Source organism: Diospyros lotus, chromosome 1, assembly GCF_014633365.1.
Source record: "Diospyros lotus cultivar Yz01 chromosome 1, ASM1463336v1, whole genome shotgun sequence".
Classification (NCBI taxonomy): domain Eukaryota; kingdom Viridiplantae; phylum Streptophyta; class Magnoliopsida; order Ericales; family Ebenaceae; genus Diospyros; species Diospyros lotus.
The window spans coordinates 37,502,489-37,744,759 of NC_068338.1; the positions used below are offsets into that span (position 1 = coordinate 37,502,489).

The 242,271-nt window shown below is 36.0% G+C and overlaps 22 protein-coding genes across 34 annotated transcripts; 12 read left to right on the top strand and 10 right to left on the bottom strand.

The window, feature by feature from the left end:
- The first annotated feature begins 5,233 nt into the window (after window positions 1-5,233).
- Window positions 5,234-30,417, top strand: LOC127788526 (40S ribosomal protein S11-like). Of its 4 annotated transcripts, none has more exons than XM_052316943.1 (6): window positions 5,234-5,375; window positions 5,467-5,507; window positions 26,230-26,330; window positions 29,727-29,871; window positions 29,957-30,046; window positions 30,129-30,417. In XM_052316943.1, the coding sequence occupies exons 1-6, from the start codon at window positions 5,364-5,366 to the stop codon at window positions 30,217-30,219; spliced, it is 480 nt and encodes a 159-aa protein (XP_052172903.1). In that variant the 5' UTR covers window positions 5,234-5,363; the 3' UTR covers window positions 30,220-30,417. The 4 variants fall into 4 exon arrangements, with proteins under 4 accessions (XP_052172903.1, XP_052172896.1, XP_052172885.1 ...); XM_052316936.1 differs by lacking the exon at window positions 26,230-26,330 and adding an exon at window positions 5,618-5,718 and having other exon boundaries at window positions 5,249-5,375; window positions 30,129-30,394; XM_052316925.1 differs by lacking the exons at window positions 26,230-26,330; window positions 29,727-29,871; window positions 29,957-30,046 and adding exons at window positions 5,618-5,718; window positions 8,712-8,856; window positions 8,943-9,032 and having other exon boundaries at window positions 5,249-5,375; window positions 30,129-30,349.
- LOC127788513 (flotillin-like protein 4) lies at window positions 13,001-15,154 on the top strand. The gene is made up of 3 exons (XM_052316890.1): window positions 13,001-13,404; window positions 13,630-14,211; window positions 14,554-15,154. The coding sequence occupies exons 1-3, from the start codon at window positions 13,060-13,062 to the stop codon at window positions 15,070-15,072; spliced, it is 1,446 nt and encodes a 481-aa protein (XP_052172850.1). The 5' UTR covers window positions 13,001-13,059; the 3' UTR covers window positions 15,073-15,154.
- Window positions 30,418-34,164: 3,747 nt separating the features above from the next.
- LOC127788520 (flotillin-like protein 4) lies at window positions 34,165-36,380 on the top strand. The gene is made up of 3 exons (XM_052316903.1): window positions 34,165-34,509; window positions 34,739-35,320; window positions 35,667-36,380. Exons 1-3 carry the CDS (start codon window positions 34,165-34,167, stop codon window positions 36,183-36,185), a joined length of 1,446 nt encoding a protein of 481 aa, XP_052172863.1. The 3' UTR covers window positions 36,186-36,380.
- A 2,737-nt stretch (window positions 36,381-39,117) lies between these two features.
- On the top strand, window positions 39,118-59,231 carry LOC127799890 (uncharacterized). 2 transcript variants are annotated; one of them, XM_052334139.1, is made up of 19 exons: window positions 39,118-39,668; window positions 41,946-42,594; window positions 42,689-42,777; window positions 42,910-43,008; window positions 43,963-44,665; window positions 44,855-45,946; window positions 47,022-47,139; window positions 50,776-52,580; window positions 53,860-53,998; window positions 54,133-54,256; window positions 54,347-54,430; window positions 55,369-55,803; window positions 56,099-56,194; window positions 56,802-56,963; window positions 57,041-57,220; window positions 57,476-57,589; window positions 57,688-57,870; window positions 58,193-58,237; window positions 58,890-59,231. In XM_052334139.1, exons 1-19 carry the CDS (start codon window positions 39,570-39,572, stop codon window positions 59,022-59,024), a joined length of 6,351 nt encoding a protein of 2,116 aa, XP_052190099.1. In that variant the 5' UTR covers window positions 39,118-39,569; the 3' UTR covers window positions 59,025-59,231. The 2 variants fall into 2 exon arrangements, with proteins under 2 accessions (XP_052190099.1, XP_052190109.1); XM_052334149.1 differs by lacking the exons at window positions 39,118-39,668; window positions 41,946-42,594; window positions 42,689-42,777 and having other exon boundaries at window positions 42,911-43,008; window positions 43,922-44,665; window positions 58,890-59,230.
- Window positions 59,232-60,354: 1,123 nt separating this feature from the next.
- On the top strand, window positions 60,355-61,257 carry LOC127793104 (B3 domain-containing protein At2g31420-like). The gene has a single exon (XM_052323917.1). It carries the CDS (start codon window positions 60,355-60,357, stop codon window positions 61,255-61,257), a length of 903 nt encoding a protein of 300 aa, XP_052179877.1.
- A 17,300-nt stretch (window positions 61,258-78,557) lies between these two features.
- Window positions 78,558-83,658, top strand: LOC127796972 (probable L-type lectin-domain containing receptor kinase S.5). 2 transcript variants are annotated; one of them, XM_052329377.1, is made up of 6 exons: window positions 78,558-79,183; window positions 79,306-79,383; window positions 79,497-79,959; window positions 81,158-81,456; window positions 81,619-82,329; window positions 82,519-83,658. In XM_052329377.1, the coding sequence occupies exons 4-6, from the start codon at window positions 81,186-81,188 to the stop codon at window positions 83,391-83,393; spliced, it is 1,857 nt and encodes a 618-aa protein (XP_052185337.1). In that variant the 5' UTR covers window positions 78,558-79,183; window positions 79,306-79,383; window positions 79,497-79,959; window positions 81,158-81,185; the 3' UTR covers window positions 83,394-83,658. The 2 variants fall into 2 exon arrangements, with proteins under 2 accessions (XP_052185337.1, XP_052185329.1); XM_052329369.1 differs by having other exon boundaries at window positions 79,497-81,456.
- A 1,382-nt stretch (window positions 83,659-85,040) lies between these two features.
- Window positions 85,041-85,367, top strand: LOC127793186 (uncharacterized). Its single transcript, XM_052324018.1, has one exon. It carries the CDS (start codon window positions 85,041-85,043, stop codon window positions 85,365-85,367), a length of 327 nt encoding a protein of 108 aa, XP_052179978.1.
- Window positions 85,368-86,377: 1,010 nt separating this feature from the next.
- On the top strand, window positions 86,378-91,662 carry LOC127808792 (uncharacterized). Its single transcript, XM_052347419.1, has 2 exons — window positions 86,378-86,525; window positions 90,956-91,662. The coding sequence occupies exon 2, from the start codon at window positions 91,081-91,083 to the stop codon at window positions 91,381-91,383; it is 303 nt and encodes a 100-aa protein (XP_052203379.1). The 5' UTR covers window positions 86,378-86,525; window positions 90,956-91,080; the 3' UTR covers window positions 91,384-91,662.
- A 536-nt stretch (window positions 91,663-92,198) lies between these two features.
- On the bottom strand, window positions 92,199-103,218 carry LOC127808781 (homeobox protein knotted-1-like 3). Of its 2 annotated transcripts, none has more exons than XM_052347408.1 (6): window positions 102,083-103,218; window positions 99,085-99,205; window positions 94,709-94,902; window positions 94,472-94,603; window positions 92,832-92,968; window positions 92,199-92,741 (listed from the first exon to the last, which is right to left on the bottom strand). In XM_052347408.1, exons 1-6 carry the CDS (start codon window positions 102,812-102,814, stop codon window positions 92,738-92,740), a joined length of 1,320 nt encoding a protein of 439 aa, XP_052203368.1. In that variant the 5' UTR covers window positions 102,815-103,218; the 3' UTR covers window positions 92,199-92,737. The 2 variants fall into 2 exon arrangements, with proteins under 2 accessions (XP_052203368.1, XP_052203360.1); XM_052347400.1 differs by having other exon boundaries at window positions 92,199-92,749.
- A 9,627-nt stretch (window positions 103,219-112,845) lies between these two features.
- On the top strand, window positions 112,846-113,457 carry LOC127793262 (pentatricopeptide repeat-containing protein At1g08070, chloroplastic-like). Its single transcript, XM_052324140.1, has one exon. It carries the CDS (start codon window positions 112,846-112,848, stop codon window positions 113,455-113,457), a length of 612 nt encoding a protein of 203 aa, XP_052180100.1.
- A 702-nt stretch (window positions 113,458-114,159) lies between these two features.
- On the bottom strand, window positions 114,160-130,655 carry LOC127788701 (trafficking protein particle complex II-specific subunit 120 homolog). Its single transcript, XM_052317290.1, has 10 exons — window positions 130,107-130,655; window positions 129,050-129,256; window positions 128,735-128,917; window positions 127,525-127,637; window positions 125,428-125,487; window positions 123,778-124,066; window positions 121,618-121,910; window positions 118,777-119,651; window positions 115,022-115,972; window positions 114,160-114,708 (listed from the first exon to the last, which is right to left on the bottom strand). The coding sequence occupies exons 1-10, from the start codon at window positions 130,515-130,517 to the stop codon at window positions 114,482-114,484; spliced, it is 3,609 nt and encodes a 1,202-aa protein (XP_052173250.1). The 5' UTR covers window positions 130,518-130,655; the 3' UTR covers window positions 114,160-114,481.
- A 667-nt stretch (window positions 130,656-131,322) lies between these two features.
- Window positions 131,323-137,179, bottom strand: LOC127788723 (uncharacterized). Of its 2 annotated transcripts, none has more exons than XM_052317321.1 (5): window positions 136,263-137,179; window positions 133,746-133,811; window positions 133,548-133,610; window positions 133,380-133,448; window positions 131,323-132,072 (listed from the first exon to the last, which is right to left on the bottom strand). In XM_052317321.1, exons 1-5 carry the CDS (start codon window positions 136,908-136,910, stop codon window positions 131,797-131,799), a joined length of 1,122 nt encoding a protein of 373 aa, XP_052173281.1. In that variant the 5' UTR covers window positions 136,911-137,179; the 3' UTR covers window positions 131,323-131,796. The 2 variants fall into 2 exon arrangements, with proteins under 2 accessions (XP_052173281.1, XP_052173287.1); XM_052317327.1 differs by lacking the exon at window positions 136,263-137,179 and adding an exon at window positions 134,741-136,013.
- Window positions 137,180-138,255: 1,076 nt separating this feature from the next.
- On the bottom strand, window positions 138,256-147,546 carry LOC127788709 (aspartate aminotransferase, chloroplastic). Of its 2 annotated transcripts, XM_052317310.1 has the most exons (12): window positions 147,298-147,546; window positions 146,766-146,843; window positions 144,538-144,732; window positions 144,299-144,337; window positions 144,120-144,209; window positions 143,892-144,000; window positions 143,705-143,814; window positions 141,637-141,780; window positions 140,521-140,687; window positions 139,054-139,318; window positions 138,632-138,779; window positions 138,256-138,549 (listed from the first exon to the last, which is right to left on the bottom strand). In XM_052317310.1, exons 1-11 carry the CDS (start codon window positions 147,361-147,363, stop codon window positions 138,648-138,650), a joined length of 1,395 nt encoding a protein of 464 aa, XP_052173270.1. In that variant the 5' UTR covers window positions 147,364-147,546; the 3' UTR covers window positions 138,256-138,549; window positions 138,632-138,647. The 2 variants fall into 2 exon arrangements, with proteins under 2 accessions (XP_052173270.1, XP_052173262.1); XM_052317302.1 differs by having other exon boundaries at window positions 138,256-138,779.
- A 6,372-nt stretch (window positions 147,547-153,918) lies between these two features.
- On the bottom strand, window positions 153,919-154,566 carry LOC127798176 (60S ribosomal protein L39-3). Its single transcript, XM_052331550.1, has 3 exons — window positions 154,503-154,566; window positions 154,308-154,411; window positions 153,919-154,146 (listed from the first exon to the last, which is right to left on the bottom strand). Exons 1-3 carry the CDS (start codon window positions 154,503-154,505, stop codon window positions 154,098-154,100), a joined length of 156 nt encoding a protein of 51 aa, XP_052187510.1. The 5' UTR covers window positions 154,506-154,566; the 3' UTR covers window positions 153,919-154,097.
- Window positions 154,567-160,842: 6,276 nt separating this feature from the next.
- Window positions 160,843-162,413, top strand: LOC127790202 (uncharacterized). Its single transcript, XM_052319505.1, has one exon. It carries the CDS (start codon window positions 160,888-160,890, stop codon window positions 161,953-161,955), a length of 1,068 nt encoding a protein of 355 aa, XP_052175465.1. The 5' UTR covers window positions 160,843-160,887; the 3' UTR covers window positions 161,956-162,413.
- Window positions 162,414-162,563: 150 nt separating this feature from the next.
- On the bottom strand, window positions 162,564-166,480 carry LOC127790210 (deSI-like protein At4g17486). 4 transcript variants are annotated; one of them, XM_052319538.1, is made up of 4 exons: window positions 166,106-166,480; window positions 164,969-165,256; window positions 163,918-164,025; window positions 162,564-162,931 (listed from the first exon to the last, which is right to left on the bottom strand). In XM_052319538.1, the coding sequence occupies exons 1-4, from the start codon at window positions 166,236-166,238 to the stop codon at window positions 162,885-162,887; spliced, it is 576 nt and encodes a 191-aa protein (XP_052175498.1). In that variant the 5' UTR covers window positions 166,239-166,480; the 3' UTR covers window positions 162,564-162,884. The 4 variants fall into 4 exon arrangements, with proteins under 4 accessions (XP_052175498.1, XP_052175506.1, XP_052175488.1 ...); XM_052319546.1 differs by lacking the exon at window positions 162,564-162,931 and adding an exon at window positions 163,161-163,529; XM_052319528.1 differs by lacking the exon at window positions 162,564-162,931 and adding an exon at window positions 163,161-163,533.
- Window positions 166,481-167,879: 1,399 nt separating this feature from the next.
- Window positions 167,880-175,677, bottom strand: LOC127795694 (Golgi SNAP receptor complex member 1-1-like). Of its 2 annotated transcripts, none has more exons than XM_052327547.1 (5): window positions 175,462-175,677; window positions 170,207-170,437; window positions 169,612-169,776; window positions 168,435-168,548; window positions 167,880-168,321 (listed from the first exon to the last, which is right to left on the bottom strand). In XM_052327547.1, the coding sequence occupies exons 2-5, from the start codon at window positions 170,402-170,404 to the stop codon at window positions 168,208-168,210; spliced, it is 591 nt and encodes a 196-aa protein (XP_052183507.1). In that variant the 5' UTR covers window positions 170,405-170,437; window positions 175,462-175,677; the 3' UTR covers window positions 167,880-168,207. The 2 variants fall into 2 exon arrangements, with proteins under 2 accessions (XP_052183507.1, XP_052183498.1); XM_052327538.1 differs by lacking the exon at window positions 175,462-175,677 and adding an exon at window positions 171,036-171,421 and having other exon boundaries at window positions 167,883-168,321.
- On the top strand, window positions 172,836-174,846 carry LOC127795689 (class V chitinase CHIT5-like). Its single transcript, XM_052327523.1, has 2 exons — window positions 172,836-174,309; window positions 174,453-174,846. The coding sequence occupies exons 1-2, from the start codon at window positions 173,142-173,144 to the stop codon at window positions 174,473-174,475; spliced, it is 1,191 nt and encodes a 396-aa protein (XP_052183483.1). The 5' UTR covers window positions 172,836-173,141; the 3' UTR covers window positions 174,476-174,846.
- Window positions 175,678-183,436: 7,759 nt separating the features above from the next.
- On the bottom strand, window positions 183,437-186,786 carry LOC127803443 (cytochrome b561, DM13 and DOMON domain-containing protein At5g54830). Its single transcript, XM_052339670.1, has one exon. The coding sequence runs from the start codon at window positions 186,444-186,446 to the stop codon at window positions 183,750-183,752; it is 2,697 nt and encodes an 898-aa protein (XP_052195630.1). The 5' UTR covers window positions 186,447-186,786; the 3' UTR covers window positions 183,437-183,749.
- A 6,800-nt stretch (window positions 186,787-193,586) lies between these two features.
- LOC127803449 (probable CCR4-associated factor 1 homolog 7) lies at window positions 193,587-194,958 on the bottom strand. The gene is made up of 2 exons (XM_052339677.1): window positions 194,783-194,958; window positions 193,587-194,669 (listed from the first exon to the last, which is right to left on the bottom strand). Exon 2 carries the CDS (start codon window positions 194,637-194,639, stop codon window positions 193,815-193,817), a length of 825 nt encoding a protein of 274 aa, XP_052195637.1. The 5' UTR covers window positions 194,640-194,669; window positions 194,783-194,958; the 3' UTR covers window positions 193,587-193,814.
- An 8,158-nt stretch (window positions 194,959-203,116) lies between these two features.
- LOC127793378 (protein NRT1/ PTR FAMILY 7.1-like) lies at window positions 203,117-205,799 on the bottom strand. The gene is made up of 5 exons (XM_052324161.1): window positions 205,689-205,799; window positions 205,287-205,434; window positions 204,945-205,162; window positions 204,285-204,844; window positions 203,117-204,142 (listed from the first exon to the last, which is right to left on the bottom strand). The coding sequence occupies exons 1-5, from the start codon at window positions 205,797-205,799 to the stop codon at window positions 203,278-203,280; spliced, it is 1,902 nt and encodes a 633-aa protein (XP_052180121.1). The 3' UTR covers window positions 203,117-203,277.
- Window positions 205,800-214,626: 8,827 nt separating this feature from the next.
- Window positions 214,627-238,053, top strand: LOC127805747 (chaperone protein ClpB4, mitochondrial-like). Its single transcript, XM_052342510.1, has 10 exons — window positions 214,627-214,782; window positions 214,880-214,945; window positions 231,130-231,326; window positions 232,609-232,663; window positions 233,429-233,579; window positions 234,286-234,594; window positions 235,115-235,380; window positions 235,460-235,550; window positions 235,754-236,658; window positions 237,573-238,053. Exons 2-10 carry the CDS (start codon window positions 214,898-214,900, stop codon window positions 237,867-237,869), a joined length of 2,319 nt encoding a protein of 772 aa, XP_052198470.1. The 5' UTR covers window positions 214,627-214,782; window positions 214,880-214,897; the 3' UTR covers window positions 237,870-238,053.
- Window positions 238,054-242,271: the final 4,218 nt, after the last annotated feature.

Below are 242,271 nucleotides of genomic sequence, written 5' to 3' on the forward strand. Positions count from 1 at the left end.
GCGAGTCGCTAGCGGGGAGCGCCTGGCATGCACACAGCAATGCAAGGCAGTAAGTCTTAAAATACAGCACATCTATATTTCTGTTGATTTATATGTCATACCCTTGGCTGGAGTAGACATAGTGCTGGGTGTACAGTGGTTGGCCCAACTGGGCAAAGTTATCTTTGATTACAAGCAGTTGGCCATGGAGTTCACTCTAGGGGGCCGACAGGTTCGCCTATCCATGCAGCAGGGCACTCCTAGGGCAGCAGAAGTGAACGTGGTGCAGAAACTGATTAGGGCTGGCAGTGAGTGCTATGCCATACAGATAGCATCACAGCCACGCGCATCCGACAGTTTCCAATCCACCAATGTACCGCAGCTACCCACAGATGTTCAGGTGGTCTTGGCTAAATTCCCCACAGTGGTGCAGGAGCCCACAAACCTGCCACCAAGCCGGCCTTTCGACCATCGCATCCCACTCTTGGATGAGCAACCCATCAACGTTGCTCCCTACCGTTATGCCCACCATCAGAAAGAAGAAATTGAGAAGCAAGTCAAGGAGATGCTTCAGAAAAATCTGATACGACCTAGTACCAGTCCTTTCTCATCACCAGTTTTGCTAGTCAAGAAGAAGGATGGGACATGGCGCTTCTGTACAGATTACCGAGCCCTCAACAAAGCCACAGTTAAGGACAGATTTTCGATTCCAGCCATTGATGACATGCTAGATGAGCTAGCAGGATCCACCATTTTCACCAAGTTAGACTTGCGGGCAGGCTATCATCAAATCAGGATGCACCCGGGAGACATACACAAGACAGCATTTCGCACGCATCATGGGCACTACGAGTACATGGTCATGCCCTTTGGCCTGTGCAACGCACCATCCACATTTCAGGCGGCCATGAATCACATTTTCCAGCACATGCTACGTAAGTTTGTGCTAGTATTCTTCGATGATATCCTGGTTTATTCGAAGACTAGGGACCAGCATTTGCAGCACTTGGAGCAAGTCTTGAGCATACTGGCCTGAGAAAGTTTCTGCATCAAGCTGTCCAAGTGTGCTTTTGGGCAGACCGAGTTGGAGTACTTGGGGCACAGGATCTGCCCTGAAGGCGTCAAGGTAGAGCCACACAAGATTACAGCCATTCAGTCTTGGCCGAAGCCGAAGAATGTTTCCCAACTGCGAGGATTTTTGGGACTTACAGGCTACTACAGGAAGTTTGTGCAGCACTATGGGGCCATTGCTAGGCCATTGACGCAGCTATTGAAGAAGGATAAGTTCCAGTGGACAGACGATGCTGACCACGCCTTTGCCGCATTGAAGCAAGCCATGACATGCACTCCTGTCTTGGCTATGCCAGATTTTGCACAACAGTTCGAGGTTCACACTGATGCCAGCAACATTGGCATTGGCGCAGTATTGGTGCAGCAAGGTCGACCAGTGGCCTTCCTCAGCAAAGCACTTGGCCCAGCCAAAGCCGCATGGTCTGCATACGCCAAGGAGATGTTGGCAATTATTGAGGCAGTGAGGGTATGGAGACCCTACTTGATGGGGCAACAATTCAAAATTGTGACTGACCAGCAGCCTTTGAGGCATTTATTGGAGCAGCGCATAGTGACCCCAGACCAACAGAAGTGGGTGGCAAAGCTGATGGGGTACGACTATGAAATTGTTTACCGACCAGGGGCGCAGAACAAGGTTGCTGATGCCTTGTCTCGACGAGATGACAGCCCTCAGCTACTGCCTATCACGGGGCCAAATTGGGCAATTTGGCAGCAGATCAGAGATGCCTTAGCCACCGACCAGCACAGTCAGGACTTGATTGAAGCCAGCAAGGACACTGAGACTGCCAGCGACTATGAGTACCGCAACGGGCTACTGTTATACCGGGGCAAAGCTTATGTGCCAGATGCTGATGACCTGCGCACTACCCTTGTGCGGCACTTCCATAACTCAAGGGAAGGAGGACATTCCGGAGTTTACCGCACATGGCAGCGACTCAACCGACTATTCCATTGGGAAGGCATGAAGCAACAGGTTGCTAGGCACGTGGTGGAGTGTGACACTTGCCAGCGCGCCAAGAGTGACTCAACCCAGCCTAGCGGTCTATTGCAACCATTGCCCGTGCCGGAGCAGATTTGGGAAGACTTGAGCATGGACTTTGTGGAAGGCCTGCCAAAGTCACAGGGGTACTCTTCTATACTTGTTGTAGTTGACAGACTTAGCAAGTATGCTCACTTTATACCCCTCGTGCACCCCTTCACTGCACAGTCTATTGCAAAAGTATTCATGCAAACAGTGGTCCGCTTGCACGGCCTACCGCGGACCATCGTGACAGACAGGGACAGAATTTTCACCAGCCATTTCTGGAAGGAGCTTTTCAAGACTATGGGGACCGAACTATCAGCCAGCTGTTCCTATCACCCACAAACCGACGGTCAAACTGAGGTAACCAACAGAACTTTGGAGCAATATTTGCGGTGCTTTTCACAAAGCAACCCGCACACATGGGCCGATCGTATCGCATGGGCAGAATATTGGTATAACACATCTTACCATCAGTCTTTGGGGCGCAGCCCGTTTGAGGCAGTGTATGGGCGAGCACCGCCAACATTGGTGTCTTACACGCCGCAGTCTGCCAAGATGGACACTGTGGACCGAGAGCTTGTTGATCGAGACGAGCTGCTGGAGGAGCTCAAGACCCACTTGTCCAAGGCACAGACTCGAATGAAGAATTACTATGATCAGGGGCGACAAGACCGACAGTTCCAAGAAGGAGACCTGGTCTATGTGAGGCTGCGACCACGAAGGCAGAAGAGCGTCACACTTGCAGCCAAGATGAAGCTTGGCTATCGTTATTATGGGCCTTATAGGATTTTGCAAAAGATTGGGCAGGTTGCATACAAGTTGGACTTGCCAGCTGATACTCGAGTCCATCCGGTGTTCCACATTTCCCAACTGAAGCGCAAAGTAGGCAACTTGACCGATGTGGTGCATGACTTGCCAGAGCTCAACGAAGACACTACACTGCTAGTCCAGCCCTTGCGAGTCCTAGACTACCGTGTGGTCAAGAAGAACCGGAAGAAGACACCCGAGGCATTGGTTCAGTGGGAGAACATGTCGCCAGAGGAAGCAACTTGGGAGTCAACCGAGTACTTGGCCTACCAGTTTTCGCATCTGCACCTTGAGGACAAGATGCTTCCGAAGGGGCGGGGAATGTTAGGATCTCAAGTCTCAACCCTTGAGGCTCAGGCCGCACTCGGCTCGGACAGCAGCACGGGAGTTGGCGCAACTGGCGAGAGTTCTCAGCAACCCGATAACAGTGACAAGCAAGCTGCGCCAAGCGAGGCCCCAACCTACCAAGCAGTGCACCAGCAGGCGCCATCTGGGGCCCCAGCCCCAGCACCAGCATGCACAGTCAACCCACAGTGCAACCACAAGGGGCCAGCCTAGCTCAGCATGATGAAGCCCACCAGACCTGGCCCATCACAAGCCCAGTCCAGCAGGCCCATCAGCCCATTTCGTCCAGCCATCAGATGAAGACCAAGAGCCAAGTCAGTTCACTTGATCTGGCTCCTTTAATAGATACATAATTGCATACATTATGTACTTCCTTTAATTGCTCTTTTATTTTCAGCATTCATGTATCTCTTTATTTCCAGCATTATTGCTTGCATTCATGTAGTTGCTTAAGTTACATTCTCTGCATTCATGTACTTAGGCATCCAAGGGGTCATTGCCAGCCACTATATAAGGTTTTGATCTCCTTTCATTTGAGGCTAATGAGAAATCAAAAAACGTAACTAGTGAAGTGTTCTTCACAATCCCGATTTCTACCTTCTATCCTGCGATAGTTAGGCAAAAATCACCCTTCCGAGAACCAGGGCATCCATCACAATGTCCATCAAGCTCCAAACGTCAAAGGGTAATACGCTGCTGCTGCTGCTGCTTCTTTTTCTATACAGTATGAAATTCTTTTTCTATACATAAGCTATTTTTTCCTGTTAATTACTGCAGAGGGGGTGAGATTTTCCCAAACACAAGACTTTGGAGCTTGGGCTTGACATGTGAAGCTTGTAACTGACTGGTTAAGAACAACAATCTGTTGTACTTTTGTAGGCTTCAAGATTGTACCATTTGGGTATAGGAATTTTTGTTCATTCCAGTGAATTTGTCCGTAACTTTTCAATATTGGAACTATTTCCCTTTTTGATCCTTTGAATATTCGAGTGAATTTGTCCACAATTTTTGTTATTGGGATAAGTTTCATCTACACTCAATGTAGTTTTTGTTTAGTTTTATGGAGGTTTATAGTTTAAACTTAGTATTTTTTATGCTTATTAAAAATTATATCGTTTCAATAAATTTGTCAAAGGCATTAAACACCAAACCAATAAAATAAATTGTTTAAAAAAAAAACAAAAAACAAAAAACAAAAGAGGAAATCATAAGAATTTTAGGGCATTTTTAGTTTTAAAAAATATTTTTAAAATTTTTCAGCTTGAATTTTATAATTCAACAAGTCTTAATATTTTATGTCTCAAAAGATAATGTAATTTATATTTTTTAAAGTAAAAATATCTATTTTTGATAATTTTCAATTCATAATATAAAATAAAAAAAAACTCTACAGTTAAATAGGACCAAAGGTTTTTTTTTTTGTTAAGAAAACATGATTAAAAAATATAGGAAGCAAACCAAGTGAGCGCAGTAGTTTGGATTGATTTGTAAAGTTAAGAGCACCCCAATGCCATGGGTTTATGTCATCTCGTTAGTAAAATGTGCTTAATTCTCAGTTGTTAAAAATAATTATAGTATTCTTTAGGTCTATGAGTATAGGTGTTAAAATCTCTGATTTTAAAGTTAATTTTTGAGAAAAATAGGTTAAATATATATTTTAATTTTTATATTTAAATATTTAATTTTTTATTATTTTAAATATATTATTAAATTATATAATTTTGAGTCAATTATATTCATAAATTTTTATTATTTTAATTATATCTTTAAATTATATAATTTTAAGTTGATTGTATATTTCAACAAATTTATTAAAAATAATAAATTTAAAAATATAATTAAAATAATAAAAATTTATGAATATAATTAACTCAAAATTACATAATTTAATAATATATTTTGACGGAAAAAATAAGACGACAAGACGACGGCATTTATTCTTCGCGAGGGCCCATTATTATGTTAAACCATGCGTAACGATGGATAAGTAAAGGCTATTTTTGTCATTTCGACATTTTAGGGTTCTAACTATATAAAGCTTCTGCTTGCTCTGGCTCAGGAGCTCCTCTGCTGCATTTAGGGTTTGTGGCTGCCGAGCTAGAGTTTTCTCCATTTCTCGCTCTCACAGACCTCAATCATGGCGGAGCAGGTCATCCGATCTCTCCCTCCCTCTCTCTCTCTCTCTCACACACACACACACTGGATGTTAGTGATCTAACTTTGATGAGTTTGTTCTGCAGACGGAGAAGGCGTTCTTGAAGCAGCCAAAGGTGTTTCTTTGGTGAGATTCGTGCGATTCGCTCTGCCTATCTTCGAGTTTTTTTATTCACCGGTCTGTGTTTCATGAGGCGATTCAGACGAATCATGGTTTTAACAATGTGTTTGTCGCAGCTCGAAGAAATCAGGAAAAGGGAAACGACCTGGAAAGGGAGGGAATCGCTACTGGAAGAGTATTGGATTAGGCTTCAAGACTCCTAGAGAGGCAACTGAAGGTACAGTATAATCGTGAGTTGGCCTTTTTTAATTAATTTATAATCAAATGGATTTTTAAAGAATTAGTGCGTTCTTCATTGTTGGATTAATTAATAATGCATGGGATTAATGACAGTGGGAACTCGATTTTTCTATAATATTAAGGGAAACTGCATATAACTGGAATTTTGAAGCGTTGGATTAGATTTATTCTTCGAACTCTTTTAAAGGAGAATAATGTGTACCATTCCCAGCAAGAAGTTTCTAGACATCTAGCTGGCTGATGCATAACAAGTGGCATAAAGTGAAAGATCCTTAAAAATTCAAGGTTACTAGCTCTTTATTGTTTGGTAAATCATTAACCTGGTCTTTCTATGCTTACTATGTACTGAAAATTATTGTACTCATAATTATTTAGATTAGAAACTTGTGTCCTAGGGGGACTGTTAATCAGTATTTCTGACAGTTGGTCTAAATGGATTTTCCTGTAGGACATGTATCTAATATAAGTTCTGAGGAAGTGAGGAGTAAGCCCATCGTATGTTGCTTTTAATGAATCAAAGGCAACATGCTCTCACATTGTAATTCCCATGGTTTAGAGATGTCAGGACGTCCAATCATGCCTTACCATTTATATTAGCTGTCTTGCGAGGGTAGAAGTTATCCTTTATCTATAATGAGATGTTTGGCTATTGGGAGGTAGAATACCTTCATATTTAGAGGCCAAAATTTAAATGGTTATGCCATATGTAATTTTTTTGTTTATCTTTGTACCTTCTCTTTTGGCACTTTAGCAAATATATAGCTTCTATTATTGACTTATCAAGCATGGAACTAAATTGATTTTGATTCATCTTGGTTTCTCTTCTTAATCTTTGCTCAATCTCTCTTTCTTAGAGTTTCATAGTGTGTAGGGCTACAAAAGAGCAGAGTGTTGCTAGGCTTAGACTTGTTTATTAAGAATTTTGTCAGACACAGGCTTGGGCTTGAGGTTTTAAGAATTTTACTATTCTGGGGCTCAGCTAATTTATACTAAATGAGCTTCAAATTCAAAATGAGCCTTTTTATGAGCTCTAAATTTAAAGTTTGTTTAAATTTCGCATATTCCCTCATTATTTCTTTCTCCAAATCCATAACCCTCATAGTCATATACATATCTAGATATTTCTTGTACTTCTAAATCTTTCCAAAATTGGCTTTATATTCTGTCCTAATCCAATCTGCATATGTACAATATTAGTCTCTTCTCCAAAAACAACTTTAGCTACAATAATCTTATCTCCTGTTGTCTTCATATCCACTATGCCATCCTTTAAAGTTTCATTCATATTAATCTTGTCACCACCTATGTTGCACGGAAACGGAAATGGGAAACGTTTCTGATAGGAAACGGAAACGGACATTTTTCTAAAAATATAGGCATAAATAGGGTCCGAAACGGGAATAGGAAACGTTTTCGAAACGGGGAAACGGCTCCTATGAAGTGTTTCCGTGCAACATAGGTCACCACTCCATTCTTCGTCTGATCATTTCATGAGTACCAAATCCAATTATCTCAAATCTCTTGGAAGCGCATAATATTAATTTCTCCTAATTATAACATGCCGCCTTCATAGAGTTTCTTGTTAAAGTTTTGATCAGTGTTATTAAAGGCTCAAGGCACACTAAAGCACAAAAAGGTGTTGGAGCCTAAGGTGCAAGGCACACGTCTGATGGAACTAGGCTAATGCTAACTAAAAAAAATAAAAGAAAAAATATATATCCTAGTTGAAGAATAAGGTGTAAAATAGATCCTAACTTCTAATAACATATTCACGAGCATGTTATTAAGGAAATTAAAAAATTCAATATATTCTAATGAAAAGAATAATAAAAAATGCCATCTAAAAGTCCTTAAGTCAACTTAAATTAAATCTTAAAATAATTTATAGGTCTTAAATCTTAATCAAGATTAACTAATTATGCATTTTAAATAATTTAAAAATCATTCTCATTATCAAGATCAAACATTTCCATAGAAGCATCATTTCTAATATCTTCTTTCACATCATCTCCTCTCCATCTTCATCCAATTCAAATTCAATTGGAACATTTAAAGTAGTAGTCATTTTACTCATTATCAAATTTGTAGTTAAAGCAATAAATTTAAACCCTAAACTGTAAAGTTAAATAAAGTAATGAACACCAAAATTTAAAAAAAAAAAATAGTTAAAAAAAGCCAAAGGCACCTTGGGCCGAGGCACGCCTTGATGGTCTGCGCCTGCCTGAAGACATTTCAGGCACGCAAGGTGCACCCAAGCGTGTCTTTAATAACACTGATTTTGATATTTCATGATCCAATCTTAATCTACGATCTTGGACAGTTTGTTAATTTACTCAAATCCACCCATAAAGAGATGTGAGAGTCCTTGTAGATCTAACTCTACATTTGGACATTGATGAATTAGCTATAGCTCATTTTTCACTACAAATTAGCATTGCAATGCGGCGTTATGAATAGTTATGCCCCAGCAATTTTTTATTTGTCTAGAATTCATATTGTTTGATTTGACAAGTTTTATGCTAGCTGTCAGCTATTTAAGGGGCTTGGGTCTGGTGATAATAGAAATCCATAGATGGAGTTAACAAGTCCAGGTTTTATGTCCGGGAATTAGCTGAACATTTATTTATATGTAATGCATGCAAAACCAATAAATAGTAATCAGTCTCAGTAGGTTTTTTTTTTGGGAGGCAAGCATCTACCGTGAACATTGCACAGGTTTTATATTGAGTGGTTGTGCATGTATAAACATGTTCTCTTACAAATGAATAATTTTAGCCTTTTTATTGTTTTTTCTTTTTAGTTAGATATTTGTATTGCTTGTATGTTGTTCAAATTCTGGTTATCTATTTCTAATATTGTAAAATGAGGGAGGTTTTAAATTGCAAGTGAGCTTGACTTTGCATAAAATGACTGGAGCTTTCTGGATTAAGATCAATTTCGGTAATTAGAATTTTGCTTCTCTGTTTACAGGAACCTATATTGACAAGAAATGTCCATTTACTGGTGATGTTTCTATAAGAGGCCGTATACTGGCTGGAACCTGCCATAGTGCCAAGATGATGAGAACAATCATTGTTCGACGCAATTACCTTCATTATGTCAAGAAATACCAGAGGCAAGAATAATATTTCATCTAATTGTGTTTCTTTTGGAAAAAAAATTATTTTAGGGTCAAACTTTTTACCTTTGTCACAATTTCAGATACGAGAAGAGGCATTCAAATATTCCAGCTCATATATCCCCTTGCTTCCGAGTAAAAGAGGGAGACCATGTTATTATTGGCCAGTGCAGGTTTGTCTTAAAAGCTCTACAGTTCTTGATGCATTTTGGAGTATACTCGGTTTTATATGACTGTCTATATTCCATTGTGCAGACCATTGTCAAAGACTGTAAGGTTTAATGTACTAAAAGTGGTTCCAGCTGGTTCTTCCGGTGGTGGAAAGAAGGCATTTACTGCAATGTGATTGAGTTCAGAGGCAGGATTTTTCTTAGGATTAATATTGTGCAACAAAGGACCATGAAGTTAGATTGAGCTCAGCTAGACATTTGATATTTGCTATTAAAATTTGAAAATTTCTCGACGTGCACATTTATTCTTTCCATCAAATAATTTTAATGTTGCCAGCTTTCACGTGATGCGAAATCGTCCCGTTGCCATAGTTGTGTTGATCAGCTGAAATCTATACTTGATGTTCGTGTTATAGCCTGTCCTGAGTCAAACCAACAAAATTGGAGTATTTGTGGAATGGGTTAATTAGGCTATATTTTCTTTACTTTTTAATTTTTAGTTTTGAATTTTATTTTATTTTATTTTTTTTTGATAATTTATTTTTAAAAATTTGAGAATACATTCTCTTTTTTATTTTAAAAAATTATTTTTTAAAACAAAAAATTAGAAAATATTTTTTTTTAAATTTTAATAATAATTTTTTAATGATATTTTATTCAATAAATTTAATTATTCAGTAAATTAGAAATATTTTATCTGGATCTATTATTAAAAATATATATTTTTTGAAATTAATGAATTTTGTAATATTTTTTTATTATAATATTAAAATATGAATAAATAAATAAATATGTTTTGAGTTTAGAGTTTGTTTTGAATGAAAATACTTAAAATAATTTTTTGTTGTTTTGAGTTTAAAGTTTGTTTTAAAAATTAAAAATAATTTAAAAATAACAAAAAAAAAATGTAATTTTAATGTTTGTGTTGTTAAGTCTTATTTGTCCAAAATAGATGTAACAAACCTTCACCCCATAACTGCTAAACAATATCATCTAATGATGTCTATCTTGATCTAGCCAAAAGTAAAACTAACAAATTTAAGTAAAAATGCAATTCTATTTTATTTATTTAATTATTTTTTTGATAACCTAGGTTTCAAGCTGCCCGACTAATCTTGAGAGAGTTTTTTTTTTCTTAGTTCGTTTTTTAAGTATATTTAGATATGATTATAATTTTTATATATTTGGAATAAATACTCTGAGAAGCAATTGTCCTTGTGAACTTTTTTTTGTTATGCAAATGAAACTTTTGTAGGAAACTTTTGAAGGAATGACAAAGACACATAAAAATTTTACCTCCACAAGACTTCAAACTTTTGTTACTTATTTTTAGTATTTTAAAATTCTATTTATCTTGGCAATATGCATGGTAGGGTTAGCCCACATTGATCGTTCTTATCGATGATATGTTAGGGAGGTGGCTAATCGATATTTGATGTGACGTATTGATTATAGTATCATAATTGTCAATTATATTGAGCTGTTCAAAAAGGTTGAGGTAAGCTTGAAGCTAAGCACGATTAAGGGCAGAACTCGACATGCTGACAGGTTGAATTTGTTCAAGTTGGTTAAACCAACATTCTGCTACTGTTTCAAACTTTTTTTTTTTTGTGTGTGGTTGGAAAGAGTATTAGACAGGATTTCTAATGAACACCATGTTTTAATAGATTTTGATTTGATTTAAGTATAAGTGATCACTCTATTTGGTTCACATGGTTTGACAAACAAAAATGTTGTCATGCCCGCATTGGGTGGAAATAAAAGGGGGAGAGATGAATAACATAATAATTTTAGATTTAATAATATGTATTTATGATCATAAAATTTGAAGTTATTTTTTTTTAATTATTCTAAATTAAATTTATTTATGTTTATACTTGTCTAAATTTTTAACGAGAGGAGGGGGAGGGGAGGGGCTTTGTGATAAAAAAAAACTTGAAATTAACTTTTTTACATTATTTTAAATTAAATTTATTTATATTTTTTTTTGTTTAAATTTGTAAGAGAAAATAAAGGACTCACATTTGAAGTTAATGTTATGCGATGTGGATAATATAATAATTTTGAATTTGACAGTACCTATTTGTGATCACGTCATTTGAAGTTAATTTTTTTAGATGATTTTAAATTAAATTTATTTATATTTTTACTTGTTTAAATTTGTAAGGGGGCAGGCATGCCCGGGGGGGGGGGGGGGGGGGGGGGGGCGCTACGACATAACAATTTTGGGTTTGGCAGTACCCAAAATTGACTTTTTTACATCATTCCAAATTAAACTTACTTATTGTTTAAATTTGTAAGTACAAATAAAATAAAACGTCTGATTTACAAATATAGTTGACCCATTATTATTATGAACTGTGAGTTGGTTATTTGGTTATAATAACAATGCCGATGGCATGCAAGGAGCCACGAATACGTTGATATAATTATACATATAGTCCAAAAACAATAAGGGGAAGAGCGAAAAGTCTTAAACCCAATGGTGAATCCTAGGCGGAAATTAATGGTTGAAATATGCCCGGATTTATCACTGGCTCCGCTCCGGCGTAGATTACAACCACTCATAGCCATAGGACCAACTGGAAGAGGGTCTGATTTATATTCAGGGTTGACCAAATGAAAGGAGCTTCTTTTTTGTTTCCGAAAGCCAAGTCACACTCAGACAGGCTTGCGGAGATGGAGGGAGATGCCCAAGTACAGCCAACCTACTGACTTTTCACCCAACTGTTTGTATGTTAATGTTCCAAGACAACATGTTTGTCCTTCGATTATCCTTTTTGTTCTAATCTCTTATTATTGATGTCCTTAATTTTAATAAAAAAAATAAATTATAAATAAACACTTTATCTCGTTACACAAAATAAATAATCGAATTCATGAATTATTGGTACAAATCTCAATTTATCATACCCCAACTATTTAATCGACTGGTGATAACATGTTTATTCTTTTACTTTAAAAAAGATGTCCATATTCTTTCTCTTATTTTATCTAAATCGTGCAAACATAATATTATTATTTTAAATAAATTAATATTTTTTACCTTTATTATTATCAAAATTATTATATTATTTTCATCAGAAAATATAACATTTAGGCCACCTAGACAACATCAGAGAATATTTTAATTCTCTCTGTACGAATTTGTCAGCCTTAGGAAAGCCTCTTGCAATTCATCGACAATGACATCCATACTATCACATAAATAAATATTAAGTTTTTGCATTACAAAATTTTTGTTAGTAAAGTGTTTCTTAAAATAATTTTTATATATCTAACTTTTAAACTGTTGTTACCCACTATACTAAAACTCATTTTATTTAAATATTTGCTTAAAAATATTAAAATTTAAATAATTACCATCAAATATCACTTAATAAATTTTTACATATTATTTTTTTATACAAACCACTATTCTAATGCTATTTAAGAGTACTCTCAATCTTATTTTCCTTCTAAGTGTATTTATTGTATTTTATTTTTAATATTTAAACAAATTTATTGATTAGTAATAAATTGATGAATCATATTCTGAATTATTTATAATGAATATACTTAATTTAAAAATAATTAAGAAACATTTATTATTGTTTAACCATTAGTTTAAGAACAATGATTAGAACTAATTCCCTAATAGTATTAATAATAAGGTGACAGTGATATTTTTGTAATTATATTGACAAACTTTATCTATCAAACAAACCAAAATAAATTATAAAGAGAATAAGACACAATCATTTCTTACATATGGCATTACTTAAAATATTAATTTGTACACATGCAGAATTCGCATTGGTTAATATATATATATAGAAAGTAACATTAATTGCAAAAATAATTTTTTTATGGTATCTTGACATAAAGAGACTCTTTAGGAGGATTAATTATTTTTGTCCTCAATTATAACTATAGGTTATATCTGTAGAGTCCTGCACACACATATATATATATATATATATAAACCATTGTTCTTCTTTACAAGCTGGTCTCAGTCTGATCATCTCATCGAGCCAATCAAGAAGCCGCCATGTATAGAGTTGCGAGTGCATCGGAGTACTTAGTGATCACCGGCGTCGGCATCGCCGACATCAAGATCGCGAAGAAAGCATGGGTGCTTCCTGGCCAGTCCTGCAACGTCTTCGACGTCTCCCCGGTGAACTACACCTTCGAAGTCCAGGCCATGAGCGCCGAGAAGCTCCCTTTCGTCCTCCCCGCCGTCTTCACCATCGGGCCTCGCCTCGACGACCAAGACAGCCTCCTCAAGTACGCGAAGCTCATCTCTCCGCACGACAAGCTGTCCCGCCATGTCAAAGAACTCGTCCAGGGAGTCATCGAAGGCGAAACTCGCGTTCTCGCCGCCTCCATGACCATGGTTCGTACGTATATCAGTCTCTCTGTTCGATAAATTTGAACGTGATGAATCAGTCCTTATTACGATCTTATATGCCGTCACAGAAATTGTGCTGTCAAAATTAATTATCCAAGATCATTGATATCTAGATCCGGCGATTTTTTTTAAGATTTTTCCTTTAGATGTTCATAAATTTTTATCCTGATTCTGGCTCGGCATGATATTTTTGTGAATTTAATTTATCAGGAAGAGATTTTCAGAGGAACAAAGGAGTTCAAAGAGGAAGTGTTTGAGAAAGTGCAGCTCGAGCTGAACCAGTTCGGGCTTCTGATCTACAATGCGAACGTCAAGCAACTCGTCGATGTCCCCGGACATGAGTACTTTTCTTACTTAGGACAGAAGACTCAAATGGAGGCGGCGAACCAGGCGAAGGTGGACGTTGCGGAGGCGAAGATGAAGGGAGAGATCGGATCGAAGCTCCGGGAGGGAAGGACTCAACAGAACGCGGCGAGGATCGATGCGGAGACGAAGATCATATCGACGGAACGGCAGGGGGAGGGGAAGAAGGAGGAGATTAGGGTTAGGACGGAGGTGAAGGTGTTCGAGAACCAAAGAGAGGCGGAGGTGGCGGAGGCGAACTCGGACCTGGCGAAGAAGAAGGCTGGGTGGGTGAAAGAAGCTCAGGTGGCGGAGGTGGAGGCCGCCAAGGCAGTGGCTCTCCGGGAGGCGGAGCTACAAGGTGAAGTGGAGAGGATGAACGCGTTGACTCAGACGGAGAAGCTCAAGGCCGAGTTCCTCAGTAAAGCCAGCGTTGAGTATGAAACCAAGGTAACGCTAACGAATGCATCTATCACTATTTTTTTATTTTTATTTTATTTTTAATAAGAAGTAAATAATTAAACTGAACACAATGATAACCCACAAATTATATGTAGAAATAAATTTTGAAAAAAAAAAACCCTATACCTAGAACATAAATAAGCAAAAAAATTAAGATGTCAATAATGGTCTTAGCTAGCTCTATCGGAAGATATCTTTTAATTAATACGATGTGATAATAGTATAAATTTTAAATTATAAATCAATTTAATATCTTTTCAATATATTAAAATCTATGTAAATTACTTATTGGAATTCAAACTAACTATATATTATGATTAAAAAACAAAGGTACAAGAGGCAAACTGGGACCTCTACAGGAAGCAGAAAGCTGCAGAAGCAATCCTCTACGAAAAAGAACGAGAAGCCGCGGCCCAAAAGGCCATCGCCGAGGCCGGTTTCTACGCTCGCCAGCAAGCCGCCGACGGAGAATTATACGCCAAGAAAAAGGAAGCCGAGGGGCTCGTGGCACTGGCACAAGCCCAAGGCCTTTACATCCAAACTCTTCTAGACGCCCTTGGAGGAAACTACAATGCCTTGAGAGACTACCTGATGATCAACAACGGCATGTTCCAAGAGATAGCCAAGATCAACTCCCAAGCCGTCCAAGGCCTGCAACCGAAGATCAGCATCTGGACAGCCGGCGGCGAGGAGGCGGCCAGAGGCGGGAGTGGTGCCATGAATGAGGTTGCTGGATTGTACAGGATGTTGCCGCCGTTGTTCAAAACGGTTCATGAGCAAACCGGGATGCTGCCACCGGCTTGGATGGGCGCCTTGACCGATTCCGCTGATAACAACAATGCCAACTGATCATCAGGCTTTATATATATAGTTAATCTGTTTGTTTCGTTTGATTAGAAATGATTGGAATTGTAGTACTCCCATGGTTTATATATATATATATTTTTTTTTTTTGGTGCGCGCGCGAGAGTGCGTGGGTTTATTTAAAAAATAATAATAATAAATATGAAGCATGGCAACTTTATTTATTTGAGGGTGGTTTTAATTTATTTGTTTATTTTCAATGTCCATTAAATGTTTATGTTTAATTTTCATTTTCTGCTACAAAATGTAATTAAAACAAAACACCTCGCTTGATTTTCGTATACTTGTTCTAAAAATTAGTATTTTAATAATACGTTATGCTACTGATATAATTAACTATACTGTAGTACAATATATTAATAAATATTAATACTTATATTATTTTAGTTTAATATAATTATTCATAACTACTTCATGTTAATCAGATAATAGTATAATTATTCTATACTAGTAACAATTCCTATAGTATGTTAATTAACTTTTTAATATAATAATAAAATACATTAATAATAATGTATGATTTTATGCTTTATTTATATATATATATATATTATGGTAAAATTAGTATACTAGTAATTATACTAACCAGCTAATTATCTAATAATACAATATATATCTAGTAATGACTAATAATTATATTATTAAAAATGAAATAAATTATGTATTATTTTATAATATAATTATATTAAGATAACATATATATATCCTATAATTAATTATATTTTGTGATCGAATATTTTACAATTCATAAATGAAAGAATTTTAACATAGTTATATTATATAATATACTGATAAACATTAATAACTTTATATTATTTTATCAAAATATATTACAAATAGAATTTAAAAAAATGTTTGAATTTGTTTTTGAGTGAATATGTTTGAGAAATTTAAATGAAATAATTTTTCAGGAAAATAAACCAAAAAAGAAAAAAGAAAAAGAAAGAGATAAAACTTGATGCAGCTAATTATTTATTGAGTGTATTCAAGTTCAGTCTGTTCTATTATTTAATTTGATGCATCCTGTAGACTAGAATTAGAAAAATCTTTGTATCTATATTCAAACATCTTATCCATGTTTACTTTAATATAGATGCACGGCATAAAGAAAGGGGTTAATAAGTAAATTCTAGAGATGAAATGAAATTATCAATAAAAGAACATCACCCGTTCCTGACTTTTCCACAGTAAGCTGTAAGCACACTCGATGGCTTACAAACCCTTCCTGATCCAGACATCAGCAGTTCCCTTATCCGACGGCTCGTATTTACTCAATCCACTAGACGCGTCCAACTCTTCGTCTACGTCTCCTCACCTCGGTACACTACAGCATATTTCCCTCTCATCATCATTCACTTCGCTCTCTCTCAAACACTGTCTCTCGGGTCTCGACTCTTGACAATCCGCCATTTCTGCCTCCTGCCTTAAAACCCTCTGCTCTCTCTATCTTCTATTTATATATCTATACATTCTCTCGCAGTATCTCTATTTCTTGTCTTCCATTTGTCTCGTTGTTATATGCCGAATTTGTCTCGTTGTTAATTATCCATTATGAAAATGCTTTAGTACTTTGTATGCAGGGTGGTGATGTCAAATATACCGTTTGGTAGATATATTCCGATGCATTTTCTATCTGTTGACTTCATACTAGGAGATTCGGTTGAATTATTTGGTGATGCTTACAAACTGAAAATTAAAGCAAAGAAGAATACCAATACGTTTCTGTCTAACTGTTGTAATTCTCATATTTTGTCTCACTTTCCTCCCTTGATGAGCTTTTAGGTAAATGCTATTTTTAGTTAAATGTTAGGATTACATATTCCTTACACATTGAAATTATATAGATCAAATTATTCCAAGTATGTAAAATCTAATTTTGACAGACAGTATTATCATTCTGTAACAATGTCCAGCTTCAAGTCTTCTCCAGCAAGGCAATAGTGCAGGTGCTAGAGTAGTTATTGGAGCCTTTAATCTATCTGAACAAGGTGGCAGAATTCCTTCAGGTCTCCGTCGGGTATGTAGATATGACGTTATGCAATCTCACATTTTGTCCTGAATTGGTGCTAAATAACATATAATGAATTGGTCCTGAATTGGTGCTAACTAACATTTTGTCCTCTCTCTTTTTCTGTCACACAAAAATATCCAATAGTTTATCTCAGCCATTCTTGATTTCAATGGAATCACAAATATTGGCAGTGGCAATGAAGGGGCTGATGCTGTCAGGGTAAGTTTCAATTACTTTCCTTGAAAGGCCTCAAATGCAGACATGGTGGTTGTGTTAAATTTAGTACATTTTGAGTAATTAATTTGTTCTTGTACTCAATCCACAACTAGGTTTAGTTTAATGTGAAGGGTCCTTTTTCTTCTAATAAGATGCATGAGACTGAGAGATGATTAAAATGGTTTGGTTATGTGAGAAGGAAATTAATAAAGGCTCTTGTGATGAGAGTGAACAAAATGCATGAGACTGAGACATGCTTAAAATGGTTTGGTTATGTGAGAAGAAAACCAATAAAGGCTCTTGTGAGGAGAGTGAACGGAATGGAACAAGTATCTAATAAGAAAGACTAAGAAAAAATTGGTGGGAGACACATAAGTATGATATATTTTATAAGAGCTTTACAACAGATAAGGTCGTAGATAGAAATGACTAAGTAGTGAACTAGAATTTATGTGGTTGCTCCGACATAATAGGATAAAGTCTTGATAAATTATTCTTGTTGACTATGTTAATAGAGTTGATAAAATGCGACAGTTCAGGTAAATATTTTTTTCCATGGTTATGTATCTGATCTATATCAATGAACTCTGTTTGATTGGAGGTCCATTGATTAGCCACATCCAAGGTAAATGAAATGATTATAAGATGGCTTCTTATGTATTCAATTGCAAATTGTGGATTGTTAGAGAAATTTATTTTTTTATGTTGAATTGTTAATCATCATCTAATTTAAAATATCAAACTTGGAGAGAGAGAGAGAGAGATAGGGGTAACTTTATTTTTATATTATATATTTAATCTCAACACGCTCTTGCTCGTGTGCTAGACTTTGCTGAATAATTTGTCTAAATAGGTGTATCTATTTAAATATTGAGTTGGTAATGAGGTTTGAACTTAAGATTTTTGACTACTTGGATACGATGTTAAATTATTAATTACTATCTCATCTAAAAGGTCAAGCTTGTAGAGAGGGGCAGTTTTATTTTTTTATATTGTTATTTTTAATCTCAATATGCCACCAACCCTGACTTGATCAGGATAAAGTGCAGTTGATTAATATTTTTTATCTCAACACATTACTTGAGAAGAATTGAACGCAACATCTGAAATATCAGAGCAATTTTTATTCAATCATTCTTTCTATTTATAGGATGCTTCTGCAGAAAGCTTTTCCAGGATTCATGCCGGTGGCTTAAGAAATTCTGGCACATAAGGCAATTCAACAAGAGGGGTCAATCTATTCCCTTTGGCAATGTTTTGCCATCCCTGACTTCTGTTCCTTTTAAACCTCAAGTTATTAATAGCAATTCAAACTTTTTATTTAGAAATAATTTCATTAAATCTTTCGAGAATACATTCTGATATTTCTCTCACTATCTCCACTCTTTCACGGATTTTCGCTAACCGTAAGTAACTGTACCACATACCCATAGGCTCTTTATTTTCATAACTTGCTAACATCACTTTAACAATTGTCCAATTGTTCATCTCCAAAGACCTCAAATCAGATCACGATACTTGGTTCCAACCATTTTTTAATCCATCATTCGTCATGACGTTTTTAAGTTCTCCTTGTTGGGTTGACCACCGACAACTTTACCTGATTCCGAAGGTCCATTTGGCACACCGAACCTGTAGTCACAAACTCTATTGACTAGGTCTCTTATCATTCATTTTACGTTGCTATGACCTGTCAAGCAACTTTTGCCTTTTTGGTACCTGAACCCTACTTTGAACTGAGATTGCCTCCTCAGAATTTATCGTCAAGGTTTTAGACTAACCATGCTCTACTACCAGAAATCTCATTTACCGAGAATCCATTGCTTCTCGCATTTCGTTCTTCAGGTCCAACTGACTGTTGGCACACGACCATGAAATTAGTTTCTCCTAGTCACTACCCTTACCGTCAGCCAGCACGCGAGCTGACACCATCAACCCGATCACATAATAGGCTTACCCATACACCAAGGGTTGACCCTCACACGGGTACGCTTCGGATGAAACGGCCTTATCATAGTCCTCTGAGAACTATCATTCACTATCGGTGCCCTAAGTCAAACTCCTTCTACAATAACATTTGTTCTAGGTTCTCATCATAGCTGGTGATCACGTCACCACATAGGCAGCGTCTATCTACCATGTCCATTTCACATATCGGGTAGCTTTTCCTTTGTGCCTCATTTCTCATGAGTGGGATCCACCACGGTCACTTGTTTCCATTTCATCAACAAGCAACCCAACTTCATACTAAAGGCATAAACAATCCACCTCATGATCTGTTAGTATTGCCATACTAGATACCGAGGTTAATCTCGCAATGCTCATCTTGTCATCAACTCTTAAGATGACCACAAACCCATATGCAATTCTTTAAATAGGACACATAGTTCATATTCAATCCATCTCATTTTGGGTTGATTCCCTAGGCTTCCAGCCTCTTTCAACCACAGCTAGTGGCACACCTCGCAACCTAGATCATTGGAACTTGAATCCCATACAAGGTACATACCTTATTGTGTTGCCCTCAATCTTCAGCATGTGATCATCTCCCAGGCAGTCGGCTATGATGCTTTGGTTGAAGGATCTCTCGTACCCTACTGCAAGCCATCCATCATCCCTTTGCACGTGGGTCCCTAGATCCAGATCTGTCACTACGAACACCGAACCAGTAGTGCCGTTACACTGCTAGGGTTCCTTATCCTGTCTCTGTTGCCTCATCAACTGGCATAACTCACATGCCATCCCTTTAACCACATTCGGTCTCTCGCTTGACCCAATCCCTTGGATCCTTGATCTACTCATCTTATTTTCGAGACATTAAATAATCCTCGAAAATACTTATCATTCGATCCTAACTCAACAGTTAGGCTATGTCACATCAGACTAACCGTTCATGATTCGATCATCCTCGATAACTACCAGTTATCCTATCATTCATCGTAAGGATTTCAACTAATAACCTTAAATCAACAGTCTCTAAATCTCTCGGGTTCATAATCATGGTTATTTAGTAAACCTTACATTCAAATCATATCATCGGATCCTAACTTCAATAGCTAAGTCAATCCAACTAGTTGTTTTATCGCTTAACAAGGTTAGATCTTCAAATCATTAACTTCTAAGATTTCAACCGTCAATCCCTGAATCTCCAAATAGGGATTTCTTTCTTTACGAATCATTAGTCTCTTTTTCTCTTAAGTCTTCAAGTTGTTATTCCTTAACTCTCCAAATAAGGTTTAGCTACGAAAATCCTCAACTGAAATAACAGTTAATCTCCAAGTCAGACTTTACTAAGTCTCCAAATAAAAATTCGCTCTGATACCACATTGTGACGCCCAGTCCCCACTACCAGGTGTCATTGTAACCCCAGATTACATCAAGAGATCCCGCTCCGGAGGCCGGCTATGCCTTAACAACAAGAGAATAAAAAAAATATGGGCGCCTTGGGTGGGATCCAGGCTTCATCACTTTCGGCCATCAAGAACTCGAGATTTAAGACTCATAAGCAACGGAAGGACACTCAAGTCTCAAATCTGACATGTGCCTCATAAGTAAATTAATAAGTTGCAATTAGGGTATATCATAACTTACTCACACAAAGTGCTAATTAAAAGAAATAAGTCCAACTGATAAATACAGACAGTGTTCGACGTAACCACAAAATAATTACAAGTCATTAGACCCGCATCCCAATCATGGATTCCCTCTCTCATCATTCAGTTGGTCATCGACATACACCGTCTTTCCCTTACCGAACCCTGAGCTATTTGTGTGATTAGTGGGAATGAATTGATGAGTCTTGGGACTCAGTAAATGTAATATGCAATGTAGTAAATTATTAAGCATGACATCATAAATAAATATGAAGTGCAACATTCATGCAAACCCATCCACCGCACCTATCTTAGGCTTTAGATGGCCCCTAGTGGTTTCTTCCGAGACCCTATTTCGAGACTTCCACGGTTAAAAATCCACTGCCCTATGCCTAGGCACTCCCTCAACATCTTATGCAAGTCATGACAAAAGTAATTTACACACAAAGCATATTAAACCCTTACCTTGTCAATCGCTAATTGTCAATAACTCGATAAACGTATCGTTGACGCACTCAAAATTTCCTATAAAATTACATATAACCTAAATTAATTAAATAGATCTATGGCAGCAATTCTACTAAAATCTTTCAATGAGTTTCCACTAAATTATTTTACTAAGTCATTAATTTAGCTAATAAACTACCTTAACTAATTCCAAACGTTATTTACCAAATCAATTCACTAATTGACTAGCTTCCCAAATTAACTAATGATAAATTAACTTTAAAATTAACCATACCTTACTACCGCAAATTTCTTCTCAAGCTTACGACCACTTCTTCTACTTTTTTTCACTTCATGCTTTCAATTTCACACCCATGCTCCCCTATTTATACTCAACTTCAGAGCAAACCCTTCTTAATTTATACATTTCAGAGGCCATCATTTGATAACCCATTTGCTACTACAACATCATTTTATTCTCTTCAATTTTCAGGCCAATTGCATCAAAAATTGAGAAAGGAATGGACAATGTGATGGATGCCTTAGTTCTCGAAAGGCTGATTTTCACCTAACTATCACAAGATAGGAGGGAGAAACCAAAAGTGTGAAGACACTTCAACAAGATACGTTTTTTATTTATTCAAAAGTCTTCAAATAAAGACAAATCAAAGCCTTATATAGTAAGTTGTCTTTGACCCTTTGGATGCAAAGTATATGAATGCAAAAATGTAACTGAAGCATCTACATGAATACTGGAAATAAAGAGAATACATCAATGCTGAATTAAAAGAACAATTAAAGGAAAATAATTAAAGTATCTATTAAAGAATCCAGATCAAGTGAACTGACTTGGCTGTTGGTCTCTATTTGATGGGCTCCATGAATTGGGCTGATGGGCGTACTGGATTGGGCCTATAATGAGTCTGGTCTGGTAGGCTTCATCTTGTTGGGATGGGATGGCCTTTTGTGGTTGCACTATGGGCTATTCTTGCAAGCTGGTTGTGGGTTGAGGTATCAAATGGCTCATGTTGGCTTAGCTGGTCCACTGACATGTCAGGTGGGGCCTCAATTGGCGCAACATCGTTTTATCGCTATCGAGTTGCCTTGAATTATCACCAATGATGCTAACGCTAGGGCTATTGTCCGAGCCCGTTGTGTCCCGAACTTCAAGGGTTGAGATTCGAGATCGTAACACAATGGCAGACAAGGACAGAGGGCAGCCCATCGACTACCATGTGGCATAGCCAGGAAGGTCCTGCGCACGGCGTGGGCGAGCATATGGCATGCGTGCAGCAAGGTCGCTTGCGCCCGTGCTCATGGGCGCTTAGCTTGCTAGGAATAAAAATTCCTAGCTATTCCTTTGCGCCTGCCAAGGCTCGATCCCCCCCCCCCCACCTACACACGCTTACACTCAGCCGCTTTCTAGCCGCCTCCTTACTTTATTTTGCACCTATTTTATATTTAACGTGACTTTTGCTCCAATTTCCATTATTTCACTTATGCTCCAAAATTTTTCAAAAGCTTCTCCAATTCCTTTTTCTCATAAGTCACAATAAACTTAATTTTCCTTAAATTCCTCAAATACCTAATAAATTATCTAAATCTTAAAATTAATTATTTCTCAAGTCCACCAATTATTAATAACCCATAAATTCACAAGAAAAATTTAAATTCTGGGATTTACAAAATATGAGACATCAGATAATGTCTCTAAGTGCTTCATACAAAATCTGATTTATGTTGCTTGAAGTATGCCTCTCTTCAGACATCAATTCTGTAAATACTTCATCAACCCACATAAAATAATTACACTGACGATCCTAGTGGATCGTTCGGGCCCAATCTTAGCCCTTTTCTTGGGCCCAATCTCGACCCTCTTCTTAGGCCCAATCTCGGCCCAGCCTTGGTCCTTCCTCTGGACCTAACATTGGCCCAACGCCAGCCTGCCACGGCATCATTGTAACACCCACTGGGTACATGCGCGGCCGCCTCATATTCCATCCTCATTAATAGCGGATCTCATCCACATTAATGAGGGTCTCGTCGCCACCATGCTACCACCTAGGAACCTCTACCGATGCCGGATAATCAGTCCAATCATCTACAAACGCATGACGCATGCATACAAGAGGACGTCTCCTCCTCCTATATCAACCAGCTCTCTTCAGAGCCAATGTATGTTATGATCTCTGACCTACTGATACACTGTCTCTCCTTACTCTCTTACTCACTCGAGCGTCGAAGTGCTTGCAGATGCCAGCTGCCCCCCGAACGGACCCATCGCCGGAGCCCGCGCCCCGCCTTCGATCGTCCTCTTTTTGTCAGGAAGGAACATCTGGTGCCCACCGTGGACCGTCCAGGCCCAATCTTGACCCTCCTTCTAACGCCCTGCCTCGGTCCCTCATTTGTAGTGCTCCGGACTTAGGTCGACGCGATCCATCATAGGACCTTGAGCCCGACTCAGTCCTTCTTTTGCAGTGCTCCGAACCTAGGTCGACGCGGTCCATCACAGGACCTTTAGCCCGCCTCGATCAAACTTTCGCTATCAAGTCATGCCTTGTATCAGACAGGCACACGGATCTCGAGTCTACCTAGGCTCAACTCCAAAGTCGTGCCTCAAAGACATCCAGCTCTCCAAAACTGGCATATGCATAAAAAAATGTCCAAACTTCCCTTTCTCTAGCTTGAATTCTCACTTTTTGAGCATCCGACTTGGGGGCTTGTGGACCGTCCGGGCCCAATCTCGACCCTCTTCTTAGGCCCAGCCTTGGTCCTCCTTCTGGACTTAGCCTTGGCCTAGCACCAGTTTGCCACAAGATCATTGCGACTCCCATTAGATATCCGCAGCTGCATCATATCCCATCCTTATTAATGATAGATCTCATCCACATTAATAAGGGTCCCGTCGCCACCATACTACTATCTGGAAACCTCCACCGGCACTGGATAGTCAGCCCAATCACCTGTAAACGCACGACGCATGCATGCAAAAGGACATCTCCTCCTCCTATGTCAACCAGCTTTCTTCACAGCCAATGTATGTTCTGATCTCTGATCTACTGATACACTGTCTCTCCTTACTCTCTTACTCACTCGAGCGTCGGAGTGCTTGCAAATGCCAGTCGCCCCCCGGATGGGCCTGTTACCGAAGCCCACGTCCCGTCTTCAATCGTCTTTTTTTGGTCAGGAATGAACACCTAGTAACATAAAAAAAAATGTATTATATTTTTGAACTTTTTTTTCACACCAAAACAGTTAAATTGGAAATCACTCATCTGAATTTTGGCACACCCAAAGAACTTTCGATTTGGGTTTTTCTCAGTTTGTGATATCTTCACAACTACCTTCATTTTGCAGTCATATTTCCTATCAAAATCTCACCTTACATACTGTGAAGATGAAGATGATTCATCATGTCTCCTCATTCTTCACGAAGTTTACAAGATTGGTTGAAGATGGAGGAAGAAGACAAATTGCGTAGACAATGACGACGATGGCTATTCCAATGATGGCTTCAGCAACGGGCGGTGGCTATTGCGACGATGGTCTGAGTGACGATGATAAGAGTGACGATGGTGGTTGATTGCAGAGACGTTGATGACGGTGGTTGTTTCAATGGTCATCGATGGGTGGGTTCCTCTAGTGAGATCGATGTTAGGCAAGGGTGTGTCACAAGTTTGGGGGTGGGTGGGTCAGGAGTGTGTTTGATAAGGGTTCATCTGGTTTGTTTGTTTTTTTTATAAAAATTGGGACAACAGACATGGAATTATAAGTGATGTGATGGTGACGTATCGGTAACGTGGCAACATGATGAGGCAAAGTTAACGTCTCAGTTAACGTCGGTTAAGTCAGGGACTAAAAATGTATAAAAGTATTTTGTCCTAGATGAATAGTGAACACAATTTAATTGATATCCTTAAAGCTATTTTTTTGATTAGTCTAGGGACTAAAAAATACATTAAACCAATAAAAGGCTCATTTGGCTAGGCGATTTAACCGTTGGTATATAACTTTTAAACTATCTAACTTATTTGATTAAAATGTTTGATTTGTCATAAGAGTCTTTAAACTACCTAACTTAAACGCTCTTAGATCAAAGTTTTACAAAAGTTGGTAGGGGATAGCTTTTGCAAAAGACTATTGCAAAATAAGTTGTGTTGACTAATGATTTTACCATATTACCCTCATACATAATGTTAATTTTCAGCCATGTCCTTCTTCTTCAACATCTGCCTCTAGGAGCTAGTCAGCCATCACTGTCTCCCCCATTGTCTGATCATCTCCTTCCCATCGTCGTTCCCACCCCAATTAGTCATCGCCTCCAGATCCATCGTCACCGTTGGCTAGCCTCCAGCCTCAATTGCCTGTGTCCGCTGCTTCCTTTTTTGTCGATCGTCACCTGACTTCTTTAGCCTCCATCACCCGTCAGCCGCCGCACATGTCCGTCGCTTCCATCGCCCGCAACCATCTCTTTGAGTGTATATATGTATATGAATATATATATATGTAACATATATAATTTAAGAATATATATGTAATATATATTTAGCATATATATATACTGGATTAGCATTTTTTTAAGAATTATATATGATTTTGATAAAATTTCATCATTACACGTTACTTTATAATTTAATTTTATTAAAAATTATTTTTTTATATTTTTGTTTATATTATTATTAAATAACATATCTATTTTCGTCTTTGATGAATTTGTTATGCAGACGGAGAAGGCGTTCTCGAAGCAGCCAAAGGTGTTTCTTTGGTGAGATTTGTGCGATTCGCTCTGCCCATCTTCGAGTTCGTTTATTCGCCGGTCTGTGTTTCATGAGGTGATTCAGACGAATTATGGTTTTAACAATGTGTTTGTCGGAGCTCGAAGAAATCAGGAAAAGGGAAACGACCTGGAAAGGGAGGGAATCGCTACTGGAAGAGTATTGGATTAGGCTTCAAGACTCCAAGAGAGGCAACTGAAGGTACAGTATAATCGTGAGTTTGCCATTTTTAATTAATTTATAATCAAATGGATTTTGAAAGAATTAGTGCGTTCTTCATTGTTGGATTAATTAATAATGCGTGGGATAAATGACAGTGGGAACTCGATTTTTCTATGATGTTAAGGGAAACTGCATATAATTGGAATTTTGAAGCGTTGGATTAGATTTATTCTTCGAACTCTTTTAAAGGAGAACAATGAGTACCATTCCCAGCAAGAAGTTTCTAGACATCTAGCTGGCTGATGCATAACGAGTGGCACAAAGTGAAAGATCCTTGAAAATTGAAGGTTACTAGCTCTTTATTGTTTGGTAAATCATTAACCTGGTCTTTCTATGCTTACTATGTACTGAAAACTATTGTACTCATAATTATTTAGATTAAAAAGTTGTGTCCTAGGGCGACTGTTAATCAGTATTTCTGACAGTTGGCCTAAATGGATTTTCCCGTAGGACATGTATCTAATATAAGTTCTGAGGAAGTGAGGAGTGAGCCCATCATACGTTGCTTTTAATGAATCAAAGGCAACATGCTCTCACATTGTAATACCCACGGTTTAGAGATGTCAGCACGTCCAATCATGCCTTACCATTTACATTAGCTGTCTTGTTAGGGTAGAAGTTATCCTTTATCTATAATGAGATGTTTGGCTATTGGGAGGTAGATTACAATATTTAAAGGGCAAAATTTCTATGGTTATGCCATATGTAATCTTTTTTTTGTTTATATTTGCACCTTCTCTTTTGGCACTTTAGCAAATATATAGCTTTTATTATTGACTTATCAAGCGTGGAACAAAATTGATTTTGATTCATCTTGGTTTCTTTTCTTAATCTTTGCTCAATCTCTCTTTCTTAGAGTTTCATAGTGTGTAGGGCTACAAAAGAGCAGAGTGTTGCTAGGCTTAGACTTGTTTATTAAGAATTTTGTAAGACTCAGGCTTGGGCTCGACGTGTTAAGCTAATTTATACTAAATGAGCTTCAAATTCAAAATGAGCATTTTCACGAGTTCTAAATTTAAAGTTTGTTTAAATTAGTATATTTTAATATATTTTTAAATTTTGAATAATATAAATGGTATGACAAAAAAATGTTATAAAACACATTATTTTAGAATAAGCCTATAAACACTCCACGAATGAGCTTGTTTGTGAGCCCAAACTAGCAGAGCTTGAGTACTTGGTTCATTAACTAAACAAGCTTGAATGAGCCCTAATCGAGCTAAGCTTCAAGCCATTTCGGTGTTGTTTATTTGCAGCTCTAATAGCGTGACTCATTAACTTGATCTATATTTCCCACAATGTTGAACATCTCTCTCATTTTTATAATTAGGTACTGAAGCATTCTTCGATTATAAATTTATAATTCTTTCAACATAAGCAGTTCTCTTGTCTCATATGAACTATTCATTTCATTTTTTAAAATCTATTGTTGGCTATGATCAACTCAAATATCATGGCAGAATCCATAATAGGTTTTCCCTTGTTATAACCTTCATATATTCCCTCATTATTTCATAACCTTCACATATTCCCTCATTATTTCTTACTCCAAATCCATAACCCTCGTGGTCATGTACATATCTAGGTATTTCTTGTACCTCTAAATCTTTCCGAAATTGGCTTTATGTCCTGTCCTAATCCAATCTGCATATGTACAATATTAGTCTCTTCTCTGTAAACAACTTTAGCTACAATAATCTAGATATTTCTTGTATCTCTAAATCTTTCAAAAATTGGCTTTATCCTGTCCTAATCCAATCTGCATATGTACAATATTAGTCTCTTCTCCAAAAATAACTTTACCTACAATAATCTTATCTCCTGTTGTCTTCATATCCACTACGCCATCCTTTAAAGTTTCATACATATTAATCTTATCACCACTCTATTCTTTGTCTGATCATTTCATGAGTACCAAATCCAACGATCTCAAATATCTTGAAAGCGCATAATATTAATTTCTTGTAATTATAACATGTCACTTTCATAGAGTTTCTTGTTAAAGTTTTGATTAGTGTTATTAAAGGCTCAAAGCGCAAAAGGGTGTTGGAGCCTAAGGTGCAAGGCACAAGGCAAGGCGTGCGCCTGATGGAACTAGGTGAATGCTAATTAAAAAAAAAGAAGAAAAATATATATCCTAGTTGAAGAATAAGGTATAAAATAGGTTCTAACTCCTAATAACATATTCACTGGCATGTTATCAAGGAAATTAAAAAATTCAATATATTTTGACAAAAAGAATAATAAAAAATGTCAAAAGATGCAATATAAAAATCCTTAAGTCAATTTAAATTAAATCTTAAAACAATTTATAGGTTTTAAATTTTAATTAAAGTTAACTAATTATGCATTTTAAATAATCTAAAAATCATCCTCATCATCAAGATCAAACATTTCCATAGAAGTATCATCTCTAATATCTTCTTCCACATCATCTCCGTCTCCATCTTCATCTAGTTCAAATTTAATTGGAGCATTTAATGTAGTAGTTATTTTACTTATTGTCAAATTTGTAGTTGAAATAATAAATTTAAACCCTAAATAGTAAAGTTAAATAACGTGATGAACAGTAAAATTAAAAAAGCCAAAGGCGTCTTGGGCTGAGGCGCGCCTTGATGGTTTGCGCCTGCCTTGATGCATTTCAGGCACCGAAGGTGCGCCTAGGCGTGCCTTTAATAACACTGATTTTGATATTTCATGATTCAATCTTAATCTACGATCTTGGACAGTTTGTTACTTTACTCAAATCCGCCCATAAAGAGATGTGAGAGTCCTTGTAGATTTAACTCTACATTTGGACATTGATGAATTAGCTATAGCTCATTTTTCACTACAAATTAGCATTGCAATGCAATGTTATGAATAGTTATGCCCCAACAATTTTTTATTTGTCTAGAATCTATATTGTTTGATTTGATAAGTTTTATGCTAGCTGTCAACTATCTAAGGGGCTTGGGTCTGGTGATAATAGAAATCTATAGATGGAACTAACAAGTCTAGGTTTTATGTTCGGGAATTAGCTGAATATTTTTTTATATGTAATGCATGCGAAACCAATAAATAGTAATCAGTTTAAGTAGGCTATTTAATTTTTTTTTTGGTAGGCAAGCGTTGCACAGGTTTTATATTGAGTGGTTATGCATGTATAAACATGTTCTCTTACAAATGAATAATTTCTGCCTTTTTATTTCTTTTTCTTTTTTAGTTAGATATTTGTATTGCTTGTATGTTGTTGAAATTATGGTTATCTATTTCTAATATTGTAAAATGAGGGAGGTTTTGAATTGCAAGTGAGCTTGACTTTGCTTAAAATGACTGGAGCCTTCTGGATTAAGATCAATTTCGGTAATTAGAATTTTACTTCTCTGTTTACAGGAACCTATATTGACAAGAAACGTCCATTTACTGGTGATGTTTCTATAAGAGGCCGTATACTGGCTGGAACCTGCCATAGTGCCAAGATGATGAGAACAATCATTGTTCGACGCAATTACCTTCATTATGTCAAGAAATACCAGAGGTAAGAATAATATTTCATCTAATTGTGTTTCTTTTGAAAAAAAATATATTTTAAGGTCAACTTTTTACATTTGTTATAATTTTAGATACGAGAAGAGTCATTCAAATATGCGAGCTCATATATCCCCTTGCTTCCGAGTAAAAGAGGGAGACCATGTTATTATTGGCCAGTGCAGGTTTGTCTTAAAAGCTCTACAGTTCTTGATGCATTTTGGAGTATACTCGGTTTTATATGACTGTCTATATTCCATTGTGCAGACCATTGTCAAAGACTGTAAGGTTTAATGTACTAAAAGTGGTTCCAGCTGGTTCTTCCGGTGGTGGAAAGAAGGCATTTACTGCAATGTGATTGAGTTCAGAGGCAGGATTTTTCTTAGGATTAATATTGTGCAACAAAGGACCATGAAGTTAGATTGAGCTCAGCTAGACATTTGATATTTGCTATTAAAATTTGAAAATTTATCGACGTGGCAATTTATACTTTCCATCAAATAATTTTAATGTTGCCAGCTTTCATGTGATGCGAACCCGTCCCGTTGCCATAGTGGTGTTGATCGGCTTTACAATCTGTACTTGATGTTCGTGTTATAGCCTGTTCTGGGTCACACCAACAAAATTGGAGTATTTGTGGAATGGGTTAATTAATGTTTGTGCTGCCCCTGGTTGAGTCTTATTTGTCCAGAATAGATGAAACAAATTACCTTCACCCCCATAACTGCTAAATATTGTCATCTAATGATATCTATCTTGATCTAGCCAAAAGCAAAACCAAAAAATTAAAGTAAAAATGCAATTCTGTTTATCTCTTTTTTTTTGTATGACTCAAGTTTTTAATTTCACCCGACTAGTCGATCGTGCGAGGAAGCAATGGTAAATTCAGATACATTTAAAGTAGGCATTGGAGAAGTGATTGTCGCAAACCTCTCTTTACGTTATGAGGATGAAAGCTTTAGAGAGATGATAGGGTGTACCAAAATTACTGCGCCATCCCTTGGAGGCGCAATTTTGTTTTATCTTGTCAATATGCATGATAGGGCTAGCCCACATTGACTGTTCTTATCGATGATCTGTCAGGAGGTAGCTAATCGATGTTTGATGTGATGTATTAATTATAGTACCATAGCTGTGAAAACTATATTTAGCCATTCAAAAAGGTTGAGATAAACTTGAAGCTGAGCACCATTGTGGGCAGAACTCGACATGCTGGCAGGTTGAACTTGTTCAAGTTGGTTAAACCAAAATTCTGCTATTGTTTCAAACTTTTTTTTTTTTTGTGTGTGGTTGGAAAGAGTATTAGACAGGATTTATAAGGAACACCATACTTTGATAGATTTTGATTTGATTTAAGCATGATGTAAGCGACCACTTTATTCAGGATTCATATGGTTTGACACCAAAAATGTTTTCATGCCCGCATTGGACGGCCATGCAGGGAGAAGGGGGAAAAAAGAGAAACGGGTAACATAATAATTTTACATTTGACAGTATCCATTTATGATCACAAAATTTGAAGTTGGCTTTTTTATATTATTCTAAATTAAACTTATTTGTATTTTTATTTTGGGACCAAAAGGTGAAACCGCTCGTCCTATGACCGGATTTGTATTTTTACTTGTCATTTAAATTTGTAATGGGAGAGGGGGCTTTGTGATCACAGAATTTGAAATTGATTTTTTAAAATTATTCTAAATTAAATTTATTTGTATTTCTACTTATCATTTAAATTTGTAAAGGGGATGGGAGGGAATGGAGGCTCACGCCCCTCTTATATTGTTCGACATAAATAACGTAACGGTTCTTAGATTTAACAATACATTGACTTTTTTAGATCATTATAAATTAAATAGACTTGTATTTTTACTTGTTTAAATTTGTAAGGGGTAGGCATATAGGGGGGACAGTACCCATTTGTGATCACTTAACTTAAAATTGATTTTTTTAGATCATTCCAAATTAAACTTATTTATATTTTTACTTATTGTTTAAATTTGTAAGTACAAATAAAATAAAACGTCTGATTTACAAATATAGTTGACCCATTATTATTATGAACTGTGAGTTGGTTGGTAAGTATTATTATTTGGTTATAATAACAATGCTGATGGCATGCATGGAGCCACGAATACGTGGATATATAATTATACATAGCAAAAAGTCTTAAACCCAATAGTGAATCCTAGGCGGAAATTAATGGTTGAAATATGTCCGGATTTTTCATTGGCTCCGGCGTGGATTACAACCGCCCATAGGACCAACTGGAAGAGCGTCTGATTATTCAAGGTTGACCAACTGAAAGCAGCTTCTTTTTTGTTTCCGACAGGCCTGCAGAGATGGAGGGAGAGATGCCCAAGTACAGCCAATGTTCCAATGGGTTTCTCACGACGCAGAGGCAGAGATGCAAGGAAGTATTTGGAGGAGGGGGTCATGCCCCCTCTTTCATGTTCTTATAATTTAACTATTATATTATAAGGCTCCCCCCAAAAAAAAAAATAAAAAACCAATTTGACTACGTCATTCTGAGCAATCTATCCCCCCGTGTTTGTACCTATAGAGAATATTTTATTCTCCGTGTATGAATTTTTCTGCCTTAGGGAGGCGTCTTGCAATTCATTGACAATGACATTCATATATATGTCACATAAATAAATATTAAATTATTTTCAAGGCATAAGTTAAATAGTTGAATCACGATAAGTTAGCATTCGTATTAATAGATCGTGGGTTCAATTTCTTATCCTGCGTAGTGAAACAAAATCTATACTTATAATTTACTCACTTTGTCAAAATTAAGAACATGAGTGACAGGAGCCGCACGACAATTATTTTAAATAAATATTAAATTTTTGTGTTTTTAAAATAATTTTTATATACCTAACTTTTATACTGTTGTTACCCACTATACTAAAACTCATTTTATTTAAAATTTTACTTAAAAATATTAAAATTTAAATAATTACCATCAAATATCACTTAATAAATTTTTGTACTTATTATTTTTCTATATGTGCATGCTACAAACCACTATTCTAATGCGATTTAAGAGTACTCTCAATCTTTATTTTCCTTCTAAGTGTATTAATTTATTGTATTTTATTTTTAATATTTAAACAATTTTATTGATTAATAATAAATGAATCATATTCTAAATTATTTAATCAACTAATAGAATTTGAATGGTATAATGAATATAGTTAATTTAAAAATAATTAAAAAAACATTTATTATTGTTTAACCATTAGTTTAAGAACAATGATTAGAATTAATTCCCTAATAGTTTTAATAATAAGGTGACAGTGATATTTTTGTAATTATCTTGACAAACTTTATCTATTATAAGAAGAATAAGACACAATCATTTCTTACATATGGCATTACTTAAAATATTTGTATACATGCATAATTCGCACTGGTTAATATATATATATATATATAGAGAGAGAGAGAGAGAGAGAGAGAGAGAGAGAGAAAATAACATTAATTGCAAAAATAATTTTTTTATGGTATCTTGACATAAACAGACTCTTTAGGAGGATTAATTATTTTTATCCTCAATTATAACGATAGGTTATATCGGTAGACTTTAAAAAAAAATTAAATACAAGAGTCCTGCATATATATCTAAAAACCATGGTTCTTCTTTACATGATCATAATATGTTATATATATATTTATATTATTAATATAAATACACATAAATATTTATAAAATTATTATAATATCTCATTTCACATAAGTGTCATTTTTAATTTGAACATAGTTGTCTATAATATAAATATGATAATTATAAGTCAAAATTCTTATTTCTCTCTAATTGAGTTTCTTAATTTGATCGTGACTGTAATTTTGAATTTGACTGTGATTATGACGTTATCAAATTCGATTTTATGTGAGATTTATTTCATGTGAAAGAATACCCTCACGTATTATTTTCTGATCAAAATATAATTTTTTGTGTTCACTTATAAATGATTTTAGATTTATAAATAAGTATCCAGGTCACATGAAATCAAACACAGTGTGTGTGTCAATATTAAATATTTAGTTAGTAATATTTTATTTGTTTACTCATAATTTTTTTCAATTTAAATTTTGTACATTAGATTCTGTATTCATATGTGTAATTGATTAATTTGATTATCGTTTATGACGGGTCCAATTTCGTAACTATAAATGCTATGTTCCTGTAGCTCGAAGTTCTCTTGTCACCCGCGTATGTCATTTCGCAGATTGATCTATCCTCCATCCCTGATCTCTGTCTGATCATCTCATCCAGCCAGCCAATCAAGAAGCCGCCATGTATAGAGTTGCGAGTGCATCGGAATACTTAGTGATTACCGGCGTCGGCATCGCCGACATCAAGATCGTGAAGAAAGGATGGGTACTTCCTGGCCAGTCCTGCAACGTCTTCGACGTTTCCCCGGTGAACTACACCTTCGAAGTCCAGGCCATGAGCGCCGAGAAGCTCCCATTCGTCCTCCCCGCCGTCTTCACCATCGGCCCTCGCCTCGACGACCAAGACAGCCTCCTCAAGTACGCGAAGCTCATATCTCCCCACGACAAGCTGTCCCGCCATGTCAAAGAACTCGTCCAGGGAGTCATCGAAGGCGAAACACGCGTTCTCGCCGCCTCCATGACCATGGTACGTACGTATATCAATCTCTCTGTTCGATAAATTTGAAGGCGATGAATCAGTCTTTAATTACGATCTTATATGCCTTCACAGAAATTATGCTGTCAAAATTAATTATCAAGATCATTGATATCTAGATCCGGCGATTTTTTTTAAGATTTTTCCTTTAGATGTTCATAAATTTTTATCCTGATTCTGATTCTGGCGGCGTGATATTTTTGTGAATTTAATTTATCAGGAAGAGATTTTCAGAGGAACAAAGGAGTTCAAAGAGGAAGTGTTTGAGAAAGTGCAGCTCGAGCTGAACCAGTTCGGGCTTCTGATCTACAATGCGAACGTCAAGCAACTCGTCGATGTCCCCGGACACGAGTACTTTTCTTACTTAGGACAGAAGACTCAGATGGAGGCGGCGAACCAGGCGAAGGTGGACGTTGCGGAGGCGAAGATGAAGGGAGAGATCGGATCGAAGCTCCGGGAGGGAAGGACTCAACAGAACGCGGCGAGGATCGATGCGGAGACGAAGATCATATCGACGGAACGGCAGGGGGAGGGGAAGAAGGAGGAGATTAGGGTTAGGACGGAGGTGAAGGTGTTTGAGAACCAGAGAGAAGCGGAGGTGGCGGAGGCGAACTCGGACTTGGCAAAGAAGAAGGCTGGGTGGCTGAAAGAAGCTCAGGTGGCGGAGGTGGTGGCAGCCAAGGCGGTGGCTCTCCGAGAGGCGGAGTTGCAGGGTGAGGTGGAGAGGATGAACGCATTGACTCAGACGGAAAAGCTCAAGGCCGAGTTCCTCAGTAAAGCCAGCGTTGAGTATGAAACCAAGGTAATGCTAACGAATGGATCTACCACTATTTTCTTATTCTTATTTTATTTTTAATAAGAAATAAATAATTAAATTGAACACAATGAGAACCTACAAATTATATGTAGAAATAAATATGCCAAAAAAAAAAAAAAACCTATACCTAGAACATAAATAAGCAAAAAAATTTGAGATATCAATAAGGGTCTTAGCTAGATCTATCGGAAGATACCTTTTAATTAATACGATGTGATAATAGTATAAACTTTAAATTATAAATCAATTTAATATCTTTTCAATATATAAAAATCTATGTAAATTACTTATTGGAATTCAAACTAACTATATATTATGATTAAAAACAAAGGTACAAGAGGCAAACTGGGACCTCTACAGGAAGCAGAAAGCTGCAGAAGCAATCCTCTACGAAAAAGAACAAGAAGCCGCGGCCCAAAAGGCCATCGCCGAGGCCACTTTCTACGCTCGCCAGCAAGCCGCCGACGGAGAATTGTACGCCAAGAAAAAGGAAGCCGAGGGGCTCGTGGCACTGGCACAAGCCCAAGGCCTTTACATCCAAACTCTTCTAGACGCCCTTGGAGGAAACTACAATGCCTTGAGAGACTACCTGATGATCAACAACGGCATGTTCCAAGAGATAGCCAAGATCAACTCCCAAGCCGTCCAAGGCCTGCAACCGAAGATCAGCATCTGGACAGCCGGCGGCGAGGAGGCGGCCAGAGGCGGGAGTGGTGCCATGAATGAGGTTGCTGGATTGTACAGGATGTTGCCGCCGTTGTTCAAAACGGTTCATGAGCAAACCGGGATGCTGCCACCGGCTTGGATGGGCGCCTTGACCGATTCCGCTGATAACAACAATGCCAACTGATCATCAGGCTTTATATATATAGTTAATCTGTTTGTTTCGTTTGATTAGAAATGATTGGAATTGTAGTACTCCCATGGTTTATATTTGTTTTTTTTTTTGCTCGCGCGAGAGTGCGTGGGTTTATTTAAAAAATAGTAATGAAGCATGGCAACTTTATTTATTTGAGGGTGGTTTTAATTTATTTGTTTATTTTCAATGTCCATTAAATGTTTATGTTTAATTTTCATTTTCTGCTACAAAATGTAAAACAAAACACCTCGCTTGATTTTCGTATACTTGTTCTAAAAATTAGTATTTTAATAATACGTTATACTACTGATATAATTAACTATATTGTAGTACAATATATTAATAAATATTAATACTTATATTATTTTAGTTTAATATATTTATTCATAACTATTTCATGTTAATCAGATAATAGTCTAATTATTCTATACTAGTAAGAATTTTTATAGTATGTTAATTAACTTTTTAATATAATAATAAAATACATTAATAATAACGTATGATTTTATGCTTTATTTATATTATGGTAAAAATTAGTTTACTGGTAATTATACTAACCTGCTAATTATCTAATAATACAATATATATATCTAGTAATGGCTAATAATTATATTATTAAAAATAAAATAAAATAATATATTATTTTATAATATAATTATATTAAAATACCATATATATATCCTATAATTAATTATATTTTGTGATCGAATATTTTACAATTCATTATATTATTGATATCATTTATGAATTTTAACACAGTTATATTATATTATAATATTCTGATAAATATTAATAACTTTATATTATTTTATCAAAATATATTACAAATAGAATTTTAAAAATATTTTTGAATTTGTTTTTGAGTAAATATGTTTGAGAAATTTAAATGAAAGAATTTTTCACCAAAATAAACAAAAAAAAAAGAGAGATAATTAAAACTTGATGCAGCTAATTATTTATTGAGTGTATTCAAGTTGAGTCTGTTCTATCATTTAATTTGATGCATCCTCTCTAGACTAGAGTTAGGAAAAATCTTTGTATCCATATTCAAACATCTTATCCATATTTACTTTAATATAGATGCATGGCATAGAGAAAGGGGTTAATAAGTAAATTCCATAGATGAAATGAAATTATCAATAAAAGAACATCTTTTATCCAAGTAATTTCAATTGGTGAGACTGTAAAGATGTAAATATGTAGTAACAATTTTACCAAGTATTAAATATAATAGTTTCAATTATTTATCAGCTTAGTTTAGAAAATACAATAAAATTATTAAATTTTAATTAAAATACTTCTATTTAGTACATGGGTAATACTAATCATTGTCTTAAAAATAATGGCTAAGGTGTAATTAATGTTTCTTATTTTATATTTATTATTGTTTGATTTTAGTTATAAAATATTTTTATTAGTTGATAATAAATTTATTCTACTCTGTAACATTTCATCAATTAATAAGAGTGTTTAGTTACTACAAATAATATTTAATAAATATACATTGTTTGAAAATGAAATATAATTATTGCTTTTAAACTACTGTACTTATCTGAATAATTGAATAATAAATATAAGAATTTTAAATGACTTTATTTGAAATTACCTACAAAAATGTAATTTTATAATATTATATAATATAAAAGATTTTCCTAACAAGTGTTGTCAAGATATTCATTAAGGTACATTTAATATATTTTAATTTTATTAGTGAAATATTTTTATTAGTAAGTAATAATACCAATCGTCATATTTTAAAATATTTATTGATCAATAGATATATATTTAAATGCTGGAAATAAAATATATTAAATATATTTTAACGAATACTCTTAAGATATTTCAACAGTAAAACACAATATAAAACATGGAGATAATTATTATCAAGTGTACTAATTAATACATTCGGGTCTAATTAATATGTTATGGTGAATTTAAAGAGCGAAACTTAGTCAATAACTGCTGCTGACGGAGGATTATTTTATTAGAAGCTTAGAACATCATTAATTAACGGAAAGAAGACTTCTTAATCCGGAAAACAGCCTAATTATGGAACTTTTTGTTTTCAAAGTACAAAGCAAATCATACGCGTGTTTGGTGCCACCGCCGACAGCCTAATCCATTGCCCAGTTGGATTGAGAGAGGCCCTATCCCAGAATAGCACCAAGAATTGAAATGCCCCTATCCCGGACAAGAGTTCCCTATTACCGACAATGGAAAACTTGGTGCCAAATATAGCCAACTGTCTCCCTGCAACCAAACAGGAAGCATCTGTGGGCCCATTACTGCACTTTTTCTCCAACTACGGCCAGTCCTCGGAGACCACGTGTCCGCCCTCAGGTGCTCTCCTCGGGATGCCGGATTGCCTCCCTGCCTCGAGGTCCGCCGTAGTGGCTGCGCTTCCACCAATCACACCGCAACATTTATAATGCTGTGAATTGAATCAAACTAAAAATTTACGTTGGAGAAACTTTAAGAGATCATGTACTAATTTTTTTTTTTACCGAATATTTCTCTCAACGAGACATAATTGACAACTCTTAACATTATTTTATATTTTATTTAAAATTAATATATATTTATTATATCTGAATCATCATAAAATAATAGTTAACATTATCTTGAGTAAGAAATGATATTATTGTTAATATATTTTATTTTTAACAATAAATAATCTTATTAATTATTAATAAATATTTAATATTTTAAAATAATATAAATAAATATAAATTATCTGGAAATAGGGAGAGTTGTGCAATGGTCATTGCTTGTGTAGTCTGCGAAACAGAAGATCTTAATCCACTGGTCCAGTGGGCCCATTATCTTTTGAAAACGTCTCGTGAAGCTACAGACACTGACCAATCTGACTTTTCCAGAGTAAGCTGTAAGCACAGTCGATGCTCGATGGCTTACAAACCCTTCCCGATCTAGACATCAGCCGTTCCCTGATCCGACGGCTCGTATTTACTCAATCCACTAGACGCGTCCAACTCTTCGACTACGTCTCCTCGCCTCGATACACTGCAGCATATTTCCCTCTCATCATCATTCACTTCGCTCTCTCTCAAACACTGCCTCTCGGGCCTCGACTCTTGACAATCCGCCATTTCTGCCTCCCGCCTTAAAACCTCTGCTCTCTCTATCTTCTATTTATATATCTATACATTCTCTCGCAGTATCTCTGTTTCTTGTCTTCCATTTGCTCGGTTAATCTAGGGTTTGTTCATTTTGAGTGGATTTTTTGGTCTGATCTCTATGTTGCTCGATGCTTTGTGAGAGAGTCGTCACAGTCGTAGGCGATCGTCGATTATCTTCGAATAACAGATGGTTCCTGTGTACCTGATGGAGGGAGGTTAAGGTTCTGGCGTTTGAGAGATGGAAAGTTCTTGGCAGGTGAAATGTACGTCGCCATGGCAGTCTCTGACGCCGGTGGCTTCTTCATCTCAGCTTCAGACTCAGGAGCTGATGAATCAGGTATGCGATGGTCGCTTGGCTTATGAAGATTATCCCATGCGTTACTTGTTCATGAGCTTGTGAATGCTTAATGTGCTGCTGGCATAGTGCTTTTTTTTGGTTTTTGTTTTTCTTTCACGCGTTATTATTTACCATACAAATGTTGTCGGGGAACGGTCAAATCTTCCTATCTGAAATGAGTTAAATGTCGAAAAATTGCAATGCAACCGCAGACAGTCAAGTGAATTTGCTTTCTCTTTTTGGTTCTTATGAATATGAAATGTTTGTATGTACAGACTGGTGCAATTCTATATAGCTACAAATTCCACACCCACGGTTCATACCCCCTGAAAGAGAAAATGCTGGCTCCCGTATCTAGCAACGTTGTTTGTGTGATTTCGCAATCTATCCTTTTTTTTTTAGTTGCATATTCATGAGAGAAATTTAGAAGCAAGGTTGATTGATTAATCTTGAGGGTACTTACTGAGTCCCCGCTATAGCTTGAATTACAACCCAACTATTTGATTGTTTGTAGCTTAAAAAATGGAAACAAAAATACAATCGACTAATCATCATTTCTTCTTAGAATCATGAATCAACAATGGCTGTCTAGCTTTCTTGAGGATTCCCATTGTTTTATTCCTCAATTTCATTTTCTGCATTAACTTTGATTCCTAATGCTTTTAATTTATCATGCGTTCTGGAGTCTTTGTATTTTTCTATTTCTTCTAGCAGTAAATTGTGCAATTTTGACAGAGAAAAAGGAACTCCCGAAAAATGGATATGTATATAAAATATAAATAGTTATACACTTCTTTACTACTGATTTTTATTGCATTTGGGGAAAAGAGTGGAACTAATTCAATCATTTTAACATAATTTCACAGTGGATGCAGTTTTTATATAAATGTTTTTGTAGGCCTTATTTGCTGTAGTCTGCATGTTGAAATAAATTTGTGCAGCCAGCGTACTAGTTTTATGCAATTCATCATATGATCAAGCACTAATTGTGTAGAGGTTTAGGAAAGGGTACTTTATTGCCTATTTATATGAATAAATGAGATTTTCAAAGTTGTGAAAGTTATAGAGAGATCAAGCTAATGTGCCATGATGAAACTTTGGGTGGGTAAAGGTTAAGGAAAGAAATTAAGGTCTTTGGAATCCAATTTAGTTCTGTCTTTGCTAGGTCAATATTGAAAGTCATCTACGTACTGAGACACTTAATTCTACTGTCCATAGATAAACAAAAAGATTTGTAGATGGTATTTATGAAAAAGGAGCATAGATTGCTTATATACAACTTTTTAAGGACACGCATCATCAAGCATAAATCTGTATTAGAGCTTGTGGATGAGATACTGAGACTTTCCCAATTTTTTGAATTTACATCAAGAATCTGTATTGAGACTTTACCTCTGTTTATGTTATGGATGAACTCACTATACATGTACAAAAAGAAGTGCCTCCTTGTATGTTCTTTGCAGATGATATTGCCTTCATAGATGAGACAAAAGAAGCATGAACAATAAACTTGAATTTTGGAGAAACATCTTTGAATTCAAGGGTTTTAATTTAAGTTGGCAGAAAACAAGTATGTGAAATGTTAGTTCAGTAAAAATATAACTGGGCTCATATTATTTTGAAACTTGTAAATCAAGCTATTCCAAAAATAGATCAAATTTTGATTCTTGAATCAGTTGTTCAAAAAGAAGGGAAGATTTTGGGGGATGTACTTGTATAATCAAAATGGGATAGTTAAATTGGTGAAGTGAAAGGGAAGTTTTATTGGATGACTATAAAACCATATTTGTTGTATCGCTTTTAATATTAGGCAGTTAAGCATCAATATGTGCAAAAATATGAGTGTAGGTGAGATGAAAATGTAATGCGGTCATAGAAGAAAATACAAAATAAAAAATAAGATCATATGTAAAAAAGTTTGGAGACTTGTGGTTGTTGTTCATCACATGATTGTGTCCCCCTCCCCCCTCTTTCTTCTGAATATTGAGTTTGCAAATGACCGTATATGGAAATGATTGGTGAGCAACAATTCATGTAGCCAATCTCACCTAGTGGTTTTAAGCCTTGATGTGCTGTAATAATTTTTAAACCGGTGCTGGATATTGTAGTTATCAAAACTTCATATCTAAATTAGTTAGTTCACTTATAATTTCATAACATAGATTGAGCACATTAAATTCCTTTGTATTCTTTCATTATACTACCTGAGCATGATATCTTTCTGCTTTTTTCAGTGCTGGAACTGATGTGTTTTAATCCTTTTTCTTGGCCATGTAGATGTGGAATCCTGGTCATTGTCTTTATCCACATATAACCCAGGAACCAAACACCACCGCCCGTGCTGTGATTCAAGAAGCCATTGATCCCAAGTTGTCCAATTTTTGTCACAGTGGCCTGCACCAGGCTGACCCAGGAAATTCATTTTTGTCACTCCTTTCTGGATCATCATCATTGCTGCAATCCAATCTGCAACAATTTTCAAGTCCAAAGCCATTTGTTACATCTGGTAAAATTACTACTAGTGGTCAGAGTTTCATGGTTGGTGCTGCTGGAAGTGTAGTTTCACATGCTCCTTCTGGGATATTTTCCCAAAATCTCAGTTTTCAAAACCCAAAAATTGGGGGGAATTGTTGTCAAGCTGTAAGTGGTTCTAGTTTGCTGGATGTTCTTCAGGCTGCAGACCTGAATCATCAGAGTTTGGCACCTGCTAAGGCTATCTTTCTCTCTGGCTCTGGCAGTGAGAAAATTAGAGATGTTTCCTCTCTAACTGCGGGATGGACTTTGAGCACACACCCTTCTAATGCTGGGAAAATGGATTGCACAAGCACTCAGACATCACAAAAAACTTCATTAGATAGTAGCTCCATTTCTTGGGAATCATGGAATCCTACAACTGTTTGCCCTCGGGTATTCTGTTTAGGTGCAAGTGCGTGCTTTAATCTTGAGCCATGTTGATAGTTAAGTGTTGCCCTTTTTGCATGATGTGAGAATTTGTTAACAAGTGATTTTGTGTTGCTTAGGTGGGACTTTACTTTTTAGCAATACAGGACTTCTTGGTGTTATTTGCTCTTGCCATGGTTTGCATATGTCTATTGCTAGATTTGCTGAGGTAACTTCTGGCACTTTCCTTGCTTTTGTGATGATTAATGGGATCTGAAATGTTCTTTTCTACTTGATTCCTCAGCAAAGATGTGAAGGCCTTTTATGTTTAAAGATTGTTCTAACTGCATATTTTATGCAGCATTCAGGTTTTCATGATGTTAATCCTGGGGATGCTGTTCACATGGACAGTGGTGAGACAATAGTTCAATGGCGAAGGCTTTACTTCCATAAGTTTGGGGTAAGATGAATGCATACTTCAAATATTTGATTTTCTGTTTCATCAGACAATTTTAGCATTTGTAGCTTTACTGTGATAGCTAGGGTTTTTTTTGTGGATAACACATATTTGTATGCACATGGACAATTACCATTTTCTGTGTTTTTTACTTTTTCTGTTTGTGCTTCATCATTTTCTATATTTTTCTTATTTATTTTTGGATCCTACACTGTTTATGGTAGGTTTTACCACAATGGGCATGCTTGTTAGACACAGTATGCTAACAGATAACTAAGATTGTTCTACTTTGAATCTAGGTGTCTGACTAATTATGATTAGGGTTGTTTATGGCGGGGCTCTATGTGGCGATGATGCACATTAGGTGGTTGATGTGTCTAGGTAATCATCCAATATCTACTCATCCGTAAAAAGGGTTTTGTCTATGCGTGAAGCTCTTGACTATTTAAGGATAGGGGAGGGCGATATTTGTACTCAACCTTCCCCTTATATTTGTGCAAAGAGGTTGCATACACAACTTGAATGTGACATACTGATATGAATATTTTTTTCTAATCATCCTTAAAATATTTGTATTCATATGTATTTGTTTTCGTATGAATATGACAGATCTTTCCTAAGCAATGAGTTGTTCTTTGACTTTGGAATTCTTGTCAGATACTAGTCATGCCTAGACATGCTGTCTGGGGGTGTTGGTGACTTTGGAATCCTTCTTGGGTACCAGTCAACCAACCTATTCTGTATTTGTCCACAATTTAACAGCTGAGGCATTCATGCATGCACATGACACAACTAAAGAAAGAGTTTGATACCTGAGATTGTGTGCGCTGTTAATTTGTGGTGGCTGATATGATTCCCTTGTTGCACTTTATTTTTGGAATTGAAAACTGTATTTCTTATTGGCATGTGTTTGAAGAACCGAGAACACTGGGTGGTGATGTTTTTATGATGCTTTAGATTAGGGTTCCAGAAGAAAACAATGGCTGGGACTGGCCTGAAGGCCGTGCAACAACTTCTGGTATGGTGAAATGCAGTGTGCTGGCAACCAATACGTCCAAGAATTCTGACCTGTCTAATCTGGCTGCTTCAACTGGAGGCTTAGCCGCATTTTGGCAGTCTTTGAACAATGGTGCATTTCCTCAGAACCAAAATACCCGTCAGAAATTGGTTGATGAACTTTCATTTGATGGAAAACAAAGGAATGCTCAGGAAAACTGCAACTTCCTTCACAGGGGCTTGATTGGTGCTTCACAAAACTATATGTCTGTTGTTTCAGATAATCTGATTCCTGCCTTCTCTGTCTCTGGGTCATCAACAGTGTCAAAATTCATTAGCACAAGGGACACAGATAATGGTTGTCAGTCCAATTCCACTTATACTGATTCAATCTCTCAGACTGGGCAGTCATTCATGTCCCACCATTTGCAGAACTCAAAAACCATTGGTAATAATTCTGATGTGAGCTTATTTTACGGTATAAAGGAGGGCGGTGTGGTGGACAGAGATGCAGTCTCTTCAAGTATTGAGCTGAGGCTTGGGCAACCATCTCCTCAAAGTCAGACTTTGGGAAACTCTGTTTTTCCAGCCTCGCGATCTCCTCTTCTTGATCCACGTGGTGACCCCCAGAGATCTTTTTTGCCACAGCAGTTGATTCATAACTGTGAGTTAAACAAATTTTATGTGGTCTTATTTTTGCATGGGATAAGCATTTTCATCATAACATTATTTCTTTCTCGTTGAATTTCATTCGTTATCCCTTGCTCCCTCCTTTCTTCTTTTTCCATTTTCTGGGGTTGAGTGCCTTCAAAGTACTGTATAAGTGATTGTTTATATTTTTCAAATGCATCAGGCAATTCCAACATGGTGGAGGAACACAGTCAATATCTTCAGCATACTGCTGGCTCATCTAATTTTAGTGCAAGAAGAGGACAAAGCACATTGAACTTTGTGAACCATGCACCTGGAGTCAATACTGCAAGAGATTCTTTTACAATAGAGCAGTTGACACCTGATGCAGACAGAAGTGTGGGAAATTCAGTGCTACTCTCTCAATTTAAAACTCCTGTGGACCAGAGGATGCACTCTAAAGCTGCTACTGGTGGTACTCGTGGCATCCATGTTATGCCTAGGAAACCACATCATGAATCTCGTATAGCCAAATATGACCTAACTAATATTCCGTATAGTAGAAATGATGCATCAGAAACTGAGCTAAGCATTATTAAGTTGGATCTTCAAAAGCACAGGGGTGAGGGAAAAGGGGTGGCATTTATTGCTGATGGTCTGTGTGTTCCAAGTGAACCAAACTTTGAATTTCGGACAAAGCATGTTGACAGTTCAACCAATTGTAATAGAGTTGGCAGAACTGGTCAAAGTAGTTGTTCTATGGCACATGGTAAGAGTTCACATCCTTGCCAGTTCTCTGGATTGCATCCTGAAGCATCTGATGGGATCAATGCCATCAACCATTCAGGGAAAATTCCTGGCATTGGGTTCCATCAACAGTTGGATCATGTTTTCCTTAGATCCACGAGTTTTCCAATGGACTCTGGACCAACGCTACCTCGGCAACCATTATCAGTTGGAAATTCTGGAATGACAAGCTTTGGGTCAATTGCGTCTTCAGCTTTTTCAAACAAAGAAGCCACTTGCACAAACCCTTTGCTGGATGATAATTTGAGAATGCTTGCATTTGGGCATATCCTATCTAATCAAGGGCATTCCAATGCTTCCCCTGTAAAAAACCAAGATCAAGGGAGACTCCACACCTCTTGCAGTGAAAAAATGCTGGATTCAATCTTTGATGCATCATCATCAAAAGAACGACAGAATGGGCTTCCAGTCAATAGAGAGGATGCTTCAGGAGTTGCAATCAAATCCTTCCAATCTGGTTTTACTCATTGGGTTGGTGGTGATGCTGAAAGTCTAGCACCTGTAGCTGGTATATATTCTGCTTTTTATTTTTTAATTTATATTTTGTGTTTTTTCAGCATTTGAAAATGCATATATTGGGGCTACATTGAACTGAAATGTTCATGAATAGCTCACATTGAGCTCTGGTAGGCTCATTTGTGTTAATTCATCTAATAAGTGAGCATTTGTTTCATACTTGTTTAGCGAATGGGCTGACTGGCCAAGATTGGAATGCCAGATCCTGAAGATTGATTTGTGAAAAGTAATACGTTACAGAGATTGTTAATTCATCTAATATAGGGTTCTTGCATGAAGAGTAAACTTGGGGACAAATAAAAGATCAGGGAAGTTTTCTCTTATGGCCTTGCTTCCAGGCATATATTTTCTTAAACACTCGTTGATAATTTATCTACCAGCAATCTGATGATTGGAGTTTTTGTGGACAATGTGCACAGCATTATATTTTAGCATCCCCTGAAGAAAATCTCAAGTGCAGTGGCTTCCTGCAAGTTATATATCTCTCGCTGATGATGAGAACACCAAAGTACCACACTATCATCTAGTCTAACATACTATAGATAAATCCAGGGATGCAATTTCCTGTCCATGCATATTGGTTCAGCTCAATTGTTGTGCACCCTTGTGATAGTCGATCGAGAAACCTTCATGCGATCCTATGGTCTTGATCTCTGTCCTTTTTTCTTCTTGTTCTTTAATTTTACTGTTTGCTTGTCCCTTTGCTCTCATTGAGAGATTCTAGAGCACATTTATATATTTTTCTTCTCTAGTCCTTGAGAACATTGTTTGGATCTTTATGTTCTCAAATAAAACAATTCCCGGTGTTTGATTTTTACGTGCTTGAATTTGAGCATCTAAAATTCCTCCCATACATAAATAAAAAAAATCCCATGTACATATAGCCTTTTTACTGTCAGACTTGGGCGTTTGTTAACAGGACCCTCTGCCTAAGTGGGCAAATCCTGAGAAAGCCATATTTGACCGCAGCTCATCAGCAGCCATAAAAATTTAGATACTTTTCTACTCCTGGAATTTGCATTTATGTTGTGCTTAGTGATCTTACTGATAATTTTGTTCTCTTCTAGGTTTAAGTAAATGTTGCAGTTTCTCAACTTTCTCACCAGGGACATCATTGCATGGTAAAAACATTGAAATGCAGTGCCAATTGACTTGTGATCTTCATCAACATGTGCAGCCCATGGGGTAAATTCAAATCATTTTTATTTTGTTTTGTTAGGGATTTGTCTGATGGTGCCATTTTCCTGACATTTAATGTTTTAGTTAAACTCAATTTGGCATTTGTGATGTAATCTGATTTTATCTTTATGTATTCTGCTTGAAATAATTTCAAGATTGATATTGTTATTGCCTCTGAAAACTTCTTTGTTTGCGATTTGTTTGTGAAAGCTGTGGTTGTATATGCTGTACCTTTCACACAAGAGGTGCATTAGGACTGCTTATGCTTTCAGGATGAGTGGTTAATTTTTGGGCACAATAGCAATATACTGGGCTGAAAAAAGAGATGTTCTTATTTAACATATTTAAGTTGCTGAGTTATCTGGTAATTTCCAATGCATCTAGAACTGTTACTACTTGCTAAACACTAATAACCTAAGATATTGTGAATTGGTATCAAATGCACAGTTGGGGTATATATTTTTCATACCAAAACAGTGAACTTAACAATCCTAGTGATCCTAGCATTTCTTTTATATATTTATTCTTTAAGTGACCCCACATAGTGGGATAAAGGCTGGATATGTTGTTGTTGTTGTTGTATTTATTCTTTAAGTGGTTTCTTAGGAATAAGGACATCTGTAATGAACAAAAAATTATGGATAGTAGGGATTTGGCCTGAAAAAAAATGAGAAAAGAAAATTGACTGTCATGTTCCAAAAATATGTTCTTGTATTGCTAAGTCAAGAAACAATATATTAGATTGTAATATATACAACTTCCACTTAGGGTGGAACTTGCCAGGTACTGAGGTAATTAATAATTAAGGAAACATAAATGGGGATCGATTTTCCCTTAGATCTCTACGGTGATGGTCATTTGGATTTGATACATCAAAATAATCCCAATATTGATTTAGGAAAATGATAGATCCAAATGAATATACATCATTTTCTAGAAACAAAAAAGTCTACTGAAATCTGAATAGAGGTCTAGGGTCAGTTAATTGGCACATGAGAACCTACTGTAATGAAGATAATGATCCTTCTTTTAGCTTAAAGATAGGCTCTTTAGTCCTGTTAAGGCCCTTGTATTTAAGTATGTTCATCATAGGCATGGTTGTTAAACTCCCGATTTTACGGGTACGATTTTACGATTTTGAAGTTGAATCGCACTCGATTTTACGATTTTACATGTCAAAGACCCTCTTATGATTTTACGATTTTAACAACCTTGATCATAGGCAATGTCAACATGTGCGAAACCAAGAGCCATGTTTTCCTTCTTTCTCCAATCTAGTGCCCCTTAGAGAGCAATGTGAAGATCATGGTCAGTTCCATGGAACATTCAAGCCATATGAAATTGGTCAGCAACAATGCTCATAGCTCTAGTAATTGAATAGAGAGTAAGTATGATTAACAGTGGTTATTATCCCTATACATAGGGAACCAGTTAAACATAAATCTGCAGTTTTCTAATCAGTTTTCTAATAGGACCACTGGATGACCAGAGACTACAGGTCATTTCCCCTTAAACCTGTAAAGCTCCATAACTGGAGTTTATTTGCTTTTTAGGGGGACTTCTTGTCAAACCATCTTCCACTTGATCAGAACCAGTGGAATTATCATCACTTGACCACTAAGACTTGAATATGCCTGGAAAATTCATCAACTCCACCTTTCAGCCACATTGTTTGAAGTTGATGCTGCAAATCATTGAAAATCATTTAGGTTTCCACCTTTTCAATCATGATATCTGAAGGGTTGGTGTTGCAAAAATACTTCTGAACTCTTGAAAAATAAGATATTCATTGACTGTTGCATTTCCCTTTTCTTGCCACTTAACATTACTAAGGAAAGTGTCCTTTAGCTTAGCATCTCCCACAAGACTGAACTGCAAACTTGTTATTGCCATTTCCTGACATCAGACAATGATCAATGTTGAGGTCATCCCACTTGATCCAGCGGAAGGTGTGAAAGAAGAGCTAATCATGTTAACTCAGTTTTGATTGAGTCGACAAGAGAAAAAAAAATACTAGGATAGATGTGCAAAGGATAATTATATACAAACAGAAATAATATATATAGTTTTGATATAGAATAATGTGGTCATTAATGAGTAATGACCATACCCAAGCAAGGAAAAACACCCAACAATGTTGCTTGTGATTGTAAAAAAGCTACTACTACATTATCCTAGTGGCATTTCCTATCAAAATATTTTGTAAGAATGTTATTTTCCGTATGCAAATTTTTATTGATCCCAAATTGTCCAACCTAGATGCCTTATGCACTAGGAAAGACAAAACATCAGATAAGACTAACAAAATGAACAAGATAAAATAAACGCAAAATAAGATAAAGGTGAATTGGTTCCCAATCCCATGGCTTAGAATTATTTTAGAAAGCAACTAAATATTATGCTTCTCTAGTAAGACACTAGATAATGATTCTTAACTCCAATTATCTCAACAACTTCATCCAGATTCATAATTCAGATATTTTAGCAACTGTACTTATCAAAACAAAAAAAAAAAAAAAAAGAAAAGAAAAGAAAAGAAAAGAAAAGAAGGAATGAAAGCAGGGCTGTCTTAGCAATGTTATCTTGTAACAGTATTAGTTCCCTTCACTTGAAATTTACAGCTCATCCACCTAGCAGCGCCCCCCACCCCCCAACAAAAAAAAAAAAAAAGAAAGGAAAATTTAAAACTCATCTTCAAGTTAAGTTCTGGATAAAAAGGTTGACTCTCAAATTGTTGGTCGTGCAAATCTGCAGTATTAAAAATCTGAAATTTCCACATCTCGAAAATATATGAAATGCACATGGCCTTTGATCTCTACAAGATTCTATGTGACATGGACTTTTCCTTTGATCTTTTTGATAACTGGAACCCATGACCACCTAGGAACTAAGGAGCAACATTACCCTTGCAACCAAGGTTCATCATTCGAAGGGCGTTTCCAGTGCATGATTCCATTGCATGAGGCTTCCTGTCTTGTGCGGATCGTATTTGTATGCAACCTTTGCTTGTGTTTCTGCAAAGAAGTTCTTACCATTACATGAAACTGTGAACGTCCAGTCACAAAGGAACAACCTTATCGTTACTGCCAAAGCCCCCTCTTTACAAGACGGTTGCAACATGAGAACTTTCCTCCCATCCTAATATTGATCTTCATCTCTGGCCTCGTCTAGTAAATTACTTGACATGGATTTGCAACTCTTGGTAGCTTTTGTTAGGCCCACACTATACGAAGATTCATGTGCACCCCATGAACTCCTATATTTCCAATCTACAACTATAGTCCAAATTTTTTTCAAATGAGCCTCCAATGGACATTTCCCAATAAAGTTTTGTTAAAGATCTCTAGGATTTGAAGTTTTTTTTACCCTTGATCTTTTCAAATTGTTAGGTTGTGGAAAAATTACCATTGATTTATTTTCATGGTGGACCACCATGAAAATTAGCCTCTAGACTCACTCTTTAGCTGTGTTAAAATATAGTTTTCATTTTCCTTTTCTTAAACTCTGTTGGATAACTGTCCATAGCTAGATGAATGCTCCTGTATTTTTTTCTATGTATATCTTTGTGATGACTGCAAAGCTTATTCCAGCTGCTTCTTTTCCCTCACCCTAAATCTCTAATACCTAACTGTATTGCTTCAGATCTTCAACGACTGAAAATGACATTGCTACTTCAAACGAACATGGAAAATGTTGTCAAAGAACACAATGTGCATATTTACCAGGACAATGTGGCTGCAATGTCCAGGCAAATTGTCTTGGAGGAAATTCTAATTCCGACTGTGAAACCTTTCCCATTGGCTCTAAAGAACAGACTGCAACTCTCTGTGGAATGGCCTCTGCATTGCTTTCTCCAAACTTCAAAGAAGACTCTTCTTTTTCAAAGGAGAAAGCTGTTTCCTTTTATAGAAGTGGACATCTAGGAAAAAATGTGAAGCCAACAACTGACTGTCATACTTTCCAGTGGCGAGATGTGCCAAGCAAGGTGACAGGTATCCACAATTTGACGTGCAAAGATCAGCCGATTGATTTATTGGATAGAAGGGAAAATCTCCAGGGGAAAGATTCTGCTGCTGCCAAATGCTTTGATAGATCTGCTCAAGGTGCTGAGTCTTTAAAAGAGCAAGAAGTGTCTAATATTTCTTCTGGGTGTTCTGCCCCAGCTGTTACCCAGGCATCAGTGGAGATAAATAATGTTGATGCTGTAGATGAATATAAACAGAATATTGTAGTGGATGAAGGATCAGGCATTGATAAATGCTGGTCATCTGATGATCCACCTGAGAGTGAAAGGAGTTCTGAAGTCTTTGATTTTGTTGGTAAAATCAACTCAACAAATGAAGGATCTTCCAAGCCATTACCTAATCAATCATCTCGTACACTTATTGAAGAACTTAGGTTCAGAGACTCGTTATTAGTGAAGCATGCCCGTAATCAAGTGAGTTCTGGTCTTCAGAAGAACAACCTTACAGAGTCATGTGAGAGGGTCTTTCAATCTACAAAGAGAAAACGACCAACAAAATGGAAGAACCTAGATGAATCATTTGCAGTCTCTGGGTTTTCCCCAGCATGTAAAGTTTTAAGAAAATGTACTTGTACTGCTCCGCACTGCAGTTCAGCAAAACAGATGTGGCTTCAACCTGATGAAAGAAGATCTTGGAATTGTGCTTGTTCTGTTAAAGCTAGTTTCAGACAGAGGTCAGTTCTGTGCTTAACAAAAGCTGTATCTCATAAAAGAGGTTTGCGTAGACTTTATTGTGACAGGGAAAGAGAAAGTAGTCAAATCCAGTTAAATGTTGATGTTGATTGTCTTCAAATCCCTGAAACCTCCAGTAGAAAAAGGTTGAAACTAGATCAGTGTGCTTCAACCATTAAGCAGTTCCGAGTGCAAGAACCAAATTGCCTAGATTCGGGAAATGTTGCAGTGTCTTATTTAGCTGATTGCATGTTTAGGTCTTCAACTGAGCAGGTGGATATATGCAACAGGAAGGTAAGGCCTGTAGTATGTGGAAAATATGGTGTTATATCTAATGGTAATTCTTTAAGACCCACTAAAATTCTTCCTCTTAGAAAAATCCTTAAAGCATCAGGGAGATGTAAATTTGTTCAGAATGGCCAATCCAAATTAAGCTCTGCACGAAAGTCAGAGAAGAGAAGTATGAGAGGAAGCAATACATCTGTTAACAAATTCTCTAATCTCAAGGAGAAAGGTAGTCTTGAGGACACAGAATGCAAGGAATTCAATCCCGAAAGTTCTATAAAGGGAACAGACTCTGTGTGCTTCCCTGGGGGTAAAGAGCATGATGATGTACCTTGTACATTGGAGAAGGGAACAGATAATAGAAATCAGAATGATCACAGAACAGTTGAACATTGTCTTAGCACTCGATTGAAGCCAAAATGTAAAGAAGTTCGCAAGCGAAGCCTTTATGAGCTGTCAACTAGAGGTACTCAAATCATTTTTCTCTTTTTATTTTCAGGTAAGGAAGTAAAAATTTCCTAAATATAAAGTTGTGGTAGAATCGTCTTCGGAAAAAGAATTTCTTGGTGAAAGGAGAGTTTCGCTTGCTATGAATTAAGCCCCTTTGTTTTGGTTGGCTGTGGCTCCTAAAAGTTTAAAAAGATGAAAAGGACAAAGCAAAGATGCTTTTGAAACTTTATAATTTAAAAGACTTGAGCATCGTTAACACATTCTATGGTTAATGATTAAACCATTTGAAACCTCTGTTGGGAGAGTGTAGTTGGTTGGAAGGAACCAATTTAACTACGACAAATTAAATTATACAGTTGGCCAACTAGGCTTGTTTTGCATTTCTTCTTTTATATTATCTCTTTCCATGACAGAGCATTCCAAAAGGTTGACAATTTCATCACTTAAACTGATTGCTTTAAGTTTTGTCTTTCATCTATTTCTTTTGTCCCTTTATTTTCCAAATAGTTTCCAACCACTACTTATAATTGATTTCATCAAATAATATGAGCATATAATTGATTTTCTTGGAACTCTGTTGATTCATGCAAGCACCACTTGTAACTCACTTGTTGCATCCCACACACGAGGAATGGTTAGATCTGAATGTGGATCTTGAACACTCTAGTATGATATTATTGTAAATTAGAATGAAAACCATAGTTTTAACCTTACATATCATCATTTACTGTTGCTCATAGAGCATAATTTAATACCTAAAGTAATGCCTCTGCAATCAAGATAGTAATGCAGAGGTAAACGGTGCACTCTTATCTCATTGCCTTGGATAATGACTAATGTCTAAGTACCAATTATCTGCAAGAAGTGTGTGATGAACCATACTTGATTGGTTAAACAGTTTTACTTGGACAAAAACCTACCACTTAACATGCTAGCCTTCTAGATATTTAGATCACTATGTGATTGCATTATTACTTCAATCCACCCAAGGCCCATTTGCTGGTGATTTCATCCCTCTTGTAGACGTAGTCAACTAAGCAGCAAATTGATTTCACCCAGCTAAATGCTACATCTGGTGATACAGGTTGTGTTTTCTCCTCCTGTTTTTCTCTCTTTCCCACTCTCTATTAGTTTTTCTTTTGTTGAGTGGGGGGAGTTAGTCCATAATGCACAGATGTGGCTAAACATAATGGTTATTTCAAAGACTTCAAAGTTCATTTTTGTAAAATCTATATTTCTCTCTTCCCTGTATTCTTCTCTGCTGTTAATGTCAATTGTGGCTTTTCCATCTTCAGGAATAGGTTCTAGCTGTTTGGATGTTTCTGCTACTAAGGGTTCAAGATGTACATCGCAAACAAATTGCAGATATCTGGAAAAGCTCCTGAAGGACACTGAAGCTGGAAAATATCATGCGGGTGAAGCATATGGTCTGAAGTAAGTAATCCAGTTAAGTCATGATATTTCATTTTTTATAACTTGTTTATTCTTAACAGAATGTTTATCCTTGCCTTCTTCTTTGAACTGCAATAATTTTGTGATGAGGCTGACTGTTGTTGGATATGGTCCAGATCCAATGAAGGGCACCAGTGCCAATCTTCTATTTCAGATTTGGATGCTTTCTGCTGTGTTTGTGGGAGTTCAAACAAAGATGAAATTAACTGCTTATTGGAATGCAGCCGATGCTTAATCAGGGTATGTTTCTAGTAGGTCAGGATTAAGGTGAGTTTCTTCTTATTTATCCTGTCATGATCTGGGAAGATTGATGAGTCTCATTGTGAGTAGGTGCACCAAGCTTGCTATGGTGTTTCAAAAGTACCCAGGGGTCATTGGTACTGTAGGCCATGCCGGGCCAGTTGCAAAGATATTGTAAGTTATCCTTTGGTTTCTGTCCCTCTTCACTGATTGCTTCTCTTATTTTTTCCCCGTTTCTTCTCTCTCTGTCTCTCTCTGGCATCATGTTCATTCTCTTGCTTTTATTTATTCTGAAAATAGACTTTGTTTAATGAAATCTCTGTTGATTACTCCACTGAGGCTTACATGGGAATAGCTGTATCTTGATATAAGGCCAGGGAAAAACAATAGATCTCTTGTTCTTTCATGGATTGACTGTTTTGATTGGTCAACCCCCTTAAAGGAGTTTTTTGGTTTTGGTCTGGTCAACCCTTAAAAAGAGTTTTTTTTTTTGTTTAGGTCTGTCTTGCCCCAGTGAGTAGGTATGATGGTCCAGATGATGTTTTACTAATTTATGAGATGCTATTATAATATTATTTTGACTGCTTATTTTTGTTCTATCATGTGCGGGGATAGGACATGAGGTTTGAACAGTCAATCTATCATATGATAGTGTTTGCTTCGCTGTCCTGATTGATCAATCCTTGAGCAATTCGGTAGTTGAGATATGCTTGTTTCAGTAAGATGTGGTCATTGCGTGCTGCACTTATCAGTACCTCCTGTGGTCCAGATGTAGTTTGGTAATTTACAACACTTGTTAATTCAAGAATTCCATTTTACATTTTCCTATGTAGGGGTAAAGGATTAGTGGGTCAATGCATTTTCCAGGTTTGGAGACAGATAGCAAAGGGATAAGCGTGTGTGGCTAGTAATATCTGATTTGTGTATGCTTTTTGTAAGATTTCAACTTTAACTTTCCATTCAACAGAATCAAGGGTATTAGCAACTGAATTAATGGCATTTCTTCAGTGAACTTAGTTGATTGCTATTATCCTGCCTACAGTTATCTTTTCACTATTCTTGTGTTTTATGCTTCTCTAATGCGCTATTATTCATGATTTATTGGTAATTAGGTGTGTGTTCTCTGTGGTTATGGAGCTGGGGCCATGACAAGGGCTCTGCGGAGTCATAACATAGTAAAAAGCCTTTTGAAAGCTTGGAATATTTCTACAGACTCTGGGCCTAAGGACACTGTTTCTGCCTCTGAAGATTTGGGGGTTAGGTTTAGAATGTTGAGTTCCTCAACATCTGGATTTGAGAATGATTTATTTCCTGTCATCAGATCTGTACCTATGCAGTCATCTGCTCCAGTGTGGAAAGTGGATCTGCTGAAAGGATTTGAGTCCGTAAAGGTCCAGAACAGCATAACAGCTGGAGTCCTTGATTCAACAGTTAAGCAGTGGGTTCATATGGTTTGTGGACTCTGGACACCAGGCACACGCTGCCCAAATGTTGACACCATGAGTGCTTTTGATGTATCTGGTGCTTCTCGTCCTAAAGGAAATGTGGTAAGAATTGGTACACTTTGTGATATGTTGAAGGCACAAATAGGACAAAAAATGGGTTATCATAATATATCCTGTAATCATTAGAAATGAAATGGGTGCATTGTTAAAATTTTAATCATCTCCATTTCCTATTTTTGAAAACGAAACGGAATCTTGTTTTAAAAATAAAATATTGTTTGGATAATGATTGCTTATTAGAAGTAGGCCGCCCTAGCTTCGCATTTTAATGGTTTTGTATGGTCTAAGACTCAAAGTTAATATAATAATATATAACTTTCTTCAAATTTCCATCCAGGTTTGCTCACTGTGTAATAGACCAGGTGGTTCTTGCATACAGTGCCGGGTTGGTGATTGTTCTGTGCGTTTTCATCCCTGGTGTGCTCACCAGAAGGTTTTTCTACTTATTTATTGCTCAACTTTCAAATTTTGGCCAGTCTTTTCGTCTTCACAGAGTACACTGGCTTGAAATCCACTTTGCACAAATGAAATGTTACCTATCTAAATGCTTACAACACCTCTAAACAACGAATATTGCTTGCTTTTATTGAAGAAATAGTAATGATTTTTTTAAGAGCCTATTATGAACTGGTACATCCCTGCATGTAACACAAAATTACTTTGAGTTTTTAAAAAATATAATATTGCCGATCTCATAAATATTGTCTTGATAGTATTAATATTATAATTTTAACATATATTAATACTATAGTAATGTTATTAATAATTTATTGCATTATATAAAATTGAAAAATATTATTTATATAACCATCTAGAAGATACTTTTAAGTTTTTAATTTTAAGAAAATAGTTTTTCATATTTAGCAGTTCAATATGTTTTGCAATTTTTTGTGGAAAAGGAAAACTGGAGTTGAAGTTGAAAAGATATAGAAAATTGAAAAATATTTTCTGTAACTAAACAACTCCTTAAAGCCTAATACCATATGGTTATTCTTTATCAGCTCTTTGTCTGCATCACTGATTGGTTATGTTGATTTCAGGGTCTGCTGCAAAGTGAGGTTGAGGGAATTGACAATGAGAGTGTTGGCTTCTATGGGAGATGTAAGCTTCATGTGACATACCCCCAGTGTGATTCAGGAGATCCTGTTGGTGCTGAAAGCAGTCATCCTGGAGAAAAAGAATATAGCTGTGCAAGAACAGAGGTGTGATGTCACTTTGCATTTGTGCATCTGAAAACCAAGATTTTCTGTGCTAATGTTGTTTTGTTATTTCCTATTAGGGTTACAAAGGTCGTAAACGAGAAGGCTATCATCAGAATCCACCCTCTCAATCTAGCAGTAGAGGTGGATGTGTTGTTCCACAAGAGCAACTAAATGCATGGCTTCACATTAATAGACAGAAATCATGTACAGATGGGCTTCCAAAGCTAAAAATTTCAGATGTGGAGTATGATTGCCGGGTATACACAAGTGACTTAGATTATAACAGTGTCTGGTGAATGAAGAAACTTTGAAGAAATTTGGTTCAGTGCTTCAGCATTTAATATTAGCTAATGCAGCTGATTAATCCTTAACTAGATGTTAACATGGATACAAACCGATGTATAAAATCGGGGGGTGGGGGGTGGGGGGCGCTTGTTTTCAACCATTTCTTGCTGAAACTTGATAGCCTTGTTATAGCTGATCTGGTATGTGGCCTTTTATATCACTTGCAGAAAGAATACATTCGGTATAAGCAGTCAAAAGGTTGGGAAAATTTGGTAGTGTACAAGTCAGGGATACACGCACTTGGTCTGTATACATCCCAGTTCATTCCCCGTGCTGCAATGGTTAGATCTTTTTCATGCCCCATATTTCATAAAATCATATTCTTTTAGCAAGAAAATTTTCTCGTGTTTCTTTTTTAATTTTTCTTCTATGCGTTCAGGTTGTTGAGTATGTTGGTGAAATTGTGGGGGTCCGTGTGGCTGATAAAAGAGAAAATGAGTACCAGTCTGGAAGAAAGCTTCAGTACAAGAGTGCTTGCTATTTCTTTAGGATAGATAAAGAGCATATCATTGATGCCACTCGAAAGGGTGGCATTGCTCGATTTGTCAACCACTCATGCCTGGTAAGTTTTCTCTCTTGCAGAGATCAAATTCTGTGTTATTGGGGTTCAGGTATAGTTTAAAGAGCATGTGTCTTTATTCCACATCTTTGTAACTCATTTAGCAGTCTGGTTATGAATTTAATTTTACTGTCAAGACTCAGGAAAGTCCATTGGTAAATTCGAGCCAAACTCTAAATGACAACAATCAATTTTAAGAGTTGGAGCAAGCTATTGTATTTGCAGCATATGTTACTGTGGCTTTCTGAACTTATTTACGTTTTTTTTTATTCAGTTTTCTTGGACTAACTTTCTTTCTCATCTGGTGGTGTAAATTTATGACCAGCCAAACTGCGTGGCCAAAGTAATTTCTGTAAGGAATGAAAAGAAGGTAATGTTGCATTCAAAGTTAATTTGTTCACTAGAAATCTTGAGTTTGGAAGGAAGGATGAGTGGCTTCTATTGCTACTATAGTTTGCTTTCTGCATTTCCTTAATTGGACATTGTTGCAATAGCAGGCAATTAGGCTAATTTGAAAGAGTAGAAAAAGACACCCTACTTCCGAGCAATCCTCTTATTTATATCATTGATATTTACACATTAGAGGTCTAGAAAAGGAAACTATATACAAGCAATTAATCTTCTAATTACAGCCTATGTACAAGATGTAACTTCTAATCAATAATTGTCGTCTTCTCTAATTCCTTCCATAGAATCAGTCTTCCGTAATCTTGTACCAAAAAGTCAATTCTTTCTAAAATCAGTATAGCTGATCATTTACAGCTGTAACAGCTCTATGTAGTAATACGGGACTTCCAACTGACATCATGATGACAATGCCCGAAATCTGCAATTACATGTTAATTTATTTACCTATTTATGTTTGAACAAAAAGTTTGATGGGTCTGTGGGAGCCTGTCGTTCATAAGATCCTGACCTAGTAAATACCATTGTGTCTTGAAGTGGCAGCCGAAGGTTTCCTTGATTTATCTGACATTTGCCAGCTCCGGGCCGGAATGCTGACTGGCTTCTGCACTTTGCAGGTTGTCTTTTTTGCGGAGAGGGACATATACCCTGGGGAGGAGATAACCTATGACTACCATTTTAACCATGAAGATGAAGGGAAAAAGATTCCATGCTTTTGTAATTCAAAGAATTGCAGGCGCTATCTGAACTAGGCAGTGTATCCACACTCTTTCTATCTGAATTCTTATTCTATTGGGCAGTGTATGTATTATATGGATGAAGAAAAACTATTATCTTGAGAAACAGCATCAATTGTATATTTGGGTTTCAATGTGTTGCCTCTTGGGTTTTACGGAATATATTAATAATTACAGGTTAGGTTAAAGCAAATATTTAGGAAAGATTTGAATTGATGGGATGACCATCTGATGAGATCTAAGATTGTTTACTTGTTGAGTGCAGCTTTATATTTTCTTTTCTGGAAATGTTAAAACACATATATTCCTCACAAATTCACAAAATTCAAAATAGGTTCATTCAAAATTCATAATTTTATTTAAAATTAATATTAGTTCTATTTACAATTATGAATTATTACTCATTGTAAGCCTGGGAGGGTTATTTGTCTATAAAGTGTTTTATTTTGTTTTAAACAATAATTAATGTTGGGGTTAATGAAAAATTTAGGAAAGATACGAAGGATGGGATGAGCATGTGATGTGATGTGATGACTTGTAAGATTTTGGAAAGGTTAAAAGTAATTTTACGATTTGTTTTGAGCATTAATTAATTAACTAATGATGTAGCTTAAGAAGTAAATATTTCGGAAAGATTGAATTGATGAAGATGGGGATGAACTTTTGGTAAAAATTAAGTTTTTAAATTATTAAATGCAGCTTTATGTAATACTCGTGGTTGTTTTAATATGAATTAATACGATATAAAGAAAAATTAAAAATATAAAACATAATATTTTAGCTTTGAAAAAATAATTAAATTTAATATATTAAGCTTTAAAAAATAAACCCATTCAAATAGAATTTCTATCAAATATATTAATTACCATTTTTCTGTACTTGTAAAAAGTAAATTTATGATGGAAAAAAAATAAAATTTAAAATGAAGTATTTAAAAAATAAAAAAAAGTTATCCATGCATTAACAAAATTTAGATTTGATTTCTTCAGACGTGGGTGTGATGCCTACATAATAATAATTGTACTACTAATAAAAAATTTATCCCAACAAAAACAAAAAAAATAAAAAATAAAATAGCTCTTTCATTTGAATTCGTTTCCTAATTCCATTAGATTTAGAATTATATCCAAATTTCTCCTCATATCTTAGGAGTTAGGAATACTTTAGTAACTTGATTCTCAAGCTATTAGCTATATATGCATGTATATATATATATATTTACTTAGGCGCAGACTTGAGGCAAAAGTGCATAGTTCTCTGTTCTTCTGATCACCCTGGTTGGTTTATTTTCTTGAAATCCAAACAAGGTAAGAGTCCCTTTCTCTCTCTGTTGATGTCAAGGATGATGACGGAAGACCCAGACGGCAATTTTGCCAAGTTTGTCGCCTTCACAGACAAGTACAAAGATGATTTAAAGAAGCTCCTGGGTAAGCTCAAGGGTAACGAGAGGCTTGAGATAATCAGACGCATTTTTAGGCTCCAGAATTATGATGATGTAGACGCATACGAGCTTGGGTTGTTGGAGCCGAAAAATTCATCGGAGATGGAGAAGAAACCGGAAAAGCGTTCTGGAAAAAGAAAGCACTGTGACGCTGGACAGGCTGACGATCACGAAGCAAAAGCCAGGCCTAAGATGACGAAGAAGAAAAAGGAGGAGGAGATAGATTTGGCTCCTTCGCCGGAGCCGCAACTGCCCGAAAAGCTCCGGCAAAGGATGGAAAGGATGAACGGGTCGAATCCGGTTTTGGTAATTCAGAAAGAATTATACAAAACCGACGTGAGTCCTCAGCATGGCCGGTTGTCAATGCCGGAAAGCCAAATTCAGAAAGAATTATTTCTGACTGAAGAAGAGCTGCAATTGCTGGATTCACGGTACGGGTCGGATCTGCAGGACATTAAGGCGATGGTAATCGGGCCGTCGAGCAGATTCGAGGGTGGCGTGAGCTTGAAGAAGTGGAGCATGGGAAAGAAATCCGGCAGCGTGACTTCGACGTACAATTTGGTGTCGGGTTGGAACAAGGTTGTGTCGAAGAACAAGCTCCGGCAAGGCATGGCGGTGCAGGTTTGGGCGTTCAGAAAGGAGTCGAAGCTCTGTTTTGCACTGGCTAAAGCTGGAGGTGAAGAAGATGAAGATGAAGATGAAGATGAAGATGAAGGTGAAGGTGAAGGAAGCTCCCATGGCGGCACGGGCAGTGGAGATGATGGTTCCGATGTAGTTGAAGTAGTCGTAGTGTGCTTGAGAATATAGGGCTTTGACTACTAAATGAATGTTTTGATGGATATGTTGTTTGCAAGTTTAATTAAGGATTTGATTAGATGATGAGCAGTAGTTTTGATTGGCTTGAGGGTGAAGTTTATGTTAATTAGTTATCCAATTTAATTAGGGTTTCAGTTCTTCTAGCAGAATTGGCTTGATAATGATCATTAGCATTGTAAATTGGCTGAGGATTTTGTGACTTAATTTGAATATTAAGTAAATATATATAGGCCACTTCACTGACTAACTGGTGGTTTTTCTTTTTGGGTTCTTAATTTGGTGCTATGCTATGCCATGCTAATGCATTAATTAGTTAGTGGGAAAAACAAATTAAGCATGCACGATTGATGATTAATTAAACATTGCAATCTACGGGGACTAGCTAGTCTAGATGAGTGATGAATCTGTTTTTTTTTTTTTAATCAACAGTCTAAGATTTGAGGAGATAATTGATATATTTAATTCCATGTGAATTAATTTTCAACCATCATAGTTATCTAATAATAAAGGTCTAAAAGAATAAAAATAAAAAAATTATCTCATGACTAGCTATTTTAAAAAATACTAGTAGAAAGACTTGAAAATTTGCTCTCATGTGAAAATAAGAGGGATAAAATATAGTTAAGTACTGGTCAACACTAATTCTTATATTTCAGCCATCAGATAAATATTTGATCAACAACTAACTAACTCGAGATTTAACTTGATTATCAAGTTATTTCTCTTGTTAAATTGAAAATATTTGATAATATTTTCTAAGTCAATCAGATTTAATTATATATATATATATATATGGCACAGTATCTTACTTGATTTTCAAACTATGCATGTATATATATAATTATTTGTCCGCACACTTTATTGATCAAGTGCATGTATATATATTATATATCTTCATTAACTAATGTTGGGGTTAAAGGAAAAATTTAGAAAATATATGAATGGATGGGATTGAGTTGTAAGATTTTTGTATGTGTTAAAATAATTTTATGATTTGTTTTGAGCATTAATTAATTGACTAATGGTGCATTTGGCTTAATAATTAAGCAAATATTTGGGATAGATTAATGAATTGATGTTATTTCTCGAAATGCATCATTTTTTATGGACTAATTATTCCAAAGACTTACGGTTCATTTAATTCAATTTTTTTATTTTATTTTTTTGGGTATTTAATTTGATGTTTAATTAAATTGAGTTGTTTCTTATATATCTAACAAGAAAGGGAGGGTTTCCAAACCGGAAATTTGGCCAGCATCGTGCATATATAGTGGTTATTAGCAAGTGTACGTGTTATAAATTATTAAAGAATATGTTTTCTCATTAATTTGCTTATGGTTTATTGATTGCCTTCTTCCGAATTCTTTCTTAATTTCTTCTCCCACTAATTATACCACCAATTCAAGTTGGTTCTGATAAGAAATTTTGGAATAATAATAATAATAATAATAATAATAATAATAATAATAATAATAATAATAATAATAATAATAATAATGCATAAAAATACCTGAGAAGATGATCACAGTTAGAGTCAAATGAATAAATCTTATATAGATAGATTCTTGAATCGAGAAAATCGGTGCAATTATTACAATTCTTATATAAATATTTTCATAGTTTATTATTTCAAGATTTTCCAAAGTACTAGTGAAAATGCCTATAAATTCGCTGATATTAAGATAAATAAAAAAAAAAAGACGACTTACAATAATTAGTAATTAATTTACATTTTATTATTATCAATAAAAAAAAAGATGATCACAGTTAGAGTCGAATTTTGCATTTTATCAATTGTCCAAGATTTGTGGAGATAATTGATGCAATTAATTCAGCCACCCCCAACCCACAACTTGAGTACGTAGCTCTTAGTTTTGATCAATTAAGAAATCCCAAGTTGAACAGAAAAATATTTGGAAGCTTTTCCTAGTTTCAATCAGGCTCGGTTTCGAAGAAAACACGTATAGAAATTTATCTATGTCTTTCAATCAGGTTTGGTTTTGAAAATACATATATAAATAATAAATCAGGCTTAGATTTATTATTATTATTATTTTTTGAGTCCAAATTAATAAATTATGGTCTCGATCTTGAAGAGGAAGAGTATGAATACGATCATGGATGACTTCGATAGCAAATTTATCGATTTCATAAAAATATATGCAGAAACTTTAAAGAAACTCAAGGATAAGAAGAAGTAATTAGAGATAATTAGAGACATTCAGGCTTCAAAATTTTGATAATGTAGATGTATATGGACTTGGGATGTTAGGCTTGAATTTTTAAAAATATATATAAATTTATCTATATGTAGGCTAGACAAGCTTTTCTCAAAATCCAAACAAATTAAGTAATCACGTTTGTTATTTCTCAGCAAAGTGTTGACATGGAGAGCATATGAAAAATTTGGGTTAGGGTTAGGGTTTGATGGCCTGGATGTTGTTTGCATGTATGATATTTGATAGATTAGTAATTTTGACTTGAGTGATTATATATGGAATATTTTGTTTATATTAGTTATTGTATCATTTAGGTTTAATTAGTATTTCATTTTTTTTCTATATATAAATAACATTTCACTTTTACAAATTGGGTTTTTGCTATCGATTAAACTCAATTTCTAATTTTTTAATCAAACTAATTATTTTAATATAATTTTTAAGACAATATCCTAATGGAAAATGAATAAGTATCCATGTACTAAAAGTAAGCAAATTTTCTTAAAGAGAAAGTGGGTGATGTCTGCGGAATAATTATATTCTTAATATAAAAATTATCTTAATAATAATCTAAATGGCCATTTAATAATTTTATGTGAATTAATTTTTAAAAAATATTATAGAGATAATCTACAAAGTCACCTATCACATAACAAAGATAAAAAATTACTTTACGCTAGTTATTTTATGATGGAAATTAAAAAGATAAAATTTAAAATTAAGTATTTAAATACAAATAAAAAATTTATCCATGCATTAGCTAGCAAAATTACAGGTTGTAGTTAAATATATAGTAATTAACTCAATAAAAAATCACAAATCTTAATTATTGTCTTAAATTATTATATATATTATTTTTTTCAATATTTAAAAATAAAAAAAGTAGAAACAAAAAGTAAAATAGCTGGGTTGGTTCAGTGGTCACTTTTGCAATAAACTGCTAAATGGGCCAATTTCTAATAGTAAATAAATAAATATTCATGTATTACATGCACCTACATTTAATTAGATTTAAATTTGATTTCTTTAGAGGTGGGGTGTGATGCCTACATAATAATAATTGTACTACTAACAAAAAAATTATCCCAACAAAAAATAAAATAGCTCTGTCATTTGAATTCATTTCCTAATTCGATTAGATTTAGAATTCGTCATATATATATATATATATATAACTTGATTCTCAAGCTATTATCCATGTATATATATATATTTCCTTACGCGCACACTTTCAAGTGTACAGTTCCCTGTTCTCCTCATGATCACTCTGGTTTAGTTTCTTGGAATCCAAACAAGATGAATTCCTTTTTCTCTCTGTTGATGATGGACGACCCAGACGGCAATTTGGCCAAGTTTGACGCCTTTATAGACAAGTACAAAGATGATTTAAAGAAGCTCGCGGGTGAGAAGAAGATGGAGATTCTCCGCCGCATTATCGCGATGCGGAATTACGATAACGTAGATGTTTACGAACTTGGCTTGCTTCGGCGCCCAGTAAGAAATTCATGCGAGAAAAATCCGTCTGATCATAGTACTACTGTTCTTGCTACTGACAATCGCTTATTTGATGCTGGTGATGAGAAGCCGAAAAGTACGCTTAAAAGATCAGTGTCTAAATCCGAACGAAAGCAAGAAAATTCAACGAAGAAAGAGGAGAAATCCGAACAGGGTTGTGGTATACGAATGAGCCGTGATGCCGGCGACGATCACGAAGCAACACCCAGGCGGAAGAAGACGAAGAAGATCATAGCGGAGGAGGACAACGAGGAGATAAATTTGGCTCCTTTGCCGGAAAAGTTCCGACGAAGGATAGAAAACATGAACGGGTCTAACCCGGTGTTGGTGATTCAGAAAGAATTATTCAAAACCGACGTGAGTCCTCAGCATGGCCGCTTGTCAATGCCGGAAAGCCAAATTCAGAAAGAATTATTTCTGACTGAAGAAGAGCTGCAATTGTTGGATTCACGGAACGGGTCGGATCTGCAGGAGATTAAGGCGATGGTAATCGGGCCGTCAAGCAGATTCGAGGGAGACGTGAGCTTGAAGAAGTGGAGCATGGGAAAGAAATCTGGCAGCGTGACTTCTACGTACAATTTGGTGTCAGGTTGGAACAAGGTTGTGTCGAAGAACAAGCTCTGGCAAGGCATGGCTGTGCAGGTTTGGGCGTTCAGAAAGGAGTCGAAGCTCTGTTTTGCACTGGTTAAAGTTGGAGGAGAAGAAGATGAAGATGAAGATGAAGATGATGGTGAAGGAAGCTCCCATGGCGGCACGGGCAGTGGAGATGATGGTTCCGATGTAGTTGAAGTGGTAGCAGCGCAGTGTGCTTGAGAATATAGGGCTTTGACTACTAAATTAAAAATAATTGCTAGTATTTGGCCTTCATTCAACATCTTGAATGCACCTATTTTTTTTGTTTTTTTTTGGTTCTTATTATTGTTCTTGTTGTGAGCTGAGGCCAATTAATGATTGTGTAATATGTTTTCACAATAGTTTTACCAATTACAGGTTAATCCATCTCGCAATGCATCATTTTTGATGGATTTATTATTCCAATGACTTACGGTTCATTTAATTTAATTTCTTTTTCTTTGGGTATTTAATTTGATGTTTAATTAAATTGAGTTGTTTCTTATATATCTAACAATAACAAGAAAGGGAGGGTTTCCAAACCAAAAACTTGGCCAGCATCGTACGTGTGCATGATGGTTAATAATTACGTACCAACTGCATGTGTTGTAAATTAAAGAATATGTTATTCATTTGCTTATATATGGTTTATCAACTGTACGTGTTGCCGCCAAGGCTAAAAAATCTAGCCCCATTCCGCCAACGGCCAAAACTCTTTGCACTAACTAACAATATGCCTCCATGTTGGAGACATTTAGGAAAATGCTTTCTTAGACTTGATATGGAAACAAACACTCTCAGCATCTGATTTCTAAAATTAAATGTTCTAATGCATTATTATATTTCAAAAATTAATAGTATTTTCATTTGAAATATAACAAGAAAGGGAGGGTTTCCAAACCAGAAATTTGGCCAGCATCGTGCATGATGTGTTGTAAATTAATTAATTTGCTTATGGTTTATTAATTGTCTTCTTCCCAATTCTTTCTTAATTTCTTCTCCCAGTTATACCACCAAATTCAAGTTGGTTCTGATAAAAAAAATTTAGAATAATAATAATAATACATAGAAAGACTCGAGAAGATGATCACAGTTAAAGAGTCAAATGAATAAATCTTATATAGATAGATTCTTGAATCGAGAAAATTGGTGCAATTATTACAATTCTGATATAAATATTTTCATAATTTATTATTTCAAGATTTTCCAAAATACTAGTGAAAATGCCTATAAATTCGCTGATATTAAGATAAATAAAAAAGACGAAATTAATTTACGTTGCATTCTAATTCTATGCGAACTAGTCTATAGATGAGTGACGAATTTTGCTTTTTATCAACTGTCCAAGATTTGTGGAGATAATTGATGCAATTTATAATTCAGCCACCCCCAACCAACAACTTGAGTTTTAAGTTTTGATCAATTAAGCAATCCCAAGTTTAACTGAAAAATATTTGGAAGCTTTTCCTAGTTCAATTAGGCTTGGTTCAGTTAGGGTTTGATGGCCTGCATGTTGTTTGCATGTATGATATTTGATAGATTAGTAGTTTTGAATTATGGAATATTTTGTTTATATTAGTTATTGTATCATTTAGGTTTAATTAGCATTTCATTTTTTTATCTGCAAATTGCATCTCACTTTTACAAATTGGGTTTTTGCTATCAATTAAACTCAATTCCTAATTTTTTAATCAAACTAATTATTTTAATATGATTTTTAAGACAATATCCTGATGGAAAATAAATAAGTATCCATGTACTAAAAGTAAGCAAATTTTCTCAAAAGAGAAAGTGGGTGATGTATGCAGAATAATTATATTTTTAATATAAAAATTATCTTAATAATAATCTAAATGGCCAATTAATAATTCCATGTGAATTAATTTTTAAAAAATATTATAGAGATAATCTACAAAATCACTTATCACGTAACAAAGATAAAATATTGCTTTAGGCTAGTTATTTTCACGTATTCAACGAAGTTCTAAAAAAAAAATATTTGTAAAAAGTTTTAAAAATTTGCTCACATGCAAATAAGAGGGATAATATATAGTCTAAGTATGTGATTAACATTAAATTTTTATATTTCAGCCACCAGATGAATGTTTGATCACTACAAGAATTTTGAGATTTAGCGATAGATTATTTCTGTCTCTAAATTCAAAAATTCGTCGCTAAATCAGCGATGGAACACGTCTGTCATTAAAGTCATCGCTAAATTTATTTTGCGATGGGTCTGTTGCCAATTTAGTGACGGAATATGAATATATTTGACTTGATTCTCAAATTATTTCTCATGTTAAATTGAAAATATTTGATAATATTTCTAATTCAATTAAGTTTAGAATTCCTGTGCAGATTTTTCCGCCATCATCATATGCATATATATTGTCATATCTTACTTAATTCTCAAATTATATATATATATATATAATTACTTATCTGTACATTTTATTCAAGTGTGTGTATATATTATATATCTTCATTAATTAATGTTGGGCATAAGAAAATATTTAGGAAAGATAAGAATGAATAGGATGAGTTTTAAGATTTTGGAATTGACTAATGGCATGGCTTAATAAGCAAATATTTCGGATAGATTGAATTGATGGGGATGGGAATGAGCTTCCGGTAAAAATTAAGTTTTAAAATTATTAAATTCAACTTTATGTTTTGTTTCTAACATTAAATAAATAATAATCCTGGTCCTTCTAATATGGATAGATGATATAGTGGCAGTCTTGCAGCTGTAGTATATTCGCCAAAAATGAATTAATACTGATGAGAGAAAAAAATTAAAGTACTATAACACGTTGTATTCTAGTTTCTCATATACACAATAATTAAAATTTATTATATTAAGCTTTAAAAAAATAAACCCAATCAAATAAAATATCTATCAAATGTATTAATTACCATTTTTCTGTACTTATAAAAAGCAAATTTATGATGGAAAAAAATAAAATTTAAAATCATAAAAAAAAAGTATCCATGCATTAACAAAATTACAGGTTGTAGTTAAATAGTAAACTCAATAAAAAATCACAAATCTTAATTATTGTCTTAAATTATTATATTATTTTTTTCATTATTTAAAAAAAGAAAAAAAAAAGTAGAAACAAAAGTAAAATAGCTGGGTTGGTTCAGTGGTCACTTTTGCAATAAAATGCTAAATGGGCCAATTTCTAATAGTAAATAAATGAATATCCATGTATTACATTTACCTACGTTTAATTAGATTTAGATTTGATTTCTTCAGATGTGGGTGCAGTGGCGGATAGATGAGCCCAGGCAGCTCACAATTAAAATTATTTTTTATATAAAAAGATTAATTTTTAATATATAAAATTAATTTTTTAATGTAATTTTTTTTAATAATAATCTAGTAAAAAAAAATTACAACCCACCTAAAATCTGTGATGTGTAATTCTATATCTCAAAAAAAAATTTCGGTCTCTGTTTATATAAATTTTTGGATCTGCGTTGTATGGGTGTAATGCCAATATAATAATTGTACTACTAATAAAAAATTTATCCCAATAAAAACAAAAAATAAAAAATAAAATAGCTCTGTCATTTGAATTCATTTCCTAATTCCATTAGATTTAGAATTGTATCCAGATTTCTCCTCATATCTTTGGAATACTTGAGTAACTTGATTCTCAAGCTATTAGCTATATATGCATGTATATATATATATATTTACTTAGGCGCAGACTTGAGGCAAAAGTGCATAGTTCTCTGTTCTCTTGATCACCCTGATTGGTTTATTTTCTTGAAATCCAAACAAGATAAAGAGTCCCTTTCTCTCTCTGTTGATGTCGAGGATGATGGTGGAGGACCCAGACGGCAATTTTGCCAAGTTTGTCGCCTTCACAGACAAGTACAAAGATGATTTAAAGAAGCTCCTGGGTAAGCTCAAGGGTAACGAGAGGCTTGAGATAATCAGACGCATTTTTAGACTCCAGAATTATGATGATGTAGACGCATACGAGCTTGGGTTGTTGGAGCCGAAAAATTCATCGGAGATGGAGAAGAAACCGGAAAAGGGTTCTGGAAAAAGAAAGCACTGCGACGCTGGACAGGCTGACGATCACGAAGCAAAAACCAGGCCTAAGAAGACGAAGAAGAAAAAGGAGGAGGAGATAGATTCGGCTCCTTTGCCGGAACCGCAACTTCCGGAAAAGCTCCGGCAAAGGATGGAAAGGATGAACGGGTCGAATCCGATTTTGGTGATTCAGAAAGAATTATACAAAACCGACGTGAGCTCTCAGCATGGCCGCTTGTCAATGCCGGAAAGCCAAATTCAGAAAGAATTATTTCTGACTGAAGAAGAGCTGCAATTGCTGGATTCTCGGAACGGGTCGGATCTGCAGGACATTAAGACGATGGTAATCGGGCCGTCGAGCAGATTCGAGGGTGGCGTGAGCTTGAAGAAGTGGAGCATGGCGAAGAAATCCGGCAGCGTGACTTCGACGTACAATTTGGTGTCGGGTTGGAACAAGGTTGTGTCGAAGAACAAGCTCCGACAAGGCATGGTGGTGCAGGTTTGGGCTTTCAGAAAGGAGTCGAAGCTCTGTTTTGCTTTGGTTAAAGTTGGAGGCGAAGAAGAAGGAGATGAAGATGAAGATGAAGATGATGGTGAAGGAAGCTCCCATGGCGGCACCGGCAGCGGAGATGATGGTTCCGATGTAGTTGAAGTAGTCGTAGCAGCGGCAGAGCAGCTAGCGCAGTGTGCTTGAGAATGCAGGGCTTTGACTACTAAATGAATGTGTTTGATGGATGTTGTTTGCAATTAAGTTTAAGGATTTGATTAGATGATGAGCAGTAGTTTTGATTGGCTTGAGGGTGAAGTTTATGTTAATTAGTTATCCACTTTAATTAGGGTTCCAGTTCTTCTAGCAGAATTGGCTTGATAATGATCATTAGCATTGCTAATTGGCTCTGAGGATTTTGTGACTTAATTTGAATATTAAGTAAACTTAGGCCACTTCACTGACTAACTGGTGGTTTTTCTTTTTGGGTTCTTAATTTGGCGCTATGCTATGCTATGCTATGCTAATGCATTAGTTAGTGGGAAAAACAAATTAAGCACCAACTTGAGCATGCATATGATTGATGATTAATTAAACGTTGCATTCTACGGGAACCAGTCTAGATGAGTGATGAATTTTTTTTGTTTGCGTTAGTTATTGTATCAATTAGGTTTAATTAGCATTTCACTTTTACAAATCAGGTTTTTGCTACCGATTAAACTCAATTCCTAATTTTTTTCAATTAAACTAATTATTTTAATATAATTTTTAAGACTATATCCTGATCAAAAATAAATAAATATTCATATATATAATAGACATAATCGAATTTTCTCATAGAGAAAGTGGGTGATTTTTCGCACAATAATTATATTTTTAATATAAAAATTATCTTAATAATGACCTCAAAGGTCATTTAATAATTCCATATGAATTAATTTTTAAAAAAATATTATAGAAATAATCTTCAAAGACACCTATCACGTTATGGTTATCTAAGAATAAATTAGGTCTAAAAGAATAAAAGTAAGAAATTATTTCATGGCTAGTTATTCGCACATATTAGTAAAAACGTTTGAAAATTCGCTCACATACAAACAAGAAGGATAAAATATAATCTACACGATCAGTATTAATTAATTCTGTATATTTCAGCCACTGGATGAATGTTTGAATAACAATTAATTCAAGATTTGACTTGATTCTCAAGTCGTTTCTCATGTTAAATTGAAAATATTTCATAATTTGTTCAGATTTAGAATCTATGTAAAGATTTTTCTGCCATTATGATATGCATATTGTCATATCTTATTTGATTATCAAATTATGCATATATATATCTTCCTTAACTAATATTTGGATTTAGGACTGTAATCTAGTTAGGCTTTGAAAAGATTAAACTTAACTCATTTATAAATGAGTATATTCATTTTATAATCAAGCCGAGTATCTTGTGACTCGCATAAAGCTCACGAGCTTAAATCGCATTAGTGAGTTTTAATTTTATTTAATAAAATAAATAATAAATTAAATTAATGATAAATTTATTCAAGAATTTTAATATTTAGTATATAATTATATAAATTCATGAAATATTATAACTTTTCTACACATATTTTTTTAATAAAATTACTTAAAATATATAATTTTGTAAGTAATCTAAATAAATATATAAAAAAATTAAAATATATATTAAATTATTTATAAATTTTTATACGAACTAACTCACGAATCTATAATCGAACAGCTCACGAGCCTTATCGAATTGAATTTTGCCTAACATAGAGTTAACTCATTTATTAAACAAGCTCTGAAAAATGAGCTCGAATGAACTTTTATCTAGTCGAGTAGTAACTCACGAGCAACTTAACTCATTTACAGTTCTATTGAGGTTAAAGAAAAATTTAAGAAAGATATGAATGGATGGGATGAGCATATGATGAGTCGTAAGATTTTGTACGTGTTAAAAAAAGCAGCTTTACGATTTGTTTTGAGCATTAATTAATTGACTAATGGTGTGGCTTAATAAGCAAATATTTCGGACAGATTGAATTGATGGGCACGGGGATGAGCTTCTGGTAAAAATTAAGTTTTAAAATTATTAAATTTAGCTTTATGTTTTGTTTCTAGCATTAAATAAATAATAATCCTGGTCCTCCTGATGTGAATTAATACAAAAAAAAAATCAAAAGTATAACAGATTGTATTTTAGCTTTGAAAAAATAATTAAATTTATTATATTAAGCTTTCAAAAAATAAACCCAATCAATAAAATTTCTATCAAATATATTAATTACATTTTTCTGGACTTATAAAAAGTAAATTTATGATGGAAAAAAATAAAAAAATAAAACTAAGTATTTAAAAAAATAAAAAAATTATCCATGCATTAACAAAATTACAGGTTGTAGTTAAATAGTAAACTCAATAAAAAATCAGAAATCTTAACTATTGTATTAAATTATTATATTATTTTCAATATTTAAAAATAAAAAAGTAATTATATATATAATTACTTAACTGTACACTTTATTCAAGTGCATGTATATATATATATATATTACATATCTTCATTGACTAATATTGGGCGTAAGAAAATATTTAGAAAAGATAAGAATTGGGTGGGATGAGCATCAATCTGATGAATTTTAAGATTTTGAAAAGATTAAAAGTAGTTTTACGATTTGTTTTGAACATTAATTAATTGATTAATAGTGTGACTTAATAAGTAAATATTTCGAACAGATTGAATTGATGGAATAGTGATGAGCTACTGGTGCTTAATATTAAGTGGGAATAAAAAAAATCTTATATTAGTATCTAAATTGAATTTTATGAATAAAAGTTTGTATTTTATAAAAATATAGGTATAGTGACAGTCTTGTAGGTGCGGTATATTCACCAAAAAAATAAATTAATACGTAAGAAAAAATCAAAAGTACTATAACAGATTGTTTTCTTGTCATATACATACACATAATAATTTAACTTTGTTATGTTAAGCTTTGAAAAAATAAACCCAATCAAATAAAATTTCTATCAAATATATTAAATATAAATAAAAAATTTGATAAACCTATATATATATATTTTAACTTTTATTTTTTATATTTATATTTTATATGTCAAATCATTAATTAATTGTACGCATCATCATCTATCTAGAATTACTTGCTCTATATATAATACAGAACAATAGATATTTTTTTCATTTATTTATTTCTTTATAATTATCTATTAACAAGTACATTAATTGTGTTTAGAACTCAATTAACTTCTTAAAAAGACAGAAGTTCCAATGTTAAATTAGAATTCCAATCTGCTGCTTCCATTCATATTCTCACTCCTCTCTGCAAATCCAAAAGCAGCAGCAGCCCTCATCCAGAGACTTTCAGAGGGCAACCATGGCGGACGGCATGATCAAGACGATCATACTCTCCTACGCTTACACTACGCTCACACTACGCTCTGGATCTTTCTCAGCTTCACCGTCATCGTCTACAACAAGTACATCCTCGACAAGAAGCTCTACAACTGGCCGCACCCCATCTCGCTCACCATGATCCACATGGCCTTCTGCTCCGCCCTCGCCTTCCTCTCCGTCCGCGTGCTGCGGCTGGCGGACCCGGTGGCCATGTCGCGGAGCCGCTACCTCTCCTCCGTCGTCCCCATCGGCGCCCTCTACTCGCTCTCGCTCTGGCTCTCTAACGCCGCCTATATATACCTCTCCGTTTCCTTCATTCAGATGCTCAAGGCTCTCATGCCCGTCGCCGTTTACTCCATTGGCGTGCTCTTCAAGAAGGAGGCCTTCAAGGGCGCCACCATGGCCAACATGCTCTGTATTTTCGCCGGCGTCGCCGTCTCCGCCTACGGGGAGGCCAAGCTCCACTCACTGGGAGTCATCATCCAGCTCGCCGCCGTCGTCTTGGAGGCCACCCGCTTGGTCATGATCCAAATCTTGCTCAACTCCAAAGGTAATTAACCCGGCCTAATCCCGTTAAGAGTTGTTATCTAATTCCGTTGTTGTCGATGGAGCGTGCCAATAATTTGCCAAAATTCCTTCCTTCCAGGCATCACGCTGAACCCGATAACTTCTCTCTACTACGTAGCGCCATGCTGCTTCGTCTTTCTCTCCATTCCGTGGTTCTTCGTGGAGTACCCGGTTCTGATGGGGCCCCCGAATCACAGACCCGATTTGCTCATCTTCGGGACCAACGCCCTGTGTGCATTCGGGCTGAACCTCGCCGTCTTCCTGCTGGTCGGAAAGACATCGGCGCTGACGATGAACGTCGGCGGCGTGGTGAAGGACTGGGTGCTGATCGCCTTCTCCTGGTCGGTGATCAAGGACAGTGTGACGGCGCTCAATTTGGTGGGGTATGGGCTTGCTTTTTTGGGCGTGGTGTACTACAACCATTCCAAGTTACAAGGGCTCAAGGCCCAGAAGGCCTTGGAGGCCCAGAAGCAGGGTGGTGAGGAATCCGAGCATTTAGTGGTGCAGGTGGATGGCCCACAACCACAAAGAGATGGTTTGGTGAAACAAAGTGGCGAAGAAAACATTGACAAGTGAAAGACTCACTGACTTACTGACAAAGGAGTTAACTTATAGTATTTATTTGGTAAATTTATTTATTTATTTAGTGTATAATTAAAAGATTATTTAGAAAAAGTAAAGATTGGAAAATTGTTTAGTTTAAGAAGTAGCTTCCTTTATTAAAACTAGTGTTCACCCCGTGTAATCACAATAAATTTAAAAATTAACTTTTAATTAATATTAAAAAAATTTATATATTAGTCTTAAAAATATAATATTTTAAATCTTAATTAGTATTGAAAAACTCATATATTGATCTTGTATTAAATTAAAGGTAGTGATTGATTAATTATTAAAATAAAATTATTTATTATATTATATATTTATTTATAAATTATAAATATAAATATAAATTAAAACTTCTAAATGTGAGGAAACATGGATTTTTCAATGTTAATTAAAAATTTATTTGAAATTTTTAATTTTTGATCTTGAAATTTAATTTTTGCAGTGATAATAAAATTTTGAAAATATGAATTTTGACTTATTTTTCTTTCATTATGTATTAATTTTCTTATATAGTCTTGCAAATGTGATCTGTTAAATCTTAATTAATATTGAAAAACTCATATATTAATATTTATTTTTTAATAATTGAGGAATTAATCAAAAATAATATTATAAATATTTTTTATTAATAATATTTATAAAAAAAATATTTATTGAGGAATTAATTGATGAGAAGATTAATGGAGTTTAAAATTAAGTTATAAATAAATATTATAAATAGTATTCAAAACTCATGCTTAATTTTTTAATTTAATTATAATTTTTAATTTATTAGAAAACACAAGCATTTAATTACTACTATTTTTAGTAATTAATGCAAGTTTTGGGGGGAAATTCTTTTGCAAACTATTATACTTTTATATATATATATATAAAGATATTATATATTATTATATTATATAAAGATAAAATTTTATTTAATGGATAATTTTCTGTAACTTAATTAATACTTTAAGTGTCTATTAATATTCCTCATAAATAATATTTATTTTTATTGATTAACGGATTAATTAAATATTTAATATTCACATAATAATGTATTAAAAAACCCATAATTAGTATTGAAAAATTCATGTATTTAAAATTCAATATTAATTTTACAATAATTAGTACTTATTATTTCAAAGTAATTGAAAAATTTTAATTATTAATGCAAATTACTAAATACAAATTATTAATACAAGTTGTGGAGGGAATTTTTTTTTTCAAACTATCATACTTTTATATATATAAAGATAAGATTTTATTTAATAGATAATTTTTTGTGATTTAATTAATACTTTAAGTGTCTATTCATACTCCTCATAAATAATATTTATTTTTGATTGATTGACGGATTAATTAAATATCTAATATTCACATAATAATGTATTAAAAAATCCATGATTAGCATTGAAAAACTCATATATTTAAAATTTATTATTAATTTTACAGTAATTAGGATTTATTATCTTAAAGTAATTGAAAATTTTAAATTATTAATGAAAATTACTAAATGTAAATTATTAATGTAATAAATATTAAATACAAATTATTAATGTATATATTATTTTAGTATATAAAGATAAAATTTTATTTAATGATAATTTACTTAATTAATACTTTAAGTGTCTATTCATATTCCTCATAAATAGTATCTATTTTTGATTGGTTGATGGATTAATTAAATATTTAATATTTACATAATAATGTATTAGAAAACTCATGATTATCATTGAAAAACTCATGTATTTAAAATTTATTATTAATTTTATCGTAATTAGTACTTATTATTTCAAAGCAATTAAAAATTTTAAATTATTAATACAAATTACTAATGCAATAAGTATTACATGCAAATTATTAATGCAAGTTTTGAAGGAAATTTTTTTTTTTTAGACTATCCTAATTTTATATAGAAAATTCTTGAGAACTAAACAGGTTTACAGAACGAGGGTTAAAAGATTAAAATGCTCTTGCCTATATTGGATTGTATTTTTTTTAATATAATGTGGACAAGAATATTTTAGTCTTTTAACCCCTATTCTATAAGTCTGTCTGTTAATCTGTATAACGTCTTGTATATATATAAAAATTCTAAAAAACAATAAAATCAATTGAAATCAATTACCCCAAGGCTGGTATGTGTATGCTGTGGTGTGTGCGACGGAAAGTTCGACGCTGTTAACTTAAGTTAATTGGCAGCCATCTCGCAATGCATCATTTTTGATGGATTTATTATTCTAATGACTTACGGTTTATTTAATTTAATTTCTTTTTCTTTGGGTATTTAATTTAATGTTTAATTAAATTGAGTTGTTTCTTATCTATCTAACAATAACAAGAAAGGGAGGGTTTCCAAAACCAAAAACTTGGCCAGCATCGTGCACGATGTAGAGGTGTCAAAAGGGTCGAGCGGCCCGCGGGCCGCCAGGCCCAGCCTGGGACAGGCTGGGCTTTGGCCCGGCCCGTTACTGGTCAAAAGGGGCCGGGTCGGGCCAAAGAAATTGGGCCCACGGCCCGGCCCGTGGCCTGTTGGGCCAGGCCCATGAAGCCCTTATGGGCCAATCATTTAGGCCGTTACTCATTTTTTTTTATTTTGTTATTCTTTAATAATTATTGATATTGGATATTAAAAAAATTTAATTTCACAATATATATAAATAATAACCATCAATTTATTATTTTTATATCAATTCACAAAAAAATTTATAAGGCATATAGAATTTTAAAATATAAAATGATGAAATAATATTTAAAACTTAAGAATTAAGATGAAAAATATTTTTAAAAGAAAAAAATAATTTTTATATATATATTATTTTGATATTTATATATGTATATATTATATATATTATTTTTAAAAAAATTATTTAAAAAATATAAAAAAAAAGGTCGGGCCCACCAAGCCCGGCTCGCTAGGCCCTGTGGGCTAAGGGCCCGGCCCTCTAGCCCACGGGCTGGCCGGGCCCGGCCTTTTTAAAAAGCCCGTGGGCTGACTCGGACCGACCCTTTTGACATCTCTAGCATGATGGTTAATAATTACATGCCAACTAAGTGTGTTGTAAATTAAAGAATATGTTATTCATTTGCTTATATATGGTTTATCAATTGTCTTTATTTTTTTTTTTTTTTCAATTCATTTTTAATTTCTTCTCTAATATAATAACTAGGTTATGAAAAGATCGAGAGAATAAAAGCAAAAAAATCTTGGCCAGTGAGTGTCATGCATGATGGTACCACATTTTAAGAAGTGTGATCGAAATTAAATTTATGTACTGATTTTAAGTACGTTGCTCATTAATTCATTATAAATGTGTGATACGTTATTAATTATTATCATTAAAATAAAGCGTAACTAATTATTATTAGTAGATGGAGATTTAATTTGAAAGCTCCTCTAATTGATCTCCTTGGCCAATTTATTTTAAGGAAATTCAGTCTTTGTGTGCTTATTACTGCCTTGCGTTACCAAGGCTAAAAAATCTAGCCCCATTCCGCCAACGGCCAAGCTAACTCTTTGCACTAAAATGTGTTTTTATATTTAAGTATACAAATTACAATGATATTTAACCAAACACTTCATATTATTATTATTATTATTATTGAGCATATCAAACAATAATAATATAAATTCAAAGGGCAAATCCTAGTCGTAAATCATCTAATCCTCTTCATAAGATGCCCTATCAATCCTATTTTAATTATTATGAACATTGAATTTAATTCCTATCCTAATCATAATTGGTCACTGAATTCAAATACATAAATGGGAACTAGAACAAAACTCGATCTTAACCTAAAGGAATAGTAATTGAGAATAATATCGGAATCATCTATGTTACCACGTACCAAAAATGAATCTCGATCTCTCCCTCTCTTGATTTCTCTTGTATGGAAGATAAAGAAGAGAATGTTTGTTATTAGAAGACGTGGTTGTGGATGCTTATGGCCACTTTGCATTCTAAGTGGGCAGAGCAAGAACGGAGATGGATGGGATCTACTAGATCAATAATCAAACACATGCAAAAGAAATTGATAATGCACTCCTCTCTGCACCGAGCTGGGCAGCGTGCGACGAAGAAGAGGGATGTGGATGGGATGAAACCCGATCGGGTTTAATCCAATTAATTGGGCAGGAAGGGAGGAAACAGAGACCGGCGAAGGCAGATCGACGGCGAGGCGAGGTCGGTTGCAACGGAGCAAGGAGAGAGGCCGATGGTCGCGATGCAAGAGGAAGCGTCGAGTGGTCGGCCGGCGATGGTGGTCGCCATGCAGGAGCGTCGAGCGGTCGACGATATATGGCGGTCCGTCGAGCAAGGACCAGAGACGTCCGGGCGGTGGTTTCCGTCCTCAAACCCGATCGGGTTTCGTCCGCCGCCCGCGCCTCCATGAAAGGGTGTAGGCTTCCCCAGAGGCCTAAGAGGAGGGCCGAGATTGTCCAGAAAACCTTGCTTGTAATTTCTCCGCACCAATTCTAATTCATACCCATGAAGCGAAAAGTTGTTTTTTGAATTGGGTTTGTCTTGATTTCTGCTGTTCTGATCTTTGAAATTCGAATCGATTTTTTTTGGGTTAGTTGGTGAGCCCAGGGACATGGTTAAATGATCTTTCCCTGGAGAGGTATGAGGTGAGGGAGAAGAAGGCTTCGAGGAAGGTAATCTTCGTTTTAGAATCCAAAAAATTCATCCCTATTTTAGATTTATTTTCTGCAGAAATTGTTGTTGTAAAGAACAATCACAGATTTGATTTGGATGTTGATGGGTGCAGAGGCCTAGAGGGTTGAAGGCTATGGGAAGCATGGACAGTGGTGATTCAGATTGTGAGAGAGAGACAGAGGCTAGATTTTCCTTTGCCACCATGGAGAGTTTGTGGAAGGGAGAAATAAATAATTTTATTGCAGGACCAAGATCATCCTCGTTGAATTAACCAATGAGTTTAATTATTTCATTTTGATGCACATCGGTTTGCTTTCTTGTGTAATAGGTTATCAGGTGAGCTGCAGATCGGTCGGTGTGTCGGAGCCTCAGTTCGTCGTCGGCTCCGTCGTCCTCACCCTTCTCGTCGTCGGCGACAGCAAGGAGGCGCCATATATATGGCTGCCTCTGTACAAATTTACCCATTTGGAGAGACCCATTCCATCACTCACTTTTCTTAAATGCGTGCGTGATTGTACGAGTGGTGCTGGCTGAAAAATGAGGTGCATGACGGGTCAAAAATCCTGATTTAAGAGGTATAATAGTTCTCTTGTTATAACTTGACGGGCACGATACAGGGAAATGGATGTGTTTTTAACCATCTATATATTGGGGAGGTGCATTTTCCTGATGGTGACGCCTCGTGGGATGATACCAGGTTCCATCATTTAAGATGAATTTACACTAAATGTTTTGGTCAGGTTCCATCATTGTCGTTGAGAAGTGATGGGGTTTAGGGTCTTGGTTTGAACCTTTTTTCTTTTTTAATTAAGAATAAAAAAATTATGCATGAAAATAATGCATTCTCTTCCAGACTCTTTTAAAGCAAGGCGAGTGACTGGTACAGGTAGACCTTTTTCGATTTTGTAGAATTGCCATCTTCTTTTTTAATTTTACTAAATGTGAACCAGCCTCTAAACTCATGCTTTTGATGCTTCCCGTCGCAACCCAGTTCTGTGTTGATAATGTATTCAAAACTAAGTTTTGGTGCATGCATGGTTTGAGGAAAGACACTCCTCCGTCCCCTCCCCCGTCCCCTCCCCCTTGAAGAAATGGAAGCTTGCTTGATGATGATAATCATGGCCACAGAAATGGTCTTTGAATCCGCGGATTACACTGTTAAAGAATAAACCATGGCAATCTGGCAACACATTTCGCACTTTAAACGAAACATATATGGGTGCACCTCAAGTTGGTATGTTTGAAATTATGATCTGATATATGGAATTTCCACCCTGAAAGAGAATAGCAATTTGCGCAATCTGAAAACAGTAGACTAACCTTGAAGCTAGGATCATTCACTTCTAAATACAACACAATTCTAACTCTCTGTATTCCTTTTTGACTCCTTTCTCCTTGCCTTCTATTCTCCTTGTTTGAATGGGAATCAGCTATGTATATATATAATCTATTAGTCGTTTTCCAACATTCAAAAAAGAGCCAAGAATTAGCATCTCTTCAACATACAAAAGGGAGGATATCCGAATTCCTTGATACTATTGAACCCACAAATTCAATGCTAGAAACAAGCACTACAAACAGAACAAACATCAACCAGTTGACGACCTTCTCCTTTTCCCAACTTATATTTATCCACATAACTGGAGTAAGGGGGGGGCTCTCAAACGCAGCCATGTTACTAGTTTTCATCCTCTGGGGCATGCTTTTCCCATCTTCTTCTTTCAGCTGTATGGAGCCCTTCAACGTTTCGTTCCCATCTTTTGATTCCGGCAGCTGCAGCAAAACCGGCAACTTGATCTGCATGGGATCAGTTTCAGTGGGCAATGGAAGTTTGAGCATCACACCACCTGATCCAAGCACACCAGTTAACCAGATTGGAAGAGTTTTATACCATGTCCCTGTCCTTGCTTGGCCGGCATATATCTGCACCACCTTCACCATTAGGATCCTGGTCGAACATAATGCATCGATATCTGGTGATGGAATGGCATTCGTTTTGGCACAGGATAGTAATCCCTCACCATCAAAGAGCTTCGGATCCTACATGGGAATCTTTGATCAGTCGACTCAAGGTAAACAATTTTCTGTTTCTTCAAAAAGTATGTTCCCTGTACAAAAATGACGATCTTTCAAATTATCCTACTTAAGATGGCTGTTCGTGCTGATTTACTTGATTTGATGATCCCCATGGCTGTTAATCTCATAGAAATTGTTTGCTTTATCTTGGAGTACAGGTGTCCTTCGTCAACTGGCTGTCGAGTTTGACACATACAAGAATGAAGACGAACCGGATGCAAACCATATTGCAATTGACACAGTCAGCATAGAGGAACCAGTTGCTTTTAAGAGCCTCAACGGTACAGGCATTCAACTCAAAAGTGGAAGGGAAATTACTGTCATGATTGAATACGATGGATGGAGCAAACGGCTGCAGATCTATGTGGCATATGCCGGGGAGCCCCTAGCGAGTTTTCTGAATCATACGATGAAGTTGCAACACACTGTTCCGAGCAATGTCTACATGGGGTTCGCAGCAGCAACTGGAACTCTTCGAGAAACTCATCAAATCCTTTCATGGAATTTCACAACTGCCCGGTTGCCTAAAGAATCTCTCGAGGAAAAGCCAAAGATGTTTGGTGTAGTTTACATCATAATTGGCGCGGTGCTGTTGCTTGCTGCAATAGTTGCTACCCCCTTCATCCTCACAGCTCGGAAGAGCAAAATGGAGAGGATAGCAAGAAAAGATGATATTGAGGCACTAATAGCAGTAGCCAATGGCCCCAAACTGTTTTCTTATCGACAACTTTCAGAGGCTACTCGCAACTTCAGGAAGGAAAATCTTCTGGGAACTGGCGGTTTTGGAAGCGTTTACAAAGGCGTCATATCCAAATCCAATCCTCCTACCACCATTGCAGTCAAGAAGATTTCTTCAACATCAAAACAAGGTCACAAACTTCACTCTTGCTTTCTTTTATCGCTATTTGCGGCACCTTTAATTGATTTCCCGGTTCTCTGCTTGGATCATATATATATATATGTATGTATGTATGTATGTATAAATCCCAAATTGATTGCAAATATGCTTGGAGCTGTCTGCTCATATGGCAAAGGCGCCCCTTTTCTGGCTGTTGCAGGTGAGAAAGAGTACTTGGCTGAAATTTGCACGATTGGGCGCCTCAGGCACAAAAACATAGTGCAGCTCCAAGGCTGGTGCCATGACCGCGACCAGCTCCTCCTAGTCTATGAATACATGCCAAATGGCAGCCTTGACCGGTTCATTGGCAAGGACGAATTCCTTGACTGGCCAACCAGACACAAGGTACTGGTAGGATTAGCGTCGGCTCTAGTCTACCTACACGAAGAGTGTGGCAACCCCGTTGTTCACAGAGACGTGAAGCCAAACAATGTGATGCTGGATGGAGACTACAATGCGCATCTAGGCGATTTCGGGCTGGCAAGATTACTACTCCAAGACGCAGCCTCGGTCACAACCATGATAGCCGGGACTCCCGGCTACTTGGCCCCGGAAGTCAGCTTCACCGGGAGGGCCACACCCGAATCGGATGTGTACAGCTTTGGAATGGTGGTGCTGGAACTGGTGTGTGGGAAAAGATCAAGAGGGATCATGGAAGAAAACAGCCTGGTGGACAGTGTGTGGGATTTGCAGGAAACAGGGGCATTGCTGAACTGTGCGGACAAACAGCTGCAGGGCCAAAATTATGACGAGGAACAAGTGAAAAGGGCTTTGTTTGTGGGTCTGGCTTGTTTGCATCCAGATTTCATGTTGAGGCCTAGGATGAGGAAGGTGGTTCACATCTTAATGAACCCTGATGAGCCTCTCATGGAGCTGCCAGAGACTCGGCCGAGCTCCGTGCGGCTGTCCTTCCGGTCTTCTTTTGCCACCACGACGACCACCACTGATCTTTGCTCCAATTGCACCAACACTGGTTCTTGTGGAGGCTACACTGAGTCATTGCCTGATGAGACTGAAGCTAGGTTTGAGCTGTGACAGACAACGGAGTGGAGGACAAGCCCTGCAGCAGATTAATTAGTCGCAATGGCACTGCAAGCTCCAATCCATCCTCTCCCTGGCTTCAGGCTTCAAACCTCAAACTTCAAACTTCAAAGCAAATTTTTCTTCTCTTCCCTTCAAGTTTTATACAAACTATACTGTAAATACTGCTCTTTCATCATGTTAGTTACAGTCATTTGTGGATTTTTAAGATATTGATGGACAAGTACAACAAAATACACGTATTTGAATGGAAGTTACCCAGACAGAGTTTAATTATTCCACATGCCTCTTGATCCCGTATTGCAAAATAAAAAGGTAAATAAAAAAAAACGATATTTATGTTTGATGCTATGCTAATGGATTAACTATCGGGAAAAACAAAGCATGAACTTGAGCATGCATGAGAGATGAGATGAGATGAGATGAGATGAGATTTCCAATTGTTATCAAAAGGGGTATTCAAAATTGATGAAGATCAGGACTCGAGATGGATATGTATGGATTTACGTTGCATATCCATCAATTCAAAAGTATTGCACGCATGGTGAGTAAAGACAGGGAAAGATAATAGATTGAAATTTTCTTTCTTGATTTCTTTGATAACGATGACGATGAGGATGTTCATTATCCTTAATTTGCTACACCTATCACTTATTCATTGTAAAACAGTAATATTATTCCCTAAAATACACCATAACTAGAGGAGATTAATTTCTTAAGCTCTCTCAATAACAATTTAATTCTTAAAATACAGAAATTCAGTGCCTTTGCATCAAAGGTCAAAATACTAACCATCAATAGAGCTATGAAATATATATATATATATATATGAATACTTATTTGCCTCGTGAATTACCATTGAGCTGCCCATTCTAACAAAAAAAAAAAGACCAAATATCTATTAACCTACCTCCCTGTCACATATTAATTAGAGCTTAAATCCTTATCATATTTCTGCCTGTCCTATCTCAGTTATAAGTTAATTAAAATTGGTCAATGAATTCAAGTTTTAGTCTAATTATGATTTGTTACTGAATTCAAGTAGAAAATGTTTATTCAAATTTGAAAAGAATTGAATAGACTTTTCATTACAAAAATAGTAGGAAAATAATTTATTTTTTTCCAAAAAATTCTCACTTTTAAAATTCAAATTGGCAATAAATTTTCTGATTTTATGGATAAATTATAACTATTCTTTTTGGGTTTTTCGTGTATACTTATTGAGTTATTTGGATAAATATAAATATGAAAGATTTTTTTCTTTTATGAGAAAATATAAAAGATATTTGAATATATAATTTTTAGATTTTTTTTTTTATATTTCTAAATTTTATAATTTAACACTATTAAATTTATAATGAATAGATTTAAAATCCTATTCTTAAATAACCTAATTCTATCTTAATTATGATTACTGAATTCAATTCCTATGCTAATCATAATTGGTCACTGAATTCAAGTACATAAATGGGAATCAGAACAAAACTCTTAACCTGAAGGAGTAATAATTGAGGACGATACATAAAACTCAAGATATCGAATTCATCTGTGTTATCGTTTACCAAAAACGATTCTCGGTTTCTCCCTCTCTAGATTTCTCTTGTCTGGCCTACTATTAGGAAAAGTTTACCATTGGAAGAGATGGAAGATGAAGAAGAGAATGTCATTAGAAGACGTGATTGTGGATGCTTACCGCCACTTTGCATTCTAAGTGGGCAGATCAAGAACAGAGGCGGATGGGATCTGCTGGATCAGCTGGAAGAAGGAGAAACCAGAAGAGAAAGCAAGGGAACCCAGAAAGCGATGATAAAGTGGAAGAACTACTTGATGTTGATGATGAGAAGGATTAGGAGCATGGATGGAAAAATGAACAAGAAGAAGAGGAGAAGTATGAAGTTTAGCTATGACCCACGAAGCTACGCTCTCAATTTTGACGACGATGCCATGCCGTCGGCCATTGACAACTAACTAACTAACTAGATGGTCCATTTTGTCTGACGGCGCTTTAATTGGCCGCAAGGCCATGCAGTTTGAGTCATGAAATTGGAGACTGGTGTCTTGTGTATTGTTTTGTTCTGTTCTGTTTGGTCAGCACACATATTAATCAATCAAGCTATCCTATGTGATCTTGTGTTAGGTCAGCACATGGGCCAAGTGTGTTGTGTCACACCAGTCAACCCACTTAGCCCACCTTTTTGAGATTTTACCATTAATAATTTTTTTTTATTATTTTATTAAGAAACCATAATTAGGCAAGGCAATTTTATTGAATAATAATACATCATTATTTTATTGTCTCAAATGAAATATATATTATAAAGTAAATAAAAAAATAATGTAATGCTAAATTTTACCTTCTTTATATATTTATTTATAATTATAATTTATTAAAAATATATTTTTATAATTATTGGGCCGCGTCCATACAAGCTATGGATTGTTTGATGTGGTAACAATAGAAATGCCATAATTGTCGGGCTGGGCTGGGCTGGGCTGGGCTGCTAGTTAATACATAATTGGTTGTGTTAAGCTTCTTGCACTGTTTGGTGATAAACAGTTATTTCTTCTATCCTTTGAAGGTCTGTTTGGTAATAAACAGTTATTCCTTCTCTCCTTTGAAGGTCTGTTTGGTAATAACTTCTCACAGTCAAATGGCGGTGTGAAGTTATTATGGATAGAAAAAAGAAAAAAGTATTTTGTTCACTCTTAGAATTATGTAGTCATGCTAAAATATTTTTAAAAAACTAATGAAAAAATGAAAATTCTAATCGTTTCCCATTAATTAATGATAATTAATCAACTGCTCACTACTCAAGGTATTTAATTAAATTGGTGACTATTTAAAAAAAAAAATTACAAATGATGGAAAAGGGCATAAAAAGAAAATTCATAAGTAGTGTGTTCCCTCCCATTTATGCTTGGGTCAAATCAAGGAAACCAAATTCCTTTGTGGGGGGGGGGGGGGGGGAGGAGTAGCTCCAATTTTCCAGGCAGTTGAAACCCACTGTGCTTGGCGTCTCCATTTCAACTTCAACCTCCACTTCCTCTTCCCATTCGGCGCCGCTCTTCCTTCCCCTTGTTCGTCGCGAAGACGAGCTACGAGGGTTCAACTTCATCTAGTTGAAGGTAAGCTTTCTGGCCATCTTACTGAAAATTTCCGATTTCCCCCTCCCCTGGAAGTAGATCTACAGCGAGCGAGGGAGTGGGTGAGCGGCGGGTGGCCGAGGGATGGGTGAGGGTGAGCGAGCAAATGGGTGAGACGCGAATTTTTTCCCTCCTGTTGCATTCCATTTTATATTCGACAATTTCTAGTATTTATGGCTGCAAAGATGACAACAGGTATGGGTTTTGTTTCCGAAAGTTCTCAAAATTGCTTCCACTGCTTTTAGGCTTATTGCTGGAGCAGAACAAAAGAACCCATGTGGCCTTCTTTATCTGTAAATACAGATTATTTATTTTATAACAAGATGTTCTATTTTTTCATTAATGAAAAACAAAGCAATTAATGAAGTTACCTATTCATACGTACTTGAAGCATTAGTTCTTTAATGATATGAAGAAGAGTTATAGGGAAACAACAGCCCTGCAAAGTGGATGGGAGAGCGTCGAGCAATGGATGCTCTTTTTATTTTTAAGCATGTTAATAAATCCAGAAGAAAGTAATTAAATAGGCATCTAAAACAATGTAATCACTTCCTGGGTATTTGTTTGTTAAAGCTCCCTGCACATGAGTGACTCTTTTGACCTTTCACTTTACTTCCCTTTGCCAAACCCTAGAGAAATCAAATAGTGAAATACAGTGCAATTTGGAATTCTATAGCAGCAGTTTCATGCTGTTCGGCAAGCAAATTCTATGGTGATTGTCATCCGATAGTCTTTGATGCCATCACATCCAATAGTGTGTGTGTGTGTGCGTGTGTTAAGCCACTAGGATGGAATACATATTGAAGAGTAATAATTGTTGTCTGCACTTTGGAACAAATTAGTGTACTTCAATTTTTATAATTACAGTTATTAAACTTTAATTTTTGTTAAAATTTAATCTTTCTTTTATTTTTACTTTTTAAATTCTGTTGACGAAAATTAAATTAACATAAGGATAAAATTACATAGGAAGCGTCATTGAAAATTAGTTAAACTATGTGTATAGAATTTACCCACAATATATAAACATCAAAATTACTTTTGCTATATTTGTTTTGATCAAATAATAGAGAATATGGGTTTGTTTAGGATCAATAATAGAAAAAATGAGTTTGTTTGGCCAGTTTAATGGCTCCATCAAAAAATGTACGTCGACGACAACAACAACAATTGAGGTTATTTTGGATGATGGTCATGCAGGCGCTTGTTATATATGACCATATTAGGCGTCGTGACCGATATCTCCCTAAAGCTCCTCGTACAAATTCGGATTCTGAAAGAGAAATGACCCTAACACAAATGGAGATCATATTTGGAAATGACTCTTCCATCGAAGATCGCGATGTTACCAATTTTGATATTGCCTCCCTGGCGTCAGGTACTATATGTACTATAAAGTAGTACATATGTAACAACCCGTTAGTGGGTCTAAGTGTTATGGGTATTTTAGTTTGCACATTAGAGTTGTTGCCTTTATTAATTAATTGTTAAAAATATTATATGAGTTGGTAATGGGGGTAAATTAATGAAAATAACATTTGGTGTGAAAAAGTCTCAAAGTTGTGGGCTAAATGGGTTTGGGCCTTATTTGAATTAGACCATTGATAAATAATTAAATCTTAAGTGTAAATGAATTGGGTTGAACCCAAATCTCAAGAAAAGTCCATTGGGCCTTAGTTGGATTGGGCTATATATATATTTTGACTTGGGCTTGGGCTATATATATATTTTGACTTGGGCTTGGGCTATGGGCATAGAGAATGGTATCTTAATTAAAAAGAAAAAAAGATTAAGAAAATGGTAAAATGACCAAAATGGGTAAGAGATATGTGAATTGTGTGTGTTAGTATGAAGGGCAAATTAGAGAAAATTAAAAGGGAGATGGATTGAAAGGAGTTGGGAGACAAGTCTCCCACATTTTTTCCCTCCTTTTCTTTCTTCTTACTTTGTTGTTCCCTTCTTCTTCTCCCTCTCCTGATTGTCTCTTCTTCCTCCATTGTTCTTCTTCATTGAAGCTTTAAGTGGAGACTATGGAATTTTCAATTTCAAGGGGTGTCTTCATCTCTTTGGATTTGCAACCATCTAAGGCAAGTTCCCTTCCTTCTTGTTTCAAATTCAAGATCTTCTTCTTCTTCTTCTCCTTATGATTGTGTAAGTTCTTCTTCTCTTGATTATTTATTAATGCAAGTTCTTCAACCTTGTTTCCATCTTAGAAGGCTTGTTTCCTTCATTTTTAAGTTGTTGCTCTTAAATTCTTATTCTCGGATTCACTGACCATGTTATGTTCTTTGATCTATAACTCCTTGTTTTTATATCCAAATTGAGATCCGTTTGTTGGGTTGTAAACCAGACATCTTAAGCTTCATTTTAGACACAAGAATCGAATTTTTTGACTAAGATTTGATCATGCTATAGCCTTGTAAATCCCTGCTAAGATCTGGAAATTTTACTGCTTTCGAGTAAACTGACCTTGTTGTACTCTTTAGGGTATAACTCTCTGTGGTTATATCCGATTCAAGATCCGTTTGTTTCTATATAAACTAGACTTGATAATCTTAATTTGGTAAATTTTTTAGAATTTTTGGCTGTGTTTTGAGCCTACAGTATCCTTGTAAATTCTTGCCCAGAATCTGGAAATTTTCTGCTCTGTTTTTGAATAATCTGTTCTTGCTTCAGTTTTTGGGGTATAATGCTCTGTGGTTATATCCAAATTGTGATCCATTTATTTTTTCTATAAAATAGACTTCATGGGCTTCGATTCGGTATAAGATTTGAAATTTTTGGTTATGATTTGTACCCATAACAACCTTGTTGAATTCTATGTAGAATTCTGTAAATTACTGTTACAAATTCTGCCTTGTTTCGGTTTTTGTGGAATATCTCCTAGTGGTTATTTCCGATTTCAAATCCAGTTGATGTTCCAGAAACTAGATTCATTAGGCTTTGATTTGGTATATCGTTTGTGGTATTTGACCAAATATTGAGCCCAGATTGGATTTTTGAAAATATGCTTGAAATCTGAAAATTTCTGAAATATGTTGTTATTCAACTCTTCCTATGTAGTCTATCATTCCTACGTTTAAAATTATGATTTTTGTATAGTTCTTCCATTGTTTTTTTGAATTATTCTTGATAACCCTCATTGTTGGATAAAAGGGTTTTATTTTCCTTATTTCGATAAATCTTGCAATATTAATTCGTTTTCTTGTTGAACATTGCAAAAATCTAAATAGGGTTTTGTGTCACCCTACATTTCTTAAGGAATGACATTTATTCATTAGGGTCTAGTGTCATGCAAGATTTAGTGTTTCTTGCATGTATAAATTTTGATTCCTTGCGATTATTATTGGGGTAAAAATATACCGTAAATATTGGTTTGGGCATTTCTATAAGTATGAGTCAATAAATGTATTAAAATTTACCATGTGATCATAAGATAGTGCACACTTTAATTTATGTAATTGTGCATGTTAAGCATGATTTGAGATTTTTCTTAATCATTGAGGATTGACATGAAATGGGGATATGCATATGTGATGCATGGTTATACTGATTTGCGCACCTATTATTTTGCGCGACGGCTAAATCCGTGGATGAGAAAGGATATCCTATGAGCGCTTGACGCGGGTGAGGTGGCCATCAACCCAGAAGGCGTGGCTCAAATTGTTATCATTTGTTGATGTATTTTCATGATGCATATATATTCATGAATGGATATATATATATATATATATAGGCCGTGAGAGCCTTGAGAATTATGCAGAAAAATTCCCTACTATTGGTGCATATGCATGAGCATGGGAACGAGTGCATAATATATGTAATAATCACGGCATGGGAAATTAATGTAAACCGAGAACTTATGAGTCGCGTTATACTAATATCTCCTCATAGAGTTGTTTATTCTATCTTGATTATCTCTGCCTTTGATTCTATATCTCCATGCTTTATAAATACACTTGTTGAGCCTTGTGGCTCACCTTGTTTACTCTCATGTCATTCCAGGTACAAGTAGAGCAGTGGTTGAGGGCGAGCCCAGTGGGGCTAAAGCCCAGGGTTAGAAGTGTACAGAAACCTTCCAAATTAGATGGTCTATGTTAGCATTTGTGATGAGGGCAAGTGTGAGGAAATTTTATGTTGTAAAATTTGTTAGTGCCCTTGTATTTCATTTTGTTTAGACTATGGTCTAAGATGTTGTAAACCTTTATGTTAGCTTCCGCTGAGTTTATCTAAGGATAGTATTATGGTGTTGTATGTTATTGTTCTATATCACACTTGTGATGACCTCCTTTCGGATATCCTATGCTAGCGGGACTATCCGGTAGTGGGCCACTACAACATATTTTCTTTTAATACAAAATGAGTGACATATTGTATTCTTGCTGATTATTTTCTTTTGTGCCTAAAAATAGTTGCTGATGAAAGTGTTAACGAGGTGGACTCCCAGATTGAGAACGCTAATCCAAGCTCTAGCAATACTCGTAAGCGTAAATCTGATGATGGTACAACTAAAGTTCGGCGTAGACGTGCGCACAATATGGATGATAGTGTACTGGCTCTTTCACGCATTGCTGACTCTTCCATGAAAATTGCCAATGCTATAGAGATGCAAGCAACGTTAGACACGATCAATCATTTCAATTGGCCAATGATTATGCAAAAATTGGAGTCTATGGACTTGGATGTTGATGATGTTGTAAAAATGATGGAGATATTTCAAGTAGAAGAAAGCTTGGCAAGAGTTTTCAATTTGATGATAGATGTACGATACATGCGTGCATTGGTGTTCAAGAAGCTTGGACATGACCTGCCCTCACATGATCATCCCCCACCAGCATAGTTTATTATGGGTTGGTACCTTAAATTTTTGTATGGAATGCATGTGGAAAACTGAGTCCACTTAAATTTTATGATGGTATGATAATTTGTAACTCCTATAGCCCGTTATTTTTTGGATATAACATGGACTCACATTTTTTGCTTGTCAAGCATTGTATAGTAGATGCTTGTAATAGTTTTATCACTATAGTCAGCGTTTTGTTTTGGTGAAGAAATGGCTCCATCTTAATGTGAAAAAACTATTTATATGGAGACATAATCTATCGTAATGATAATTTTTTTTTTTGAACGCACATCAATGCTACTTATATTCTTTTAGGTATTGCGTTGTACTTGATTTTTGAGTTGGGGAATAATTAATGAATACAAATGTATAAAAATAAAAATGAAAAATCACATACAAATTAATAAGTTTAAAAAATATATATTTTTTTAATTTTGTGGTTTCATTTCTTTAGAGAAATGATTTAATTAATTTAAAATACATTATTATTTGGAATTTTTTTTACAGTATTTAGTATTTTTCAATACATTTTCATCATTAAATTCCATAAAAAAAGTGACATTTTTCATAAAAAATAATACCTATTAAACACGCAATGCTATGAAAATAATCAAATTCTATAAAAAATATTATTAATAAAACATTAAAAGATGAAAAATAATATCATTTTATAAGTAAAAAATTATACAAATCAAATAGTTTAAACTTTCAATTTTTAGAAATTCATTTTCTTTATAATTTAATTTTTTAAAATTTATTTTCTGTCTATCCAAATTTCACCATTGCAATCAAAGGCACCGTAAGAAGAATAATGAAGGAGAAAACCACAAAAGAGGATGATAGCTTATAACTAACTCTTAACTGCTGACAGACAAGTGTCAGTCAGAAGAGGTGGAGAGAAAGAAACAATATATATATTCAGCAAGTTTAGACTAAAAAATCCTAGACTGCAAACTGGCAGAATTTATAATAACTGGGATAGCCGTAAAAGGAACCCTGAAACCGGTTATTTGAGCTGTACATCGATCCATACCCCCCCGCGACTATTATTATTCATATATATATATATATATATATGTAAAATGCAAACAAAAACCATCAAACTAACAACATATATGGTGCTACCCAACTCAGTTTTAACTTTCGTCATAATATTCTAATTCAACTTCCTGTGATACAGCATCACTACCTCTGCTAAACCATCTGCACTTCTCTGTCCTATTCTTCATACGTCTCGCCACTGGCAACACTAGCTCATTTCTGGAGTATCAATATAACAGTTCTCTCCTGTTTCCAACTCTTAAATTTTCAGGTGCAGCACAGCGCTATTCACATGTAACGATATCATCGCTCACCTGCATTACTTCGGTTCAGATTAAAGTTGGGGGGAGCCCTTCAGAGATATACCATGATGGGACCACATAAACTCAAATTGAAGTACCTACCTTTTGCGCTTGCTCTTCAACACAGTTGAAGTGGAAGGATTGCTGTGCCAATTCCTCTTTCTCTGATTAATGAACCAATTGTTTATCTGCTTTAATTGCAAGCCTGTTTCCTGGACCAATCTTGCCTTATCTTCCTCCTAACAATAATAATAATTCACCCACTTAATTCTGTGAAGTATTGTCATCTATAGAGCAATATTTTTTAGCTGACTTCTCTGAAGGAATTTAGTTAAATTAAAGTGGGACTGAGTAGCTTTTAGTTATAGACATCATGAGTGCAAGCTTGTCCTAAACTCTGGAAGCATGAACCACAAATGTAAACAAGTTGAAGCTTCATCCTCACTCATTAGTGAGGACACCTGCAAATGTAAAACTAACAGTACTAAAGCTGCTCGTTCAAAATGGAAGTTTGTGCCGAGCAAAACAAATTGAAAAGTTTGTTATGCTTCTTAACCATGAAGTACAATCATAGTTAAAGGCACCATTTCCTTTCGGGCCATGCCAACTGAGCTTTACCGCTGATCTGAATAGAAAATAAATCAAAGCTTCAATTTTTTCCAGGAAAACTTCACGCCTTGTAAGATTCTGCCATTTCAGTTATTTTGTCTGTTTCCATCATCCCAGCAAAAAGGAACTAGGAAAACATTCAAAAATTTTCTCATTTAATTTTCATGCTTGGCTAGGCAAATAGCAAGAAGTACACGCATCTACCATTACCCTTCCTGAAGCATCTCTCTCTAACCTTTATTCTTTGGTACATATGTCTATAATAGTAATAAAAAAAAAAATAACAATCTCAAATCTTAAACCCACTAGGTGGATCCGCTATACGAATTATAGATTTCTAACTTTCTATATCCATGGTCCTCTCTAACCTTTATTTTACAGGTTTGCGTGTCTATAACAATAACAATAAAAAAGAAATAACAATCTCACGTTTTAAACACACTTAGGTGAATCCGCTACATGAATTATAGATTTTTAATCATCTATATCCATGGTCTATGGACATATCCTCTATAAAACCATTATATCCTTTTAAGCTGAGTATTTGTATAAAAAAATTTAGAAGTTTTCATCATTTACCTATTATTTATAAAAATAAATCAAACTCATTTTTTCTTACTAAAATATAGTTGATGACTTCTTGTTTTGTCACAAGAGTGTCTTCAATTTAACCTAATATGTTTTTTGCAAAAACAAGGTATATTATTTACACAAAATTAAAAATTATATATAAATTTACATCCTTTAGCTGTCCTGTGAAGTATAGATTACAAATTTGCAGAGCATAACACGTATTACAGATAATAACATATTATTTTTCAAGTACAGATTACAAATTTGCAGAGCATAACACTTAATACAGATAATAACATATTATTTTTCGTATGTATGTATAAAGGCATTCTTAGTATGAGACTCATTATTTTGTGAGTCTTTTTGTATATGGAACTTTATGTTTGTTATACAAAGAGTTTGTTTTCACAACTTAAATTATTTTATAACATATTTAGTGGGAGAAATCCAGAATTCCCAAAACGTGCAGATATGGAAACAGTTTTAGTGGCACACAGTATGCTCGCCTATGGCGTAGTTACAACTATGAGAGCAATGTAGAGGGATGCGGAAAAACTTACTGTTGGGTATGGCCACTTAGAATGAGATTGCCACCAAGCCTTTAGGACAGAGGTGGTGTCACCAGGGAGCTTTCCTGCCCTTCTTTTCCGTAAGATTTCCTCCCTGATGTCCACAATTTTCTCCTTGTAACCCTATGAAAAATAGAATATGTTGGTTTAAGGCAATGTGCAGGAGCTACATAAGTAGAGGAGTATCCAAAATAAAATATATATATATATATATATATGGTTTTCCACCTCTTTCAGTTCATGCTTCAGCTCTTGCCTTACTCTCTCCATCAAAGATCTCTCACTCTCTGTCGGGATGAGAGGACCAAAGTTCATGCTATCAGGACCATCCAAATTTGCATCAAACAAGTTGGTGTCACTGTCTACTTGATCATCATCGTCATCAGACATTGTTGCCCCTGTCCCTTCTCCAGGAGAAATACCTGATCAAATAGCATGGTTAAGCCAAATTTGCTTTTCTTGTTCAAGATTAGCCAACCAACAACGTTAGCATGGTAAAAAAAACACACTTGATTATGCATAATTCTTGCAACATCACCATAAGAAACAAAGCAATAGATACTCCAACAACAATTTTTAAGCCTGTGTATACACTTAGGACAACTCATAGATACCATAACAACTGAGAAACTGTTTATTAATCTCTAGAATTGAGCAAGTCCTCTAGTCAGACAAAAAGTTGATTATTGAGTACCATTTTTGTGTAATAAAAGGTGCGTGTTGTTAGAATTTTTCTTAGGCAGTAGGATTACCAAGGGATATTATACTTGTAAACCTATTCAATTACAGGTTATTCAATTACAGGATATTATACCAGAGAAATAAACTAATTCTGCAACAATAATATATTTCTAAGACGTTGCAAATTCTCAGAAGTAACAGAGATAATAATATAAACACACATGGGAGAAATCATTCCATAAAAAAGTTAAAGTAATATCATTGGACTGTTCTTTGAATGTTTAACTGCTGAAGAAATGAAAGATCGTATGCATGAATTAAGGGCAGAAGAAAATGTTAGTGGTCAGTAAGTTTTCATCCAGTCAGCTGCTACACAAAAGTTATGCAGCATAGGATGCAAAATCATTATATCGTTCTTTCGTACAACATAGATGACCTTGCTGATTTCTTCAGCCACAAGCTGGTTTTCTCCAAATATCTACTATTGAAATTCCTGTACTCCTATACACTTTTTTCTTTCTCAGCCAGCATCGTAAATTTATAATCAACCTGCACGAATGCATTAACTAACCGCGCTAAATAATTTTAGGAGTTGGGTAGCTAGGCTATCAACTGTTGTACAAGAGCCTGTTCCAACTTAAGAAGAGTCTAAAACACCAGCAGAGTTTAAACGATTTTCTATATTGGAAATATCTATTCACTGAAGTGAAAGATGAGCTTTCACCTGCCTATAATTACACATTCCAGATACAAGGGATCCATGTGGTCAGATGTAGACTCATTTATCAATGACTTAAATATCAATTGAAAACTATGAAATCCATTTTCTGTTTGTTTTAATTGGTCAAATGGTGACAAGGAATCGTATCCTCCTTTTGCATTTTTTAGAATTAGAAAACTTAGAGGCTGTTTGGCTTAACTTTTTTTATAGCTTATAAGCCTTTCTACTTATAAGTTATGTAAAGCTTAAAACCTGATTAGCGTTTAAGTTGATAACATGTTTGAATAAATGTGTTTTAAGCTGTCAATTATATAGTTATGTGTTTGGTTTGAAAAATCTGATAAATTATCAGAATTTAACAAAAAGACTAAAATGGACATGTTATTGTTACTGAATAATACAAATAAAATTCATAAAAATACTAATTTTTAACAAAAATAAATTATAAATTAATGTCCAACTAATAAAATTTTTACCATTACATGTTGATAAATTATATATAATTATTTAAAATATATATTAATATAATACTTTATGTTTAAATTTAAGTTTAATTCATAAAAATGTTAAATATATATGTTGAGACATTAATATATATATATATATATATATAGAGAGAGAGAGAGAGAGAAGGAAGGGTAGGGGATGAAGTGACGACAACAAAGGAGGCGACGACCGATCTGGAAGCAAGAGGTGACAATGGACGCAATGAAGAAGGAGATCCAAGCGATGGCGATGGCGGCGGCCAATTTGGAAGCAGGAGGCAGTGGTGGACTCGACGAAAAAGGAGATCCAGGCAATGATGTTGGGCTGAAGACGATGAAGATGAATGTCAGCAATGAAGGAGGCTACCAAAGAAGGAGACAGGAGAGGATGAGCGAGTTGTAAATATTTGAGGGATAGAAAGTTGTAAATATTTGAGGGATAGAAAGTTGTAAATATTTGAGTTGTTTAAGGGTAAAATAGTAATTTATTTGGTCAACAAAATAAGCTACCACTAGGGGGAGCTTATTGAGGGCTGTTTGGCTAAGCATTTTTTTGGAAGCTTTTAAGTGGTTTAAAACTTTTAAGTTAGATAGCATTTAAATTGATAATGTATTTGGATAAATGTACTTTTAAACTATCGGTTAATAGTTATGTGTTTGGTTTAAAAGAGTTAATAAGTTATCAGAACTTGACAAAGAGACGAAAATAGACATATTGTTAAATAATACAAATAAAAAATATAAAAATACTAATTTTTAATAAATTAAATTATAAATTAATGTCTAATGATAAAATTTTATCAAAATTATATATAATTATTAAAAAAAATACTAATACAATATATATACATATACATTTAAACACCCACAGAGAGGCAGTTGCGTGCGATGGAAGCGGTAGACGCAGGCGACGGACGCAGGCGATGGAGGCTGGAGGCAGCAGCCAACGACGACGATGGAGTTAAGAGGCTGCAGCCGATGAGGGTGGGGATGGCGATGGGGAGGAGATGGACAGATAGTGGGGGCGACAGTGATGGCCGATAGTGACTGCCAGAAAAGTTGGGGCGACTGGCAGCGGGTGGCAGAGGTTGAAGAAGAAGGGCATGGCTAGAAATTAGCAAAAATGATGAGGATAAAATGATAAAATACTCGGTCAACACAACTTATTTGGTAGCAACATTTTGCAAAACGCTGATGTAAGAGCATTTAAGTTATATAAATGACAAGCCAAACACTTTAATCAAATAAGTTAGGTAGCTTAAAAACTACAATACCAGCTTATAAACAGTCAAACCGCCTAGCCAAACAAGTCCTGAAAACGTTGTTAAAATAGCTTATAAGCTCGGCAGCATATAAGCTTTTGAAAATATTGTTAAGCTTTTGAATTTTTAACAAACGCGTAATAAAAAAAGCTTTACAATATTTAAGCTATTATACCAACTTATAAGCGGTAAAACTGCTAAGCCAAACACCCCCTTAATATAGTAGCTTTGATACATTCACACTTTTAGGAGTTCACAATAAAACAGATAAATCATCACAAAAATTTTGCTTCAAACATATCCGAAACCAAAAATCCGAAAAGAGCATTGAAAATCTTGAGCATAGGTGAACAAGTGAAGGAACAGCATAGAGCAGGTTTCTAAAACAAGGAGCTATTGCTTGTGACGAATGATGGAATTTCATGTGAAATTTGAAAAACTCAAGACCCAGTGAGACATGACCAACAAACATATTCATGAGGGATTAGGAGTAAGTGAACATATTGGATTGGGTGAACAATACAATGGTGAAGGAGTCAAAATATAACCTCTCATTGACAAAGAAAAAGCCAATATTCTACTTGACTATACACGATTATCTAGATCAGGAAAACAAACTTAAGAAACCTTCCAAGTACTCCAGTTCTATATTTGGAGCTTTGCTTCATAGTTGAGACCGAAAGAAGACTACCAATCACAGGATGTGACATATACCATACTTCCATTCATATTAGACTAATTTAATAAATGAACATAGCTTTGCACAATTGGTTCCTTCAATATTATTGATTTCCTATTACTTGTCAAGAATATTAAATATATATACATTGTTTTCATGATTATGCCCTCTAGTTTGATATTATTGAATGATTTACAAGGGGAAAGAATTCAGAGCCAAGTCAAGACTAGTGAAATAAAAAGAGAAAAACAAAATGGTCTCCAGTAAGGTTCTCAAAAGAATTCAGAACATCTCAAATGCACCTTTTCCTGTTAGCTAATAGTTGGTGGCAATACTAGGGATCACAAGATAAATGATACATTCTTTGCCACGAATAACCTTTTTCGCTCAGATGCTGTATTAACCATATCTTCTTCCCCCCCCCCCCCCCCCCCCCCGAAAAATGTCTAGGATTATAGATGGGGTGTGGTCAATTATGAATTTGAAGATACTGTAACAAGAATATGATTTTTCATAAAAAAAATACTAAAAGAAAGGAGAGATTGCAAATTGTAACTGGAACTTTAGTATCAGTAAAGGTCCAAAAGTCTCAACTTGCGAGATTCTTGTACGACAATCAGTTTCATTACAAGCAAGAAAACAAGTAAAACTGGAAGTATTTTCTCCTGGAATATATTTTAGCTCAAAGCATTTTATAAAAGGAAAAGAAAACCGCAACGTTTTTTTTCTAGAAGTGAACAAATGAAGTAAGCATAAAATTATAAGGAAAAAAATACCTGTTAAGCTTTGCAGTGATTGCTCAATCTCCCAGCAAGCCATTACCGCTTCCATTGCATGCACACGAACATGCTGTTGCAGTTGCTCTTTGAAAGAACAGAGCAGCAGCACATAATGCGTCTATATTATAAGAGAAGAGAATTGAATAAGAAGCTATAGTTGAAAACAACTTTCGTTTTGACTCGGAATATATTTATCTTTATGTTTACGTATAAGGTAACTGTAGAAACAAAAGCAGTCATTTTATGATACTGACAGGAGCACAAGTGACGGTGCTCCAGTTCTTGTATGAACTTAGGTAGCGTGGTCTACCTGATTTCTTATTATTGAAAAATAAAAAGTCCTCATTCAAGCTAAGTGACATCACGAATTATACAAAGAATGGTAAGTCATCATATGGAGCAGCAAGAAGAACACGGCATAATTGGTATTTTCCTTCAACATGAGCAACAGGGATATGGAAGACCTGAATTATAAGCAGACACTAAGCAAATTTATTATGATAGGGATTCATCCAAAACGCCCCTCAAATTAATCTCAATAACATCCCAACATTGAACTAAAGAGCGAAAACTAAGCAGGTCTATCTTAATATTTCTTCCAAATTAATCCAGCCAATCAGAATAGAAGTTTCATTCAGGAAAATTAATTCAGCTCGATTTGTAGGTAAAAGATATAATATTATCAGGAATTGTGCTTTAAAAATTTTCTTTGACCTCTTTCCTCCAAAGTGTTGCAGGGTGTATGCCAACATGTGCAATCATTAAGGGCGATGAATGGGTACTCTTATGAGTGGCTCAACACTTCCAATGACTCTAAATTGCAGTGATCTAACCTCAGAGAAAAAGAGGAATAAGATAATCTTACAACTCTTACAATCCAAGTTGTCTACACAACAGACTGCTAGAAGCATCTTGTAGAATAAAGAATTCGAGGTCAAAAACATAACCTATAATATGAAACTGTTTCCACTCGAGCAAAAATTACAGATTTTTGTACTTCTAGTTTCTCAAAGAAACCGAATACGCAAAAGTATGAGTTAATTAGTTTCCATTCAACGCATACATGATTTGCAAGAGATAATCATCAAAATGCCTTAATTCCGCTGCCTCCAGTTTGAAACATTCTATCACAGAGAAGACAGATAGACATTACATGTTGGTTGTCTTCTCACTGACTTTAAACTAGCAGACTGTTAGATTATATACGTATTAAAATTCAATGAATGATTGGTTCAATGTGAGATGCATTCAAAAGGTTGTTCTTTTCAATCACATCATATTTTCCACGTCTTCCATTTTTGTGAAACTCAATTTAAACATGCGTGTAGAGGAACACAAAAAGATGAAACATTAAGCAGATCTCCCTATCTGAATAGGTAAATGTCTCCAATATAGTATGACTTCAAAGTAATAGTGCAACAATCTGTCACCATCTTAAGGAAACAACCCCAAATGCTTTCAAAGTGTTTTGGGATTTGTTATAGTTGTCAGTTACTGTCCCACGAAGAAAGGCTTCCATAAATTCTAATCAAACCAAGGTTCTAGCAAAACACAGGTTATGGTAAACTAGAGTGTCTTGTAGTATTTGGTTCTTAGAGTGTGTGAGACCTAACTTCTTTCTGGACATTGTTGCACATTTGCGATATACCCATTCCTGTCAGAACTTTTACCGCCAACAAAATCCAAAGTTCAGCAGATATTTGCACAAGAAATGCAGTTTAAAAAGTCTGAATCTTGATAAACACTTGATGCATAGGTGCTAGGCAACAACTATAAAGCGCGGATGCATTTTTGGAGTTGTCGTATGGTGTGGCCAACTAGTCGGATACTTTGACATGCCTCCAATGTGTATAGGACACGCCCACGTAGTGTGACCAACACTTTCTTAAAAATTTTTAAAAAAATATGGGAGGAGACACACATAAGACATGTTAATTAATAAAACCCTTACTGCTTTATTATAAATAAATTTTGATTGCATATTTGTGAATTTAGAATAAAATTTTAAATATTTTGATACTTTCTTATGCTTTAAAAATATAAAAAAATATTTAACTAATTAATGTACCTTGAACGTGCCATTTTTTACTTCTTTAAAAAAATATTATGTTCCCATGTCTCGTATCTCATATATCTCCATATCCGTGTTTATGGTGAGCAACAATATCGTCTTTTATGTCATATCAACAATCAAAGCATCCAATAGGTAAGGTATTTAATTTTAATATATACTGAATATGTTTATACAAACCTAAAACAGCATATTAAGTCATAATTACACTTATCTGAGGTGGCGTAGAAAAAAATTGGCACATTATGAAAGATGACGTAATGATTTTACCATAATGACCTGACCGTGCGTGAGGTGGCATATGGATGGTCATCACGATTAACTTCTGTGTAACTAATTGCCTATGAGCCTATATCTTAAGAGGAATCTATAGCTTTTGCACAACATTTCACATGCATAATTAACAAAGCCTTCAGTTCCAAGAAATAAGTTACCACAAAGGCACAGTGTTTACTGCAGTTTTTTTCCTGGCAGCCCTCGCTGCCCACCTCACACCCATGTGATATGAGTATGAGCAAGAAAGAGAGAGAAAAAAATAACAAATTCAACAACATTTTCCCTCATGTTTTAACTCAATTAATGTGAAGAAAACAAATAAGAAAATTCGTAAGGAATTTTTATCCCATGTTGAATTACTATGGTCTCATTTGTGACAGCCAAAGACAAAATTGGGAAACTTCTGCATAAATGCACGATGTATGGCACACAGCTAGCTTTAAAGTTGGTTATCAGGAACAAATTCCCAGAATAAATCCATATTGAGTTTCATAAAGAGCATATGACAAACAAGTCTCGAACAACACCAGAGTAAGTAAATTGATCTTCAGGCTCATAAAAATCATAAAACAAACAAAATTCAAACTAAGGACCAGAGAAAATAGCAACAATGGCAAGCGAGAACGAAAGAAAATACTCGCGGCTTACCATGAACTGATCAAGCTCTTTATCATTGCCAATGCTAGTAGGGCCGCCAAGTGCCGAGTATTTGGCCACTACGTGCTGTGACTGGGCAAGCTGGGCGTCGATTCTGGGCAACTGATCCACCGGTGTTGCGATTCTCAAGCACGCCACATGAGCCGATAACAGCTGTTCATAGAGAGGATGGGACAGAATTTCAGCTTTGTACTTCGCGTTCTGCCAATTCAATATCCCATCGCCGCCGCCGACGTCAGTCCCGGCCAATTCTCCGCCACATCCTCCTCCCCCGTTCTCCACCTTGTTGTTGTTCAAATCAGCCGATTCGTGCGATATCCGAGCGGCGATCATCGAATCGTTTGAGACCTGCACGTCTTCTCTCACGTCGTTAACGTGGATCGACCGCGAGAGCCACTGATTCGATGCCTGTGATGTCGTCGCGTCGGTGGCCGTCTGCAAATTGAGGAAGTTCTGACCGTGCTGCCGGAGAATCGCGCTGTTGAGCCACGTCGGACCGACACCGACTTGCTGTGGCTGATGGTGGTGCTCCGCTGCCTTCCCGGCTGCCGACTCCAAGATGAGCCTTTGTATCTCCTTATGCTCCTTCCCGGCACCGTCCGGAGACGATTGACCTAGCTGTTCAGGCAATATGCTGCGCAAAACCGACGTGTTCTCCCCCAAGTGCTGGCCAGTGAAATGCTGCAGCGCCATTTCTTGAGACAAGTGGTTCGGAAACGCCATAGCTGAAATGGTCTCTCACCACAATACTCTCATCCTATATAGTCAATACTTATACAGAAATTCAAACCCAAGGATGTAGGTAAAGAAACGACTACACAGTCAGAGACTATATAGAGAGAGAAGAGAATATCAACTGTTGGAACAGTGAGAGAGAGAGAGCGAGAGAGAAGGCGCGCGCTACATATTGGATTGACAACAGAACAGATATGTATATTCAAGAAGACCTATATATATATATATATAGAGAGAGAGAGAGAGAGAGAGAGATTTCAGAGTTGAAGAAGAGTGGTTTCTAGAGAGACAACGAGTGATAAACGGGGATCTTTATTTATTACGGGACAAAAGCGGTTTCCGGAAAGTGGTTTGCAGGGAGGGAAAAGGGTCGAGAAACCGGGTTGCGGAGTTGAGGGGGAGGGGGAGGAGGGGGAGGCGGGTTAATACGATCCGTCGGCGGAGCAGTTGTTGGGATGGGCAGGCGCGTGGGAACACGTGGGGGAGCCAAGTATAGTTGATTGGAAATTTGGAAGTGTACGACGTGTGACTTTAAGGATTGACGTAGGTGCGAAGGCGTGGTTTTACAACCTGATTTGACTTCGTTCTATCCAACGCGCTCTGGGTGCGCGCGGTCGTGGTGGAGGACTAATAATTGTCTTAATGCGCAGGCCATGGATGGAAGAATTCTTGCGATTTTGGGTAGATATATATATATATATATATAGCTTTTAATTAATAGAATAGAATAGAATAGAATAGAAAAATATCTGCTATGCATCTAAAAAGAATTATATTATATTATTATATATTAATTATCTCTAGAAAATTCAATGTCCCTATTTCGCTGAAGTAGCAAGGTTAGACTTAGAATCTGTCGACTTATATATTAAATTGGAGTTCCTTTTGTCCTCGTCACCTCTTCTAGATGGGGCAGGTACAGCCAATTTAATTGTGTGGTCGATTAATTAAAGAGTTGAAAGGAAAGAAAGAAAGAATGAGATGATAAATCGGACATATATATATATATATATTGATCGGTAAAACTTCTTAAGATTTTTAATTTATTTACATGAATATTAACTTTTTGTGTTATTCAAAATATCTGCCAATTATATGTGTTAAGGTGATGGTTTTTCCATGTGCTCAAAGTGAGGATTTTTTATGTATCACGTTCAAGAATAATAATTTTTTAAATTAGAAAGGTGTGCCGATTATGTATGTTGATATAAGGAATTTATATATATATACATCATCTTGATCTCCTAATGTTTGTAAATAAGGAATTTTTTACATTATGTGCAAGAATCTTGATTTTTCATCTTACAAGATTTTGCATGAAAATATAAAATATTATTATATCAGGATGCATGTGACAATAATGTTAAGAATTATAAGAATTTTGATTCTTCGTCTTATAAGATAGGGTAGTGAAATTATAAAAATTTCAATTTAGAAATTATTAGAATTTCATTTCTTGTCTTACAAAGGTTCCTAAGATGATTGTGCATGAAAATTATAAGAATTTAGGTTTTTGATCTTACAAGAATTCTCCACACAAGACATGTGAAAACAATGTATAGGTAATTACTATATAGAAATTTTAGATCTTTATCTTATGGTAATTCCCCACATTAGCATGTGACAACAATGCACAATAATTATAAAAATTTTAAGTTCTCCGTCTAAGAGCGATTCCCCATATCAACAAGTGATGATAATGTATAAGAATTACAAAAATTTTGATTTTTTATTTTAAGAGAATTTCTCATGTCAACAAATAAAGATGTGTATTAGAATTACGAGAATTTTGATTTTTCATCCATAAAGGAATTTCCCATCTTGGCACAAGACAATACACAAGGATTACATAATTCTAGTTTAAGAATTATGATAATTTTTCACGTTGACATGTGAAAACGGTGCTAGAAATTACGAAGATTTCATCATAAGGGAATTCCCCCGTTAATCAACGAAGTGACGAGATGCATGTGAATTATAGGAATTTTGGTTTAGGTATTATAAGAATTTTAATTTTTTATCTTTTAATTAAGAATTTCTCACATCAATGCGTAAAAATGATACATAAAGATTATAATAGTTATAGTTATTCATTTTATGAGAATTCACCATATTGACACTCGAAGACAATACATAATATTTTTTATTTTTAATTTTATAAAAAAAAAATGACCTTAAAATTAGATAACAGGAATTATAAAAATTCCTCACGCTAATGGATAAAAACAATGTATAAAAATTATAATATTTTCAATTCATCGTCTTATGAGAAATTTTAATGTGGGCAGATGAGAACATGCATAGAAATTATAAAAAATTTAATTTATCATTTTTCAAGAATTATTCACGTCTAAAAACGCATATAACTATTATTTGTTTTTTATGCATTTATCTATGTCCTTTTTATTCAGCTTAAAAGCAATTTATATTTGTTGCGCATTTAAAAGCATGTTTGAAATTTCAAAGAATAGAAAATTGGTCGGAAAGAGAATTACAACCAATGTCGTTTTTATTTATTTGCTTCTGATTCTGAAAAAAAAAAAGAAAAAAGAAGAAAGAAAATTAAATTCCTGCGGAGAAGGCCAGCGACCGTAACACCGTAACCCCACATACACACTCTGCGTCTCCGCCACTCGCGGAGATAGACAACGACCGCCCCGCGAGGACACGCGGCAAGCTGTGGGCGCTGGGACCACAAGGGTGGGGACCAGCTCCAATCACTCGCCAACTTCACCCAATCAACAGTCGCCACGTTTCGCATCGCCAGGAGTAACCAATGGGACCACTGTCTCTCTCTTCCCTCTCTCTCTCTCTCTCTCTCTCTCGGGCTAGGGAATGTTGAAAGGCTTTAATTTTTGTAATTCTAATTTGTTATATTTATTTTAAGTGGTGTGTATATGGATGGTCCGCCGCCGGCTAATCAACAGAGAGACTGTTTCGGGCTGGCGGTCCCCGCAGCGCGTTGGGGTCCACCGACGATGATGACAATCTGGCGACTGGCGAGCAGGGGGGACCACTGTAGAGAAGGAGGAGGGGGGGGGGGGGGGGACCAGTGTGCGTTAGGGTTACTGTAATAAGGAAAAAGTAAACAAGGGCAGGACTGTGGGGACCACCCCTCGATTTCCTTCTTCTTCTGAAGACTGAACAGCCGCAGTTGCTGCTGCTGCTGCTGTTTCGTCAGTCACACGACAGTGTCTCGCCAGCAACTAAAGCTCTTTGCTCCCACCCCACTGTCTTCATGTTCTGCTCTCTCTCTCTCTCTCTGGAAATATGATATATTTTAATAGATTAACATTATTTTTTGGTGTTAATAATGGTATGCCACCTCGGCCCCCATTCGAATATATATTTACTTATTTACTTTAATAAAATTTAATGTTTAATATTTAATAAATCAATTATGACACGTTTACAAATTTGAGAAATTAACTATATCACTGTATCACTGTCGAGAACAACAATTACTTCTAGTGGACTACCAGGAGGCTAGGCTAGGCTAGGCGAGGCTAGGAGTGAGGACAGATGGCCTACGAGTAGGGGTATTTGTGGAATTTAAAATTTACGTGATTTGTGCGTCAAATCACCACTTTTTACTAATCCCTACTGGGATTGTTATTTTAGGTGTCATCTCTCATCATTTGTGACAAAACATTTTTTAACTCTACTTTTGTATTCTTCTTCACAAGCCAATATCATCCACTCTCCTTTTCCACGTTGCATTCAAGTCTGCAACCCACACACAAATTACCCATAGCTTACTCCTCTAAACATCGCAAAAATTATACTATTAGTCTTTTAATTGTATTATTTTATAATAAATTAATCATGATATTTTATTTTATTTTGTAATTACAATGGTTAAATTTCAAGTCATTTTAAAATTTAGTTCGTTTTTATGTTTATCAAAATTTATTAACAAAAGTTAATAATATATATTTATTAATACAACTTCAAAATTATTTTATTGTATAATAATTTAAATTAATTTTAACATTAAAAAATTTTAGTGCTTCTATTAATACATGTCACCTTGTCTTTTGTTACTAAGTCCATGAGTCATGCTTATCCCTAATTATATATCTTACACGATTTAAAAATAAATAAATAAATAATTTATCAATAATTATTTACACAAAACGTATTACACGATAAAATAAAGTAATCGAGTCTGACCAGGTATAAATTTTTGTGGAGCATCCAACAATTGTAATCATAAGTGGAACACGAGTAGAAGTCTTTATTATTGTAGCGCATTTAGTCAAGTATCTATTCATCTTCTAATGTTATCACAAGAAAGAGGAGTGTACATAGGAATGCACTCCAAATCATATTCCACGCTACTAATCAAAATTAAGACATGCCTAGTCTAACTAGCAATAATATGTAATTTATTATTGTAAATAATTACGATTTGGGCTCCTCATGATTGAGCTTTGATGAGTAATCAACTGCCATACAAAAGCTTATAATATTATAGTCATAAAAAAATGCTGCCACTATGCACATGATGTAATAATAATATATAACATTAACTATTAACCTACCGACCAGATACAGTTCTGTATTGAAATGAAACGTTGAGGTATTATTGCGTTACTTTTGTGAATGTATCATATACTGAATTTTAAGTTGCAATTTTTTATACTTATATATATGTCAGCTATATAAAGTTTTTTTTTGAAACATGAAAAAAAATCAAGGAGTTTTTGATACATAAATAACTTTCGGATCAGACCATTCTATCTTCCCTAAAATTTGCATTCCACTTGTTTTGTCAGTGTAGATGAATGAACAAATTTATTATGAGTTGAATCTTAAAATTTGGACTCTCGTATAAATACAAACTATTATATAGTCTCGCATAGAAATTAAATTGCACTCAGTCTCACAATATTCTTTCTATCGGTCTAGATGAAATTAGATCTATTGTATATTCTTTTCATAGTACTATTGTTAATATTCTTTCTATCGGTCTAGATGAAATTAGATCTATTGTATATTCTTTCCGTAGTACTATTATTAATTTACCTTTGTCATATGTGAACCAAACAATTATTTTAATTTCTCAAACTATTAAAAGATTCTCACAGTACTTCATGAAGGTAGTGGACAGTATTTGGTTGAAATTATTCATCAAAAAAGAAAAATATATTAATTTTATTACATGAACATAATGTTGCATGCATTGGGTATGCGACAACAAATTATATAAAACATAACAGAACCAATCAATTTTTTTTCAAAACAAAGCAGTTTATACATATGAATAAAAGAAAAGTGACAATTGTAACGTATTTATTTAAAAAAGTATTTAAAACTTTTTATAAATAACAAGTGGCTGGCGCCATTACAAAATTATTTTAAATGAGAATTATCAATGGTAGAAGAATTAATAGTGTATTAATTTAGAAGAAGCATAATTTTTTCATAGAGTTTTGAATAATATTAGGATGGTTTAAAAAATCTATCTTCTCATGATAGGCCGTAAAGAAACTTGAGGGTTATCCTAATTTTAGACACCTAAACATAGCCGACAATGATGTGTTTTTTTTTTTTTTTTAACATGTCATTATCGCAATAAAGTTGATGTCTATAAGGGTCAATCTCATCAAATTCTAAACAGGTACAAGTGGCATCATCAATTGATAAGAAGTCACAATTTTTTTTGTTTTCCAATCCAAACAAGACCTTGGAGGATCTTCCAATATCAATGTTCACTTTGAACTGTGCCCAAGCCCATTGAGTCCAATTGCAATCACATGTACAAGGAAACTAGTCAGACTCCTTTGGCACAGGACCCAACCTAATTCCACCCTTTGGGTCCAAATCAAACCAAGGCAAAAGTTTGCTTTTTCTCTATCTATCTTCAGAAATAGTGCAACAAATAGACAAACAGTAGTAATCACAAACTTTAGCCACTGCCATAGTACTCACATTGCATTATGTCGCTCTAAGACGTGTAATTTCAAATGCATCAACATTGGAGTGTCTAATTTATACGCGTGACCACAGGCTAAGGCCTGCCCCACAAGCGATGGGATCAGTTGCCTTATCCAAAATGATGGATCTTATATTTCTAATCAAAAATTTTAGTTTTAAATTGACTCAAAAAGACTTATGCTTTTAGAATCACATTTAACCCCGAATATAATATTATTGTGCCTATAAAAGAATAATGTCTGGTATCAAGATAATTATAAGAGAATATTTAAATAAAAGTAACTTAAAAATGCATAATAGAGAGATGCATTTTCTTTGACAACTAATAAACCTTGATGAGAAAGATGCTTGAGGGGCCTTTTTGTGGTGCATTTAGAGGCTAACACGATCAAATTACAACAAAAAATGATGGTTGAGGAATCACATAATTGCATGTTGTTGGGGTTTTGATTTGGCTTGGAACCTTTGATGTGGATAAGGTTGTGACATGAATGAGTTTTGTCCTATGAATGTGCATTTATAGCCCATCCCCTCTTGTCATCCAAATGTTCTTTTGTCCTCCTTTTCCCTCAAATGAGGCCTTCGTTATGGACTGGACCACCAAAGCACTTAGCAAAAAGCTCCCTCTCTTGGACCACAAGACCACCCATCTCTACCTCTCTCAAAAGTAGATAAAAGAAGTGATTTTTTTTTTTTTTTTTAGAGGTCACCCAAACAGAGCCTTGGATTATTCAGCTCTCCCACACCTAAGCATTAAAACGAGATGCCCTCTCCTTTGATGGTCAATGCCGAAGTCCCATTTTGCACGTCGCTTCGGAAAGGAACTTAGGCCTTGTTTGTTTCCCAGGTTAAATTCAGTTGCATCATGATTATGAACACAGGAAGCAGAAGCAACAACATCGATCTAGCAGAGGACTAGGAGAGTAGGGGGTTAAGTTGACATGACAGGCATGAAAATAATTAGACGCATGCAATCGATTTTCAAACTGTTAAAGGTTGATTAAATTGACAATTTTGGGTGTTAATTTGTTGATATATATATAAAATTAATGAAGGAATCAGTCGCGCATGAAACCTCGTATGAGATCAGTGCTGATATAGTGTAACAATTGTGCTTAATTTGTGAGTGCACGCTCTCAGAGAAGAAAGTGAGAGTTGGTGCATAGAATGGGGCTTGAATTCAAAGAAGTTCGAGTAGAAGGATTCCAATTCCAACCCACCCACCACCTAATGCTGCCTGGTGACGTGATAGGTGAGCAAAAGGAGATATGTTTCGGGCCATGTTCCATGAATATATATCAATTCGCTTAATGCACACTTCAAAAAACGACGACAACAACAAATTTTTCATCCTCATCGTCTTATGTGAATTCTTTATTGCAAATAATAATAATACTAGACCACACCACACAATTAAGTTGACTAACGGTGGGTATTGCGTGTGAAAATGTTCTTCTTCCCAAGTTACCATTTTCCGGCAAATTAAGTGATATGAAGACATACATACGTGTGGCTGTGAGATGTCACGCCGTGACATGTGGTTTGCTTGGTTATGTATCTGAGAAAACAGAGAGAAGTCACAGTGGCAATTAAATATTGAAACCATTAACATAGCATAGCATATATAAATATACATGTTTGCTGTTGCATGATGCGGACGAAACATGCAGAGAGCTCGAAGCGTCGCGCGTACTCCTCCGAACACAGCCCCGACTGTTGAGAGAGAGAGAGAGAGAGAGGCAGCCAAGAAAGCAAGGCTTGTGCAATACTGCTTCCTCGATCCCTTGTTCTCTCGCTCTCGTCACGTCCAGATAAGATCGTTTTGGAAGACGAAAAATCAGAAGAAGAAGACAAAGAAGAAAAAGAAAGAAGAGAGGGATGGTGGGGGGTGGATGACTGGGACGTGTATGCTGTAAAACAAGAGATGGAATGTTCTATATATATATATGTATTTTTATGTATATAATTATTTTAAAAGTGATAATCTCATTTGGGTGAAATTATTTTAGTCACTGCTTACCTCTATCTTATATACTTGATGATTGATTTACCATATATAAATTTTCTACCAATAGGGTCATAAGTTGATAATAAAGTACATTTATTACATCTTAAGTTTGATTTTTAATTTTTTTAAACTAACCCTAAATTAAACATCTACCCCGGAGTTGTATTCTATTTCTTATAAACTTACGTTAATATTGTTACATAAACATTATGTTATTAAAAGAATTTTTAATTTCATATGTTTATTTATCAAAAAATAATTTTGATTCGACTCAAAATTCGGCTATTTACCCATAATCCTCTCTTATTTTCATCCGAAACCTTGATGATATATGCATGCTAGGGATAAGATAAAAGAAATTAAAGGGGAGAGCTGCTGCCGAGTGCTCGCTCGCAGAATAAAAACAGCAGCTCGCGAATTGGGCCTACCCAAATTAATTGGGCCAAGGGGTTCAATCATTAAAATTTTAAAACATTTTCATCTAAGTGTTTATTTGGCGGGACAATTTAAAAGTTCTTTTTTAAATAAGTAAAATTATTTTTAATATTATTTGAGCAACATAAAAAAAAAATGTATATATATATACTTAATGTTTATAATCTTGATCATTTCATTAATTAAATTAATATATAATTAATTAATGACTTAAAACTCATAGAATTCATAATCCCGTATTAATTAATATTTAATGTATTAGATAAAATATTTAAAATTTACTCACGCGGGATAAATCTTAAGCCCCATCATCAAGGGGGGCCATCATGTGGGCAACATAACAGCGCCCATAATGATGGTACATGGATTCATCAACAAATTTTGATTTTCCAGGAATTGTGATTATTAAGAATCGGCTCAGACGCCAACACCCCATGGCCTGAGCTTGGCCTTCCCACTCTTCGGATGAGAGCGCAAAGCCTCAAATCTCTGTTAACCCCAATCGAAACATGTACGTACATTCGACAACTGAAGCTAATTCACGCATGATCCGTCATTCTTGACCTCGCCTACAACCAATTCATCCTAACCAAGCTTGTTACTTCGTTTCTAACCATCGAATGTGTTGATTATGCGACTAGGCTATTTGATAGAACCGGTGAGGCCGATAGTTTCGTCTGGAATACAACGATCAAGGTCTATTCTTCGTCGGGAACTCCAATTACGGCGATTTTCACGTACAACAAAATGCGGGCAAGCGAAAGCGTTGCGGCGGACAATTACACGTACCCTTTTGTTTTCAGAGCTTGTGCTAATGTTTTCGCTGTAGAGAAAGGGAGGGAGGCTCGTGGGCTGATTGTGAGAGCTGGGTTTGAGTGGGGCCGGTTTTTGCAGAGTTCTTTGCGTAGTTTTTATTCCGTGTGTGGCGACGTTGGGAGCGCTCGCAAGGTGTTTGATGAATTTCCGGAGAAAGATGTTGTCTTTTGGAATGCTATGATAGCGGGTTATTCAAGAGAAGGGATGGTTTTGGAAGCTTTAGAGGTTTTCAGGAAGATGATGGAAGGTTAAACCCAATGAGTGGACAGTATGATTTCGGTGTGTACGGTGTCGAAGGATTTCATGGTTATGCTGTCAAAGAGATGGACTTGGGTATACAAGTAAAATTTGTTGCTGCGTTAATTGTTTTGTACTCAAAATGTGGGCGTTTTGATTATGCAAGGAAATTGTTTGAGATCATGCCAGACAAGAATATAGTTGTGTGGAATTCATTGGTCTGTCGGTATTCTCGAGCAGGGTCTCTGCACCAAGCAATTGATCTTTTTAGCGAAATGTGCAAGTCAAATGTGAAACCAGATAAGTTTACTATCTCAGCCTTGCTATCTGCTTGTGCACAAACTGGTGCATTTAACCTGGGAATCTGTGTCCGGAAATTTTCTGAGAGGAGTGGAATCTGGGATGCACATATTGGGACCTCTTTGATAGACATGTATGCAAAATGTGGTTTTGTAGGGAAGGCAAGAGAAGTATTTGATCAGATCTGCCTGAGGGTGAGAGGAATGTGGCTACATAGAATGCTATCATCTCCGGTTATGCCTCCCACGGGCAAGCTGAACCTGTGATAGAGCTCATTGATGAGATGAAAAAATTAGGAACAAGACCGGATTCTGTCACCTTCCTTGCTGTATTACATGCCTGTGCCCATGCCGGTTTGGTCGAAAGAGGTAAAGAGTATTTTGATATGATGAAGTATTATAAGATCAGCCCAAAAGTTGAGCACTATGGTTGCATGGTTGACCTCCTTGGCCGTGCGGGGCTCATAAAAGAGGCCAGGGAGCTTATTAACAGAATGGAGACCAAGCCCAATGTTATTATGTGGGGAGCACTGCTCAGCGCATGCAGTATCTATGGTGATATTCAGACTGGTGAGTGGACAGCTCAAATAAACGCGATGGATGGATCTTACGTGCTCTTAGGGGATTTATATGCAGCGGCTAGAAGATTTAACGGCGTTAATGCAATTAGAGAGATGCTGCTGCAAAATGGAATATGTAAACTGCCTGGTTGCAGCATAATTGAGATTGATGATGTTACTTACGAGTTCGTTGCTTCAGACAAGTCACACCTTAAGTCACAAGAGATCTACATGGTTTTAGATGAATTGAGCATCAAGCTCAAGATGGCTGGCTACGTTCCCATGCTTGCTCAACACGAAGAGGATTTCGGCAATAATCTATCTACCAGGATATAATATTTGCCCATGAATTGCCTTGAGGCAAAATCAAAGGGAGTAATTTGTCTTGTGAAGTATGAACCAGCTGCTGCGCTTGCATGAGAAGTTTGGATTAGCTTTTTGAAGATGGGATGATGAAAAAATGAAAATTTGTATAGAATTTGATTGTATGTGGTAAAACATCAGTGATACATTATTCGGTTGGTTTGTGTGATATAGTGATTGGAGGAAAAGCTTGACCAATTGAATGAGCCTCGAAACCTGTGCATGGTCTTCGGCCAAACATTCTTCTAACCGCACTCTCATACTTGAGTTTAGAATCAGATTCTTGAATAACTTCATTCTAAAATGTTCTCACCTTAATACCAAAGCAGGAGAACGCTTGGACCATATTTGAGTATGTGCATAAATCAAGAATACGGTCCAAGTAACAGATGTTCCCAATTCCAATATCATTATGTCAGTGCTTCAATAACCCAAGTTGCTCTAAAAATTATTACTTAAATACATCATTTTAATTTTGACATTTGATATATTATAATATGTGTTATATCAATACAAATAGATAATATATGAATGCAATCTGTCAACCTAATATCCAAGTAACATTTGCAAACCAAAACTGGTCTCGGAGAGAACAAAGCTCACTGTAAAGCGCAATAAAATACGGTTAGTTGGGTTTGGGGGTTGAAACAGCGCAATTTCTTAAGATCGGCCACATCTTCAGAACACCCAATTGAAGGAACAAAAAAACATTTATTTTACAACACAACGATGCCTTGAATATGGATTTACAACACATGTCTAGAAGAATCCTAATGTACATCTGGTAAGAGGGTAATGAAACTTTGAAAGAGGCACAATAAGATAAGCGACGTTTGGGAATGGCAATGGCCGGGTAAAATGAAGAATGTTTTCAGAACTTGGCTTGGCTTGGCTGCTTCTGAGCAGCAGCTGCCTTCCTCATGGATCCGCAGGAGGACTCGAAGCTTCCTTGGCTTTAGAATGAGCTGACGTGTTTGTTGGGTTTCCAAGAAATGACCTAAGTTTGTGCAGTCCCGTTTACTTGGACATGGAAGGGAGGACCACGACAGATTATCGGCTCATCAGAAGAATTAGCTTTTGCGCGAGCTCTGAGAATGTCGTTGGGACCATCGATCACAGCAGCCGCTAACAGAGTGTACTCGCCAGGGACCAGGAAATACAGAGAGAATGAATGTTTAATCTCCTGAAGGGGAGGAACCTCCTTGGTGACACCAGTCAAAACACCTAAGAGAGATAAGTATAAGTATTAGTTTGTTAATTGCCAGAAGCGAGAATAATGAAATCAGGCTTATAAACGAAGCATTTAATTTGTGTCTGGAAGTTCACCATAAATGTCAGCAGGCCGCCATCTAACATAAATATTTATGTGATCTCTCATGTATAAAGAAATTGTTGTACACAGGTAGTACAAAATGAAAAATACTTGCAAGCCAGAAAAACCATAGAAGAAGAGAAGAGGATAATTTAAGTGCCAAAAGGTATCACTATCCACCAAAAGATATCAGAACAAAGAGAAGAGAACATGATAGAGCTGTACCTGCCCACAAGACAGTTGCCTTGTCGCTCTCAACACAATTCTCTCCAGCTACATCTCTGCAGGTAATGTTAAGACTTGCTCTTATTGTTTCTTTAGTGTTATTGCGGACCAGAACTTCCATAGGAGTCATGTCATGAGCCAGTACAGAACTTCTAGATGAATCGGAGTGAACTTCAGTCTGTGAGTATTTAAGTGAACTTAGTTTAGCAGGCCGTGTATGGTTTTCAGCAAACCTAAAGCCAAATGTCAATGGATCTGGAAGCAGGACATCCATGACGGATGTCTGAAGAGCTGCTTGTATTGCCTCCTTAATATTTAATTCTCCTGAGCTGTTCCGCCCAGATTGCCATCTGACCTTGATTCTAGAAATTAAATTCTTGATAGAAGCATTCAACTCAGCCTTGGCACTCTTCTCTGAGAAGCTCAGACTTCTTGCGGTATCCCCATTCTGGGAATCCTTGAGAAATAAGGAACCATCCAGAACGGGCAGTTTAAAATGCTCTAGAGGTATCAAGACCCTTGCAGTATAATCCCTGTCAATTCTTGTTTTAGGATAACCAAACTCAGCCGCATCACTATCAACACAAGAACTGTCTGTATCAGTAGATTTCTCCAGCTGGACAGAAACACTAATCTCAAACACAACATCGGTTGGATTAGACAACTCAAGTTCAAGAAAGCGCAGTCCCCAACTCCCCCTGTAAGGATCAATCTTTACTAATCTATCTGTCCTATTTTCAGAAGAAGCACAAGCTGTGATTTCTGAAGAACCATTCTCCACATTAAGAAATTTGGGCAGATTTTCGCTGACATGTGCAGGAATTTCCATGGACAGCAACCGAGCCTTCACAAATGACAAGCCCTGCAGAACACAAATGTTCAAAGGAATGACCAGGCGTCTACCAGGGGCAACAACATCTGTAGGTGGTTCTCCAGAATTCACCAATGGCCCTGGCAGGAAAACTGAAGTCAGCAGCCATACAAACCAGACAGCTTTACAAATTCACTGGAAGAAGGGCTGTGTGGTTCCATTTATGCAAAAATCATTTCAATGGCATAAGGTAATCAGATACATGTGATGTGAATATGTTACAACAGAACAAGCCCAGTCAGACAAAGGGGGAGACATACTCCTTGAACAGATATAGCAAATGCTATGATAGAGATGCAGAGTGACACACAAAAGAAAAGCTAAAAAAAAAGTACCAAAAAGAAAACCCTCAGACTAAACCACTCTTCCTGTGTCCAAAAAAGGGTTAGTTACCAAAAAATTGCTAGAGTTTGGTATCAATTCTAAAACAAACGTCAAAATTTATCAATAATACATTTGAAGTTACAACTTTGTATCAATTCTACAATAATGTTAAAACTTAAATAATTAATACTCTCTTGATGTATTAATTATTGATTTTTCTTCCCATATGTTTCAAACCTCACCATCCACATAATGACACTCTAATCACGTTCATGGTCAAGTTTGAAAAATGGGAAGAAAAATCAACAATTAATACATCAAAAGAAAAGAGTATTTATTATTTAAGCTTTAATGGTGTTAGAATTGATAAAAAATTGAAAGTTTAAATGTAGTTTTACAGTTTGTTGTAGAATTGATACATTGGCCAAAGTTTTAACAGTTTTTTTTTTATTAATTAACTGCCTAAAAAAAGAATATGAAAATAATTCCATCTCTATATAGAGCAAAGTGAAGTGTATATAGCATGCATATTTCAGATATATGAACCACTGCCTAATCCCAGATACTTTATGAGAGTTGATTGCAAACCCCACCACCCACTCACCCCCCCTCCCCCCCCCCCCCCAAAGAAAAAAAAAAAAAAAACCCGGGCAGGGAAAAAAATAAAAAATAAAAAAATCAAGCTCTATATAAAGACCTGAAACTCAAGTATGAAGATTGTAAAACCCTCCTTATGGATCCCGTCCACATTATTTTCTGTCCTTTCTTCAACACCTTAAACTAAATATAATATAAATCTTTTGTCAAAAACCAATGGGACACACCAAAACAAGGAACACAGTTAATTTATTTGATGGAAAGCAGGAACCACATCTAGAGTCGTTTTTATGAGAGCTTGATATTTGTGCCCATTCTTAACAGCTTAAGCTTTTAGAGCAAATGATGGCTTTATAATTTTGACAATTTCATCTTGCAGTGCCATGTCTATGATGACCAAATTGACAGCAATACCAGGAATCACACTCCATTTAGTGACAAGAAACATTCTACACAGCTAATCCTGCCTAATGTTACCCATATCCTTAAAGATGAGCTAGGGCTGGCAAGCTCAGCAGCCAGGGCTGATGCGGGACAGTAAAAGATTTGCAGAAAGAGAAGTAATTGCGGGAATAAGAGAAGGAGAAGAAGAAACAGAAGTTTAAGAGAGAGAGAGAGAATTCAATTGTCTTGGATATCAATCAAAAGCGTTAATCCTCTGTAATAACAAGCCTATTTATAGGTTGAAATCCTAACTAAAAGATAATTACCCTAGTTATAGTGATTATAACAAAATAAATAGAAGATAAAATCTAGAGATGTAAAATCTAAAATCTAAATTCTAAAACTTAAATAAAACCTAATCCTAACATCAAACATTAGAATTTAATAATCCTAATTCCTCATTATTCTTAAGCTTCCTGAATTAGATTCTAGAGAACTTATGCTTCTGGACTAGTTTCTCAATTCTAGGGGTCAATGCTGTCAGTTGAGCTTTTATGTATCTTGTTGAGAGGCAATCATCTGGTCCATTTGGGCATTCATGTGCCAAAGACCATGCAATATTTGGTCTAGTAGTTGGGAATGTTGACAGACTCTATTGCATTGGTAGGTATACTATATTCTAACTTTTTTTTTAAGTTTTGCTTTTTCAGTAACTAGTGGGACCAAAGGTAGACAATGTTAGCCGCTAGGGAAGCTCAAATATAAAATGAGCACAATGTATGAATGGTGGGGATAATGGTGATGTGTTTGGGAGAATGAAGTGTAAATGATAATGAGTATGGATAATAGAATTGGGAATATAAAATGTAATGAGGCATGGCTAAAGAAAGCAAATAAAGCTACAAAAACTCTAAGCACATAATAAATTAACACTAATTTAGCAAACAGAGATTTAAACCAAATGAAAGGAAAGAAGCAACCTATTTGTAAGTCAAGACCTACGTGTTTATAGAATTGGTAATGGCAAGATTCAAATAAACTAGAAGGGATAAGTTACAAGGGCAATTGGGTCTCATAGAATAACACATGATGGGTAGGGCTTAAGGGCTAAAAAGTGCAAGGAAATTAAGGGTTGGGCTTGGGTTTCTAAATAGGTTTTTTTTTTTCCTGTAAATTCTAAATAGGTTGGGTACACCAAACTTGTAACGGGTAGAAAACTGATTCTTTTTTCCCCCTTCTCTCAATTGAGGGAACAACACTGGAGTTCAGTGGGAGAACACATATAAAAGTGGGTAGTTAAGAAAACAAAATCCAATGAATACTTGCACAAATCTATTATATTATATAATATAAGAATAAACAAACATACAAGCACTAAATCTAAAAGCACAATTATATGTATGCATACAACTTAATTGGTAGATTGTATGTCATGATTCTTGAATAATGGTATGTGGCTTACAAATAGGGAATGAATAGACTAGTAAACACAAGATTACAAGAGTCAAACAATATCATTTAGTACAAAACAGAGTAATGAGCTAAAAATTTTCACCAACATTTATGACTGAAAAATTACCTGCATAATGAATTAACAGCATTGGGCTGCTTCCATCCTTAGCTTGCCTCCCTGTGCTTCCAGATAAATTTTTGCTAGCAGTGTCACTATCCACCAAACCAAGCTGCCAGGCTTTTAAGGTTACTGGTATTGTCACTTCGGCACCAGGTTTCAGGGGAAGAGCACCTTTTAAAGTTTCATACGGGATGGATAAAACAGAGTCTTGGTTTTTTCCTGACAAAGAAACATGTGCCTGCTCAACTGGAACTGTCCCAGCATTGGCCAGACTGATCCACAAATCACGAATCTCACCTTCATATAAAATTATAGCTCCGTCTCCTCCTACAACATGTGACACTAGCAATGGTAATGGGGGTACCACTGAAATATTTGGAACTGAGACATTTTTCAACTTTGCAGATCCACAACAGCGGAAAGGGTCAGAGAGCACAAGACCTTGTGCTGCTCCAAGTAGCAAGTTGTCTACATCCTTGAAAAGGTGCTCAGTAATAACGCCAAAACAATGAACTATGCATCCATGAATTGTCACTGGTCCAACTTTAGTTGGAATGCCTGATAAGGTGATCACCTTTGAAGAATTAGGTGGAAGATTTACACTGATAGGAAAAGCATCAAAGTTTCCAGAATGCCCCGACAGATAGATACTATCCACCATTAAATCAAAGCCACAAGGGTTGGCCAATTCCACCAACACCTGGACTGGCTCTCCAACAACCCAGATCAGTTCCTGCTTACTGGTATGATTTGTCCCTCCTTTGCTGAATGGTGTATAAATAAATGGTCCTGAGGGAGCTGATCCCGCCCACCAATCTTCTCTTGCTGGATGGCGTTTTACAATGTCCATTTGTAAGAAGTGGAGAGGAAATGAATGCAACCTAGAAGGATTAAAACAGAGGACAAAATAATACTAAATCATTGAAAAATGCATGTGAAAGTATACTCCCAACTACGAATTTATAGTAACCATTGGATCAAATAGGAGCCTGGGCTATAGAATTGCATATTTGGGACAAAGGCAAGGACTTTCATGCATTCTTGAAATTAAAATTTATTAGCCTCAGGAAACTGCATGGCACTTCTATCTCAGAAGCAGATTTTTTTGAGGAAAAAAAAAAAGGAAAAGCATTAACCAAACATGTTTTGGTAGGATTGGAATCTTGAGTAAAGGCCCAGCATTCTGAAGTAGATACACACCTCACAAAAACCAGCACATACATCTAATTCTTAAATATTTGGGGGGTACGAGAAAAAGTGAATGCTCTGATGTTTGAAAAAAAAGAAAACGTTTCAAGGTTTCAGAAAAAGTCGTTTGTAACACGATTTAGGAATTTCTGAGATGGGACTGTTTCAGGAGCAGAGCTTTTCAGTACTATCATTTTGTTTCAATTCTCTGAATATTCATCTTTATCTGATTTTGCACATAAAATTGGGCACGGGAAGCAAAAAGAAAAAGCTTTATGGAAAGGTAGACACACACACACACACAGACAAAAAGCATAGTCTACTGGGAAGACCACATAAGAAAAGAAACATCAAGAAATAACAGTTAAGAGGGCTGCGTAGCTCATGAACAATTATATAATGAGGCTCTCCTGTTTCTAAAACCTCTAAATGTTCTCAGAGAATTTTAAAAATAACATTCTTACTTCCAATTGTGAGTGCTTGTATCACTCTAAGCTATCAAGTCCTTCAGTTTAGCTTGAGCAAGTGAGAGGCTCCATGAGTTGTCCCCCCAGGCATGGAGCCTATCTCCATGTCTCCAATTTTTTAGCTTGTTTACATAACTTGCAACAATAATGATATGCTGTGTGTTATGTAAATTTTTGCAATGGTTGGGCAGAGAAATCTTGCAATATAATGATAAGCTTGTTTCATATGAAATTTTTATAACTTGCAAAAATTATTGTTTCATATGGCTTGCTTCCTCCACCATAAATACGGGGTTCAAATGATTGCAGTGGACCCATGACCATCCCCACCAGTATATCCAGTAGCACATCTTAGCTAACTCTTATCTTGAAAATATAGAACATTTCAGACAATAAAGGATATAATTTCATGTCAAGCCTCCAGGGTGTGCTTGGGTGCACAAGATTCCCATCTTTGAAAGGGTCAGGGGAGAGATTGTATGCAGCTTTACCCTAGTTTTTTTTTTTTCAACAAAGCTATTTCCAGAATCTGTGAACTTCTAGTTACATTGGAGCAATCTTATTGTTGCTACCAAGGCTTGCAAAACGGCTATTTCATGTGAAGTCTCTGCAAAAGCATAAATCTCCCTTGTGTTCCTTCATGTTACAACAAAATTACAACAACAATAACAGGCCTTAATACCACTAGAAGGGGTTGGCTATATGAATTCTAGACCTCCATTTACATTAGTAAGTTTAAGTCCACTGGGAACTAACCAACATGCAAGTTATTCCTCACAGTTGCCTTTCGCACACAAATCATGTAGTGTCAAATTAGCAAATTCTTTATATCCTCTTATAAAATGCAGGCAATTTTTTTTAAGCACATAGGAATCCAACTCATATAGGAGTCATTTGTAGCTGTAGCCTTTAACATAGCAATAGCCATAAAACCACAAGAACTTAAAGAACATGTTGTCCTTGTGTTGGTCAATTGTTTAATTACTTTTTTCCATTGGATTCGCTTTGGACACTTTGGAGGACAAATGCAATCTTTGCTTATACACAGAAGAACCAATATGAGAAGTTAAGAAAGTACCTTGTGCCACTGGATGAACTATAAAGAATCATCTTAGTTAATTAAGAAAATAATTTGAGATCAGTCTATCCTGGTTTGCATTTAGAAAAACAATATTCAACACCAACAAAGTACCTGATAAAAGGTAAGGAAGGATCAGCACAGCGAGTTCCTGAAGGAAGCCTTTCTGCAGAATTTGCAAGTGCACTTGCAAGACCATTTTGTCCAGCTGGAGTAATTAGAGGATAGTAGGATCGAAGAAGTCGTGCAGCTGCACTCCATGCAGCAAGAGGATCTCCAGCTCGGACAGCAGATAGCAGGATCTCTCTTAGCACAACCATCTGCAATGTGCTCCACTGTGACTCAAATAGTGAGACTATGGAATGATGATGCACTTTCCCAGAATCAGCATGAATTGATCCTGTTTCCTATGGTAAATATAGAGTATGACAAGGAAAAAAACTGAAAAGTTAGAAATATGAGAATTTTTTAATTATGCAATCAACACAGTTTAAAATTTCCTTTCCAGAAACACAATTTGAAAAAATCACGAAGCCTAACATAAATGAAAGTGAACCAAGCCAGAACCGACCATCCATCCCTAATTTTTAGTCCCCAACCATATAAAGATACTATTCTTCGATTAATTACTAGATAAAATAAGCACTATGCCAGAATATTTCCTGGACTTGCATTATTCATTTCCCGTACAGATGAGTTCATAGAATATTCAAATAAAAAAATGGAGAACCTTAATATTAAAAATTAATTATTGTCAAGCTACAAGAAGAGTTACCCCACAACTCATCAGCTTAATTACTAAACAAAAGACTGCGCATAGTAGAACAGGTAGCATTTTTGTGACTAGCATTGTAATATCAATGCTTGCACTATGTGATACTATTAGACTTGCATGGATAACTCTTATCTTGTCCCTACAATATTAATTGTAGTTGGTACAGAACACTAGGTTATCAATCACACTCATGGGCACATTATCTGGTCTTAGTAGATCACATCAACCACATTGTGATAAGCTCAAATGTGTAAATAAGGATGTTATTTGGTAACAGATTTGCAAAGTTCTCCCATCATATAATCCTCTAGATGTTTTCTTTCGATGCTCCAATTATGTTCACTCTTTTTTTCCTTTTCTTAAATTCATTTCCTGGATGAGTAGTTGTAATTTGTAGTGTTTTAATTCTTTATGATTTCAACCCCTTTTCAGCAGTTCCTTCTTCATCTACATTGTTATTTATCTTAAAAGAAAAGGTTATTGCTAATTCATTTGGTGCAAAACTAGAGGTTTTCTTCTCCTTGATTTGATGTAATCATCAATTTGAAGTCAAAATGAACTTTAATTTGGCTGAAACCATAGTACTGTGTTTATTAAATCCATAGATTACTTGATAATGCGAGTGAGAGTCGGCATCCTTTCCATATCCAAATGCATGTTCGCCTGTTCTCAATCAGGAAACCATAGTCTTATCAGTTCTCTCATCCAAAACATTTCCAAGACATACTGGTATAAGTAACCTTGCAAGTGCTGGCATGTTGCTGATGATAAGATAACAAAAGCACACATAACCAAGGAAGAAGAGAAAGAGGAACTAAGGTGGAGGAGAAGGATAAGAAAATACAGGGAAGAGAAGAGAAGTAGACATGATAAGGAGAGGAGAGGAAAGGAAAAAGACAACAGAGAAGAGAAGAAAGAAAGAGAAGCAGGAGAGAAGAATCTGGGAGGAAGAGGGAATATATCCAAGAAAAGAATCCAGATTTTGTTTCAGTAATCAATAACCCAAATCTGAAAACTCCTTACACTCATGAGGTACTTATAAACTCACAAATCCCTACCAAACTAGGAATCCTAGATAAAATGGGAAGCAAAAATCAAACATTCCTAATCCTTACTAAACTCAGAAGCTAAATTAAGGAAACAGAAACATAGGATCCCTGAATAACTAAAACCCTACACTAGAATTATTAAGTGCTAAAATAATAAACACTTTTGATGGCCATCAGAGATTGAAATGGCCTACAGGTACAAAAGAAACAGGAGAGAGAGAGAGAGAGAGAGAGAGAGAGAGAGAGAGAGTAATGGTAAATTAATAATCTACATTAGCTATCAACAAGCAGCAACCATGGCAAGTGAACAGATATCATGATACAGCAGTTACTACTTACTAGTTCATCAACTAATACACAATAACAACACAATCATAGATGTTTTTGTAGTTATCATCAACTAATGCCTGAGCATAATCATAGATGCCAAACTATTCTTTGCTCACTCACATTTGGAAGAGAACTTTTAGGAATAGATGCTCTGCTTTGAACACGATATGCTTCTGTCGTCATTGCCAACACTTGCATGGCACTGGTAGCAGCCTCTCTATTTTCTTGTTGGAAGTACAGCTGTGCTACTTGCCTTGAGAAAAAAGCAGCTTTCCGGTGATATCCTAAAGTTCCAAAAAGACGGGCTACTTCAACATATAATATTAGTCGGTCACTGGCATCAATCAAAGATTTAGCTCCATCTCCAGCGGCTGTCAACAATTCCACTACCTCCTTGGCCAGTTCTCGCCTATCAATTAAAACAAACAAACAAACAAACAAAAAATTAACACAAAGTAACTGATTTTAGAATGGACAGAAAGTGAAGAATCCTTGGCTTATGTTTTGCATTTCAATCTTTTCTCTACTTCCCTGACCCAAGGGCAAAGACAAGCCTTGGAGATGCTAATCAACTTGAAATAAGTATACCAGAAAATTTGACAGTGATTTAAAATCATAAATTGATAGCATATTATGGAGATAAATTACATAAAAAGAACTTGTTTCAAAGATTCAATTAGCAACTTCATAGAATGATGAAAAAACTGGAACCAAGGTCTTAGAATCACAAGCCTGAAAGCAATTTGGAAGTCCATTTAAGTCACAAGCTTAAATAAAATTTGTAAGGTCGATACTCTATGATTGGAAGGTCATAGGTCCAAGTTGAGCAAACAGCCCCCTTGCAAAAGCAAGGGTAAGGCCACGCATACAGACAACCCTCCCCAACCCTCAAGTGTGGAGTCTTGTGCACTAGGGATGCCCTTTACTGACCCAAATATTTATACCAACATGCACAGTTGAGCTTTACAAAATTTTAGAGGATGTTGATATCATCAAACAAACCAAACTTCCATTCAAATAATGAAATAATTAGAATAATGAAATCCCATTTTACCAAATCCCAGTCTGCATTCTACCAAAATCTCAATAAATATCCAAATATCCTAGAATTTAGGTGTCTATTTGACATTCAAAATCTATGCAGATGCTAGGTATTTTTGCGATTAAAAAAATGCAATGACAAACAATATGCCTCACAAAATTGTAGAATAATGATGCAGGGAGAATGTCCAAGGCAATGGTACCCAGTTCATGATTTGTTATGGTATTCAGAATGGGTACAGCACACAATACAGCATTTCCTCTGTATGCATTACAAGTAGGTAGGCTTAGTTAGAGTGCTGTTTGGAGTAGTAGTTCAACTGGAAGCAAGTCATACACACACACACACATATATCTTAAAAGATAATTCCAATAGTAATTAGAATGAGAACAAATTGGTAGTCATTTATTTTGCCCCAGCGTCAGATTCAGATACATAGTTTCAAATTGCTTTTCATTTTAGCACCCTACAGTAATGTTAGTTTGTCTTCTAGGTTTTCTTGGATCATTTTTCCTTTGTTCCACAGGATAGTGACGGCTGTGATCCTAGTACCACTGTTCCAAGTTACAGTTATTGGAGTCTATATAGATCTCCATAGTTGAGGAATGCCCCTCTTCTATCACACACCTGTCTCAAAATATCCAGGATTTCATTCCAATCTATATAGGGGAATCCAGAGAAATAAAAGAATATGCTTCAATCATATGTGACAGGTTTAACAAGTTCACCTGCAAAGAAATCTTGCCAACTTCAATGTAGCCTCAAGTTCAAAGCTTAGAGGGGATACTCTGCATGCCAAAATGATTTAAAAGATAAACATCTAGAAGTTTTGCATATGAACAGTAAAAGGTAATAAATTATTTGCATGATGAAGTGACTAAACAGCAGAAGTTAATAAAGTTTCAATATTAAAGAAGAAACGACATCCTTTTGAGAATTTCTTTAATCTGATATTAAGCAGAGCACAAAGTGGGGAATACATGCTAAGCTGAAGGGAATTAAAGCAAACTTATAGAAAAACCTGCTAACAGATTACGAGGGGTTCAAAAATGCCCCCTTAAAGAAAGAAGTACTTAATGTCAACAGAAATCAAATACATTTAAAAATTAGATCAAATTTTTTGACAATATGAAAAGGATTAGTGGCTTAAGCATGGAGTTTATTGAAGGATATTTAAAGTAAAATTCATGATGTACACGAGCCATTACATTACCTGCTTCAATGAAATCTAGTTTCATTCTATACAAGTTATAATTTCCATTACTTTGTGTAATTTTCTTCCTGACATTGGAATGTAGGTCGCTGATGTGCTGGACCAACAATTCATGAAAGAATGAGCATCAATTTGTGGATAAAATATGAAAAATTTAAAAAGGATTCCTTCCAGCAGATTGATTGATCATCCATTAGTATAAGCAAACTCTGGTTGGCAAAACTAGATCCCAATTTCTCAGTTTATTACTGTCAACACACACCAAAACAAATCACTCAAACTACAATTCAGAACATCAGTTTTACCATCAATTTGGGGATAAATTAGACACAATATAAATGGGCAACCTTTAAACTACCATCTGAAAGAGAGATTTCAGCAGAGATCCCTCTAATAAAATTTACTGTACCAGGATTAGCAACGTATGCTTGTATGCATGCAACAAAGTTATAGACAAGAGGTTGTCCAATATGAAAAACACAGGAAACAAAACTATATTTTATCCTAAAAGGCAGCATGACTACTTCAAGGGACCTTTCTATGCCAATAGAGAAAAAGTGAGACTTAACGAAAATGCGAGAACCCTTGCAGATTTAACACTACATCCAAGGTACGGATGCAGCGACACTAACCCATTCTTCACTGTACTTGGGAAATACATCAGGTTGCTAAGAGGATTACACCCCAATGGTTTTATTTATCTAGAATCATGATGTTTGATCCAATGAGTTTCACGTCTGCTACCTGCTACCTAACACAGGCCCCCCTCCTTTATACAAACTTGGGACCAGCTATAAATAGGAACACATTTACCACTAGAAGTGCTGATGGGATTACTCAATCTAAAGAAATCAATTACTAAGCTAATCATCGCTCGCCCGCTGTGCTGTAATGAAGGGGAAAAAATGAAAATAAAAGATCATTGTCTCTGAAAATCAAAGAAGGCAAGCGAATGCCCTGAAGAATCTAATAGGAAGAGGAAAAATGAGAAATCAAGTAGAGAAAAACAAACTCAACCTTGTCTATCTGCTGCTACATTTTATGTCTTTGGTTGAAAAATATTAAAAGAATTTGTATTTAGGAATGTTTTAGGTGTTATATTGTATGAATTATTTGATTGTCTTTTTTAGATTCAATATATTTATTATTAATTTTTTATTAATTTAGCACCTGACTATGCTCAGGTGAGCACTTTTTTGGTGCCTAGCGCCTTAGGTAATATGAACATCATTGCACCTTAAAGGCGCCTTTCACCCTTTACTACCTTGCTGGAAACACATTCACATTGATTGCTATTTGATTCCCTATCTTTCTCTTCCTAAGCAGCATTTCCTGCCCCATCGCACCTTTTGGTTTTAGTTTGTGAGTGCTTTACAAAGTCTAACTTGGCTACTTCCTGTTCATATCAAAAAAAGTCTCAAATGCTTCTTTGTACTGTCTCCACAAAAAGGGTTCAGGTAGGGAGTATCCCTAGCTTGCAAGATCCGCAGAGGGGAATGGTGTTATATGCATCTAAAACACAAATATCCAGATGTCATCAGGCAGACAACAGCAGAACCATCATGATTATTCCAAATGTGATACATCAAAAGGATAGAAGGAAGAACGGTACCTCTGAGCATTGTCTTGTATAAATGACTTCCTGTAGTGCAAGATGACACTTTTGTACCGGTACTTAACCTCCTCCTCATCTAGACCGGGGTCCTTCTGGCCAATCCGGTCAACCTAAAAACTCAAGCAATATGGAGAATAATTACATGCATTATAAGAAAAAGATCAAATACAAAGATGAAAAGCTCGTGTAAGCATAGTAAGGACCAGCATAAGATCACAATGAAAGCATTGAAGTAATCAACCTATCAATGATCATGGAAATAACTCCACAATGTTTAGCAGGATCCATGATTGTATAAAAAAATTAGGTAAAAACTACTGCATAAAACTTGTTGCCATACAGTATCTTCCGGGAATAAGCAACGAACAATAGGGGAAATTGGCTGGGAAATCAGATACCAAGTTTTGCTAACCATAATTTTCATTTAAGCTGGCTGGTAATGCTCAGGTATGTGATATTTCACGTTTCAGAAGTCCAATGTATATTAGCAATGATACTGAAAACCTCACCAAGCTACGAAGCTCCTAGCTTCCTCTTCTAAATTTTTGTCCTCTCTTGGACAGTTGCACTTTATCTTCCGTGCAGTACCCTTGGTATATTTCATTTAAGTAACTATTTGCACATGATTAATCTGTCACAAATAATTGCTTTACGCACAAAATTTCAGACATGACAGAGAAGCTTAGATAAGGAATCTGACACATTCAGGTAATCTATGCACCCAATCAACAGAAGGCATCTTCAGACATGAGTATGAAATACTTAATATAGTCATGTTAAAGAAACACCGAGATTCGCCTTTCTCCCAGTTCATAAACAAGTGCCTGGAAGCCACACATCACCAAGCATCTACATATTTATCAGTATAACCCAGTTCAAAAAGGATTGTAGCAAAATACTATAGGCAAGTCATGCATGCGAATAATGTTTCAGTAAACACCCCCCCCCCCCCAAACAACACCATCATCCACTTCATACAAATTAGAGTTCATGGCATGGCACTCATAAATAAATAAATAATAAAAATAAAGCACACATATTGTACAGGAAAAAATGTAACCACCTCTAACACTAAGTCAACATCATGCATATTGTATGATGATCAGTTGATCACTTCAAAAATATGTGAGTGTTTTTCCCTTTCTTTTTTTTTCTTATCTTTATCCAAAATAAGCAAGTTTATCTTGTACTCTTACAGTATCCTTACCAGATAGGCACAAACACTGCCCTCCAGAGCCCCAGCAAACCAAAAGTAATCCCCAGTCAACCTGGCAAGTTCAAGTGCTGTAGAATAATGGGCAATAGCATCAACAGGCGAGCCTGCCAATAAGCAATAATCCCCAATAGTTTTTTGTGCACGGCCAAGTCTCCGTTTTTTTGCCTTAATTACCTGCAATTTTATCAATCACCAGAAGTAGCAAAATTCAGGGGCATAGCATCTTAAAGTTGACTGGAGCCTAAATAAAAATGATAATTGGAAGAAAATTAAGAATCAAGCCCTTGGGACACCTAAAACATTAACCTCCTCTGAGTTGAGACTGGCTTGAGAATCTAAAGGTGTCTTGAGAATGGTTCCACCAGATTCAGCTTTAAGAACCCACTTTTCAAATTCCATCAGCAATGAGGCTGCAATATCTTGCATAATTGTGAGCAAGTGGATCTCCAGGGTTTGACGATCAGCAGGCGGAAAGAGAACTAAGTTACCCTCATTTCTGCTATCATCCTCTAGCTGGCAAAATAAAAGTACACAATTATGCCATGCCAAATCAAATTGCACACACATAAGCAATTTTTTTCCCTTTTCTGATCTGGTCAAGACATATCCTCTTGTTTCCATTCAAATTTTTCAAAAAAACAAGCAGGCCTACATGTAATCTTTTCTACACAAAAGCTTCCAAAAATTAAATAAATAAAATCTCAGAGAGGATTCCTCATTCTCCACATATCCGGTCCTAAACAATCATTAAGAATCACTTCTTTGATAAGTAATCACTAAGAATCACATGACAAGTAACCATGTCAAATATGCATTATGATCAAAACCCAGATAGGAGCAAAGCCAGTCAGCCCAGCATCCAAACCGAAGTTCCTTAGCTGAAAGCCGTAGAAGCAGCAGTCCAGCTCCCAACTTTTAGAAATATTTTATTTCAATCTATCATCCAAACCAACATATTAAGTCATGGTGTTGTTCCAAAATTCTATTAAAACTCAGTAACACGGGCTCAAGAGCATGAATAATGGCGCTGGGGTGCTCTCTCCCAAGAATTTAAGTTACACTTCTTACTACTACTTAATTCCACCACCTTAAACATTACAATTAAAATTGCGGTACCTACAACAAGCACATTACATTATCAGCCAGTCCCAGTCCACTTCAGACACAACTTGGTTCACTCATATGTTCATTCAGTACTAGAAAGAAATGATCTAATTTGAATTCATGGCCCATTTCGTCTCGAATTAAGATCATTCTCATTGTTATCCTTTTTAAATGCCACATCACCTAGAATTACTGCCCTCATCGCTGCAATTCACAAGATTAACGGCGGAAGCAACTTGAGAAACAAAATGAAGCGAACCTGAGAATCACTTGGGCAGAAAGCAAAACAGCGCTGGACGAGCGAGGACGAGTAGCTCTTACATGCGACGGAGAACTGATCGATGACGGAGCCGAGATCGGGAGAAGACGGACAATGGCAGATGCCAATGACGGCAAGGATCTTACGATTGGACTGGAAGTCCTCCCAGGGGCTGGGCGGTGAGCCACCGATCATGAATTGGAAGCGTAGGCTGCCGGAGTCCCAGGGCTGGTTGGAGAAGGGGCTCTTCTGGTGCTCGGTGTAGAACGAACTGATTGTGGAGAGATCGATCTTGTGATGGCGGATGAGCATCGAAGCGTACTCGCGGAAGCGAGCGGACGGGATGGACCCGATCGGGAGGATTGCGATTCTGATTTTGCAACTGGTCTCAATGCTCACGTCTGGCTCCATCGCCACCGCTGAGCCTAGGAGTCGTCTAGAGGAAAGAGGGTTTTAGCGTGGAAGAATCATTGAGTTCTCCACACTCCGACATATAACTGCGAGTGCCCAATTTGACACTCGGAGGGGAGGGGAGGGGGGGGGAGAGAGATTGATTTGGCATGTTTGGATGCTGGGAAACACCGAGTCTTGTTCATGATAAGAGTTAAAAAATTCTATCAGATTGCACCATTGGAATTAATTCATTCCAAAATTTATGAATTCGCGAATAAGCATAATAATTCAAATGTATGGATGCGATTAATTAAGAATAGAATAGAATAGAATTTGCAGAAACCGATTTAATCATACATTTAGAAAGAAAAGAGTTTTTAACTTTTTATCACACATCTTAACAACGTATTTTGCAAATTCCGATTTCATATTGCTTAATGCTAAATATTTTAAGATTTTACTTGTATGTATTGCATCTTAAATCTTGTAAAAGATACAATTTTTAATTTCTAACAGCAACCACTCTTGAACCTAACATAAATGAAAAACAATAATGCTATTATTTTGAACTCCATAATTTTTTTTAAAAAATAAATAAATTTTCAAAGACAAGCTTATTTTTAGTTGCACTTGGATGATAGATTTAATAATATATAGTAAAAAGTAAAAACTGACAAAAGTTTTTATATTTGGATGATAAGTGTAGAGACGAGCAGATACAGAATACAGAAGATAAAAGAGAAGTGAAGAGAGGCCATTATTCTACTTCACACATCTCTTCAAATTTCTAGCTCAACTGTCCTGAGAAAAGCAATATGGAGCGGGAGCAAAATAAATCTGTGAAACAAGATTTCTATGTAGGGGTAGTGGTAGTGGTAGTGGTACGTACTTGGAACAATATCATCAAACTAACTATTATATGCATGCGAAAGAATAAAGACATGCTTGTTTTTTAAATCTGTCTTTGATGCGATGGAAGGTTCCCAGAACACAGGAAACCTACCTGCACCACCTCCAAATTTTCTACACGTCGCCACTGCTAAAAGCTAAAGATCATCTCTACACTATCATCCTGAAACCTTCTCTGCAAGGATGGCGATTGCAACTGCTAATTTCGCATGTTCGGGCAGGAGGTCTTCTATACTTACAGGTAACTCCTCTCGGCCATTTGCAAGCAAATTCAAGACCAGTGAGTGAGCGCGCTGCCTTTATTGAACCAAGACAATAAGCCCGCCCCTTTCTGGTCCACAGCCAACTTGCTTCAGATAGAAAAGAGAAACAACAGGGTTGTCTCTCATCAGCTTGCCACATATGGAGTCTCGCAGCTCGAGTCCTCTTCAGATGGCATTGCATTTAGGTCAGGAAGAATGAAGCATCTTTCTCTGGTCTCAGCTTCCTTTTTGACATTGCAGGGAGCAGCTGCTTGGTGATGAGCAGGCATGGTAATTGTCCGCAGGACTGACACATGTCCCAGAGAAGAAACGTCCACCAGATAGGATTGACCCAAATTTGTTGCCTCTGGCTCATCTGATGTTGCTGCCCTCTTCTTTGCTGATTGTATATGAAGATCGAGCTGCAAAAAGAATATTCAGCATCACCTTGTCTGTCTTAAGGCCATGATGAAGTTTGATAAATGATAACCGATGTTTGAACAGTAAGCAGTCATAAAATTAGAAAGGGATTTTTCGGAGCACTAAGTTTGAAGGAAAATTATAGCATGGACTGATTGACAAGGTGATCACCCACATTATCAAAAAAAAAAAAAAAAATTGTAACTGGCACTGTTGGAAGCCAAAATCATCATATTCATATGAAACCGCAAACTACCCTAAATCTAGTGTTTGTTAAACAATGGGACAACTTCAATCACCCCAAATAGACATACATACATCAGGGGTTGACCCTAACAAGAGTGCCTTTATTGGATTTATGCATAAGCTGGACTGTCTTCTTAAGCAATAAACACATACATCCCATTGAATAAAAGCCTCAAGACTTGTATCCTACCATTCAAAATTATTCCAACAAAAAGTATACTCGTATTATATTGGATACTCTCTAGAGAATACTAATATAGAGACACAGAAACCAATGCTTGCCACTATAGCCAACACAACTTACAAAAAGATGAATGTATAAGTAAGCATTCTTTTTATGTCCAGCTCTTTAAAGCCCAATATCTTTATTCTTTTTACAACGATTACCAAAAGAAAAAGAAAAAGTTACCCTGATGATAATCTTGGATTCTGAATACGTTGCTGACATGTTTCCCTCTAAAGTCAGATACTAATATCAACCAAAAAAGCATAAAGCACACCCACGAATGAATATATTTCGTTCCAAAGTTCCATACAGGAAATTTAAATTTCTAGTTAGCATGAATTTCCTCTCTCCCTCTCTAAAGCACATGCACACGCACATAGCACATAGGTATTGCAAGAACATAATGGGAAATTGGCAAATTGCTTTGACAGTTCTAATGATTAAAATCTTTCCACACACCCTTAGACAACAATATCTTCGTAAACCATGAACATGCCATCTTAAAAGATTCAACTTAATTACTACTTGCCCCACCAAAAAAGAAAAAAAGAAATCTCAAAACTGCATTAATTGTAAACTATAACATTTGTATTGTTTCAGATAACTAACTGTGAATTGGCCCCTCGAAAATTTAAGAAAGCTTCCGTTGGCTGCTCAGAAATATAGGATAGCTTACACTAGCAAGCCAACAAATTGGAATGCCTGTTACTGGTTCATTTGATTTGATAACATTAATTAAATTGCATTTCTGCTGTATCAGAGAAAGCTCTCTATTGAATCTATTGATGCTGCAAATGTGTATTAGGAGATTAGTGAAGAAAAGAAAAAGTGGGTTACCTTGAGTCTCTTCAAATTCTCACTTCTGTCCTTCTGTTCCTTTAGTGTTACACGCAAGGTAGCCAATTCCTGTTTTATAAATGCAAATTGTGTTAATAAGTTAGTATCAGACTTCCCATAAAAATTAAAAGTGGAAGGAAAACAAGTTAGATTGTTTCAGTTGCTCACTTTCTTCAAATGCATCCTTTCCTTTAGCAGTAAACTTTCCTCCTCTTTAAGTTCAGCTAATGTCTGCCCATAACACAAAGTGCCAAATCATCACGGTGCGATGCAGTGATATCAAAGATCACTGGAAAACAAACTGCATTCTTATATGATAAAGTAGAAAACCAAAGAGGAATTGGGTTCTCTTCAAGGTGCCTCTACCTTTTTCTTTCTTGATCGCTTGTTGGCAGATGTGCCATTAGCTGCAGTCTCATTAGAGAAAATACCCTGAAAACACCCATAATTCAGCATATGCTAGTGGCAAATGGACTGAACAGACACAAACACCGATTATTCGTCCAGAAAAAGTTATAAACAGATGCTTGTGATTTATCAATACACTCTATCCATATAATAATGAGAAAAAAAGTCATCTGATAGGAAAACTCTTAAGTGCGTGCCAGAAAAGGATAGAAAAGAACAAATATCAAATGCGCTTTGCCATATATGTTCATTGTATTAGAAGTGGCCTTTACATGTGCGGATAAGCTATAGCCAACCAAGGGAGAAATAAAATCACTATGGGCCCATAAAGAAAAAAAAGAGAGCAATCTTCACAACATTTTACAGGGAAAAAAGGAAAATTCAAGAAGATAAAACAAGAAAGGGAGGAAGAGGGCACGAAACAAGCCGGACCATTTGATGGAGAATTTATTATTTCAGAGCACTAAAAATTCAAGAAGATAATTTTCACTTATTTCAGCTAATAGCAAGAGAATAGGGCCAATGGCCATCATATCTTAACCCAAAATAAATTAAATTTCGGATGTAGTGAATAGTTCCTTCAACTAGTAGCGCCATTTGCGGGTGTACATCTGACGTGGAAGATGACAAAGCGCACTCTACATGATTGGGTCTGTCTCCACGTAGGAAAAGCAACTCCAACCTGGCAAAATTGACGTCGGCACCATCGCCAACAAAAGAAAAACAAATATTATTGTAATTTTTGTACGATCCCAATTAATGATATCACAAAATTCACAATCAGAGCATCCAGCTCCAACCCGTGTGTCAAAATATCATGTCAATTTTTATATTTTATAGATAAATGTATAACCCATTAAATTCGAGTATTTGATGGATGCTGTTGCAATTATTAGAGAAATTCAATTAAATTAAAATTTTCCATCTCAAATGTGCATGTGACATCCCATCACCAGATTGAATATTTCCTCCAACAAGGCCAGGAGGAGTCGCTTTCTGGCTGATACTGGATGCTCCATTCTTCACACCATGAGCACCGTCGATTCCCTCCTACGCTTTTTGACTAAAATCCGACGGCCACCGCTCGTCCTGGTTCCACGAGGCGGCTGCGCTACACGTGTACATTCAGGTCCGCCCGGTATAAAAGGACCCAGAGCCGAACACTTCCATTATCTAGCAGTAAAAGCTAGAAAACAAAAGCATAAAAAAGAAAAGGCGCTGAAAGGTCAAAATGAATGTAACCTGCACGCACCCCACAAACATATAAAATTAATACGTAGAGAAAATTAATACGTAGAGATAGACCGACACACCCAGACCCCCTCACCGAAATACCAAGGGCCAAGCGATGCTAGTTGGGTCCACATCTAACAGCACCCTGTGTATGTAAGGACCAAGATACCCTCCCTGGGGAGGCAGAATTACGTTGAGGTCATTTTCGTCCGATTCTTATAAGGGCAAAGGAGGCATGTACAGGGGATTTGGGAAGCTTCCTGATTTCTCACTCTTACCAATCCCCCACCTCGATAACTTTTCGTTTCACTATTTGACAAAATTGGAGGCTGGAACTTTGTATCCTTTTCTATCGGAAGGTTAACACAGTTGAGAAAACATTCTTTTTGTTAAAAAAAAATACAATAATAAAAATATTTAAAGAAATACGACCTAATCTGAGACAACGGAGGGCATTTCGGTCAAATTGAGAAATACATGACCCCTGGCTTTCCTGGAGGCGAAGCCGAGAGAGAATGACAGGCGACCGGAAAAGGAGGCTAGAAGAAAACGTGATCGCCTTATCCCCCTTCAGCTGACCCTCACGTGACTGTAATTTCCCCGCCACAATAAGGGCAATTCGGTCCAAATAAAATCTAAGCAAAACACGAAAAATTAAATACTCGTTCGTATCGGACGCGGACGGTGACTCACCGGCCGCCGATCGGAGATCCACGTCATGCGGGGGCATTTTCGTCAACTTGACAAGACAAGCGAGTGCTGAAAACGATGTTCGGGGATCGGCGAGCGGAGCCACGGCTTCACGGGCCATACAGTAAATGAGACCGGCCAGAGAGGATAGAATCGTCATTTAAACGCAAAGGCACATCAGTAACGTCTCGTCGACGGATGAACGAACAGCGACTTCGGAAAGTACTTCGATTACCAGACTCGTTCCCATGGAATTATACCGCACAAACAGGGGTAGTTCGGTCAACACGGAGACATTGATACAGACACAGATCAGGCCGCCGGAAAGTTAACACGGTCATCGGAAGATGATAAGGCAGGCAATTGCGGAGTTATAAGACGATGAATAAAGTGAAACTTCGTCGAGTTCAGAAAATAAAGAGAGCTCTGAGAGCGGAAAGGACTCGGAATCCAAAAGAGTGAGATGAAACCAGACTCGCTGGCCGACGTTATTTCAGACAAACGGAAAAAGTGCGACACTCCGCCGCCGCATGCGAAGGAGGAGATACGAACCTTGGATCTGCCGCCGGAGAAACAATCGGAAGGCCGGCTGGACTCGTCACATCCGTCGCTGGGAGAGCCGTCCCCGCCCCCGCCGCAGCTCCAGGAGAGCGGCGTCGTGGGGCTGCACCTCGTCGAGTCTCCCTCCTTCCTCAACACCGCCGGCTTCGACCTCGGCTGGCGCTGCCCCCACCGCGGCAGCGACACCGTCGGCTGTTTCGGCCGCGGCAACGCCAGGGACTCCGTCGACTGCTTCAGCCGGAACAAGAGCTCCGCCACCACCGCGTCGTCCGTCAACGCCGCTGCAACCCACTCGTCCGCCGTCATCTGTGTTCCCGGTTGGTCTTCAACCTCTAGAGAGAAAGGAGAGAAAGAGATGGGGTAGGGGTGGCGCAGAGAGAGAAATCTCTGAAGCTCAGTGGGCAATAAACAACGAGAATTGGGTGAGTGAATGCATATATATATAAGGGGGCCATACATATATATAGATATATGTATATCCATCCGGTTTACGGTTTTGTGTGTGGCGAAGGTGTAGATTCCATTCCAGTTCTCCGCTGGGCCGCTTGACTCTTTTAGTCTTTTTCGCGTGCCATGGGGGGCCCACTCGACCGCGTGGCACTGACACCTCCCCCGTTTTGCTATGCCTAGGGTTTCCATAGTATGGGACTGATTAGTTGGATCTCATCTTCGCCTTCCTTTTCACCGGAGCCGCTTGATTACTACCTGGGAATGCGTGAGAGACAGATCGTACATTTAGCGACTAGGCTGCAGGCTGCATCGGATTTCTGCTCCTCTTCCGAATACTTCCCTTTAAATGCCGGTCACGTGCGATCGTGTAAGCCCCTACCTATCCCTTACTAATTCCGTTGGAAATAAAATTCTTCAAAATAGTCTTTTTTTTTTTTTTTTTTTTGTTGCTATGTGCCTAGAATATTTGAAGTTAAAAAGTCAAATATTACCTTAGCAAAGAAAAGGTGTTAATTTCAAAAACTTACCCAATTTTTGTCGATCAATTAATTTTACAACAGATGAAAACTTATCAATTTCACATACCAGTTTCTAAGTTTGTATTAATTTCACAATATAATTAAAATTTAAATAAGTAATACTCTTTTAATATATCAATTATTCATTTTTTTAATTTAACCACGTAGTTTGTAATCAGGAGAGTTCAAGCGATGGAAGACTAATGTTTTATATTTGCACATAGTGAAGTTCTATTTTGTATCATAAAAGAAAAATAATTTCAAAATTTTATAAAAATATTAAAAAAAAATAGTAGACAGATTTTGAATTGAAAGTGACGGTAAATTAATATTAAAAAAAATAATATTAAAGAAAGATATAACTGTAATGAGAAAATATTCAGAACTGAGTAGAGTTCTTAAATTTATTTAGAGTTTAGTAATTTTTAATGTTTTTCATTAATTTTAATATCTAATATTTAAATATAAATAATTATTTAAACTAATAAAAATGATGTCACAAAATTGGATAGAAATATTGAATAACAAAACAAAAGCGAATTGTTATGTTATCAGTCCGACGCGAGCAAAAGCGAGGGGGGATGGCCACCCACCCAACCCTCTCCATGCTCACATCGGGCAACACATCATTGCACCAAAATAAAAATAAATGATCGCATGAATATGCAAATGAAAATCAAACTGATATAAAAGTTGGATACTTGAAAAAAATATCAAAACAAACACTTAAAAAATGTTATTTATAGAGACGAATCATGTAAACAAAGCAACATCGCTTGTGCCTCTTGCCCAAGGTTCCCCGTCTGTCTGTCCCATTGAATAACCCAATCCAAATCCCCGTTAGGTATTTTATAATGTTATGTTACAGTTGTTATTCCATTCTTACTCTGCAATGTAATTTGATAAGAGTGGGACCATTAAGCACAATACGAAGCTATTGGTAATGAAGTAAAAACATGATTTTAATTGAGAAACAGAAATCCACCTACGGACACTGAAACAGAATACATAAAAACTGAAAGCAAAATCAAACAAGCAACCTTTTTACCCGCGATATATGTTGTTATTCTTGTAAATATTAACCGTAAATATCGAAATAGAAAGATATGTCAGTCAATCCGTAGGTTACACAAACATTCAAGTAATCATAGACCAAGAATTTAGGCAGGAAAAGCATCTTGCAAGAGCTCAAAAATACCATTACGCCACATCGCTTGTGGGTACAGGGTACAGGAGAAGTGTTGCCCGCCTTAGATAGAACTGGAAACACAGAGGCTTTGGACAGAGCAGACAAACTTTATTACAAGGTTCTGACAAAATTGTTTCCATTAGCTGATGGTAAACTAACTAATGTAATCACCAAAATCTAATGGCATGCTGTTTACGTGTTACCTGCTATCTATCTTTTTCATTTGACATTGTGGTAAGAGTCGATAATGGCATCTGCAAGATATTCGCATTTGGCCAAAGATAGCCCTGCTAGGGAAATTCTTCCATCCTTTGTCATGTAGACGTGCCACTTGTCCGTCATGTTGTCGCTCTGATTGCGTAAAAGGAGAAGAAATAAAGGGAGAATAATTAGAATATAAATATATTCAGATGACAACTGAATATAATTTAATAGGGTTGAAACTCAAATTTCTTTATTGGTGCGTGCAGCACACATTAGAAATTTGTTGAGACAATGTCAAGGGTGAACTGAGCAGGGGAAATGAATTAAGCAATTATCTCAAGATGGTATTCAGTACTGAGACGAATTTACGCGCCTTAACATTATGGATGAATGCTGATGTAAAAATCTTAAACATCTTTACCTGCGCTTTGTTGAGGCCAGTGAAGGAGAACATGCCAATCTGCTTGAGGATGAATGACCAGTCCTTCCCACTGTTATCCTTTACTGAGAGATTGTCAAATAGTTTTTGTCTCACATTTTTTATCCTACCAGCCATCATTTCCATCTCCTCTTTCCATTCGTTGAAAAGAGCAGGATTGCCTACCACATTGGCAACAATTCTAGCTCCATGAATGGGAGGATTTGAGTACATGGGCCGAGCAAGCCTTTTCAGTTGGCTCTTCACCCTGCATACAAAGAATATGAGTATCAATAAAGGCTTGTAGCTCTTGTGAAATAACAAGCCATTCACCATGATGTAAGTTCATGAGAAGAAGATATGTTGAGGCTTCTCATTAAAGGGAGTAGTTGTTCACCTACATATATTGCTTCCATTTTTCAGAGAAAGGTCTTCTTGTATGGACTAGAATACCACTTCAATTCCAGATACCAAGTTGAGACTAAGTCGGAATTTTCTTATATATTTGTTTCTTTGCAATTGTTGACAAATTCAATAAACAATTTAAGCCTTTCCATCCAGAATAAATAGTGTTTGGCTTGCTAATAACAAACCTTCTCTCAGGTGACATTGTGGGGGATTTTTTTGGTAAAACTGGAAGTAAAATGAAATGTAGCAGAAAAAGTTCATAGTGCAATTGACACAAATCATTACAAGTTTCAGTAACATTAATGGAGAAGTCTCTTCCAAATCTTCCAGTTAAAATATGATTATCTGGCTGGAAGGAAATCTTTCACTCCTATAGAAAGATTCATGGGAGTCTTTGTCACAACCAGTTCTTGACTTTGATTTTGCATTAGGAGAGAGGGACAAAGAGAAAGTTGATGAATGTACTTCTCAGATAGATTTTATTTTTTCTTCTGACCTTGACAGTATGAAGGTGAGTGATGTGTGGAATTATAATGAGAAAGACTGGATTGTTGAACAACTTGAATTCATATTGTGTGGGGGAAATCATATTTTTGCAGAAACTATCTCAATGACGAATTTAGGGAGTAAAACAGATATATCAAGGGTGGGTACCTTTGTAATCTTAAAAAATATAAATAACCAAAATTTTTACAATGGAAGATGGAGAAGGGAATAGACACGGTGACGGTGCAAGGAGATGGGACCAGTTTGATAATAGAACTTCCCTATCAGCATTCGCAGCCAAAAAGTAATATAGGGACCAATAATAGCAATAGTGTTTGGTTTCCAAATAAAAAATCTTTAGACAAATTGTTTCAACAGAGTTAAGAGCATGAAATCTGATAAGCACGCAATCGATAATCCTACGTGGAAGAAAGATTCATGTAGAAACAAAAATACAACCTAATTGAATTTGTTAAATGACTATACTTGCATCTACACACATTTTAATCAGAGAATGCCTCGAACGGTCTAAACCACTGATAAAAACATGGTAAAAAGTGTGATGATTGACTGTACCTTGCTGCAGCATCTGCTGATGAACAAATAACATTGATTGCTCCAATCCTTTCTGCATAAAGACCCAAATTTTTACTGTATGATTGAGCAACTAGAAGCTCCATACCACGTGCAGCAAACAATCTCACAGATGATGCATCAGCATCAAGGCTTCCACTTGCAAATCCCTATGGTAAAAATACAAGTTCAGACAATAGAAGTGTAAAGCAGTCATCTGAAGCCCAGGAAGAGTAGGCATGAGTTTAGGTGAGGGTTTCTGGACTTAGGGTGGTCCTTTCATGGAAGTTGGGTTCATTAGTGGATTGTTTGGGGAAATCCAGAGTTGAGTTTAGATAATGCCATCCCTTGATAGAGTGGAATTGAGAAGATCTAAAGACCTAACGCAAATAATTGGAAAAGACCTAAAATTTCTTAACAAGAGTTTTCCATGAAATGGTGGTAACCATAGTTGTTAATACTATAATGTACTAGATGAAAACAAGTTAAAAAAGGAGTATATCCTAAACTGGTTTACATATGGGCCTGTACCAACCTATTTTGGGATTTTTCGTGTTGTACCAAGTACATCTGATATTCATTTTTTTCTCAAATTTCAATTAAAATAAGATTTACAGTTTAAAGTTTTGGTCCCTTTAAGTCATAAAAGTGTCTATATCAATATTCCAAAAATCAGATTGAAGTATTGACCTGATATAAAAGGATCAACGGTAAGCAGTTGAATTGGAGTTGACTAAAGTTTCAAGAGAATTAATTAAATAAATAAATATTTGATTAAAAATAAGAAAATTAATAAACATCAAATGATAGACCTAAAATTTCATCAACTAACATGATCCAGCAATAAAAGAAAAAAAAATCCATCCAATAATGTTAACACTTGACATTTCAGCAGTTGCTAAAACTGTCCATGGTGAGTTTTGTGGGAGATCCATCTAAGGAAAATAAAGTGTAAGTTGAAAGAAATAAAACAATTAATTATATAAATAAAAAAAAAAGATACTGCCATTTTAAACTTCTATAATATGGACATGGTGACAAGTGGAAACTTCATGTAATCCAGATTCCATTTTACTAGTAAAAAAAAAAAATAGAAAATGGAACAAAAAGCCAGACTACCTGATATGCAACATCAAAAAATGGAATATGACTCTTCTCTTGAATGACATCAGCAATTTTTTCCCACTGTTCAGGAGTTGGATCAATGCCAGTTGGGTTGTGAGCACAGCCATGAAGCAATATAAAAGATCCTTCAGGGGCAGCCTGAAAAGAGAACATTTGAGTATGTAGATCATAGAACCACAAAAGAAAGAAATCTAGTTACCTACTTTAAAAAGGCTAAAAAGCATGACTGTGGATATGAATATAGATGTGAACATGGGATGTAAAAATTTGGGAGGGAAATGAGGATACAAACTGTAACACCATGAGTCCTCACCTAAAAATGATAGCTGAAAGTGACTCATAAACCATGAGACAAAATAATTTACCCAAGGCATCCTAACTAGACTACCGATATGGGATTGGATCGTGACAAAAACACAAGGATGCATAAAATAAATATTTTTTTTTCAAGAAAGCACCAAAATATTATGCTAATACAACTAGAAGATACCATTCAACTAACAAAAGGAAATGTCATTAATGTACAAAGTGGCATGGTATTATTGACAAGATACCATTATAACACACATCTAAGAAAAAAAATTTAATTCAGTAGTTAATAAGTTATCCAGCAAGTATATAAATTTGCAAGCCAAAAAAGATTGTAACTCAAAATATAAGAATTCAAGAATGCCAATTGACATCCCATGTAGAGAAAAAAGCAAGCATCTATAACTTCAATTGAGCCAACACAAGTGGCCAGGCCACATGGCGTGTCTCACTTATTTCATGTGCCTACAATTTATCACCACAGGACAAGCAGAACATATGATGTATGTTATGTGTTGACAAATATGTATATCATATATGAACACAAAATCAATTTTAGGACATATATGCTGTATAGATGGAAAGAAAAACAAAAGGTCAGACAGAATTCTTCGAGATACATTTACAAACAGAGAGAGCTCACACTTAGGTATGAAACCAAAAACAGGACGAATGACCTGATCCCATGAGGAAAATTGTCAATAAATAAAACAGAGCATGTTAACCTTCTACTTTCATGAAAGACTTCAAAATATTATTTACATCTCCAATAATTTGAATATTGGAATATATATTCATGAAAAAGATCATACTTGGTGTTTCTTTTCTACAAAAGTAGAAAACATATCCATGAGTTTCCCATTTAATTCTTCTTAATTCCTATCACAAAAGAATTATACTCAATTCTAGTTCATCTTCCTCAATTAAAATTTTCATCCTAATCAGTATTATTGGTGGTATCAGCAATAACTATTCCAGGTATAGTGATGGCCGTCAGTCCCTGCTCCCTGCTCTTTGTTTCTCTCTTTCTTGGGTAATTTTTTATATTCATTGATCAGATTACACATACAAAATGTATGGATGAATTTGACCACAAACCAACCGTTACATAAACAAAAAACATGGATGACTTGACCACGAATAACATAAAATCATTCAATCATAGATTATAAAGAGGTGTTAGGCAGCTTAAAATGCAACTAGTATCTTAATTTATCATATACTTTTTTATTTTATTATAAAATGAGACTATTTAATACACAAATAATACAATTATGATCTATCAAATAACATTTTTGAGAACCAATTAATGGGGCTAAGTGTGTATTTCATGTCTCGCCGAATCCAAACTTCCCAATAATTTATTAGAATTCCCAAGAATATTGGTTATTACTTCTTTTGAGGTAGGGACGCATGGGGGTCCCTTGCCTTTTATTTTTGTCAGTGTTATCATAAACAAAAAAAAATTAAAGCAGAAATTCTAAAAGTATAACTACCAAATGATAAATGACATCCCTAGTGCACAATGCTCCCCACTTTGTGAGGATCAGGAGAGATCACTATTTGTATGTAGCCTTCCCCTTGCCTTTTCTGCAAGGAGGCATAGCTACCAAATGATAACATCAAAAATTTCAAACTGTTCAAGTAAGGATATTTTCTAAATGTGATAACGTTAATGATTAAAAATCATTCAAGTTTTATGGTCCTAGATGGGAGGAGGAAAAAAACTCATCAATGATGGCATCCATGTTACCTTTATGTCTGATATCATCCCATCAAAATCCAGACCAATGGTTTTTGGATCATAATAGCAATATTCAGACCAAGGAACTCTAGCATCATTGAAGATATTCTTGTGATTACCTGGAAAATTCATCTATAATGTTAGTTATCAGCCCTTCTGACAAATCATACAAATTTTAAAGAGTGAAAACACTCACCCCAAGTTGGGGATGATATAAGAACTTTTGCCCCAGGAAAATATCGTTCTATGAGTGCAGCAGCAAGTCGAAGAGAACCAGTTCCTGAAAGACCTTGAACAGTAGCAACCTGAACAAATACATATATATTGTAAACATCTAAAGCTAAAAAAGCTCCCTCACTTGGACATACAAATGTAAAAAGACACTGGCTTTTTTGGGTAAGAGAAGTTCTTAAGTCACACATACCCTTTGCTGACTAATTACTGGGTTATCTGCTCCAAATAGTAGTTCTGCAGTAACTTTATTGAATGCAGCCAAGCCTTCTATTGGAAGATACTGCAGATGGTAATCTAGATTACTAGTAGAAAATTAAAAACACAAGAGCAGCTTCCCCTCATTCAGTTCATTTGAGTGTTATATATTACCTCTTTGTTTTCCCCTCTTTCTAGCATGATATTCTCTGCCTGCAATATGAATTTACATGATTATTACTACACTAGAATTGGATTTATAAAAGATGTACATTCAGTTTTCTAGTAATATAAAAGATGACAGGCCTTGTCACAAGAGGAATAAAAATAACAAAGGCAAATATAAATAACACGGCATCTGCATCGTACATCTATGGAACATTACACTAACTAATAGACAAAAGAAAACTGACCTTCTTCACAACATTAAGCACATAAGGTTGAAGTTCTTCTGTTCGGTATGCCCCAACTCCTAGGTTCAGCTTCATTTCATTTGTGTCAGCTTTAAATGCTTCCGAAACTCCAAGGATTGGGTCAGGAGGAGCCATTGTTATACCCTCAAAACAAGAAACATTGACTGCAACAGCCATGGATATTCGACCAGAGGACTGCAGGTACACATAGCTAAAATTTCAGATTTGAAGACAAGCCAAATCAAATTTGATAATGCCCATCCATGGTTATCAGAATCCTATTCTGAAGTGAAAGGAGCACATAGTCAAGAAAGAAGGGATAAACATAAACTGGAAATGCATTTCTTTTGAAGGTTTAGTTATGAGCAAGATCTAGTGGTATCTCAAGGAATTAGAGAATCTTCTTTTCTTATTTTAATGAGGAACAAAAACCCTTATTAGTCAACTTGACACAAGGAAGAATGATAGGAAACCTAAGAGAATACACAAAAGAGCAAGGATAAGAAGAAGAAGAAGAAGAAAAAAATGGAGTAAGAGAAAACAGCAGAGAGACACCACAGACAAATGTAAAATCAGAAATTTCTTGGGCAGTCCTATTGCTTGTTCTCATATTTATAAAGAAAAAATATGATCCTACTACAAATCAAATAACTAGAAAAAATATTATCCTACTATACATCATTGAACAGCTATAAGACCAATTCTACAGTATGCCACTGAATGTCGAGCAATAAAGTAACATGTGAAAAATATGAGCATAACTAAGATGAAGATGTTACATAGATGCGTTGCCGTACAAGAAAAGAAAGAATTAGAAATGCAATTATCCACAATAAGGTCAAAATGGTTCATATTAAAGATAAGATACTTGTAACATCCCCTATCGAGTGATAGGAAAGACCGGAACAACTTACCCTGATGGGCCTACACGAACTTTCCAGGGGGGTCACCCATCCTTGGATTACCCTAGGTCAAGCATGCTTAACTTGAGAGTTCTTTGCCAACATTCAGCCCAAAAGGTATTCAGCTGGTGTTGTTTCTTTCCTTACACTATCCTCGATATATACTAATTTCTTTGGACTCTCGGGGTATTACATTCTCCCCCCTTTGAGCACATAACGTCCTCGTCATGCGACCTTACAACTGGTCCCAGACCTTATTCCCTTTGAAGGCTGCCATCCTAAAAGCCTGCCAGAAGCCGCTCTTTGTACAGGCCCTCGAGCCCCGGCGCCACTCCCCGCCCTCATCGGACCGCCTTCTCCAAGAGTCGGCTCTGATACTACCTGTAACATCCCCCATTGAGCGATAGGAAGGACCGGAACAACTTACCCTGATGGGCCTACACGAACTTCCCGGGGGGTCACCCATCCTTGGATTACCCTAGGTCAAGCACGCTTAACTTGGGAGTTCTTTGCCAACATTCAGCCCGAAAGGTATCCAACTGGTGTTGTTTCTTTCCTTACACTATCTTCGATATATACTAACTTCTTTGGGCTCTCAGGGTATTACAATACTTAAAACGGAAATAAGGATCAATAGCACTCTTATGAGAAGTGTGGAAGGAATGGAAAAAGTTTGTACCAGGAGAGGTAAGGAAAACCAAGAAAAACTTGGTAGAAAACTTTAAGCATACATAGCTTAAGATGGGCTTATAAAAGATATCATCATGAATAAAGATAATTGTCAAACTATAATCCATATAGCTGAACTCACCCACTCAGACTTAAGCTTGGTGCATTATTATCATTTTTGTTGTGTTAACTTCCACCAGGTTGAGTGAATATCAAGAAACATTGATAATTTCTATGCCTAACTAGGAATTAAGGAATTCAGTCCAAAAGTGTCGCCGCCACCAACTGGCTCAGATTGGTTAGCCCTGGAATTACTTTAATGTGATTGTCTTTGAAGAACAAATGCCCAGCGCAGCTGTGCGAGTGTATAAGAACATCTGGTAAACCTGACTTAGATACAGAGTACGAGCACTGTAGCCTATAAAACTTGATCTTTCAGATAAGGGCATTGAGTTGAGTGCAACTAGAATTAACAGTTAAATCCAATCCAATGAAAAAATAGATCATAAAAGTATGTCCGAGATATAATGAGTAAAAACAAAACACGATCAAATTCCGACAAGTTGCATAATTTGCAAACAAAATGTGTACAAGATGTAAGGAGAGGTAGAAGTTGCTGAGTTCATACCGAGATCAACTGAAAGAGTCCATGATTACCTTGACCGTAGCGAAGGGATTTCTCTTTTCATTCCCCAAGAAAGTAGCGTGATCCAAGCCTCCCAGCTTCAATTTCGTCTGTCCAAATAGAATTAAGCGTCATAAATCACTATGATCTACTTTGGTTGCTTATGAAATAAAAAAAAGAAATGTTAAACATTAGACAAGACACATCCTGCGATCAGGAGCACCAGAAGGCCTCAACTGAAGTGAAGTGAACACAGATATTTTCAACCCAGCTAAAATTCTCGTTGTTGCCAAAATTCAAAGATTTTTGTGTACATATTTTGGGGAAAATAAAAATAAGAAAGGAGATTCGGCTGCCGAGGACAGAACAGAAGGAAACAATGGGGCCAAAAAAGGAAAGTGGCGTAAACAACAGAACAGAAAGCGTGAAATTTTGGTTACTCTCCACACATTTGTTTCTATACTTGTCGGATTTCTCGGCAACCAGCCAGACGGAGGGGAACTATGAAACAAAAGAAAATGAATAGGAAATTTTTTGTGATTAAGCAGTGAATTGAGGGAACACCTTGTGATTATCTAGCAGCGATAATGCTGCAGGAGCGGAGGCGAGAGAGAGCATCGTCGAAGCCATCCGTATCAGTTAGAGAGGAGGAAACCAATTTTGGCTATTCCAGCAACTCGAAATTGGCAAAATGGTTCGATAATCGCAGAGGGCGAAGGAAATTGATCGGTAGGAACTCGGGAAGAGGGCGATCGATCTAATTGCACAGAGAGACAGCGAGAGCGATAAAATCGGAGGTGTTTAAAGAGGGTAATACTACGAGTGGCTAATATAGCTGTCGCCTGTCGCCCGCCCTTTGTTAATCGTCACGTTATATTGTATTTTAATTTTTTAAAATTAAAATAAAACATTTTGTGTTTATTTATTATATTTTATTTTTAAAACTAAAAAATATCAACCAAATTAAATATAAAATAGTAGCTTTACGTCATCACAGCTTTCAAACAATCTGTGGATGGATCTGCAGGGAAACCAAAGGCCATTTTGACTTTGCAATATATTATATACACATATAAATTATCCCGATGGAAATTGCTGATTGTTTGGTTTTTTTATTTTTAGATTTTATTTTATATATATATATATAATAAAATGGATCGAGAAGAATTTATTAATTAAATAAAACTCAAGCCGCTATTAGTATTAGATTGTTAGTTATTGCGATCAAACAAGTGAATGTGTAAATCCAGTCAGCAGCATCACGTTATTACGTCTGATGAAATAGATATCTCCGTTGACACAAGCAAAGCAAATTTGGCAGTAGGCGCAATCACGGCCCTTGCCGTCCCGTCCCGTCCCATCCCATGCTATGCTATGATTTGATATTTAGATACAAATGAGCCTCTATCCATAATAATCTATTTCTATTTCTAAATGGAGTACTGAGAAATAAAATAAATTTATTAGCATATAAGGTATAAATATACTCTCCAACTCTTATTATAGTCATCACTCCCTCATTTCAATTCAAAAGTAAACTTATCATTTTTTTAAACTCTCAATTTTACTAAATGTGTGTGTCTATCAATAGGTCATCGACGAGGGAGGAAAAAGGTGGGTTGTCCATAAGAAAAGGGAAGAAAACAAAGGTCGATGGCAAGAAATGAGAGAGAAAACTAAAGTCAAATATAAGAGAACGATAATTGATTGACGAAGTTTTTTCTCGCTTCAACGACCAATAGAAGTTCATCTTTCATGCATTGACGATCGACCTCTATTTCCTCTTTCCTTATGTCATCGATTGACTAACCTTGCATTGATCGACCCATTGCCTTTCTTGTCTCGACCAACTAACCCATCAAGCCAGGAGGAACATTTGTTGGTCAACAATGCAAGGAAGCTTAGTTGGTTAGTCATCGTCCTCCTACCTTTGACTTCTATTTCCTCTCCCTTCCCTTGTTAGTGATCCATTAAAAGTGTGTATGTATTTTATATGCACTCATTTAAGAGATAAGGTGTATAATTGTAACAGCGTCGGCCCTGAGATTATAGGGGCCCTAAGCTAAATATTTTATGGGGCCTTCTATGACTATATTTAAAAATAAAATTAATATAAATAAAAATTTATTATATAAAATTCACAATATTTCACTTTAAATTTATTTTTTTAATAGTTTTAGATGAAAAATTAATAATTAAACAATTATAATTAATTTGTTCCAACATATATTTTTCAATAGACATAATTGTCAATCCATTAGTGTAGATTCACTAATAAGAGAGAGATCGCAAATATTGAAATATAAACACAAAATTAATTGGTAATTTAAGGACTAATAAAAAAAATCAAAAGACATAACTGATAAATCATACAACGGGATGATGAGGACAAAAATGGAATCACTAAAGAGAATGCATAATTATGAAATCAATTGAATTGAGAACCTACACCTGTGCAAATTGATGGCAGATGTAATGATAATGGATGGATAAAAAATTGAGGAAGAGTGGAACTTAGAAAGATGATAGAGTCGCGACCACTGCCAAATGCATGAAAATAGTTGTGATACAATCATATAAGGGAGAGATTGAGATTAATTAAAAATGCATGAAATAATTGCAAGGGGATGGGTGCTACTACTAGACGCATAAGAATGGAAATGATTATTAATAAAGGAATGTGAGAAATTGAGATTAATTAAAAATTATATTGATACTCATGAGATTAATTATTGATAAAAGAAAGGTGAGAGATTCAGATTAATTAAAAATTTACAATGATTTAAAATAGGCATGGGCCCTAACTTTTTTTTATTTTTAAATTTATTATTTTTAATTAATTTTACATGGCCCCCTTGCTGGTTGAAAATGGGCATGGCCCTTCGGCTGCTGCCTAGGCAACCTATGCCCAGGGCCGGCCTGAATTGTAACAAAATTAAAATTTTATGGGTATGATATGTTCACTTTCAGGTCATGTGACTGCAAGAAAAAAGTTGATATTTATGCCTTATGCCCAAATTTATTAGATATGCCAGCATATTGTAATACCATGACTTCTTTTTTTCACATAAACTTGCATTCAAAAATATTACATTTTTTTATATAAAATATTTTACACAAAATTTAATTTATATTTTATTTTTTAGTATTTATTTACATTATAAAATATTTTCAAAAAATAATTATATATATATAAATATATATATGAATCACAAATATCTATGCATGGATATTATTTTGCATGTATGTTTGCAAGGTTGTTAAAATCATAATATCGTAAAAGGGTATTCGATATGTAAAATTGTAAAATTGAGTGCGATTCAACTTTAAAATCGTAAAATCATAAAGATTTTTAGTACAAAAAATTCTAAAATCATACCTAAAAAATTAAGAGTTTAACAACCATGTATGTTTGTATCGCTAAAAATACATCTATGCTCTGGACTTTCCTGTTTTAACTATTTGTGCCTTTGAGGGGAATTTATTGTACCTCTAAGTTTTAATTTGAGATTTATTATATTTTTTTTAAATTTCAAAATTTATATGATATACATGTGTTTGGATAAAATTTTATATTAATATAATATATATATTAAATAAAAAAATAACCTTTAAATATATATAGAGAGAGGGAAGGGAGAGAAATAAGCCGTTGTGCACTGTGTGTGTTTCCCGAAATCGGGTTTCATCGAAGTCGGGTTTATAAGAAGACGATGAATCTGGGCATTGGAGATTGGAGGAGCTGTGCTTGGATGAGAAATAAGCCACTGTGCACTATGTGTGTTTCCCGAAATCGGGTTTCATAAGAAGACGATGAATCTGGGCATTGGAGAATGGAGGAGCTGTGCTTGGATTTTCACTACGAGAGTTGCAGTTGCTGTATATATATATATATATATTTAACAGCCACTTTTATATTTAGATAATATTTATTACAATAAATAAGATAAAATCTTGTTAAGATAATTTATATGTAAAATTTAAGATAAGTTATTTACAGAGGGAGGGGATAAATGTTTTAACCTTGTTTGTGCACATGACCGTGCATATATATATATAGTGGGTATATGTATATTTGTGTGTGTACATATAACTATACATATACATGGGTGCTCATGTGTATATATATATTGTGTATATAAGAATTTATTTATAAATATACATATATAGAGATGTTTTGACATAAAATAATAATTAATTTATTAACTTTGATGTAATAAAAAAAATAACTTATGAATTTTGAACTAATAAGTTATTTTACATCATTTAGTATAAAATATTTTAATTTTAAAAATATTTTTTGTCAACCAAATACCAAAAAGATAAAAAATTATTTCAAAGGAAAAAAAACATCTTACTCTGAAATAAACAGAGTTTTAATCATACAAACCTGGAAAAGAGATTCGATGCAGACCTGGTATACCTTCTTTACCAGAACGAAGTTAGTTTAAATAAAAGAGCTAATATAGGTCAAGTAGAACCAGCCAAAGCAATCATCAATTGTTGTTCCACAGGACCCTAATGCTCTTTTGCAGACCACCACCAAAAACAAAAATTGCACACGATGAGGGTGTGGCCACGATTCATCCGGCACAATTGTTGGAATGTGTTTGAATCTCTCATAATATGCCCATTTCAATTTGTAGACGCAAATGAAACTTCAATCCAGTAAATACAAGAGTGCAGAAATGTTCTCGAGGCACACAGGAAAGGTGTGCATGTGCGTTTGGGTGGGGGACAGTTAGCGCCCTCAATTTCGAATAAATATTATATTATCTAAGACAAATAACATAATAATTTTATAAAAGAGATAATTTACGCCGTCACTATAATTTTGTCTATATCAAATAAATATTATGTTATATGACAAATAATATAATAACTTCATAAATATTTTACGTAAATCTACATAGAAGTATTATGTTGTCCATCGAACAACAACATACATTAGATGAGGTGAAATTATTGTCCGACGTTGACGAGATACCCAATCTTCTGTTGCCACATCAGCATTGTTGCCGGACGCAGACAAGAGAACACATTTGTAATTCTACAAGCATAATTCACTTCAAGGTCCAACTACCCCTATACAGATTTGCCTAGAGTTGCAGCATAACAAGCCAGTTCCATGAGCCGATTGGGGGAGGGGGAACGATATAACGCAGAATCAAAGTGCAATTTGATTGCAAAGTCGAAACAGCAAGTATTCACAAAAGGAAACCAGTTCACCCAACCATTCAACAGATGGGAACAACATTAACATTAAAAAAAAAAAAACAGAGTGGCAAATAACAAGGGTAATAACAAATCCACTGTTCTGAATTTACAGTAGTAACAGCCAGTGGTCTAACAACAGGAACACAATTTACTGAACGATGGAATTTCAGAAAGAAGTCACCAAATGATATCAGAAAACCGATCACTTTGGGATCCGTTTATTTCAAATAAAGTTTCCAATTTCTCAAGTGTTCCAGTGTTTGGTTGGGCCAAAAACATAAAAATATCTTACTTCGAAAGGGGAGTAAATGACTTGCAGATTCAAAATCCACAAAATCATTTTCTTATTTACAGCAAAGTTGATACATTATTTGCATTTCAACTAAAAAAAAACCTTTTTACATATATGCATACAGGTGCATATCTATATATAAACACACATACATATATATAGATATACATACAACCTGCACACAAATAAAAATACATATATTATATGCATGCACTAACATATACATATACATATACAAATATAGCTAATTTAAAAGCCAAATAATGAAAAATATTTTTATATGCAAACGAAACACTGGAAAATAACATGAATATTTTTTGTGCGGAATAACATCACAAGAAAATTATTTTCCAATCTAAAATATTTTAAATCAAATGACTCAAAACATACATAGCATTAAGTACCAAAATTCATGGCTGAAAACCAGTCAATTCAAGTGCCATAACTATGTTTATCTAATCTTGAATGAGTAATTAATTAATTATGCTCTAGATAAGTAAATTTAAGACAAGTCACATAATACATCTATAATTATAAAGAGTAAACTAACAAAACTTTCAAAAGCATGCAGTAACAAATTCAAGACAAATCGCACCCCACTGTAAATTTCTCCATAATTTAGCAAATTACACATTTTCTTAAACCTAACTTGTCATAAAAGCCAAATATTACCACATTTTAAATAAAATCCACATTGCAGGGAAATCCAATAAGCAACCAATAATTTAATAGAGAAAAACTGCTAAACTAAAAGGCATTTTTTGCGTTGGAATATGAGGACAAATGTTATCTAAACCAACAACATTTAAAAGTACGAAAATAGTTCACATTACAATTGTATACATTCAGACACATCACGGCATGTCGTTATATTGAAAATAAAAAATACAAATATCCAAGAATGAAAAGCAGCTCCAGAATAATAACAGATGTAAGGAACAAACAAAGATTTTGTACAAGGCCTTAATAACATTTAGTATGAGGCACAAATACATAGAAAAAAAAGATTGTGTGCATAGCAAGACATAAAACACATTCACATATATTTCATAGACAAGTGTTCTTAAGATGAAACAGGTGCATAATAAGACAATGTGGTAATATTACCGTAGACACAATTAAAACACCATGAAAAGATGGTTTTCATTCAACAAGATGGTGCATAACATCCAAAATAAGGACTGTCATTGTCACTTGAACAGAAATGGCAATTGCATACATGCAGCAACGAGAGAAACGTCCACAAAGAACCATAAAATTTAGGTCAAGCCATCAAGATAAGATAATGATTGTACCGGAGCTAATCATACTAGAAAACAAATAATTCATGCCTTATTGCTTTTTGGGAGAGATCATAAATCTCAGTTCCAAACACACTAGTAAGACTGATACCATTTCAGTACAATGAGTAAAACAAAATTCTGCAATGAAATACAGAAGGCAACAATCAATAAACCCAATATTATGAGTGAATGCCTAAAATTCACTCCCAACCCCAATCAATCACCAAGAAATAGTTCCAAACAAGTCAAACATCAACACTCAGGAAAACAACAAATAAAGCAATAAGCTTCAACACTGCTTCCAATACATTAAGATAAACTAGAAATTGGAACAAGAGGAAAAAAGGGAAGAAATCACCAATTCATAGGGGTAGAAGCAGATAATCCAAATCATTTAAAAATCCAGGAAAACAAACTAAAATCACTGATTAAGACTCTTAATGAGTTCCATACAAACAAGATTAACCGAAATACAATACATTAATATTGTATCGATGCGTTCTTGGAAACAACTAAATATCTCTAAATCGAATCAAAGCAAGGTTAAGCAAAAAGGCAACCGCGCTGCCATCTCAGAACCCTAGCTTGGTGCGGCGCCAGTGCCTACGCTTCGCATTGTACCTGAAACGCATACATACAAAAAGAAAGATCAGTATATACCTACATAAACTCCAGTGCAAGATCGATGATTCTGAGACGGAAAGAGTAGAAACCGGGAAAGACATATATATATACATATATATATATATAGAGAGAGAGAGAGGGAGGGAGAGAGAAGGCACCTGATTGTGTTGTCGGTCCTCATGCGGATCCAGTGGGGGATGGGGCGATTCTGCCTCATCTTCTTCGCCAGCTTCTTCTTAATCATGAACGTCTTGTGCGACGGCTGTTTCAAAAACCACAAATCAGATTCAGATGGACAAAAGAAAACCTAGCTCCTAATCAGAAACAGCAACCAAGAGGAGTGAGAGATTCACCATCTTCCCGTTCCGTGGGTTCTTCGGCTGCTCAGGATGAAGAAAACGAAGAAACCCTAGGAGGGCGGACCAAGCCTATTTATAGATGCGTAAATGAATCATGATTTCAGCTGACGAACTTGCCCGAGAGTCGGCCGAGGTAAGTCGGCGGCCCAAGCCTAAAATGAAATTTGGGCTGAAGCCCAACCCAACGGCCCACAAAAATAAATGGAAATACTTATTCAAAAATAATTCAAAATGGGAATTTGCATATAACAATATAGATAAAACTCACTAAATTCTTGTAAAATTTATAATTAAAAAAATTATATTGTTACAAATTAATTAAACAAATAACAAACTTACCGGAGTAAATTGATGTCAATTTATAATTAAATTAAGAGGTAAAAAATAAGATAATGCAACCACAAATCAGAATTAATTTTCAAAAAAGTACAAAAACAAATAAATAAAGTGAAATCCAATTCATTCTTAACTCACATAACAGATTAGTATCTAATTTACTTTTAAATCATAAAGGTAACTAATCCCTAAAGAATTGAATTTTCTTAATTTGTTACCAATAAATATGATTTTTGATTAAATTTTAAGCAAGTAATTATTTGAATTTTCTTATTTTTATTATGTAAATGCATTTTTTGATTCAATTTTTAGACATTATATTTGTGTTTCTAATTTCAAAAGTTATAACCTTTTATTTTTTCATTTTTTGACTCAGTGATTATATATTATCGCTTTTTTTTTCCTTCTCCAATTAATTATCAATCCGTGTTACATTTCTCTACTTAAGGGTGAGCTTAGTTTTTTTTTTTTTTAAAACTAATTTATAACAATAAAATTATTTATAATTGTTTAAGATTAATTGAAGCATTGTGATCATTTTCTTCTATCACGTAAATCTAATTTATTTGAATTAAAAAATAATGTCAACTGATTTTTAGTCAAAAATAAAATTAAAAAGAAATTAAGTGTCCAAAATTATGAAACTTAAAAAAAAATTAATGAATATTAGTGGTATAATATTTCACAAATCATAAATACTAAGTAAATGTGCACGAAATTATATAACGTCAAAATTTCAACCAGGGAGGTCAAAGTCGTGGCTGTCAACGGTCATTAATCTATGATCTGAACAATCAAACCTCCTTCCAACACTGTCACCAATTCTTGACTCAAACCTCACAATAAACTTCAGATTAAATTGTAGCAAATTATTTTTGATTTTTTCTTTAATTATACTAAGCACCTCTCACATTTTAAAAATAACAAAAATTATTCTTATGATTAATAATTAATACAAAATAACTATTGTATCTCCCTGTGTTAATTATTCTTGAGATTAATAATTATTCATTTTTATCATTATTTTATTTTATCTTATCATTGTGTATATTGTATACCAAATGACACATTTTTTTGAGCACTTCCTAGGTGACATCTTACTTAATAAAAAAAATTAATATCTAAAAACAATTTTAACTTTGAAGCACGATGACATCAAACTTTTAATTATGAATTTGAGATCAAAATAAATTAAAAGCATTTTTTAACTTTTTTTAAATGTGTGTAAGTATCTATTTATTATTTGTTATAAAATAAGAAATAAAGATTTTGTATAAAAAGAGATATGAACAAGGGGTGTTCATTTAGTTCAAACGATAATGCTATTTGTACAATTATTCTAACAATAGATTTGATAATTCAATATAAGGTGATATTTTAATATCAAAATATCACAATAAACTGTCCAAAAAGTAATAATTTGAATACACAAATTCTCTCTCTCTCTATCACACATACATACAATCTTCTCATTCGCCGCTTTCTTTCAATCTCTTTCCTCACCATTATTGTCAACTTCTCCTCTACTCGCCTCTCGCCTACTTTCTGTCTCTCATTCTTTCTCACCTATTTGGACCGACCCCCTTTGCTACCATTGGTGTGTCCTCAACCCATTGCTACTACCGATGTCTTTTACCCAATTTGTTGTCATCGGCGTCTCTTCTTCTCTTTATTGTCGCCAACCTCTCCTCCCTATTTACTGTCATAGTCATCTCTTCTCCTTGCCATTATCGCTGGCTTCTCCTCCCTATTTGTGACCATTGTCGTCTCATCTTTCCACAGCTATCGCCGACGTCTCATCTACCCGTCATTCGCCTACCTTTTGTCGCTCACTCTCTCTCACACTGGCCTACTACCACTGTGTCTCCTATCCCTTGCTACTATCACATTGTAAGGATTTTTGTTTGCTTTTTTTCTTGGTGTGATTTTTAATTTTAATTATTGTTTTTGTTTTTTTAATTAAAATTATAAGCACAAAAAATATATTTCTATAATGTTAATAATGAGACTATACTTATGTAGAGAATAAGATAATTTTGAATTGTATAGAAAAATCATGATATTTTATTTTGGGTTATTTAAATTTAAATACAAGACAATCTGAAAAAACTCTTTTAATTTTATTAGCAAAGTCCTTTGGAGCCTTTTTGAAATAAATTATTGATTTATTTCAAAATTGTTTATGATGATATAACACAACTAGACACATTCATCTTAAAGTTGGAAAGTTATATTCATTTTACTTACAAACACACATGTAGTACAACTACTATCACTCATAGTGCTTGCTTCATATCATGGCTCATTCAAGTTTGATACTACATAATTAGATTCTCAAATTTCCCAATGTTCCATAGGCATAAATTGTTCAAAATGTCGTCAAGTGCATTTACAATGCTCTGATGTACTAACTCAGTGTCAAACTGAAAATGCTCAAATAAAAAAATAAGTAATTATCAAAAATTTGGTGGGTTGTCGATGGGGTGTGTATATTGGCATGAAGGGTTGAGTTGTGTCAAAAGTAGACATCATATGCATTCCGTGAACTACATTTCAAGTTTGATAGTGAGCAGCCTACAAAGAAATAAATTAGATGCAAGAGATGCACACATAGCATAAGGACATAACTTAAACGAGATTGCAAAACATTTAAAAAACAAGTTATATTATTATCCTAATCTTATTTTATGGTTATGCTCAAGATATACCATATTTATTCATCATGTTCTTAAAACATTTGAACATATTGTCATCCTAGCTTTACACTTTAATTGAATAGTTGGTTGATGCTTCGTATAAATACTAGCTTGATTAGTTCTTTTGTATTTTTGGTTACATGCATATCCCACATATTTTATCACCTCATCATCACATTTATTTGAATTCATTTTTTTAATAGAAAAACCCACATGATAAACATATCTTTTGACAAATTCAAAAACTTCATTTGAGTCTTTGAACTTCATTCTAATCTTAGGGACAAGATCACTGTCTTCTTCTGGTAATTCATTATTTAACGCAAAACACTCATTATCTTCAAAAACTTTCTCATTATCAATGAAAATTTCCACATTATCTTCGAATGATTTCGTAATCATAATATGATTTCCTAAATCAAAACAAGATACAATCATATGAGAATACAATATTAGATATATAATTTACATTATCCATAGATAGGGCTATAAATGAGCCAACCCGTTCGTGAGCTATTCGGAACTCAACTCGATAAAAGCTCATTCGAGCTCGTTTAATAAAAGAGCCAAGCCTAAGCTAGGTAAAACTTAGCTTGATAAGACCTATGAACTGCTCGATTATAGATTCGCGAGTTAATTCGCATAAAAATTCATAAATAATTTAATATATATACTTTGAATTTTTCATATATTTATTAAGAATATTTACAAAATCATATATTTTAAGTAATTTTATTAAAAAATATGTATAGAAAAGTTATAATACTTCATGAATTTATATAATTATATACTAAATATTGAAATTCTTGAATAAATTTAATTTATTATTTACTTTATTAAATAAAATTAAAACTCGATAAGACTCGTGAGCTTAATGCAAACCACAAGATACTCTATTTAATTATAAATGAACAAACTCGTTTATAAATAAGTTAAAGCTGAGCTTTTCAAAACTCAGCTCGACTCGATTTGATTACAACCCTATCCACATACATTCTATTTTTCTTATTTTATATCAATAATTTTCTAATAAATTGAGCAAACCACATTTGAACGAGGTATTACCAATACAATACATTCTGTGTACTAGACAATAAAGAAATTAGCCTAACTAAATACATCACTAGGTAAAAAAATACATCGTGGGGGGTTTAAAAACTAAACAAACAAAAATATATTCAACCTACATTTATAGTTTGCTTCTATCGCAAATTACTATCACGAGAGTCTAAAACATCATAGACTTAATTTAACTCATCACATTTCAATTATATGGACATAATTTATACTTCTTTCCATAAATATGTATATGTGCACTTCCTTTCATATAAATTTGTTTATGTAAGTGAGGTCATCAAAACCAATTAATAAGCTATTTTTAACACAAATTGAAACTTTGATTTAGTTTTGTTTTATTTATTTATTTATTTTTTAATACAAACTGAAACTTAAATGTAAATGTGTGAGGAAACTATGGCACATTTGGGAAAAAAAAATTCATACAAATGCCACTCATTGTTGGGGTTTCCTTCATCTTCGAGCTTGTCGACGATGTAGGCGATTCATCTTCGACCTTGTTGCCAACGTACGCAGCGACCAGAGGAGACACTGGAGGACGGGAGGAGATGCCGGAGAAGACGCGCGCATGACAACAACAGATAGCGAAGAGCGAGAGTGGACTAAGAGATACCTGGAGGTGTAGAAGACGCGATCATGCGGAAGAAAGAGAGGAGTTTTGTCGTGTCCGGGGAAGCCATCGACCATTATTCTTGACTAGGCACATCATGCCTAGCCATCTGGCCAAGCCTTCAGTCGTCGTTCTTGGTTTGAGCTCCTGTTGCAATTAGTAGGAATCTGGCTGAGAAAGATGTTACAAGAGAGAGAGAGAAAGATGTTGCAAGGGGGAGAGAGAAAGAGAGATTGTATGGCTATAGGTACGTGATATTCAATTTGGGCATGAAAAATTAAGGGTTAGATTAATCATTTACACTAAGGATAAATCTGTCATTTTTGGCATAAATTATCAAATCTATTATCAAAATGATTGTGCAAATAACATTGTCCTTAGTTCAAGTTGCCCCTAAATGAAACTAAAATTGAAATTGACAAAATATTTGAATTGAACATCGAACTTAAGGATTGAACCAATCATGTTAAATCTTATCACAACTGTAACTGTTGTATACCAGGATAGTGTTTGTTAGTCAAAATATAGACCGAAAAAGATAAGAGTATGAAAAAAAATTATAGATTTTTGTCATTTTCAATATATTTGTTAAATTTATCTGACAACTCTTAGAAAAAAAAATTACGTGACTTCTTATCTGAGTTTTTCCAGATATGCTTTCCTCCCCTAACGATAAGTATATCTCGATCTTTATAGATAAGAAAAAATAACAGTTATGTTTTTTAATGCATTCCAAAAAATTTAATAAACAATTTGATAAAAAGTATCGAAATGCTTCTCAAGCTTATTTTGACAATTCCATATCTTGGTTCGAAAAATATTATAACTTTATCTTGACACAACTTTATCTTACTTATTTTACCAAACGCTATCTTAATAGTGTTTGTTAATCAAGATATAGCTGAAAAAATAGAATATGAAAAGTATTCTGAATACAAGTGCTTTCCATTATATTTATTAATTTTATCTGCTAACTCATTAGAAAAAAAATCATATAATTTTTTTATCTAGATTGTTCAGATAAATTTATCTATTTTTATTTTAGATAAATTTAATCTTAAATCTTACGGATAAAAAAAATAATTCATATATCTTTAATACATTTTAAAAAAATTTAGAATGTTTGGTCTTGGACAAAGTTTGCTATTTCGTTCGATCAGCCGCACACATCCATAAACCATTGCCGAGATGAAAGGAGATACATTGACTATGAGAGATTGAAGTAGAATTAATCTTTTTCTTTCCTCCCAACTAAGGAAGAAAGTTTAGGGTGATTCATTCATGAATCATCATGGCTAAAATAAAAAGAACCCACCCGAATCAACATGGTATTATTATACCATTATTATTATTATTGATTATTGATTATTGAAGACACATGCAACATGACGCACGTGATTTCCTTGTTTGAATGTCAATGTTTTGCGGCTTTGACACGATTTGGAGCTTGGACGCAAGGTTAAATGCATGTACGTTCATTTCACGTACATTACGCGTGAATTTACAATTTACTATTTGGAATTAGAATTCATTTACATTATATCCACCCGTTGACTGGATGACTCTCTCAAGAAGAGTCCATCCTTTCTTCAATCTTTATAAAGCCATCGTACACGCTCTTCTTTTCATAAAACCCAGGCCCCATTTTAATCCTAATAACATGCCCAATCCCAGCCCCAGCGCCCGCCCCTCTTCCTCCGCCATTCACCACCATTCCACCGCGGTGGCGCCGCCAGTCTCCGTCAGTCCTAATCTCACCACCTCTGTTTACCACACTGACCTCGGCACCTTTTCCCTGACTTGGTCCCGCAGCTCCCTCACCCGCTCCCTCCACCTCCTTCTCCACCGCCCCTCCACCGCCGTGGACGGCGGCGCCTCCCCCTCCTTCCACCTCCACATCAGACCCTTCGTTTTCTGGAACAAATATGGGTCCAAGAAGCTCGGCACCAACAAGAGAATCCATGTCTTCTGGGATCTTACGCGGGCCAAATTCGGGTCCCGACCCGAACCAAGCTCCGGGTTCTACATCGCCGTCGTCTCCGACGGGCAGATTACCCTCCTCGTCGGAGACTCTCCGGCGAAAGCCTACGCCAAGTCGAGGGCCTTAAAGCCTCGGAGATCCCAAGTGATGGTCCTGAGAAGAGAACATGTCTATGGAAACAGGTTGTACACCACGAAGGCCGCCATTGGAGGCCAAAGCAGAGATATATCTATAGATTGCAGAGTCGGCGACGACGCGAAGCTCTGCTTCAGCGTCGATCAGAAGAAGGTTCTAGAAGTTAAGCGCTTGAAGTGGAAATTCAGAGGCAACGAGAGGGTTGAAGTCGATGGAATCTACATACAGGTTTCTTGGGACGTGCACAACTGGTTGTTTGAACACGACAACCATGGGCACGCTTTGTTCATGTTCAGGTTTGAGAAACTAGGGTTTGAAGATGAAGATGAAGAAGACGAGTACTTCAACCGTTTGAATAGGGAAGAGAACGGATCATCAACGGCGTTGTGTTCATCGGGGCAGGCTTGTGGGTTTGCGATGGAGGAGAAGAAGAGGAGGTTGACGAGGACGGCGGCGAGGAGCTCGTCGTCGTCGGCGACGTCGTCGATGTCGTCGGCGTCATCTGGGTGTAGCTCCGTGATGGAGTGGGAAAGCGTGGAGGAGAATGAGTTGAAGGATCCATCGGGCTTTTCTCTGATTGTTTATGCTTGGAAAAAGCTGAAGATTAATTAGTTTAGTAATTCTTCACGAATATGATTAAACAGGATAAAATCAAAGATAGGAGAAGGAGATACATGCATATATATATATATATATTTATTTTTAGAATTTAATTCTAATTCATTCTTAAGTTGTGAGATTGTACAAAACATTATTTGAAGGTAGGTATCTACCCCTAGCTAGATCGATCCAGTTTGGTATATTAAGCAGTTATATGGTTCCTTTCCAATTGATGACAAGGATAACTCTTGGGTGAGTTAATTCCACTTTTGTGCAAGAAGATAAAAAGAGGAAACAGTGGAGAGTTTCTTTGTTTTGGTCAAACGCAAACGCACTTGATAGATAGGTAGATAGATAGATAGAGTTGAGCTTTGGTTGAAGATGTGGTGGTGTGGTGCTTGCTTTTCTTGAGAGCGAGCTGTAAAGCAATTTGACCTGGCTATAATTAAATACCAAACCTCTTTGTTCAAGTCTCCAAATGGCACATCAATTAACTGGTTTTCTTCAACTAACTTATTTAATCTCATGTCTTGGTAAAGTTTTGCGGTTGCAAATGAACATTTTTTTTTAAAAGAAAATGTCAAAAAAACATCAACAACAACAACAACATGATGACATCCCAGCTGGTGATAGGTTATACACTAGCTAATTGTTATTTAAAATGGTTAAATGGGTGAATAAATTTGAAATGATAATTAACAAAAAAAATCAAAAGAACTGTAATGATAAAATTCAAGATCATCTTTATCACCCTGCAAGAAAAATGAGATTAAAGTTCAGGTTGGTATGGCGGCGCTTACTGTGAAGTGGCCGGCTGGCTGGCTGGCTGGCTAGCTGGCACGAGTTGTTTGATGATGGTGATCGGATCAAATTTGTCCTCTGGGAATCCAATCCCAATTCCCAAACTTGCCATGTGAAGGTGGGCGCCTCTCCTCTTCTGCCTAGCCTGTGTCTCCCTTCACATGAATGAACCCCCACAATCTCTTGTCTTCGAGTTTTCAGAAGCAAAACCTTTCATTAATATATTTTCTAAACTAAAATTTCCACAAATTATTTTTTAAATAAAATTCCATCCGTTAAGTTAATTGACAATTCGAAGAAAATGATTAATAAAATAATAAAACAGCCCTCACCAAATATTTTTCGGCCATTTTTAGTAGAAACCATATACAATTTCAGAAGCTCTTTTTCCCCTCAGAATAATCAATTCGCAGATCTAACATGCTAACTAAAATTTTATTTATATTTATTGTTAATAAATATGGCAATTATAATGCAAAAATCACATCACAAAAAATCCTAAATTCAAATCTCACAAACACATACTTGCATTTGAAAGTCCCATTCATAACATTCTCGCGTGGCTTTCACAATCCAAAGAAAGCGCAAGGAACTTTTAAAGTGAGTAACACACATCAAGCTGTGTTGTGTGTTTGGACCCTCTTGTATCTTAGCTCTCACCCACTTTTCACTGTTCCTCGCGTTGACAAGTCCTCCCCATTTTAGTCTTTTTGCAGACAAACAAACTTCATTATATGGCTGGGGGGGCCTCAAACCAAACTATGTACGGCTCAGGGTTGAGAATCCTATCTTCGAAACAAGCACTTTACATTAGCACAAAAGCACTGCAACATTGGCAATGGGTTGTTTCTGATTTCCATTAAAAAGAAAAGAAAGGGGGGGGGGGGGGGGGGGAGGGGGGGGGAAGAGCTAACAAGATATTCTGATGAGGAAAATACTTAAAATTTGCAGTTTCCCCCATCTTTTGTTGTTTTTATATTTTTGATTGCAAAACCCAAAAAAAAAAAAGGGGGGGGGGGGGGGGGGGGGGGGGAATCAAGAAGAACAAACCAACTGCAAGAAAAGCTTCACAGAACAGATGGAAAGACTGAGGCCAATATCATCTTTGTGCCGCGGGGGCTGAGGAACAAGATGATAAAGAAGGGCGGGGATTAGAAGGAGATGCAAACCTACTTGACTGGCTTCTTAGCTTCTTCTTGTCATAGCCCTTGTCTTCTGCTCGAATATGCCGCACTTTGGTGTTGTTTAAACCGGCAGGGAGAACACAATTGCACAAGAAACCTTCAAAACCACCAATGAAGCAAAGAATATGCACGAATTCAGTCTCAACAGCCCTTGTGATCATAATCACTTCAAATTGGGTTAGATCTTTGAGTTGCAATTCATTTTGAAATTTTCTTTCATCTTCTGAAGAATCAACAGTCACGGGGATTTATCTTTGACATCACCCATGTTATAAATTGCATAAGCTTTTTGAAAAACAAAAGGGCGTGGCAATACAAGGAGAACCAGAAGTTGATTTTTGGACAATTGGGATAAAAAGGGTGCGGCAATCGGGTAGCCGCTGTAAACCAGATCCACGATTCATGTCAGATGCATCTGAAAAATATTCAATTTCCTACCAGAATAAAAGATTTTGATTAGCTGGGACCACCTAAACGCAATGGTCCCCGTGCCAACTAATTAATCTAGAGTGAAGTATGGGCATGGGAAACTAGGGCCATGATATTTTTCTCATTTGTTTGGTAAATGGGGACAGAAATAAAATAAAGTATGACCTCAAGCAAACTGTTGCTTGACTCTTAAATCTGCTCCGGAGGTCAAACTAAATCCGGGAATTTCCCGATGCAGAGTAACAATTAAGAATTCTCAGCACAAATCCAGAAGAAACACAGTATATATAAGGCACATGGTGATGGTAGTGGCTTCTACTCTGTAGTAATTAAGTTCAAGGATCTGAACCGGAAATTCAAGAACCTTCTGAAGCCGCCAATAATATGAACGTGCGGAGAATCAGTACACTGACTAGATGCAAATTAACCGATGATCAGCAATAAAAGTATTATATGTTACCAGTGTTTTCAGAATTTTCTTATACGACCACAGGTATAATTGCTAATAGTACCGACAAAACTGAGAAGCATCTATCACAGTACATAATTTGCAAGTCTGACAAAGAGGTTGCATTAATGATACGCTATTAGTAATGTGAAAGAGTTCTTACCAAGTCGAGCAAGTCGATTAACCCAGCTGGGAATGGGTTTACCGGTCAATTGGAGGCTTGCATCGTTGCAGAAGTGGTTGCAGTTCTTCGTGATAAGGTTGTAAGTATTTCCAGAGTACTCCTCTGCAAGTTTCTCCATGAGGGCACGGACCTGTTTGGGATCCATGTCTGTTCTTCCAATCAAGATTGACTTTCTGAAAGTGAAACCAGGGCATTGCTTTGGTTCCACTTCAAAAATTCCAGTGGTCGGACGTTCGTGAGCACCGAATGCATATTCAACCCCATGAACTACCAAAATCAGAAAGAGAAGCAATAAATTTACCATATGCAGAATATCTAGAGAGGATCATGAAGCTTGATTTTCAGTTTGGTTGCTGAGAAATGCAGGGCAGGAAAGTAACTAGAAAATCTGATTTTCATGTGAGTAATTACAGACTATGTCGGCATAGCTAAGGACACAAACTGCACTTATTTCAGATCCGATGAAAGGCACCAAGAATGATTTGAAACAGAATGAAGATAAAAAATCCTGCAGTGAAATCTTAAACTATGTGTAATTTATATCTAATAGACAACAAAAATTTGACTGCTGAGGAAGGGAAAAGAGGAAAAAGTTCAAGATTTGAAGCTCAAACTTTCCAGGTATTCACTAGCCATTGCAGGATGGTTGAGGTTACTTCATCTTGATAATATCAAACTCAGATTTCATTTTTTCTTTCAAACTCAAACAAACAGATAAAATGATTTTGTGGATAATTCAGATCCGTTACAAATTAGAATCAAGCTTGTTTTGAATGTCGTTCATGAAAAATGGGCAAACAAAAGCAGATAAATCTGCACCTTTGGATACGCTAAGAAAGGTAAAGGCAACAAAATTGGGGGGGAGGAACACAGTTCTTCCGTTGCTATGCAAGTGAGAGATCAAAAAGCCTAGCCTAACATGCCATAAACCAATTAACATGTAATCAGCTAGGTTTCTCTCAGCTAGGTTGCCGAGAAACCGAGGGAAATGAAATTCGTCAAGGTGTAGGGTTTCTTGCTTTTTACATTCTCCTCTCCTTTCCCAAATTTTCTCAGCAACTAACTAAGCGAAAACCAGATCCAAATAAGAAAAAAAAAAGCGGAGAATTCAGAAACCTTGGACGCCGGAATGGTAGACTCCGAGGCCGAGCCAGTAAGCGTAGCCATTGATGGGGGTGAGATCGTAAACGTTAAGGAAAACCGGCAACTTGCCGGTCTTCCTCTTCCTGGTCATCATGCTGCACAACATGTCTCTTCTCCCTCTGCTCCGACTCCGAGTATTTGTTTGTTTGCTTTTTCCCTTCACTTTTCTCGGAATCCAAACAGACAGACGTGATGATATATATCAGCACCGAGCCTTAACGTTAACGGACAATCAATCAATCAGCAGTAGTCCCCCCTCTGTTCTGAATCCTCCGTTGGGGGGAAGTTCAAGGAAATCAGAGGAATTTCAGGGGCAAATTGGGATTCGAATTCTCTGATTTTCAAATTGTTATTCCCCCTTTCCCCTTTTTTTTATATATAATATATTTTACCATCACTTGGAGCCCCGTTTCGTCGAAACTAAGAATTCATCATGAAATTTCTCAAGCAAAAGCTAAATAATCAATTTCTGTTTCTGGACACAAAACAATTGTTATTAAGGTATTAACCGTATATATACATACAGACAGATAGAAAGAAGTATACTGTTGTTCGTACGTGTTTAGGCAAAATTCCAGTTTTTCATCTCCAACTTTATCTTTAACTCATGTATTTCTATCCTATTAATTAATTAATTTGGTTTGTCTTAATATAAATTTTTTAAATATCTGGCATTCAATTTAGATTTTTTAAGATTATAATTTGATTTGACGTGGCCCAGTCCCCCAATTCTTGATTAGTTGATTTTTCTCTTTTTAATCCAAAGAAGATAACATATATTCCACACGTGCAAAATTCGATAAGAATACCACCAGTATACTATGAAGTGAATATTTTATCGTAATGGGTATTTCCGTATTTAAGAATCAATAATTAAATTTTACGGTCTTCTTAAAGTAACAAAATAAACTATTATTAGCACTTAGGTGCCACCGGCGGCCGAAAGGAATTTTGGGGGTGGGCCCCCCCCCACCTGCACTTCAGAGAAATTGCTTCAATGCCATTGTGTTTTACTGAAACGTTAATTTCTTTTTGGTTCACCCACGGAGAACGAGTTGGGATGAACTTTGAAATTTTGAGTATTTTTTTATTATTAAAAAAAAGTTGAAATTTTTAAATAAATATCATGTTTTGTTAATTTGAGATGCATTTTACCATAATAATAATTATTAGTACTAGATATATATATATATTTTTTCATTTTATTATTAGTACGATAGATATCAAAAGTATCAAACACCCACATATCTGTTTTTAGTATCTTCTTGCATAATATTAAATATAAGCATAAAATATAAAAAATTTCAATAATCCTCCATATTATTTCTTAATTGAAAAGCATGCTGTCAGCTATATGCTTTTTAGCAAAGCAGCAACATTCATGTAGTACAAATTATCTAACGTTGATAAACGAGAAGAATGAATGACAAGAACAAGGATATAATGGAATATAATTACTAGCTCATCAGTGATCTCATTTGTTGTAGGATCAGAAAATTAATAAAGTTTTTTTTTTAGTGATAAGAACAATAATATATTGGAATACTAATTGCTATTGCTAAAGGAGCAGTGGTCTCATTTGTTATATAATTTAGGAGTTTAAAGGATAGAAAAATTAATAAATATGTCTTTAATGAATCTTAGACGGGTTCTTTTGGATGTCTAAAAGCAATCTGATTGCAAATACCAATTAATATATATATATATATATATATAAACAAGGAAAAGAAAAATATCACAATTGAAGTCTTTGAAGCAAATTTCTTTCATCTGGACCTTCTTGTAGTTGTAGATACCATTGCCCCTCTAGCTGAAATAACAGTAGCATAGCCTAATGAAGTTAAACCATGTTCTGCCATTCCTACTCTTCATATAACAGAAATGTAGCCTTTCCTGATACAACTGCAACATGGATAGGGGCCCATGTAGCTCTTGATCAAATTATGAAAGAATTAATACCAAAATTTATTGCCAAAACTGCATGTATTTACAAACGACACAATGGAATGAAGGCCTTCCCCATGGCTAGCTTAGCTCCACCATTACCATATATAGGATTACGACGACAACATTACCTATTTGGTCAACCAATAAATCAAAATCAGAAATGTGCAGACCGAAGCAACGAGGGAAAGGATGATAGCATCCATCGACTTCTTCTTCTTTATTGCAGAGAGGATTTGATTCACCTGCAGATGTTAAACTGCTCAATTGGTCCATGTTTTCTCAACATCAAATCAATCATAGGCAGGCAGACAAGGATTTGTAAAGATGCGACCAAGTGACAGTTATTTTTTCATACCGTTGGAAGTCTGCTGCTAACATTGCTAAGCTTCGAATTGATCCCTCCAAACGTTGATCGTTGAAACACAAGTGTTCCAAGGGTCTCTTGTGCTTGAGAAATGACAGAGTCCATCTGCAGCAAAATCAAATTAGTATGCAGACACATGCACGGGGGAGAAGTTGAGGATCAGGGAATAGGGGAACATTTATCAGAGTAACCAGAGAGCCTATAAAGAAGCTTCCATGGTTTCTTCACATATAATCCACCATTAAAGCTATAACATGCTTGGCAATTAATAATGGCAGCTTTCTCAATATACGTTGATCTATACGTTTGTTCCCTCAGAGCCATAGCCCAGCTAAGCAACTGTGCATCAACTGTTGCATCGCCACTGGATATGGTTAGTTACCAGCAGAAGTCATTACCATCTCACCAAATTTTCAAGGATTCTGTTGATACATCATAAATTGATGATCCATTTACAGAAATGGTAGGGGATGACATCATAGAGATGTGAGGTCTAGAGTATTACTTTTGGAATTCCATTCCAATAAGCATTGCTAAACTAGCTGAGAGGTTTAAGGGAATGTCACTGCAAATAATTTGTGCTCTCCCTGAAAACTAAAGCTAAACAACATAAAGTATTACACAACTTTACCAAACATAACAGTGATCGTATTGCTATTTAACAGACCATAAAGTATTACACAACTTAGATCATAACTAAAATTGATAGGTCTAGTAGTTAGTAACATCTACTGCTCCACCAGAGGGAGCAAGGATCAATGTTCTCCGGATCCTAACGGAGACTGTAGGACCCTAATCAACACAATAGTTAAGCAAAGAAAACAATGACCATCAATTAAAACTTAAAAGAAACTAATATGAGATAGGACAGTGTGGCATATAAATGAAAATATCTGTAGGGGTAAGTCTGGTTGTGGATAGTTATTAAAGTCAAGAGAGAATATAACATTTAGTTGCCCCTTTGCAACCGGAAGGTCATGGCTTCAAGTTGCAGACATAGCCTTTTTGCAAGTGGAAGGATGTGTAGTGACATGACCCTCGTGAAGTGGGGAGCATCTTTCACTGAGGAAGCCCTTTTCTTATCAGCATATCTAGGAAAGAAATAATTGAATCTCCCCATTTATGTGGTGGGGGTAAGAAGGAAAAGAAAAAGACAATTTCTAGATACCTGCCCTGTACTTCGGCTTATGGAGGCATGCTCCTTGAGGAGAGCCTGTCCATAAGACCCACCTTCTTCCATGTCTAAACTTGTCCTACCAAACTCCCTAAAATCCTCAAGCAGTGATGCATGCTCTTTCTTCGCTTGAAGGCTAGAGCAGAGACGACTGAATTCCTGCAATCAAATCATGTTAGGCAAGGCATCAGCACCAGAATGTAGAATCTTCACGGCCAAAGGGATTGGTAGAGCTGGTGGATCAAAGGAACACCATTCATCAAATGGTTGGAACAAAAGCAGGAGGAATAAAAAATTACGTAATACAGCTCTGTGACTCAGAAGAGAATTATAAAATGAACTCAGGAAACAAATAGGGCATACACAGTATAGTTCACTGTGTATGCCATCTTATTTCAGAATGTGCATAACCATAAATAGGGCATACACAGTATACTTCACTAACTATATACATATTTGTACACATACCTATATATACTGGTCTTAAACCCCCCCATCCCCCCCCCCCCCCCCCCATGGCTGTCAAAAAGTGAGCAATCTTACAAACCAAAAAATATGGTTTTAGTGTTCCATTAAAAAGCATGAGCACCTGAGTAAGATCTTGAAGAATTTCTTGATGACGAGTCAATGTATGAGAAAATATTTCTGAGCCTCCTGATGACACCCAAGCTTGCATGTGACAATTTACTTGCTTGAGTTGTTGGAGTAGGTGATCTATACCTGATTCAAGATCTTTTTCCGCACCGTCATCAGCTCTTTTCGAAACTAATTTACGGTATAAATGCATCTGTTCATCCAATTGTGCTTCAAGCTTCCTTGCCTGCTCGCAAATGGTTCCAACAAAACTCCTTACTCTCACGTGTGGATGTCAATAACTTATAGACAGAAATGCAATTCACATGTAAGAAAAAATCGAAAACAAAGAGCAGATACATAATCATGAATCTGACATGGCTGGCAATGGCAATTTTGAAGCTAAAATAGATAGTGAGAATCTCTTCGATTTAGAAAGGAAAGAGAAGAAAGAAGTCAACATTTTCGTGGAGGAAACACCAATGCTAGGGCAAATTTTCCTCCTTCCAGATAAATTATCAAATGCAGGACACAAAATCCAGACAATTGCTGAAAAAAAGTCTGGAATGAACAAAAAGAAAGGTTCTTAGTGATTTGAATCACCAATTGACCACCAACTTACAGCTTTGATCCCAAACGACGGATCGCCACCAAAGACAACCGAAAACCAATTACGATCCACGAAAGAAGAAAACAAAATAAAAGCGAAAACAACCCCCTTCCCCATTTTCCATGGCAATTCCGACAAATGAAGCAGAGGCGCAGGAGTTTAATAAAAGATCAATGCCGCTACAGACATAATACATACACCAAAGTTGAGAAATGCAGTGGCGAAATTTTTGGACCTGTTTCCGAAGGGAGTCCCAAGACATCGGCGGATCCATCCTTCCAGAGGGAGTGGGGATCTGAATCGCGGAGACCAGAAACGAGATCTAGGGATTTTGAGGAAAACAGAAAGAGGGGGAGACTTTGGACATTGGACTTCGGTTGAAATTGTTCGTCTGTTTGGTGAGGGAGAGGAGTCGTGGAAACGAAGGAAGAAAGCTGTCGTCAAGTCAAGCGGGTTCGCCTCTCGCTGTCGGGAATTGCGGGTGGCGGTGGCGTTAGCATTGGCATTGGCATTGTGGCGTTGGCCGTGGTGGTGGGGCACCTTAACTTAACCAACCGACAAGCGACAACCCCATTGCCATGGCCATAGCAATTGCACTTGAGAGTTACTGCCATATTAAATGTTGTTGTGTAACCGTTATTATTATTTTCTATATTACAACTTAACAAAAGCACAATAATAAGAGTGGTTGAATGAATGTTACTTAGCGGGGCATTACATAAAATCATTTACCTGGTGTGGTGTGGTGCCTGTCTAAAATATTAATCCACATACGCTAGTCATCCCTCATTTATTTCATTGTCCCAATTTAACTGAACCCAACGTGCATGGCATGTGATACCATTATTTAGATTGACTGATATTATAAAATTTTCTGCTAGGCACTTGAAGAATAGGTTCTATTAATAAACATCATTTGTTAAAATAAATAAAATAAGATATTATCAAGATAAAATTAAAATATTTTTCGAATCAAAATATAATATGATCAAGACAAAATTAGAAAATATTCAAAAATTTCTATCAAATTATTTGTTAAAATTTTTGAATTCATTAAAATTTGTATTTTTTTATATGTTTATTAAATATATATGATAAATATCGAGATAAGAATTTTTTTACCAAAATATCTCTATTATCAAATTCATTCAAAATTATAGGTTAGCATCACCAAAAAATTAATAATTAAAAAATAGTGTTTTAGATTAATGTGAATTGTCAAAAAATTAAAATTAGTGTTTTATTTTCTAAATTCATGTTTAAAAATAGATTCTAAAAAGATTAAAAAGTAAAAATAATTATTGGTGAAATTATAATAGTTTCACTAAGATAATTAAAAATTATCAAAACATATTTTCATAATAAATAATAAAATATAAAATTAAATAAAATAATTTAAAAAATTAGTGAAAGAAATTTATATTAAATAATAAAATATATAGAGAGAGAGTGAGAAATTTAAATTTTAAAAATCAATAATGTCATTTAAATTTTAAAAATTGTCAAAATATATGAAAAATTAAAAATATATTAAATGATATTAATTATAAGACTTAAATAAATAATTTTTTTTAAAACTAACCTTATTGTAAAAATAAGATTTAATAAATTTAAAATTTAAAAATATATTAAATGGTGTTAATTATCTTACGAGAGGCATATGAGTAATTTAAGTTTATTTGTAAAATATTAAATAAATTTATGGTTAGATAAATTTATTTATAAAATGTCAAATAAGAAATTATGTGATAATTTTTTTAAGAAATACATATAAGTTTAATAAATATGTTAAAAATCATTAAATATTTTTCATATTTAACAATTTTTATTTTATATTTTAATTAACAAATACCACTTTAATAAATAACAAGCACACTCAAGAAAACAAACAATTAAATCGATAAAATAATCAAATCATTGTGCTTAATCAATTACAATATTACACAACTTGGTGTAAGCTGGAGCCAACTGTAGTGTGTAGTTGATGGGTTTCAGTCTATTGACTCTATCCATATACATGTCTGGTACGAAACAATTACCAGACGACGTTGGATTAAATTAAATTGTTGCATCTGCTTTTAATGGACGGAAACTATGTGAATTTAATTTGTTCCATGCACGCACCTTCATTCATGATCAAAAGACGAAATCTCTTGTCCAGTCCAGTATATATATATATATATATATATCAATCATCGATGATCGGCATAGAAAATGTCGTCTGCAATTCTCTCTCTCTCTCTCTCTCTCTCTCTATATATATATATATTTATTATAGTCCTATAAATCAAACTGATCAAACCAAGCTTAATTTACCTACGTACGTACGAGTTCGCCATCCATGGCTAGCCGAAGCTTCACATCTCTCCTCCTCCTCCTCTCCTTCTCCTTCTGCATGTTCATCTCTTCAGTCGCTCCATCACTATTGTCGGCCCCTCCACCGTTGGTTCCGATTTCGTCCCCGCCGCCATCATCTGTTCTTCCTCCACCTCCGGCTCGGGCAATCAAAGCAGCTTACTGGCCGTCCACGAGTGGATTTCCGGCGTCTTCCATCGACACATCTTACTTCACTCATATCTACTACGCCTTCGTCCTGCCTGAACCCACGACCTACAAGCTCAACATCACGCCATTCGACCAACAAAACATCCCCGGCTTTATGGCCGGGATCCAAACCCGGAACCCAACCGTCAAGGCTCTACTATCCATAGGCGGAGCCGGTAACGACAAGGCTGTGTTCTCGCCAATGGCCGCAGGCGACTCAACCCGCACCGTGTTCATCAACTCCACCATCGAGGTCGCCCGAAAATATGGCTTCGACGGCGTCGACCTGGGCTGGGAGTTCCCGGCGAATGACGAAGACATGGCCAACCTTGCTTTGCTTTTCCAGCAATGGCGGCAAGCGATTGAAATCGAAGCCAACGCCACCGGGAACTGCCGGCTGCTCTTAACGTCGGCGGTTTATTATGCTTCAAAGATTACCCTTCTCGGTGAGCCTCGGAAGTATCCCGGCGAAGCTATCGGAAAATACTTGGATTGGATCAGCCCAATGTGCTATGATTATCACGGGTCGTGGGCCAACGCCACAGGCGAGCATTCGGCCTTGAATGACCCGTTTACTAATACTAGTACTCGCTTTGGGATTAGGTCATGGATCCGGGCCGGAGTGCCGCCCGAGAACATAGTCATGGGCATGCCCTTGTATGGCCGGACTTGGAAGCTCCAAGATCCGAGTTTGCATGGTATCGGGGCACCGGCGGTAGGGGCAGGACCTGGAGGCGGCATATTAGGTTATTCTCAGATTTTGGATTTTAACACTCAAAATAACGCAACCGTGGAATTTGACAAAGTGAGTGCTTCTTTCTACTCTTATGCTGGGGACTCATGGATCGGGTATGACGATGTGGGATCCGTGAAGTTGAAGGTCCGGTTTGCTAGGAAGCGGAGCTTGGGTGGATATTTCTTTTGGGCTATTGGACTGGATAAGGAGTGGACCCTCCCGAGAGAAGGTAAATATATACGCTTCTTGAAATTGCTTTTAAGCCCTCTAAAGTAACAATAATCTCTCTAAAGCCCTCTATTGAAATTTCTGTTTCAAAAGATTTCTTCTGACTTTTATTTATTTATTTATTTTGTCCTTTTTCCTCTACAGCTTCAGATGCATGGGGATATTGAAGGCCTCTTATCTGTCTCTTACTTATGTTTTTCTAATAAATAAGGTGGCGTTTTTATTGTTTTTCTTTCTCTCCTCTCCTCTCCTCTCGTGTTTAGTTTCATTTTAAGCTTGTTCATGGATTTGATCTCAAACATTTCACATGATTATTATTCTTTCTTGGAATAATTAGCAATCTAATGTCACATTTTCTTTATATATATTAAAGTAAAATAAAAATAAAAAGCTCCAACCGACGTGGTGGGAGCTTACCGCCAGAACCCCTATTGCTGGAGTTCCAACAAACAGAGAAAGAGAGAGAAGACTGGAAGAAGAACTATATATATATATATATATATATATACCCAGTGTTGATTTTTAGGAGAGGAGGAGGAGGAGGTTTCAACCCTCCTCGGACTCTCCGTACCCGTTTTGTAATCAAAGCAAGGATGGGTGAAATATCCAATTGACTCAAATGCTGTACCAATCATACAAATATACACAACACAAGATCAAGCAGCGTCCACCGAACAATCAAGGAAAAAGAGTAGTACTCTATTAATATCAAAAAATAATCGACGGCCAAAATTTGCAGTATCGGTACTTATGATCATCAATCAGTTCAACAATGAGTATGATCACAATTCCAGACGTCTTTGATATCCAGCAATCTACTCCTAATTCTGACGCATACTGTGAAGATGCTGAGAATTTGTTAACTTTGGAAGGAAAAGGAAAACCCAGTTCCTTTTCCTTCTGCTATGACTAAAGAGTATAAAATAATAGGCAAAGAGCTAACGATGAACTTAATCCAAAAAGATCAATAAGGGATGTCTCTGGCACGCGAGACCTCCCAGCTTTTTCTTTGATGTATTTGCAAAGAAATTGTTTCTACAACTTAAATACGTGACCTTTCAATCACAAAGGGACAACCTCACTACTACTACCAAGGCTAGCCCTCTAATCCAAAATAGATGAATAAGCAATTGGAATACTTCATATTACTTACCTTTCTACATGAGGTCGCAAAGTTGACTGGATGAATCAAGAAGGGGGCATGACAGGCTGGATACCATCTCCAGAGACATTCTTGTGAACTTTATCTACTCAGTTGTATATTTCAACTGTCTGGAAGACCATTATCAGTTTTATTGTTCATCTGTACGACTTTCTCTTTTAACCAACAACCACTTTCAACCCCAGCATCAATGTTATCCACACACACCTGCCAAAAAATCTGCTTGTGGTCATTTTGTACGTAAAAGTAAAACACCATCAACATGTTGAGCATTAAAATCAGAATTTAGGGTTCAATGAACCAAAAGTAGAGATCGTTTTTACCTCAATAATTGTATCTGAATATCACTTGATTGTGGGCGCTTAGGGTTCATCGAAACCAATATCCACTCTTATTGTAAGCCCAATTCTCCAGTTTCAAATGATTCACGCTTATGGTCAGGGGCGGATCTAGAAAATGAGGTTGATTTTTATTTATTTTTTTTGGAGATGTAAAGCTACATATCACAAATTTTGAGATGTATTGTAATTTTTTTTAGTTAAATTATTATTAATTTTTTATATTAAAAAAATAATTTTAATTATTTTTTATATTACAAAATTAATTTTAATAATGTATTACCCTATACTGAAGTCCATGACAACTTACAAGTAAATTCGTCACTACTTATGATTCATAGGGTTATAATCAAACTGAGCCAAGTCGAGCCAAACTAAGCTCAAACTCAACTCACGAGCCAATTTTAGGCTCAAGCTCAAACTCAAACTTGACATAAACTCGAGCGCTTCTTGACGAGCTTAGGCTCATCATAACGTTTTATTTTACTTAAACTTAATTTACTATTTTACTTTATTATATATATAAATGAATATATATAATAATTTTAAATATATTTAATTTAATTATATTATTATAATAATTTAAAATTTAAAAACTTTATATTAAATAATATAATTATAAAATAATAAATAAATATATTAATATATTTATAAACGAACTTGCTTAGTATCTATTTGCAAACTTCTAATTGAGCATGTTTACAAACCTCTAATTGAGCTTATTAATATTCAATAACTTCTAATTAAACATGTTCACAAACTTTAACAAACCAATATTTACTGAGCTTAAACTCGACTCATTTACAAATTGAGTTTTAAAATTAGATTCAAACTCGACTTATTTATTCAACAAAAGAACTCAAACGAGCTTTTATCAAACTGAACACCAAGCCACTCACGAACGACTCAACTTATTTCCAACCCCCCTATAGTTTAAATGCTATGGCTTGGGCAAGGTCTGAGGCTGCACCTTGATCATTATTCTGAAGTATAAGAGAGATACATAAGATATGCCTATGGTTCTTCCTTTCTTCTCTCTTTATACAAGACATGTATACAAAGACATACATTCACTAGATTTTAGAGGAGAAATTTAGCCGTCTTAGATTGCAGGAACCGATTAGCTACTAACTTCAAACTAAAAAGGAACTAATAACCCCATTTGATTTCCCACTTCCATAAGTTGTGCTTTTATTCGGCCAAGAACTCTTCAGGCAAATTTGTTCCTGCATTAGAAAAAATTAGTGCACCACCACGTAGTTGTCTAAAGCAAGGCAATGAAGGTTAAAACTTGACATCTGCCTGAATAATGTTCCACTTTAACTCATCCAACCCAAAGTTAAAAAAATCTGATAAGTCAACTCCCAGATGTCTCCATGCCCTTTTTTTTCCAAAACATCAATGTTGAGATCAAATATTATCCTGAAAAAAAACAGTTCAATCAAAAAACAAGTATATATTGAAAAAGCAACCGTTCGAATCATGCAAAATATGTAAAAACATGCAGCCATGAAAAATTATTTTAGCCACTTTTACCAGTTCCCCTTGATTTGTATCTTCCCTCCACCGTTGCAGATACAAAAACTAGGGACAACTGACGCCAACAACAAAATAAAGAAAAAATATATTTAAAATTGGTAACAACAATTAACTGGGGGGAGAGAGTGAGAGAGATGATTAATAGAATAGGAAAAAAACTTTGATCTTTGTAAGCATCTAGAACTGGTCATGTATTAGTCTCTTCACTTCAAACATCTTGCAGTTACCCACTATACACTACATACCAATTTGAGTAACCTCACCAAAAACTAATAAGACAAGAACAAGTTATGGGAATGCTCACTGGCAGTTGGGAAAGCCCAGATGGCAGCCAAGAACCATATGGCCTGAACTTATAGTAGTAAGAATGATTCAATGGGGGACAGGAAATTTTCCATTGTCTTGGTAGATGCCTTGGCAACAAGCTACAAAGCCACTCAAGACCACCTATAATGGTAAATTATGAAGTTTAAACTAAGCAAACAGCCATAGTGACTGGCTCTTCTTGTTTGGTTTTATTTCAAACCAGGATAAAGCCTGAGGCCATTGCTCTTATGATCTGTGGCAGTCCCTCCATTAGCTGTAACTCTGCTTGATCTCATAGGACTCCTATTGGAAGAAACCCCATCGAAGCTGAAAATTGCTCCAGTAAGGGAGCTTCCCCAGTAGAGACGATTTATAAGCAAGGAGCACCTATAACTGTCTCCTTTGGAATAGGTTGGTAAAAAATGCAGATTTGAAAATAAAGGTTGACACAAATATTTTAAAAATCTCATAGTTATTCCTACTTATTCCTCAAGTAAATCATGGTCAATACAAAAAAGAACCTCCTCTTAGGAGTAAGAAAAGCCCTTGGAATTGTATAGAAAGGGCCACAATGAGAAACAAGAAAACAAAAACAACTCAAGGGTGTGTTTGGGAGGTGGGAAGTAATGGAAATGGATAGAATGGTTAAGGATGGAAATAGATTCTCTTTCTTTGGGAGGCTTTTTAGTAATGGAACAGAAAGGGGATTGGATGGAAACTCTTTACATCCAGTGTTCTTATGAGCACTTTTAGACTCCCCAAATTAGAGGAGATTGGATGGAAAGGGGACTAAAAATGCCCATCTTATTCATTACTTCCATCCAATTCCATTACTTTTCATCCTATCCTCTTCAAAACAAGGAGAAAGAATCTTTCATTCCATTTTCTTTCTTTCCATTACACTCATTTATAATTCAATTCATTCCATTCCATTCCATTACTAAATCTCTCCCAAACACAGCCTAAGGTACGAAAGTGAGATCTTCCAAGATAGCTGGCAAGAATCCACATATAAGTAATGGAATAATCATCCATATGCATGAATATACAAGTACATATACCTGTGCCTATACAAATAATACGTATCAAATGTGTACACATGCATGTGGATTAATGTATATAATATACACATATTCCAGTACACATCAATATGGGTAAACATAAGCCTGTGGGCATGCACATCAAATAGATGTATGACAACATAGGTATTACACAAGGCCTTCAAATTTGAATTAAAATTGGAGTTCAAAAAGGAAAGGGAAAAAAAAAGTTCAAACCTCCTGTGGTCAGTCAATTTACATTTTCCAAGTGATTTATTTACCTCGGGTAAATTTTTATGTACACAGTTAGGATATATGGTTCCAGGAGGTCTCCAGTCAGCCAAACCATGTTTTGAAACAGGAACTGAAAATGAAGGATTATGACCAGGGACAACTCTTGGACCAACACAAGCTCCTCCTACTATGTCTGCTTCATCTGGTCTAACAGATTACATCCCACCAGAAGAAGGAATAAATGAGAGACAGCTGATGAAATGGTGGGTCTGAGCTGAGAAAAAATCAGAAGAAAAGGAAGCAAGAGTTTTAATTAACTAATGAAACATACTCTGGAAGATGAATGGACCCAACTGGGTGCACCTGTGAACAGTGAGAATTCTTCTAGGCATGGTTACTTCAACAGGCCTCATATCCCATAGTCCAACAGAAACCCAAAATCAATGAAGAAATATATAGGTGAGAAATGAAAAAACAGAAAAGAGAGCAAGAAACAAGCAGTATTGGACAGAAAAGATAAAAGGCAGCTGCTCAGCAGATAACTCTCAGTAGAAGGTTTATGACACCCAACAAAACATGTATACTCTGTGAGTTACTACGCAAGGTAATTACATTTTGTACACACTCTTTGACACACCAACAGGATTACAAAAATTAACATTATTAGCCATTCAAATCCCGTACTATCCTAATCTTAATGTCTTACAGAAGGATGACAATGTATTATTAACACATAAGGTCTGAATAGAATTTTACTTTAACTAAGAGAATAACGGGAAAAAAGGATCCATTTCACATGCCACAAGTAGTTGGAGAAACAATTAATTGAGTGTACTTTGTCTTAGCCACTCATCAGCTAATTTAAATGCTAAACGTGTAAAGGAGAGAGACTTGATTTTCATTCCCATGGATGAGAAAGAAAAGTAAGAAGATAAAAAACAGTGTAGGAAACCAGTGTGACTAATGGGAGGCATCAGATCTTCCCTTTTGATTAATGGGAGGATTAGTTTAGTATACTTCAGCTTGGTTATGCATCAGGTCAATTCAAATTCTCACAGTGTGAAGGGGAGAGATTTATGGATTTCATTCCTATCAATGATAGTAATAATGTCACATGGTAACATATAGGAAAATCAGAGTGATTAATAGGAGACATCTTTATCCGCTCTACAGTGTGAAGGCTGCGAGCAAGTAGCTTGTTAGACATTTGGGCATAAAAGCAAGGAACTATTGTAGAATGGATTTGAACAATAATGGCAGGTGAACTGTTGTTCAACGAAAACCCCAACTAATTAAATTAAGGTTAAAGGTGATCCAAATTCCAGAAATTGACAGATAACATGATAATACAAGGTGATGCCACATTGAAAGAGACCATATATGTTACCAATTTAGAGTTTGTAAATGTTGTGCATTGCAATGTGGCTTGCTGTGGGTTATCCATTTGGTAAGATAAATGCTCATGTTGCTATCATAAAACAAATGTGTGATTGTTATCAATTAAAAGGCCCTAGGCACAAGAGTGCTTCCTTCATATGATTAATTTCCTTTTAAAGAAAGGTTATGATCAGTATAATGTGGGCCAGCATTCATCTTACAGATAGTGGGTTCATCTTGTTAGGTCAATGGCAGCAGACAAAGAAATATAAAGCATCCATGCATAAAGGAAGCTAATACATATCAGCTGAACAAGTAGTAGTTTCATTCTCTCCATCCATAATAATGTACCTCAACTATTCAAAAATGCTAAAAATTTTACCTTGCACAGAGTATTGCTACATATTGATGAATACATGACACTGTTTAGCAGGAGTGATATTCCTAGACTGACAAGGGAATAAAGCCAAGTTATTTTGGTACAGAAGAGAACTGATTCTAACATCGAACAGTAATAGAATAAGCCATAATCCAACCTCCATCTCTGCATAAGAGAATAATCGATAATGTTAAAGGTAATCTAAAGTTCAATTAAGTTTCCTTATCTCAGTCCAGAAGGCAGTCTAAAAAGAGTCTGCTACTGTAATAGTATTATAGCAGAATAGTCCTTGTAAATTAAGTTCTGAGAACACTATTAGAGCTGCTTCTTTCTCTGTGTTTCATACTTAACCAGGTTACCCCATCCAAAACACCTTATTGGAGGAATGTTTTTATTGAGATTTTTTTACTGAAATTCTTGATGCCACGGGGTACTCTGGAAAAGATGCCTAAAGGCAGAACCAAGAGTACTATCCACATCCAGTAAGTATAATTTCAAGGCAATTTGTCAGGGAAAAGAATATAGATACTAGGCAACAGCTTACCACCTTAGTTTGTGCTGCTTTTTAAGAAATCACCTTTAATGAATTCAAAACGAAAACTTCAGCAAGTGCCAAATCCACAGAAAGGAACATGTGCACAGTACAATCAACATCATTCATGAATCTAGGACTCTAATTTCCATTGAACAGAGAAATGACAGCAAAACAATATATATATCAATAGTATTCTTTTTCAGCCAAGACAAATCAAGAACTGACCTCAGAAAGATGTGAACAATCTTGATATTCAATTGTCTGCCCTTTGGCGTTCCCAAATCTTCTATTCCCTTCACCCTCTCCCCTGTTTGCTTCCTTGGCCATTTACAACCTCACCTAGGTATATACTTGCTTTTTGTCTGCATCCCAGTTGTGATCATGATCTTCAATAAAAAGCAAGTTATCCCCACCATTTACCTTCTCATTGTTTCCCACTTCATTATCATTTACACCAACCATCAGTCACAATAAAATTTACGCTGCCACTATCACTATCATTGTCATTCTTTAAACTAATCCTAGAGTCATCAGAGCATCAGAATACTTCACAGCAACCTCATTTTCCCCCTTCTCAGGAACATTTTCAGTATGTGTACCATTCTGAAGCTCAGGAAATATGAGGTTGAAATCCATGTCATCATTACCAGTGCCAATGTTCCGAGCCTGTCCACCATTGCCGCTTCATCAGTGCACTTTAAGTTCCCAATCACATTTATTCCCGCCTCCATCCTTTGCCAATTCAAAACCCAAGTCTCTATATGTTTTTCTTTCTCTTCAAAACCCACATCAAACCCAAACTTCTCTTCAAGGTGGACTTTGTTCAACAAGGGACAAACCCTCATCATTTTCCAAAACACCAGTCCCATTTGAATTCCCACCCAATATTTGGTCTCTCAGAACCCAGATTCCATCAAGTCCTTATCTTCTAGTTCCTCCTGTTCATCATTGTCCAACATTTTACCAGTAGCATTGTTTTGTGCGCTAGAAAGGCAAACTTCTGAAGGGCTCTGATAATCATAAACCTGGGTCTGATCATTGGCAGTTTTGCAGGAAGATTGAGATGTGGAGAGCCACGGAAGGATGTCTGCATATAGCTCTCCAACCTCATTGTCTCCCTCTTCCATGAAACAAACCAAAGACCACAAACAGAGGTTTTCAGGAAGGTTTATGATAAAATGCTATGTTTTGGGAGAGAGACACAGAGAAGTCAGGGACAGGAAATGACAGGAGAAATTTATGCTAATTTGATAAAGGATACAATGAATTTTGCATGTATGTAACAGAATAATAGCTATTGGATATCAGACATAAATGTTTATATGTAACGATTCTTTTAACGAGAGTGAAAAGAAAAGTGGTGAGATTATACCTCACACTCCCTGATATTGACATCCTTATATTATATGTATAGATATTTTACAAAAAGTATAATGATCTAAAAAATATTTTTATAATTACAAATTATCTTAATAAGTATTTTGACATAATTTTACATAATTTTTTATTATAGCATTTTTCTCTTTTCAATTATTAGCTTGATAGATCTATTTTCTATGAAAAAACTATTAATAAATATTACAAATTAAGACTCTACCTTAATTGCAATTTAAGTAAAACAATTATTGGAGTAGGTTTTTCATAACATTATAATCTTTGTTTTGTGGTTTTTCTTTCTCCATCTGTGCTTCATAACCAAGCTTTAAGAAAGACAATTATTGGCTTAGTTTGTATGCAAGAATGAACCTATCAAAACATAACTCTGTTGCATAATCATTCATGGTCCCTCCTTCCCTGAGGAAATTCCTCTGTTTTTACCTTGACCAGATTCTATTATTCCCCTGGTCTTCTCTGTTCTACATATTTCCTGAGCATTTTCTTGCTTCCACTTCTTTCTTCTGGGCGACTTCAAGGCCACCAAGTATGCTGACTAACAAAAGTTTAGTAACCTAAATGGAGTAAAATGCTTTCAACATATGACTATTCAAATTTCTGCCAAAACATGTGGTTGAAGCATTCTGTTGAAATGCAATTCACCACAAAAAAAAAAAAAAAAAGTGACTCTGCCTGACCTCAGTTTAGCAACTAGGTCACAAAAACAGAGCAATCCATACTATTTTGCAAGCTTGACCTGCATCAGGTAATCTCTAACAGAAACATGAAGATGGTATGAAATTTAACTTATAAACACTGGCATGAGAATTCAAGCACCGAAAGGTACAAAAGGGTAAAGGAAGAATATTACTATTGAATATGGAACCCAATGAATTGCAAACAACTTCTTCCATTTGTGCGCGAGGGAGAGAAAATGTAGAACTATGTAAATAAATGTATACAGAGTACCCGCAGGATATTTGCCCTCCAGGATGAATACCAAAGGCAAATATGTCAATTCCAAGTTAATCTCAATCTTACTATCTGAGAATCTTTTTAAGGAAAATAATCAAGCTTCCATCTCATGTGTATGAAAATTGAAAACTGTTGAAGAACAGTTGTAACCTATTATCAAAAAATTGACCAAACAAAGCTATCTATCTGCTCAAAGGTTCGAGCTGAACTTCCATTCTTCCGGATGAAGCAGACTCTTTTCTCACAATTTGCCGACTTGGGGACAGTAAATCAGTATCCTCATCCTCGTCACTGTTTCCCAGCACCCAATTGCTTCCTCCAAACAGTCTATCTCTCCTTCGCATTCTTTCACGATACTCCAAATACACTACTGTCAAAGCACCAATCAAGCACCAAGCTATCAAAGCCCAATTGAGTCCATGAACATTTTCATCACCATATCTATCTCCTAAATGTTTCATTCCAGTGATAAGGGCTGCAATCCCAACAACAATAGCAGACCTGCCAATGATCATATGAATATACTCCCAAAGAAGCCTTTGAGAGGAAACCTCCTCTCCATTAGCAGGCTTTTTGGGTCTCACATACGCATTCAGTGGTTGTATACAAGCCAAAGCAATAGCAATCATTCCAAACTTCACATGTAGTGATTCAAAATGGAGACCCTGAAGCTCAGCTACAGCAAAAAGAAAGCCAATCAGGACAATAGCCAATCCTGAGTACTGCAAGTAAACGTGAAGCTGGAACCATCCATCGCCCTTGACATGTTTTAGGTACCTAGCTGCCAGTATTCCACCTGGAAGCAAAATTCCCCAAGCAAGAAACATCATGAACCCATGTACAGCTAATACAGGACGTAAATCCTCCTCTGCCTCTGCTGATCCACGCATGAGGTGCACCCTAATAGGCCTACTGCTTGTCACTGAATGCATATTTCTCTCACTTAAATGGCTCTCCGTCCATCGAGCACCCATAGCCCAGACAACTTTTAGAACAGTCTTTGGATCAATAGTATTCTTACACTCTGGCCCCTCATCCCCATTGCATGATGGATTCAAGGGACGGGTAAACTCCAAAGTGATAATACCATTTTCCGATTTACATCTTCCGTATGTCAAATTCTCATGTGTCCGATGTATTCTTGAGGCGTCCTTCCCATCAATCCAGTAGGTACCAACCTGCCCTCTGCCATCATCATCAATCCAGCCCACATAAGCAAAACTATTTACCATCCCACTACCAAAACCTATTGCAAGATAACCACTTTTTTTCTCACCCCGAGCCGCAAAAGATATTAAATTTTTTGAGAGCGTCCAAAATAAAGTAACTTGCTGATCATCCAAAAGAACACTGTTATTATACATATCTGACAAACCTCCATCAACCACTTGAACTTTCCAGCCCATTTTTGGCATGAATACTGACTGATAGTAAACTTCATCGGGGGTGTTTCTATCAGGTGCCCAAACTAAGTCCGTAGGACTGGCTTGGACTCCTTCAGCTTCTGCTCCCCCTGCATAAATAGTCTCAGACGTATTTCTCAAAGTTGCATTCCCACCAAGTGGATCAGAAGTAATATATAATGCAACATCATGACCAGCTTGTATTGAGAACTTCACAGGAACCCCCCTTTCTACCCTCAAGACAGGAGCTTCTTTCTTGTTAATGTAAATAACTCTAGAAGGATTTGGCGGATCTGGATAATGCAAAGCAGGGCCCGAAGAGACAATAAGTGGTGTATTTCTATCTGCAATGACACGATCTTGGTCCTCCTTATCTTCAGCATCCAAAGGTCCCAAGCAATCATTCACGTGCTGTGAAACATTAAGCATCAAATGCCCATATTTCCCACCATGATTTTGGGGAAGATAATAATGGCTAATACTATCAGGTGGCTTTATCAAACCCATAGCCCAAATCACAGTCATGTTATCTGTATGATTGACTGGCAAATCATATTTCTTATCACCTGCTTTCAATGGCCTTTGATACCGAATAAACAACGCCCCATCTTTCCTGTGCCCATAAACCAGCCTTGTGTTGTTCACTGAATCATTAATGTTAGACCCTTCAAACATTGAGTCTGGACACACACCCTCAACTTTACCATCCTTGTCCGTTGTGCACTCACTATATTGGGTAATATGGAAATCATCAGCAAATGGCATGCCGTCATCCTTAATCCCCGTCACAGTTACATCAGAACCAATCATTGGGTTATTTCCTGAACTGGCATTTGCCCATCCAAATGCCATGTAATTCAGACTGCCTGCGACTGCCTCCAAGCCAATATCAATCACACCCTCCTCCACATTCAGTGTCCACCGAACCCTATAATTTTCTGTCAAAGACTTACAATTCTCGAACATCGTTGGCTGCATGCTAACCCAAACACTCGAGTTGCCCAAGCCAACACCGGGAGAAGGAGATGGGGCCGGACTCTCCGACCCATTTCCCAAATCTCTCAACACATGGCCAAAATCAGAAGCCGTGGGTTTATCCCAAACGGCAACCACCCGGATCTTGTCCCAAGTCACGTTACTCATCAAATTCACAACAAAGCTCTCGTTTTTGTAAGTTCTGTTGAGTTGCATATCAGATATCACAAACCCCGATGTCAAATTATCAAAATCGTCAGCGACGGCACCCCACCAGTGAACGTCGGATCCCGGGAGCATGTCAAATTGGCTAACCCTAAACGAACAATTATCGATCACCTCAAAGACCCCTCTGAGTTGGTGCTGCAGCATCACGAACTCAGGTTCGAAATTGAGCAGAGAAGTGTTGACTTTGGGGCAACTTCGACCCGGATCCGAATAACAGAACGGAATCCAATGGAAGAGGAAAAACCCTAGGCAGAGTAGAAGAGCTCTCGCCATCGGGGACAACAAGATCCGAGCGAACGGATCAGGAGGTGCACTTCGATCCGGAAATGATCGCCTTCGCCAGTGATGTGAGATTTAGAGAGAGAAAGTGTACCTGAGCGATAACCTAGAGAGAGAAAGAGAGAGAGTTCGCCGGCGGATGATGCACGGTTAATTGGAACTCGGCGCCGTTGAAAGAGGAATTTGTACCTTGTGCTTAGGGGTGGGCCAGCAGCAGCACCACCAGCATCTTCTTCTTCCCAGCAGCTTCGGAATTGGCCCAAACTTCTTGTCGCTTCCTTCTTTCTTTGGTGTTTCTTTACAGATACAACACAAGGCTTCTTTTCCCAAGTTACGTATAGGAAATTTTGTTTTATTTCTTATTCTGATTTATGGATTAGAAAATTTTAATTATCTTATAACTGTTTATTAAATAAATAAAAAAATAGAATAAGTCAAATACATCCCAATTTTAAAAATTCTCATAATTTATTCTTTTGTATAAAACTTATAAAAATATTATTTTTCCCAATTTTATTTAGATAATGTTAACCATTGCTTTAAAGGTAAATAATTAAGGTACATTTATTACCCCACTTGTCTTCTAACAATCCTATTAATTAATTATCTTATTTTAAAGCAATAGTTAGTATTACCCTTATTTTTATAATTATAAATTCACATTTTCTTGATATAAAAATTTTATTATACCAAAATTATAATTTAAAACTAAATCAAGCTTAGAGTACAATATATCCTCAAACTGAATCCTCTGATTTATATCTCTTGTTGATATCGTGGAGCCGAATAGTGAAAGACGTTCGAGATGGTGCGTTAACCAAACCCTTTGATTACTATCGGAGAAAATGGTAATAGACAGTGCCCATAATAATATTTATTAGTAATATGTAGAAATTATACCATCTATTGACAACCCAATTAACTTTCCGGCAAGGAATGCCAATGCCATAACCGTGTGATTAAATCGATGGAGTCAAACTGTGACATAGATACATACAAACAAACAAAGAGGGGTTAATAGAGCTTTGTAACATCAGGGAGCATGTCCAGAAAAGGAAAGGAAGAAGAGAGGGAAAATATAGAGCTTTTATGGGTCGCAGGAAGAAGAATATGCCAAAAACTGTCGCTTCTAAGTTCTAACCTCAAAAAGAGCATCAACACATCAGCCAAAGGCCAGCAAGATGAGAACAGAAGAAACAGCTCTCAGTTTTCAAATAGCCTTCCATCCAGGGAAAGGTTTCCTCTCCTGTTGAGTTGGCCTGAACAACAATTAATGTAAAAGGAATTTAAACATTACCAAAAAAGAGCATCCAGGACACGGGCCAGCAAACCCGTCATGTATCCTGGAGCAGCAGACGAGTCAATTGCATATATAATTTTGTCCAGAAGCCAAGAAAAAGACAATTCTCAGGAAAGGAGTAGATGAAGCAAAATCCGAATCCAAAGCAAGACAATTCTCAGGAGAGGAGTAGATCAATCAAAATCCGAATCCAAAGCAATCACAAACATCTACACGCAGCTGTGTCCTTCACCCTCACTAAGCAAAAGAGGCTCGGAAAACAACACACAAGATCTAGTACTACAACAACAGCAACGATTCAACCAACAACGCCCAAAAACTTGTGGGCAATTACTGTTCTTCACAAACAATTGTTTTCTAAAGCAAGCCTCCAGCACCACTTGACTTGCTTAGGAGAGTTTAATATTCTTAATTCCTAACCCTATTCTCTTCTAAGGAAAGGTACACCTTCAATTAAAAAGGATTCGTAAGTTGAACTCAACTTCCTCTAAATGTAGTTTGACTTGTGCAACATGTCAGAAAGATTAATATCATAGCTTCTAGTGAATTGATGATCATAGTGTCACCTGGCAAGTAATGCGTATAAACATATTTGCCACAACCCAAAATACAGTATAAAAAAATGCGCACATCTATTAAAGATTTTGTTACAAGAAGTTCTTGATAACTGTTATGAACAGATAATTAATACTAAGTTTCCTAACTGTATTTCATTAGAAGTTCCCAAGAGGGGTGCAATCTTCACACACGGAATATACACATTCAAAATGACTCTCCTCATAGATGCATCAAACGACACAATATAGATCTATTTTCTTAGAAGTTTTTTGAATAGGAAAATGATTCAAATATAATGAACTAAAACTCAATGAAGAATGACAGCTTGGGCTACACAGAATAAGAAGAAGAAAAAAAAGAAGGGAAGTTCCTTATCCTCCTAGGAAGTGTTTTAACACGATTAATTTGAAAACATAAATAGACTATTATTTAGAGGGCATGAAATTGTTAAAAGAAAGTTGCTCTGGAAGTAATTTAAATTCCAATAGCATAGTCTATACAAGTCTACCGCCATCCTACCACATCAGGAGCATATCATGAATAGTATTTCTGTTCTTAATATTCTCATTCTATAAGAATGATATGCTCTAATAATATACATATAATAACCACATGACAACCAAATATTGACCAAATTAACTCGCAAAAAAAATACTGACTGAAATTGATGGGTGGGGTGGAGAGGTTTTAAATATCAAAAAATAATTTAGCAAAGAAAAAATCATAAAAGATGAGGCTTTGAACAAAGTATGTCACTTGCAAATGTCAAAACAAGACTGACTTCCACCTTTTGAGACTTCACAGCCATTCAAAAGCAATCAGCCCTCGCATCTCATGTTGGAAAGTTATTGTCCTTGATATCTGCCTCTGTATCACTGGTGTAGCTGAAGCTACAGTCTCAGAAAGAATAATGAAAGGAATTGAAAGAGTAACTGGAGAAGAGATGTAATACTCTAGATAACCCTCCAAAAGGTGGAATAAGTTTTGAATCAGAGTTAAATTCTGCTTAAAAAGTTGCAGTACATTAGTTTGTATGATTTAAGTCTACTAGTCAACCTTCCCTCACACATGCATACTAGTATCAAAACTGACTACACAAAAACATTTCCTCATAAATGCATAGTAATTCCAAAGATAACTACACAATCTGGAGCAGAATATTGACGAGAATCATAGACTTCCAAGGACAGACTTAATTACAAAATAAAGTCCACAATGTTTGGAAGCCCCAACCAAGACTCTGAAAGCCAAAAAAGAATATCTCCAGAATATTAAAAAAATCAGTCTAGAAGCTTATTGACTGTTGCATCATTTCCCCAGATTGAGCAAAAGTCACCATCAAGTTGGAGTCATCGAGATTAAGACCCTTGAATGGAATAAGATGCTCAACATTGAAAACATCAGAGCTTTAATATGGCTGGACAGTTGTAACTGATATGCATTATTGTTGATTATTCTTTGGAACTTTACAAGGACCAACCATCAGATCATGCAGTTTATAGTTTGCTCCAGTCGGAAGTTGATCTTTTATTAAGACAACCCACACTTGATCTCCTCTCTGAAGGTAACCGTTAGGTGATGCAATCTGCTCTAGCTTTTTATACTTGGCGTTATTGAGTTCCATTTTGTTTCCGCACCTGCACATGTATGCCTTCGATCCCTCTGACCATTTCCTCAGCCCTTACACTATTCTTCTTCAAGTTAGGAATAGGGTGCCAAATAAAAAATGCTGTTAGGATTCTAACCATTAACAACCTCAAATGGACTCAGTAGTGTAGTGCAATTCTTGAAATTATTATATTCAAACTCAGCATAGGGTTGTACCCAATCACACTATTTAGGTTTATCCCCAGCCAAGTATCATAGCAAATTTCGTAAGGTTCAGTTAACCATTTTTGTTTTGACATTTGTCTCAGGGTGGCAAGCTCTACGAAAGCGTACTTCAGTCCCATTTTTTCCAAAAAGTCCTCCAGAAGTGTCCAATAAATTTGAGTCACAGTCAAGTTATAGAGCAAGAGAAAACCTGATAGCCACCAATTTCTTTGTAGTATACAGAAAACCACTTTGGAGTAAAGTTTTGTCTTTCAACCTGATAGCCACCAATTTCGCCTCCTTGTTTTCAGGATCTTCCTTCTGTTGAAATATACTCTCCATGGTGTTCAACCAATCAACAAATTCTTTAGCTTGCAGACCACCACTGAATTCCGGAATCTCAACCTTCATATTAGCCTCCCATCTTCTATTTTCCCAAATTGGTGGCTCACAACAAGGAGCACACATATGGAATGGGCTATCAAAGGTATTAGCTGGAGTATTTATTGGTGCAGCCCCTGGTTGGCATCCTCTTGCTTTAACAGTCATCACACGTGCAGAAGCACTAACCAACCTGCTTTGATACCACCTAATGTAGCTGAAGGTACAATTTGAGAAAGAATAATGAAAGGAATTGAAGCAGTGATTGGACTAGAGAAGTGATAACCCTCTTTAAAGTTTGAATAAGCTTTGACTCTTGAGTTAAATCACTGACGTATTTGGCTTCAAAAGTTACAGTACATTAGTTCTTCTAGACTCTAGGTCGGCTTGTCAACCCTCCCTCGTAAATGCATACTAGTTCAAAAGCTGACTACAAAGATACATTCTCTCATAAATGAATGTATAAAGCTCAATACACATATCTGGAGCATAACATTGACAAGCACCTTAGACTTCCAAAGACTAGACTTAATTACAAAACAAATTCCATGATTCTTAGAAACTCCAACAACCACTCCAAAAGGCAATAAAGAATATCTCAAAAAAAATTTAGAAATCAGACTACTCAAGTTTCTAGATTGCTGCATCAGTTACCATCTTGGCTCAAACAAAGTCACTAGATAAGAATTCATCATAACGCATAAAGTTCCAAAGCTGACTACACAGATACCTTCCCTCCTAAATGTATGCTAAAGCTAACTACACAGATCTAGAGCAAAACATTGACAAGCACCTTAGACTTCCAAAAAACAAAATTCAAAAAAAAAAACTCTGCAATGCTTGGAGACTCCAACCAACACTCCAAAAGGCAATAAAGAATATCTTTAGAAAATTTTGGAAATCAAACTAGAAGCTTCTTGACTGCTGCACCAATTACCATCTTTGCTCTGCCTGAATCATTAGACAAGAATCAATCATAAATGCATACTAGTTCTGAAGCTAACTACACATATCTGGGGCAGAACATCAGCCAGCACACCTTAGGTGTCCAAAGACAGACTTCATTATAAAACAAACTCCGTAATGCTTGGAAAGTCCGACCAACTTTCAACTAGAAGCTTCTAGACTGCTTCATCAATTACAATCATAGCTCTACCTCAATCATTAGATAAGAATCAAAAATAAATCCATAACAGTTCCAAAACTGACTAACATAGATATCTCTCCTCATAAATGCAAGCTAATTCCAAAGCTAACTACACAGATCTGAAGCTGAAAATTGACCAACATCTTAGATTTCCACAGACAGACTTAAATACAAAACAACTCCACAATGCTTGGAAAGTCCAACGAACACTCCAGAAGACAAATAGACAATAAAGAATATCTCCAGAAAATTTTAGAAATCAGCCTAGAAGCTTCTAGACAGCTGCATCAATTACCATCCACGCTCTACCTCAATCATTAGATATGAATCAATCAACCAAGGATAGAGGAAAAGAGATAACCAGTGAAACTAGAATCCTTTCAATCACAAAAAATATCTTGTCAACATACGTAAGCAATTTCAATTAACTACCCCAGGAAATTAAGCATTGTGAAGATGACTAAAATAAAGGAACCTCTGTGAATGCAATCCAGAAAACAAAATTTTATCCAGACTTAAATCAGCAATAACTGAAGGCATTTCAATCAAAGCATTGAGACAAGAAGAAACTTTATCTTGATCAAACAAAGCTTGAAGAATAATCTCTTTCTACTAACCATATGCGATTAAACTCTGAAGTTCCATTCCAAAAGTCAAAACTCATAATAGAAAACAGTTACACAAATGATAAGCAGTTGACTCAGTAGAATTCACACGGAAAAAAGCTTTATAGACCACAAATCCAAAGTAAGAAATTCATCAAACCAATCCATTCATGTATCCCAGCAACAAGAATGACAACATTAATACTAATCATGTTGACAGTCAAAGAAAATAATCAAAGGAATTCTAGCATACATTTGCTAAATGAGGAAATAATAAATTGTTGTATGTGTGAGAGAGAAATGATCTTTATTACAAATACTGAAAATTTAAAGCCAGGAAGACATTAAATTATCTTAAAAAATGCTTTGTTACAAGTATTATACTAAAAAGAAAAAATAAGGAGATGATAAATAACATCAAATATTGATTAATTATAGATATTGAAGACCCAAAGCCACAAAGACGACAAATAACCTTAATTAATTTATCACAAACAAAGAAAACAATAAAATTTATAAAAACAACAAATATCCTTTAAATATTGCTTTATTAAAAAGTGAAAAGAATAAAAGTCAGGAAGACGACAAATAACTTACAAAACAGAAGCACACAAATAGCCTCATCTCTTTGGCGATTGTTCTGCATAACGGGAACTAATAGTACGCTACATTGGAAACAAACATTTTGGAACAACTGCCAACTGCAAATATCATGTCATTTTCACACCCTCCCCCCCTCAATTTCCAAGTCAGGAATACGACAAATAACTTACGAAACAGAAGCACAGAATGAGCTTTCATCCTTTTGGCGATTGCTCTGCATGACGGAAACAAATAGTTCAGCATAATGGGGAAAACAAAAATTGAAACAATAGCCAACTGTAAATATCTTTCTTATACCCTAATGCTTCCAATTCAGGAATACAACAAATAACTTACAAAACAGAAGCACAAATCTAGCTTCATCTGTTTGGGAGATTATTGTGAATATTGAAAACAAATTGTTCTGCAAAAAGCAAACAAGTTGCTTTGCAACAACTGGCAACTGCAAATATCACTTCCCATGCTATCCCACCATGACATTCGCCAAGTTTTAAATAGAATCATCCTTAGGACTCACAAGAGTAAGCAAGTGACAGTGCCCAATCAGCCACAGAATCTAAGATAGTCATCCTCTAAAAGAAGGATAGATTCAGCACGATATAAGATCTTGCTACTTAGATAATTCATCTGGACATTTATGCAAAAAAATTTGAACCAATGATCATGACATTTCCTACAATTAAATACTGTAGCACATGAAGATCATAAGAAAAGAAACACAAACTAGAAGTTGGTAAAATGTTAAGATTGTTATTAAAACACTAAACTGTACTAATTTACAGCGCTTGAGCTATAAAGACCCCTTGGACCACCAAGGGTTGAGTTACACGGAAAATCATAAAACAGAAAGAGCATTCGAAGAAAATGAAGAAACAACAACATTTTCACCAACTGTATACATGTGGAAATGGGAGTTACATGCCTAATTGGTCAAACGGGCAATCGGTCATGTCAAATCATTTATTTTCAGATCCATCTGCGCCAAGACCATAAAGCACGCCTGCATATTTCTCTGTGGAGCCATTAAAGAAATTGTCTTTCAACTTCTTGAAGGCACAAGAAGTAAGTAAACTATCTGATCCAGCTTGGTGACAAATACCAACCCTCTCAACTTCCAAAAGCTCGGCTAGCTTGTTCAAGCCACCATGGAGGTTATTGCAGAACTTCATCAAGTGTTTGATATCATACATCATTGGGAAATACACCTTGATCAGATCAAAGAACTCCGTCTGCGAGTCGGGCAAAGTCCTGCAAGTCAACACCTTAAGCAAATATCCAAAATCGTACCCACTGTGAAAAGTCACCCATTGCACATCATTGTTCAAAACAACCCCCGAAGACATCAAAAGCTCCCCAAACCGATTGGCATCAATTCCCATCTCGTTGTTCTTCTTAAAATCAATGCCACTTTGCTTCAACAGCTCGATGGAATCGTTGGCGAAAATATCTTCACTGACATTAAATTCGCGAAAATTGAACTGCCAAATGCAGTACTTATCACTCCCGCAAGTGGGTAAATTTCCATTTTCATCAGAAAAAGTGAGTCCCAACTGAATTAACTTCAACATATCAACATTGTCCTTCAACGTCTGATAGTTATATTCGTTTATGTTCTTGAAGGCCCCCACCGGTCGAAGAACAACACCTGGAAACTCGGTATCCATCGCAATATAGGGAAACTGATCCACGATTTCACGGATCAAAGCGAACTCTTGTTCAAGATTGTGGTTCCATACTTCTCGAATCTCGATGGAATCGTCTTTCAGCGACACCGACATCATTCGGAATCAACTTTGAAGCACAAGCCAGATCTGCGGTCAGTGAAACAAATCAAACTCGCCTCCTAGATAATCAAACGATCTTTGCTCAACTGCTTCAAACTAAAAACAAGATCTGAAATCAGTGCAAGTGAACGAGATCTGACCTTGAATCAGTGAAATTGAGAGGTGAAATGACCAGATCTTGAACTCGTGAACTCGGCGTTGAACAGTTTTGAGACGATATCCAGGTCAACTTCGGAAGCCTGGCGGCGTAGAAGAAGATAGAGAGAGAGAGAGAGAGAGAGAGAGAGAGGAGAGAGAAAGAGAGAGAGAAGGGGAAGATATAGAACGAGGAAGTAAAGAAGATGATAGGCAAGGGCTTCATATATAAACAGAAGATGGGCCAGCGATGAAAGAGACGACTTCGTTTTCGTCCCAGCAATACCGAAACGCCGCCGTACCAGTCAACCTTGGTAGCAGCCCGGATTGACCTGGTAAGATGGATGTATCTCTCTCCTTGGAGAAATCGAAATCTAATTTTAATTTTTAACGTTAAATGTAAGAAAATCTACTTCAGGAAAAACCAAAAAAAAAAAAAAAATTAAGAAAATCCGTGACGTCTAAAATTACAGACACCTGTCAGAATTAAATATTTTGGCAATTTATTTTATTTAATCGAATTAATTTCAAATTTATATTGAAGTGTATTCCTACCGTCGGATGTCATCACCGTGTCACTAAGACTAACATGCAATATTCAATGCAACCACAGCGACAACATGGTTGGATTTAGGATAAGGAATTCAGTTATGAAATATTTATAATAATTATGAATAACTACTGCATAAAATCTGCCTTTTAGAGAAATAATAATATTTGGTACATTGAATAAATTGTCTTTTCTTTTTAATCTATCAAAACACGATTAATGAAGGGTGACGGAGGAGCTTTCAAACAACATTTATTCACCTTGAATCAATAACGTAAAAATTGTGACAATTTAATTAGGTTGTCTTGCTTTTTGCTTGCTATCCATGAAAAAATACTAGTTTTTACATTTACCTAGCAAGTGTAATGCATATTTGGAAAATTATTATATTTAGAAAAGTTGAGAAGTGTGGGATTAATTTTTTATGTTATATAACAGTCTACTCAGACAATCGATACCTTTAAAATTTTAGGATTTAAGAATTCTTATTTTGAATTGGGAACATTATAGTTTAGAATCATTAATTAGACTATTTTGTGAAACAACAATCTAAAAGTTATGATTTAGATTTTGTTAGTTTTAATATAAACTATTTAAAGCAATTTTAGTTTAACGGAGTTAATTCATAAAAATATTCAAAGAAATTTCATGCTGAAATTAATTGATATAGATTAATTTAATTTTTTCTTGAAATTATTGTTCTTGCACATTCTCCATTATTCATATATTTGATTTTAGCAGAAGAGCTAAAGACCTTGCCTCACTACACAGAGTGAGAAATTAAACTTACCATCTATTGATACGAATTTTAATTTATCATAATCTAATCACTTAATATGTCACCTAAACACTTAATTCAATCCTCATACTTACTGTTATATATATACAATCTCCCCCTTCGTGGATTGAGTAGTCCTTTCTCCTCACTCTAACATTTCAATAAAAAATTTATAAAAAAAAAAATAGAAATTCTCTAGAGGTCGCAGGCATGACAGTCGGAGAAGTTAGGGAGGTCTCTAACGTCCCTTCGGAGGCAGTTAGAGCATGTGTCGGAGGGGATGCCTCTGCACGGGCGCCCATGCTGCGCGTGCGGCCTGCGCCTCGGCCAGTCGAATTTGCCCGTGGGCGTGCCTCCGGCCTCTCCCGCCTGCTACACAGTGCCCGCACCAGCTGCCTCGCGTCCTGACTTCCCACGCATTCCACTCGGCTTCCCGCGCGCTTATGGCTTTCCTCCAGCCTCCTCCATGCTGTTGGGTGTGCTGGCCGTTGCGGTTCTGTCTTGCCTTGCAAGCCTGTGTCCCGTCCCGTAAGCAGGCCCTTCGCAGCCTTAATGATGATTGTGGAGGCCAGACGCCGCAGGAGCAGGGTTTATGATCAATACGAAGCCTACAGCGGCGGCTATGTCGAGCAGCAACAGTTGCTGGGCATATATGGAAGGGCAGGCGATCCAGTAGAACCAAAGGAACTGTCGTTACCTCTTTGTTGCGTGACCATGGAGGATCATCATCAGAAGCCAACTGCGAGTGAAAATGATAGTGACTTTCATACACTGCAGTCTCCATTCAAAATGATCGAAACAACTGCGAGTGAAAATGATAGTGACTTTCAAACACTGCAGTCTCCATTCAAAGTGATCGAAACACTAGGGTGGGTCTTTGTGTTTTAATTTTAAGTTTTGAATTTTAAATTTATTTTTAATTTTATATTTTGAGTGTTTATTTTAATATTTTTAAAAATATATTTTTTATCATTCTAAAAAATTATTTCTTAAAATAAAAAAACTAGAAAATGCATTTCTTTTAATTTAAATTTTAAAAAAACTTATTTTATGATATTTTATTTAATAAATTTAATTATTAAATAATAAAATTAACTCTTTTTAATAAAATTTTACTATTAAAATAAAATAATAAATTTGATTAATAAATTACTAATATACATCTTAACAATAATTTATATTAAATTATACACTTAATAATATACTATATGTTATCTTATATTTTTAATTATAATTATAATATAGATATACTATATTTTTTAAATTTTAAATAAATACATAATTTTATTTTTAAAATTTAATAATAAAATTTTCATCATTTTTTTCTTTCTTTTTCTTCTTTTTGGTGCCCTGCATCTTCTCCATCACCGACAACCACCGTTGGCCAAAGATTCATACGATTAGGATCTACTATTAGAAACACCAAGTTAAAGGAGTTAACATACACAAAAATATGTCAAATTTAATAATTGAATTTTCGTAAATTTAATTTTTAATTTTCAATCACAAATGAAAAATGCATTGCCAATAGCCAATTCGCCACCAACCACCGTGACCGGTGGTTTACGGCGATCAGAGGCAACCACCCGACATCTAAAGGTCCATTGACCAACATAACCAAAAATTAACAAGATTCAACAACCAAAGATTCACACGATCAGTGCCTATCATTAGAAATTCTAAGCTAAGGAGGTTAACATACACAAAAATGAGTCAAATTTAATGGTTAAATTTTCGTATGTATAATTTTTAATTTTTAGCCACAAGTAAAAAATGCACTGTCAGTCACCACTGGCTACCGTGCTAGTGGTTTCCAGCGATCAAAGTCAACCACCCAAAGGCCTATCAACTAACATAATCAAAAATCAACAACATTTAATAGCCAGAGATTCACACGATCATAGCCTACCATTAAAAATTACAAGCTAAGGGGGTTAACATACACAAAAAAGAGCCAAATTTAACAATTGAATTTTCGTAAATCTACTTTCTAATTTTCAGCCGTAAATGAAAAACACACTACCAGTCACCACCGTAGTTGGTGGTTTCCTATAATCAGAGACAACCACCTAACACCCAAAGGCCCATTGACCATCATAACCAAAAATCAATAGGATCCAACGGCCAAATCTCCTTAGATCAAAGCTTAAACGTTCGACCCACCCACTTATATACGCACTACCAATCGCCACATACTATCGTGACGAGTGGTTTTTGGCAATTAGAGGTAACCACCCGACACCCAAGGGTCAATCGATCAATATACGCAAAAATCAACAAGAAAATGAAGAGAAGAGATAAGAAAAGAAACAAAACCAGCAAGATCGAATGGTGGAGGATGGTCGACGACGGCTCACAGCGATGATGCTTGTGGCAGGTGAGGTTGACGGCGGCTTGTGGCAATGACGAAGATGGTGGGTACAGTCGACGACCGAGGCTTGAGAATGAAAATAAGAGAGGGAAAAGGAGAAACAAGAGATCTGTGAGATTGGAGAGAATGGAGGGGGCTGTGTTTTTTCCACTTTTGGGGTGTTTCAACGTGTTTTGGCTGAAAATACCCAAAACAACAATGTTGATTTAGATTTCCTATACAAATTTTTTTATTGTTTTTAAAAATAAATTTTTGAAAATAACAAAATAAATGTATTTTTAATTTTTTTAAAAATTAAAAAGTCAGAACGAGTTAAAAAAAAAAAACGCATGCTGCACCTTAATTAATTAGGTTTTGTTTGGGAAGCAATTAAAGCATATGATATGATCTTAAAACTTAAAAACCTTTTATTGAACCAGCAAAACGACAAATGGTAACAGAACACCAAGTATTCATTTTCTAATATTTTTAAAATATTAGAGAATGTAGGATTATTTTTAATAAAATGGGTTTGTTCCGTTTATTCTTTTTTTATTTGATTGTTTTTTTTTTTTTTTTTTTTGGGGGGGGAGTCCAATTTATTCAATTTTGGTTTTTAATGGGTTTAATTAGATTTGATCTGTATAGATAATTAATAGTTGATTGCTAATTTTGTGAAGTTAGATAAAATTATATTATAATTTAGTTGTTTTAAAAAATATTAAATAAAGATCCATTGAGAATAAGAAATTATTTTAGAAGTCTTTAAATTTTGCAAAACTTTTTTTTTAATTATTATCAATAGTAATCGATAAACATTTATCTTATAGTTTGAACCAACTCTCTAGTCTTTATCTTTAAGTGATTGATCTTGTCTGTCTTATCATCATTATCTTTAAGTGATAGATATTGTATTATTTGAGATTGCAAAACTGATCACCTGCTTTTTGTTAATTTTCACTTTCATATTTACTTCTATCTTTAAGGTTCGCTAGGTCAAATGATATATTATTTTCCCAACTGAGAGTTGAATGGATATTTTATCCACCTTAGTTCACTAGTTTGGATTAATTATCATTATTCCTATGAGTGAAATAAAAATTTTAATCACTTTGTTAAATTACTCTTTTAATGTTATATTACAGTAAATTTATATCATCTTAATTATATCAGGTTTTTGAATTTTGCATTAATTCCAAATCCTGAAATGATTGCAATTCTAGCTGCTCCTGTTATATATACATTCCATCATCAATTCTCATATTCATTTTCTTGTCAGTTGCTCTGTTTGTTCTTGTTTTGCAATTAATCCTGAACGTGAAGAAGACGAAGACGAAGACAAAGACAAAGAAGAAGACGGCGACGGCGACGATGCCGATGCCCTCCAAGTTGAGTGACGCTGATCTTGCGGCATTGTCGAGGTTTGATAATGTATCAGAGGAGTCTCTTACGGCTCTTTCTCGGCTTGGTGCCGGGACTCGTACGATGGTCATCCAAAGCTGCGCCACCAACCCCAAATTTGACGACGTCGATTTATATTACCTCGCCATGTCGGAGCTATCGGACCTGCAGGTAGAGGCGGAGGCGGCTACGGCCGCGGTCTTGGATGCTAGCGATGATCACCAAGACGCGGGAGAGTCTATGATCAATATGGAGCAGCCCGTGGATGCTAGCGCTGATCACCAAGACGCGGGAGAGTCTATGATCAATATGGAGCCGCCCGTGGATGCTAGCGCTGATCACCAAGACGCAGGAGAGTCTATGATCAATATGGAGCCGCCTGTGGCTGCTACAACCACCAGCGACAATAGGGTACCAAAGGGCAGGAGGGGATCCAATAATAGAAGACCTGTCGTTACCTTCACTGTTGCCATGAAAGATCATCACCAGAAAAAGCCAGTACATAGTGATAGTGATAGTGATACACTGCAACGGCCACCATTCAACATGATTGAAACCCAAGCATCCTTATCACGCCCGATCAGGCCAACGATACCAACACTATTTGACCATGTCTGCCGCAAGCGACAGAATTTGGCCATTGATACAGATCAAGAACGAGCCACGACCACGACAATGATTGCCAAGAGAACTACCAAGAAAAGGGCTACCACTAACGATGAGGGAAAGGATACAGGGCGATGGGGACCTAGCACTAGCAGCAGCACTGATAAGAGGATCGAATCTCAGAGATTCATTACTGCCTTGAAGTGGACAAGGCTTGTTGCATTAACCGAATCACCACCACCACCACCACCTGATCAAGTCTGCCACAACCAAGAAACAACTTTGGCCATCCCGGAGGAATGCGTGAAGACAGTGATCAAGAAAACTAGGATTAAACTCCGTCTTAAGAAAAGGGCAATTGATTTTGAATACCCGGAAGAAAATTCAAGTACTACTGCAAAGAAGAGGGTCATCAAGCTTGAAACTGCAACAGAAGCACCACCAACAGCACCAGCACCGCCTAAAGTCTGCTGCAACCAAGAAACTGCTTTGGCCATCAGTGATGATGAACGCTTGACAGTGAAGAAAGTTGAAAGGGCTTATGGTATGAAAAGGCCAATTGATTTTGAGTATAGCGATCAAGAAGATCTATGCAAGGCAAGCACAAGCTCAAAAAAGAGGGTGATCAAGAAGAAGAATACTTTGGAGAACAATGTAGTCCAGCTGCCACACCCGCCACCAGACTTGCCTGCAGAGCTCAGGGAGAGGATCATCGCGCTACAGGGGACTGATCCTGTTCTAGTGATTCAGAAGGCTCTCTACTCCACTGATGTTAACCCTGTCCAATGCCGCTTGTCCCTGCCTTTATCCAAAGTCAACCCTGAATTTCTGAGTCCTGAAGAGACGGCTACTCTTGCCACACGCCATGGAAGCGAGGTCCCAGAGATAAAGGTGCAGCTAATCGAGCCATCGGGACATGTACGTGAAATGAGCCTAAAGAAGTGGGACATGAAGAAAAACTCTGGCACAGTCAATTCAACATACAATCTGGTTTCTGGCTGGAAGGATGTCGTCAGAGATAACGATTTGCAAGCAGGTATGATAATGCAGCTGTGGTCGTTCCAAGTTGGCCCACGACGCTGGTTTGCCCTTGTTAAAGTCGGGAGTGATGAAGGTCATGTTGGAAGTATTAATTAATTTATTTAAGTTATTCGAATTGTTTGTTTTCTTAGTCAACAGGATTTTCTGTTTTTAGTGATTTTATGGGTCTACGTGTCCCTAACTGTAGGGAAGTCTCTTTTTGCACGTTTGTTTATGTAGTGGCTGATTTAGTGCTTTGTGTATTTTGCCTACATGAAGGCTATTGATTAAAGAATTAATGTAGCAGTTCATTGTTTTCCTCCTCTTGCTCTTAATATCAGTTTTAACTTGCTCTGTTTTTTATAATATAAGCTCTGTCTTTGTAACATGTCACTGATGAAAATTAAGCTAGTTTATCAAATGTAATTAACAAAATGATAAATATTTAAATAAAACAAAATTCCAAAATACGCCAAATTATCTAAACTTGAAATGTCAATATGCTTCAGTTATTACAATTTTCAAATTAGTCTTGTAATAATATTATTATACGATTTATCATTATTTTCATGAGAAACACATTTACAGTGAAATTTCCCCCCATTTTTTTTATTTAGATTCTAACTCGTATTTGAAAGTCACTTGAATATAATTATATGATGTTAAGATTTTCTTTAACTCTCTTTTTTGGGTGTTCTTCTCCCTGCTTGCAGAACAGCAAGCACAGAGCTGGATCTTATATTCCCCACGTTCATCATAGACAAGACAAAAAAAAAAAAATATAACATTAAAATAAACAAAGACAAACTCAGCATCACTCAGTTACACTTCAACACTCCCTCCATACAACAGAAGCCCTTCATCATCATCACTCAATTACACTTTAACACTCCCTCCTTTATTTCCTAGCAACAGAAGCCCGTCATCTTCAAACACCATGTATATGTATCCTGCAACTTCCAATTGCAGAAAAATTTTGGAAGACAAGAGAAACGCTGATTCAACAGTGCTTCTTAAAAGCCTAGAGTAGTATGTTCATAAACGCTGGGGGCATACACGAGTATCTTCACAAATAGTTTAGGTTATCTAAGATTTTGAGCCCTTGAGTCGAAATATAAAAATAGCCCCTCAAATCATAGTGCACATTCAAATTTTATTTTTTATAATAAAATATAAAAAATATTCATACCATATCAAAATAAATCAAAAATTTTCTAACTGATCAATTAAAAACTACTAAAGGTTAAACTTTCGGCTTAATCCAAATCATGTGTATATACGTATATATCATACATTTATGTTGAAAATAATTACTGATAAAACTAAAAGACTTACTTTCTTGTAGATCGAGATTACTTTCACATTAAAAATACGATCGGATTTAATATCAGACAATTAGATTTCAAAAAATCAATGATTTAGAGAATTGTTGTCCTTGAGAGAGTGAAAGAAAGGAGAGAGAGAGAGTTTGCGAGAGAGATTGCTGAGTTCTGCAGATTTTTTGGTGGGGGGAAGATTTATATGGAGGCAAAATGATCATTTTCAACATAGGGACAAAATAATAAATTTTTTTTCAAATTTATGGACCCCCTAAATTGGCATAATCATGGACCCTGAGACAATGGGCTCTTGATTTTGTATATAGGTCCCGGCTGAGTTTAGGTACAATTTTTTTAATAGTAGTAGTTTTAAAAAATTCCTACAATAGCACTTACACCAACAGCTGTGTAGAATTTAAACTAAAAAGGAGGAAGATAAAGTAAAAGTTTCAAACAGACATGCATGTTTGTTATACCTAATTTGCAAGCTCATCTTCCTCTGCTTCACCCTCAGCATGGACTTTTGATCTTTCTTCTCCCTCCTTGGCGTTGATGCACTTGTATCGTTTAGCACAAAATACATAGACCACAAAATTAACAGCCACTAAGCCCGCAATAAGGAAGTAAAATCTGTCGATGTGCCCGGTGTTTAGGTCATCCGGGATCCAACCAGGGCTGCTTCCTCTAGCAGTGAATTTCTTCACCATCATAACAATAAAGCTGCTGGCATAATTGCCAAGAGACATGGAAGCCATGCATAATGAGCTTCCGAAGCTTTTCATTCCATCCGGTGCTTGTGCATTGAAGAACTCCAGCTGGCCAACATACATGAAAACCTCTGAGGCGCCGACAAGAACATATTGTGGGACTTGCCAAAATATGCTTAGGGACCTTGTAGGTTGGTTGGGGATCACTCTTTTGAGCCGTTCAATCTCTGTGATGCCAGCTGCAACAATGGCTAGCATTCCAATTATGAGCCCGGTGCCCATCCTTTGAAGCTCTGTTAGACCCTTGGGATTTCTGCTAATCCGTCCAGCCAATGGCACAAGAACGTGGCAATAAATGTAAGTGAAAGCAAGGACACTGCAGATGTCAAACACAGACATGCTAGCTGCTGGTATTTCGAAGTTTCCAATGTTTGGATTCATCATAGCTCCTTGCTCCACAAAGAGGGAGGACATTTGTGTGAAGACAACAGAGTAAATAATGGTGCATAGCCAAATGGGTAGCATTTTTAGAATGCACTTGGCTTCCTCGACTTGAGTCACAGTACAAAGCCTCCAGGGATCCCTCGGGCCATGTAAATCTTCCTCACTCATTGTTGCTGCCTTATCCAGTAACCTGATCATCAATTCCAAAATGCAATGAAGGACAAATGTTCAATCAGATATTGACATTAACCCACTATTTTAATGAATAGTCAAAAAATGACGACGATAATATTAATCAATGGATTTCAAAAGCAAATGAAATACTTGTCTACCTAAAGTTGTCACTGTGGAGAATCTTCCGACTCCCTTTAATCACGGATTCTAGTCCTTCTCCTTCATATAAGTCATCCTCATCCGCTTCAATGACATCCCATTTCCTGGCTGCAGCAATGAATACCTGAGCTATGCGCATCCATGGATTACCACATGGTTTGACATACTGATACGTAGGTGTGCCCATCAAAAATAACACTAGGGCAAGCACCGCAGAGCAAGAGGATACCACAAACCCAATAGTCCATTTACCAGAATCCTCTTGGTATGCCAGAATGGTGTCAGAAAAAAGAGATCCCACGTTCAGTGCAAAGTAAAAATAGCTGAAGAAAACCCCTCTTGAATTATTCTGCTTCTCGTCAGTGTCATCAAACTGGTCAGCTCCTAAGGTGGCTAATGTAGGTTGGTGTCCACCGTATCCAAAGGCCACAGAGTAAATGGATATGTAAAATAAAGCAATCCCAACTGAAGAAGTGGGCACGCATAGCTGTTCCTTATCACCACAACCCTTTGGATGGATCAGATAATGCCAAGATGAGAATGATAACAACAGCAAGCCCTGCATTATAGACATAGAGATATTATTTGGAAAGTTAAAGAATATAAGCAACTCCAGAGTAACAATATCGGAAGCACAAGAAGTAAGATTATTATGTTACCATTAAAAAAATTAGCTGAAAGACCCCACAGGTTAAGTAGCGGCCCCAATATGAATCACTGAGAAATGCTCCAACCAATGAACACATGTAAACTGTTCCTGTCCAGTTGCTGACGCTATTAGCTTCAGTGGCATTGTCTTGACCAAGGACTCTTGTTAAGAACAAGACTAAGTTCACACCGACACCAAAGAAAGCCAATGTTGCAAGCCCTTGATTAGCTGCATCATAGAGCATGGTGAAGGCCACGTGAATAAGTGAAAGAATTTAAGATAGAGAATAGTTTCCTATCATGGATAAGTAATGCAAAATGTAGATTTTCTTGAAAAGGTATTTGTCAAGTACCAAGCAGGAGACTTGCTGCTCTCCATCCACCTGAGCTCTTTCTAGAGATGCAATCTTCACCAAAGAGCCAACTCATATTTTCTCCGTTCTCATTTATGTTTCTCTTCATGGCTCCTGAATCTCCAGAGCCATCATATTCTTCTGTAACCTGTTTGAAAGGGCACCAGGTAACAAATTTATCAAATAATCCTCATGTGGCTTTAGCAAATTGTATCTTTTTCAATTAAAGGAACAAAAACAAATCAAGTTTTGAGTCACTTATCTAGTCGACCATATTCATACATTAATATAGGTGTAACGTATGTACAGATAGATGATTGGGGGATGGAAAAGCCTATAAATAATTAAGGAAAAAATGATTAACCAAATCCAAGTTGTATGTATTGGATTATCAACCTTTACCGTAATCTCCCTGCTGAGATTGCAGGCGTCCTCCATAGCAATCCTTGTAGCCATTGAAGGTATCCTCCACAGAACCTTACCATAACAAACAAGGTTCTTCATATTAGCCATCTAATCAGTTTCAACAAGAATAAGGGCAGACAAAAACCGAAAACAAGTCCTTGTTAACAATTCTAATTTGTATCTATCATCACCTAATGCTAGTGATTCATTCCATATTATACAGTTAATGTTTCAATAGATTGTTCTAAATGAAACTTTTACATAAGAACCATACATTGTCCAGTTCAAGTGCAGAATGTCAAGTAGTCACTTGAACCCTGAACCTATTGTGATAAGATCTCTACTCAAATAATGCCATCACTTATTGATAAGATCTCTACTCAAAAACTTTGAACCTAAATTGTTCGGAAACGAGCCTAAAATGTATGCCAACGTGCATCAAGCAGAAGAACCGAATGTTCTCAGCTTCGAATGCGGCATTCTCCAATCAAGATAACAGAGACTCCATGGCCAATCAATTACCAAGGTTTCTATAAACAAGTGAATATTGTACATCGTTGTACCAAATTTAGCAACCTTTTCTGATAATTTCCGGTGAAGGCGAGGATCTACTATCGGTAACGCCAAGCGGCAAAACTAAAACCCCCTCTCGTGTCGCCGGAAAAAGAGAAATTCCGGCGGGAGACCCCTGTGTCATTTATGGCGAGGGAGAAGAGCTTAGTCTGAGTTGGCCTAACAAGTCGACCCTCCCACGGATATATATAGCGTCCTGCCATGGAACGGTTACGCACTTCTTGCTTGGAGGAGGAGATGCACATTCGCATTGAGTCTTCATTTTGCAGTAAGCCCTTGTATTGTCAGCGCACGGAAAGCGGAAGTTGCTAACAGGAAACTATTGAGAAAGAGAGAGGGAGGGAGTACATAAGCACAGGTTTCGCGTGTTGATTTGCGAGTTACGTGGGGAAATTGGGGGTTTGATGGCACAAAACGGGAAATCCATGGACATTGTTTGTGGATACATCAAACGGGAAATCCATGAAATCCATGAGGCTTTCTTGGCATGCCGAGCAGTGTCCGTCCGAAGTCACAACCACCAAATTCATGGAGAGCGTGCTGCGTGCACATGGGGGCCTACCTTCAAATTCAATGTTTTAATAATATTTTTATTTTTTAATTAAAGTTTGATTTTATTATTAGTGCACAAGTTTGTATAATTTATACATTTCGAAACTATGAGCACTTGTAATAATTTTGTAATTAAATGTAATTAATTTCTTATAAATGTACCGCTAATCTTTTTTACTCTATAAATCAGTGTGTGAGCTCGTAAATTGAAACTAGAGATATGGCTTAACATGTTCACATTTGGTAATTATAATTTAATTTTTATTTTAAGAAATATTAAATGAATATAAACTTTGATTTAATGATAATATTGTTTTTATTTTTCTATGATCTAATCTTAGGGCTATTCTCTTGATCGTTTTCAATCTTCAATTTTTCAAAATATTAAAAATTTTCTTTATTTTCATATTTTTAAAAACATATTTTTTTTAAAAAAAAAAACCAAAAACAACAAAATGTCATTTTGAATTTTTTTCGTAAAAATTAAAAATATGAAAAATGATCTTTAGAGCACCTCTCCAACTGGAGCAGGAATCTCACAACCTCTCCATGGCAGCAACCTTTCATTATGTAATATTGCAAATTTTATAAATAATTCAAGAGTAATTTTAACTTGGGTTATAGGTGAAATTATCAAAAGATTAAGGGTTTAAGTATAATTTCTTACAGTTATCAATACCGAATCGACTACAAGGAATGTCCCAGAGCATAAATGTCTAAAAAAAATGATATAGCATTGACAAGCAACCCGATATAAGATTTATGATATCAAAATATATTAGAACTGAGACGGTTTTCGGTATAACTAAAATACAACTATGATTTAGGTTGAAAAACTGAATGATTGTAAGAGACTTTCGAAAAGTCAACGGAACCCTGAGGGCTTCAATTTTTCATAACGATCAACTCTGAGCTGGTTTCGGGATGAATCAATAGCCCGATGAGAATGCTGGGGCGAAATCGTTCTTATCGAACAAGCTTGAAGTTATTAATTTTACATTTTAAGTATCGTAATGCAAATTAATTTAATGTTTGATAATGTAAGTGCAATTGGTAAATTCTTAAGTGAAATTAAGGAAATGTATGAAAGGCAAATGTGTAATCGGTGTGTGTGACTTGGGGGGCCAAGTCACTGAGTAACATTTAAAAATTTGATTTTTGTTCTCCCAATTGTAGAGCATCTAGTGAGAGAAGAAGCAAAAAGAAATGGTAAGATCGAGAGAAAAGGCTAAAAGCCCATCATGGCTGGCTGGAAAAAGCGGCCTGAAGCACGTCGAAAAATGGTTGGTGGTGGTGCAAGGCCGATCGACTATGGCAAATGTAAAGACGAGCAACAGCGGCTGACGGTGGCGCCAGCAAGCGCTCAGTGGCTCGCGTGAGGCGATCGACCAATGGATGGCCGACAATGGCCTGAAGCGGTGGCCAAAGTAGAGATGTTAAAAGGATCAAGCCGCCCAACCTAGCCCGGGATGGGTCGGGCTATGGCCCGACCCGTCACTGTTCAAACAGGCTAGGCCTAGGCCCTATAGAGGGTCGGGCCGAGCCGAGCCGAGCCAAAGAATTTGGGCCCATGACCCGGCCCGGCCCATTGGGACCTTATGTTATTCCCAATGTTCCTTATTTATTTGTTTAACTATGCTATTTTTTTATTAATTATTGATATTAAATGTTAAAAAAATTACATTTCGCAATATATATAAATAATAACCATCAATATACTTAAAATTTTTAAGCTAAATTTTTTATATATTTAAATTATAAATAAACATTCTCCTTTTTATATTTGCATTATTTTTCATATCAATTCACAAGAAAATTTACAAGGCATGTAGAATTTTGAAACATAAAATGATTAAACAATATTTAAAACATAAGATAGAAAATTGTTTAAAAAGAAAAAAAATAATTTTTATATATGCATTATTTTGATATTTATATATCAATTATTTTTTTAAAAAAATTATTTAAAAAAAAAAAGATCGGGCTCGATGGGTCTGGCTTACCAGGGCTTGTGGGCCAGGCCTACCGAGCCCGACCCGCTAGGCCCTGTGGGCTAAGGCCAACGAGCCCGCTAGGCCCATGGGCTGGCCCGGCTTGACCGGCCTATAAGGGGGTCGTGGGCCGGGCCGGGTCCTACCCACAACAAAAAGGGTCGGTCCAGGCCTAACCCTTTTAGTAAATGGGCTGGCCCGACCGGTTTAAAAAGCCTATGGACCAACACAGGTCAGGCCGACCCATTTGACATCTCTAGGCCAGAGGATGGGCGAAGGTGCTGAAGGCGTGAATAGGGGCGGCCATGGCGGTGCGTCGATAAGCAACTGTGGCAAGATACGGTTGGTGGAGTCGAAGCGAGCGAGGGGGCTAAGTCGTTTGGGGCTGGCGACTGCGGCATGAGGTGGTTGGAAGAAAAGGCTAGCGGTGATCGGCGGCGCTAGAGCAGCAACGTGGAGGGGCTTGGGCGAGGAAGAAGTTGAATACGGAGAAGGAAGAAAAAGGAAAAAAAAAAAAAAAGACAAATAGGAAAAAATGGAAAAAAAATCTAAAAAATTATATGAATTAATTTGGAGCTAGAGGAGCATGTTCGGAGCCAATAAATTGTCCGGGGATGCATTTTGAGGTTAGGACACGCATACCGAGGAAACCTAAGGGGTTAAGTCAATGTGAGTAAAATTTCCTAATTTTTTTTAAAAAATCAGGAAAGTTATTTTATAAATTGTTATAGAGAAATATTTGAGAAATATTTTGTTTGGATTTATTGAGGAAAAATATGAAGAAATAGAGGAAAGTTATGAGAAAATTAGGAAAAATATAATATTGATATTTTTGAATAAATATGATGGTCAGGATATGTTGAGGTTCCGAATTAAGTACGTTAGAAGTCTGGCACGAGAATCAAAATGTTATGAGATGCGTTTGAGGTGAGTGGTCTTACCCAAAAGCCTGTATTTAGTTTCAATGATTGTGACCCGTAAGTGGTTTAACCGAAAACCAGTTTTATGCAAATAATTATATCATATTGACATGATTTGTTATGTTATGCATCATGTAGAGTGCATTTACATGTATTGATGATGAGTTATGCATATGTACATAATGATATTATTAATCATGCATTGCATATGAGTACGGGCTGGCATTGTTGCACCCATTTACCTCGGTGTGGATATGAAGCCGTAGAAATGACGGATAGCATTAAGGTGCAGTTGGCTCAAACGAGAAAGCAGACTGGCACCGTCGCACCCATTTACCTCGGCATGGATAGGAAGCCATAGAAATGAGCGGCAACATTAAGGTGCGGTCAATTAAAACAAGAATGCAGACCGACACTGCTACACCCATTTACCTCGGCACGAATAGGAAGTCGTAGAAATGAGGGGTAGTATTAAGGTGCAGTCAGTTCACGAAAGGAAATGAGAACATTTTGCATATTGCATCCATGTACGAAAATATGTTTTGTACCCTTACTTAAATGATTTATCATCTGGGCTTTACCCCTGGAATATTCAAATTTTTCAGATGAAGATTGTAGTAGAAACGATGGTGAATGAGGCATGATGAATTGATTGTACATTATGTAGCCCGTATATTTAAGTTCTGTTACTTGAAACTCTGAACGTTTTAAAAGTTAATGATGTAAGAACTGATTTATGATTAATGTTAAAATGTTATATTCGATTTTAGCTTTCGCATTTGATATTTATGATAATTCTCTTTTGAGATAAATGTATACAAATTTTGGGATGGATATAAGAAATTATATGGTTTAATATTAGTTTGAAAGAAAAAATTTATTATTCCAAAATTGTCCTAAGTTATAACATGCCTGAAAAGTAGGGTGTTACACATTCCCTCTCAATAACACATTTGTAAATCACTGATTTTGTAAAATTTAACTGCTTAATCTTGGATCCGATCATATTTTCATTGTAAAAGTGGTTCCGATCTACATGGGGGTAAGTCTTTTAGTCTTATCATTAATTATTTTCAGCACGAATCCATAATATATATGTATATACACACAATTTGTGTCTACCCAAAGGTTTAAGTTTAGATCTATAGAGATTCAGTTGTTGGTTTTTGAGTATGTTGGTAAATGGAGATAAGGGTGTCGGTTGGTTATCTTTGATCACTGGAAACCACCTACCATGATGGGCGGTGGTGACAACCAATGTGTTTTTCAATTCTAGCTAAAAATTAAAAATCAGATATAAGAAGATCCATACATTAAATCTAGCTTATTTTTGTGTACTAACACTTTCTTGGCTTGGAGTTTTTAATTGTAGGCTCTAATCATGAGAATCTTCATGTGGTAGCAACGATAATGGCTAGGGGTGCAAATAAGCTGAGTTGTTCGAGCTTAACTTGGTGTTCGACTCGATAAAAATTCATTCATTAAGGTAAACGAGACAATATTGATCCTAACTTTGAAATTCGATTTGTAAACAAACTGAGCTTGAACTCAATAAAGTTTAGCTCATGAGTTGGTTCAAATAGAGATTAATGAGCTAGTTCGATTATAGGCTCGTGAGTTGTCTCGAATAAATGTTCGCAAGCTAACTCGTTTATTGGCTCGTAAACACCTTGTTAGTTGATATTAGTAAAAATTATTAATTTTTATATTTTTATATATAGGATAACATCATTGAGATTTTTCTACCACATGAAACAAAACAAGATATTTGATTTTTTGAAGCTTTTGATGTGTTGGTATTTTGTAAGTTGATATATAATTATGATTACTGATTAATATTATAATTTCAAATTGCAGGTTGATATTCGGAGTAGTTAATTTGAAGTTGAATTGAAAATATATTTGTTATGATGTAATTTTGATTATGTTTGTATTTTGAAAATAACTAAACAAGTAATTTGATTATCTTTTTCTATGATAAAGATATTATGCTTATTATAATTTGTAAAATTATTATTACTTAATTATCATGTCAATGCTATATTTGTTGATTATTAGGTTAGATTCTTTTAAATGTATTTGTTGATTATCATATTAATATTTATTTTTATTGCACATCAATTTATTATTATTTTTAAAAAAAACTTTAGTAAATTCTATCTCGAGCCTAAACTCAAGTTGGGGCTTACTCGAGCTTGGGCTTATGCTAATTGAGCTCGAGCTCGAGCCAAGCTTCTAGGCTCGACTCAAAATCAAACTCGAACTCAAGCTTGAGCTTGTGATAAAATTTGTTAAGCTAGATAAAGCTCGGCTCGGCTCATTTGCATCTCTAATTGTGGCTGGTTAAATGTTACCAATTATCCACTTAGTAGGCAAAGACAAATCCCTACTACATATTACAAAATACATAATTTTATTCTCCAGAAACAAGTTATGGATAGGTTGCTTGTTGAGTATTCATCAGAGAATATGGTATTAAAAGATATGTCGAAATCAAATCAAAATAAAAAAAGTCATACATTTTGGTTCTAATTAAACAGCTTAAATGGAACAAGTTAGGAAACAAATCGCTACATAAATGTGAAATGACTGTTTAATAAGTTGTACATGATTTTATGGATTTATTTTATTGTTTAATATTTGAACTGTTCTTATTTTTGTCATGACTATTTAAATTTATAATCGTAATCTATTTCTTATTGAACTGTTTGATCAAATTTTATTTATCATGAACAATCACATTTTCTCATTTTTATTGAGTTTATCTTTAATTTTTTTTATATTTTTTTTTTTGCCAAAGGTAATTTAGTTTTTTATTTGTATTTTATTTTTGTAAAGGAAAAAAAATATTACAAAATTCACTAACTTCAATATATATATATACTATTTAATAATATATTAGTACTAGTATTAAACTATTCCAATTTATTGAATAATCAAATTTATTGAATAAAATATTATAAAATAAATTTTCTCAAAATTTAAAAGTAAATGCGTTTTTTAGTTTTCTATTTTGAGAAAAAAAAATTTAGAATGACAAAAAAAAATATTTTTAATAATCTCAAAATATACCCTCAAAATATAAAATTAAAAATAAATTTAAAATTTAAAACTAAAATACAAAAAGAACAACCCTTATATTCAACTCTTAGTGCGTACACTTAACAAATGTTTGGTTAAATAATAGAATTATTTAATTTATATATATATTATAACAAAACAGCCGTTAAAAATTTTTCCCGCCCATTTTCACTTTCTATTTTGATATTTTATTTATTTTTTTGCTTACCCAAAATGAAATTTTTATAGGTCATTAATTAATTATGGATTAGTTGGGAAACTAATTAAATTCAATGCAAAAGTTAATTCGCAAAAAATTAATTAATCATTTGAAAGATCGTGATTGGATCAATTAATCTGTGAAGGCGTTTTAAAATTTATTAAGAATTATAAGAATTTTAATTTTTTATAATTTTATATCATAATTTTATTTAATATATATTTATTTATGTCATATAAATATATTTTAATTTAATACTATAAAACTGTTAAAGTATAAAATCTCATATATTTTCTATTTGCTATCCCAATTCAATTTTTTAAACATTACTAAATTACATGGTGATAAGATTCAATTGTTTTGTGCACATTTATCATGCATGTGGAATGTATAACTGTCCTTACACTTTTATTATGAATGAATTATATTTGACACTCTTAAAATTTGAAAAAAAAATCATAATATACATTATTAAAAATAATAAAAAAATACTGTCCTACATTAAAAAAAAATTAAAAGAACATTTTAATTTTGTTTATTTTTTTTTCTCATTTATTATTATTTTTTATCTAATATCTATATTATATTTCTTATCAATTAGTTATAGCCTCTGATCTAATTTTTTTCATTATGAATTATCTATCTTCATGATTAATTAGTTATAAAGACACAAATATAAAAAAAATAAAAAATAATAAGGTGTTGTAGCGTGATACTAGTAACCCTAAATAATTTTATAACTGTTGATAGTTTATTTTATTAACCATATTAAAAGACAAATTTATCTTCAAATATTTAAAACTCCATCGGTCTCTCTCATCTCCTTCTCTAGTAACCTTCTCCATTGTCGAAATTCATAAAGAGCTAGTGTGTAGATAGGAGCCTACAAATTTAACGTTTTAATAATATTTTTATTTTTTACTTAAAAATTGACTAGATTATCAGTGCACAAATTTCTATAATTTATACATTTTCAAACCATGAACATTTGTAATAATTTTGTAATTAAACATAATTAATTTCTTACAAATATACCATTAATTTTTTTCGCCCTATAAATCATTGCACAAGCTCGTCAATTGAAACTAGAGATATAGCTTGACATTTGGTAATTATAATTTATTTTTATTTTTAATAAATCTTAAATGAATATAAATTTTGAGTTAGTGATAATATTATTTCTATTCTTTTATGATTTAAAAATCTTAAGTTTAGCTCGTAGTGATACACTAAATTAGATGTTTACTTAAATAATAAAATAATTTAATTAATAATTAAGCTTGCTTAATTAATAATAAAGACGAATTAGTTAGAAAATTAATTAAATTTAATGTAAAAGTTGATTCGTAAAAAAATAATTAATCTTTTAAAAAATTATGATTGGATCAATTAATCATTGAAGGTGTTTATTTTTTTTATTTTTATATGTTAAAAATTATAATAAAAAATATTTAAAAACTTTAGATATTTAAGAAGGGTTGATCTCCATCACTATTTGAATTACCATTTATTATTTTGTTAATATATAAATAAATTTCAAATATCTTTGATTTATAATTTAAATATATATTCGCCTGTCCGCCACCGCCTCCTTACATCATCGCCCTGCCCTTCTTTTTAGTTCTTGCCCCTTTCCCACGCTTCCCATCCCAAGCCAAGCCTGCTTCAAGTTCTACAGAATCGAAAAGTCACGCAACAGCCTCCTCCACTTCACGGCTCACAAGGTTGGGTCTCGCCGCCCGCTCTCTCGAGCCACCAGAAACTGCAGCATTACGGTGGGCTTTTCGTAACCAAAATAAAAAACTTCTAACTGCAACAACTAATAACAGTTAAGTAGTGAAGTAAATCTGTTTGTTCTTTTTGTTTTTGCAGGTTGGGAAGGGCTTGTATATGGATGAAAAGGCTCAGAAACTAGCTCTTCAACATTGCCTTGAACCGGTAAGTCCGTCTACTTCTCATGGAATTAACTTGACGAAAATACCCCTCGCCCTTGGCCGCCTCGTCTCTGCTCTCTCTCCCCTTCCCATGGCCGCCGGCGAGAGGAAGGCGGCGAGCGGCGGCCATGGGAAGGGGAGAGAGAGCAGAGACGAGGCGGCCAAGGGAAGGGGTGAGGGGTTTCGTCAGTGCATTCAAAATCTTGGACCTGTAAGTTTCGTCCCCAGTTATATCAATCCATGACCATATCTTCTTTAAGAATGCATTTATTTATTCTTTTAATTTTAATAATCTTTTATGACAAACTTTATTTTTTTAAATTACAATTGGATTTGCAAGATTCTTTCAACCTGTAAGAAATTAATATTTCTTGAACTTATGGGAAATTTCAAGAGGTCTCTTGATGGAGGGAATGTCTACTAGGAATTTGTGAAAAGGATTCTTAAAAAAGAAAGACCTGTATGAAATCCTAGGAAGGTCCTTAACTTTTACTATATATTTGCTGTGATGTCCGTTATTAAGGTGCACTTAGTTGTGGGTAGGTTAGAAGACATCTCTTCCGCATTGGTTAGTGAGAGAGCAAGAGCTAAACGTATGTGCTAGAGTTCTAAGGCAGGCAAGCAACCAAGACACTCAAGCATGAAGTAAAGAACAACATAACTGGAAGTAAATATTCACAACCTATACTTCTTCTGTAACGATCTGTTAGTGGGTCTAGGTGTTATGGGTATTTTAGTTTGCACATTAGAGTTGTTGCCTTTATTAATTAATTGTTAAAAATATTATATGAGTTGGTAATGTGGGTAAATTAATGAAAATAATATTTGGTGTGAAAAAGTCTCAAAGTTGTGGGCTAAATGGGTTTGGGCCTTATTTGAATTAGACCATTGATAAATAATTAAATCTTAAGTGTAAATGAATTGGGTTGAACCCAATTCTCAAGAAAAGTCCATTGGGCCTTAGTTGGATTGGGCTATATATATATTTTGACTTGGGCTTGGGCTATGGGCATAGAGAATGGTATCTTAATTAAAAAGAAAAAAGATTAAGAAAATGGTAAAATGACCAAAATGGGTAAGAGATATGTGAATTGTGTGTGTTAGTATGAAGGGCAAATTAGAGAAAATTAAAAGGGAGATGGATTGAAAGGAGTTGGGAGACAAGTCTCCCACATTTTTTCCCTCCTTTTCTTCTTCTTACTTTCTTGTTCCCTTCTTCTTCTCCCTCTCCCGATTGTCTCCTCTTCCTCCATTGTTCTTCTTCATTAGAGCTTCAAGTGGAGAATTTCCAATTTGAAGGGTGTCTTCATCTCTTTGGATTTTGCAACCATCTAAGGCAACTTCCCTTCCTTCTTGTTTCATACGCAAGATCTTCTTCTTCTTCTTCTCCTTATGATTGTGTAAGTTCTTCTTCTCTTGATTATCTTTTAATGCAAGTTCTTCAACCTTGTTTCCATCTTAGAAGGCTTGTTTCCTTCATTTTTAAGTTGTTGCTCTTAAATTCTTATTCTCGGATTCACTGACCATGTTATGTTCTTTGGTCTATAACTCCTTGTGTTTATATCCAAATTGAGATCCGTTTGTTGGGTTGTAAACTAGACATCTTAAGCTTCATTTTAGACACAAGAATCAAATTTTTTGACTAAGATTTGATCGTGTTATAGCCTTGTAAATCCCTGTTAAGATCTGAAAATTTTACTGCTTTCGAGTAAACTGACCTTGTTGTACTCTTTAGGGTATAACTCTCTGTGGTTATATCCGATTCAAGATCCGTTTGTTTCTGTATAAACTAGACTTGATAATCTTCATTTGGTAAATTTTTTAGAATTTTTGGCTGTGTTTTGAGCCTACAGTATCCTTGTAAATTCTTGCCCAGAATCTGGAAATTTCTGAAATATGTTGTTATTCAACTCTTCCTATGTAGTCTATCCTTCCTACGTTTAAAATTATGATTTTTGTATAGTTCTTCCATTATTTTTTTGAATTATTCTTGATAACCCTCATTGTTGGATAAAAGGGTTTTATTTTCCTTATTTCGATAAATCTTGCAATATTAATTCGTTTTCTTGTTGAACATTGCAAAAATCTAAATAGGGTTTTGTGTCACCCTACATTTCTTAAGGAATGACATTTATTCATTAGGGTTTAGTGTAATGCAAGATTTAGTGTTTCTTGCATGTATAAATTTTGATTCCTTGCGATTATTATTGGGATAAAAATATACCGTAAATATTGGTTTGGGCATTTCTATAAGTATGAGTAAATAAATGTATTAAAATTTACCCTGTGATCATAAGATAGTGCACACTTTAATTTATGTAATTGTGCATGTTAAGCATGATTTGAGATTTTTCTTAATCATTGAGGATTGACATGAAATGGGGATATGCATATGTGATGCATGATTATACTGATTTGCGCACCTATTATTTTGCGCGACGGCTAAGTCTGTGGATGAGAAAGGATATCCTATGAGCGCTTGACGCGGGTGAGGTGGCCATCAACCCAGAAGGCGTGGCTCAAATTGTTATCATTTGTTGATGTATTTTCATGATGCATATATATTCATGAATGGATATATATATATATATAGGCCGTGAGAGCCTTGAGAATTATGCGGAAAAATTCCCTACTATTGGTGCATATGCATGAGCATGGGAACGAGTGCATAATATATGTAATAATCACGGCATGGGAAATTAATGTAAACGGAGAACTTATGAGTCGCGTTATACTAATATCTTTTCATAGAGTTGTTTATTCTATCTTGATTATCCTTGCCTTTGATTCTATATCTCCATGTTTTATAAATACACTTGCTGAGCCTTGTGGCTCACCTTGTTTACTCTCATGTCATTCCAGGTACAAGTAGAGCAGTGGTTGAGGGCGAGCCCAGTGGGGCTAAAGCCCAGGGTTAGAAGTGTACAGAGACCTTCCAAATTAGATGGTCTATGTTAGCATTTGTGATGAGGGCAAGTGTGAGGAAATTTTATGTTGTAAAATTTGTTAGTGCCCTTGTATTTCATTTTGTTTAGACTATGGTCTAAGATGTTGTAAACCTTTATGTTAGCTTCCGCTGAGTTTATCTAAGGATAGTATTATGGTGTTGTATGTTATTGTTCTATATCACACTTGTGATGACCTCCTTTCGGATATCCTATGCTAGCGGGACTATCCGGTAGTGGGCCACTACAGTTTTGGTATTAGAGAAATCCGGGCCGTGTGTTGGGACCGTGTACTAGCCTAAGGCTGGGGGTACTGGACCAGTGATCGTGTATTAGCCACAGGCTAGGGGTACTGGACCGAGGACACTGGACGGGGGATTATTGGTAGGTTATAAGAGCAAAAGTTGGGATGAGAGGAGTCTTTGTACACATAGGAATGACAAGTAGAGTTAAGGGTGTGTTTAGTGGTTTGAATGAAGTTAAGCTAAGATAACGTTCAAAAGGTAATTTGATTGTGTTTGAAAATGAGGGGTTAAGTCCTTTATAGCAGTGAAGAGGTGATGAAATGGTTCGCCGAATATTGAGACCATGTATTGTCTCAAGATGTCCATAGAGAGTGAAACCCACGGAATGAGGAATGGCTCTAGCATGAAATAATACTACAGGTGATGCCTATCAGTGACGGGTTTAATGCTAGGGACCACTGAATGCAGGTGGGAGGTGGCCACTAGGTTAGCTCATGTTGAGGGACCGTGACCCTCTATATGAGGTAACCAGTCTGTTGTAGAGACGATTAAACGCCGAAGATCTAGAGTGAACTGTAGGTTATGTCTGGACTAAGCCTAATTTCCGTGGGGATTGTAGTGTCATGGTAGTGCCACTAGCATGGCGCGGCGGTTCAGAAGTTTGTGTAGCCTGACTTAAGATGTAAATTTCCAATCTTCGAATGAGACGACAATTAAGATTCGATATCATTTACCTCGATGTGATTAATTATTAAAAATTGCAAGAGGTTGATATAATTTGTTTGTAATTGATATGCTATCGAGGGAAGGACAAGGAAATGAAATGTTAAAGTACTCAAAACATAACATTCATTCCATATGTTCAAATATAATACAAGAGATCAAGCCGTACAGTCAAAAAAAAAAAAAAAAAGAGGGGGCAAACCATAAAAACTGATAATGTGCCAATGCTCAAGGACGTCGGCGGTGACCAAAGATGACTGGACCTAGCTCATCAAGGTCATCCGAGAGTGGCATCTGGCTGCTGCTCGTTTCGCCAGGGTGAGGTAGAGTAGTCTCTGGGATGGTGGGAGGACTAGAGCTCTAGTTGAAATTTGGATCAAATGGAGGAACAAGTTGGGGATGCGAAGAATAATATGCGAATAGTGAATCTTGCAAATAAGCTCGATAGGCTTGCAGCTCACTAACCTGTTGCTGAAGAGCAAGAATGTGAGATACACACCCATAAACAGGATCCTGAAGCCGGGCTTGAGCTTCAAAGAGAAGTGTATCGGAAGCCCAAAATCGGTCATTTACCGAAAACGGAGTCAAGAGGTTGACGACATTTCTGACAGTAAAAACTTCACGAACGGTAGCAAAATGAGCAGTACCACCCTCACAACGAAAGTAAGGAGCAAAAATGCACTGTGGATGACATCCTCTATTTAAGACTACACAGGCACCACATCGAGACCGGGGGTTTATTGTGTTGTGCCTTGGCATGATAGATATGGATTTGGCTAGATCTAAGCAAATCAGATATGTGTTAGAACTAATTGAATGGATCAAATCAGATATGGGTTAGATCTAATCTGATAAGTCAAATTAGATAAGGGTCAGATCTAATGGGTCAAACCTGAAGCGAGTTGGATCTGGTCGGGTTGGGCCGAGTTGGATCGGGTCGGGTCAGGCCGAGTCGGATCTGGTTGGGTCGGGCCGAGTTAGATCGGGTCGGGTCGTGCCGAGTCGGGTCGGGTCAGACCGATTGGGTCGAATCGACCCCGATATGGCAGCAGTTGCAGAGGCGACGAGGGTCGCTGTGGCGGCTGAGGGAAGCCGAGCGAGGGAGTAAGCAGCGGTGACTGCGTGACCGGATCTGGCCAAGGTGTCGGCCGATTGTGTCGGCAGTGATGGCTGGGAGGAGCTGGTGATCAGTGACTAGGCGTGAGGAAGCCAAGCGATGGCTTGCGGCCGATGGCGATGCAACGCTGGGGTGGTTGCCGAGCCGGCGATGGCGGCCGTCGGAGGTGGTGGCGAGGCTCGCGGTCGGTTGTTGTTGGCCGATTTGTGAGTTGCAGAGAGAAGGAAGAGGAAGAAGAAGATGGTGATCGGCGGCTAGGGCATGAGGAAGTCACGCGGTGGCTTGCGGCTGCTGGTTACGCAGGTGCTGCGATGGCTATGGTGGAGACGGCCGATGGAGGCTGTGCACGGTGGCTGTTGCCCTAATTGTGCGTTGCAGAAGAGGAAAGAAGAAGGAAGAAGGAAGAAGAAGGGAATTCGGGAGAAGAATGAGAAGGAAGGAGAAATGGAAAATATATATATATATATACAATAATAATATATATGTAAAATATATATATATATAAATATATATAATATATATATACCAGAAAATCCTTAAAAATATATATATATGGGAAAAATTCCTAGAAAATAGGAAATGGAGATTTACTAATATTTCGGAGATTTTGGAAAAAAAAAGGGTTCGGGCACGTGTTTTGAGACAGTGCACAAAAATCGAGATAGTGCACCAGAATTGAGGTGATGCACGAGAATCGAGAATTTGCATGCGTTTCAAGGTCAAGGCACACATACCAAGGAAGTGCTTTGAGGCTCAGTCAAAGGTGCTTCGGGGCTTAAGATGAAGTGACTTGTGCAAATTTTAAAGTTAGCACGCAAATCAAGATGATGCGCTTATTTCAAGGTGAGGCACGAATATCGAGGTAGCCCAATAAGTTTGAGAATATGGAGATTGTAGCTTAAACAAAGATGATTGAGGCTAGGTTGGTAATCTTGGTTAAAAAGTCGTTACGAGGATGTTGGTGTAACCATGATAGCTTGAGGTGGTGGATGTGGGACCAAAGGCTAGAAGTCATGTTGTGGGTGTGAGGTAAGCAGTGACGGACCCGAGCTATGCTGTTGAGAACTCGTGTTGGGACCGAGTGTGTCCTTGTGGGAGCAGCCCAATTGTGAGACTAGGTGTTGATCCACCGGGTGCATAAGGACAACAAAGTGACTGTGCAAATGGGCAGGGAACGAAGACCTGTGGTAAGTATGGTAGGCGTGGTGAGGATTGTGGTTAAAGGTTCCACAACCAGATGGTGAAATGGTAGGACCACTCACTCATTATAGGGTTTGACAACCAAGAGAAAGCCAAGCAAGGTAGAATTGAGGATCGGGTGCAACCTATTCCAGAGGGGTTGCCTAATGAAAATTCTTAGGTAAGGGAAGTGACCCTAGTTGGCAAGTGACATCGGGTAGTAAGAAAAGTCTCATTATCTTTGTTGAACATGAAATAATTCCTAGTTATGAGAGTGGTGTGGTGAATACTTCGTTAAGCTCGAGGTATGGACTAGGGTAATGCCATGATAGGTGTGTGCTGATTTGGAGTCTTGGGGAAACTCAATCCTCACTATATCGGGCGGTTTGAGATTTTGGAGAGAGTGGATCCTTGGTTTACAAGTTAACGTTACTTCCTCAGTTGTTGGGGGTGCACAATGTTTTTTTCATGTATCTATATTGAGGAAATATGTGTCAAACCCCCAACACGTGATAGATTATCGAGCTTTAGAGGTTAGAGAGGATGCTTCATATGAAGAAATGCCTGTTAGCATTTTGGAGCGAAAAGAAAAAGTGTTGCGAAATCGGTCAATTCCGTTTGTTAAAGTCTAGTGGCAACGTCATTCTCCAGATGAGGCTACTTAGGAGCTCGAGAATGAGATGATACGTCTCTTTCCCCGGCTATTTGACTGACTAGGTATGAATTTGGGGGACCAAATTCCCTTAAGGGGGGGAGAAACTGTAACGACCCGTTAGTGGGTCTAGGTGTTATGGGTATTTTAGTTTGCACATTAGAGTTGTTGCCTTTATTAATTAATTGTTAAAAATATTATATGAGTTGGTAATGTGGGTAAATTAATAAAAATAATATTTGGTGTGAAAAAGTCTCAAAGTTGTGGGCTAAATGGGTTTGGGCCTTATTTGAATTAGACCATTGATAAATAATTAAATCTTAAGTGTAAATGAATTGGGTTGAACCCAATTCTCAAGAAAAGTCCATTGGGCCTTAGTTGGATTGGGCTATATATATATTTTGACTTGGGCTTGGGCTATGGGCATAGAGAATGGTATCTTAATTAAAAAGAAAAAAGATTAAGAAAATGGTAAAATGACCAAAATGGGTAAGAGATATGTGAATTGTGTGTGTTAGTATGAAGGGCAAATTAGAGAAAATTAAAAGGGAGATGGATTGAAAGGAGTTGGGAGACAAGTCTCCCACATTTTTTCCCTCCTTTTCTTCTTCTTACTTTCTTGTTCCCTTCTTCTTCTCCCTCTCCCGATTGTCTCCTCTTCCTCCATTGTTCTTCTTCATTAGAGCTTCAAGTGGAGAATTTCCAATTTGAAGGGTGTCTTCATCTCTTTGGATTTTGCAACCATCTAAGGCAACTTCCCTTCCTTCTTGTTTCATACGCAAGATCTTCTTCTTCTTCTTCTCCTTATGATTGTGTAAGTTCTTCTTCTCTTGATTATCTTTTAATGCAAGTTCTTCAACCTTGTTTCCATCTTAGAAGGCTTGTTTCCTTCATTTTTAAGTTGTTGCTCTTAAATTCTTATTCTCGGATTCACTGACCATGTTATGTTCTTTGGTCTATAACTCCTTGTGTTTATATCCAAATTGAGATCCGTTTGTTGGGTTGTAAACTAGACATCTTAAGCTTCATTTTAGACACAAGAATCAAATTTTTTGACTAAGATTTGATCGTGTTATAGCCTTGTAAATCCCTGTTAAGATCTGAAAATTTTACTGCTTTCGAGTAAACTGACCTTGTTGTACTCTTTAGGGTATAACTCTCTGTGGTTATATCCGATTCAAGATCCGTTTGTTTCTGTATAAACTAGACTTGATAATCTTCATTTGGTAAATTTTTTAGAATTTTTGGCTGTGTTTTGAGCCTACAGTATCCTTGTAAATTCTTGCCCAGAATCTGGAAATTTCTGAAATATGTTGTTATTCAACTCTTCCTATGTAGTCTATCCTTCCTACGTTTAAAATTATGATTTTTGTATAGTTCTTCCATTATTTTTTTGAATTATTCTTGATAACCCTCATTGTTGGATAAAAGGGTTTTATTTTCCTTATTTCGATAAATCTTGCAATATTAATTCGTTTTCTTGTTGAACATTGCAAAAATCTAAATAGGGTTTTGTGTCACCCTACATTTCTTAAGGAATGACATTTATTCATTAGGGTTTAGTGTAATGCAAGATTTAGTGTTTCTTGCATGTATAAATTTTGATTCCTTGCGATTATTATTGGGATAAAAATATACCGTAAATATTGGTTTGGGCATTTCTATAAGTATGAGTAAATAAATGTATTAAAATTTACCCTGTGATCATAAGATAGTGCACACTTTAATTTATGTAATTGTGCATGTTAAGCATGATTTGAGATTTTTCTTAATCATTGAGGATTGACATGAAATGGGGATATGCATATGTGATGCATGATTATACTGATTTGCGCACCTATTATTTTGCGCGACGGCTAAGTCTGTGGATGAGAAAGGATATCCTATGAGCGCTTGACGCGGGTGAGGTGGCCATCAACCCAGAAGGCGTGGCTCAAATTGTTATCATTTGTTGATGTATTTTCATGATGCATATATATTCATGAATGGATATATATATATATATAGGCCGTGAGAGCCTTGAGAATTATGCGGAAAAATTCCCTACTATTGGTGCATATGCATGAGCATGGGAACGAGTGCATAATATATGTAATAATCACGGCATGGGAAATTAATGTAAACGGAGAACTTATGAGTCGCGTTATACTAATATCTTTTCATAGAGTTGTTTATTCTATCTTGATTATCCTTGCCTTTGATTCTATATCTCCATGTTTTATAAATACACTTGCTGAGCCTTGTGGCTCACCTTGTTTACTCTCATGTCATTCCAGGTACAAGTAGAGCAGTGGTTGAGGGCGAGCCCAGTGGGGCTAAAGCCCAGGGTTAGAAGTGTACAGAGACCTTCCAAATTAGATGGTCTATGTTAGCATTTGTGATGAGGGCAAGTGTGAGGAAATTTTATGTTGTAAAATTTGTTAGTGCCCTTGTATTTCATTTTGTTTAGACTATGGTCTAAGATGTTGTAAACCTTTATGTTAGCTTCCGCTGAGTTTATCTAAGGATAGTATTATGGTGTTGTATGTTATTGTTCTATATCACACTTGTGATGACCTCCTTTCGGATATCCTATGCTAGCGGGACTATCCGGTAGTGGGCCACTACAGTTTTGGTATTAGAGAAATCCGGGCCGTGTGTTGGGACCGTGTACTAGCCTAAGGCTGGGGGTACTGGACCAGTGATCGTGTATTAGCCACAGGCTAGGGGTACTGGACCGAGGACACTGGACGGGGGATTATTGGTAGGTTATAAGAGCAAAAGTTGGGATGAGAGGAGTCTTTGTACACATAGGAATGACAAGTAGAGTTAAGGGTGTGTTTAGTGGTTTGAATGAAGTTAAGCTAAGATAACGTTCAAAAGGTAATTTGATTGTGTTTGAAAATGAGGGGTTAAGTCCTTTATAGCAGTGAAGAGGTGATGAAATGGTTCGCCGAATATTGAGACCATGTATTGTCTCAAGATGTCCATAGAGAGTGAAACCCACGGAATGAGGAATGGCTCTAGCATGAAATAATACTACAGGTGATGCCTATCAGTGACGGGTTTAATGCTAGGGACCACTGAATGCAGGTGGGAGGTGGCCACTAGGTTAGCTCATGTTGAGGGACCGTGACCCTCTATATGAGGTAACCAGTCTGTTGTAGAGACGATTAAACGCCGAAGATCTAGAGTGAACTGTAGGTTATGTCTGGACTAAGCCTAATTTCCGTGGGGATTGTAGTGTCATGGTAGTGCCACTAGCATGGCGCGGCGGTTCAGAAGTTTGTGTAGCCTGACTTAAGATGTAAATTTCCAATCTTCGAATGAGACGACAATTAAGATTCGATATCATTTACCTCGATGTGATTAATTATTAAAAATTGCAAGAGGTTGATATAATTTGTTTGTAATTGATATGCTATCGAGGGAAGGACAAGGAAATGAAATGTTAAAGTACTCAAAACATAACATTCATTCCATATGTTCAAATATAATACAAGAGATCAAGCCGTACAGTCAAAAAAAAAAAAAAAAAGAGGGGGCAAACCATAAAAACTGATAATGTGCCAATGCTCAAGGACGTCGGCGGTGACCAAAGATGACTGGACCTAGCTCATCAAGGTCATCCGAGAGTGGCATCTGGCTGCTGCTCGTTTCGCCAGGGTGAGGTAGAGTAGTCTCTGGGATGGTGGGAGGACTAGAGCTCTAGTTGAAATTTGGATCAAATGGAGGAACAAGTTGGGGATGCGAAGAATAATATGCGAATAGTGAATCTTGCAAATAAGCTCGATAGGCTTGCAGCTCACTAACCTGTTGCTGAAGAGCAAGAATGTGAGATACACACCCATAAACAGGATCCTGAAGCCGGGCTTGAGCTTCAAAGAGAAGTGTATCGGAAGCCCAAAATCGGTCATTTACCGAAAACGGAGTCAAGAGGTTGACGACATTTCTGACAGTAAAAACTTCACGAACGGTAGCAAAATGAGCAGTACCACCCTCACAACGAAAGTAAGGAGCAAAAATGCACTGTGGATGACATCCTCTATTTAAGACTACACAGGCACCACATCGAGACCGGGGGTTTATTGTGTTGTGCCTTGGCATGATAGATATGGATTTGGCTAGATCTAAGCAAATCAGATATGTGTTAGAACTAATTGAATGGATCAAATCAGATATGGGTTAGATCTAATCTGATAAGTCAAATTAGATAAGGGTCAGATCTAATGGGTCAAACCTGAAGCGAGTTGGATCTGGTCGGGTTGGGCCGAGTTGGATCGGGTCGGGTCAGGCCGAGTCGGATCTGGTTGGGTCGGGCCGAGTTAGATCGGGTCGGGTCGTGCCGAGTCGGGTCGGGTCAGACCGATTGGGTCGAATCGACCCCGATATGGCAGCAGTTGCAGAGGCGACGAGGGTCGCTGTGGCGGCTGAGGGAAGCCGAGCGAGGGAGTAAGCAGCGGTGACTGCGTGACCGGATCTGGCCAAGGTGTCGGCCGATTGTGTCGGCAGTGATGGCTGGGAGGAGCTGGTGATCAGTGACTAGGCGTGAGGAAGCCAAGCGATGGCTTGCGGCCGATGGCGATGCAACGCTGGGGTGGTTGCCGAGCCGGCGATGGCGGCCGTCGGAGGTGGTGGCGAGGCTCGCGGTCGGTTGTTGTTGGCCGATTTGTGAGTTGCAGAGAGAAGGAAGAGGAAGAAGAAGATGGTGATCGGCGGCTAGGGCATGAGGAAGTCACGCGGTGGCTTGCGGCTGCTGGTTACGCAGGTGCTGCGATGGCTATGGTGGAGACGGCCGATGGAGGCTGTGCACGGTGGCTGTTGCCCTAATTGTGCGTTGCAGAAGAGGAAAGAAGAAGGAAGAAGGAAGAAGAAGGGAATTCGGGAGAAGAATGAGAAGGAAGGAGAAATGGAAAATATATATATATATATACAATAATAATATATATGTAAAATATATATATATATAAATATATATAATATATATATACCAGAAAATCCTTAAAAATATATATATATGGGAAAAATTCCTAGAAAATAGGAAATGGAGATTTACTAATATTTCGGAGATTTTGGAAAAAAAAAGGGTTCGGGCACGTGTTTTGAGACAGTGCACAAAAATCGAGATAGTGCACCAGAATTGAGGTGATGCACGAGAATCGAGAATTTGCATGCGTTTCAAGGTCAAGGCACACATACCAAGGAAGTGCTTTGAGGCTCAGTCAAAGGTGCTTCGGGGCTTAAGATGAAGTGACTTGTGCAAATTTTAAAGTTAGCACGCAAATCAAGATGATGCGCTTATTTCAAGGTGAGGCACGAATATCGAGGTAGCCCAATAAGTTTGAGAATATGGAGATTGTAGCTTAAACAAAGATGATTGAGGCTAGGTTGGTAATCTTGGTTAAAAAGTCGTTACGAGGATGTTGGTGTAACCATGATAGCTTGAGGTGGTGGATGTGGGACCAAAGGCTAGAAGTCATGTTGTGGGTGTGAGGTAAGCAGTGACGGACCCGAGCTATGCTGTTGAGAACTCGTGTTGGGACCGAGTGTGTCCTTGTGGGAGCAGCCCAATTGTGAGACTAGGTGTTGATCCACCGGGTGCATAAGGACAACAAAGTGACTGTGCAAATGGGCAGGGAACGAAGACCTGTGGTAAGTATGGTAGGCGTGGTGAGGATTGTGGTTAAAGGTTCCACAACCAGATGGTGAAATGGTAGGACCACTCACTCATTATAGGGTTTGACAACCAAGAGAAAGCCAAGCAAGGTAGAATTGAGGATCGGGTGCAACCTATTTCAGAGGGGTTGCCTAATGAAAATTCTTAGGTAAGGGAAGTGACCCTAGTTGGCAAGTGACATCGGGTAGTAAGAAAAGTCTCATTATCTTTGTTGAACATGAAATAATTCCTAGTTATGAGAGTGGTGTGGTGAATACTTCGTTAAGCTCGAGGTATGGACTAGGGTAATGCCATGATAGGTGTGTGCTGATTTGGAGTCTTGGGGAAACTCAATCCTCACTATATCGGGCGGTTTGAGATTTTGGAGAGAGTGGATCCTTGGTTTACAAGTTAACGTTACTTCCTCAGTTGTTGGGGGTGCACAATGTTTTTTTCATGTATCTATATTGAGGAAATATGTGTCAAACCCCCAACACGTGATAGATTATCGAGCTTTAGAGGTTAGAGAGGATGCTTCATATGAAGAAATGCCTGTTAGCATTTTGGAGCGAAAAGAAAAAGTGTTGCGAAATCGGTCAATTCCGTTTGTTAAAGTCTAGTGGCAACGTCATTCTCCAGATGAGGCTACTTAGGAGCTCGAGAATGAGATGATACGTCTCTTTCCCCGGCTATTTGACTGACTAGGTATGAATTTGGGGGACCAAATTCCCTTAAGGGGGGGAGAAACTGTAACGACCCGTTAGTGGGTCTAGGTGTTATGGGTATTTTAGTTTGCACATTAGAGTTGTTGCCTTTATTAATTAATTGTTAAAAATATTATATGAGTTGGTAATGTGGGTAAATTAATAAAAATAATATTTGGTGTGAAAAAGTCTCAAAGTTGTGGGCTAAATGGGTTTGGGCCTTATTTGAATTAGACCATTGATAAATAATTAAATCTTAAGTGTAAATGAATTGGGTTGAACCCAATTCTCAAGAAAAGTCCATTGGGCCTTAGTTGGATTGGGCTATATATATATTTTGACTTGGGCTTGGGCTATGGGCATAGAGAATGGTATCTTAATTAAAAAGAAAAAAGATTAAGAAAATGGTAAAATGACCAAAATGGGTAAGAGATATGTGAATTGTGTGTGTTAGTATGAAGGGCAAATTAGAGAAAATTAAAAGGGAGATGGATTGAAAGGAGTTGGGAGACAAGTCTCCCACATTTTTTCCCTCCTTTTCTTCTTCTTACTTTCTTGTTCCCTTCTTCTTCTCCCTCTCCCGATTGTCTATTCTTCCTCCATTGTTCTTCTTCATTAGAGCTTCAAGTGGAGAATTTCCAATTTGAAGGGTGTCTTCATCTCTTTGGATTTTGCAACCATCTAAGGCAACTTCCCTTCCTTCTTGTTTCATACGCAAGATCTTCTTCTTCTTCTTCTCCTTATGATTGTGTAAGTTCTTCTTCTCTTGATTATCTTTTAATGCAAGTTCTTCAACCTTGTTTCCATCTTAGAAGGCTTGTTTCCTTCATTTTTAAGTTGTTGCTCTTAAATTCTTATTCTCGGATTCACTGACCATGTTATGTTCTTTGGTCTATAACTCCTTGTGTTTATATCCAAATTGAGATCCGTTTGTTGGGTTGTAAACTAGACATCTTAAGCTTCATTTTAGACACAAGAATCAAATTTTTTTACTAAGATTTGATCATGTTATAGCCTTGTAAATCCCTGCTAAGATCTGAAAATTTTACTGCTTTCGAGTAAACTGACCTTGTTGTACTCTTTAGGGTATAACTCTCTGTGGTTATATCCGATTCAAGATCCGTTTGTTTCTGTATAAACTAGACTTGATAATCTTCATTTGGTAAATTTTTTAGAATTTTTGGCTGTGTTTTGAGCCTACAGTATCCTTGTAAATTCTTGCCCAGAATCTGGAAATTTCTGAAATATGTTGTTATTCAACTCTTCCTATGTAGTCTATCCTTCCTACGTTTAAAATTATGATTTTTGTATAGTTCTTCCATTATTTTTTTGAATTATTCTTGATAACCCTCATTGTTGGATAAAAGGGTTTTATTTTCCTTATTTCGATAAATCTTGCAATATTAATTCGTTTTCTTGTTGAACATTGCAAAAATCTAAATAGGGTTTTGTGTCACCCTACATTTCTTAAGGAATGACATTTATTCATTAGGGTTTAGTGTAATGCAAGATTTAGTGTTTCTTGCATGTATAAATTTTGATTCCTTGCGATTATTATTGGGATAAAAATATACCGTAAATATTGGTTTGGGCATTTCTATAAGTATGAGTAAATAAATGTATTAAAATTTACCCTGTGATCATAAGATAGTGCACACTTTAATTTATGTAATTGTGCATGTTAAGCATGATTTGAGATTTTTCTTAATCATTGAGGATTGACATGAAATGGGGATATGCATATGTGATGCATGATTATACTGATTTGCGCACCTATTATTTTGCGCGACGGCTAAGTCTGTGGATGAGAAAGGATATCCTATGAGCGCTTGACGCGGGTGAGGTGGCCATCAACCCAGAAGGCGTGGCTCAAATTGTTATCATTTGTTGATGTATTTTCATGATGCATATATATTCATGAATGGATATATATATATATATAGGCCGTGAGAGCCTTGAGAATTATGCGGAAAAATTCCCTACTATTGGTGCATATGCATGAGCATGGGAACGAGTGCATAATATATGTAATAATCACGGCATGGGAAATTAATGTAAACGGAGAACTTATGAGTCGCGTTATACTAATATCTTCTCATAGAGTTGTTTATTCTATCTTGATTATCCCTGCCTTTGATTCTATATCTCCATGCTTTATAAATACACTTGCTGAGCCTTGTGGCTCACCTTGTTTACTCTCATGTCATTCCAGGTACAAGTAGAGCAGTGGTTGAGGGCGAGCCCAGTGGGGCTAAAGCCCAGGGTTAGAAGTGTACAGAGACCTTCCAAATTAGATGGTCTATGTTAGCATTTGTGATGAGGGCAAGTGTGAGGAAATTTTATGTTGTAAAATTTGTTAGTGCCCTTGTATTTCATTTTGTTTAGACTATGGTCTAAGATGTTGTAAACCTTTATGTTAGCTTCCGCTGAGTTTATCTAAGGATAGTATTATGGTGTTGTATGTTATTGTTCTATATCACACTTGTGATGACCTCCTTTCGGATATCCTATGCTAGCGGGACTATCCGGTAGTGGGCCACTACATCTTTTGTCTCATCTTTGTATGGTTATTGATCAGAGTACAACCCGACCTATTAAAGCTTAATGGTTATGTGCATTTCCATTCCACAAGAAGTTTAGGATGGATGTGACATGGCATTTAAGAGAGAATTGCACAAAGACGTGAAACCTGCAATAATTGAATGATATCTTTGAACACTAGAGATTTTTTTTTTTAATAACCAAAGTACCGTATTTGTTCAAATGATTTTGGCATTTTTCCTCATTTGCATTCATGTCCATTCTATAAAAAAAAAAATGTCATTATAAGTATTAAGTGTCTAAACTAATTTGTATATATTTTTTCTTTTCTCTCTGATTATGCTTGAATCATTGTCACTGTGCTTGTTTGGTTTCTGCTTCTTTGAATGTTCATCAGTCTGGAGAATGGATTTTTTCTGCTTATGTGATCTATTTTATTTGATGTAGATCCTGAAGGCAAGTATGAAGCACTTGAGAAATTATGGAAATGACTTGACAGAGCTAGCTAGGCGAGGGAAACTAGATCCATTTATTGGCCGGGATGATGAAATACAGCGGTGTATCCAAATATTATCTAAGAGAACAAAGAATAATCCTGTCATTATTGGTGAACCTGGTGTGGGGAAAACTGCCGTTGCTGAAGGGTATGCACGCTCTTTAATATTTTCTGCACCTGACATCTTTTTTGGGAATGCAACTCCTGTTTTAATGATTTATAAATTATTCTCTGGGGAAAGGTACATGAGATTAATTCCTTTTGTACGATATTAACAAATTCCATCTTCTGGTTGAACAACCAAAATCTTTTTAAAATGACTTCATTGGGAGAACATGTTATGTTAATTCCAGCATTTATCCATTTTACAGTCATTTCAATAACGGTTGTCTAACAAGGTTCTAAATTTGATAACAGTATACCTTAGAAAAATGAAAGGCTAGCTCACTTCTGGACGAGAGTACTCAAGAATTACTTTCTGAACATCTGATGAGGTTACTTCGCATAGTTGAATGGAACTTTTGTACATGCGATGAGGTTACTTTCTATTGAGAAGAATAGTTCAGGAATTACTTTGAGATTGATATTTTCTTGTAATTAAGTTAATGGTAAACTTAATCTCACTCTCACACTGAGCATTGGATTTCAAGCAGCAACACCACCGCCACCAAGTCATAATACACCTCAGTGGAGTTGGCTACATGGATTCTACTGTTTAGGGGGCTCACTAAATCATTTTATCAACTTTTGTAAGGCTATATTATAACCTAGTATTTTGAATTTAAGTTGAAAAGATCTGACAAATCTTCGTTGGTTATTTGCGAAGTTCATTAGATTTCTAGATAAGCAGTAATTTTTTAGAATTGTTATTTTGGTTCCCACATTATTACTGATTTTTTTTGGGGGGTGCATTTCATAAGAAACCTTTAGTTCCATTGATAATCAGTGGCTTATATTATTCTACCATTCCATATGCTGACCACTTTTACTGATGAAAATGTGGCTGCTAATACGTATTCTTGATGGAGATCAGACAGTGGAGATTAAAAGATTTATAGTTGTTTATAAAATTTTCGTATGATAAGCATTAAATTAATCCTGCATATCTATCACATCTGTGCCGTCTCATACATATTTATTATAACCACTTTTCCAGTTTTAAGGAAGCTTATAGGAAAGGGGAACAAGGGTATGCAACATGGTGATAGGAATGAGAATATCTATTAGGGATAATATGTTGATATGAGTGAAAACTTTTTTAAGTTGCTTAAATATTTATTCTTGTTGTCACCACTAGACTATCAACTGGGGCATGTGGGAAAAAATTTTGACATGCAAATCATGATGTTCAGACTATATTACTTGGAAGTTCCATAGATCTTATGTGCTGGTACAGATTTGGTTACATCTATAACTCACATGTCTTGCAGATTAGCTCAAAGAATTGTCCGCGGAGATGTTCCTGAACCTTTACTGAATCGGAAGGTTGAAAATTCTCTTCGGTTCTTCCTTTCCTTTTTCCTCACTTATTTCCTTTCTTTTGTCCTTTAAATTAGAGTACTTTAACTTATTAGAGGGCGGAAAGTATTGAAGAAGAAATTTATTTGCAGTGGTTTAGATCTCCCATGCATTATTATTTGGTAGGTATTTACAGCGGTTTTAGGCTCTACCTTTCTTCAAGAATTTACCTTATGACCTTTTCTTGGAGGGGCTAAACTTCTGCCCTTGGTTTATATCATGATGACGTTTGTGAAAAAAAGTCAATCAAAAATCAACTAAATGACTCAGAATGTATTGATACATGGATGTTTTGTTGAGCTGCTTAAGGCTTGAACACAGTCAAAGTCAAACTTGTTTAAAATTCAACATTTCCTTTGAGAGTTTAAGAAAATGATATTTATTTTATAAATATATCTGATCAGGTTGTTGAGTTCAGGCCTTCGGTCGCACAATTGGTTTGTGTTTCATATTTATTTTATAAGTTCTGTATACCATTTCATATCACACGTAATGAAATGCTGAGATGGATCTAAGCTCAAAAACTTTATTAGATCACTTTAATGGGCTTTATTGGTCTTGTCAACTTGTTTTTCACAATCCAAAATTCCAATTAGTGGTAGCCCATTTATAGAAAAATATAGAAAAATTTCAACATTTTCTACCTCGCACTTGGAGCTCAAATTACAGCGGTTAATTTTACTTTTCTGTTTTCCTTTTCCTGTCAATAATTAGGTTCTTTTTTTTGTACAGTTAATTTCTTTGGATATGGGTTCACTGCTTGCTGGTGCCAAGTTCCGAGGAGACTTTGAGGAACGATTAAAAGCAGTCTTGAAGGAGGTTACAGCTTCAAACGGACAAATTATTTTGTTCATCGATGAGATCCATACTGTAGTGGGAGCTGGTGAGTATCTGTTTGGAGGGTTCCTTCCCGATATTATTTCTTTATTGATGGGATCCATACAGTAGAGGATGCTGGTGGCTATTCTGTTGGTCTGATGTTCAAGGCTTTCCTCCCAATATCATCTGTGTTTCTTTTATTTATTTATTTTTTGGATAGGTCAAAATTATCTGTGTTTCTGTCCATAAAAATAATAGCAGTAGAGTGACAACCTGCAGTTTTCAAATTCAATACAGTAATAGGTCCCCAGACATACGAATGTCAGAGGTTTTAAGAGTTTTCAAGGTATATAGGCATAATATAGACATATAAAATGAAATGAAAGAAATAGTGTAAGAGGATGGGATTCATACTGTGATCATAATGAGGGCCCTATCTTGTAGTGTAAACATGCTTGTTAAGCCACATTAAGAGCAATTAGTTGGCAGTATCTGTCAAAATTTCCGAAAGATTTTGACAAGATCATCAATGTCTGAAAACTTATGGCTCAGCTACTTTACAGATACCATGATTTATGATTGAGTTAATTGTAATGTAGAACTATTGTACCTTTAGACATAAGGGCTGATCTCCCCCCAACCGAATGTGGCAATTTCAGCTAGAATTTGAAGTATTTGTTTGGCGATCAGTCCTTGGAAATAATAAATCTCTTCTGAATTCTTGTTTGGTATGTTCTGAATTCTTGGTCTTAATTGTGTCTATTGCATAGCAGCTACTAGTGGAGCAATGGATGCTGGAAATATGTTGAAACCAATGCTTGGCCGAGGTGAGCTCCGTTGTATTGGAGCAACCACTTTGAATGAATATAGAAAGTGCATTGAGAAAGATCCAGGTTTGGAACGCAGATTTCAACAGGTGTTCTGTGGCCAGCCATCTGTGGAAGACACAATATCAATTCTCCGTGGATTGTGTGAACAGTATGAGCTGCATCATGGGGTTAAAATATCAGACAGTGCCCTTGTTTCAGCAGCAGTTCTTGCAGATAGATACATAACTGAGAGCTTTTTACCTGATAAAGGTAATAGTATCTTTGTGTTATCCTTATCCAGGAGCATGAAGTCTGGTGTTTTTCATGTTCCTATTTATCAATGCTTGTACACGAATCAAATTATCAAATGTTTGCATCTGGTCCATAGTCAACCGAATGTCAGTGCTTCTCTTTGATCTTCCCAAGTTAAAATTGTCCAAGCCGAATTTACAATGTTTAGTTGCTTAGATGGATGCTAATTGGAGGAAATGGCCTCTTGCAAACTGCATGAGTTCTCATGAACCTTCCTGCTGAGATGGATATCTTTTTGTGCCCTGTCTAATCCAGAAAGTAGGAAAGGAAAAATGAAACAAGAAATGAGACAGATTGCCATAAGTTTCTTCTAAAATTGTGTGCTCTCCTTTGGTCCAGATGCACTTTCCCATTAAACCATTTGCTCCTCTAGTGGACTAAGGATACATTTCTTCTGTTTAGAAGCTCTTATTTATTATAGAGGAACTTGCTATCCTTTCCAGACATTGATTCTCATATATTTCTTTCTTGATTTCAGCCATTGATCTTGTTAGTGAAGCTGCTGCAAAGCTAAAAATTGGAATTACTTCTAAGCCTACTGGGTTGGATGAGATAGATAGAGCTGTGCTAAAGCTGGAGATGGAGAAACTGTCTCTGAAGAATGATACTGATAAAGCATCCAAAGAAATGTTAACTAAGCTGGAGAGTGATCTCGAGGTGCTTAAACAAAAACAAAAAGAGTTAACTGAGCAGTGGGAACGCGAGAAAGTGCTCAGGACTGGGATACAGTCAATTAAAGAGGAGGTACTTTATTGTACTCGTGGCAATTATACATTTAATGTCCTAACATTTTCTAATGTCTTGCATTATTTTTTGGCAATAGATTGACAGAGTGAACTTAGAGATGGAAGCTGCTGAATGTGAATATGACCTAAATCGTTGTTGGAAGCTTTTACAGAAAAGGAGAATCAGAGGTAATGGGCTGCAAAAACTGATGATTCATTCATTAACTTATGAATGTATTTATAGAGGAAAATGTAACAAACTCAATAAGAAGTCCCTAAAATAAACATGCAACAGAAATTCAAAATCTCAGCAGCTTTTTAGCTTCTGTTATTCTACCAAATTCTCAACAGTTTCAACTGGTTTGACTTCTTCAACTTCTGATATTTTGCAGCAAATATAGCCCCTTTCAACAATCGTGCTGCTGAGCTGAAATATGGAACGCTGATGTCTCTCCGACGCCAACTAGAAGAAGCTGAAAGGAACCTTGCTGACTATCGAAAATCTGGAAGTTCTTTGCTAAGGGAAGAGGTTACTGATCTTGATATTGCTGAAATTGTAAGCAAGTGGACTGGCATACCTTTTTCTAACCTCCAGCAGTCGGAGAGAGAGAAGCTTGTCGTGCTTGAACAAGTTCTCCACAAGAGGGTGGTTGGCCAGGATATGGCAGTGAAGTCAGTTGCTGACGCAATTCGACGCTCTAGAGCTGGATTGTCTGATCCAAACCGTCCTATAGCGATCTTTATGTTCATGGGACCTACTGGTGTCGGTAAAACTGAGCTTGCAAAAGCCCTGGCTGGGTACCTTTTCAACACAGAAAATGCTCTTGTGAGAATTGATATGAGTGAGTGTGAGTACATGGAAAAACATGCAGTTTCTCGTTTGGTTGGTGCCCCACCTGGATACGTTGGCTATGAAGAAGGGGGTCAACTCACTGAAGTAGTCCGTCGAAGGCCTTATTCCGTTGTACTCTTTGATGCAATCGAGAAGGCACATAGTGATGTTTTCAAAATTCTGTTGCAGTTGTTGGATGATGGGAGGATTACTGACTCACAGGGGAGGACTGTTAGCTTCACAAATTGTGTTGTAATAATGACATCAAACATTGGGTCCCATTATATACTTGAAACTCTTAGAAGTGCACATGAAGGCAAGGAAGCTGTTTATGATGTGATGAAAAAACAGGTTATTGAATTGGCTAGGCAAACTTTCAGACCGGAGTTCATGAATCAGATTGATGAATACATTGTTTTCCAACCTTTCGACTCCAAAGAAATCAGCAAAATTGCTGAGATTCAGGTAATAAAGCTTCTCTGCAAATTCATCAGTCTTATCATTTTTTCATCTTCAAGCCTTAAAACTCTTTTTAGGAAAATGCTATAACGCACAAACAAGTTTGACAAACAATTCTCACAAACTGAGATGACATGCACAAATTTATAATAGTTTTATTCAAAATTAACAGTTGGTCATAGTAGTGAGTAGCTTTATTGGTAATTTTAGGTAGGATTATTATGAATTTGTGTGCCACATCAGTTTGTGATAGTTATTTATCAAATTTGTTTATGGGTGTAGCATTTACCTTCATTTCACTGCTACTTTTCATCCATGTATTCTTTATGTGTCATATTTTCCGCTTGAAGTCTATTCATCGTTCAATGTCTTCATTCTTTTCTTATTTATATGCAAACTTCAGCTAATGAACTTTAGGTAGAAAATTTTAGTTAATGTGATGGAGCAGGGTTCCACTACAATTTTGAGTGCATTAACCATTATGGGCCCCCCGCACGGATCCAGAAAATGCTTGAATTATTTGTGATTGTATGTACCTTTGTATGCACAACCATAGGTGAATTACCCAGATGGAGTTTAATATTTAGGTTAGAAAACCCAGGTTTACTCTGATTGGTAATAGGTAACTACCGTGTTTTTTTGTAGCTTAAATTGTATATATGCTCATATCACTAGGAGTTTTAGCTAAGCGCTCCTTACCTGTTGGATGTGTTACATGTGTTCATGTTTGCTTTACCTAGTCTGATGCACACGCCTATCATTGTTTTGAGCATCGGACATCTCATCTGCCTTTTTCTTTATAGATTGAATCAAGTGTTGTAGTTTGCACATTCTAGTCAACAATATTTACCGTCTGCCATTGTTGTCTTAGATTTAAGAAGGAAATCAGTTTGTGAAAGTGCTATTATTTTGATTTGCAGTTGAATCGGGTGAAAGAGAGGCTCAAACAGAAGAACATTGATCTTTTGTACACAAAGGAAGCTGTCGAACTTATTGGGATACTGGGTTTTGATCCAAACTTTGGAGCAGTACCTGTCAAGAGAGTGATACAACAAATGGTTGAGAATGAAATTGCCATGGGAGTCCTAAGAGGAGACTTCAAAGAAGAGGACTCTATCATAGTTGATGCGGATGTATCCCCATCGGCTAAAGATAGATTATTTCTCAAGAAGCTGGAGAAGAGCTCTGGAATCGAGGCTATGGTTGCCAATGACTGATACTGCATGCGTGAGTTATACATATATGCGAAATAGAACTAGTTACTATGTTGTTTTTGTTTCCCATTCAGCTTGAGAGGATATTGATATCACAATTCATTCTTGTTTGGTTGGTTGGGCGATTTGCCCTACTAGAAGTTGTAGTTATGGATTATATTTTTGGTTGAAGTTTTGAGTTTTGTGATATGACCTCATACACACACTCAGATTTACGGTACTGAATATGGGTTTAGTGAGGTAAGCACAAGATAGTGAAATACTAGAAGAGACACAATGGAAACGGCTACAAAATAGAAAACAAAACCAAACAGAAGTCAGAGCTGGAAATTAGTGACTGAAAGCTTGAAATAATAAACAATTGATAAAACCCTTCTGCGAGCTTTGCCCCTAGCCTGCAATGCCAATGTCATCACAGCTACGCGCTTTTATAATTATATATTTTATGAATATTTATATTTTTTTAAAATTAATGCACTTTTAGATTTAATTTTAAATATACATCTAAGTATTTTATGAATATATAAATATTAGATTACATTAAAAAAAATACTGAACTTTGTCATTTATAATTTTGAAATGAAATTTTAATTTATTATACTCATAAAATATTTTTAGAAACTATTAATTTTTTATTATTAACAGATGAGTTTACCATGAGTTAAAAAGAAGAAAGATGATAAGGATGGTTATATAATTTTTAAATAATGATTTAGAAAAAAATTAAAAAAAAAACATTGTAGAACGTCATTAAACAATAATCATAATAGTTAAAAATTACAATTTTTTTTTTCAATTAATCAAGTCATAATTATAACGTTAAATTTCTTATCCAACTCATTATTCTTGTTGAAACACCGTAATCACCATTAAAGTTGAGTTCAGAGGGTGATAATTTGAAAATTATTTATCTTTTTATCTAGATTTATATTTTTATAAAATTATTATTTCTTAGAAAAGTATATATTTTGAAGAATAATAGAAAGATAAATACTAAACATATATTGGATAAAAAAACATTTGCATTTTTTGTCGTTTTGCTTTCTCTTCGCATTCATAAATAAATGAATATATAGACATGACACAAGGGAAGCTCAAATGAAGTTTGGAATGTCTGTTTTTACTCTATAGATAAGAGAAAACTATAGAGTGCAATGTAGGAGATTTCATTAGAAGACGTTCGATTCGAGGATGCAGAAAGGATGCCCCCACGACGTTTGTTCCTTGGTGTACGATCACACAGTCGACCCTGGTAACTCCAGTTCGTGGACGTTGTTTCGTGATGCCTCGCTTTGTCGGATGACTTTCGATGCCATGCGTTGCGGTGGCTCAGCCTTTCGACACGATGGAGGAGCGGACGCCAAGGCAAAGGAGAATGATCAAAAGCAGAGATTGGGATCGGTAAAAAAAAAATGTAGAAATCTTGATAGAAAAGTTCATGATAGAGGGGAAATCAATTTGAAGAAGAAAATGATGATTCTCGGTCACACTCAAACCTTTACACACTTACAATATTTATGTGGTGAAGACTGTAACTGAATAATAAAACAAACTAACTGATGAAAACAAATAAACAGTAACTAATCTAACAAACCTAACAAAATCAGTTAGGAGTTAGGTAGTCTCAACAGCCCCCCCTAATGTTGGAGGCTATTGAGGTACATCTGCGAGATGCTCGGGTAAGGAAATAATGCATGGGAAAAAAAAGCCCACGTTTATATTTGAAGGGAATCAGATGTACGGTGATACGAACAATTTTTTTTTTTTTTTATCATATATCAAATACATATAGTTGAATGTAATATATATGTCATACATAGTTTGAGTATTTAAACAACGCACATATTCAATATAAATGAATGCATATTTATTGCTCGATGTAAGGATAGAGTATAAAAATGGTTTCTGTATTGAGACTAAATTCACCTAAAGATGTGGTAGTCTTAGTCGGTCCACACCTAGTGTGTCAAATGATACTGTTCCAATCACATTTTTCGGTGCTACACACAGAGATTTCGTGTATCACCAGTGCTTATGTCTCAAAATTTTACATATGACCTTCACTCGTAAAATATTTCTAGTAGCAGAAGAATTTCAGAAGAAGAACTATGTACGTCGGGAGGGAGAAAGGGAAAGAGAAAAAAGCAAAAGCCCTGCATTTTTTTTAATTAATTGTTTCTCTTAATTTAATTCATTCTTCATGTCCATCGACCCACCATCCTAATTATTCAAACAGTCATTCCAGATATTACTATGCAATTTTATTATGTACTATTACTATACACTGTGCACCATTAGTAGGAGGGGCCAAATGTTGACTTTTGACTAATCATTTCCAGAGACATTTTAACTATATGATGTTAATACCAAATGCAATACTATATGGCGTGTGACGTTCTAGATTCACTACTGTAATACCCAGTATTTTATATCAAATGTATTTTAGAAATTGAAAAGTCAAAATTAGGTTTATCATAGTTTCGGGTCAATGTGCAATTTTTAAACATGAACAAAAGAGGTAAGTGACCACGTTAGAGCAAAGCAAGGAAGATAAAAATGCCCAAGAAGTATGATTTGTCAAAACCAAGATATTCACGAAGATTTGGGGGCAAAAATACGCAATTAGGGGCATCTGGGCCAAAGTATAAAAATCATAAATTGCTCGAGAGAGATTGAAAAGACCAATTTCTCAGGAACTTTGGGGGGAATGAAGAGTTTGGAACTTGTAGACCTTAGTGGAATTGATGGAAAATTTAGGGGTATCAAGGATAGGGGCAAACTGTAGTTGGAAATTAATTGGGGGTGAAAGTGCAAAAATCCAAACTTTAGGTGTAAAATCGACCGACTGCACTGTGCTCGCTGGCCAGCCGCCTCTGGTCATCGAAAAGCTCTCCCGGAGGCTCCAGAATAGTCTCCAAGTCATGATGGATCGATGGGCATTAGTCATTGGCCGAGAATGACGACGATGTGATTGGAGATTTGACAAAAAATTATGAGGGATTTTTCTCGTGATTTTGGGTTATTCAAATGAATTAAAGGCTAGATTTGGTGCTTAAGGGATAAGAACGCCCAAGATTTGGTGGTTTGGCCATCGGAGATCGTTGCTGGCGGTCATTGTTAGAGAATACGACCAGATAAAAAGTTGCACGTGGGCTTCACGCGTCAGTGCATGTGTGTGGCACGTGAGGTACTGTTTGCTTTTGAAATTAATTTTTTTATTTTTCTAAAATTATTTTAGGAATATCTATGTAAAAATATTTGGTGAAATTAGGTGTTAAGTATTTATTATGAATTTTCTAAGAAAAGAAATGTTATGGAAAATAGAGAAAAATAAGAAAATTTGAGAAAATTATGGAAAAAATTGAAATATTGATTTCTATTGACACGACGATAAACAAGAGACGATTTGATTGTTAGAAGAAAAGATTGCTCGACTTTTGAGGCTCGACATGCATTACGAGGCACAAATTAGTTTTTCGAATAAGGTGAGTAGTTCGATTCAGTCTTACCATTTGTCTTGTAAGTGGTTTGGTTTGAGTGTAGTGGGTTCAGGTGAGCGGTTCTACCATTTTGAGCTTAGGTTGCACGTGCTTAGACCAATTCTAGCAAGCGGTTATATCCTCCAGAACTTGAGATGTTTTCTTGTGAGCGTTTTACTTAAGAATATTGGCATCATATGCATATTGAACATGTTGTGTATTGCATCATTGTTATATTGAATTCATGTCGTTGTTTTGTCCATAGGGGATGGGATGGGGTCTTCTTGAGAATGGGGCAAGGTTAATCCCAGCCATCGGGTGACGTGGATGGACACCCGAGAATTAAGTATGTCGCGACAAGATCAATCCCAGCGGGGTGATGTGGAACGATTTCCACGGAAGATTGGGTAAGCTAAGGAGATTTCTCAAGTTAAACGTATTGCGTGTCATCTTTATATGCCATGCTCGTATTCATTCATGCATTTCAATAAACTTTATCATTCCATCACTTAGATGTTTCATCATCTAATCTGAGTTATGTCCCTGGAACATTCAACATTCCAGACAGAGACTGTTGCAAAGGCGAAGACGTGGTCAGTTGGGGGCTGATGGTGTCTAGCATGATAGTTGTTGTTATCATTTTAAAGTTGTAATACTTATTTTGATGTGGCAAACACTATGTATGAACGATTGTGGTAGTCCACGATATTTGATGTTATTATTTTCTGTTGTGTAATATTATGTCTCGTTTAGTTTAAAACTATTGTTTTTGGTAGTTAAACGGACAAAATTGAGGTTTTCGGGATCTTGTGAGCATGTGAGGATTGTTCTTTGAATCACCGCATGTGTCGGCCCTATATGAGCATGTGAAGATTGTTCTTGAAGCACCGCATGTGATGAATTTGGAAGAAAAAAAAAAGATTCCC

Bases quoted from the DNA above. Each gene is read 5' to 3' on its own strand.
- LOC127799890 (XM_052334139.1), top strand. From the start codon at position 39,570: ATGGAAAGTTCTTGGCAGGTGAAATGTACGTCGCCATGGCAGTCTCTG. The intron at 45,947-47,021 runs GTATATATTCTG...GTTCTCTTCTAG, and splicing joins AAGTCTAGCACCTGTAGCTG to GTTTAAGTAAATGTTGCAGT. The intron at 58,238-58,889 runs GTAATGTTGCAT...TGCACTTTGCAG, and splicing joins CTGTAAGGAATGAAAAGAAG to GTTGTCTTTTTTGCGGAGAG.
- LOC127796972 (XM_052329369.1), top strand. From the start codon at position 80,817: ATGTATATATATAATCTATTAGTCGTTTTCCAACATTCAAAAAAGAGC. The intron at 81,457-81,618 runs GTAAACAATTTT...CTTGGAGTACAG, and splicing joins CTTTGATCAGTCGACTCAAG to GTGTCCTTCGTCAACTGGCT. The intron at 82,330-82,518 runs GTCACAAACTTC...TGGCTGTTGCAG, and splicing joins TTCTTCAACATCAAAACAAG to GTGAGAAAGAGTACTTGGCT.
- LOC127795689 (XM_052327523.1), top strand. From the start codon at position 173,142: ATGGCTAGCCGAAGCTTCACATCTCTCCTCCTCCTCCTCTCCTTCTCC. The intron at 174,310-174,452 runs GTAAATATATAC...TTTCCTCTACAG, and splicing joins GTGGACCCTCCCGAGAGAAG to CTTCAGATGCATGGGGATAT.
- LOC127788709 (XM_052317310.1), bottom strand. From the start codon at position 147,363: ATGGCTTCGACGATGCTCTCTCTCGCCTCCGCTCCTGCAGCATTATCG. The intron at 144,338-144,537 runs GTCAGTTTTCTT...TTCATATTGCAG, and splicing joins TGCTTAATGTTGTGAAGAAG to GCAGAGAATATCATGCTAGA. The intron at 140,688-141,636 runs GTAGTCTGGCTT...TTTTTACCATAG, and splicing joins TTTTTGATGTTGCATATCAG to GGATTTGCAAGTGGAAGCCT.
- LOC127795694 (XM_052327538.1), bottom strand. From the start codon at position 171,074: ATGGATCCGCCGATGTCTTGGGACTCCCTTCGGAAACAG. The intron at 170,438-171,035 runs GTCCAAAAATTT...ATTTGCGAGCAG, and splicing joins GGGACTCCCTTCGGAAACAG to GCAAGGAAGCTTGAAGCACA. The intron at 168,322-168,434 runs GTATGAAAAAAT...TAACATCTGCAG, and splicing joins TTAGCAGCAGACTTCCAACG to GTGAATCAAATCCTCTCTGC.
- LOC127790210 (XM_052319518.1), bottom strand. From the start codon at position 166,238: ATGTTGTGCAGCATGATGACCAGGAAGAGGAAGACCGGCAAGTTGCCG. The intron at 165,257-166,105 runs GTTTCTGAATTC...TGATTTTGGTAG, and splicing joins CTACCATTCCGGCGTCCAAG to TTCATGGGGTTGAATATGCA. The intron at 164,026-164,968 runs GTAAGAACTCTT...GTGGTTTTGAAG, and splicing joins TAATCGACTTGCTCGACTTG to GTTTCTTGTGCAATTGTGTT.
- LOC127788701 (XM_052317290.1), bottom strand. From the start codon at position 130,517: ATGGAGCCAGACGTGAGCATTGAGACCAGTTGCAAAATCAGAATCGCA. The intron at 128,918-129,049 runs GTTAATGTTTTA...ATAAAATTGCAG, and splicing joins CCAGTCTCAACTCAGAGGAG to GTAATTAAGGCAAAAAAACG. The intron at 127,638-128,734 runs GTAAGGATACTG...TTGAGTTTTTAG, and splicing joins GCAGTGTTTGTGCCTATCTG to GTTGACCGGATTGGCCAGAA.
- LOC127793186 (XM_052324018.1), top strand. From the start codon at position 85,041: ATGGAAGATGAAGAAGAGAATGTCATTAGAAGACGTGATTGTGGATGC.
- LOC127788520 (XM_052316903.1), top strand. From the start codon at position 34,165: ATGTATAGAGTTGCGAGTGCATCGGAATACTTAGTGATTACCGGCGTC. The intron at 34,510-34,738 runs GTACGTACGTAT...TTAATTTATCAG, and splicing joins TCGCCGCCTCCATGACCATG to GAAGAGATTTTCAGAGGAAC. The intron at 35,321-35,666 runs GTAATGCTAACG...TTAAAAACAAAG, and splicing joins GCGTTGAGTATGAAACCAAG to GTACAAGAGGCAAACTGGGA.
- LOC127803449 (XM_052339677.1), bottom strand. From the start codon at position 194,639: ATGATGTCGGTGTCGCTGAAAGACGATTCCATCGAGATTCGAGAAGTA.
- LOC127798176 (XM_052331550.1), bottom strand. The intron at 154,147-154,307 runs GTGCCTTCTCTC...TATGCGTTTCAG, and splicing joins AGGACCGACAACACAATCAG to GTACAATGCGAAGCGTAGGC.
- LOC127808792 (XM_052347419.1), top strand. From the start codon at position 91,081: ATGGATGATAGTGTACTGGCTCTTTCACGCATTGCTGACTCTTCCATG.
- LOC127793262 (XM_052324140.1), top strand. From the start codon at position 112,846: ATGAAAAAATTAGGAACAAGACCGGATTCTGTCACCTTCCTTGCTGTA.
- LOC127788526 (XM_052316943.1), top strand. The intron at 26,331-29,726 runs GTACAGTATAAT...CTCTGTTTACAG, and splicing joins TCCAAGAGAGGCAACTGAAG to GAACCTATATTGACAAGAAA. The intron at 29,872-29,956 runs GTAAGAATAATA...TTATAATTTTAG, and splicing joins TATGTCAAGAAATACCAGAG to ATACGAGAAGAGTCATTCAA.
- LOC127805747 (XM_052342510.1), top strand. From the start codon at position 214,898: ATGGATGAAAAGGCTCAGAAACTAGCTCTTCAACATTGCCTTGAACCG. The intron at 231,327-232,608 runs GTATGCACGCTC...CATGTCTTGCAG, and splicing joins AAAACTGCCGTTGCTGAAGG to ATTAGCTCAAAGAATTGTCC. The intron at 236,659-237,572 runs GTAATAAAGCTT...TTTGATTTGCAG, and splicing joins GCAAAATTGCTGAGATTCAG to TTGAATCGGGTGAAAGAGAG.
- LOC127793378 (XM_052324161.1), bottom strand. From the start codon at position 205,799: ATGGCTAATATGAAGAACCTTGTTTGTTATGGTAAGGTTCTGTGGAGG. The intron at 205,163-205,286 runs GTACTTGACAAA...TCTATGATGCAG, and splicing joins AGCAGCAAGTCTCCTGCTTG to CTAATCAAGGGCTTGCAACA. The intron at 204,845-204,944 runs GTAACATAATAA...TCTATAATGCAG, and splicing joins TTCAGCTAATTTTTTTAATG to GGCTTGCTGTTGTTATCATT.
- LOC127803443 (XM_052339670.1), bottom strand. From the start codon at position 186,446: ATGGCGAGAGCTCTTCTACTCTGCCTAGGGTTTTTCCTCTTCCATTGG.
- LOC127793104 (XM_052323917.1), top strand. From the start codon at position 60,355: ATGACGGAAGACCCAGACGGCAATTTTGCCAAGTTTGTCGCCTTCACA.
- LOC127788513 (XM_052316890.1), top strand. From the start codon at position 13,060: ATGTATAGAGTTGCGAGTGCATCGGAGTACTTAGTGATCACCGGCGTC. The intron at 13,405-13,629 runs GTTCGTACGTAT...TTAATTTATCAG, and splicing joins TCGCCGCCTCCATGACCATG to GAAGAGATTTTCAGAGGAAC. The intron at 14,212-14,553 runs GTAACGCTAACG...TAAAAAACAAAG, and splicing joins GCGTTGAGTATGAAACCAAG to GTACAAGAGGCAAACTGGGA.
- LOC127788723 (XM_052317321.1), bottom strand. From the start codon at position 136,910: ATGGAAACCCTAGGCATAGCAAAACGGGGGAGGTGTCAGTGCCACGCG. The intron at 133,611-133,745 runs GTAGAGGCACCT...TGTTATGGGCAG, and splicing joins AGCGATCAAGAAAGAAAAAG to ACATTAGCTGAACTTAAAGA. The intron at 133,449-133,547 runs GTGAGCAACTGA...TTTATAAAACAG, and splicing joins AAAGGATGCATTTGAAGAAA to GAATTGGCTACCTTGCGTGT.
- LOC127790202 (XM_052319505.1), top strand. From the start codon at position 160,888: ATGCCCAATCCCAGCCCCAGCGCCCGCCCCTCTTCCTCCGCCATTCAC.
- LOC127808781 (XM_052347400.1), bottom strand. From the start codon at position 102,814: ATGGCGTTTCCGAACCACTTGTCTCAAGAAATGGCGCTGCAGCATTTC. The intron at 99,206-102,082 runs GTAAGCCGCGAG...CTTATAATATAG, and splicing joins AAGAGCTTGATCAGTTCATG to ACGCATTATGTGCTGCTGCT. The intron at 94,604-94,708 runs GTGGAAAACCAT...TATTTTTCATAG, and splicing joins TGAAGCATGAACTGAAAGAG to GGTTACAAGGAGAAAATTGT.